The 277,528-nt window shown below is 37.3% G+C and overlaps 11 protein-coding genes, 1 long non-coding RNA gene and 1 pseudogene across 18 annotated transcripts; 6 read left to right on the top strand and 7 right to left on the bottom strand.

The window, feature by feature from the left end:
• The first annotated feature begins 31,007 nt into the window (after positions 1–31,007).
• Positions 31,008–36,408, top strand: LOC140150384 (retinol dehydrogenase 8-like). Its single transcript, XM_072172394.1, has 7 exons — positions 31,008–31,219; positions 31,827–31,936; positions 31,975–32,110; positions 32,893–33,074; positions 33,632–33,714; positions 35,432–35,548; positions 35,805–36,408. The coding sequence occupies exons 1-7, from the start codon at positions 31,087–31,089 to the stop codon at positions 36,133–36,135; spliced, it is 1,092 nt and encodes a 363-aa protein (XP_072028495.1). The 5' UTR covers positions 31,008–31,086; the 3' UTR covers positions 36,136–36,408.
• Positions 36,409–40,031: 3,623 nt separating this feature from the next.
• On the top strand, positions 40,032–49,121 carry LOC140150383 (retinol dehydrogenase 8-like). The gene is made up of 4 exons (XM_072172393.1): positions 40,032–40,299; positions 42,116–42,295; positions 47,161–47,254; positions 48,791–49,121. The coding sequence occupies exons 1-4, from the start codon at positions 40,032–40,034 to the stop codon at positions 49,119–49,121; spliced, it is 873 nt and encodes a 290-aa protein (XP_072028494.1).
• Positions 45,272–46,010, bottom strand: LOC140151426 (uncharacterized). The gene is made up of 2 exons (XR_011858935.1): positions 45,632–46,010; positions 45,272–45,338 (listed from the first exon to the last, which is right to left on the bottom strand). It is a non-coding gene; the product is annotated as an uncharacterized lncRNA (long non-coding RNA).
• A 4,981-nt stretch (positions 49,122–54,102) lies between the features above and the next one.
• On the bottom strand, positions 54,103–61,145 carry LOC140151425 (flavin-containing monooxygenase 5-like; annotated as a pseudogene).
• Positions 61,146–61,834: 689 nt separating this feature from the next.
• LOC140151423 (uncharacterized) lies at positions 61,835–65,956 on the top strand. Of its 2 annotated transcripts, none has more exons than XM_072173761.1 (4): positions 61,835–61,956; positions 63,885–63,976; positions 64,827–64,916; positions 65,274–65,956. In XM_072173761.1, the coding sequence occupies exons 2-4, from the start codon at positions 63,938–63,940 to the stop codon at positions 65,499–65,501; spliced, it is 357 nt and encodes a 118-aa protein (XP_072029862.1). In that variant the 5' UTR covers positions 61,835–61,956; positions 63,885–63,937; the 3' UTR covers positions 65,502–65,956. The 2 variants fall into 2 exon arrangements, with proteins under 2 accessions (XP_072029862.1, XP_072029863.1); XM_072173762.1 differs by lacking the exon at positions 61,835–61,956 and adding an exon at positions 62,133–62,155.
• Positions 65,957–65,979: 23 nt separating this feature from the next.
• Positions 65,980–92,244, top strand: LOC140151422 (uncharacterized). Of its 3 annotated transcripts, none has more exons than XM_072173759.1 (4): positions 65,980–67,210; positions 71,192–71,287; positions 89,453–89,539; positions 91,909–92,244. In XM_072173759.1, exons 2-4 carry the CDS (start codon positions 71,219–71,221, stop codon positions 92,137–92,139), a joined length of 387 nt encoding a protein of 128 aa, XP_072029860.1. In that variant the 5' UTR covers positions 65,980–67,210; positions 71,192–71,218; the 3' UTR covers positions 92,140–92,244. The 3 variants fall into 3 exon arrangements, with proteins under 3 accessions (XP_072029860.1, XP_072029861.1, XP_072029859.1); XM_072173760.1 differs by lacking the exons at positions 89,453–89,539; positions 91,909–92,244 and adding exons at positions 81,418–81,504; positions 83,766–87,520; XM_072173758.1 differs by lacking the exons at positions 89,453–89,539; positions 91,909–92,244 and adding exons at positions 72,825–72,911; positions 75,406–76,072.
• Positions 92,245–95,686: 3,442 nt separating this feature from the next.
• Positions 95,687–101,087, top strand: LOC140150382 (retinol dehydrogenase 11-like). The gene is made up of 4 exons (XM_072172392.1): positions 95,687–95,858; positions 98,475–98,717; positions 99,215–99,395; positions 100,886–101,087. The coding sequence occupies exons 1-4, from the start codon at positions 95,687–95,689 to the stop codon at positions 101,085–101,087; spliced, it is 798 nt and encodes a 265-aa protein (XP_072028493.1).
• LOC140151421 (solute carrier organic anion transporter family member 5A1-like) lies at positions 100,088–115,993 on the bottom strand. 2 transcript variants are annotated; one of them, XM_072173757.1, is made up of 10 exons: positions 114,960–115,993; positions 111,210–111,479; positions 109,822–110,172; positions 107,784–107,948; positions 106,702–106,921; positions 105,449–105,590; positions 104,131–104,303; positions 103,464–103,528; positions 103,028–103,254; positions 100,088–102,504 (listed from the first exon to the last, which is right to left on the bottom strand). In XM_072173757.1, the coding sequence occupies exons 1-10, from the start codon at positions 115,435–115,437 to the stop codon at positions 102,421–102,423; spliced, it is 2,175 nt and encodes a 724-aa protein (XP_072029858.1). In that variant the 5' UTR covers positions 115,438–115,993; the 3' UTR covers positions 100,088–102,420. The 2 variants fall into 2 exon arrangements, with proteins under 2 accessions (XP_072029858.1, XP_072029857.1); XM_072173756.1 differs by having other exon boundaries at positions 100,089–102,504; positions 111,210–111,488; positions 114,960–115,990.
• Positions 115,994–122,236: 6,243 nt separating this feature from the next.
• On the bottom strand, positions 122,237–140,606 carry LOC140151420 (uncharacterized). Its single transcript, XM_072173755.1, has 8 exons — positions 140,551–140,606; positions 139,935–140,067; positions 132,907–132,961; positions 128,148–128,362; positions 126,975–127,138; positions 125,636–125,820; positions 125,131–125,206; positions 122,237–123,124 (listed from the first exon to the last, which is right to left on the bottom strand). The coding sequence occupies exons 2-7, from the start codon at positions 140,043–140,045 to the stop codon at positions 125,148–125,150; spliced, it is 789 nt and encodes a 262-aa protein (XP_072029856.1). The 5' UTR covers positions 140,046–140,067; positions 140,551–140,606; the 3' UTR covers positions 122,237–123,124; positions 125,131–125,147.
• A 10,739-nt stretch (positions 140,607–151,345) lies between these two features.
• Positions 151,346–161,916, bottom strand: LOC140151419 (uncharacterized). 3 transcript variants are annotated; one of them, XM_072173754.1, is made up of 8 exons: positions 161,808–161,916; positions 158,112–158,211; positions 157,389–157,446; positions 155,405–155,619; positions 154,333–154,493; positions 152,580–152,752; positions 152,273–152,348; positions 151,346–151,786 (listed from the first exon to the last, which is right to left on the bottom strand). In XM_072173754.1, the coding sequence occupies exons 2-7, from the start codon at positions 158,187–158,189 to the stop codon at positions 152,284–152,286; spliced, it is 750 nt and encodes a 249-aa protein (XP_072029855.1). In that variant the 5' UTR covers positions 158,190–158,211; positions 161,808–161,916; the 3' UTR covers positions 151,346–151,786; positions 152,273–152,283. The 3 variants fall into 3 exon arrangements, with proteins under 3 accessions (XP_072029855.1, XP_072029852.1, XP_072029853.1); XM_072173751.1 differs by having other exon boundaries at positions 151,346–151,789; positions 152,279–152,348; XM_072173752.1 differs by having other exon boundaries at positions 151,346–151,789; positions 152,279–152,348; positions 158,112–158,207; positions 161,808–161,900.
• A 3,108-nt stretch (positions 161,917–165,024) lies between these two features.
• On the bottom strand, positions 165,025–166,041 carry LOC140150381 (craniofacial development protein 2-like). Its single transcript, XM_072172391.1, has one exon. The coding sequence runs from the start codon at positions 166,039–166,041 to the stop codon at positions 165,025–165,027; it is 1,017 nt and encodes a 338-aa protein (XP_072028492.1).
• Positions 166,042–175,021: 8,980 nt separating this feature from the next.
• On the bottom strand, positions 175,022–209,153 carry LOC140150380 (uncharacterized). The gene is given in 19 exon segments (XM_072172390.1): positions 175,022–177,481; positions 178,845–179,024; positions 181,345–181,497; positions 182,562–182,569; positions 182,572–182,685; positions 183,234–183,405; positions 186,620–188,765; positions 189,191–189,246; positions 190,262–190,321; positions 191,332–191,409; positions 195,179–195,234; positions 199,709–199,796; positions 200,394–200,486; positions 201,000–201,113; positions 202,351–202,494; positions 203,361–203,527; positions 205,019–205,095; positions 206,802–207,126; positions 209,018–209,153. Coding segments are annotated over 18 exon segments (4,191 nt in total). The 5' UTR covers positions 206,981–207,126; positions 209,018–209,153; the 3' UTR covers positions 175,022–177,175.
• A 15,827-nt stretch (positions 209,154–224,980) lies between these two features.
• LOC140151418 (translocating chain-associated membrane protein 1-like) lies at positions 224,981–273,803 on the top strand. Its single transcript, XM_072173750.1, is given in 11 exon segments — positions 224,981–225,202; positions 248,073–248,139; positions 254,671–254,804; positions 255,841–255,957; positions 258,038–258,127; positions 259,599–259,652; positions 263,923–263,993; positions 264,671–264,785; positions 265,575–265,717; positions 266,647–266,801; positions 267,298–273,803. Coding segments are annotated over 11 exon segments (1,191 nt in total). The 5' UTR covers positions 224,981–225,073; the 3' UTR covers positions 267,414–273,803.
• The last annotated feature ends 3,725 nt before the right edge of the window (positions 273,804–277,528 follow it).

Below are 277,528 nucleotides of genomic sequence, written 5' to 3'. Positions count from 1 at the left end.
AGTGCTCACGAATGTTCTAAATTTTTAGAAGGATCAATGGAATAGTACCAATATTTTCAACGCCGTTTATTCAGAACAGCAATTTTGCGTATTCGGCACTCTGCCGTGTTCATAACGATATAATCACTTTTCTGTATGTCAGGCTGTAAGTATGTTGGTGGGGGTGGGGGTGTATGTGACAAAATGTTGGTTAAAGTTTTGGTTAAAGTTTTGATTAAATGCTCTCAGGTGAAAAGTTCAAATCCTATTGCAAGCAAACCTGGGCCATAGGTGAAGTATGCAGGTCTTTATGTTATGGTGTTGTGTCACATAATTTCAAGGTCACCATGGGTCATCTGAGGTCAAACATTTTCTTGAAATTTGGATTAAGTTGCTCTCAGGCTATGCATTTCGCCATGCTTTGATGTACCGAGCTGCAATTTTGAATGGTGATAGGGGAAAGTGTGTCAAGCTGCTCGGTGATTGGGGGAAATTGCAGGAGAGCAGCATGGGTAGTATGGGGGTATGGGGGATAGGGGAAGACTGTAATCATGGGAGAGTGGTCAAAATTTGAAATGTGTTCATTTGGGCTTAAACCTGGTACAAATAACCATTGATAAGAGGGGATCATGAAAAAATCAATCTGAGGTCAAATGTCGAATGTTAAAATTTGTCAGACTGGGCTTAAATTTGGTGCAAATCATCCTTCATATAAGGGGAACATGAAAAATTCAACCTGAGGTCAAATGAGGTCATGTGTTAAAATTTGCCTGATTGGGCTTAAACTTGGTGCAAAGCATCCTTGATATGAGGGAAACACAAAAAAATCGACCTCGGGTCACCCAAGGTCAAATTTTACAATGGGTACAACTAGGCTGAAACTTGGTGCAAAATATCCTTGATATAAAGGGAATATGAAAAAGTCAACCTCAGGTCACCAAAGGTCAAATGTTAAATTGGGTCTGATTGGGCTTAAACTTGGTGCAAAGTATCCTTAATTTGAGGGGAACATAAAAAAGTCAACCTCAGATCACCCAAGGTCAAATGTTAAAATGTGCCTGATTGGGCTTAAACTTGGTGCAATGTAGTCTTATCCTTGATATGAGAAGAACATGAAAAGTCAACCTCAGAACACCAAGATCAAAGGTCAAATGAGGGGAAATGTTCCAATGTGCTCGATTGAGCTCAAACTTGGTGCACATCAGCCTTGATGAGGGGACCATGAAAAAGTCAACCTGATGTCATTCGATGGCAAAGGTCAAATGTTAAAATTTCCCGACTTCGTGCAAATCATCCCACATCGTTCACACCAGGTAAAGAATTAGAGTCACGCGGTAGCTTGACCAGCAAGTTTTAAAAAAAAACGACTGATAAAGAAGAATAAACAGATGCACCGCGAGACTATATTTACACGGAACAAAACGCTATTGTTCTATGATATTTTCGCTGGGTACAAAATATATCTAAAACCATGCTAAATCGTATTTACTGTCCAAAGTGTCATATTTTAATAACTCTTTATTTCAAAAGTTACACGAATCTTACAGTCAATCCGATTGTTTGATAATAAACAAACATTCTTGCTTTATTTCACGCGGTATTTCATAGCCAAAATTAGTGGCAAATCATAGCTAATCATTCTGATATCCACAATCTTTCGACACTGCTACAGCCATACATGGCTGTCACTGTCACACTAATTTTTCAGATTCACTTTCAAATATACCCAGGCATTCTCCTGGATACCCTACATACACATTCTGGACCCCATTCGCCAAAAAATCAAGTTTTTCACAATTCTTTTATTCTTTCCGGACCACAGCATATATTCATATTAATAAATACTCCACTTTCACACATCGTAATAACGGGACGTCCCCGTGGCGAAGTGGTTAAGGCCATGGACTTCTAATCCATTTATGTATTTTTGCTCAAGTTCGAAACTTCCCACCACTTTTTTTTTTAAATGTTTTATTAATCAATTTATTGTCGTAAATCAAGAATAACACCATTTCGAACATCCATTGCTATTGTGATATTATTATTTTTTCATCAAACAAACATGTTTGATTTTTTATTCACATTTAGGCCTAGGCCTTGGGCCTACTTTCACCATCCAGATGCTATCACCATGCCTGACTATCATGGCATCTTCGTCATTTAAAACACCGAAATTTATTTATTATTTATTTATCAGTGGCTCTGTTCACAGCTCAGACTGAAATTATATTTGATATAAATATTATAAATGAAAATCACAAACCGCGAAAGATCGCCAACAACTGCCGCTGAATATTGATATCCAACCTGATTTCCCCACAGGGCTAAAGGGCATGACGTATCATTAAAAAAAAACAAACCGCGAAAGATCGCCAACAACTGCCGCTGAATATTGATATCCAACCTGATTTCCCCACAGGGCTAAAGGGCATGACTTAATTAGGGGAATTAAAATCACAAACCGCGAAAGATCGCCGACAACCGCCGCTTAATAGGGGCATCCAACTAGATTGCCCCGCAGGGCTACAAAGAAATACAAACCGCGAAATTTGGATATCCAACCAGATTGCCCGCAGGCATATCGATTATATGGATATCCAACAAATTAAGACCACAAACCGCGAAAGATCGCCAACAACTGCCGCTCAATATTGATATCCAAGTAGATTGCCCCGCAGTGCTATAAAGAACCACAAACCGCGAAATTTGGATATGGAACTATTGCCCCACAGGGCTTCAAAGAACCACAAACCACGAAGTATGGATATCCAACAAGCTTAAACTACAAATTAGCTCCCGATAGAGAGCAGGACTTGATGAGGGAAATTAAAACCACAAAACACGAAAGATTACAAAGAACCACAAACCGCGAAAGACTAGATTGCCCGCAGGCCTATCGATTATAAAGAATCACAAACCACGAAATACGGATATCCAACAAGCTTAGACTATAAACTAGCTCCCGATAGAGGGCAGGGCTTGATGAGGGAAATTAAAACCACAAACCACGATATTCAACTATATTGCCCCGCTGGGCTACAAAGAGCCACAAACCCCGAAATTGGGATATCCAATTAGATTGCCCGCAGGCCTATCGATTATTCGATTATAAAGAACCACAAACCGCGAAAGATCAACAACAACTGCCGCTTAATATTGATACCAACTAGATTGCCCCGCAGGGCTATAAAGAACCACAAACCTCGAAATTTGGATATGGAACTATTGCCCCACAGGGCTTCAAAGAAACACAAACCACGAAGTATGGATATCCAACAAGCTTAAACTACAAATTAGCTCCCGATAGAGAGCAGGACTTGATGAGGGAAATTAAAACCACAAAACACGAAAGATTACAAAGAACCACAAACCGCGAAAGACTAGATTGCCCGCAGGCCTATCGATTATAAAGAATCACAAACCACGAAATACGGATATCCAACAAGCTTAGACTATAAACTAGCTCCCGATAGAGGGCAGGGCTTGATGAGGGAAATTAAAACCACAAACCACGATATTCAACTATATTGCCCCGCTGGGCTACAAAGAGCCACAAACCCCGAAATTGGGATATCCAATTAGATTGCCCGCAGGCCTATCGATTATTCGATTATAAAGAACCACAAACCGCGAAAGATCAACAACAACTGCCGCTTAATATTGATACCAACTAGATTGCCCCGCAGGGCTATAAAGAACCACAAACCGCGAAACTTGGATATGCAACTAGATTGCCCCACAGGGCTACAAAGATCCACAAACCACGAAATATGGATATTCAACAAGCTTAAACTATAAATTAGCTCCCGATAGAGTGCAGGGCTTGATGAAAACCACAAACCACGAAAGATCGCCGACAACCGCCGCTTAATAGGAATATTCAACTAGGTTGCCCCGCAGGGCTACAAAGAACCACAAACCGCGAAATTCGGATAGCCAAGTAGATTGCCCCGCAGGGCTACAAAGAACCACCAACATTCAAACACGATTATATCTGGGGCATTTAGACGCTTCCGTAGTATAGGCTTAAATATATGCGCATTTACCAGTTCCGACATGAAGTAGGCCTAAATCGGATTTACTCTATGTGTGTCTCTCTGGCATTGTCAACATTGGGTGTGTGTTGTTCATATTTACATTTTATTTACGTAGCCTTGAATAATTAAAGTATATTAAAATGTTTATTGATCATTGTGTACGCCTCTGAACATTACAGTCACGCGTGACGAGCAAGTTTTAAAATTAAACGACTGATAAAGTTTTGTTTAATTATTTATTGTCATGAATCAAGAATGGCAACTTCAAACATCCATTTTTCGTTTTATTCGTTTTATGGTGCACTTCATAACCTGACTTTCCAAGCTTGGAGCTGCTTTGCTACATTCATAAAAAGAAAAGAAATCTACCAAAAAACCGTTGACAACGTAAAGAAATCAGCAAGTTTAAAAAAACCCACCTCGGCTCACTTTTTGAAACTTGGTCCCATTTGAACACCAACAGCAAATCAGTGTTTTTATTTTATTTCAACAAAATACAGCGTTTCCAACAAGATTACAAACAAGCCTACTTGTTATTCGTTTAATTCAATCATTAATCATGATATTATAAAACAAAACAAAAAAAGATATTGGCTTATCATGCAAGAGCAAGATAATAACCGTTCAGGTCGTTCCAGAAAGCTTACAAATTAATATCGCATCTGCACATTAAAGATACATAACACTTCTGGAAATGTTTTAAATTGATGTAAATATTATAAAGTTTAAATCAGTACCTTTTACAAATGGGACCAAGTTTCAAAAAGTGAGCCGAGGTGGGTTTTTTAAACTTGCTGATTTCTTTACGTTGTCAACGTTTTTTGGTAGATTATTTTATACAGGCAGTAAAACAAACCAATAGAAATTCGACTTGCATCAAAACATGTGTCTTTATATAACTTTCACAAATGGATTGAGTATTTCAAATGGACGTTATCTAATTGTCTATTCTATTTAAAACTTATACTCCCTCTGTGAAAGATTTTTATAGCTAAATCTTCCACAGGGAGAGTAGTGTGAATTTCAAATGGAACAGCCAAATATTAAAATTCCATTGGACTCTTGGCCTGTAGTTTGTCGTGTTTGTTAACAGTGGCGGATTTAAGCTGTCAGCAAGTGCTGACAAGGCCCCCCTGTTATTTTGGCCAAAGGCCCCCCCCCTGCTTTTTTGGGTTTTTTTGCTTTAATTGTTTTCTGCAAGGTTCAAAGGTCCGGTGGGTAGAATAGTACTGAAAAGGTTATATATGCCCGTGCATGCAAGAGGACATTCTATTTTATGCCTGCATTTATGATTCTTGAAAAGTTTCATTAAATTTTGCCCGTTTTGGCCACAGCAAGAGATCAAAAGCCAAGGGCCCTAGCTGCCCAAATTTAATATTTGGGAATACAATTTCTATAGAATCAGGACTACGAATTGGTGCATTACACATTCTCAAAATACAAGTAGGTCATCTTGTATGGGTCCAGGGCCCCCAATGTTAGATATAAGCGTATCATCAAAGCTGGCTCTAAAACTACAGAGGACCCGTATGTGGACCGTGATGCACTTAAGCCTGAAGGTCTTTCCCCTTAGATATGAATTTTGCTAATTTTGGCCCGGATAACCAAGATCAAGAGCTCCCGAGGGCCCAAATGTCAATACAAAAGGCCTGTCGTTTCTAAATAACTATTCATGAAGGTCAAATATTATAGGTCCCCGGTTCCTAAAATGTTTTGAAAAAGTAATTTAAAGCAATAACAGTTCATGGTTCAGCACTTGGGCAGTGTACCTTTACATGGGTATATGAGCCTCCCAAAATGTGCCTCCCTTCCAATTGCCCTGTGCAGTTCCTTTTTAGACCTAAAACACCATGTTTTGGGCCAAAATAGGGTAAAATTGCATAATTTTGCCCGCGCGAAGCGCGCACTGGCCCTATATTATAGCAAAATTCACCTTCATTTTTTCCGTGCTTCACCCGCAAATGTAATAGTAAAATCGAAAACAAAATATGCCCGACTCTCTCTAAATTGTTATGCTTCTGCCGCAATCTTATACGTAAATCAAATTAAACTAAGCCACTTGAGTGCATATGCCTTCATTACAGTGAGTTTGGGGCCCTTCAAATTTGGCCGGGCCCAGGGCCCCCAAAAAGGCAAATCCGGCCCTAAGGTGCATAGGCGTAGATCCGGGGGTGTAGGGATGGGGATAAATCCCCCCTTTTGCACCATATTTTAACAGTTTAGTTTCAAAATGGCAACATTTTTCGCGCGCGAAGCGCGCATTTGTGTCATAAACTTAATTTGTCGCCAAAAAGTCCTGGATTTAAGATTTTTTCCAACCCCATCCCCCCTAATGTAATTCACGCGTACCAACGTATTGGCTTCGTATTCCTTGAGATCAGATTATGACCATTAATCTGGGATTTTGCTTGCTTCTTGACTATCAAGCAAAAACAGAAAAAGAAATATTCCTTGTTCTTTAGTACCGTTTAAACACTCACAAATCTGATAAACCCTCGAATTGGGTATAGAATAGTGCGAAATTGCACATTTTCGCGCGCTTCTCGCGAAATTTACCGAAATAATATAGGCCTACATCAACTCTTACTTCAAATAGTATGAAATGGAATGAATGTTTGCGCACTACGCGCACGTATCTCATAACATTGGGCCGAACTAATGATCACTATCAAATTTTGTTCTTACTCTCCTCCCGACAAAAATTCAGGTACGTTCCTGATTTCAACTGTTTACCATTGGGCCCCAGGATATTTTGTTGACAGGGCCCTTTTCCTTAAATCCGCCTCTGCTCAAGCAGATTGCGCAATAGGCATACTGGAAAATGCTAAGGTCTTGGGATCAACCAAAACTTTGATGACGTCCTAGTCTGATCGGGGTGGTGTGTGTGTGTGTGTGTGGGGGGGCGGGAGTCAAAAGGCTCAATATGACGTTTGTTAAAATACAATTTTGGTCAAAGTTTAACATTGGTCACGGGGTGTAACTTGCCCGGGAAGGCACTGAAGCACGTATTGGGGGGGGCATAATACTATATTATGTTAAGGCATCAGATGTGGAGTGGCCAGCTCTAAAACTAAATTGCTTATTCGAGGTAATAGTTGGGCGATCTAGAGCAATTCCGTGACGGTGGAGAGCGAAGGTTCGTTTCTCAGTGGATTTGTCTTCTATGAAGGTTAATAAAAAAAATTAGCGGGGGTGCCCCTCGCGAAAGTGTGGGCGGAATCCGACGCGTCGGCCATTTAAAAAATTATTTTTTCAATGGTTTGGCCTACAATGCTGTTCAGTATATGTTTTCTGGGTTTTTTTGGGTCGAGGAATTCATATCTGATGTCAATTTTATGATATGACTAACTTTTGATCGTCAAATCCAAGATGGCCGCCGATTTAGGCCTACAGCTCAGAAAGGTTAAATTGTCACATTTATCGTATAGCCTTTATAATAGGCTCTAATTAAAGTTCTCATCATGCCAAGTTGAGTGATTGACTCTAAAAACTCCCAGGAAGGTGGGGCATAACGGAACACTTAACTTTGAGGATGCTCTGTGACGTCACCATAAGTAATATGACTGTAAAAATTATATGTTCAGTTGAAGTTTGTATTTACCTTTAATATACCATTAACCAATATAACTTGAATCTTTTTATTTTTTATAAAAATGAAGAAATATTTTCAACAAAAAAAAATCCGTTTTGCCCCACTATCGGGGCAAAACGGAACCCCCCTATGGGGCAAAACGGAACCCTGGGTGCAAACTTATATCAGTTGTTCCATCGGTTGGCCCTAGGCCTAGTTATATGTAGGCCTATATTCAGTTACAATATTAAGTGGGCCTACCATCTCTGTGGGTTAACTTCTTATAGGCCTAGTAGGCCTATAATATGTATGTCCAATATTTGATTAGAAAGAAATATTAAGTAGGCCTACCATCTCTGTGGAGTAAGTGGTTAACTTTTAATCATTAATTCTATCTGTAGGTCTAGTTATATGTCTATGTTCAGCGAAGTGTTTACCATGCTCGAGTAGGCCCCTAGATAACGCCATTTCCTTGAGTGAAGACGTGTTATGTCCAATTGGGGCAAAACGGAACCCATCTGTGGGACAAAACGCCTGGGGCAAAACGGAACCCTGTTCCATTATGCCCCACACCTAGGGGTCCAGTTTTGCCCCATACCCGATTTTTTAGAAATAGGGTGCATGCACAATACATCGTAGCATATAGGCCATGCAGTACATACAGCTCAAAGCTAGTACCTTCGTGTTTACAATATACACAATTATTTGGAAATCAGATATTAATGAAGTAAAATTTCAGCACATTAAACATCTACATATCTTACACCAGACGGGTAGTAATTTTTTGACTCGATCTTGCTCGAATGTCAGTGGATTGTTTCAGATAAAATTTGTGTTGTAAATCCTCTTAGCCATACTTGTATTCCTCAATATAATTTGCATAGACTGCAGTATTGCCAAGGCCTATTTTTCCACGTGGTTCCGTTTTGCCCCGGGGGTCCGTTATGCCCCACCTTCCCCTAATAATGATTTGACCTATTTTTGACCTTCAAATCCAAGATGGCCACCGATTTTCAGCTCAGAAAGGTCAAATTTTCACATTTGTCGTAGAGCCTTCATAATAGGCTCTAATTCAAGCTCTCAACATGCCGAGTTGAGTGATGGACACTAAAAACTACAAGTAATAATGATTTGACCTGTTTTTTACCTTCAAATCCAAGATGACCGCCGATTTTCAGCTGAGAAAGGTAAAATTTCAAATTCGTCGTATAGCCTTCATAATAATTATAGGCCTACTCTAATTAGAGCTCTGAGTAGTCGTAGGGTCTTCATAATAGCCTCTAATGAATACCCATTCTGGCACACACATACACCCCTGAACACCTACATATACATATATTCACATTTGAATGAGTTTAGTCTATATTGGTTTCAGGTCTACGTGTGTTTTGCTCTGCGCCCTATCAACAATGAATGAATACAGCATCAAAGATATTTATATAATATATTAGAAAGAAACATTATCCTATGAGACTAGTGCATAGATCACATATAACACTGCTTGCTTGTTACCTACAGCAAAATCATCCCCTAACAATAGGCATATCACCCCAAAAATAGAGCTATTGTGGTTTGGAAAATTACTCCCTAAAAATTTCTTTGATAATGTTTTGTTTTTAATTAGTTTTACTCAAGGCAAGGCAAGTGTTTCATTCGTTGTCGACGGAAATAATTTACATGCTAAGAAAGATTGATATTTCAGCTAAATGGTGGTAAGTCCCTTTATTTCAATAGGCCTATATTTACTAATTTATGAGCGATCTTCAAAAATCCATAAAAACATACCTACTAACAATGTCTACTGAGATGTGGGGCAAGCCGTATCTATAAGTCGCCTGATACTATCGTCCAAGGTAAACATGGTAAATAGGAGAGTTTACAAACAAAAACGAAAAACTGGTCAGGACTTGACAAATATGGTGATTTTTACAACATTTCTTCAAGGTAATATGGGTCTAGAAGTCATTACATGCATCACATGTATATCTCAATCTCATCTTCAGACAAGCTTGAAAAGGCTCAATGTTCAAGTAAACCACCAAGTTCTGAAAGTGATGATGAGACAGAGGGGCCATTGGCACCCAAGCGCCCGCGTTCATCTGTGCGTGGACCTCTCCACAAAAAAACTAAATGTGTATGGCGCATGCAGGGTGTGGACCACGGAGTAAGCTGTTCATAATCAACACACACTCAGCATAGCGCTCTTTTAAGAGCCACACAGTCCTCGTAAAAGATGGGGAGCTGAAGGATCGTCTATTACAGCTTGTTGAGTCCACGTCAGCACTGCATGTCAGATGCTTTCGCAAATTGATATCATGTACTACCATGCCTGCTTCGCGTCCACACCATGACCTGAATGCGCCATACACATTTCGTTTTGTCGTGGAGAGGCCCACACACAGATGAACGCAGGTGCTTGGTTGCCAATGGTCCCTCTGTCCCTGGTGGTTGACTTGGACACTGAGCAATATCACTTTCTTTGATTTTGCGCGCACTGTCAGGTCTTTTCAAGCTTGTCTGAAGAATAACATGTCTGATAAGCATGCAATGACTTCTAGTCCCACATGCACATTTCCATGAAGTAGTGTTGTAAACATAAGAAGTAGTGACCAGTATTTGGTTTTTGTTTGTTTTAACTCCGTACAATTATATATACTGAATATCCTCCGCTCTGAGAACCATTTTGTGATGCCTTGTTGTATAAGATATAAATACACACAGAGTGCTCCAGGGCACTCACTCCGCTACAAAACGAAATGTGTATGGAGCATTCAGGGTGTGGACACGAAGCACCCGACTAAAGCGCGGGGTATAAGCTGTTCAGAATCAACACACACTACTCAGTATGGCGCTCCTTTAAGCGCCACACATTCCTCATAGAAGATGGGGAGCTAAGGGATCGTCTTACACAGCCTCTCGAGTCAGCACTGTCGGATCCTTTTGCAAATGATATCATGTACCAACAAGCCTGTTGCTTGAAGCACGACAAATCACACACAATTAGAGTTAGATGGTGCAATGCAACTTCAGAATGTGTGTCTCGCAGAGCCAAGAAATTTGTTCTTTAGACATGTGGATGGATTCGATCCTTCACCGAGCACGAGATCCGTTCACGAGGCCCTCTTATTCCCTCTGTTACTCCTGTTACATTGCCTGTCATAGTATCGATCTTGACGTCGTCAGTGTAATGATAACAATGGCTGGCTTGCTGTCTGCAATCTCCTGCGGGCAGGTTGCTGATGCTTCAAAGATCATTAGAGTCCAGTGATCTTGAAGTCAGCATAGTTGATGCAGACACGACTCTTGTGTAGAGTTCCACCAGATCTTTACTCCTCGTCATACAAGGACATTGATGCCCAGGTTGATAACAGTGGTGGTGATCTATTCAGTGCTGTGATCATGGAGGCCCGACTGAATATGGAATGGTTGAGATTGGCAGTTTTCTCTTAGGCTGTTTTAGCCAAGTCGACAGCTTACTCACAACTCACAGAGCTCTTCGTCTTCTTCAAGATGATCGATATGCATTTGCCCAGCAAACATTATACAATCGGCCCGATACTGGCTCTATAAAAGCTGCTATAAAGGACCAAGAATGGCAGCCTGTATTGGTCCGACACGGTCGTGCACACGGGCATTCGACTGGCCCAATAGATATTGCCAGCACTGGGCCAAAATGGGTTGAAATTGACCCAGTAGAGGTCCAATTTATTCAATACTGTACTGGGCCAATATAATATTGCCAATATATTCCCATTATGCAACCGTAAGCAAACGGTAATGGTCCAATTTTGGTCCTTTCTATTTTATTTTATTTCATTTTGGTCCACGTCTAGCTGTGGAATATTCTTCTATTCATTCCTCGATTATCCGGTTGGTTCAGGCATTATTGGTCAGTTTCACCTGTTGAACCAGATCTCCTTCTTTATAAAGGAGACCTACAGGTTACTTGCACTCAGCACAATTGAATTTGTGTTAACTAATGTGCAAAGTATTAAAGGTCGATATCAAACCAACCTCACAAAACTGAGCCATTGATAAATGAAATATATATTCTATGGTGTCATCAGATAAAAATTATGCCTTGCTCATGTAGATTTTTTACAAGGCAGTAAATGAAATATTCGGAACAAGCACAAACTCACTGCCTCTTCTTTATAATAATAATAACATGTGGCCCTTCAAAATGAAGATGATACTGATCAAATATTGTATTTTGATAGTAGAAAATGTCAGGGTTTCAAAACCACGCCCACATTAATGCAACATTGGGCCAATACAGGGCCGGCACTCGGGGCCTACAAGCCCGGCCTACAAGTGTCTGCCGCAACTGGACCAGTATGTATGTGCCGGCTCGATGCCATATTCGGGTAGTCTTCAATTGGCCCAATAATGGACCAAGTACGGCACAGCTTATCCTGGTAAGAAAACGGCGGCCAAACATTGACCAGTATCGGATTTGTACTGGCGTTATACCGTCAGCCGTGTCCGGTATTGCCAGAAGTAGACCGGTTTAAGCCATTACTGGGCCAATATTATAATGTTTGCTGGGGGCCAGGCGACAGTAGATCTGTCTTTGATCTTCTGAGACAGCCGCCGTGACAGCTGCTCATTGCTGATACCAAGTGATGAAATGGCAGCCTCAGTGTCATCACCTCTTCCCCAATATCATAGACCCACTCACTCTTGTTCTTCTCTTGTCTCTTGATACTCATTAATAAGCATTGAGTAGGTCCTTGAGATTGGACGATTTTACAGCACCCACTGCATAGCCATAGTCACTATGCATAGCATAGTCACGTGTTTGTAGTTTGCTATAAAGAGGGGCTGCAGTGAATGGATCCTGTGCTCGGTGAAGATGATCGAATCCATGTGTCGAAAGAACAAATTCTTTACCTCTGCGAAACGATTCCTCAGCTCCCCATCTTTTACGAGGACTGTGTGGCTCTTAAAGGAGCGCCATGCTGAGTGTGTGTTGATTATGAACAGCTTACCCGTGGTCTATTCGGGTGCTTCAGATCCACACCCTGCATGCTGCATGCACCATACACATTTAGTTTTTTCGTGGAGAGTTCCACGCAAAGATGAACGCGGGCGCTTGGGTGCCAATGGTCCCTGTCTCATCATCAATTTCATAACTTGGTGGTTTACTTCAACACTGAGCGTTTACAAGCTTGTATGAAGATGATATTGAGATATAATGTAACATGTGATGCATGTAATGACTTCTAGACCCATATTACCTTGAAGAGATGTTGTAAAAATCACCATATTTGCCAAGTTCTGACAAGGTTTTTCGTTTTGTTTGTAAACTCTCCCATTTACCATGTTTACCTTGGACGATAGTACCAGACGACTTAGGCCCTACACGGCTTGCCACATTTCAGTAGACATCGTTAGGGGATCATGATTTTGCTGTAGGTAACAAGCAAGCAGTGTTGTAGGTGATCTATGCACAAGTCTCATAGAATATGTTTCTTTCTAAATGTTAATAAATATCTTTGATGCTGCATTCATTCAGTATTGATAGGGTGCAGAGCAAAACACACGTAGACCGGAAACCAATATAGACTAAACTCATTCAAATAATGTGAATATATGGTCAATTCCACCCAAAGCGGGACAAAATTCTCTCTATGTTAACTTTTCACTTTAAAATGTTATTAATAAAGGAAACCACGTCATTGATGGAGCATATCATGTCACGTCCAATGTGCTCTCTTTGAGCATATAGGCCTTTACCAGCAAGTCATACCAGGGGACAAGTTATGATGACTTAACTGAATTGGCGTTACCCACGAATTCAAAGATAAAGCACCATACATGTCATTGAATGTCCTTCAATCAAAATGAAATTATTACCGTTAGAAAGAGGTTTACATGATCTATCATCATATGTAAAACGATTGAATTCCACCAAAGTTTGTGGACTCTAGAGGCCATTAAGTCAATTTGGCTAATAATTTTGTTACCCGCGTATCAAAAATAAAATGATCGTTCTGAAAAATGTTAAGTGAATATGTCATAAATGATTATATCATGAAATGTAGTTTCGTACTTTAATTCTGAGGTCCAAGTGATTATTTTATACAAATACATTTTACCCATAAAATTCCACAAAATCAAATTTGACGTTACCCACGTATTAAATGTTACCCACGAGTCCAGCAAATATAATTGCCATAACTTAATTTAACATTTAATGACCTTGGACATTGAATTTAGTTTGACAAGCGCTTAAAATTGTAAATCGTATAAATATGTTCACCGCTTTAAAAAAAATCTACGACGATTTAAACTTTTGATACCCACGAATCCTGAATAGATGCTTACCTTGAAAAACAAGGGGAATATTTATTTTAAATCTAAATCAGCACATAGTCAAGCCATGGGTATGCTATAATTTTTACAGTATTTATAGTTTATGCACCTAAGAAACGCAAACCCCAAACGGTACTATAGTACTTATAGCTTTACCCACGAATTCGGCGTTACCCACGAATCCAAGGATTTACTCGTAAATTAGATGTTTCTTATTCTTCTTAACATTTTGAAAACATGCAAAATTGGTTCCAAAACAACCCTGTTTAATAGCGTCCTCTTGAAGGTATACTGAAGCTGTATCGTGAGGTTTTGATTGATTATCCTAAATTACCATTTTTGGGTGCATGCAATTGCTAAGAGAAACGGGAATCATTGAAACACAATGGAGGAATAACCACATGATGATTTCCAACCTTCTGTAAAATTTTCTATTTTGCCGCTTACCAATACATACCTTCAAATATGTGTTACCAACGAAAATTTTGGTTACCCACGAATCCCTACTAAAATTATAGTTAACAATGTCTTGATAATGTTTTAGTTCATAGGAACCATTAAACACGATTCAATAGAATATTGCTGCATGAAAATATGGAATGATTTTACTTAAAATAATAATATAAAACTGTTTGCTATGTCTTTTTGAATTTGGCAACTTAATTATTTTCAAAATTTATACCCAAAATGCCATGATGATAAATTCTAAAGATTCCATGTAGTTTGTATTGTGATTAAAATTCATTTTAGTGCCATTGTAGCCTGAATTATTGACATACGGAAAAGTAATTTTTATTTTTATTAAAAAAATAATAGGAATTTGTCCATTTTCAGACGCTGTTACCCACGAATCCATCCGAGGTCCTCATTCTGCGACGAGACACAAAATCTAACTCTATATTTCTATAAAGCATTTATTCTAATCTTTCGAATTAATGCAGTAATGTTAAATGACAGCCACTTTGGAAAGAGTTCGAAGAATTGACACAACCTTACCTGTACACCTGGTTCTTTCTTAAAATGTGTAATAACCAAAATATTTCTTTGAAGATATATGTAATAAAATTCTCTTTTACGTTCAAAGTCTTCACCGATATCTAGTGTGTATGGGTACACATGTAAAATATTGAAAGATATTAAAGAAAGTGAAATTTTATGGCGTACAACAGGTGAAAAAGGCTTAAATTCGTGGGTAACATGCATATGCGCATTCGACACTTTATTTGGTCTAGCAAGAAAAGTTATTTTTCAATCCGATGGCACTTCCACCTGATGATTCACTAGATATGATCTTCTCATTTGATAAGTCTAGAATTGAAAAGGAATACATTTTTAAAATGGCCCCCAGAGAGAATTTTGTCCCGCTTTGGCTGGAATTGACCATATATGTATATGTGGGGGTGTGTGTGTGTGTGTGCCAGAATGGGGTATTCATTAGAGGCTATTATGAAGATTCTACGACTACTCAGAGCTCTAATTAGAGTATATTATGAAGGCTATAGGCCTACGACGAATTTGAACTTTTTACCTTTATCAGCTGAAAATCGGCGGCCATCTTGGATTTGAAGGTCAAAAACAGGTCAAATCATTATTATTTGTAGTTTTTATTGTCCATCACTCAACTCAGCATGTTGAGAGCTTGAATTAGAGCCTAGGCCTATTATGAAGGCTCTACGACAAATGTGAAAATTTGACCTTTCTGAGCTGAAAATCGGCGGCCATCTTGGATATTTGAAGGTCAAAAATAGGTCAAATCATTATCACTGGTAGTTTTAGAGACAATCACTCAAATTGGCATGATGAGAACTTTAATTCGATCCTATTATGAAGGCTATAGGACAAATGTGACAATTTAACCTTTCTGAGCTGTAAATCGGCGGCCATCTTGGATTTGAAGGTCAAAAGTTGGTCATATCATAAAATCGACATCAGATATGAATTCCTCGACCCAAAAAACCTCAGAAAACATATACTGAACAGCATTGTAGGCCAAACCATTGAAAAAATAATATTAAAATGCCGACGGCGGCCATTTTGGATTTCGGGCTCTCACGGATTCCGCCCACACTTTCGCGAGGGCACCCCCGCTAAAATTTTGTATTAACCTTCATAGAAGACAAGATACTCATTAATAAGCATTGAGTAGGTCCTTGAGATTGGACGATTTTACAGCACCCACTGCATAGCCATAGTCACTATGCATAGCATAGTCATGTGTTTGTAGTTTGCTATAAAGAGGGGCTGCAGTGAATGGATCCTGTGCTCGGCGAAGATGATCGAATCCATGTGTCGAAAGAACAAATTCTTTACCTCTGCGAAACGATTCCTCAGCTCCCCATCTTTTACGAGGACTGTGTGGCTCTTAAAGGAGCGCCATGCTGAGTGTGTGTTGATTATGAACAGCTTACCCGTGGTCTATTCGGGTGCTTCAGATCCACACCCTGCATGCTGCATGCACCATACACATTTAGTTTTTTCGTGGAGAGTTCCACGCAAAGATGAACGCGGGCGCTTGGGTGCCAATGGTCCCTGTCTCATCATCAATTTCATAACTTGGTGGTTTACTTCAACACTGAGCGTTTACAAGCTTGTATGAAGATGATATTGAGATATAATGTAACATGTGATGCATGTAATGACTTCTAGACCCATATTACCTTGAAGAGATGTTGTAAAAATCACCATATTTGCCAAGTTCTGACAAGGTTTTTCGTTTTTGTTTGTAAACTCTCCCATTTACCATGTTTACCTTGGACGATAGTACCAGACGACTTAGGCCCTACACGGCTTGCCACATTTCAGTAGACATCGTTAGGGGATCATGATTTTGCTGTAGGTAACAAGCAAGCAGTGTTGTAGGTGATCTATGCACAAGTCTCATAGAATATGTTTCTTTCTAAATGTTAATAAATATCTTTGATGCTGCATTCATTCAGTATTGATAGGGTGCAGAGCAAAACACACGTAGACCGGAAACCAATATAGACTAAACTCATTCAAATAATGTGAATATATATGTATATGTGTGTGTGTGTGTGTGTGTGTGCCAGAATGGGGTATTCATTAGAGGCTATTATGAAGATTCTACGACTACTCAGAGCTCTAATTAGAGTATATTATGAAGGCTATAGGCCTACGACGAATTTGAACTTTTTACCTTTATCAGCTGAAAATCGGCGGCCATCTTGGATTTGAAGGTCAAAAACAGGTCAAATCATTATTATTTGTAGTTTTTAGTGTCCATCACTCAACTCAGCATGTTGAGAGCTTGAATTAGAGCCTAGGCCTATTATGAAGGCTCTACGACAAATGTGAAAATTTGACCTTTCTGAGCTGAAAATCGGCGGCCATCTTGGATATTTGAAGGTCAAAAATAGGTCAAATCATTATCACTGGTAGTTTTTAGAGACAATCACTCAAATTGGCATGATGAGAACTTTAATTCGATCCTATTATGAAGGCTATAGGACAAATGTGACAATTTAACCTTTCTGAGCTGTAAATCGGCGGCCATCTTGGATTTGAAGGTCAAAAGTTGGTCATATCATAAAATCGACATCAGATATGAATTCCTCGACCACAAAAAACCTCAGAAAACATATATTGAACAGCATTGTAGGCCAAACCATTGAAAAAATAATATTAAAATGCCGACGGCGGCCATTTTGGATTTCGGGCTCTCACGGATTCCGCCCACACTTTCGCGAGGGGCACCCCCGCTAAAATTTTGCATTAACCTTCATAGAAGACAAATCCACTGAGAAACGAACCTTCGCTCTCCACGGTCACGGAATTGCTCTAGATCACCCAACTAGAAAGGTTGTTGTGTCTAGGTGCTTCCATACAACTTGAATAACGATCAGTTTCTCTATTATTACTCTAGGATATTAATTATATGGATAGTAGAAAAATGGGCCAGTAGTTTCAGTGCACATTCAATGCATTATTACTTCAAAGTAAGGACAAAGAATCACAACAGGATAGTATGGTTTACATTAATGATTTTTATTATATTTATAGTAGAGCAAGAGTTATACAGAACATATGTTAATTTATGGCACAGTAAGAAAGAATATCTTGTTCCCATTATTCATAATTCGAATCTGTTTTATTAGCGCAGTAATACGTTATGTATCTTAAAATTTTGATACCGTTGTTGTTTTGATTGACATTTGAAATAATATTGGTGATTTTGTTCTTTATTGAACACTTACGAGTAGAAAACATTGGTTGGGGATGAAATCAAAACTCGACCGGCGGTTGACAGCCGGTTCCGTCCGGTTTTTATTGTTCTAACGGAAACGGACGGAAGGTTCTATATTTCTAAACAACGGGAACCGGTGGTCAACCGCCCGCTCAACCGCCGGTCGAAGTTTGATTTCATCCCTTGGAAAATATTTAACACAACATTTATGAAGTATATTATATAGAAACCCGGTGAAACCAGGTAGATTAATTAATTTTGCTGCATGTTCTACGGTCCAACAATCGGAACAATTCCTGACAGAGTTTTGGCATACAATACAGAACACTATAGCACTCATACGAATTTAGAAAATACCTTGTTTACGATGTTGGTGACGAGCTCTATACTTATCCTCGCGGTACGCCGCCAATATCGTCCATCACTAAATTCAAATTCTTACACGTATAAGAAGTCGTGGGTGTTACAAATCTAAAAACGTCTTTACATATAATTGGTCGAAGTTTGCAACGCGTAAGATGATTGTTTTTTTGTGATTTCTTACCCTGTGATTCGTCAACTTAACTTAAGAATCCCTCTTCATTCTTACACGTGTAAGATGCAACCTTACACGTGTAAGATGCACCTTACACGTATAAGATGCAATCTTACGCGTATAAGATGCAACCTTACACGTGTAAGATACAATCTTACACGTGTAACCTTACACGTTTGTCTTACACGTTTTTTGGACCACTTGGCCATTCATAATTTAGACAGGCGCACACACGCACAGCACGCACTCCTCGTGTAGAACCTCGTTTTGAGATGACCGTGCGATCGGCGAATACTCGACTCATGTAAATTCTAAACCAATTAGAGCTCATACTGAAAATGTTACTTTACAATATTATTATTCATCTTCTGAACGTGTTAGCACTTGAATAATGTAGATTCACCACTTCTCGGCAACCATTGTAATATAGGCCTACTAGTTGGAATACCTATTGATATATAAATATCTTGCTTCCAGTCTTGCTACACGATGCACTTTCAAGTGATTGGATGCGTGAAACAAACCCAGTGGAAAAAATGTGAAAACTATATAAAATGTGCACAAACGAACAGCTTTTGTTAAATTTCAAATTTGATTGACAGCTCAATATTGTGGACTTGAACTTGCTTGATCATAGTGCTTTTGTAGAAAACATAATAAACTACTGAGAGCTGTGTTATTTAAAAGCATATTCAGTGATTTGCTTATCCGGAGAATCGTAAATTTTAGATTTTGGCACCTTTGTTAGTGTCATAGCCTGCTAGCGGTTAAAGACCCATTCAGTGATCCCAACGCAAGTGTGAAAAAATTAAAATTGTTTATAAATTGCTTTAAAAAAATTGCTTAAAAGTGAAGGATAAGTCATTCAAATTTATACTAAGGTATTTTTATCCTACTGAAAGTTCAATTTCAACTTATTAATTCGTAATCACTTTTCCAATGTATTGTTTTTTAATGATCTGATCATACATAATAAGATAAAGTCTTAAGGCTATGTCTACACGTAATTATTTACACGAGCACCACATTTACTGACATTTAAAGCTAATTGTAACCAACATTAATCGTACATTGTACTTTATCACATTTTCATTCTTCCTCTGCCCCTAAGTGACATTTATACCATGCAGTTTATATACAGGATGTCTCTTAAAGATTGGTACTGGAGATAAGTTCCTTTGTTTGTTTACTAATAAGTAATATCCAAATTGAAACTCAGAAACACAAAGTATGGCTTTTACCAATGAATAGTATCCTGTTATGAGCTCATTGAAGTCATGCACCATCAGATCAATTGTAGCCTACTATGAAAGATATCTGAGTGGTTTAAAGTTGGGGTAAGGCAAGGGTGCTTACAGTCACCATCCTTATTCAACAGTATTCAACCTTTTCCTGGAGTTTGTTATGAAAGATTTACAACAACGTGACACAGGTGTCAGGATGGGTGATGTCAGGATCAACAACATCGGTTATGTTGATGATCCCACCCGGCTGGATTCAGATGTGGTTTTGGACAAGCTCCAAATTGCAACATTGGATAGATCATGCAAGAAAAAGAGCATGAAGATCAACTTAACTATAAAATAAATTTAATGCAAAAATATGACAAACAATCCACGGGATGTTATACTCAATGATACACCAGTTGGATAAGTTCAACAGCTTGCTGTGTGGGCATTTGCTTGACTAAAAAAAAACAGTGTTGTCCAACTACAACCTCTTTAAGGTCTTTTAAAGACAAGGATCTATATTACCCTCATACTACCAATTGCAACACATGGAGCAGATTCTTGGACCCTCACAAGATCTACTAAGCACCAACTGGAAGTCTTTGAGATGAAGTGTCTCTGCTCCATACTTGGTGTATCATTGAGAGATTGGATGAGAAATGTGGAGATTCGTGCTAGGCTTAATATGAAAACGAATATAACAGACGCTATATCCAAAGGACGTCTTAAAGGAGTATTTCGTGATCCTAGCATCCTCTTTTTATGATATTTTCAGTAGATATCCACGAAAAAAGCTTATTCCCAAAATTTCCGATTCCGATTTTGCGTTCGCAAGTTATGCATGATTATGTGTACATGCCCCATAGACAATGTGTTGTAAAGTTCGTTCTGGTATACCAGAACGTAATTCAAATTTCACGATATCTTTGCTAAACGAATTAATCTGCAAACATTTTTATACATAAACATTATGTAGCCAGAGGTTTCCAGTGAAATATAAAAACTTATGCTGTGGATCACGAAATGCCCTTTTAAGTGGTTTGGCCATGTCAGGATGTCTGACGACAGATTACCAAACCAAGTCGATCATCAAGATTAAGAGACACAGGCCGTCCACCACTGCGTTGCAAGGCAGAACAGCTTGTAAACAACAGACACGATTTAAGGTGGCGCTCGTACAGGAAAGCCAAGGAACAGCAAGTTCTACGCCCAAAATTGAAGCTAATTTACTTCTGTTGTTAAGGACAACGGTTTCCAAAATTTACGAAGGAGATTTTTTGTCCGTGGATCTTTCGTACCAGTTAATCGCATCCGTAGACATTAATCTTTTTCATGCATTTTTGGGAAATCTCTGTATTTTTTCCCTAAACGCCATAAATAAAGTTGACCTTGACCTGACCTATGCCGTTCACTCCAACATGGGGTTGAGTGGTGGCATCTGTTTCACGATGGTCCTCCATTTCTGTCTGTTTATGGATTGGTGACTAGCCTCCACCACAGACTTCAGGTTTAATTTGGTGCAGTCAGCCTTGATGCAATCTAGCCATCGTTTTGGTGGTCTACCTCTGGGCGTGTTCCCATGGATGTGAGCATCGATCAGTTTCGGGTAACGCGATGGTGTCATTCTTTGGATGTGACCAAAGTAGCAGAGTCTTTCTTGAGTTACCCTATCAACAACAGATTACTCGACACCTAGGCGCTTCCTGATTGCTGTGTTACGGATTTTGTCCAGTCTTGTGACACCCAGTATCTTCCTTTAATAAACACATCATCTCAAAGACGAGGAGTCTGTCCTCGTCGACTTTCTTCAGTGTCCAGATCTCGGCTCCGTAGAGCAATATTGAAAGGACAAGGACTTTGTATAGCTCTGTCTTGGTATGTGTTTGGATGTCCTTGGAAGTCCATATGTTTTGAAGTTTCTGAACGGCCCCTATTGCTTTCCATATTTTGAGTTTTATGTCATCTATGCAGGATCCCTGTTGGCTGATTGTTCCGCCCAGGTAGGTGAACTTTTCAACCTGGACAAGTTGTTTCTCATCTATTTTGATGTTGATTTGCTTTGGTACTCTGCTGATGATCTGGACTTCAGTTTTGGCTATGTTGATTTATAATCCGAATATTGAACTGCTGTCGTGAACAAGATTGACAAGTGTTTGGAGGTCTTCTTCCTTCTCCGCAATAAGTGCAATATCATCAGCAAAGCATCGGTTGGTGATGATCTGGCCTTGGACAGTAACCCCTAATCGCTTTCGTGAAGGGCGTATTGCATTATTAGTTCCAGCAAGATGTTAAATAGTTGTGGAGATATTACGCAGCCTTGACGCACTCCTACCAAAGTTGATGCTTTTAAAAAGGATACTATTGGACTCGGTACGCAATCCCCATACTTTGTGTTTCTGAGTTTCAGTTTGGATATTTTTCCTTGCAAGTAAACATATGGACTCCCACTCTCCCCGGTGCCAATCGCTCAGACGTTCAGAGACTCCATGTTTTTGGAGAAGATCCAGCTTTCTGATTATATTTAACTGCGTTTTGTCACTCTGCCGCTCCTCCATTTAGACTGGTAATTACTAGTTTACCTTCCATATTTTATACCAACGTTTAAAATCAAGATAACTCAACCGGTGCTTCCTTTACACCTTACAGTGTGATTACAAAACAGATTTACAGCACGTGTCCTAAAAGACCTATCTCTCAATGTATAAATCACAATATTCAACCAATAATTACACAGGTGTACGATGTATGCAGTTACATCAATATAGGGGGATAATTCATTACCAGATATATACGAATAAAGGATACTGATACACGTTGGTAAATAGCAAATTGCAGTAGCAACGGTTATTATCAGGAAGGTGTATAACGCTTGACGGTTTTGCAAATTATTTCTTGATTTGTTTAGCTTATTAACAATTTGTACTACCCGTCCGTATATGATAATGGGCAACAGGAATGGCCCAATTACGCACAGAGTACTTTCTACATTTCTGAAGATTATGTCATCACCAAACAGCTGACAAATCTTCCATTTTGGGTCAAAATAACATTCGATTCCATACACTGTAAAGTAATTCACGATGGTCCTCCATTTCTGTCTGTTTATGGATTGGTGACTAGCCTCCACCACAGACTTCAGGTTTAATTTGGTGCAGTCCCGGGTGCAGTCAGCCTTGATGCAATCTAGCCATCGTTTTGGTGGTCTACCTCTGGGTGTGTTCCCATGGATGTGAGCATCGATCAGTTTCGGGTAACGCGATGGTGTCATTCTTTGGATGTGACCAAAGTAGCAGAGTCTTTCTTGAGTTACCCTATCAACAACAGATTACTCGATACCTAGGCGCTTCCTGATTGCTGTGTTACGGATTTTGTCCAGTCTTGTGACACCCAGTATCTTCCTTTAATAAACACATCATCTCAAAGACGAGGAGTCTGTCCTCGTCGACTTTCTTCAGTGTCCAGATCTCGGCTCCGTAGAGCAATATTGAAAGGACAAGGACTTTGTATAGCTCTGTCTTGGTATGTGTTTGGATGTCCTTGGAATTCCATATGTTTTGAAGTTTCTGAACGGCCCCTATTGCTTTCCATATTTTGAGTTTTATGTCATCTGTGCAGGATCCCTGTAGGCTGATTGTTCCGCCCAGGTAGGTGAACTTTTCAACCTGGACAAGTTGTTTCTCATCTATTTTGATGTTGATTTGCTTTGGTACTCTGCTGATGATCTGGACTTCAGTTTTGGCTATGTTGATTTTTAATCCGAATATTGAACTGCTGTCGTGAACAAGATTGACAAGTGTTTGGAGGTCTTCCTTCTCCGCAATAAGTGCAATATCATCAGCAAAGCATCGGTTGGTGATGATCTGGCCTTGGACAGTAACCCCTAATCGCTTTCGTGAAGGGCGTATTGCATTACTAGTTCCAGCAAGATGTTAAATAGTTGTGGAGATATTACACAGCCTTGACGCACTCCTACCAAAGTTGATGCTTTTAAAAAGGATACTATCGGACTCGGTACGCAATCCCCATAATTTGTGTTTCTGAGTTTCAGTTTGGATATTTTTCCTTGCAAGTAAACATATGGACTCCCACTCTCCCCGGTGCCAATCGCTCAGACGTTCAGAGACTCCATGTTTTTGGAGAAGATCCAGCTTTCTGATTATATTTAACTGCGTTTTTGTCACTCTGCCGCTCCTCCATTTAGACTGGTAATTACTAGTTTACCTTCCATATTTTATACCAACGTTTAAAATCAAGATAACTCAACCGGTGCTTCCTTTACACCTTACAGTGTGATTACAAAACAGATTTACAGCACGTGTCCTAAAAGACCTATCTCTCAATGTATAAATCACAATATTCAACCAATAATTACACAGGTGTACGATGTATGCAGTTACATCAATATAGGGGGATAATTCATTACCAGATATATACGAATAAAGGATACTGATACACGTTGGTAAATAGCAAATTGCAGTAGCAACGGTTATTATCAGGAAGGTGTATAACGCTTGACGGTTTTGCAAATTATTTCTTGATTTGTTTAGCTTATTAACAATTTGTACTACCCGTCCGTATATGATAATGGGCAACAGGAATGGCCCAATTACGCACAGAGTACTTGCTACAGATCTGAAGATTATGTCATCACCAAACAGCTGACAAATCTTCCATTTTGGGTCAAAATAACATTCGATTCCATACACTGTAAAGTAATTCAAAATGGTGGAAAGGCTTAACAGCCAGAGGCACACCACACAAATTCGCACCCGTTTTAGTGTTATCCATAGTCTTGATTTAAACAGGAATTCTATTTTCAAGTATCGGTTTAAATTGATCAAAAACAGTGACAATGTTGAAGCTGCCGTACCACAAATGCCGACACTTCCATGAATTTGACAAAGTAAAGTTGATACATGTTCTGTTAGCTGATCTCCAAAGATGTAAAGAAACAGTAGCAGAAGGGCATTTCCTATTCCCGTGGTTAAGTCTGCTAACGTAAGTGATATCATCAAGATTTCACCAACCTCGTCCGGGTTGTTTGTGTCCTTTGACTTGATTAATACAAGAAGACACAGGCTATTGCCAACAATGATCAAACTCACCACAACTGCTAGCAACATTTGTCGAAAAACATCAAATATAGGTGATAATTCTTGTTCGGTTGTTAAGTTACCTCGGATGCTTACGTCATTGCCCATTATTTCGGTTGAACGTTGTAATGTATTGGCCTATAGTTATACTCAAGCGCTTCGTTTTGTGATTATTGCTTGTTTGAATTCAAATGTGTTCAAACTAGTAATAGAGTCTGTCTTAGTTTCCACTATCTGGCAGTGGCAAATTTACCAAACACGATTTCACTCACGTAGTACTTGTTGTGCAGCTCGCGTGATTTTAATTGTGAAATATATTAATATACCGTTTAATGAATAAAACGTGCGTCCAGGGAGATAACTAAACACACGTTACTTTGTGTATATTGTATGTCAAACTATATTGTAGGCCCGCTATTTAAATATTTTGAACAATGCAGTTTTGACACCACTTCTCGGGCCACCACTGTAATCATGGTAATATACTAATTGGAATCTTTTATATTACTATAAAAAAAATAGGGTTTCTACACGGGCCCATGCATTGGGGTGAAATATATCTCTGTAATTGTTAATACCTCATTACACATACTTTAAACGAACACATACGCATTAAAAGCTCTCTATCGTGGACTTGACCTTGATTGATAGCGCTTTTGTAAAAACATAATAAATTACTGAGAGCTGTGTTTGTTTGAATTACTTAACACTCGAACCAAGCTATTATAAATCTTGTTCGTTTTTACGGATATTTTGGTAAAACAATCCCACACACATTAAATCACTCGCACAGTATAAATGCCTTATTAATGAAGTGTAAAATGGTACCAATAATTGGAAAAATTTTGGGTCATTTCATTATTAGAAAAAGTAGAGATTATCTCCCATTCACCCATGTGTGTGAATTGACTATGTAATAATAACACACCCAAGGGTATATAGGCCAATTGCACGTATCCACTCCTTTCGAAAGCCGTATCTTTCTAAACAAATGTATTTAGGCCAAAATATCTCAATTAATATTGATTTTAATATGTTATCTTCATATTACATGCAAAAAATAAAAATAAACAGACACAGGTACTGCCATTCATACTACAGTTTATTCATAAAAATATCAAACTCACTTGATAGTATCGACCATAAGGCATTTTTTTAGCCAAATTTGGACACCATCCGGCTATTTTCCCTATGTACCTTGCAATATTCATAAATATTGGTTATAATGCCCATATTTGGCATTTGGCAAATACACAAATATTATACACAGAAATATATACGCTAGTAATTCCCACACACGGAAAACTGCTAGCTCCTCTTTTGATGTTTACTAAGGTATGGCGAGTGTGACCTTCAGCACGTAAAATTGGGAAAGCTTTTAAGCATAACAAAGGGTTAGTTCTCATTGCACTGTGGAGCAAGGAAAGTGGTTATTTGCATAGTAAATACACTATTAAATCACGGCGAGATGTAAATTGGGTGATGATGTCATAACTCATTAAAGTTTGTCACTCGGTGTATTGCAACTTGTAAGTAATGTTTTAATGATAATATTTAAAAAAAAGTTTATTGTAATGTAATCCAGTGACACGACATAAATCTCTTGTCAACATTTTTTTATCAAATAGAACTAGTCTAGTTTTATGTACGTGGCAAGCCGGTTGCCTGCCTACTCTATCTTGGGATGTATAGGATAAGTGATATTTTGTTGCGTATTCTTTAACACTTTAGAAAGTTCATGTAATCTTATTAGTTCTTAGCCGTGTGACACGATAGGCCTATAACACGGTTCAGCGCGTGCCCGTCGCCCGACGCGATATTTGTACTCGCTACATGTCAATTTGTAAGTGCTCTTTAGCAAAGTCACAGTTCATTGAATTTACAACCGTATGACAAAACAGGCGAAAATAGTAACTTTTTGCACAAAATTTGCCATTTAAAGAGAATTGGTCATTGCTCATTAAAAATGAAGCCAGTATATGGTCAATATAAGTATGATCTTTCATTTAATGACGTAAAATTGTCAAAATATTGTAAGGAACACTTGATGAGGTTTGACTTTTAAAACCTACATTTTGGTCAAAAAGTGTGCTTGGATAGGTCGTTTTCAATATATTTACCACATTCGCCTTGCTCTAAACATTGAATGCGTTATCTGTTGACCTAATGAAAAAAGGTGTTTTTATAGGGGACTGTTAGCTTTCGTTCGATATATAAAAAAAAATTCTAATTGGATGAAGGGAACACTTGAGGTTTTGACAAACACTATCACATATGCCTATTTTCCACTAGATCTCACACAGCTCTTATGATGCTATGCACGCAACCGTGTATTATAAACACAGGCTGCTTAGAGACTAGACTCGCTATGCTTGGAAATATCTGTGTCATCGGGTGTATCGAGGTGGAAACTGTGCGTAGATGCATTTATAAGAGAATCTAAATTCGTGTCCAGCTTAATATGAAATATATATATAACGGATGATGTGTCCAAACGACGTCTCAAATGGTTGACCATGTTGTCGAAATGTTTGCCAACAGATTACCAAACCAAGTCGATCACCAAGCTTTCACGTAACTAAGAGAAAAAGACCGTCCACCATTAACTGCGTTGCGGGAAGGACGGGCGGATGCACAGTAACAATACTGTGTAAGGCCTTTGGTTCCCAAATGAGAAAAATAGTCTGCATATTGTTATGCAGCATTGTTATGGTAAATAACGGCTTGTTGAAGGTACAACACAAGTAAATTGTGTATCATACAAGTAAATGAGAAACGGTTGGTTGTGGATTTAACACAGTTTGGAAATAATCTCATCATTTATATGCGTTTTCATCTCTCTGACTCTCCCACATTTAGGAAGTAAAGACTGAAAGTTACTGGGTACGGGTACGGGGTATACCATTTTAACTTGAGTTTCTCGAAACATCTTTTGTAAGGTATAATCAATACATCCTTGTGATACCTTAATCCATATTTTATACCAACGTTAAATTCAAGATGTAACTAATTTCAGTCAAGTCCTTCCTTTACTCCTTACATTGCGATTACAAAGCAGATTTACAGCACGTGTCCTAAAAGACCTATCTCTCAATGTATAAATCGCGATATTCAACCAATAATTACACAGGTGTACGATGTAAACAGTTACTTCAATATAGGGGGATAATACATAACCAGATATATTAGAATGAAGGATACTGATGCACATTGGTAAATAGCAAATTGCAGTAACAATGGTTATCATCAGGAAGGTGTATAGCGCTTTTTGATCTCTTCGGACCGTCGCTGTTGACGAATGGTGGTTTTGCAAAGTATTTCTTGATTTGTTGAGCCTGTTAACAATCTGTACTACCCGCCCGTATATGACAATGGGCCACAAGAATGGCCCAATTACGGTCAAAGTAATTGTTACAGATGTGAAGACACGGTCCAATTTACCAGCGCCAAACTGCAGACAAATCTTCCATTTTGGGTCAAAATAAGATTCGCTTTCAAACACAATAAAGTAATTCAAAATGGTGGAAAGGCTTAACAGCCAAAGGCATACCACGCAAATTCGCACCCGTTTTAGTGTTATCCATAGTCTCGATTTGAACGGGAATTCTATTTTCAAGTATCGGCTTATATTGATGAAAATCAGTGATAATGATGAAGCCATAGTACCACAAATGCCGACACTTCCACTAATTTGACAAAGTAAAGTTGATACATGTTCTGGGAACCGATCTCCAAAGATGTAAAGAAGCAGTAGCATAAGGGCATTTCCTATTCCCGTGGTTAAGTCTGCTAACGTAAGTGATGTCATCAAGATTTCACCAACCTCGTCCGGATTGTGTGTATCCTTTGACTTGATTAATACAAGAAGACACAAGCTATTGCCAACAATGATCAAACTCACCACAATTGCTAGCAACATTTGCCGAAAAACATCAAATATAGGTGATAATTCTTGTTCGGTTGTTAAGTTACCTCGGATGCTTACGTCATTGCCCATTGTTTCGGTTGAACGTTGTGTATAGTAGACAGTCTATGGTTATACTGAATACTATTAGCTCAAACGCTTCGTTTTGTTGTGACGATTGCTTGTTTGAATTCAAATTCGTTCAAACTATACACATATTCTGTCTTAGTCTCAAGTCTCTGGCAGTGAAAATTACATAAACACGAACTCACTCGCGATTACTTGTGTTCAACTACACCTTATTATTCGATGGTTGATCATAATGCGTGATTTTAATTCTGAAATATATTAATACAGTTTAATGAATAAAACGTACGTCCGAGGATATAACTACATATACGTTATTTCGTGTATCATCGTATGTCGAAGTAAATTATTGAAACGATGCCTGTGCTGTAACTGCAATTATATTGACTAGCTGAGTAAACTGGACTAATCTGCTAATGGGCACAAATCATCCAGCAGGTGGCATTCAGACAATGGGGTGTACGCCCGCTATGTCGAAGGTCCACTATGTAGAATATGAATAAATTTCGCTATGTCAAAAGGTCCACTATGTAGAATATGAAATAAGGCTCGCTATGTCAAATATAAAATAGGATTATCTAGGGTTAGGGCTAGGAGTAGTGTTAGGGTTAGAGCTAGGATTCGGGTTAGGATGAGGGTAAAGGGTTAGTTAGGTTTATGGTTAGGGATAGATTCGACGTAGCGAACCTTAGTTATATTCGACATAGCGGACCTTCGACAAAGCGAACCATAGTTATATTCGATATAGCTGACATTCGACAAAGCGAACCTTATTTCACACTACCTACCTTCAATATAGCGGACCTTCGACATAGCGAACCTTATTTCATACGACATACCTTCAATATAGCCGACCTTCGACATAGCGAATTTTATTTCACACTACGTACCATCAATATAGCGGACCTTCGACAAACCGAACCTTATTTCACACTACGTACCTTAAATATAGCGGACCTTCAACATAGCGGATCTTCGGTCGGCATATACATGTACCTTCGACTTAGGGACTGTATTAACAGACAATGTGCGATTGGTGCCTTACCGATTGAACTGTACTTTAAAACCAGTCATTTGGTTTGCTTGGCCAAAGACTACACAATGTGTAGTACACATCCAGCTAGAATGAAGGTGATTTGTTTGAAGTACGCCAAATTGGGAAACACCCTCTCAATGTAAGTGGAAAATGCTCCTGAGGGAAGTGAGTGAACGGTGAAAACAGCATCGTTTTGGAAATTATAAGGGGTGGTATGAACGTTTGGACAGTATTTTTTGTGGGATATGAGAACACATCAGACATATCGAATTGCATTCTAAACGCGAAGAATGTCCTTCTGATATCAAATAATTTTGATTTTTTTTTGAAATTCGCGATATAATACACATTTTATGGCTAACGATTAAAAATTTATATTTTTGATATGTAACAGTCTTCGAAGTAAATTTTATAAATCTAATGATATGTACTTAAAGTGTATGTATGCAAATTTTCTTGCTCGCTGCGCTTTATATCTAGACCAGCTTGCTCATCCGGACGATCGTAAAAATTCAGATTTTGGTACCTTTGTCATTGTCATAAATATGTAAAAAAAAACCACGTGTATTTAAGGCAAAAATAAGGAATTTTCATGACTACATGTATTTGAATGGGGCTTCATCTTCGTTAATACTGCTGTTTTCTTTGTGTTTTGCCAAATTTTTCATTTCAAAAATGCCAAATGACAATTTGAATGACTTATCCTTCACTTTTAAGAAATTTATAAACAATTTATTTCTTTTACACTTTCGTTTGGGATCGCTGAATGGGTCTTTAAGGTTTGCAAATTGTCATCCCAAAAATTTGGTATGTGTAAAGGGGAAGCAAAGATTTTTTGGCTGGCCAAGAGGGGGGGGCAAGCGATTTTTGGCAGGCCGAAGGGGGGGAGCAAGCGATTTTTGGCGGCTGTTCGGAAATGTTACCCCCAGGCTCATAATTATTGCATAGCCTCTAACAGCGAAATTTCATATATACTTCACATGTTGTTCAATGTCAACAGATAAAAGATGTTTGCGAATCCAATGTTCAACATTTGGTACATTAGGATCGATGTGCTCAACAGCACCTAACTTATCCAGCACTAGACACTAAAATGGCGTCACAAGTAGTCCTCATTACAGGGTGCGCTCAAGGCATCGGTAAAGAAGTAGCTTTGACTCTTGCAAGAGATCCACAACGGCGCTTTAAGGTTTACGCTACTATGCGCAATTTGGTGAAACGACAGAGTGAGCTTAAAACAGCATCGTTTTGGAAATTATAAGGGGTGGGGTATGAACGTTTGGACAGTATTTTTGTGGGATATGAGAACATATCAGACATATCGAATTGCATTCTAAACGCGAAGAATGTCCTGATATCAAATAATTTTGATTTTTTGAAATTCGCGATATAATACACATTTTATGGCTAATGATTAAAAATTGATATTTTTGATATTTAACAGTCTTCGAAGTAAATTTTATAAATCTAATGATATGTACTGTAATTTATATAAACAATTTATTTCTTTTACACTTTCGTTGGGATCGCTGAATGGGTCTTTAATGTTTGCAAATTGTCATCCCAAAAATTTGGTATGTGTAAAGGGGAGGCAAAGATTTTTTGGCTGGCCAAGAGGGGGGGGATTTTGGCAGGCCGAAGGGGGGGAGCAAGCGATTTTTGGCGGCTGTTCGGAAATGTTACCCCCCAGGCTCATAATTATTGCATAGCCTCTAACAGCGAAATTTCATATATACTTCACATGTTGTTCAATGTCAACAGATAAAAGATAATGTTCGCGAATCCAATGTTCAACATTTGGTACATTATGATCGATGTGCTCAACTTATCCAGCACTAGACAGTAAAATGGCGTCACATGTAGTCCTCATTACAGGGTGCGCTCAAGGCATCGGTAAAGAAGTAGCTTTGACCCTTGCAAGAGATCCACAACGTCGTTTTAAGGTTTATGCTACTATGCGTAATTTGGTAAAAAACGACAGAATGAGCTTAAAACGGAAGCAGGTAGTAACCTTGACGATACACTGTTTATTCGGGAATTGGATGTTACCAAACAAGATACAATTGATAAAACTGTGAAGGAAATCATTGACAATGAGGGAAAGATTGATGTTTTGGGTAAGAGTTGACTCGTATATTTGTATAAATAACAAAAATACAAACAAATTGGTTTAACCAATATATTTTAATGCCAAAATAATCAATATGGTTTTTTTTTTATATCTTACCTACTTTGCACTCGATTTAATAACAAAAGCCTGGGCATAAAAGTTAAAAGGCATCTCACTTAGATTGCATTCGGCCCACTTTCTGTCCTGCTGCATGCCCTTTCATCTTTTCTGTTTACTACCGTAACTGTCAAGCTTTAGTCAGGAGTAGCTCTGACCTCTTCAGGACTAAGTTCCTAAAAGAATGAGATATGTCGACCACCATTTGCCTACTGATGCCCTTTGCCAACAGATCTTGCCAGACCTTGATCTCGCCTATCTGCTTATGTGAAGGTTTGGTAGCCCTGAAAAGCCGTTCATTGAAGACCCTCCTTGTCAACAGAGAAAAATAAATAAGTGGTGGTTAACTTAAGGGAGCTTTTACAACAACAACAACAACAACATCAACAACAACAAAACGTCCTGTTAATACGGACGTGTCAAGGCAGTATACTTGGGTCATTGTTAATTACTAATGTTGTAGATGAATGTACTGGCCAAATATTTCAGCTATTTCCTGTCAATCATTACGTTGATAATAATGATGAGTTCAAATTAACAATATTTTGCTTTGACAATACATTAACTTGACTTTCATCGAACGTTAAGTTTTGAAACTAAATCCTAGACACAAGAAAAAAGTTATATATCTAGGAATGGCATTCAAGAAAAAAATATCTTTCCATGTTTTAGTCAATAACGCTGGAGTGACTTCTGGAGATTGGTGGGAAACCGGTCCAATGCAGACGTTCTACGACATCATGGAAGTCAACTACTTTGGAAGCGTACGAATGACTAAGACAGTAGTTCCTTATATGAAAGAAAAAATCGGTGTGGCAAAATTCTCCAATTCTCAAGTATACTTGGATTTCATGGTATGTGCTTTATTTGTCTAACAATGGTTTCCTATAGCTTGTCTAATGATTCCGAGGCTCTGTGGTATTCCAACCCAACAGTGCTTTTGACCAGTTTCTTAAAATATACACAATCGCCTCGTTCTACTTCACCTGTTCACCTCGTTCTGGGCCTCCGATCCATCTGACAATCTATGCAAGACGCTACGTCACTGAGGATATCGCATTTTCTCTGCAACAGTTTCACTGATTTAGCATGATAACTGAATGACTGAATCAGTTTGTATTTTTAGCTATTATTTAGCTGACCATTGAGTACAATTGGTCTACTCTACGATTTACCACAATTTAACTTAATCATGTGATTTAACAAAAAGCTCACAAAATTACATATTAAAATATCATCGATGATTTACAGTAATTTTGTCGATTTAGCGTGAGGTATCCCCCAGTGACAATGGACAGGCTGTCCATTGTCACTGGGCCTAAAGCGCCTAAAGCGCCGGTGATCATCACAATACCATTTCAAAGTTCACATTTGTTACCAAGTCTCCATAAATGAAATGCATTTTCAAAAGCTGCAAGATAACAGGAGCATGCAGAGATACATTGCAGAGCTAGGTACACTAGACGAAGTTTTGGATGAGAGAACGGACATTAGGTGAGAAGTGGTCAAACTGGAAAGAATTTAAATTTCTCATTCTTTTGGATGAGAAAATAATAATGTTAGTTTTGAGCTCACCGTGGAATACTAAATCTCATCAGTTTTAATAAGACAATATAAATGACTGACACACATACACCACGAAGTTTCCCATCAAAACAATGAGAAATCTAAATTGTTTCCATTTTGGCCGTTTCACACCAAAATCTCCGTTTTCTCATTCAAAACTTCCTTTAGTGGCAATATCGATGGCACTCTAGCCAAGACGAAAACGTCTGCTTCCACGAAATGTGGGGTAACCTTGCGAATAAACCGTGCTCTTTGCGGCCACATGGGAAAATCGACAAGGACTCTACGGGCAAGCAGGCTTGACAACGCCCATGACGCCTAGCAGTTTCGCATGATCGTTTTGATTTGCAACTTTTGGAAACGCACCAAATCCGGGCACCAAATGTGAAATCCGGGCACCAAATATGAAATACTGGCCTCAATCTTGGTCAATTTACAGCTTTTGGTAGCAAATGTGGTAACAAATTAGAGCTATAAACATGATTCTGCATACAACCAACCCAGGACCGTATCAATATGATTATTAACACACGATCACTGAGGTTTAGATTTTTACGAGCCGCTTAATCTGACTCAAGACAAAACACCTTTATCCCAAATTCACTTCAGAATGCACAACAAAACACACTGATTAATTAAGTTAACAATATCTAAGTAAAGTAAAATATGATTGGTACAATATATGACAACAAATGCACATACAAAAATATCACACAATCACAATTTTAACTACTCAGTGCTTAACCAGCAGTTTCCTTTTAGGTGATCATAGAGTTCTTGCAATGTTCTGGAAGGCTGATGTATATATCCTTATTCAGTGTCCTGCGAGAATCACTGCTCAGCGAAGTCCACTGTACATTTATAATCCCATGCGGAAAATCCTTTGCGTATAAAGTCCTCGCTCAGAAATGGTGCTGCTTTTTATCCACACTCAACTCCTTGCGCTGTTCTCTATCTCCAAACTGGTGCTACTTTCACCTTTTACACAACTTCTTCAGGAAAAAGGCCTGTGTCGTATACAGTCCCCTTGTTTCCACTTACATTGACAGATGTGTTGTTTCATAAATCAGACTTCAGCAAGTCGACAGAAGAATATAATTTCCTTTCTTGGAAGAGGTACGCACTTTGACGTAAACTAGATCTTCTCCGACATTACTGGCAGGTTGTAGTACATTGACTTCATAAAATATTTCTGGTTCGCTTTTCCTTTTTTTGAAGGAAATGGACTTTAAGCACATTAGCTAGCCCAGAACAACACTACATTTTTTTATATACCAAGCACTGGATAATCCCATTCTATTAATAGCCAATTGCCCTTTTACAACACATGATGTAATCTGGAATATCCCAAGCCTTAATAATAATAAACATTAACCTTTCACATTACACCACTTCGTGAAGGGATTCCTATATGATGTCATCATATCCATTTCACAATCTAAGGGACTTTCCCAATTGTACAACACACTGAAAAGGGGGATTCCCAGCTATCCAAAAGTAGAAATGATTCAATTTGCTGAAAGGGGAATCCCTAAAATGTCTCATAATACAGATTTTAATTGTAAACAAAATTAAATTACTCAGGGCACATCACAAGATCTATGACGGATCATTTGAGTGAGGCTTGTTTTGTTTGACGCTGTTTATACATTTACACCACATTTTCAGCTGTTCCTGTTGCGGCACAATACACTGCCTCCAAGTTTGCCCTGGAGGGATTCAGTGAATCTATCGCTCCACCATTGAGGAAGTTTAACGTCTGGTAAGTAGGCCAATGAGTCTGTTTAAATGTATAATTATTTAGATAATAAAGGTATTGTTTTAGCCCCTGTTGTGCATCTATCGTCTAATATAACATGGGCGACATACAATTTAATTATTTACCAGCTGTTGTCGCTGTGTTGTATGCAATAAGTATGTTTCAAAAATAAATGTCCCATGCTTACCAGTCATCACACTTTTGGTAAAACATGACGCAAAATCTGATCGTAAATGTTTTTAATTCTGTTGATTCGCAGGGTTTCCGTTATCGAACCCGGTTTTGTTGCAACCGATATGGTGCAACAATTTGGTGACAACCCTACTGCTCTTTGGGTAGGCCACGCCGATGAAATCCCAGGAGAAGAAGACCGCAAGATCGTTACGGATTTGGTATCCTTTGACCCCAAAATCGTCTCAGGAGACGAAATGCAAGAAACACAAGAAGTGGCGAAGCTGATTCAAGACGTTATCTTGTCACCCAAACCTGATTGTCGCTATCAGACATCTGAGACGATCAAGAGATTGGCAACGGAACGATTTATTGACCCTACGGGTAACGCCATCATGAATAATTGGTTAAAAGCCTAATTTGATTTGATTTTAATTGTGTATAAACTCGGTAGCGATTAAACCATAACCCAATCCCATTTCAAAGCACCTTTATCTGACAACAATTATCGAATTCTAACCCTAAAACGAAGGTGTTGGTGATACTGATATATTATTATAAACCGTCGCTGATTTAGCATAGTGCCGTATGACGATATTTTAACCAAATTAAATAAATTAGTAACCTATATGAATGAAACCAGGCGCTGACAGTTGAAGGCACTAGTAGATACAGTCCATTAAATATGACAAACACGAAAGAAATTCTGGAGGAAATATTGATTTTTGAAGACAAAGCACGAAACCATCCTAACTTTCTTTGGTGTGATTTTAAAGGGTATAATATAAGGATATGAAATCTGGAACATCTCAGAAAGTCATTTTATCTCTGCTCCAAACAGGACATTCCAGGTTACAGCCCATGTCTCAATCTCTTCAAAATCTTGATTGAGTGAACCGGCAACTGACCTTTTACTTGGATTTGATGAATGACATGGTGCATCATCAGCATACATAAATGTTGTTCAGGTTGGCAGTACTGAAGGTTGGCCTTGGAGTCATCGATGAAAATGCTAAACAGCAAGGGTCCTGATAAAGAAGACCAGGATGCCAAACACGGTCAAAAGCAGGCAATGTGTGCTCAAAAGCAGGCAATGTGCGCTTCTTCTTTGTTGTAAAATTGAGTTTGTAAGGCACTGAGACACGTATTGTGGTAAAGGCATCAGATGTGAAGTGGTCAGCTCTAATACCAAATTACTTTAATTGGAGATAAGGTTGTTGTCCTCCAGGTGACTCCACAGCTTATCCATTACCTTTGGATATTATGGACAGTAAAGAATGGGCGTGTCGTTTCAGTGCATAGTCAGTACATTGTTACTTCACTGGCAATTAAGGACGACTCACACTTGGAGAATGGCGATCTTTTCCTTCAGACCAACCCCGGTATATAGGGACTAAAATTTTACTTTTGCATCAAGGTTGCCAAACACTTTGAAGTCAAGGTTTAATATATATTGGAAGGAGGGCATGGATTAGATTAGAGGAAAGTGGCAAAGAATTTGTGAAATGAGGGAATCTTTAAAGAAAAATACATCGCACACATTAAATTTTAATTTTCACGAATGCTTTAACTTCCTTGTTAATTTCTTTTGTATAATCAAACAACCAGACTACACTCAGAAAAATGGTAATGTTTTTTAATCTTGCATTAATTCCTTTTATAAACTACGGCAGGTTGTTTGAGGGATTTATGGTCAAAACTCTGTGTCGCAGGTGAATTATTTTTGATATTTAATGTTGCTCATTCTCAGTGGCTGTGCAATAATTATGAGACCGAGGGTATATTTCCAAACGCCTCGCCAAAAATCGCTTCTCCCCTCTCGGCCGCCAAAAATCGCTTGCCCCCCCCACCTCTCGGCCAGCAAAAATTCTGTGCCCCCCCCTTGCACATGCCAAATTTTTGGGATCCCAATTTACAAACCTTAAATGGTCTTGATACATATTGCGAGCGCAGCGAGCAGGAAAATTTGCATATTTAAGCGTTCCCGTACCGTTTTTTGGCTACTGGTTCGCCCGTATAGCTGTAAGAGCAACTGATAGCATGTTATTTCACCCCTGATGACCCTTATGACTTTTGACATGCTCACATTATATTGAGGATTTTTTCTTCCCACTTTTAAGCTCGATTGGGAATACTCTAACTTTTGACCCCATATGACCTTTGACCTCAAGTGACCTCGGTGCGATTTTGTTCATGCTTCCGTAATATGAGAATTACTTTCACCAAGTTTAAGTCAATCGAGCGAAGTTTAAAATTTAGCCCCTGGATGACCTTTGACCTTGGATGACCTTGAATATATTTTTACATGTTCCCCTCATATGCACGATTCCGCCCACCAAGTTTGAAATTTGAACCCTCTGTGATGTGATGATCTTTGACCTCGGTTGACCTTCCTTTTATTTCGCATGTATATTGTAATCCTTGCTTGTAACACCCACCAAGTTTGAGCCCGATCGGGCAAAGTTTGAAATTTGAACCCTCCGTGATGACCTTTGACCTTGGTTGACCTTAATTTCATTTCGCACATATATTTCCCTGGTATCAAGTATTTCACCCAACAAGTTGAGCCCGATCGGACAAAGTTTGAAATCCCCGACATTTGACTTTGACCTCCGATGACCTTCAAAACCAGCCGAAGGACATGCTTTCATACGGAAAGGTTTCTACACAAAAACGATTCATTTATAAACCATCATGCGCACAGTTTCCACCTCGATACACCTGAGCACACATTTTCGTCCAAGAGCTCTCAAGCAAACAGTGAATTGTATCCACACAGACCTTGATTACACTACACGGTTGAGTGCATAGCAATGTAAGAGCTGCGGAGCTTCTAGCTTCTAACCTCAAGTGTTTCCTTCATCCAATCAGAATTTTCTTTATATCAAACGAAAGCTAACACTTCACAATAAAAACACTTTTCGTCACTAGGTCAACAGATAACGCAATTCAATGTTATAGCAAGGCGAATGTGGAAAATCTGTTGAAAACTACCTATCCAAGCACATTTTTTGACCAAAATGTAGGTTTTAAAAGTCAAAACCTCAAGGGTTCCTTACAATATTTTTCAAATTTTATATCATTAAATGAAAAAGCACACTTATTTTGTCCATATACTGGCGTCACTAGAATGAGCAATGGTCAATTCTCTTTAAATTGCAAATCTTGTGCAAAAAGTTACTATTTTCGGCTGTTTTGTCATACGGTTGTAATTTCAATAAACTATGATTTTGCTAAAGAGCGCTTACAAATTGATATGTCCCGATACCTATCCATATCCGAAATATCGTATCGATGCGTCGAAGCGCGGCAAAACGCTTAGCCGGGCAGACAGACAGACGCACACACACCCATCCCTCCCCCACCCCCATGACACACACTTCGCTCATTATAGTTCACCCGTTGCTGTGAGAGTAACTGTAGCAGCATGATAGTGATACTGGTTGACCGCTGATGACACTTTTTACATGTTCCCGTTATATCCCGTCATATTGCGGATTCTTTTTACCACTTTTAAGCCCGATTGGGCATACTCTAACGTTTGACCTCATATGACCTTTGCTCTTGAGTGACCTCAGTTTAAGCCAAATCGGGTGAAGTGTAAAGTTTAGCCCCAGTATTTTATATAGGCCTACTTGACTTATGCACTTGACTGTTTCATGTTATCCACTTGAGGCAATCATTTAAATTTCCCCATAGATGACCTTTGACCTCGAGGGGGCCTTTGAAAACCAACCGTTCAACATGCTTTTCCCGATACCTATCTATATCCGAAATATCGGATCGATGAGTCGAAGCGAGGCGAAATGCATAGCCGGACAGACAGACACCCCCCCCCCCCCCCACACGCACACACACAGACTTCACTCATTATTTTAGTAGTAAAGATATGCTCCCTGGAATTGCCCATATGTCTGATTATTTAATATACCTGAGGAAAAAAAGATGTTAACAACTATAATTGGGTTATGTATTGTGTAAACTCGGATAGGGCAAAAGGGCAATAAGGGAACAACCCAAAAGATCGATGACATCCTGTAAAATTAACTAGTTTCGCTTCACGGCTTATCCCCTCCCTCCTCGTCTATAACGATACCGGGAGTGTTTTAAGGGCATAATGACGAACGTATCGACATATTTATCCCCAACCACGATGGCGAAACTTGTTGCGGTTATATATACTTCATCGATCTTTTGTGTTGCTCAATGTCAACAAATAAAGTTTGCGAAATGTTTGCGAAACCAATGTTCAATATCTGGTGCGTTATGATCGATGTACCCAGCACAGCACCTAATTCACTACCAGACAGTAAATATGGCGTCACAAGTAGTCCTCATTACAGGGTGCGCTCAAGGCATCGGTAAAGAAATAACTTTGACCCTTGCAAGAGATCCACAACGTCGCTTTAAGGTTTATGCTACTATGCGTAATTTGGTGAAACGACAGAATGAGCTTAAAACAGAAGCAGGTAGTAACCTTGACGATACACTGTTTATTCGGGAATTGGATGTTACCAAACAAGATACAATTGATAAAACTGTGAAGGAAATCATTGATAATGAGGGAAAGATTGATGTTTTGGGTAAGATTCGAATTATCGTAATACAAAATGTTTAAATAAATAATAACAATAATACAAAAAACAAAACAAATTGGTTTAAAACCAATATAATTATTTTTAATACGAAAATGATCATAATGTTTTTTTTTTATATCTTACCTACTTTGCTTTGATTTAATAACAAAAGCCTGGGCATAAAAGTTTAGAATTGAACATATTTCACACAAGATCCTGTTACAAATAACATCTTACTTAGATTGCAATTGCATGATGTGCAACTTCAGCCCACTTTCTGTCCTGCACTTGCTATTGCTGCATTATTATTAATATGTTATTATTCTTTCAAAGAACTTATAAAGCGCATTTCCCATGATAGACTAATGCGCTGTACAAAGATTATAAAAATACATCAAAAATACACAGCATGGCCCTTTCCTCTCTTCTGTTTACTAACGTAAATATAAGATAAAACAAAGTTAAATTATCTTCTTGATACTACAGCAGTGGCGTAGCTAAGGGGCCGGGGAGAAATTGTCCCCCCACCAGAAATTGTTCAGGGATCAAATGGGGACGGCAAGAAGGAGACATGTAGACCACCACTTGCCTAATGATGCCCCTTGTCAACAGAAAACAAGCACACCTCGCGTATCTGCTAATGTAAAGATTTTGGTGGCCCTGAAAAGAGCCGTTCATCGAAGACCCCCCCCCCCCCCTTATCAACAGAGAAAAATAAATAAGTGGTGGTTCTGACTAGACCCGTTCACTGGCGACTTTGTGTATTTATCGTTTTTACCCCCATTGAATGCTGTGTCACATTTTTGCTAGGTTTTAATTTTGTGTATTTATTGTTACCCCATTGAATGTTGTGTCACATTTTTGCTAGGTTTAAATTTTGTGTATTTATTTATTTTACCCCCATTGGATGTTGTGTCACATTTTTGCTGTTTTTAAATTTACACTTTGTTAGTGTGATACACTTGTATCTTTAAGATCCATCCTAATTCCCTGCTGGTCAGTTGGAATAGAATAATTCTCGCTATTCACAATATAATTATTAATCAACATCAGTCAGGTTTTCGTCCTTTTCATTCGGCAGACACGTCTCGCACTGATTGATCACTGGTTGATTAATATATGAATTCAGGTACAATGACTGTGTAGCCTTTGATTTGCGCAAAGCTTTTGACACAGTCCATTATCATGATTATGATATTTTACGCATGTGAAGCTGAAATGACAATATAATTTATTTCGTTCGTACTTAAATTAAGTTGTAGAACACTACGAGTGTCAGTGGTAAGGAAAGAAGGAAGAAAAAAAGCCTTTTTCTCGGGTGCGGTTTTGAACCACCGACCCTTCGGGTGCCAGACACGTGCAGGAGCCTACCTCGCCACGGGGTGTAGCATGCCCGGCCAAGCTTTCCGTCGCCAATTGACTGTTCGCATGATGACGCACTCGCATCACGTGGGATACCTGCCCGTGCATGTGTTGTGAATTGTGGGTTTGTGATGTTTGGTACGGTTAGGGTTAAATTAATATACACATATAGGAGGAAAATTAAGGGAGCTTTTACCAAAAATGTCCTGTTAATACGGGTGTTCCTCAAGGCAGTACACTTGGGCCATTGTTATTAAATGATGTTCTAGATGAATGAATGGTATTGTTGAAATGTACTGGGGAAATATTTCCTTGCATTCATTACGTTGATAATAATGAGGAGTTCAAATTAACCATTATTGACTTTCATTAGTGTTAAGTTTTGGAAAAAAACCTAGACACACAAAAAAATGTATATCTAGGAATGGCATTCAAGGGAAAATATCTTTCTATTATTTAGTCAATAACGCAGCAGTGACTTCTGGAGAGTGGTGGGAAACCGGTCCAATGCAGACGTTCTACGACATCATGGAAGTCAACTACTTTGGAAGCGTACGAATGACTAAGACAGTAGTTCCTTATATGAAAGAAAAGCGGTGTGGCAGAATTCTCCAATTCTCAAGTATACTTGGATTTCATGGTATGTGCTTTATTTGTGGTTTTCTATAGCTTGTCTAATGATTCCGAGGCTCTGTATTCTAACCTGAGAGTGCATGTGATTTTGGCCATTTGCTTAAAATATGTACACATCGCCCACGTTCTTTTCATCTCATCTCCGGACCTCGTTCATCTGACAATCTAAGCAAGCGCTACGTCACTGAGGAAATCACATTTACTTTGCACCAATTGGACTGATTTAGCAGAATGTGGCTGAATTCAGTACATGTATTATCAGTCATGAGTTATTCAGCTGAATATTAATAGTCCGACGAGTAGGACCTTGTTTTCTAAGTTACCAGACCATACTCAGTTCAGACTATGATCACTATCTCACATGGCGCAAGAAAGACGAATCGCGAAAGTCCAGTGACCGCGACGCCTTTTCGGGAGGGGCGGTTAGTGGATTTTTGTGGTTAATCTTTCTTGAGCGATCAGAGTCAGAGTATAGTTGGTAAAAAACAGGTCCTACTCGTCGGACTAACTAATAAGCACAACAGGTCTATACTGCGATTAACCACAATTTAGCCCAATTTACTGTGATTTAGCAGAGTTTTACATTCTCATCGGTAATTTACAGCAATTTTGTAGATGTAGTGCGTTTTATCCCCAGTGACAATGGACCGGGCCACCTCGGTTTAAAGCGCCGATAATCGAACCGGTGTTCATCACAATATCATTTAAAATTACATCGATATACAGTGGACTTCGGATATAAATGCGCATATATAAATGCGCACGTGACATCTACAAGTCGCCATACCGTGTTCAACGATGTAAGGTACCCGGATGTGCACAAATTCCACACGCAAAAGTATAGGCGAAAATGACAGGTTACAAGGAAAATTGGCTTTGCAAAATAGTGGCATTGATTGCAAAGGGCAAAATAATTTGACCCGAAACATAAACTCTTTATTTGGATTTTCCATTACGGAAAAAAAAAAAAATTATGACGGAAAAGCTAGATATAGCTGATTTAAAAAGTTATATTTCATTATTTCCGTGCTAAATGGGCGTGGCAATTGGCCATATTGATGACGAAATGTGATTCTTAATGGCATTAAGGTCAGAACTGGGTAGCGGCCGATGATGTTATTTGATAATGTTTGCACGTAGGGAACCGTAGGGGGCTGTCATTTTCTTCGGAAGGAAGGGGTCATGGATTTATTTATTTGGGAGTCAAGATAAGTATCCCCCCCCCCCGTAGCGCCGCCAATGAACATAACTCTTACCCTAATTTTAACTCTAATTATAACGTAAATTGAGGAAACTATAACTTTAGCCCTTTTCGGTATAATGACCCTCTCAAACTAATAGGCTAGATGTCCCCGCCCGACCTCCTCAACTCTAACTTACTCATTCGCTCGCAAATGGACAAAAAAACAAATTCAAAATGTGTTTTAAGCACCTTTTGTGTCCCCATGCTAAATCGGTAATCTGTACACCCTTTGTCAACCTTTGACGTACAATTTAGAGTATAACACGTAGATGACTGTACATGATCTAATCATCCCGGCTGGAAGATGTTGAGGAAGACTCGTATATTATACATCACGCTCATACGTTATATGACAATTTGACGTACAATCACGTATGTGATCCATGCTTTGAGGTTTATTCAGCTAGTAAGTTAGATCGAAAGTTAGATCCGTCATACACATTATTGTCATGGTATTATATTGTAATTGTATACGTCAATTTTGTTCAGTTTGATTCAACCGGCTTATAAAATTTTACTTTACACGGAAGGGAAAACTTAGCAAAAAAACAAAAAATAAAAGAAAGAAAAAGGGGGAGGGTGGGTTTTGACTAGCCGAAAGGGAGAACAAATAATATTTATAAAATTATAAGTAAGGCGAGAAAGAGAGAAACCCTGTTCTACGGGCGAACGGACCTTTCAAGTAGGGTCGGTCGGTCGGTTGGTATTAAAAAAAAAATTTTCTGCCTCCGCAGGAGGTAGTATGCTTTGAAATTTACACCTAAAATGCCGCACATTGCGCGGCATGTAGGCCGATTGTACAAATTTATATTCTGACAAGTACTCTAATTTCCGCCCAATATCGAGAGCCCAATAAATATCCCCCACCTCTTTGCGCCATACATAAATTCGCCTATCGCCATTTCCGAATGTTCAAAAAGGTAATCACGCTTCCTCAGCATGTGCAATAAATTAGCATTAAAATTAATCTTATTCTATAGGGATTCTACGAAACACCTAGCACGTGGCGCCAATGGTGCGGGTCTATCAAGCTCATGAATTATGCATTAGAATTTTTTAAACTCATATATTGTATAATTGAAGACCGAATTAAAAGACTAGCTTGCGTATGCCGTCCTGTCAACCAGACCAAAAATGCCATACTGCGCAGGTCAGCAACCAATCACAGCGCGCCTTTGTCCTGACGTCAGACGCAAACTAGTATTTTTTTAATTCGGTATTTAATTATGGACTGTAACCTCATCACATCAGCAATATCGTAGAAATAAAGTCGGACAACCGTTATGCTGTGTGTGGCAATGGGAATACACAATAAACAAGGTTTAATTTCATGATTACGTGAAACCTGATTATCAATGGAAAAACTTTGGCTGGAGAAGTTGAAGCCGACGTTCATGGCGACACTTTGGATGTGATAATTTGACATCATGGATTGTTTTGTGCAAAATTGGAGGTATTTTTGCGGCGAGTCAGCAGACCGACTGACATGCAGGCTAGCATGCTAGGCTCGACTAGGCCGCAATCATCGTGTCTACATCATAATATAAATAGTTCATACCCGCTGGACAGCAGGAAGAATGTTTATAACTTACATTTCAATACAATCATGTTACTTTTATCTTGAACTTGGAAGAAACTGATTTCAATAACAATTTCAATATTGCAAACTCATGACCATCAGTGACAGTGACCATACATTACACTAAACAGTGAGTTCCGTGCCGGTTTATGACTAGAAAGTAGAATGGATTATTTATTTCTGTTCATCTTGATATCAACATTTAAATGGTAAGTTCATGAGTTTGACCTCAATGTCAAATCTACATTGTATGTCGCACAATTATGTGTTGTGCATGACTGAGTGCATGATGCTAGCATATGACTAGTCTAGGGCTAGGCCCGGGGCTAGCAAACTGATTTCAATAACAATTTCAATATTGCAAACTCATGACCATAAAAAAAAAATACCATCAGTGACCATACATGACACTAAACAGTGAGATCCGTGCCGGTTTATGACTAGAAAGTAGAATGGATTATTTATTTCTGTTCATCTTGATATCAACATTTAAATGGTAAGTTCATGAGTTTGACTTTGACCTCAATTAAAATACAAAACAGAACCCGTGTCAAATCTACATTGTATGTCGCACAGTTATGTGTAGTACATGACTGAGTGCATGATGCTAGCATGACTAGTCTAGGGCTAGGCCCGGGGCTAGTCCTTTACTAGCCCTTGGCAGTTGGCAGTATCTGGAAAACACTCCTCCGACACAGCGCTAGTCCAAATCTAAAAAACACTCTGCCAGTCCGAAACTGAAAACCACTGCGCTAGTCCGAATTTGCAAAACATGGCGCTATTCCGAATCTGAATTTAGGAAACACTGCGCTAGTCCGATATTCGGACTAGCGCCGTAATTTCAGATTCGGACCAGCGCTGTGATTTTCAGATTCGGACTACCGCTTTGGTTTTCTGCAGTTTCGGACTGACGGAGTGTTTTCCAGACTCGGACTATCGCAGTGTATTTCGGACTAGGGGTGTGTCGGACTGTTAAAGTGTTTTTAGATTCGGACTAGCGGTGTGTCGGACTGTTGCAGTGGTGTTCAAATTTGCTAAATGCATCCATGGGTTTTATATCTTATTTTGTAGCCTATCTGAAAATTTTACTTTGCATAATTCTTGCATATATAATTAGAAAATAAGGCCTACCTGACAACATTGCATAACAAAAATAAAAGAAAGTTGTTGCCAACGACTTGGTTTCGCTCCATTTTGACAGGCCATATTTTGGTAACCGAATATCCGATTAAAATAAAAGTTTCAGTCTTGTATTAGGAGAAAATGGACTCACATATTTTAATCAGACAAAAATCTATATCCAATAGCGGTACCTTAAAAAAGATTAAAGCTAGCATTATAAGTATCTCCTTAAATAACAAAAGGTGTCCACTGGTATCTTGGAGGCATTGTCTTTTTTTAAAGACATTTCTTGTTTTAAATAACCCAAAAAATCACAAAAATCTGTAAATAAATTTCAATTTGAGAAAATACAAAAAAAAAAAATTGTCCTGAAATTTCCGAAATTTGGGGTCGGCATTCATTTGTACAGGAAAAATTTGTTTCCCAATTTGTTCAAAATAGAACAGGGTTTTCGTTTTTCGTCGAATAAATAAATAAATAAATAAATAAATAAATAAATAAATAAATAAATAAATAAATAAATAAATAAATAAATAAATAAATAAATAAATAAATAAATAAAAATAAATAAATAAACATTAGTTATGTTTGTACATGGGGGGGGGGGGTGCTGTGCAATAATCATGATCCTTTGATATCCATGATTTATCCTTGCAAATTTATAGCATCGAACCTCCAGCCAATGTTCCTTGCCAGTGCTAGCCACGAAACAAGGTCACAACTGTAGCCACTCCTTCAATGATCGCCATTTCAGTGATTGACAGTGATGTAATGCAAATATGGCGCTGGCCATCTGGTCACGTGCGCATTTATATATGCGCATTTATATATACAACCGAAGTCTACTGATATAGAACAAATTACATAAATATTGAAAAGATATTAGAGACAAATATAATACTCTTTATACATTTTCCTCAAATCTCAGCTATTCCTGTTGCGACACAATACACAGCATCTAAGTTTGCCCTGGAGGGTTTCAGTGAATCTATCGCTCCACCTTTGAGGAAGTTTAACATCTGGTAAGTCCCCAGCAAACACAAAACGTTTTCGACATCATTTGCAAAAGGTTATAAAAGGTTATTAGAAAACGTTTAAATGTCGGGTTATATAAAGGGTATATTAAGGGTATAAAACGTTTTCATAACATTAAAAAACATTTCTTCATAATCAACTGCTAAGCAAACACAAAATGTTTTATAGAAAACGTTTAAATGTCGGGTTATATAAAGGTTATAAACACGTTTTTATAACGTTCCAAAAACATCATGACCTTTATATAACCCGACATTTTAATGTTATTAAAACGTTTTTACCAAAACCAAAAGCCAAAATATAACTTATTTAAAACATTTTTAAAACGTTTTTGTGTTTGCTGGGTCACTAGGATCCACAACATGCTCATCTATCAGGGCACAGTTCTTTAACTTTAACTTTGTACATTCATTGAATGACCTTTAAAAATTTGAGTACAAAAACTCATACTCTGCAGCTTGAGGTCAAATTTTACACTATGATTGTTTAATTGAGGTTATTGTCATTGAACTATGCCATTGGGACGATGCTATTGTGGTCCATAGTGAGTATAATCATAACCACTTTAAGGTGGGTCGGAGGGGAGCATGACCTGGCGGGGTTTGCACTCAAATATTGAGACAAATAAAGACGACACTCAAGAGGAATGATATGGGTCCATATAACGGATAGACAAAGGCTTAATAATAAGGGGTGTAATTAACGCCCCATTTGCATTTCGTTTTGATATATTTGCTTGGCAAGAAATGCGATAATTGGCTTCTTTGACTCATTTCCTATAAGGCCATTTATAAATGTTTTCCTTTCGTCCCACTCGCCTTGCTTTAATCGACGTACGTCGAATATAACCGACTTTTCATTGACTATCTATAATCTATCTATCTCAAACATTTCAGCCCACTGCATGATGAAGACCTCCTCAAGCTGTCCTGTGCTGTTCTCATCCGTGTCGTGTCCACAATTTCATCTCTTCATCTTGTTTGTTGCCAACTCATATTTTGTGAATTTGTACAATGTTTTGAGCATCTATTATTATTTGATTGTGCCATGTGCCCTGCCCATCTCAATTTCTTATTTTTGTCAATGTCTTGAACCTTCAATGTCTTCAATGTATTGAACCTTGGTTTGCTCTCGTATCTATTTGCATGTCTACCAGTCTCTTTTGGTGATTCCATCTTTCTTTGTGTGGTTTTGAGCTTCTGCTCCATGTTTTTATTTTTTTGTTTGTCACATCACATGTCTCCGCTCCATCGGTTATTGCCGGTACGATGCATATATGGCGTATTTGGGCAAACACCATACGCTTCAGGCATGATGGCATCTTGCTCTTCATGATGTCATTTAATCTTTCAAATACACACCATCCTGCTTCTTTTTACCTATTCTAGATGGCTATAATCCATTTTCACAAGGTATATGTGAAGTACAATGCTTAATCTTGATAATGTTTTGCCATGAAAATATAACCTTTCGGGATAACAAACATGACGCCGAATCTGATCGTAAATTCTGTTGATTTGCAGGGTTTCCGTGATCGAGCCCGGTTATGTAAAAACCAAATTGGTGGAACAATTTGGTGACAACCCTACTGCTCTTTGGACAATCGTAGCCAGTGAAATTCCAGGAGAAGAAGACCGCAAAATCGTCACGGATATGGTATCCTTTGACCCGAATATCGTTATAGGAGTCGAAATGCAAGAAATACAAGAAGTGGCGAAGCTGATTCAAGACGTTATCTTGTCGCCAAAACCTGATTGTCGCTATCAGACATCTGCGACGATCAAAAGATTGGCAAAGCAACGATTTATTGACCCTACGGGTAACGCCATCATGAATAATTGGTTAAAAGCCTAATTTGATATTTGATTTTAATTGTGTATAAACTCGGTAGCGATTAAACCATAACCCAATCCCATTCCAAAGCACCTTGATCTGACAACAATTATCGAATTCTAACCCTAAAACGAAGGTGTTGGGGATACTGGTTTTATTGTCATAATCCATCGCTGATGTGGCGTATGACGATATTTTGACAAAATTAGTTGACTTCAACTATTTTAATACCATTTTAACGAATAAAACGTATGTCTGACTCGGAGGAGATGACTACGACGTACGTTATAAACGTCACCTCGCATGTCAGAATAAATTGCCGAAACGACATCTAATCATACTGATTTTTAAAGTGCAAATACTTCAATCAATTTACACATGATCACACAAAATGTACATTTTTAAACGCTTGTAAGGAAAAGGTGTATTTTAATATCAATCCAATTAACTACTGTATAAAATATAAATCAAGATTTCATACAAAACATAAGAATAAATGGAATTGATGTCTTTGGTCAAAACTTCTTTAAAATCTAGAAGGAATTGTGTGATTAAATTACTCTGTTTAGAATAATTATTTTATAGATATTACTGAATTACATGTATGTTAGTAATGCGTTATTTAGAGAATAAAGACATTGTTTTTAGCCGCTTATTGAAAAAATTCTAACAAAATATTATTTAAGGGTTAACAAAATATTTTGCACAAATGTTTACAAAAACATTTTACAATAACGTTATTTTAACATTTTAAAAATGTTGTAGTAGTGTGTTTCCGTACAAAATGGTTTAAAATGTTTTTACGATCTTTATAATGTATAACCTGGCCTCTAATGCTATTTGAAACATGTTGACTTTCATATTTCAGGATAGTTAAAGTCTAGAATTCAGGGTAGTTGTTATTTACACAATAGTTTTGATTTAGGCAAAATAACATTTTTTTGTCATTGTGTTTTATTAAAAAATCTTAACAAGGCACAGGATTTACAAGGCAATACGTTGATAATAATGCCCGCTATTGATCAAAACGTGACACATTTCAATCAATGAGACCGTAACAGCTAATAAAAGTTATTTGCCAAGACTAAAGGAAAAACTTTTCTGCTGACAGAAACCTCCTGGCTTTCTCAAAGCGATTGATGTTGTTATTGATCCATCTGCTTGGAGCGGGAATCCCGGCCGGATGTTATTATTTTACCGGAAGTACTCCTGTCTCCAACGTTGGTGTCTTGAGCAGAGGATCAAAGATGTGGCTTAGAAAGCATGTCCCCTCGTCTCTGTTCATGGTGTTGTCGCCTCTCTTGCGAATTCATACTGATTCCTTGACCCATCTACCCTGCGGTTTACTTCCCTCTCCAAGCAGATGGATCAATAACAACATCAATTGCTGTCAGAAAGCCAGGAGGTTTCTGGCGAAACTGTCGACAGAAAAACGACATCTTGGCAAAGAACTTTTATTAGCTGTTCAATCAACAGACCTGATGAACCTCTTCAGTCAAATGACACCGTAAAATCGCTCACTTAGTTGCGAATGAGTCACACAAAATACAGTATCACATTTGTCCACAAAGTACTCGTTTTCTCATCTAGTAAGTCAGTCACTTGCGCAAGGTGCAAATTTCTGACAAGTAGAACAAAAACACTATCTTTCATGTCGTAAATTTAATTTTAAGTTTGTCAAAATGATATTTAAATTCAGAATTGAATACCTGAGTGGAAGAAGGGCCCAACTCCATCAAAACTGTTTTCGAGATATTAAGAAAAAACTTAATATTTGGAAAAGTTTTATAGGCAAAATGTTTTCATCTTCAGGGGACCTTTAATACATGAACATGCAATATTACATACATTCGAAATTATAAAAGATGTTTCCTTGGCAACGGTACAGGTCTTAATACGAGCTGGAGTTGGGCCCTTCTTCCACTAATATACTGCAAGTACTAGTTCCGTAAGCAGATGTGTTATAAATAGCTACGGAAATTTGGTAATTATCCATTAATTACACAAATTGAAGCATGTAATATGTTAACCAGAAAGTTTATTGTAGTGAAAAGCAGATTTCATGAATGAGCAAAATTCCTCTTTAACCCAATATTTGTGGAAGAAGGGCCCAACTCCATGGAGTTGGGCCTTTCTTCCATGAAAACGATGATTAAGTGTACGTGGAAGACTATTTAGAGAGTGGATTTTGGCTCATCTTTCACACACAAGGAAGAACAATCTGCTGGCAATAAAATGCTGGGTCTAACTCATTTTTGTAAACAATTGAGTTGGGCCCTTCTTCCACTCAGGTATTCAATTATTATCCATATCAAAATTTCAAATTTTATAGTCACTGACTGAAAACTGTTTCAAAGTATTTAGAGAGTAATTTCAAACCTTTCCAGTATAACATTTGAAACAAACATTGGGCAAATGTAATTGGAAGCCAGTTCTAGTTTCCTTCCTTGTGCAGTGGGATCAGGTGATCATAAATATCGAAAGTTTGTTTCACATTTCAGAATGATTTCAGTAATTTAAATTATAATTTCTTGAGCTTGCATCATTTATAAATAAATAAGTAATTTAGTACATGTAATAAATCGGATTAACAACCATAGCAATAGGTAAACACAATTATGAATATATCGCGCTGCACTACAAGCAATTTGCACTCATCACCTGTGTATGTCTGCGAATCATAGATTGAATACAATAGTAATAATACCGGTCTTTTCAAAGATACTAATCTTACAGGTGCGAGTGATCAGCATGATATGGTTCAATTCTGAGGTACCACGTGAACGTACCAGTGCAGCGCGGTATATTCAAAATTTGTGTTTACCTATTGCTATGGAGGGCCGCGTCACTTCATTAATTCTCGCTATTCACAATAAGGGCGCCGCCAGCGGTTTGCGATGTAATCGTGATGTATCATGGGAAAAGGTCGACATCCAAGTCCGCGCAATACGAATATTACCATGCTATTACATAGGAACACGTGACAATATTTTTTAGTTTGTCAAAATAAAGGTGTTACACGCGAATCGATACTCAATAATACTTAATAATGTGATTTGAAATGTGCACAATTAATTTTTTCTCTATCGATTTGCGTGTAATACCGTTATATTAACAAACTAAAAAATATTGTCACGTGTTCCTATGCAACGCTCTGCAGGGTCTATTGTTCTATTGTTTCCGATTAGAGCGCTGACATATTGGAAAATGTTGCCAATCAATATTCATGAGAGTGTACATTCAACGTCCAGTTTGCGAAATTGGGCGAGTTGTGTTTGGTAGGTGTGAAATACATCTGACTGGGCGTTTTAATTACGTAACGAATAAAGGCATTGACATCATCGAATGGCTGCCCAGTGCTGTTATGTGTTTAGTTATTATATAGGCCTAATAATTATTATTAAATGTATTCATCATTCCTTTCTTTTCCCTTCTCTGTACTTATTCTTTCCTAGGCCTACACTTTATCACCCTCGCTCTCATTGTCCCCTCTCACCCTCCCTCTCTCATTCCCATCATTTTCCTTATATTTCTATTTATCTACTTGTCTTTATTATATCTTTTTATTTCTCCCTTCCTCCAGCCCTCTCTCATTCTCCATGTCCCCTCCTCTTCTCTTCCTCCCCCCCCCTCCCAAGACTTCTCACAGAGGTGAATCTGCCCCTCCCCAACCCCCTCCCCTCTTTGGGTACGCCACTATTTCTATACCAATCTCCTTCTTAAAATAAAATTAAATGGAAATTTCTTAAAAACAACCTTTATAATAGGCCTATACTTATACTTACATGTATACGTATAGCGATTACCATTATAGTGTAATATAGATATAGGCCTATGGACTGGACATGGCAGCCTTCATACATTCTAATGTGTAATCGACCAGCAAGAGCATTCAATTTATTTAAATGAAACGCCTAACGTCAGGTGGGTGGTAAAGATGATTGCATCGACAGATAAAGCCTCCTTATACGCCGTAGAAGTGACGTAGTTAATCGGATTAACTACCATAGCAATAGATGAATACAATTTTGACTATACCGCACTGCACTACAACGTTTACGCGGTACCGATGCATTGAACCATAGATGTCAAAGAATGGCTGATCACTCGCACCTGTAAGATGAGTATCTTTGAAAAGAGCGGTATTGTATTCAATCTATGTTTGCTGACATACACAGGTGATTAGTTCAATGTGCTTGTAATGCAGGGCGGTGTATTCAAAAATTGTATTCATCTAATTGCTATGGTAGTTAATCCGATTATGACGTCACTTCTACGGCGTATAGATTTCAGACCCACACAAGCACACATTTGGGATACGTGAATACAATGGTACCACTTTACACATGACTGCCCTTACACATGAGTGTAGTGTGGTCACTTATTGATACTCGCTTGTTGTGTAGAGCGTTAATATGATGCCGGATCAGTGACCAATTTAATGGCGGAACCCCTTTATTCGAAACAATGGTACCACTTTTATGAATAGCCTGTCGCAACTTCTAATCGGCATCAAACGAACAAAAGATTATATAATCTATTGCGACTCTATTTCTATTTAAAAGCTCTTTGTTCCTATGTAATAGCATGGTAATATTCGTATTGCGCGGACTTGGATGTCGACCTTTTCCCATGATACATCACGATTACATCGCAAACCGCTGGCGGCGCCCTTATTGTGAATAGCCATAGACATACCACCTAGACCTATTACTGCCCATCCCTTACCACAGCGGGAGGTGAAGCCACGTATCCAAGGTGATTTTGGTCGGGTGGTCGGACGCGGAGAAATAAGCGTTCATGTCTGGAGAGGAAACGCGCTCGTTTGCGTGATTGTTGCGCCATTATCGCTCGCGTCAAATGCAATAATGTTCCGTAGACGCGAACATGTCTACTTGCTTGCGTCCGGGTATGCGTCCTTGTCAAAGTCGTTGCTAAGCAGTGTCGGCTTCACTACGCGAACCAAAGTTATAGGTCTAGGTACTTGTTTGTCTGGGTGAATAGCCCCAGACAAACAAGTAACTAGACCAATGACTTTGGTTCGCGTAGTGAAGCCGACACTGCTTAGCAACGACTTTGACAAGGACGCATACCCGGACGCAAGCAAGCAGACATGTTCGCGTCTATGGAACATGTTGCATTTGACGCGAGCGATAATGGCGCAACAATCACGCAAACGAGCGCGTCTTTCTCTCCAGACATGAACGCTTATTTCTCCGCGTCCGACCACCCGACCAAAATCACCTTGGCTACGTGGCTTCACCTACTGCCACGGTCAGGGATGGGCAGTCATAGGTCTAGGTGGTATGTCTATGTGAATAGCGAGAATTAATATAGTTGTCGCTAATGTGGCCCATACACGTTCAATTTTGTTGGGCAATATCAAAGATCAATATATGATAATGTCAGTTTAGGTCAATTAGGTATTCAAGAGGCATTCCTCTTTTCGCCATACATAAATTCTCCCAGCCACATTTCCCTAATATGAAATTTAAAAAAGGAAAATTAAGTTTGGCAGATGTGGGGCTCAAACTCGCGCCGCGCCGCTATCATGGATACTGTATGAGTCTAGCGCCTTTCGGCTACCTGTCTTGTTGGTATATATCTTGAAACTTTAATATTTGAACATATTATCGCAACTTCAACATAGGCCTACCACGTGACAAGGCAAAGACAGAAAAACGTACCATATTTTGGAATTTTATTTGCTTAAAACATTAATGTGTATTAATAGCGCTCAACAGAAATCCGACAATAAATGGGCCTCTCATACATGCACAATGCATTACTAGTATATCGATTTTGACTCGCCGGGCTGCACGTGCTACTCCTATAATATACATGTGGGTCAGTATATGGAGCCTACCATTTTTCGTGTATACACGGTCTGGATTTTTGTAATTTATAGTAGAGGTCCACATAGGTCCCCAAAGTTTCTTTCAGATATTTAAAGATTAGATTCCCATAAAGACGAAACAGTAATCTTTAGTTGGGACCTATGTAAAATTTACATACAATTTTCACCATTAATTCTGTGTTCATTTCCACTAAATTCAGAAAAAAATTTGGCGTATATGAATTGTAGCACCATTGTGTATCACAAATCGCCATATATGATGTACAGAACTTTAATATTCAAATATTTTTTTATACATACGATGCTTCAGTTTTTACACAAAAAATATTTCATTGAAAACCCTCCCACTCGGCTATTTTAAAAAGGTAATCAGGCTTCCTCAGCATGCGCAAGAAAAAAGCATTAAAATGTTTCTTATTCTAGCAGCCTTTTAGAAATACTTGGTGAACCGCGTCCACTGCTGTATTCAAGAGGTAACATGTACTCAGCTGTATTTGATTTGAAGATTCTCAATATATAAATCTTCTAGATTATGTAGCAATACACAATAGCGGTGAAGATAACTGCTACCAGCACAGTTTTCACTATCACACCCAAACCATCAGGTTCTTCCTTTCGTTTCACGTTACGCGGTCGATAGGCTCCTGTGAAACGATCCCATACGGTGTCAATGGCTTCTTTAGCTCCAACCCATTTACCCGGTCCTACCAGGCGATATTGATATGGCAACCACGGTCCAAAGATACATTTCATGACTAGCTTGGGATCACTAAGGAACATTGGCCCAAATTGTGGCTTGCAACCGATCTCGTCAGCAATCTCATCGACAAACTGAATTGCATCAACCATCAAAGATCCTCTATCCTGCGTGTTGGCCCCTCTTTTCCTTAATCCATCCTTGTAATTATTGACGTAAACTTCCATATCCTGTCTGGAAGGAAGCTTACATAACCCTTTGATCAATCTTGCCATCCACCTGCACTGGATCTCGCAGATCGGATTCACTGAACCTCCTTGACTTGTCAAACCGATTACAGCCATTGTAGGGTGCTCCAGCTGAGGAGGGAACATATTCCGGTATAAATGGATTTTATTATGCGATAAGTCTGTCACCGAAGTATCAACTGGTAAGTCACCTATGAATCCAGTAGCCATAATCACACAATCTATATCTTCATATGTACCGTCTTCAAATTCTACTCCCGATTTGTGAAACCGCGAAATACCCGGCTTTATCACTACATTTCCGTTGACTATATGGAACGGCAACTCGTCGTTGACGGTGAAACTTTTTGCGAAGAAATCATATTTGGGGTCAGGCCAAACATATCGTGGTCAAACTTGTTGTTAATGAGTTTTGAAAAATTCCACTTGACAAGTGCTCTTGGTACTAAGTAGGTAACCCGGCTGATCGACGTGTCCACAGGGAGGCCTCCGGTACTCAGTCGAGGTATCATCCACGCACCGCTACGTGTTGACTGAAATACCTATATAGAGTGAAAAACAGATTGATAAAGACATCAAAACAACATTATCAGTCAAATTTAATTTAACTTGAACACGCTTAATATTAAGGAAATTATTGTCAGGGTGAGTATTTTTACGGTCTTTTGCGTAAACGCGAAGATACGCATCTCTATCGTGTATACGCGAAGGCACGCAACGCTGAAGTGATGTTAGACACGTCACGATCGAATGATCGGCCCTCATGAATATGTGAGAATTCACAGCATACAATGCACGGGGACTTTGACTGTTGATACGTACTCTGTAGTACTCTGTGGATACACACAGATACATCACATCCATATGAAGGTTATTGGCCAACTATTTTATATTACATTTATCAATATGATAATGTTTATTCACATTAACCAACTTAAAGGTTATTTATCTTTTCAGGAGTTTATCAAGAAAAAAAAACAATAACCTGATGGCTGGTGAATTCGAAGAAAATTGAATGATTTTATGCTTAAAGGGGCCGGTGCCCCATTTTTCTAACAAAAAGTTGAGATTTTTATAACATTGGAAACCTCTGGCTACATGTTTGTGTGCAAAAAGATTTCTTGCAGATTCATTAGCTTGACAAAAATATCGTCAAATTTATATCTATGTTCTGTAAACTTGTAAACTGAACGAAACTACAACACAGCTATAGAGCCTATAATAGTCATGCAAAATCGATCAGAATAGGCTTTTCCTTGAATATCTACAGACACATATCACACAGTGTCATCGCCCTGATATCTTCATGGCAGAAATCGCCATGGTAGGTTGAATCCACCGCCACGCATGGCCATTTTGTTCCGACCTGTTTAATAGTTTTGAGCCGCATAATGGGCCGAAGGACATCTGACTAAGGCTACTGGCAATTGCCCGGTGACTGACCTCGCTGTGTGTGAGTCGAGCATGGTACGCCTTAGGTCATATGCTTTTAGACTACCCACGATTGGCCTATACACTGCGCTATATAATTCGGCAATAATTCAGAATTATTGTCAGTTTTTGAGATCAAGACGCACGCTTCTTTCTCAAGACGCAAGCTAACGACTTCCATATCTGTTCAACATATATATTCAAGTGCAAGGAACCACATCTGGTTTCTTTAGACGAAATCATTTACGGGAGATATTCATCATTTTCTACCCCGGTATCCAAAGATTTTCGTCTGAATATCAAAATCGTGCATAGCACATTCACGTGTATCGATCCCGGGTATTGATTTTAGTATCTCTGGTGTACCAAGTAATTATTAGCCAGGCGATGTCGGTGTGTATCATAAAAAAGAATACTAGTATGTTACAATCACGAAAATAATACTCCTTTAAATTAGTGCTGTACAAAATGTGATGTTATAGGTTCCGAAGGAGTCTTAATACATGTATCAGTTGCAAAAGCTACTTTTCTCCTATCAACAAAGTCAAAAAGCTGAATTTGCACTCAGTCATTGAGCAACGAACTGACCTATTTATTTTTGTTGTCAATGAGAAAGGTCACATCATATATACTTCACTGGCCAAAAGTCAGTCGCTCAGCGAAGTGAGGAACTGAGTGTAAATACAGATTGAGAATAAAATAATTTATGATGGCTGAACCAAGCCTTTGTCATCCTTGCTATCAGCAGACTTTACCTTAGAGGAAATTCTGGCAAGTTCAGCTGAAGCATCGCATGCCGAGTTGCCAATCCCTATGACCAATATACGCTTGTCCTCGTAGCCAGCTGGCCTCTTGTAATCCCTGGTGTGTATCACGTTACCTTCAAACTCTTCTAAACCTGGAAAATCTGGACGATGAGGTGTGTAGTGATGACCATTGCAAAAAAGGATTGCGTCGTAAGTTTCACTCCATTTGCGATCTTCTATGTTCTCTAACTCTACAGTCCAGCGTCCGGTAGTAGCATAATCTAGCGCAGGGGAGGCGTGCTTGACATTCGTACTGAAGACAACATGCTTCTTCAGATCGAACTTATCGGCATACAGATTAAGGTACTGATTATAATAGGAATTATGCAAGTAATTCGGATATTCTTTTGGCATTGGAAAATCACTGAAGGCCATTATCTCTTTGCTCGTGTTAGTGACTGTCGATCGGAAGACTGTTGTTGTCTGAAACGAGTCTGGATCTTTTCCACCTTCCCGAAAGCACCAAAGACCACCGATGTCTTTTGTTTTTTCATAACACACTGGTTCGAGTCCCTCTTCGAGACAACATTTGATGGCTACAAGACCAGCAGTCCCAGCTCCTATGATGGCAACTCTTTTCGTCATCCTCTTGGAAGTGTTTTAACCTGCAACTATGGTAAAAATATAATTGTTGGGAGAAATTAAAGACAGCCGATAGCATTTGCATTACAAATGTCCTCTCACTGGAACGTTTACTATTTCGGTAAGTCAATTCAACAGAGGAGGGGGTGTTGGTATTTCAGAAGCTTCAGATAGCGTTTAGTTCTCTAAAATAGCCGAAGAAGAAGCCTCAATGGCAATGGTTGGGATGCGTGAGTGGGGGTGTGGGGGTGGGTGGGGTATATGTGTGGGGAAGGGATGATCTGGTCCCACTAAACAGAAAACAAGTATGTAATTGGCCATCAAAATCACAAATTTGTTTCTCTCTAAGTCCGATCCCGGAAAGGTAAAAGTGGCTGTATGGTTGGGGCCTTCCCTGGTAAGATATCCATATAGCCTCTATGAAATCCGTAAGTGTGATTGTGGGAAGGTATTTGGTATAATGGTGTATCAATTACAAATCATACTTTCTTGTTGCAAAAGCAGAAAAGGGTTGGCAATTTGTTAGCAATAGAAGTGGACTGATTTGTAGTAAGGGTAGCTTACTTCATTAAATGAAATACATGCCTACATGGTATCTGTATCCTGGCACACAAACTGTCATGTCTGTGAGTGTCTGGGTTAACCAATTACCAAAACCATTACATTCTTGAACGTCGCACGTTGAGTAAATTGAGTTGACTTAAATTATAGTCAGTTTGTGGATTTGATACTCGCTAATCCATCTCTGTTATCCCTTAAGGTGGTACTACACCCTTGATAAATTTTTGATTATTTTTGCATTTTTCTCATAAAATAATAACACACTGGTAACAAAAGTTATGTATATTATAGGGGCAAGGAATCTAATCCAGTTACTACAAGCTACTACACCGGGTTACTACACTGGAATTTCAGTGACTCAAGACAAGCGGTACGTTATTCATGATAAGAAAAGAAGTACCGCTAGAATGTACCTCATTTCTTAACATATATGATGAACCCCCGGGGGGGGGGGCACTTCAATTTGAAATGGATATAGGTGTAGTGCTGGCGCTTTCGCACTAAGGGGCATTCGGTGAGAGCAACATGTAAAAAATATGGGGTCATTGGGTGAGAGCATGATTTTTGGCATTCGGTGAGAGCAAAATGTAACAAATATGGGGTCATTGGGTGAGAACATGACCTTTTTTTAAATAGAATCTTTGGGTGAGAACCAAAACAGCGCCACAAAAACCTCGAAAGCTAGTTCTAAATGGCTTCAAATTTCTTTATTTTTTCAAAATAAGTAACAAAATCAGTGATAAATGAAAGTTGCTGTTCAAATTGAACTTGTAAGGGTCTTTGGGTGACAGATCAAATGGAAAAATAGGGGTCTTCGGGTGACAGAGCGCGGAGCGAGCATGTGTTCGTAAAAAATATGGGGTCTTTGGGTGACAGCGATGCTGAAAAAGGGGTCTTAACAGCCCTACATACGCGTCACCTCCAAAGTTGGAGTGCCCCCCGGGGATGAATTCTTGAATCACTGAAATTTCAGTTAAGTAATTGGATTCATTGCCTCTATAGTATACATAACTTTTAATACAAGTGTGTAGTTATTTTTTTGAGAAAAATGCAAAATTAGTCACAAAATTTATCCGGGGGTGTAGTACCACCTTAATTCACAAACAGATAATAAACCCCTGATGTTCACAAACCTAATTGTTATTCTGTTTGCGATTTTGCTTGTTTGGCGGCACTCACCCTTGAAATGAAATAACTGTCAGGAAAGGTTTCTGTTCATTTTAAGTCGAAATAACAAGGTAAAGTGAATATAGAATATTGACATAGCATATGCCTATACTGATCACTCGCGCCTGTAAGATTAGTATCTATGAAAAGAGCGGTATGGTATTCAATTTATGATTGCAGCGGACATAGTCATAGGCCTAGGCCTACACAGGTGATGAGTGCAACCTGCTTGTAGTGCAGGGCGATATATATAAAAATTGTTTTAACATATTGCTATGGTAGTTTATTTCCTATTACATCATCACTTCTATGGCGAATCCCGGTGGCGAATTGACATCAACGGATCGACCTTGAAGCCCAACAAAAAGCCCACATAATATTATTGTAGCTTATTGTCATAATTATTTCTTAGGCCTATCTGTACAGCAATTCAACATGTTCAGTGCACGACTGCAACTCGGTATTCAGCCTCAACTTAAAATTTAAATTACAAATATTAGCGTACGCGACTGTCACGACATTTATATAATTTAGCTTGGTTTGAATATGGGTGGAACAATTATTTGTAAAGCATTGCGATAAATTTAACTTACTCTTCACAAATCAGCCATTACTCGGAAAATGCTGCAAATGTATAAATGATACTACTGTACAACAACTGTGCAGGCTATCATTCGTGCTGCATGTCTCCAGTCAAGTCAGCTGATCTGATGCGATTACCTTGGCTGAGGTCACTCGGCTGATGAGGTCAAGGATCAATTTATCATGTGTATCGATAAGGTCATAACTACGGAACGTTTTAAGTGCCACCCACTTGGCGAGATATCCTGATAATCAATCCTGATTAAAAAAAAGGGCCAAAGTTTAAAAATTCTTCCCTGTGTAGCTTTTTCCCATTTTTAAAACTTGGTTACATTTATGAAAGTTTCTCAAGACGTATACAAAGTCACCCCTATTCGTTGGTTTTCTCTAGTTGCAAAGTACAGAGGGCCACACCCATGATATAATTATGTACAATAGGTCTACATGTATGCGATCGCTGTCAGTTTCAAAGGTCAGGATTGTCCCAATCCAATTATGCAGTTTATAATGAGCCTAGTTCTCAAGCAATCCAAATATCAAACAAACAAACAAACAAACAAACAAATATAATAATGAAATGCAAAACACAATAGACATAATAGACGTGCTATGTTGCAAAATCTACCAAAACTAAAATCGTAACAAAACGTAAAAGTGGCTCCAATCTGGCTGCTATTCAACTAATCACAAAAGTACTAATTATACGTCAAATTTAATGACTTACGAAACCTTTTTCAACAGCACATACTTAATGACCCATGTTATTTGTAATTCCCTGGGGATTCCCCGTGATATTTGTTTCGTCTGCACTGCACCGGTGCATTAAAAAAATACATGCCTTTTCGTCTGTAAAATACCTGATCATTTGGAGATTGCCGCAATTATCCTAAATTATCTTGTGGATTTCTAGTAATTTTGTATACTGGTAAGTAACTTTAAGGCATTTTATTATTAAAATTATGGCTAGTAACGTCAAATGATTTGGGTAGATGTGTAAGAAAATAACAGAAAAACAGGGGACGATTAGATATTTCACCAGTGCTATCTTTAAATTAAGTGGCAAATTAGTCGATAGGGCTAGGAACCAAAATTATCTTGTGGATTTCTAGTAATTTTGTGTATTGGTAAGCATGGTAAGTAACTTTAAGGCATTTTATTATTAAAATTATGGCTAGTAACGTCAAATGATTTGGGTAGATGTGTAAGAAAATAACAGAAAAACAGGTGACGATTAGATATATCACCAGTGCTATCTTTAAATTAAGTGGCAAATTAGTCGATAGGGCTAGGAACCAAAATTATTATATTGTATACTATTGGGGGGGCAAATGCTCCCGTGGTGTCGTCACTGAATAGATAATGTTGGTAGGCTATATGTACCCAGCAAACAGAAAAAGTTTTCGACATCATTCGCAAAAGGTTATAAAGGTTGTTAGAAAAATGTGCAATTATATAAAGGGTATAAAATGTTTTCATAACATTTAAAACCCTTTTTTGGCAATATTTTAACATAGTGTTATTTAAGTGTTGACAAAATTTTACAAAAAATGTTTGCTAAAAATTGTTTTCATACAAAACGTTTTAAAACGTTTTCATAACCTTTATATAACCCGACATTTAATGTTATTAAAACGTTTTTACCTAAACCAAAACCAAAAATATAACTTGTTTAAAACGTTTTTAAAAACGTTTTTGTGTTTGCTGGGTAGGTAGTATGAAGGTTAGGTAAGTAAGGATGGAAAAACGCCAAAAAAAAACCCCGCTTGATAAGCTCTGCAGAATTTCGCCTCAGTCATTAAACACATCTTAATGTGACTTTTGAACCATGAAACACACCTGTGGTCACTACTATGCATACAGAGAGCGTTCAAAACCACATAACAGAACAATAGGATACACTGTAAATAAGTATAATTGTTCAAAACTATTGTTGAACTGGTATTAAAGCTAAAAGATTTTTTTTTTATTTGTAAAATTCATAGTTTCGATGTATTAGCATAACTACTCAAAACATGCTAAACTGCTAAAACACCATCACAGAAATGTGTTACACACTGACAGTAACAATGAAAGTAACATATAACGTGAGATTTTGTTTTGTATTAAGATTTGCGTGTTTAAATGTCCCGTTTGTGGAGTAACAACGTGTCGCAAGGTTGTTCCTTCTTCCGTAATCAACTGAATTTCCTGTTACATTACAGAAACCATTTGGCGAACATGAAAGCCGGATATTCCCGTCTTTCCTCCATTGTAAGCCATTGCCATCTAGAACGTAATGTGAAATCGACAGGATATAGGATGTATGATCAACTTACAGTTGGTCCAGGGGCTATTTTAACGTGCCTTCTGGCACTTTCGTGCAGTGACAATAAAATTCCGTGCAGTGATAATTGAAAATCCGTGCTTAAAATATTTCTATCCCATTCAAGTTTCAACCGATTAAATGACCACGAGGTTCTTCCACGAAGTAAGATCGAGTCGCAAATCCTATGTAAAAATGATATTTAGTAATTTTCCTCTCAGTAAAACAATATTTTTTCTATTCAACCAAAAAGTGCCTTACAACGCTTCTGCGAAAAAAATAACTACACTTTGCCAACGTGCAGTGACTTTTTTGGCCTAAAATAGCCCATGAGTAAGTCGAACTTTTGTTTTTCCGCGATTTTGCAACACTTTTATCATATACTTTTTGTGTGTGTTGCTATTCTTCGAGTTTCATAATAATAATAATAATAATTTAATTGATTAATAATAATAATAAACATATACAATCTGACGTTTTTAATTTCGTCGTCAAAAGTGATCGATCAATTAATTAATAGTCAAATTTTGCATTCGATGCTTTTTCTACAGAATGTAAATTCTACCCTGAGTTTATCACCGCAACATATTAACGTGAAGCAACGATGGCTAGATCATATCAGGCACAATATGATGTTATCGATGTAAGTACGTGATGAGAGAATCAAAGAGAAAGAGAAAGAGACAGACAGGCAAACACACAGACAGACAGACAGACAGACAGTCAATGATTGTCACTGTTTGATTTATCATCATCATCATCATCATCATCATCATCATCATCATCATCATCATCATCATCATCATCATCATCGTCATCATCATCATCACCATGCATCATCATCATCCTTCGGTAGGCGACTACAAGTATCCTCCAGCTACATCGGTCTTAAGACTCAGCATGCTGTCCATATTCCCCAAAACACACTGGATCCCGGGCACTGGATGTATTCAAGGTTTGTTGCCGTCCGGGTTTCCTCTTTACTTGCCATGAGATGGATGGTGTATTGTACAAAAGGCACTATTTTCTTGTTATATCAGCCTGAAATTTCAACTTCCAAATCCATTTATTTCACCAGTTAATTGCCTTTTAGGGTTAACCAAAGTTACCATGTATAAACTCCACAACAAAATGTTGAAAAGTTTTTTCAAGCATCTATCAATGGACAGCTATTTCATTCCCCTTTACAATGACAGCATGTGAAAAATCACTTTTGAGTACACGTCTTGTAGTGGGTGTCTCAAACAGAATGTGCCTGATATAGCAAGTTACAAGTTCCAATATCCAGTGGTCCAGTTGAAAGTTTCATAACTTCCAATTATTTATTATATCATACCCGTCTTAAACTGTCTTAGACTGATACTCCATTTATTGCCTGCAGCTGGTGGAAGTTCTGGTGTAGCCTACAGTATCAATTTGAAAGATTTTTACTCGGCATTTAAAATATGCTAACCATGTTACGGTAATGTACACTGTTTGTCTCTTATTTTTAGAAAGAATATATCATTGCCCGTTTTAAACTTCCGACCGATACTCCATTTTCTGGAACTGATACTACCGTTAGAATATACGCGGACGACCATGTAAGTTTATACGTTTAGACGTCGTCGTCGTTTTCACCACCACCACCACTACCACCACCATCATCATCACCACCACCACCACCACCACCACCACCATCATCATCATCATCATCATCATCATCATCATCATCATCATCATCATCATCATCATCATCATCATCATCATCATCATCATCATCATCATCATCGACATCGTCATCCTCATTTTGCTGTTGTTGTTGTCCAGTGTTGATTATTGTTGTTTTTGTCCTATCATGTATGTTTTTTTGAACGTCCGGAGAGTGAACAAACTATTTTGGGTATTTTTGACACTCATTAAATTCAACCAAATTAATTTGTCGTTTTTAATTTATTTAGATTTTAGATGACTTCAAACCAGCCCTTGAACAAATGTACCCCAGCGGAAAGGTGAAGAGAGATGTCAATCAGTTAAAGTGCAACATGGGTGACAAAGGACCTTCTGAATACTTGATGACACAGATATTTAAGCTGTTCTCAGCAAGAGGTTTTAATGTCAAAGCTTCTCATGTGTCTGGTATAAAGGGACGGTATATTGATAACGTTACGTACACATTTGAGCGTTAGACGTTACAGCAACGTTTTCACCATGTTTACAAGATCAATTTCTTTCCATAATTTAGAATGAAAAACGAAAGGAGGGGTGGCCACTGAGGCCATATATAAGGGGTGGTGCAATCATTTTGTGTATCCCCGGGGTGGTAAATTCTCAAAATGGTCTGCCAAAAATCGCTTGCCCCCCCCTTTGGCCGTGTCAAAAAATCTTTTGCCTCCCCCTTTTTGATGTGCCAATAAACCTTTGCTCCCCCTTTTGATGTGTCAAGAAATCCCTTACACGTGCAAGATTTTTGGGAACCTGAATGTAAAACCTTATAATTATTGTCTTATCATATAATGCGAGCGCATCGAGCAAGAAATTTTGCATAATTATTTGAACGTGTTCCTATAAACGTTTTCCTACACCTTTTTAGGCCGTAATATAGAAACGGTGCCCAAAATATCTGTGCCAAACATCGCTTGCCCCCCCCTTTTGCCCTGGCAAAAAATCTTTGCCCCCCCCCCCCCTATAATTCACCACCCCGGGGGTACACATAATTATTGCACCACCCCCAAGTAGTCACTATTCTTTGTTTTAAATTGCAGCCATAGGTTGAATTGTTTGATATGTTAATGTACAAATATCGAAAGATATTTAAAATCATATCAAATTAATTAGGATTGCAAATTATTGTACTTCGTTATAAGTCCTATACCAATCATATTAATAACATTCCGGGCGTGTCATAAGCACTAAATATGAACGAACCTGAACAGTCAAACTAATACACAATGTTCATATTTTGAAATCAAGTCATCTTTGTAACAAAATGCTTCACTATATATGCTTTGAAATACTTCACAGAATGAGTCGTTCTTAAGCTTTTTTATTGAATTTCGCAATGAATTCCATAAAATTGGTCATTCACAAGCACTTCCTGACTTTTGAATTTACAATGTAACATATTCATCATGTACTTTTTTACATGTCAATAAATTTACTGCATTATTAGAAGTGATTTGTCTTCATGAGTTAAGTATGCCTAAAACCCGTGATGAAAGTAAGAGTTTGAAAGTGAACAATCATCATTGATCACTTGTACATTGATCACTTGTACAATATTTAAATGTACCCGGGTGAAGAATTCTCAAATGGTCTGCCAAAAACCCCGTTGGGCTAGGCCCAAACATCCCCCTTTTGAAAAAACCTCCCCCTATTGACATGCTAAAATCTTTGCCAAACCCCCCCCCCACACACACACACATCTTGTAATGCGAGCGCATGCAGCAAAAACACCTTTTTGGGGCGTAATATAGGTCAAATCATATGCCCGATCATATGCGCCAAAAATCGTTTGCTAGGGAATTGAGCGATATTGTGTATATACATGGTTGTATATTAAATGTACATGTATTTCCACTAGCTTTCAATTTTGAGACGTTTGCAAAATTTATTGTAAGTTTGCAAAATTGAAGTTTGCAAAAAAAATTATTCAATTTTGTTTGTCCCTTATGGTACACCATACTCTTTGCTTCTCATGTCGTCTGCTAACATTTCTTACTTCAACGGGCTGACATCCCAGTGTGGCACAGAGGTCACCACGCAATGCGCATTATGTACATGTACACAAACACAAAATGTATGATGGTATAAAGCTAGCAACGAAGCTAGCAGAAAAGAAAATCTTCTTATCTTGATAGCGTAGTTTTTTCCATGTTTTGACGATTCATATTCTGTGGTGAGTAGATGACACGAATATTTTATATATTTGATGATTTATGTTTGTATACATGATTGCATGTGTAAACCTTTTTCACTGACTAGCTTTCAGTCCCGGCTTCAGTCTGAGACGTCCTAGAATGAAGTACATGTACCGATACGATATATCAAATATATATAAAATATATACATTGTGTTGTGGGTTGCCTCTTATTTTCAGAAGTTCTTTTTCTCATTAGTTTTGGGCAATAAAAAAATTCAAGTATTTCACATTATTTTGCACTTCGTTACTGGTTTGTAAAACTAGATACAATTGTGTTTCAATTTTTATACGAATTGAGTAAAAAAGAATTTAAATAATAATTCAAAAGTCACATGTAAACAACATTTCTAGCAGGGATGCCGAATTTACAAATGGTTTTAAATGTGAATTGAATCATCGGATATTGTGTGCATGGCCTTGGCATATTCCATGTACTCGGTTTGTGTTGTATGCAGCCTGTGTATTTTCCCAACTCAGGTCAACAGCATAATTGATCAGGTTTAATGAATATGTTTAACCTATTCTATGGTTCTGCGGTGTATCAACGGAACTATACCTACGATAAGATTGATAAAGGTTCTTTTTCAGATCCAATAAAATGATACTACTCACTCAGAAATATTTCAATTCCTATCAGGAATCTTGTTCACTCTGGTACTGGTGTTTCTAGATGTTTTTAGCTATTGTTTAAGGCGGTTTTGAATAAACAGTTATTACAATGAAAGCCCTTTTTAATATGTTTCATTAGGCCAAGTAAAAATAAAAACATGTTTCTCGTCCGGGTTTTTAAAAATTAGGAGAATGAGTGCCTTTTTATTTTCTATTTTTTATTGGAAAACGACGCTAAATACCTGTATTTGGCACCATATTTCGGGTATTTGACATACAGATTGATATATGAGAAAAAGGAGGAGGCCCTTTTTATTTTATTGTTTTGAGAGGTAGACCCAATAGTGATCACAAAACTCTTCTTAAATCATGTATTATGCATTTACAAAGCCGTAAAATAAGTTTCAACTTCTGAAACATCTTTTTCAACAAGTTATAACTGAAAGTTTACAAAATGAAAAGAAATTTGAAAAATCTTCAAAAAATGAGGAGGGCGCGGACGAGAAACATGTTTTTTTTTTACTCGGCCTTATAATAGGTCTGTCACGGGTTATGAGCTCTTTTATCTAACAATTGTTTTCAACGTCTATAAACACCTTGAACGTCTATAAACACCAAAAAAGTAGCCCCATTGAATGAAACATGATGGACGCACATATTTTTAAAAGAACCACATTTTAGAGCGGGAATGTAAGTTACACATCTAAAGTTGTGAAAGGCTCGGGCTCAAGCCAATTGCTCAAGACATGCTCGCTCATAGCTTATATAACTGGCCTGTACGGGGAAAAGAGAAAGAAACATATTAAATTGAAGAAAAAGAGCAAGGAAAAGAAAGGATATTCTGAAAAAAAACCCCCAAAAACCGTAATTGTACTCAAATTTAAGATCTTTTGGGTTCGGAATTTTGTTCTCATTGCCATGATTACCATGGTTACAATAATTTAAGCGTTGGTGTTACTAGCTGTTACTGTTACTGTTGCTGTTTTGATTTACCACAGTCCGTTTATGTTATCCGCAGGGGTGCAAATTGTGATTTCTTCCTCAGGAGCAAGGTTTTAGGCTCAAAATTTCCTCAATAATACCATGCATAAAATAGCTTTATTCTGCACTTCAAAAGATGAGAATTTTAACATAGCGTGTATTTTTAGAGCGACTCTATGTTAAGTTTTCGAGCTTCCGAAAAAGGTATGAGGGAAAATATAGGTTCTTCTTTTTAAATTTCCCAAAAATTTTCCAGTTTGTCTTCTTATCAGTGGCATTAGTATTGATTCCTTCATGACTTTTGTTCCCATAAAATCCTCATGGCTGCCTCTATATTTATTTCCTCAGATATGATTGCCGCCTCTCAGTAAATTTCCTCAGATATGTGCCCTGTTTCCACCTGCCTTCATCCAACTTCTTTTTTCCTGTTAAATTACATTAAATTTCCTCATATCCCATTTCCATATTCTAACACTAACACCTTCCTCTTTTTTTCTCTAATTTCTTGAACAATAATGTGAATTCCTCTAAGTTTTGCACAACCAGTGTCTGTAAACATTTCCTCTCTTCCATTCAGTAGCTTCACTGCCTCACAGCCCTACCCTATTATTCTGTACCTCACTCCTCTTCTTTTTATTTCCTCTCCCCACCCCCTTCTTCTCATCTCCCCTTTTCTTTTCTTCTCTCTCCCTCCTTTTTTTCACCCAGGCTTCAGCCTGGTGATATTACATTCAGTTTAGACCTTGTCCTTTGAACCCAAATTGGCTACATTGAAACGAAGTAGCCAAATGCATTTGCTTCGTCCTCATTAAAATTATTTTACAGGATAATGCAGAGTATCTAATGGATCTGCAGGCTACTAAAAAACTAACCTCACTCCCCATGACAAAATTCATAAAACTATATTCAGTAGTGCTTGACTTTACCCAGGGAATGGATGGAATATTAACCTCATTCAAGTCCCCATGACAATTATTCGTACAGCTGTTCTGTAGCCTATGAAGTTATTTTTTGACATTATAGGGATGATGTTGCAATATGAAAGTTGACCGGTGAATGGCCATGGCCACTAATTCATGAACTTGGCTAGCTGGCTGGCTGGTCTGAGGTCACACTTCTTAAACATCTATGATTTGAATTGCATTGTTGTTCTCATCACAGACTGAATTAGAAGGAACCATTAAACTACTACTATTAAAGTCTGCTATTATAATCGGACACTAAATTAATTGTAAAAAATCCTCCTGCTCCCATCATGCAAGTTAGACTGTTTGATATAGGCCTACTTTTATCAAAATAATTAAGCATTGATTAAGCATTTGCCAGTGAAACATTCTCACTCACAAAAATCACAGATACTCAACATGAGAATCTGTGCAATGTTTGACAGAGAAGGTCACTAAATCTGGCCATCTCAAGTTCATAATTAGTTTTGATTGATCTTCATGTACCAAATCATTTACTTTAAATTGATATCCTAGCTGTGACCTCTGAGCCAAATGTTCTATAGCATAGTAACACCACATGCATTCATATACATTTATATACAAACATATTGGCATAATGGGGATTGATGTTCTCTGACTGCAGTCAGAGGGCTACATGTAGTACCAGTATGGCCAGTAGTAGCATACAGGTAGTTCATATACTTATTCAGCAATCATAGCTCAGTTGTGGAGTACTAGTTCTTTGGTTGAATCACCACCTTCTAAGTTCTTGACTGATCAGAAGACCTGTGTTTTATATAGGCTTACTGCATACACTGCCTACATCTTTGCAACTATGTGGAGCCAAGGTGGGGCAGTCCGGGGGGGGGGTTGTGCAGTCATGTGACCTCCGTACGGCCTGGGTACTCCCTTTTAAAGGGATTTTTATTCTCTTTTTCTTTTTTCTTGATTTCTTCCCATGGCATTATTTCCTCAATTTTGACTCTCATTTCCTAGGAGCGGTGCTCCCCGCTCCCACACAATTTGCATCCCTGGTTATCCGTCCTACACTTGATTTGATTGATATGGTCGTGCGCAAAATCTTGTTAGCTCCAATTTGATACCAACTTTGCTACCAAACACTCTAAATTGACAACGATTGATACCAGTATATGAAATTTGGTGCATTTTCAAAGGTTGTGATATCAATCTCTGTGTATTTAGAGTGTTTGGTAGCAAATTTGGTACCACATTGGAGCTAACGAGTGCGGACTTTCTTTATGTGAGTAGTTTATATTCCATTACATAGTACCTAAAACAGGTATACTTATAATCTCAGATACCGGTAGTATACAAAGATGATTCCTTATTTTGAAATACAGGTTATTTTTTAAACTGAGAGTTGTGTGACAAAATGCTTTTCACCATTGCTTTGTGTCAGGTATAAAATATTTCAAAAATCTTCAATATGGCAGATTCAGGACCACCACCAGCTTACCCTGGCGTGGCTGCACCTCCCGCACCTGCACCGTATGATGTAAGTGTATTTCTGTTACTACTTGATCCCGAGGGTCCTGATCTTGATTTGCATTGGGTGGGGACTGGGGATGTGCGGCTGGGAATCTAAAACGTAACCCCAAACAGTGGCGTACCGTGGCCGCCCCAACCCCGGGGGGCTGAAGAAGAAACAATTTTCCCGCCCCTTCTTTAACAGCCCGAAAAGGTTGACCCAATTTTTTTCACGGGCGTTTGAAAAAGTGAAGAGCAAAAAAAACTTTTTTATTTGCTAATTCATTTTGCCGCCCCATTCGTTTTTGCCGCCCCTGTTTTTGCCGCCCCTTCTTCTTCCACCGCCCCTTCGTTTTTGCCGCCCCTTCTTTGCCCCGGGGCTGGCGCCCCCAAAGCCCCCCCCCCCAAAAAAAAATACGCGCATGCCAAAAGTATACTAAATTCGACGATAAACCGACAAAGAGACCCGAAAATATACTAAATATCCTGGAATTTCGTTCAAAATGTATAGCTAGATTTACTTTAAGGGGGTACTACACCCCTCGATAAATTTTTGCCTATTTTTGCATTTTTCTCAAAAACTAATAAGACAGTGATAACAAAAGTTATGTATATTATAGGGGCAAGGAATCCAATTACTACACTGGAATTTCAGTATAACCTAAGACAAGCGGTTCGTTATTTATGATAAGAAATAAGGTACCGCTAGGATGTACCTCATTTTTTATCATATACTGAACCGCTTGTGTTGAGTCACTGAAATTTCAGTGTAGTAATTGGATTCCTTGCCCCAATAATATACATAACTTTTGTTACCAGTGTGTTATTATTTTTGAGAAAATGCAAAATAGTCACAATTTACCACAAGGGTGTAGTACCCCCTTAAGGACTGTTAAATGTCAAAATGCCAATTTTTAATAATTTGTCATAAAATTTGTATTATATCGCGAATTTCAACATATTTAAATTACTTGATATCAGAAGGATATTCCTCGTTTTCAGTTTACAATTTGGTGTGTCTGACATGCTCCCTTGTCCCACAAATAGAGTGTGCAGAGGTGGGTGACCGAACCCTTAAACATTCATCATCTTATTCATTTGGATTTAATTGTATGATACAAAGAGAACCCGAAATGAGATGTGCTGAAAGCAAAAGGCCTGATAAGGTTGCCTCTATTATACAAAACTTAGAATACGAAACACTATAAAAATAAATACATGCAGCGAAACAAAGCGACACACATGTAACACATGGAAAGCAAGTTGTGACTTACACCAGGCCTGACTTACACTTTATTCCTTGACTAAGGTATAGCCAAAAGAAGATCATGTAGAATTGAAATCTTTAATCAAATGCCGAAATGTGAATAGGTCACAAACTATTTAACGAAATATTATACCAACACGCCCAGCTAGGTTTGTGGTCTATGACCACCATTTGCCACTAGTTTCTATTGATTTTTCTCCTTATTTAGTCATTTTGTTTGACTATTTCAAATCACTCAATTTAGTAATCACCATCATATTAATATCATCACCATATTTATCCTACTTAATTTTTTCAGAAAGATTTTGTCATCGTCCGTTTCCGGTTTCCAAATAGTGGATTTTCAGGTGGTTTGTCAACAGCTAAATTTTTTGCCGAAGATCATGTAAGATTTACATAAAATGGGAAAATGAACAGTTATGCCTATATCATATACTAGGCAATCGCAAGGAGCGTAATTTCCGTCTCTTATTGGAATAGTGATTGCCGATATCTGATCAACACGGCCAAAAAAATGTTTGCTTGCCATCCACAGACCGACCCAAAATTGGCCAAAATCAGGGTCGGCCCTTAAAAAAATAGTTTTTAATTTATAATTTTAATGTTTTTTTTTATTACCTTTTGTGTCTAAATTTCATTTCAAAGCTAAATTTGGGCAACAATATTTTTCATAAGAAAGTCATTACTGTAAACTCATAACATTTATAACTATCCATTCATGCATCAACGTTTCCAAAAACTTGGCATCTGATGCCTGTAAGTCGTTCGAATTGAATCAATTTCTATGGTGTACAGGGTGTCCCTGAAAAAACTGTATCGTCGGAAACTTAATTGTTAGGGTATTTTAACGCTACAAATAAACATAATTAAATAACAGGTGTGGTTGAGAAATAAATCAGCTATCACCGACCCACCCCAAAATTCCCGCTGGAGGGCAAGCAAAAAAAGTTAAGCCGCTAGCATGCCCTTTTCATTTCATTTTGTTTAGCATTAAATCGCAACCAGTTGACTTACGGCAACTTTGACGCCACGTCGTATCCACGACTTAGCGCCGGGCTGGTAGCAATAATAGCGATTTCTGTAATCGCGCGCTACTATTGCTCTCTAGACGTTATAAGGGACCGTTCATAAATACTTTGGTGGGGGGACTGGGCAAAGTGTGTGGGGACACAAAAAGTTTTGAGTTGCACAAAGGGGGGGGCCAAAAAGTTTTGGTTACTAAAGGAGGGGGGGCAAAAAGTTTTAAACAAGAAAATACCAAAATAACAAGAGCATACAAAATTTTTGCGCGCTACGCGAGCATATGTACCAATAAAGCCCTTTTTTACCCCGATTATGAATTTTGGATTACCGGTATCCCATTAAAGCCTTTTTGGAATCTCAAAGACTTTACATGTATTCTACAGTCGTTATAAGAAAAGGTATAGGCCTATGTATACCGCGCCGGGTCAAAATGATGCAACCAGTATTTTTTTTGTCCTTGCCCCGAAATTTATATTTTTCCCCCATATCAAGAAAGCTGGCTACGCCCCTGATAAACAAGTCTTAAGTATTAATATTAAAAATCTTGAGCATGTGCCCAGATGTCGCTCTCAATTTCCAGTGGCATAGTGACGGGGGGCAGGTGGGAGCATGTGCCCTGGGCGCCACTCTTATCTTAGGGGACGCCAAATTGACCAATTCAGCATCGATTCTGCGCCCCTCTAAACGATGAAAGTGAAAATTTTCGCGCGCTTCGCGCGCATTTCAGGACACAGTCATTTGAAAGATCAATTTAAGACTGATATTCAACTTCAGTATAACCAAAATTAATGAGTGGTAGGCCCTATTTGTGCTCTGGGCGCAATAATTATTTCGAGAATCGGGAGCGACACCTATCCGTAGCCCTGGGTGCCACAAGCCCTAGCTACGCCACTGTCAACTTCTCTTTTTTGTGTTACTTTTATTTATTTAATTATTGGTTATAAGAATGAAACATAATTTTCAAAACATTAGAATGCATAAATTGAAATTAAACTTCATACAAGTCACAGAATGTGAGAAACACCTTCAACTTTAATGTTTTTAGGAAACAGGCCTATTATAAATAAATGTATGAACAAACATGTAGGCCTATAATTGTGACTGAGTGTGCACAAATGGAGTAGCCCCCCTCCCCAGACTGTTTTGTAACCTCTTGGAAAAGGGGGGGGTCAAAAAAAGTTTTGTATGTCTAAAGAGCGGGGTCAAAAAAGTTTTATGTTCTCTGGAGGGGGGTCAAAAAAGTTTTGACTCCAAAAATTCCAAATGCCCAGTCCCCCCCACCAAAGTATTTATGAACGGTCCCTAATATAAACTAATGTCCTCTAAGCTTTTCCCAAAACGAAATGTTTAGTCGGTTATAGGTGTTTAACAAGCCTTTCAAAAATGCTTAGGATATAAAGAAAACATATTCTAGAATTATTCTTAACCTTGGCTGTATTAGTTACAGAACCAAATAATCGCTTATTTTAAACATATTTTCTACAGAAGTATTTTCCATAATTCTCAATAATAGTCAGTATTCGATTCATTTACTATTACGGGAAATTTTCAGTTTTCGGATTGGTCGAACCCGAAGAACAAGTTATATTTTAGTAGATTTTTGTTGAAGCATGGAGTTGCATGATATTTAGCCATGATCTCAGGCTCGCTTGATGGAATGACGGGCCGCGGGCGTTATGCGTTTATACGCCCGGACATGCAGGGACATCTAAACGTCCATATTTCTGTAGTAAGTGCCACACTGAATACTAATTACACATTTCAATGCCTAATGTGTATTACGTTTATCTAGGATATAATGAAATAACAACAAACTCAAAAATTTTTGAAACTGTATTTTATTTACTTTGTACCAGATTTTAGATGACATCGGACCAGTCCTAAATAAAATGTTTCCACGAGGGAATGTAAGATTCAATCGAAATGAACACATGCTTCGATGTGAATTAGGATACGACAAAGTGGAATACTGGCAAATTCAGATCTTTAAGATGATCTCCGCAAGAGGATTTCATATGAAAACTTCTCATGCTTCTGCTACTTCCGCTGAAAAAGTGATTGCCTCAACATATACATTTGCACGATAGCATGCAAACAAAGTATCATATAGATGTTCGATGTGGAGAGACCAGGGGCGTTATACCAGAAACACTAAGCGCTGAAAAGGTGATTGCCGCAACATATGAATTTGCGCGATAACATACAAAATATCATAGATGTTTAGATGTGGAGCGACCATGAGTGTTATACCCAGTGGCGTAGATTTCTGTTTGATATTGGAAGTTGGTGTAAATTTCTAAAACAAAGTAAATGGTGTGGTGTGTCTGTCGCTCACGGAATAGTTTCGTGGAACAAAATTATGCGAACCTTTACCATGAAAAGCTAAAGTGGTTAAATATGACGTTAACATGAACTGGAACAAATGCGAAAATTTGCAATTTTTTAAGTTAAAAATGTGAAATATGGGGAAATATGACGTTGATGATTATGTCCAAACCACACGCATGTCCGTAAGTTGTTCGGACTTGGGGGGGGGTTGTATCGATGATTGCATGGCATGGAATACATGATTGCGTCGACAATTTGGGGGAGGGGATTTCCCCATCAACGTTATACCGGATACTAGCGCTGAAAATGTGAATGCCGCAACATTACGTTAGTCCCATAAATTCCCGTAATTGTGCAAATTATGTTAAATTTGCTATATTTGGCAGAGATAGAGTATTTACAGCGCTGATCATTATAGGCTATATGGAGGCATTTCAACAGCACCCTTATTTGGTGGAATAAGGTCGTTGAACTTTTACACAGGGGTCAAGTTCAAAATTGCTCAAACTTGGTTCAAAACACACTCAATGTATTCCTCTAGTGATAAAGATTCATAAAAAAGTATAGTGTGACCTATCTACGATGTATGGTTATGGAGATATGAGGGGAAAAGTAACATTCTGACGTCATAGATCTAATTTTGGCACCACAGGGAGCAAAATTGAAAAATGCTCCGATTTTGTTAAAAACGGTCCTATATATTATTATTGGATTGCCCATGATAAATCAGAAAAGTAATAGTTTGCGCTATTGTATAATGTTTTACCTCAGTATCACATCAAAATCGACAATACCCATCGAGTTGCATTGACTCAATTCGTATTGAATCATTTTGACCTTGACAAATTGTTGTGTTACCTGGATAAGAAAGCACCCAAGATAGTTGAAACTATTCTTTTTCTAATTTCTGGCAAAATTGGACCTATGACGTCACACTGGTACTCTTTTGCCCATAACTCCATAACCGTACATCATAGAAAGGTCAAAGTATACTTTTTCTGAATCCTTATTACCAGAGGATTACAATGGATTTTGAACAGGTCTGAGTTATTTTGAACTTGACCCTATGTGCAAAGTTCAATTACCTTTTTCTACTAGAATGAGGGTATTGTTAAAATGCCTCCATAGCGTAGATTAATTAGCACTCATAAGTACATAATTTAGCCGTCTAGTGTAAGATTTTTGATTTTGACAATCCTGAACTTCGCCCGTGAGATTTTTTGGGGTCAACTTGGTAGCCTTTCAAAATGATATAATTCGCTAATGAAAGATATTTCCAAACGTGTATCCATCGACTTCCATTACGATTATGCATACCAATAGAGGGTGGTCAGTAACGTTCTGAGTGAATGAGTACCGCCTGAACACGTAGCTTCTTTTAATACTTTCAGTGTTGATGATATGCTTTCGATTCTGGTGTTGTGTACTAGCACTTGATTTTTGAAACAAATTCAATTGTCAACAATTATGTTAAAATCACCTGTTATAACAGTACCTGAACAAGTTGTTCTGTACGGCTGCGTTACCCGTCGTGGGGGTGCCCGAGTCGAGAAATGTATGCCGAAATACAGGGTGATTCAAAATTCAGTATACAGTTTGAATAATATCCCAGCAAACACAAAACGTGGTCGACATCATTCGCAAAAGGTTATAAAAGGTTGTCAGAAAACGTTTAAATGTCGGGTTATATAAAGGGTACATTAATGGTATAAAACGTTTTTATAACATTAAATAACATTTTTGATAATCTACTGCTCAGCAAACAAAATGTTTTGCAGAAAACGTTTAAATGTCGGGTTATATAAAGGGTATAAAAACGTTTTAATAACATTCCAAAAACATTCTTGAAAACTTGACACAAAACATTCTAAACAGAATGTTATTTTGGGGTTGAAAAAACATTTTGCGAATAATGTTTGGACAAAATATTTTCAATAACGTTTTAAAAACGTTTTCATGACCTTTATATCACCCGACATTTAAATGTTATTTAAAGGTTTTGAAAAAAACATTTTAAGAACATTTCTGTGTTTGCTGGATACAAATATTTTAACATAATGTTATTTAAGTATTGACACAATATTTGGCAAAATGTTTGCAAAAATAGTTTACAATAACATTTTTGAAAACATTTAAAAATATTGTTACAGTGTGTTTTCATACAAAACGTTTTAAAACGTTATCATGACCTTTATATAACCCGACATTTTAATGTTATTAAAACGTTTTTACCTAAACCAAAAGCCAAAATATAACTTATTTAAAACGTTTTTATAACGTTTTTGTGTTTGCTGGGATACCACTAGATTGAAAAGTTTGAGGTATTTGGTCAAAATAAATGAGTTGATAGCTGAATCAACATCTTGTCTTCCCACAACTGTAAACTCACTGGCGTGTGCCCATTACAACAACTTACATCAAGAGCAATACAATAAAAAACATCATTTAAGACATGGGTTATATGATTGCACATTACATCAAAAGCATCAAGGAAATATACATAATAACAATAGAGAAAATGACAAAACACAATAGATTAAGGTATCTGGGGGCCAAAGCTGGAGCAACGTCAGGTCTAACCCATCATATCCAAGAACCAGAACACAAGCACAGGGACAGAACTGAATGGAAAAAGAACATCCCTGAGCCCAAGACATGCTACCAGCAGGCAAACACCGGGGTCACCCATGATGCAGTCATGTCTACAGTAGAATTCATCTCGACCTTTGCAGGACTTAAACCCCATTAAAAGCTATTAAACCAAGATAACACTCATTGAAGCAGCTCAACTGATTAAATCAGATCTTCTCTGGTTGTGCACAAGTGTCTGTTTTCAATGTGCGACATCGCAATAAAGCTGGTATTATAGCTTCAGTTGGGTAACCGATTATAAAGGAAACGAAAGGAAACAATGGTATGTGTACCTTTGTTCACGAAATGAGACAAAGACCTGCTTTTTGTTAACCAGCATTCTTCAAAATGAGCAACATAATGATTGTTGACTTAACACGGTTTGGAACTAATTTCTTCATATTTTTGGTGTTATCTGTCGTTTACATATCCTTCCTAAAACACAAAAGTGCGACCCTCTCCAAACATCTAAATTAGCTAAAAATTTAGGACATGTAACAAAACTATATTTTCTAGAACCTATTTAGAATAGTCAAATCTCCATTCAATTAACACGGGGAGTTGGCTAGCTATGCCTTGCCCTCACTCATATTTTACAAAAGTGCGACTATTTCTGAACATCTAACCTAGCTGTAATTTTAGGTTGGAGAATAGCTAAAATATTGGCTGGTTATTTTTCACACAGTGATGTTAACTAGGCAAGTGCCCATTCTTCCAACGTACATAATTTGTAGAGGTCACGCGTCAATGGTGAGAGCACTGTGTATTGTGTATAGGAAAACGGACAGTAACTGCAGTATGCAGGTCCACATATTCGGGCATGTTTCATTCGGGCATTAAACTACCTAAAACTTTCCGATGATACAGCTCATACAGTTCTTTCAAGGACACATTGTACTATAAAAAGTGTTTATATTGGAAGTGCTCTGAATAAAATAGAGCTATGGAAAACGTTGAACGTGTATTATATGCCTTTCCCCAATATATTTAACGTGCTGTAATTGTGTTTTCATTGGTGTCCAGCTTAAACCCTTTCCTAACATTCCTCCTCCCATCCACACCAATATGTTGGGTGCCACTAGAGGCGCCCGTGAGCAAAATAGTAGGATTCAACATTGATCAGAGGTAATGCGGACCTGATTTACAGTATTAAAAGTATTCCAAAACTTTGACGAGCATTTTTGATGGGAGGCAGATGTGTTTTCAAATGTGACAAGATAACAGCGAGCGGGCCCCGGACAGTGTCATCGCCCCGATATCTTCATGACAGAAATCGCCATGATGGTAGGTCCAATCGACTTGTTCTTTAACAGCCACACATGGACATTTTATTCCGATCGGTTTAATAGTTTTGAGACACATAATGGGCCGAAGGACATCCGCGCCGCCTAAGGCTATTGACAATAGCCTGATGACTGACCTCTGTAGATGTCAGTTAGCCTGCTACGTCATCTGCATTGAACTGTCTCCACCAGTGGTCTATACATTGCACTTGTGACATTATATGTTTTGTTGCCCCGATTGTTAACGAATGAGAGCAGCTGTCATTTTTTTTGTTCTGCACATATAAAATCTAAATTTTGGTCAGTTTTTGATTTCAAAATGCATGGTTGTTTGTCAATTCGCAAGCTAACTACTATCATGTTCTTTCAACACATATAATCAAGTGCAAGCCTTACGAAAGCAAAAAATACGGGAGATATTCATCATTTTCTACCCCGGTATTTAAAGATTTATCGTCTGAATATCAAATTTACCATAATAATGTCAGGTCTCTTTTCCTCCACACTGAGAGCAACCTTCTTAATTTATCTAGCTTTAATTCCAAATATATTTATTTATTTATTTATTTATTTATTTATTTATTTATTTATTTATTTATTTATTTATTTATTTATTTATTTATTTATTTATTTATTTATTTATTTATTTATTTATTTATTTATTTATTTATTTATTTATTTATTTATTTATTTATTTATTTATTTATTTATTTATTTAACATGTTTACCCAGGGTAACCTGATTTAGCTGAAGCTGAACACGGGCTGGTCTAACACGGGCCCTGCAAAATACATAAAAAGATTATAGAACATTAGGAGGGTAGCCTTTTTTGTGACGTAACTTCCGTCGTTTATCGGAAAAGCGATTGACCGCTATGTAGCAACTATGATATGTGACCCGGCAGCACAAACGAGCCGTAAATTCCCTAAATTGTATTCTGTGTTACGGTGTAAAATGTGTACGAAGGTCGTATTCATCGATAACTTAAGCTGGCCCGACTTCCGTCTTATTTTGATTGTCAAAAACTAATCAATAATCCTATTGTTGAAGTGGATAATAAGCTTCTACCTTAGATGGCCGGCTATAGAACTTTTAATAGCTCTGGTCTTTGTTTGCTTTTGCTAAATCCTGTTCAAGTGGTGGGTTACCAGGCATTGTATTTTGTATAGGTATGCATAACCAACAATTAACAATGAGAGAACTTTCTTAAACCTCGTTGACTTGGGGATGATTTGAAATGACCGCCAATTATGACTGTTTGATATATATTGCCAGCAATGTGGAAAAAGAGACACATGTAAAAACGTAAAAGCTATAATTTTGTTGAAGGAGCAAAGTTTAACAAACCATAACCCCGCTTCTGGATATCGTTTGAAGTCAAATGATATACCATTTTTAAGTTTATGATGTTTATTTTTAAACACGAAATAAAACAAAATTGACCGGGGAGGAATTTACGGGTCATTCGCCGTGGACGGTCACATATGCTTGAAAGTGCTACCCGAATCTGCTGCACATCCCCGTTCTAACCTTAAAATTTTCCACCTTTGGTCTAACTCTGAATTGACCGGGTTATCACCATCATATTAATATCATCACCATATTTATCATACTTAATTTTTTCAGAAAGATTTTGTCATCGTCCGTTTCCGGTTTCCAAATAGTGGATTTACAGGTGGTTTGTCAACAGCTAAATTTTTTTCCGAAGATCATGTAAGATTTACATAAAATGGGGAAATGAACAGTTATGCCCATATCACATAGGCCTACTAGACAATCGCAAGGAGCGTAGCGTTCTTTTGTGACGATGCCGATATCTGATTGATAAGTTGCTAGCATGCCCTTTTCATTTCATTTTGTTTGGCATTAAATCGCAACCAGTTGACTTAAAGGCAACTATGACGCCACGTCGTATCCACGACTTTATTTCTTTAAGGTAACCCAAGCGAGATCAGGTTGATTTTCGGTAATATTTAACCCAAGGCTTTTATATTTGGTCAGCATACTACCCTACTCTCTAAATGTAAAAGAGTGAAAAACCACTCTGAATTTCAGAGTGAATTTAAGTTAGCTCTAAAAGAGTGGGTTTTAGCTCTAAAAGAGTGAAAACAGTACACATAATTTCACTCGCGATTTCGAGTGAGCCTCACTCGCTCAAAAGTGGCGCAAAATCTCACTCTTTCTTGGAGTGAACTGTAAGCCAATCAGAAGCGCCGAAAATCGGCCGATGTTTGTTGAACTTGTGTAACAAAATGGCGAACAGTGTGTGAATGAATGGCGAAAAGAAAGCGGATTTGATGAAGAAATAGACTAGACAGCATACTCAAAGGTGATTACATTTATGTGTAGGTCATAACTCGTAGCAAGTATACACTTGGTCTGGAGACAACGGCGGCAGTAAGCTTAAGTTATATGTGAGCAGTTTGTTACCGGCCCAGTGCCGGTTTACATGTACGCATATGTAAGCTTATGTAGGTTACGTCGCATCACGCTTCTCCAGACTGTGACCGTAAACATGGAATTTGCCAAGTGTTATGTCCTACACCTGAGTGTACTCACCATTGAACAATTTGACTATTAGCTTCACTAAATCCATAGTTTTTCATCATTCATCCCACACTGAAGTTCGACACATTGTGTATGTGCTTAAGCTTTAGACCAGTTCAATATTCCTAGACCGGGCCCTACCCTAACCTGGGGCCTAGCCTCACAACAATTTAAAGCACATAGTAGCTGTTATGAACTGCTGTGATATTCTTGTATATAAAATAGGCCTAAATGAATGAATAAATAAATAAATGCTCTTTTCTGATTCACTCTTTTCCGGAGTGAATTTTTTCACTCTTTCTTGAGAGTGAGCTTCACTCTAAAAGAGTTGTCACTCAGATGGCTCTTTGAAAGAGTGAGATTTCACTCTTTTTGAGTGATTTTTCACTCTTTCACATTTAGAGAGTAGGTAATCGACTTCCAAAAACCATGCCAAATTGGTCCGCACATGTTGGGTGCTATGGAAACGGCGGCCATTTTGGATTTTATATGATATAACGTGTTTCATTAATTTTCATTGATAAAACCTTAAATATCGCAGGGTAAAAACAATATAATACATAAGAAATACAATACATTTTTTGCATAGGCAAAAACGAAGAGGATCACATTTTGCGTCACTTAATTATCTTTGAACGCCCACAGATTTAGAACCAAACGTCCGATTTGAATCAAATCAGAAGCAAATTAAAGCTGAAATTGCAAATTATTTTATAAAAGAATAATCTAAAAATGCTCATTTTACCCATTTATACTAATTCTTCTTGCCCTGGGTTACCTTAATCGCGCGCTACGATTGCTGGTGTGATAAGGGCTCTAGACGCTATGAACTAATGTTCTTATAAGCTTTTCCCAAAAATATTTTAGTCGTATACAGGTACTAGGTGTCTTAACAAGTCTTTCAAAATCAAATCAAAAGCTTAGGATATAAATAAAATCATATTCTAGAATTATTCTTTAACTTGGCTGTATTAATTACAGAACCAAATAATCAGATATTTCAAACATAATTTCTACAAAAGTATTATATTATCCATAATTCACAATAATGGTCAGTATTCAATTCAATTCTATTACGGGAAATGGTCAGTTTTCGGGTTGGTCGGATCCGTAGAACAGGTTATATTTTTTCGTTGCCGATATTACAGGGACATTAGATGCATGGAGCTGCATGATATTTAGACACGATCTCGCTTGATGGAATAACGTGCGTTAAGCGTTTATACGCCCGGAAATCTAAACGTCCATATTTCTGTAGTCAAAGTGCCATGCACATTAACACTGAATACTTTTCAATGTCTTTGGAATGACGATAGTAAATTGTATTACGTTTATCTAGGATATAATCAAATTACAGCTAACTTAAAACTTAAAGGAGTTGTGCATTTCTTCCATTTTGAAATTGTATTTTGTTTACTTTGTACCAGATTTTAGATAACATCGGACCAGTCCTAAATAAAATGTTTCCAGGAGGGAATGTAAGATTCAATCGAAATGAACACATGCTTCGATGTGAATTAGGATACGACAAAGTGGAATACTGGCAAATTCAGATCTTTAAGATGATCTCCGCAAGAGGATTTCATATGAAAACTTCTCATGCTTCTGCTACTTCCGCTGAAAAAGTGATTGCCTCAACATATACATTTGCACGATAGCATGCAAACAAAATACTACATGTATATAGATGTTTAGATGTGGAGAGACCAGGAGCGTTATCATGGTTATTCCGGATACTAGCGCTGAAAAGTGTTTGCTGCAACACTATACATTTGCACGATATCATGCAAACAAAATATCATAGATGTTTGGATGTGAAGCGACCATGAGTGTTATACCCAGTGGCGTGGATATCTGTTTGATATTGGAAGTTGGTGTAAATTTCTAAAACACAGTGAAATGCGTGGTGTGTCTGTCGCTCACGGAATAGTTTCGTTGAACAAAATTAATGCGAAGCTTTACCATGAAAAGCTAAAGTGGTTAAATATGACGATAACATGAACTGGAACAAATGCGAAAATTGCAATTTTTAGCTAAAATGTGAAATATGACGTTAATGATTATGTAAGTCCAAACCACATGCATATCCGCAAATTGTTTGGAAGGGGGTGGGGGTGATTGTATCGATGATTGCATGGAAAACTTGATTGCAATATCGCCATTTTTACTTCGTAATTGTGGATTAACATGTTTGTAATCACGAAATCTTCACAAACAGTTCTAAATATGTTACGTGTTGTCAAAGCAATTATGTTATTCTAAAACCGTTCAACAACGAACTCTACTCTACTGAAAGTATGTTGTTTTCAATATTTATAATCAGGCCCGTACGCAGGGGGGGCTGCCTTCTGCTCAAAATTGGGAAAAGTCCCAAAATTTCATAATAATATTTGCGATACTAGCGAGCAAAAATATCAGGGTTTTTCCGCTTTGTTGGACAACAAAATTTCCAAATTTTGGGAAGAAAGTCCTCTTTTCACAATATCGCCCCCTTGGAAAAAAGTACACTTTTTCAAAATCAGCACCCCTCCCCAAATGAAATCCTGCGTACGGGCCTGTTTGTAATTGATAATCGTCTGTTTTGATCTGGCTTCCAACCTTTCGCCAGCCTCGTTGGATTGGCTCGTTGGATTCGTCTATTGTTATACAAGGCTCATTCAGTCATTTAGTTAGGCACTGCGCCGATCGAATTCGGTGTTGAATAGAGTGAAATTGTGAGCTACACCTTTTCACTTTAAAATAAAATTTCTCGGCCAAATAAAAGCAATAATTTTCATTCTTTCAGTAAATATCAAAAAAATGTTTGATATTATATTTTTTATTTCAAATCCCGGTGATAAACTAAGTTGAGAAATTTAGCCGTCTAGTGTAAGAATTTTGATTTTGACAATCTTGAACTTCGCTCGTGAGCTTTTTTGGGGGGTTAACGTTTTTAGCCTTTCATTTGCTAATGAAAGATATTTTCGAACTTCCTAAAGCACATCATACGGGGCTGAGGCTATATATTATAGTTTTGTCAGAATCAGGGTTTGATTGCACCATTTTTCAGTTCCGTTTTTCAATTTGTTCAAAACCAACGCGTGAATATATCCATGGATGATTTTGCATGCCACAATAGAAATAACGATTACTTCTACTGGTTGTATTCGAAATAAAGTACTGAGTCGCAAGTGAAAAATTGTGAAATAAAAACGGATATTCTGACAAAACAATACTATATAGACCCATATGATGTTTCTTTGGCGAACTATATTAGTTTGAAACGTTAAAAATTTAACACCATAAAAAGCTTACGGGTGAGGTTCAGGTCTGTAGAAATCAAAAAAGACACAATTGCATGCCTAATTTTAACTCCAGGTTTGTTTAAGTACTGCCAAGCGCAGCACTATGGTTTTATCTGACTTTGCTGAAAAAAATTACTACTATTGTTTTTATTTGACCGAGAAAATGAATTTCTAAGCAAAAAGGTGTATCACAGAATATCATTGTGTCAATTTCAACGTGTATTGATCGACGTCCAGCACGATTATGCATAAAAATAGAGTGTGGTCAGTAAAATGACTACTGTCTGAACACGCAGCTTCTTTTTATACTTTCAGTGTTGATGCTATGTTTTCGATTCTAGTGTTGTGTGCTAGCACTTGATTTTAGAAACATATTCAATTGGCAACAATTGTGCAAATGTACGTTAAAATCACCCGTTGTAAAAGTATCTGAACAAGATGTTCTGTAGGGCCGCGTTACCCGTCGTGGGGGTGGCCGAGTCGAGAAATTTATGCCGATATACATGGTGTATCAAAATTCAGTAAATTTGGTCAAAACTCACAGGCGTGTGACCATTTTGTGGCCAGTCAGTGGCTATTTTTGTGAGCCGTGTAAAAATGCAGTTGCGCGAAGTCAATTAAAATCACAGTTTCACCACTTTTTTTTACAGTAATTGACATAACACCTTAAGATCTCATGACCTTACACCTCTGGATTTCTTCTTGTGGGGCTATCTGAAATCGAAGGTTTTCACAAGTCCTCCTGCAAACCTTGGTGAACTCCAGAGACACATAATTGCAGAAGTTAACATCCCCATGCAGGACGTCTCTCTTAAGACTTGGTGTGAATACCATGTTGAGGAGAGCTGATATCTGCATGGATTACTGTAAAGAAAGTGGTTAATCATGTTGCTTTGATTTTAATTGACTTCGCGCAGCTGCATTTTTACTCGGCTCGCAAAAACAGCCACTGATGCTTTATTAAGGGTCACACGTCAGTGGTTTTACAGTTATGGGAGGACAAGATGTTGATTCAGCTGTAAACTATAGCATTTTGACCAAATACCTCGTACTTTTTAATTTAGTGGTATTTTTCAAACTGTATGCTTTATTTTGATACATCGAAATCGGTCATTTTACCAGTATCTGTTCAATGCTGGGGTGGGAGGTCCCCTGGGAGTCAAAGAAAATTGTGCCAAAATGTATATCAAGATCACCCATTTTAACAGAGGAAACCGTAGGTGAAGGTGGCAAGCACAAGACTGGTATTTAACCACATTTGGGCATTTGGAGGCAAAGTGAATGTCCGAGGGGATGTTACAATTGGTAAAATCCCAAGTGAAATCCGAGGGGATGTTACAATTGGTAAAATCCCAAGTGAAATCCGAGGGGATGTTACAGTTTGTAAAATCCCAAGTGAAATCCGAGGGGATGTTACAGTTTGTAAAATCCCAAGTGAAATCCGAGGGGATGTTACAATTGGTAAAATCCCAAGTGAAATCCGAGGGGATGTTACAATTGGTAAAATCCCAAGTGAAATCCGAGGGGATGTTACAGTTTGTAAAATCCCGGGGTAAAATCGCAACTCATTTCAAATCCATTCCACCTTTATGGAACATCTCTTGCCTCATGCTATAGTTCTTAGTACAACAGATCAGTAATTGATATTTGAATCCGTGGAACGGATTGAAAATTAGGTATTTCCTTACAATTCTTATATTTCAAGAACGAAATGATCCATGTTCAACATAATGAAAGCTGTTTTATTGTGCACATGCATAAAGTATTCGGGCATGTTTCATTCGGGCATTAAACTACCTAAAACTTTCCGATGATACAGCTCATACAGTTCTTTCATGGACACCTTGTACTATAAAAAGTGTTTATATTGGAAGTACTCTGAATAAAATAGAGCGTTGAACCTGTATTATATGCCTTTCCCCAATATATTTAACGTGCTGTAATTGTGTTTTCATAGATGTCCAGCTTAAACCCTTTGCTAACATCCCAACCCTCCTTCCATCCACACCAATAAATGTTGGGTGCCACTATTAGAGGCGCCCGTGAGCAAAATAATAGGATTCAACATTGATGGCTAGAATACTTTGATCGGAGGTAATTTAGGACAGTATTAAAAGTATTCCAACACTTTTGACGAGCATTTGTGGTGGGAGGCAGATGTGTTTTCAAATGTGACAAGATATTACACAGCGAGCAGGCTCCGGAGCGGGCAGTCGAGTCATGCTCTGTGTTTACTACTTCAGCGTGGATTGTGAAACGAAAGTAGCTGAACCGTCACTCTACATGCTCTAGAAACAATGGTAGTGCAAATTAACGAGTAATACGCCGCCGCAGTGCCGGTGCAACCGGTCCCTGTGTAAGTGTTCGAGCTGTCGTCGGAGACATCCCCGGAGACATCAAACTAACGAAAGCTCGACCACTCACTCAGGCACCAATTGTGACCCGCTGCAATGTGATAAACCGACCGAGTTCCCGTAGAACTAGAAATACTACAACATACCGCAAATCGGTATATGCACTTAACCTCGTTCGTCCACTTTTAGGTGCGCCTATCCAGCCATGAAGATGTGATTAGTCTGCTGGGAGAAAAGCCAAGAATAATCGCAATAGCTCGGTGATTAGGAAACCAGATGCAGAATAACAGGTTCATTTTAGAGTGTTTTTCCTCAGATTTTTTTTATTTTAAAACACGAGTCCCGATTTGAGAAAAATTGATCAAAAACTGTCAAATCACCGCTTTTTTAAAGTAAAAAGTTCAAACATGGGTCCCGATTTGAGTAATAAAATTGGTCAGAAGTCAGCCCGTTTAAGATAACAAATCCCTAATGGGTAGGGGTTTCAGATTTCCAGCGGCACACCCCTGTCAAAATGTAATTCGAGTACCCCCAAACGCACCCAGCCCCCACCCGCACCAGGTTACTGGCGTGACAACAGCACCTCCCGTACCTACACCGTATGATGTATATATTTCTCTTATACTTGATCCTTTGGATTGGGTGGGGATGAGCGGCTGGGAATCGGAACATAACTCCGAAAGTAAATTCGTTCAAAAATATAATTAATGTAGTTCATAGATTGGCCAAAATTAGCTCCAAACCTTTGGTGATAAATTTGAAAAAAAAGCACCTCTTCTCTAATGTTAATATCTGAAGCTATCATACCAGGAAATCGCAAGCTAGAGGGTAGCGTTTTTTTTGACGTAACTTCCGTCGCTTATTGGAAAAGCGATCTTACTAGCGTCAACTCGCAAAACAGTTCAACTTGAAGGCAACTTTGTTGCTACGTTGCTATTCACAGCTGGACGCTGGTAGCGATTGTGAAAATGCTGAACATGCTGAAGGGTTTGATTACTATCGATTTTTAAATCACACGCTTCAACTGCTACATGTGGTATGATATGCTTGAAGATGCTACACACGAATTTGCCGCACATCCCCGTACTAACCTTTCCACTAAAGAATCCCCTGAATCAGTTGACTTTGAAGCTGTTCCATATCAGGGCATTTTGCTGTTGTGTCAGTTGGACAACTGCTTGGTTACTGACATGTGTTTAGAGTAGAGTATTGAAGTAATCCTGTGTGTAATTTTGGTTCATTTTGATGGACAGGATTTTAAAAGATATGACCTTGAAATTGTAAGTTTCTTTTTTTGGCTTAGTGTATGTGCCTATGCACAAGTACTTTACAACGAAAGATTTTCTATTTTCTATTGATTTTTTGTTCCTTACTATTTTGTTTGCCTATTTCAAATACACAATTTTCCACCGTTGGTCTAACTTTGAATTGACCGAATTATCATCACCATTTTCATCATACGTATTTTTTTTTCAGAAAGATTTTGTCATCATTCGTTTCCGGTTTCCGAATAGTGGATTTACAGGCGGTTTGTCAACAGCTAAATTTTTTGCCGAAGATCATGTAAGTCTTGTAAGATTTACATAAAATGAGAAAATGAACAGTTATGCCCATATCATATACTAGGCAATCGCAAGGAGCGTAGCGTTCTTTTGTAACGTAACTTCCAAATCCGATCCTGACTCCACATCGCAGCGCGATGCGATGCTGCGATGATATAAAAAACTCTCATCGCGCGGAGGAAATTTCGGTCCGCGATGGAGTTGGAAAATGTTATAATATAAATAATACACAGACCTAAATGAAGAAACAAAGCGCTATGGAATAGGAAAAAATCCAGGGGGGACGTTAGGTGAATAGGTGAGTTTTCAGGTTCTTTTTGAAGGTTTGGAAATTGGGAGAGTCACGAATGTGGGAAGGCAAGCCATTCCAGGGCAATGATGGAAAATGCTCTGTCACCAGCCAACTTGTGGGATCTCGGAATGGAAAGGCAAGTGGCACCAGTAGAGAGCAGTGAGTACCCAGACCGACGGGTGTGCAGGATGTAGGACCGGTATTCAGGTGTAGATGAAGCAAGAACCTTATAAACATGGACGAGAGTGCGGAACTGGACACGTTTAGCAACTGGAAGTCAGTGCAGACTATGAAGCAAAGGAGAAGTATGAGTATATTTTGGTTCTCTGAAAATGAGTCTGGCGCACTTTTTCTTTAGAAGCTGCAGGCGGGTGAGGTTTTTCTGGGAGATGCCATTAGCATGATTAGGAGGAGCAAGGAGGAGCAGTAATCAATCTTGGGCAGAACAAGAGTCCTAACCGCATTGGTTTACGCATCAAAACTGAGGAACCGCCTAATCCTCCAAATATTGCCAATCTGCCAGTTAAAAGTTTTGGACAAATGCGCAACATAACTGGACATCTTCATGCCCGGGTCTTCATGTCATGGTCAAAAGTGACCCCTAAATTCTTTATGGATGAAGATACAGAGATCTCCAACCCATCCAAATAAAGGGTGAGAAGTTTGAGATTAATGTAGTGATAATCAGAAGAGGCAGCAAAAAACTATATTGAGCTTATGCTTGTTACTCAGTGGTGAGCCAAGCTTGTAGCTCATGAATGCAGTTGGAAAGTTTGAACAAGGCACAAGCTGCATCACCCTGGATGGCAGGATTAAAGGTGGTAATCAGCTGGACATCATCATCATAGAGGTGATATTGGAAGCCGTGTTCCCGAAGGCATGAGTGTAATAGGTGAACAATATCGGGCCAATGAACGATTATTGGGGGACACCATAAGGCAGATGAACCTTATCAGAATAGCATCCCTTCACAAAGACCTGACTACTGCGATTTTCAAGATATGACTGGAACACTCTATAGGCATCACCAATGATGCCAAATTCTTGGCTCAACCGCTGCAATAGAATACGGTGATCCACCGTATCACATGCGGCAGCCAAGTCAAGTAGCACCACAAAGACAGCCCTATCGCGCTGCGATATCGCAGCCGTGCATGCGTGTGATTGGCTGGAATTACCTTAAAAGGAGATGCAGACCCCTCATGCTTTTCAAACATCGCAATATCGCGTGATGAGCGATGCAGCGATGTTTGAAAAGCATCACAGCATCGCATCGCAATGCGAAGTGGAGTTATTGGAAAAGCGATTGCTATTTTCTACAAATTTATTATTAAAATTAAATTTTCAGTTTTTGTAGAACAGGTTATATTTTTTCGTTGCCGATAAGGGACAGTAGATTGTTGTTGATGCTTGAAGTTGCATGATATATAGTAATGATCGCGTTCGATGGAATGACGTTGAATGTGTGTTGTACGTTTATGTGCCCGTAGCTGCATGGATATCTAAACGTCCATATTTCTGAGTCAAAAGTTCCATGCACAACACGCATTAAGTTGAACTCGAAATTATACTAATTTTTATCACAATTAAAGTATTTAATAAATTGTCATAAAAAAGTTTATATAATTAGTGTCAGCAAAAGTAAAGTAAACGTATATTATTGAATCCAACATATGGGCATAATTATAATGAGGGCTCACTTACTGAACAATTCTGATTTTGGAATCTACCAGTTTATTGATCGCGAAAGCCCGAGTAGAAAATATCACTTGGGAAGCTAACAAACAGATTGAGTATGGTGACTGAAAAGATCAGATGTGAATTTTATCAATTGTACACAAGTTAATACAAATCAGAGTTAAATGCATTAATGTAATAATAGCCAGAGTAATGGGACTACGGAGAAGTCGATGCACAGTGCCATTGAATACTTGGTAAACATTTCAATGTCTTTGCAATGACGATAGTAATGTGTATTTCGTTTATCTAAGATATAATCAAATTACAGCTAACTTAAAATTGTTTTTAAAAAATCTTCCATTTTAATTATTTAATTATATTTTGTTTACTTGTTCCAGATTTTAAATGAAATCGGACCAGTCCTAAATAAAATGTTTCCAAGAGGGAATGTAAAAGTGAATCGAAATGAACACATGCTTCGATGTGAATTAGGATACAACACAGTGGAATACTGGCAAATTCAAATCTTTAAGATGCTTTCCTCAGGAGGATTTCATATGAAAACTTCTCATGCGTCTGGTACTGCCGCTGAAAAGGTGATTGCCTCAACATATACATTTGCACGATAACATTTAATGTTTAGATGTTGAACGACCAGGTGCATTATACCAGTTATTAGCGATGAAAAAGTGATTGCCGCAATATATACATTTGAACGATAAGGCGGCGAAAAACCATGTTTTACTGGCCCGACCAAGAATTTACAAGAATTGGCAAACAAATTTTCCTGTACAAATGAATACCGAACCAAATTCCCAAAAAATCAGGAATAGAATATTTTTTTGTGTGTTCCCCAAATTGCAAAATATTTACAGAATTTGGTGATTTTGGGGGTAATTTGAAAAAAATTGGTCCGATCGACCCACCCTACTTGAAAGGTCCGTCCGCCCGTAGAACAGGGTGGTATTTTTGTCGCCTAACATGCAAAAAAAATAATCATATAGATGTTTAGATGTGGAGAGACCAGGAGCGTTGTACCAGATACTAGCACTGAAAAGGTGATTGCCGCAACATTATACATTTGCACGATAGCATGCAAACAAAATATCATATAGATGCTCGATGTGGAGAGACCAGGGGCGTTATACCAGATTGTGACGAAAATCACTATTTTATTCATGAAGATCAGCTGTTACATTTCGATGCCGTTTATTTCTTCACATTCACCTCAGTTAGGTGCTCTCGGAGTCCAGATGTAGATTAGACCGAAAAGGACATACGATACTGGGATACAGACATCACCTAAGATCATTAATGCTATCCAATAGGAAACTTCTTGGTATTAACTTTTCTAACCAATCACAAGTTTCCAAGTATAGGTTTAGATTTTAACTTCAGACCAATCACAAGACTGGTTTGATTCAGATCACCAACAAAGTGTGTGGTGTCCCTTGAGATGACCTGAATCTTGGAAAGAGGACGTCAAACGTCTAATAGTTCTTGTATATAAAAGACAACAGTTTTAGGGTGAAGGAGGAACATTGTACCAAAATGTGTCTGCCGAGTCCACTTTGGAGACATTTTTATTGTGCGTAATGAACAAGACACACCACGCCCACACAACTACAAAGGCACAGAACAATGAAGCAAATAGGAAAATGGTATAAGCGTATAGCTAAGCATACATGTACTGCATGAATATGGATTCAAAATATGTGCCAACTAGAAGAATTCAATCAAAATTGCAGCTTTTGACATCAAATTCATGGCTGTCAAGTTATTACATGTACATTCCTAAACATCATTACATGTATAATATCTATCTGACTGCACATTCACAAGTATTTGTTCAGTCATGGTGTGTGGAGCCTCGGTAATGCAATGAGAAGCCTAACATAGGAACATTCATGAAATATGCATGTGATGAAAGTAGGGGAAATAATTAATATTATATCCTTCATTCATAGATTCTTGTTCATTGATTGGTTAAAAGTGTGTCACGTGATCAAAAATAAACACACTATTCTGTGAGGAAGTGCAAAAAAGTACTATTTACGTCCGTAAATATTACCTTCAAGCCGTAAATAGTACTTCTGGATATTTGCTATTTACGGATAGCAGCATACCCACGTCGCAGTCCATAAAGCATAACAATAACATTGAACGTCGACATTGACTATGAGAGTATTTTGTCACTGCCGAGAAACGACAACACAAAAATGGCGAAATATAAATCAAGCTGGAGTGGGCTGCTACTGCCGAAGAAGATTCACGATTTCAGCTGTTTAATTTGAATTGTTACCAGTTCTAGCGCAGGAATATGTTTTAGACCAACACAGTCAGATTCAGAGCAATACTGACATGGTAAGCTTAAAAGCAAACACTGACAGAGCGAGACTAGTCTTGGACCGCCGGCCGCCTGGGCCGCCTAGCCGGCCTAATACTGTGCGTACGGAGGCCTATCCCGATGCATGATGGCATTCGAGTTTAGGCCTACATGTAAATCTTTTTACATGTACATCTTTTCACTAATCTTTGTACAAATAATCTATGAATGAAGGCAAAGTGGAATGAAGATACAACTTGAACAAAATACACTGACAATGAGTAAGCTTAAAAAACCATGAACATATGGACCGCCTAAACCGGCCTACCGTGCATAGGTCCTACCTAGGCCTTTCTCGTTTCATGTAATCTTTTAACCAATCAATGAACAAAAAATATATGAATGAACGATATAAAACAAATATACTGCCTTCATTCGAGGTACTGGTTAAAACTATGGTCCCTCGAGCCCATAGTTTTAACCAGAACCTCTCATGGCAGTATATATTTGTATAATATTTTGACCTTTCCTTGGCCAAAACCCCATTTATGTTTAATTAGTCCAATTAAGTTGGAATGTCCGAGGGCCGGGAATGTAACAATTTGCAAATCACATCTCATTTTTAAATCTATTCCATGGATTCACAGAGACATTTAATCTATATGGAACACTATGGCAGTGGAGGTGCCTCATGCTGTAGACCTTCTTAGTACCCCTGATACATGAGCTTACATGATCATTGATTGATATTTGAATCCGTGGAACGCATTGAAATTAGGTATTTCCTTACAATTCTTATATTTCAAGAATGAAACGATCACCTTTCAAAATCTAAAAGTATACATGTATGAAAGCTGTGCAAATGAATACAGTATGCGGTCATGTTTAATTCGGACATCAAAATGGGTCAAACTCATATAGTTCTATCACGGACACTCTGTGCTATAGAAAGTATTATATTATATTGTAAGTGCCCTGAATAAAATTGAGCTATGGAAAACGTCTATTATATTGGCCCTTTCCCGTGATTTTTAACGTGCTCAAATTATGTTTTCGTTTGTTTCACTGGTCAGCTTAAACCCTTTCCTAGCATCCCAACCCTCCTCCCATCCACACCAATCAATGTTGGGCATTATTATAGAAAATACATGTTGTAGGATTCAACATTGATAAGGGGAGTGCTAGTGGGGGCCTGATTTACATTTCCCTATTAAAAGTGTCCCAACACTTTTGACGAGCATTGTAGGTGGGGGCAGATGTGTGTTGTTGTCAAATGTAAGAAGATCCGGCAAACGGGCCCCAGAGCGAGTAGAGTCATTAATGCTCTGTGTTTTTGAACTACTTCAGCTACTGTAATAACCGCTATACCGACGGCGCACTCGTTAAACTATAGAAATACTATAAAGTGCTGCAAATCGTATGCAATTCGTTCGTCCACTTTGAGGCCGTGCGCCTATCCAGCCATGAAGATTCGGTGAGTGTACGTCTGAAGGGAGATAACTCGAAGATAGGAAACTGTGTCCTTGGCAGAAGGACGTCGATCTACAGATGCAGAGCAGGTTCATTTTCCTCGCATATTTTTATTTTACATTTAGTTTACACCCGGGTTTCCATCTCCCTGCAGATTGCGTCCTGGGTTTCGTACCCGGTATACTTTAACTAAGCTTATAACATAATCGATAATTGATACCGTACGGTATATTATTTGAATTGTGTGATCTTGTTTAAACTTCACGGAGATAAGTAATCAGATCAAAGGTTAACTTCCAATTCTACACGATTTTTGGGAACCGCGCGTGCATTAAACTCACTATAATAGTTTCACCCGATTTTCGTCTCAGAGTTTTACCATGTCGTTTTGGGAAACACTACCGGAAACATTATTTTGGATTGCATTCGTTGCAGTCATTATATTCATTATGTTTATTTTCGAGTTGAAATGGCGAGTGAACGGTGGATTTCATCGAAACGATTGCCGGCAGATAAAGACGCAGTTAAATGGAAAAACAGTCATCATAACAGGTATGTAATATGTATACGTTGGTAAGTTATCATGCTTATAGTTGCACCTGTAACCGGGCACCTGAATCTTTCTTTAAAATACGCACACTGTTCTTTTCTATTTATTTTTAATGCTATGTAGCTTGGCCACATGGTGCAAAACCACTGTTATTACAGTTTCAGCTATACCATGTCACCTCATTAATTTTCTTCGAGATTTAAATCTATTAACAACTAATAAGATTAATTAAAACAATTAAGGTTAGCAACTAATTTATAAACTGTTGCGTTTTGGTAGTTCACAGCATCTTGCAAATGGTACTGAGCTTTGGAAAAAAATGCATTTATTATTCATAGCGAGTATGTAGAAGAATTCAAAATCACGTAGGTTCTGTGGTTCCTATGTTGTAAAGAGGGCTGAAACAACAACACTTTTGTCAAACGTACATAACTCATTCACAACAATATATCAAGCAAGTATGTGATTTGTAGAATGAACTTTTGCAAAACATCAAAGTGTTAATAATCAATAATTTATTGATTTAGACAATGAAAATCGACCAATTCTACCCTTAAAATCAACACTTGGCCCCCTGTCACCATCCCATCCCATCTATAGCCACTTCTAAGACAGTATACATGCAGCTAAAACATATATTTTGAACCAAATACAACAATTGCTACACAAATTATGTGCTATGTATAATTCTACTTCAAAATGTCGAAAGTCAGTGCAGCTTGTAACACATTCCCTAAAAGGCATAGACCTAGCATTTACTACCTAGCATTTACTTCCATGGACATGTGGAAGATCAATATTGTATTGAACATGTTTTTACCGTGTATAAATAAAGTTATTATTATTATTATTTTCTAGATCAGTTGATCAACTTGCATTATCTCCATGTCGACTTCGCCTAACGCAAAATCTGTCATTTAAAATATGAATTTGATACCCCAGGATTAGAGAAGCACTTGCAGCAGACCCTTGTTGTACAGGTCAATATTAAGAACATTCCCCTGTAGGAGCCATAAGAGTTACCTATTCTTGTGTGCAATGTAGATCACATCCGCATTTTCAAGGGAACAATGTGAACTGCAGTCGAATGCCATAGTCGAATTTTGATTAAAAATATGTTATTATTAATCATGATGAACGCATACCGTTGAACTCAAAATTATACTGATGTTTATTAGAATTAAATTGTTCAATAGTAAAATGGTCATAAAGAGTTTATATAATTAGATGATTAGTGACAATAAAAGTTATATTAATTATTAATTAATAAATCCGACTATGTACTTTGACTTTTAAGCAGGACTTTACCCCGGGACTTTTGTCTCTAAAACACACTGTCATTCATACTTGTTTATCAATCCAATTTAACCGCAAGTACCAAGCATGGTAGTAAGACGCGCTAAATGTACCTCCATACACACTACTGAGAGTTTTCGCGCCAAATCAAACGTGCTGCAAATTCCATAGATTGCTGTGTACGATGTAGTTAATGGTAATGATACGTACCCGGAGGATTTAAACCATAGGGAGATCTGGGCGACCAATCACAAGCCAGATCCATGGCCAATTTTAGTTAGGCCAGAAATTGGCCTAACTCTCCATAGAGTCCCGTGTTAAAAATGTTAACCACAAGTCAAAGTAAGTAGTCCACTTGGGAAGCTAACAAACAGAGGGAGTACGGTGACTGAAAATATCAGATGTGAATATCTATCAATTGCACACAAATTAATACAAATCAGCGTTTTATGCTTAAATGTAATAGCCAGAGTATGCCGCAAAATGGGCAAGTGGACTACGGAGAAGTCTACAATAATCCAGCCACGAACACTTAGGGTATTAAATAAAAGGCACTAAATTTAATGCCCACGTGACCCATGGGCGCCGCCATACCAAGACCACCAAGTGATCAGTAGATTTGCTACAATGCTTAGAGATAGGAATTTTTCAGACAAATATCATCAAAATTGCAAAATAATTATACATTGGGGGATTCTGGGTTTTTTAGTATGTTTTCAAGAACTAAATTTTGAAAGATTTGATCGACGGAAAAAAAAAAGTTATCGACGGAAATTCTTATAATAATATTACAAAGTTGCAAAAAAATTACAAATTTGCTAGAAAATTTGGACATGCATCCCGCGTTTCCAATTGAAATACACAGGAAGACCCCTGTGCCAAAGGTCACTTTTCCAGACATCCTGTCTAGACGCTAAAATGTCAACGCCCATCTGGTCACGTGGGTATTAAATAAAGTGCCTTTATCCTTTCCTGTCGCTTGCCGCTTTGAAGATGATTTTACTTCACTGCGCAGTCGCACCAGAAACGCCAGCGGTGACCAGCGGAAAGCCGATATATCGATCACTCCACCGCTTTGCCGCCGCTGCAGCACCGCTGGGAGTTGAATTCAAGTCAACTCGGAGCGGTGCCGCTCTGACGTATGTGAACAAAACGGTTTTGGAGCGGTGCGAGGCGGCAAGAGTGGCTTTCAGAGTCATGCCGCTGCCGCTTAGCGGTGTGCCGCTCCGTTTGCAGACAATGATGAAGCATGATGAAGCGTCATGCCGCTCAGCGGCAAGCGGCAGAAAGTATGAAACCAGCATAACTTGTTTTTGTAACAGGTGGGAATACTGGAATTGGCAAAGAAACCGCCATTGACTTGGCTCGACGCGGTGCAAGAGTAATAATAGGGTGCAGGAATGCAAAGAAAGCAGAGGAAGGCGTCAAAGAGATCCAAAGACGATCAGGAAGTAGTAATGTGGTATATCGGCATCTTGAGCTCTCTGATCAGGAATCCGTCAGAAAGTTTGCAGACGTCGTTTTAAAGGAAGAACCAAATATATACTGTCTTGTCAACAACGCAGGTAAGTGCACGAGTTAAGGGATTTAGCCTCATAATCATAATTATCATGGAAAGCTATGGAAAAAGCCATGAGAACATTCCGTCACTGTACATTGCACAGCAAACATTACACGCTTTTATGTGTTCGTGTTCTGTATATTCTGTTAAGTAACAGCCGTTTGGAAAGTATCGACTCATGCAATAAAAGATCGGGGAATTATAAGGTTAAAGCAAAAGCAACAGCATTGAAATGAAATGAAAGCTTGAACAATATTCAATCATACTACATGATCATGGTAGCTCATGGTGTGACGCCGCGTCATGTAAGGTTTTATTTCAAACTCTAATGGCGACCCGCAGGTCAAATTGCTAGAATTTACATTAAACACACCTAAACAGAAACAATGTAATTTGCAGGCAGCAGCTTAATCAGCGCCAATATTGCAACATCGAAACATCAGTTAGACATTTTTGAATTATTCAATACATTAATTACGTATTATTTGTTTATATCATCAGGCATCGGGAAGGCAGCTAAAGGACATCGTACAAAAGAAGGTTACAACATGGTATTTGCAGTGAACCACTTCGGCCCATTTCTTCTTACAATGTTGCTATTAGATCGATTAAAAGCAAGTTCACCTAGCCGTATCATCAATGTCACTTCCGTCGCACACACGTGGATAAAGACAGGAGAAATGTATTTCACAAAGAAGGACTCAGAAGGAAGAGTCTACCCAGGTTTACGTGAATATGGAAGGAGCAAACTGGCCAATGTTTTATTTACAAAGAGCTTTCTCGAAGGTTAGAAAGTTCTGGTGTCACTGCGTATGCGGTACATCCTGGTGCAATAACATCTAGTATCTTGAAAACCGGTTATGAAAGCCGAGGAGGATTTTTTGCGTGGATTGTGTATTTCATGATGACGTTGCTTATGTAGTAAGTGTTAAAGCCATATTATAACATTTGCTGTTGAGGACGCCCTCACTGATTTTTTAAAATTCATTTTTTACACGATTATATTGTACTTTATTAAACCAATATACCCTGCAAAAATCATGACTCTAGGTGCTGTAGTTTTGTCAAAATCCGAGATTTTGAATAAAGCGCCGGAACCGGCGTCTTATTATTACGATGGAATTATTAGTCGAACACATACACGATGTTCATAACAGACAGTACGTACACGGCGTGCGGGACCGAGATCTACACAACAAAGGGTCGTACCATAACATGACCGAAGGAGTGGTACGTATTGGCGACATACGCGCTGGTAGTAAATTCCAATTTTCTTTGCTTTGCCGTAGTTGTTCGGCTCAAAAATAAAGGGATATATCTGACAGTAAAACTAACATTTTATGTCAAAGAATTGCTAATCTATTTTGTATGATAATGTTATAATATTGCTTTAATAGATATACTAATACATGGTTAAATCGTTAGATGGTACGATCCACACCCTAGGCTCTTCCACACATTGTTACTAATTTCACACTATCGAAAAAGGAAATTTATGGGTATAAGAATATATATTTCTCATCAAACTCGTTGCAGTAAAATGAACCACATTTTGAAATAGGGCAGACAAAATTATACCATCCTGGTTTTCAGAGTGGTTTCCATTGTGACGATATTAAGAAAAAACACGTGAAATCGATGAAAATTTAATTTGAGTTTTAATGTACGGGTTGTCTTTTGATAAATTTCCAGGTATGAGCGTTTAAAGAACGCCATTACCATTTTCGACCTGTTCTCTCTTTTCAAAAATTGTGTTATGCCACTTTTTTGTCGATCCCGGTTCATGTATAGGTCTCTAACTTTTATTTATGTCCATAAAAAGGCCTCAAAAGAAAAATACCTCAAAAGAAGATTTTGTTTTTACCGGAACTCATCCACGTTACATTCCACGCGGAGTGATTTGTTGCGATGAAACACCGTAGGCAATATCCCAGACATACCAAGTAGGTATGTAGTCGGGAGAGAGAGGCGTTCTTTGTTGATTTCCCGGCCGAGCCCCCATAAATGTCACATACTACTAGAGAACACTATTAAAACGTGTATTCTATTTCTAACGAAATGGTTTAACTGAATGAAGATATGTCAGCTTTTCAAACCATCAACCATATCTTTGCTGCGAAAAGCAGCTACAAAATTAGCATATAAAACTAATCCATTATATTGTATTTTCAGTCTCGTGGGCAGTAACGAAGAAGCCGGTGCACAGACGACCGTGTACTGCGCTATCGAGGAATCTATCAAGAACTTATCAGGGCGATATTTTGATAATTGTCAACTGGCAAGGGAGACTAAGTTAGCACGTGATCCTGCATTGGCGAAGAAACTTTGGGAAGTGAGCTGTCAAGCTACAGGACTAGATGACTCGTTTAGTTGATGCTGATAATCAGACTGGCATGGGTTGCCCAATTATTTTGTATTGGTGACCTGAAAAAGGCTGAAATTCCTCATAATTATTTACATAATGTACTATACTAGTAGGAAAAACTCTTTTAACATGTTTAAGAGTCAATATTTAGGATAATTAAGAAAACTCAGCAACAAGAAGAATTTTAGTAGTAAAATCTGCTTTAGTATAATACCGACATTTCAATATTATGTTATAGTCACCTATACGGTGTATAAGTTTTTATCATATCTCAAAAAAGTGTTACAATTTTAAATGTTTTTTCCACTAGAAGAAGAGAAGAAGACGGATATCGAAAATGTTTTCGTTAATGGTGTGTACCATGTTATTAGCCAAGGTTTTTGGCTATAGGTTTTTTCTTTGGATTGTAACATTATTTGAGATACACGTTGGCAATAAGGTCAAGACGGTGTGAGCTTTGAAACACAATTAACAGTTGAAAGCAAAATACTTTTTGTAATCACAGTTCCGGGGCACCGAACGATATTCCCGTTTGACATGTTTGAAGAAAAAAAATAAAATCCTGAGTATTTACCACTTGATATATCCCGAAAGCCTTTGCAAATGAAACTGAAACTACGTCATCACCGGGCGTCATCATCGATGCGTATATCGTTACAACGTACGCTCGACAGATTCAACGTGCCTCAGTGACAGAGCGTCACTGATCACATCAACGATGATGTAATGACAACCTCGAATGCCGAGGGAGGAGAATAGAGATTGAAGGACAGCAGAGGTATTATATCGTGACTTAAATTAGAGAATTTTCTCCGATACCTAAGGGCAAAAATAAACAGACTATGCTCTATATTTGCCCATTTAAATGGCCCACGGTCCACTGTATCTCGTCTCAAGTTGAGCGTAACGCCATGTTAGATTATGCAGTGGCAGATTCGAATCAGTGTGTTTATGCATCACCGGCGTACGGACAAATCGCTCTTCTACATGTGTGTATAAGCTTGTATACGCCCAGCGGAATTAGGTTAGCGCGAGCCACTGCAAAATCCAACATGGCATTACTCTCAACTTAGACGAGACACAGTATAGTACATTATAAAATGATTGGGAGTTACTCGAGAGCTGAAACTGTCTCCTGGTAAATACGCCTATATTTTGTATTCCAGAATACATGTACCAGTGTGTAAAATCTCTGGCTTGTCGCCAGTATATAGCTCCTGGTTTACACAAACTCAATTTCAACTGGGATCTACTTTTTCACAAGTTATTTTCTCCTTGCCCACAGCCTCGTCTAGAGATGGTTCGTAGTATTCTAACAGTTTCTGAACCTCTCTCTCCAAGTTCAAGTCGGATTTTCATCAACATCTTTCTTCCTAAAATGCTTTAGTTTAATTTCATCGTTGTCTTGTACTACTTCACTCGATTTCTGTGAAATGAAAAAGTTAAGGTTAAACTTTAATAATTTGGTACAGGTAGGTCAAACTTTTCTGAATCCTTATGACTAGAGGATATGAAAACTTTGATAGGTATTAAAACAATATTCGAACAATTTTGAAATTTGATTCCGTATAACATTTGACCCCATGCTGGGACCCGCTGCAGAAGACTGATTTTGTGGCTACACAGAAGTTATTGTCTATGACCCATAGAAAACATATATAGCCTATGCCAAACTTTTATAACACGCCGAGTCAGGTCAAACTGCTTAGCTCCCGTATGATATAAACACCTTTGTACAAAAAGCCCTATAATCTTGCGCTCGTAAGTTACGTTGGTTGTAAGATACGGAGTTAAAGACAATTACAAAAAGGATAAATAAATAATATCTGAAACTGAAATGACAGTGTTTTGTTGTATCATCGCAAAATGAGGTTCGTTTTCTACATCATGTAACATTTTTCAAGCGAAAATTGTCAAGGGTTCAGTCTGTTGCTTTATTTCCAACTTACTTTTCCGTCACCTTGGTCATCCGGATAATCATCTTTCATAAACCAAATCATGATTGCGTAACAAACAATAGAAAAACATCTTAACCCAAGTAATGTCCCAAAGAATGCATAGCGGTAAGCAACAATGTCATAGAGCCAACACGATCCTCGTTCTCCACATGTGTACTGCCATAACGTACATGTGGAATTAATAATGGCGCCAAAATACACGGGAGATGGAAAATAACCTGTGATAGGAAACATAATAATGTAATTAATGATCGTTAAAAGAAACAATATCTTCTTATAACTAACTTGGGTGATTTTGGGCTTTTTTGTATTTATTTTTATTTTGGCACATCACATAGATCACACTATAACAAGAGATATATCAAAGAAGTTAAGAAAGACGTTCTAACAAGATGTTTGGCGTGGTTGATATATGTTAATGACTCACCAAAACATTTCGTTACAAGAATTTTCCATCCAACAGCCATTGAGCGATCACGATCGCGAACGATCCTGTGTGGAATTAAACAAAATGAGCTTGATTTTGTAGCATGAGTTAAAAATGTTAATGTTAACGATATTCAGAAAATAACATTGCTCAATTTGCTCGCATCATCCAGTGTACTGGCATGTCGACCCCGAGATATCGATACGGTCATTTTCTCAGTTGAAGCACTACACGTTGAAGACGGTAAAATTATGCTTCGCCATAATCATGATAATGAAGTGAATAAGCCTAAAATTTCAATACATTTGATAATATCAGTGTATATAACAATGTTGCATAAAGTCCAAAATTGTGTCCAACACAAAGCTCAAATTCATCTTCCTTAATCCGCCATTTTAGGTTGTAGTAGCAGTTGAATAATATCAACATTTGACGTTTCCGACGTTGAATGTTCCGATTCATTTGCGTAGAATGAATGTAATATCTAAGTAATTTTGCTAGTAGGTTGGTGTGTAATAGCCGCGCCCATGTCCAATGGGTGAATATATTAATATCATGGTGTATACATGGCTGATTTTGGGTTTTGTTGGATTACTCTATAGGTGTATATAATCAGTTTTCATAACATAGATATATGCAAATGAATTTATCAATATTGTTTACTTACCTCATTATGATGTAGGCGCCAGGATTTTGAATTGACGCCATTAAGAATAGAATGATGAAAACCACCAAAATAAAAACAATAAGACTGGATGTTGGACAATCTAGTGTACATTGACCAGATGTAGCGGTGTAATTGCCCTCCATGGATATGATACAGGTGCAATCTGTGTAGACCTGGAAGAAACATGCAGTGATTTTAATCTTGCATTAAAAAGGGTTCTAGAGACTGAACATACAGAACCGCTAGGGTTGAAGGCCCATTCAGTGATTTGCTCATCCGGACGATCGTAAAAATCATCAAAATTCAGATTTTGGTACCTTTGTCATTGTCATAAATATGTGCCAACATAGCCTACGAGTGGTTCAGGCGAAAGCCGTGTATTTAAGACAAAATAAGACTGTAATTTAGATACCGCCAGTATCTACATGTACTTGATTGGGGCTTCAACTTCGCCAGTACTGCTGTTTTCTTCGTTTTTTGCCGAATTTGTCATTTCAAAAATACCAAATGACAATTTGAATGACTTATCCATCACTTTTAAGCAATTTATAAACAATTTTATTTTTTTACACTTGCGCTGGGATCACTGAATGGGTTTTTTAAGAAAAATTGCAAGAGCGCCAAAATATTCTTTTCGTCCTTTACAGAACCTCTTTCATATCTAAAATAGTTTCTTGCTTTTGCAGAACTCTGATTAGTTTCGGAATTTGCATCTGTTTGTTTGTTTGTTTGTTTTATTTCTTCTTTAACCTGGGACACTCAATCAGTTGAAAACACAATTAATCATCTGTTCTTCCTCGAGGCCCAGGGAACAGGGAATCTGTAGTATTGTACAACTGATAAGTCTATGACAAGAATAAAAGTTATGACCAGATGACGTCGTTTGTTGACAACCGGTTACCGAAGTATTGGAGTTGAGCAGAAAATCATTGATATAGGGAACAGATTGTACTACCGTAAAACCTCGATAGTTAGTTTATGTGCTTACTATCGAGCGCTTTTGAAACCATGAAATTGTACCACAGTCCGGCGCTTTACCAATTGAACTGGGTTTGAGACACACATTTGCAGGTTTACTTGTTCGTATATAACTATATGTATCGATGATTTGCTCAAAACCCTTTACACGTGGATGGGGCTCTTCATATTTGCATGTTGTAAAAGCGCTCGATAGTAAGCACATATGCTATCTATCGAGTTTTTCGAATGTGTTTCTTTTTTAATTTTGTGATGTCGGTATGTAACCAAAGAAAGTATCCGGTAATTTTTAGGACACACTGCATTCTGGTCCTAACCGAGGAAGAAAGGAGAACCTTACCGTTGAATTCATGGTAGCCTTACATCCACCATGACAGGGTGATATGTACGTAACACCATCAGCACCACAGACTGGTTGAAATATCTCGTCCACGCACCGGCAATCTGCGTTGCAGCTACTGCGTAATCCGTCTTCAAAATCCCTAAATAATGGACAGTAATGTAACGTTTAGCTTTGGAAAATGTAAGAGAACAAAACCAAAATATACTGCGCCAATAGAGTATCCTTACACTTGAAAAAATAATCACAATAATCATAAACTGAACAATATTGGGGGTAAATTTGGTTTTTTTTAATAGATGCAATATATATTTTAATAGATCTAATCCTGCACATTATGATACCACATTGAATCCAATGTGACCTCAAGAAGTAAAGTTACAAGCAATTGAATAGACGAAGGTCCAGCTTTAAAAGTGACAAACTGACCTATACGACCGTACAAGGCGCAAAAAGATTCCAACAAGCGAAACAAAGAGACAACACAGTTTCTTCAATGAAGCGTTATTTAAAGCAGTTTTTATTTCAGTTTTTGCTTCTCTGTACTTCTCATAATTTTCATTTTATTTGTCAGTTCTTTTGTTTCAGTTTTCTTTTCTTCCTTTTGTTTTAAATTAAAGCCAACGCATAAATTAGCAATTCACCACTCTCAAACCAGATGTCTAGTCTGTGGAGTTTTGAATAGGCCAGTTTGTGACTTTTAAAAGTGGACCTTCGTCTAATCAAATGCTTGTAACTTTGCTTCTTGAAGTCACATTGGATTCAATGTGGTGTCATAATGTGCAGGATTAGATAGTACATCTATTAAAAAAACAAATTTACCCCAATATTGTTCAGTTTGGAAATTGTGATTATTTTTAAGAGTGTAAGCCTAGGATACTTTATTGGCGCAGTATATATGCCTTATAAAAGAAACAAAAAGCTCACTGCCGGGTTCAGGAGATACGGTCAGCTTGATAAGAAACTAGCCTTAGGGCTTCACCGAACAGTCAGTGGCGCATTCCGCGCAGTATACCATGGAGAGTTCTATAATTATAATATTTATGCTGCTTTAGAGTGAATAGCAGAACCATTGAACCATTGCATTTACAACGTTTAAAACAAATATACATACAACAAGGCTTCCCTTAAAGCTGAAGCAAATGAAAAAGCAATCTCAATCGGTGATTAAAAGTTACCATCTGACAACTGATCTTGTTTGAGGCACAAAGTTATTTTTACATCGGCAATAATTCTAATTATTATTGTCATACCCGGGAATATTCCTCGATGATGTGTCCGAGTACTCTGTATTAACACCAGCCACGTCACTGTTGGAACATCCAATGCCCATTACTATTGGAATAAATGGCAAAGTCAAGCAGACTAGCACCATTAAGAACCAGGCACATTTTTTAACATTTAATTTGTATCGTCTGCATATGTATCCTGAAGCTATATTGGAAAAGATGCTTACTGGAACAAGAACACCACCTAGAAAAGGGAGGAAAAGACATTGTACGCAAATCAAAAACAGATTTTCTGAATTATTTAGCAATAATTTCTATATTACCGAGGTACTGTCAACTATTTGTTAGTGTAATCTATTGGCAAGTAAATACTAATTAGACCTACAACCGTTCCTCCAACAAAAAGCTTTTTGCAGTTCCCCTTAGTTTAAGCAAAAACTAACTGTAAAATTCAGATAATTTAGGCAGAGATGTCAAATTTCAGGCCCCTGAAATTAAAGATGCTCTCCCTTCCCTGCGTTTTACTAACACCAAGAGAAAATAACAGTCACACAAGTTGAATTTAACTATTTTATGATAACTGTCTTGCTCTCTTGGCAGTATGCTTCGACTATATTTATAAATACGTTTTTATAAATACGCACGTGACCCACGACATACCAAGACCAGCAAGCGTGACTAAATCCTTATGCATTAACCACTATACAGAAAAGGATAGGAACTCTGTAAATATCATCAAATTTAAGTATTAATTGAATAGCAAAATTATTACACATGGGGGGATTTTGAACTTATAATATATGTTATCAAAAACAACATTTTGAAAGTATTTGACGACGGAAACGTTTACAATATAATCACAGTTGAACAAAATAGATAATTTTGCTGCATAGTAGTCTCATGCTGTTGCGCCTTTGCATTCAAATGTATAGGAAGACCACCCGCTATGTAGAAGGTCACTTCGAGACTTACTGTCTGCAAGCTGTTATGGCAGCGCGGAGGTGGTCACGTGCGTATTTATAAAAACGTAATTATGAATATAGTTGAAGCATACTGTTTGGGCTAAGCTATATACCCGTGACAGAATTATAGTAGATTTGACTTACCAAATATGCTAGATGCTTCACTCGCGCTCAATCCAAATTGTGTTTCTATATATTTGATGCCAAATGATCCAAACATTCCTATGCTGGCAAGCTCTGCACTTGCTCCGATACAAAACCACGTCAACGGCATGTTAACGATCAAACGTTTTAGAGACTGGAACATTCCTGTAAAAATTGTATGGATGTTCAAATACGTTACAATCAATAGGTATCCCAGGTGACACGATTGTGTCATCATGAGATATCATGCGAAACCACATGGGCACAGAAATCTTGGCCGGCCAAGGTACTCCTCGTGGCGCTCTGGCCGTTCGTGTATCTAGCACCCGATGGGTCGGGGTTTTTAAAACCGCACCTGGTAAAACATATTTTCTCTTCATCTCATTTCTTTCTTACTTCCGTCTTTCACAAAAAGTTAGGGGTAAAGAATGCTCTTCTTCTTTTCTTCCTCCTCGGTTAGTGTAACATCATTACATGATGCCAGGCACACTTCATGTTGCTCATGTACAGAGGTTCAGGAACGCAACTTCAAAATAGCAGCTCTCGGTGGAGGAATATTAATCCTGCAGAGCCCCCAATGCAGACTTGAGAGCATTGAGGGACGGTGAGCTGAAGAAGGTTCGAGTCCTTGGTTGTTCTCTGGAAGAAAGAGTGCAGGTAAACCAGAGTGTTACAGTGATGGAGCTGGAATCTGGAATCATGGCCTCTGGTGTTTGTCACAGGTACTGGTTCCATTGGATATCCACAAGGTTATATCTTATACGATACATCATCTTTAGACGGCCAACTCTGTTGCCGTCTGGTTTGCAGAGATTACCACTGGCGGTTTTGAAGAATGGTAGACACACTGCTCCTCCTGTCATATAGTCAGTCTACTTTGAAGTACAAAGTACCGACGAGGACGCACACATTGTGCCGACTTTGAAGGCACGTATACCTGCAGCAATGACGCAGCACTGCGCACTGTTTACGCGCTGTATACGCGCGCGTTGTCACTTCAGAGTGGACAAACTGTAGTCACTGGTGACATAGCGAGCACATCTGCACAGGTGCTGCATATTCGTCTATAGGCCTGACAAAAGTGGTATATGTTGCTCCTTTGATCTTACGTGTGAAGTGACTAAAATTACGACTGAGAAATGCACGGGTGGAGTTGGCTTTCTTAATGATGCTATCGATGTAGGTGTTGAAACTGGGTTTAGAGTCAATGTGGACGCCCAGATACCTGGCAGAATCAACTTCCTCAAGTGCGTGACCATGAATGCTCTGGAGGGGATTTCTCCTATTGGTTACACGAACGACTTGACATTTTGATGGATGGAATTTCTTCATCCACTGTTACTCCCACTCCTGCAGATTAACCAAGTCTACTTGCAGTTTCAGACTGTCATCATTTCTTCTATTATCTATTCCAGCTCCAGTGATACCTCATTAACTTCCCTGGACCTATATGTATTCAGGTGGTATTAGCATTTTACTTTGAAAAATGAATATAACATGGCCTTTCGTATTGAAGATATACATGAATTTTCCAAAAAAGCCTACAAGTTTGTTATTCGTCTTTTCAATACAAAATGTCAACATTTTCATATGATGATCGGCTTTTCCTCCCAGCTACGTACACTTTAAGTACATATCATTAGATTGATCAAGTTTGCTTCGAGGACTATTAAATATCAAAATTTGGTGTGAATTTTTAATAATTTGCCATACAATTTGTATTATATCGCAAATTTCACAAAATCAAATTATTTGAAGTCAGAAGGACATTCCTCGTATTCAGAATGCAATTTGGTGTGTCTGATGTGCTCTCAGGTCCCACAAAAATACTGTGCAAAGTTGGGTGACCGAGCTTCAAGATGGTTTACTTTTGTGATTTCTGGCCATGTGATTCGTCGATGTAAGTGTACAGGGAAATTCTTGGATGTCCAAGATTGCATAAGCTTGGATACGCTTATTGCCAAAAGACTCACACGATGCCGCCACTATGTCAAATCGATCATGGGTCGACAGTAAAGAGGCTGACATTAGTACTCACCCTTTACTTGTGTAGTGCGTTCGAATATACTGTTCCCTCTGCTTCTTTGTCTTGAGCGCCTGCGTTCTGCTCTTTCCTCTGCTTCTTTTTGCTCCTTTTCGTCGTCACTTTCACGTTCTTTATCCTTCATAGATCTTGGATAAAGAAACATTGGAGCACCGATCACAACCAGTCCAACGAAACATACTACTAAACCCAACCACCAGGCGCCTATCCACCGAGGATCTTCTTGCGGTAAATCAGGGATCTTATCAGACGGGATCCGATTAAAATCTACATAGAAAGCTGTTGCCCAAGCGCCCATTAGAAGGCCTACTGGCGGACCAATGGCGAATGCCATGAAGATACAAGCTGGATAGAAAGAAGACAATGTGATCAGAAATGATAAGGGTCATTATTAGTTTCAGACAAGGAATTTGTATATTACAAGACGTTGTGTAAATATAATTTCGTCATAGAGTGTGTCATAAGCTGAGTGCAAGAATACTAACTTATGGTAAGAAAGTAAAATATCCTTTGATCAGCGTTCTGACGTTTTGTTCATGTTTCTGATTTGACGAGCAATTCGATCACAAAAACATATTACACAAACATAACATAGTCTTCTGGTAATGAAAGGCTTCAAGAAATTGTCAAATTGAGTTATGATGATTTCACACGGTGGTACATTGTACATTTGTGTGCAAATTGAGGGCGCTATTTATATATATTTTAAATTTAAATTAGCCAAATAATATGACTTATTCCTTACATTTCATGATCAACTTTTTTGATGTTCTAATACCAGATACAAGTGTCTACCCTTGTAAAGATGCAAACAAGATTTACTCGTAAGATAAATAGCGCCATCATTGTTCAACTTTTCTTATAAATGACACATCAAACAACCGTGTGCAGGTGAGCTGCAAAATTCTTTCGTGATTATTAAATAAGTAGTAAACAGGAACAGGGACAGGACTTTGAAAACATTCTAAATTGTGTTTTCTTAAAGGCACTTTCAGCCGATCTATGTACGTATAGTAGACATGCAAACAAACATTGGATTGTGAAACGAGAATATCCCCCATCGTTTCTACAAAATAAATTATATTGTCGACATAGAATGATCATGATGTACTCATAGGGCAGAATAACCAGCATCCCACATATATTACAACTTGCTAGATTCTATACACTGGCTATAATACTGGGTGCAGATTTAAGGAAAGGAATCATGCTTTTAACTATAAACCAGTATTTGTTACAGTATTAGCGCCAATCCGTCCTGAAATGTGTGTGTGGGGGTGAGCAATCGGCCTGAATTGTCAAAAAGTGGCTGAAAAGATCCAAAAAAAAAAATGTTTTTCAAATATTGTCTTCACCGTTTCGTATAATTCAAATAATCTTACCAGTATATAATGTATATTTTACCCTGGAGACACTATCATCAATGTACGACATGATAAGCGGAAACATCGGAGCAGATCCAATGCCGACTATTATTTGACCGAATACTATCCATGCAACTAGTCCTGCATCACTTGATGATTGGTCACATTGTCTACTTGTACTATTATCATCCGATTGTTGTGATGAACTCAAAGTGGTTGTTGGTAATGGCAGACTAGTGGTTCCATCTGTATACAGTACGCTTTCGTAAGATTCGTAAGTTTCGTTACCTGCAGGAACTAATAAAATATATTAAATATAAAGGCTGTAAGTTGTCCGGACCAAAATGAAAAACGGTAGCATAAGTCAACGACATTGTTAGTGATGAGACTCCATGAGTGTCTTAGCTAGCCACCCGTCTGGCCGTCATTTTAGACGGGGGGTTTGCTCCTGGGACGGGCAAAATTAATGCCTTTGACAGATGCTACATTATAATTGTAGGTGTTTAGAAAGTCTATTGACCTTTTTAGTAGACCAGGTTTGTAAAAACAAGGCTTTAGCAGCACATATTATTAGAACTCTTTGAACCCCCAATGGACTCCATCATTCAAAAGGGATTTTGTTTTACTGCTTCTACTTATGCACTATCCAAGTACTTCACGCAACTCTGTCCCTGGAAATGTGGAGAAATGATGGGGCATGTGATTCTTTGATTAATTACATTTTAAGGTTAGCAACTATTTTAAACTGTTTCAATTTGGTAGTTCACAGCATCTTGCGAATGGTAGTGAGCTTTGGCAAAAATTGCATTGATCATTTCATAGTGAATGTGTAAAAGAATTCAAATATCACGGATGTGGTTCTTGAGTTCTGTTGTAAACATGGTAAAGAGGGTTGAAACAACAACACTTTTGTAAAACGTATATATAACTCATTAACAAAAATAAATCAAGCAAGTTTTCAAAGGATATAATTTGTAGAATGAACTTTTGCAAAACATCAAAGTGTTACTTTTCCATAATATATTGATATAATCGATTTTGTTTTTGGCTGCTTCGACCAACTTCGATACATCGTCTACCCTTAAGGGGCACTTCATGATTCACAACCTCATCCCCAACTTACTCCAAAAAGCTGAGATTTTTATACCATCCGAAACCTAGGACTATATCATGATTATTTGCATAATCTTTGTTGCAGATTAGGTCGTTTGACAAGATTATCGTCCGGTTTGTATTTCGTGCTGTCGAAATTAACACACAGTAGCTTGGGCGCTGTAATACACATAACTCCCAAATTCAAAGTCAGAATCAACTGAAAATTTGGAAATAAGTTTTTTTCATGAATATCTATTGAACCATATCCTAGAGCATGGTAAAGTCACGAAATATCCATGGTACATTCCGCAACCCCTGGGAAACCCTATGCATTGCATTGTCACCACCATATGGTGCACTGTAAACATTCCCCGACCCCTGAGAATCACAGTATATGCATTGCATGTCACCACCATAGGGCACCGTAAACATGGTAAAGTACATTCCCCGACCCCTGAGAATTCCTGTATATGCATTATCTGCAACCACCATACCGTAAAGCCCAGCAAACACACAACGTTTTACAGAAAAGGTTTGACCTTTATAAAAACGTTTCATAAAACATTCTGAAAACGTGATGCAAAACAGAATGTTATTTTACTATTGACAAAATATTTTGTCAAAATGTTTGACTAAAATATTTTACGTTTTAAAAACGTATGCATGATCTAACTTTATATAACCCGACATTTAAATGTTTTTAAACCGTTTTGAATAAACATATTTGTGACGTGGTCCAGCATAATCAGTCGGGAAGTCGGAAATATTGATTTTGAGATATGTGACCGTACAGCTCGAATGAGCCGTAAATTCCCTAAATTGTATTCTGCAGAGATGTCACAGGCTTACCCAAAAAAATCCTGAACTTGCGAAGCGTAGCGAGCGCAGCGAGCGAAGCTCTCGCGCAACACGCCCGGGGGGTAAGCGGGGGCCCGCTTAAGGGCCCCGGTGGGGTCGAGGGGCAAAGCCCCGGTAGGGGTCGAGGGGGCGAAGCCCCCGAAGCCAGATGGTTTCTGCACATTTAGCACCACAGTAAAGGCCATTTCAGAGGGTAAAAAGAACAGTTCAAAGCTCCTGTGACATCTCTGATTCTGAGTTATAGTGTAAAATGTGCATGCAGGTCGTATTCATCGGCGTCTCTTGCTGGCGCGACATCTGTCCCATTTTGATAGTCAAACGCCAATCAATAATCCTATTATTGAAGAGGATAATAAGCTTCTACCTTAGATGGCAATAGAATTTTTAATAGCTCTGATCTTTGTTTGCTTTGGCTAAATCCTGTTCAAGTGGTGGGTTACCAGGCATTGTATTTTGTATAGGTATGTATAAACAACATTTAACAATGAGAGAACTTTCTTGAACCTCGTTGACTTGGAGATGATTTGATATGACCGCCAATTATGACTGTTTGATATTTATTGCCAGCAATGCGGAAAAAGAGACACACGTAGAAACGAAAAAAGCTAACATTTTGTTGAAGTAGCAAAGTTCACCAAACCATAACCCCGCTACTGGATATCGTTTAAAGTCAAATAATATACCATTTTAAAGCTTATGATGTATATTTTCTAAACACGAAATAAAACAATTTTAACCGGGGGAGGAATTTACGGCTCATTCGCCGTGACAGGTCACATATAGCCAATCAAAGGTTGTATTTCCTTTTATTTCCTCTTGCTTTGGCTCATATCTTTTGAACTGGTTGTTCAATTTTAATGGGGTTTTCTGCAAAATGTAGCTTACTTTGCAAATAAATACTTGTTTGAATGCAATAAGAAACTGAAAAGTGAATAGACCGACTGATTTTGCTTGATCACACCTCATTTTATTTGCTGGGAGTACATTCCCCGACCCCTGTGAATCCATGTAAAGGCATTATGTTCCCACCAGATATGGGTGCGTAGTACTTGAATGCACCTGATAAACTTCGCAACTTTTGGGTTACCAACAGGCCACAATCAGGTTCGTACTAGTTTTACTGATATGTTATAATATTGCCATTGCTTTTAGAAGTGAAACACTGGAATTTATAGCATTATACTATTACCTTATTTTAATGAATAGTAGAACAATGGTATTTTAGAGCCTGTAATAATCAATCTTGCCCCATAAGGGGGGTGCAATAATTATGTGTACCCTGGGGGTGAATTCTCAAAATGGTCTGCCAAAATCGCTTGCCCCCCCCTTTGGCCGTGCCAAAAATCTTTGCCCCCACCTTTCGACGTGCCAAAAACCTTTGCCCCCCCTTTTGACGTGCCAAAAAATCTTTGCCCCCCCCTTACACATGCAAGATTTTGGGGAACCCGAATTTAAAACATTAAATTGTCTTATCATATAATGCGAGCGCAGCGAGCAGGAAATTTTGCATATTTGAATGTGTTCCTAATGTTTTCCTACGCCTTTTTAGGCATATATAATATATATACGTATATATAATATGTAATATAGAAACGGTACCAAAATATCTGTGCCAAAAATTGCTTGCCACCCCTTTCGACCTGCCAAAAATCGCTTGACCCCCCCTTTTGACCTGCCGAAAAATGCTTGCCCCCCTTCTGGCCTGCCAAAAATCTTTGCCCCCCCTATAATTCACCACCCCGGGGTACACATAATTATTGCACCACCCCTAATATGTATTAAAGATTGATTTCAAAATAATGTTAATATTAATACCTTGCTCGATATTGCTGAACTGATACACACCACACAATCCTATATTATCTAGGTCAGCCAGATCCTGACCATAGCCACGATTGATCCCTAGCCGTACCGCATCCGGATCAAGTGGATCCGAGATAAACTGTGGAAAAGCACATATTAGCATTCCGATACCCATTGTTATTGATCCAAGAGAGATCCATCTTGGCCGGTGCGACTTGTGACCAAAATGAGAAGCAATTACTATGAAGCATAATTCTGAGATATCATTGATGATTATTAAAGTTCCTGCTTCGGAGCTAGAGAGTTGAAATCGTCTTTCCAAAGTTGTTACAATACCACTAAAGTATCCGTAGCAGGCTGTTCGCAGAGCTATTATGAGTGTTGCATGAATTGTGAACAGTTTTGGTCCGACAAGTTTATGCAAGAATGAAAATGTGCGATGCGAAAAAGATTTCGCGTTACTTTTCACCTCATCAGTTTGCTGCGACATTTTAAATCTGAATCAGTGTCGCAGTTTGTTTTGATGCAAATTTACAAGAAAAACTTCGTCCCCATTCTCAGTTTACTCAATTTTGTTGCTCTATTCTATTATGAAGGAACATGTTTATACTGATTGTAGTACACACACAAAAACAGTTCATCACGAAGCATCGGTAGTACTTTTTTCCGCTGACGTTCCTGTTACATGAATCATCTTCTTATCAAATATCCACGATATCATCCTTGTTTACCGTTGTCATAATACCGTTAAATGTTATAATATCCTCATCGAAGCAAAGCTTATTTTACTAATAGCAAAATAGAAACGACCTATATGCCAAAATCCACATGTTAAGGAAGTGCTATACTTTGAGCGCAGGTATGACCAGTCTGGTTTCTATGTGACAATATAGGTGTGATGATAATAGTGGAAATACGTCAACTTACTTTGACGTGGTGGGTTTCCTATACGTATACTAGTATAACACATCTTCAACCGGGGGAAGCACTTCCATTTTTTGTTAACCACATCCTAGGCATGAAATTACAATATACCAGTCTTTAGAAGTTAAGGTTATGATGTTTCTAATAATTATATTTGAGGCACATATTTAAAAATATGTACCGATTTGCCGCTTGTTTGTTTATTTAATAGAGAGATTGTGATTTCCAAACGTACGTGTCGAACGTACGTGGAATCTATTCAAAAATCACTCTCCTGTGACGGGATTTTGAATAGATTCCACGTACGTTCGACGTTTGGAAATCGCAATCTCTCTATTTATGCACTAACACTTAAAGCGTGTTGACATAGTTAAGTTTCATATTCTTATCACGCTTATGTGACGCAATCACCCGCTCAATCAAGAACAAATAAGTCAAATGTTATTCAGTTTGGACTAATTGTCACTAAATACACAAATTGTTGCCACTACTTTTTGCTGAAAACGGTACTATCTCCTGAACAATAAAAAAAACACCAAACACCTGTGCGTTGTTTAGAAAACAAAAGTATTCGATGCAGAAGTATTGATATGACAGAATTACCATAGCGATATACATTTTTGAATGTATTGCCCTGCACTAGGCGTAAGCTGTAACTCTGCATTGCACCATTGATTATCAAAGAATAGGCATGAAGATTTGGATCGTAATTTCTTTGGATATTTTACATTATGTAAAGTCCATGTACGTGTCACCCGCACCTGCACCATGTGTACGATTTGTGTCTTTGAAAAGAGCGGTATTTTATTAAATCTATGATTGCACAAATACACAGACATGACAGGTGATGGGTGTAGCCTACTATAGTGCAGGGCAATACATTCTAAAATTAATTCTGTTACATCACTATTTCTGCGGCGAATTGCCCTGTGGATCTTCCTTTTTAGCACGAAAAACACTATGTTTTGGACCCAAATATGGTAAAATTGCAAATTTCGCAAGCTTCGCTCGTACCCATCAAATAGCAAAACATACCTTCATCTGGGGCTAATAGTTTGAAATTGACATTTTTCGCGCGCGCAAAAAAATGTCCGATAAAACAGAAACAAAATAAGCTCATCCCCGACACCCCCTCCCCTAAATTTTAATGCTTCCGCCGCCACTGGCCATTAGTAGGAAAATGTGTTTGTCCTACAATGACCATTGACTGATTGTGCGAATGATTCCGCCCAGAACCTATTTTGCCATCCAAATGCGTAGTACCTTTATTCAAATTAATGTACAAGTCTAATACTAGCGATGTGAAGGTGCGATAGCATTGTTATTACCTTTAGTATTTTCTGTGACAACATTGAGAACATATTTTTGAACAGGGAGTCGCACTTTCAATTTACCACTATGCAACGAAGTAAAACCAAAATCATTATGAGTTGCCCTAGCTGGCACATTTTGAAAGAAGTAAGGACAATGAACCATTTCTTCTCTAATGTGAGTTCCCCTCGTCACTATCAGGAAGTGACAGGAAACCGTGCTATCTGAAACTTCGAGGTTAAACATTGGTAAAGCCTTGCGCATTGTTGACGTATTATTATACCAAATCGGTATTCAAACACATGGCCTGGGAGTATTTACAAGTACATTCCTCATATAAAGTCTGCACGAAAAGAAACTCAGCTGTTATAAACACGCTTATAGCTTCAGAACTAATATTTGTTTTCTCAATATTTCAACACAAAAAGAAGGATGATTTATTTACGCCCATTTTGATACCCAATTTGTCCAATTTTGTTCAATATTAATAATACAGCAGTGTTTTGAAAGAAATATACCCGAATTAAAAAGTTACAGCTATTTGTATTGATTTGAAATAAGCGTGAAGATAATGGCGGGCTTTACGTGCTGGCATAATAACCATTGATCGATGTAAACTGCAACTTTTAAATTAGGATATTTTTCTTCAAAAGCACTACTGTGTTGTTAATATTGAACGACATTAGACAAATTTGGTATCAAAATGCGCATAAATAATTCATCCTTCTTTTTATGTTGAAATATTGTGGAAACAATTATTAGTTCTGAAGCTATAAGCATGTTTATAACAGCTGAGTTTCTTTTTGTGCAGACTTTATATATAGTACATTAAAAGGGATCTGGAATGAGCGTTGTGGGACATGAGAGCACATCAGACATATCGAATTGCATTCTGAATACGAAGAATGTCTTTCTGATATCAAATAATTTCCATTTTTGAAATTCACGATATAATACAAATTTTATGACAAATTATTAAAATTTGATATTTTTTACATTTTGATATATAACAGTCCTCAAAGTAAATTTTATACATCATCATCATCATCATCAGTCGGCTGCGGAGCAGGCGACTACAAGCTTTCTCCAACTAATGCGATCTTGGGCAAGCGAAACAATTTTGTTTGGCTGCAGCATCCCTTCAGTATCTCCCAGGAGGTGCTGGACATACTGTAAGTACAGTGTGCGTGGCCGTCCCGGTTTCCTCTTCCCATGTGGTGGAATATAAAGTGCATATTCTTTCACAGGCTCGCCATCTTCAAGACGCAGTATATGGCCGAGAAATTTGAGTTGATGAATCTTGACTCTGGCACCCAGTGGAGTGGTGTTGGTCAGGTTGTAGATGGTTTCATTTGGAATCCGATCCACACGCTTGATGTTTAACATGACTCTGTAGCAAGATGTTGCAAATGCATTGATCTTGTTTTCCATGTCCTTGGTAATTACCCATGACTCGCACTCGTACAGAAAGACAGTAACACACGTTGTCTGAAACAGCTTGATTTTTGTTTCGATTTGCAAGGACGGGCTTCTCCAAAGGCGTTCCAGTTTCCAGAAAGCTGCCCAGGCTAGTGCTTTTCTTCTTTTTAGGTCTCCAACACTAGAGCCCATCTTGGAACCCAAATACTTGAAGTCTGAGACATGGTTGATGGTACTACCATAGACTTCAAGTGCTGGTTGGGCGTTACAGTTTGCAGTCATATATTCTGTCTTAGGTGCGCTGATGACAAGGCCTAGATCTGCTGCTGCAGTTGCAGTCCTAGTAAGCTGTGACTGGGCCCGGTCTATGGAAGATTCCAGCAGGGCAATATCATCATCAAAATCCAGGTCATTCAGCATCTTGGCAGGATACCTGCTTGACCGACGTGGGTAGGTAACAATTCCAGCGTCAATTCCAGAAGTTGATTTCATCAGAAGGTAGTCTACCAGGATAATGAACAGGAATGGTGCCAACACATCACCCTGAAGCACTCCAGTTGTTACTTGGAAAGGCTCTGAGATACTGCCATCTACCATAACGGCACTATTGGAGTCTTTGTAGATTGTAGAATGGCATTGACCACAACCGTTGGTATTCCATAATGCCGCAGCACTGAAAACATGACGGACCTGTTGATGGAGTCGAAGGCTTTTTTGAAGTCCACAAAAGTGACTGTTAAGGGAAGTTGGTACTCCTTGAAGCCTTCCATGATCCTCATCAAAATGTGTATTTGCTGAGCACCGCTGCGACTCGATCTAAAGCCAGCCTGGTTGCTTCTCAGTAAAGGATCAATGTGGGGTCGGATCCTGTTCAGAAGGATCTTGTTGTACACTTTTCGGCAATGGACATAAGCGAAATACCACGGTAGTTTGTCATGAGAGAGAGGTCACCTTTCTTTGGTAGAGGAATGATTACATTCGTAACCCATTGATGTGGCGGTGTCAGCGTTGAGAATACTTCCATACAGAATTCGAGAATCATATCAATCATGCTATCCCCTCCTCCCTGAAGTGCTTCTGCAGTTATAGCACAGTCCAATCCTGCTGCCTTGTTGGTCTTCATGGCTGCTATTGCTTTGACTACTTCTTCACGAGTTGGGGGCGCAGTGATAATAGGAAGATCTTCAACAGCTGGTGCAGGAAGTTCTGAAGCTTCTGTGCCACTGTCGTTGTTAAGGAGTGAGCTAAAATATTCCTTCCATTCCTCAAGCAGTTCTGGGTCACTGGTTGGAGCTGATCCATCTCTCTTTTTGACTTTCACCCCTTTCCTTGAGTTCTTCCCAGAAAGCGAGTGTATAATTTTCCAGGTGGTGGTATAATTCCCCATCTCGTCGGCCAGCTTCAGGTCTTCCATTTGCTTATTGAGGGTAGCAAGCTCATCAGATTTATACGAGTTGTTAAGGCTGGTGTTCAAGTTCCTCCATCTTTCTCTAGATTGACGAGACTTTGAAATGGAGTACCGCATTTTGACCTCATCCCTTTCAAGTTTAAGTCTGATGGTTGCATCTGCATACCCAACTTGGTAGTCCGCATGGCTCTTGTTTTCCAATAACTTTCTCAGCAACTTCACGGACCGCTGTTTCGAAGGTCTCATACCTATCAGAGATGGGTGTGGTGTCATCCATGCTCAAGACCTGGAATCTGTTTGATAGCTCCAGCTGAAATTCCTCCTTTGTATCAGGATCTTGCAACTTCTTCCAGTTGAATTTTGGTCTCTTGCAAGGTTTTCCTTTGCTAGTTCGCAGACTGGCAGCTAGACGGATGCTCACAATACGATGATCGGAGTCCACTTCTACTGAGTTGTATGCTCGACAGTTGCGGAGAGAATTTACCCACTTGCTGTTTATTAGTATGTGATCTACCTGTGCATGGGTTGATCCAGCTGGATGGGTCCAAGTCCAGAGACGGTTCCTGGGTTGCGGGGATCTCATTGGACCGGTCTGAGATTGTACTCCTGGCAGGTGTTGACCAGACGCTCACCATTGTCATTTGTTGAATCATGGTAGCAATGTGGACCAATGATATATTCTTAAAGTGTATGTAGCTGGGAGGAAAAGCCGACGATCAATTGAAAATTTTGACCTTTCATATTGAAGATATGAATTTTGACCTTTCATATTGAAGTTATGGATTTTTTTTTCCAAAAAGACCTAATTTTTTTGGTGTTTTGGGAAAAAAATCCATATCTTGACTTCAATACGAAAGGTCAAAATTTTCAATTGATCGTCGGCTTTTCATCCCACTTACACACACTTTAAGTATAAATCATCAGATTTATAAAGTTTACTTCGAGTACTGTTAAATATCAAAAATATCAATTTTTAATCATTTGCCATAAAATGTGTATTACATTGCGAATTTCAAAAATCAAAATTATTTGATATCAGAAGGACATTCTTCGTATTCAGAATGCAATTCGATATGTCTGATGTGCTCTAATGTCCCACAATAAATACTGTCCAAACGTTCATACCCCATCCCTTAAGCACACCGTCTTGGACTAAAACTTTTGCACCAAGGATTATTTTAGAAACATCACGTCTCCAGTTCCCAAAAAATACATCACGAATCTTTTGGGATTAAAATTTACCCTGTTTGAAATACCAAATGAAATCAGAGTTGTAATGGCCGCTTCAGACTTTTTAGTGGATTTGAAATATTCGATGTATTAAACATGTCTTCGTTAGTTAATCTACTGCCATTCTATTTCTAACTTCTAACGAATGTTTGATGATGTAAAATCGATATTTCCACCAGACATTCGACGTAACATATTATAGATTGCACGTCATCAAACATTTGTAGAAGTTAAACGTTACTGAAATAGAATGATAATAGATTAATTAACAAAGACATTCTACGTCGAATATTTGGAGTCTGTATGGTACCTTAGGCCTCGTATCCATAGGCTGTTCCCTTGTGGCGTGTGCTCTTGTTCCGTGTTTACTTTTTCCCATGTGACCTGCCACACAGACAACGAACCGTAGCGGCCTACTAAGCAAAACAAAGGTTCGTTGTCTGTGTGGCAGGTCACATGGGAAAAAGTAAACACGGAACAAGGGCACACGCCACAAGGGAACAGCCTATGGATACGAGGCCTTAGAGTGTGGACGATAATTCGAACGGCTTGTGATCGTTGAGATAATGGATTATTATTTGTTCCAACTGCAGTGATGCATATTGTCCTGGGTAGGACTAGGTCATGTTCACTGGAGGGGCATGAAAAGTAGCACTACAGCACAGCCGGGACTACAGCCCTAGCGCCCTGTTGTATTGATATTTCAAAATAAAATGCTAATATCTATTTCAGTACATCCAAAGGTCTAGGGAAATTAATGAGGTGTCACGGACGCTGGAATAGATAATAATAGGATAATTTAGATCACGTGAAGCACTTTTTACAAATCAATGAACAGGGGTGAATTTATGAAGTATACAATTAGGGCTATTATTATTATCATTATTATTATTATTGTTATTATTATTATTATTATTATTATTATTATTATTATTATTATTACCATTATTATTATTATTTTATATGCTTCTACAATAAATATGTCATGTACAGCGTGTTGCTTTTAAGAACATTTTATTTACCACTTCTTTTTTATATTTCATTATACTCTTTGCTTTCTTATCTACTACATTATTATGTTTGTTACAACTCGTGGCTATTTGTATAAAGGGCATAACGTTAAAAAACATTTTTGATAACCTATTTAACATAAGGTTAAAGTGTTGACAAAATAGTTTATAATAACATTTTAAAAACATTTTTATGACCTTTATGTAGCCCGACATTTAATGTTATTAAAACGTTTTTACCTAAACCAAAAAACAAAAACAAAATATAAGTTGTTTAAGACGTTTTTAAAACGCTTTTGTGTTTGCTGGGTTGTCTATTTTTAATACATGCTTTAAAGCCATATTATAACATTTGCTGAGGAGAACACCCTCAAAAAAAATTTAAATTCTGGTTTTTACACGATTGTAATGTACTTTAGTCAATAAAGATACTCTGCAAAAATCAAGACTTTAGGTGCTGTAGTTTTGTCAAAATCTCGGATTTTGAATAAAACGATGGAACCGGCGTTTTATTATTACGATGGAAATATTAGTCGAACACATGTGCACAGTACGTACACGACGTGCGGGATACACATATACACACACCCCGAGGATCGTACCGTATTACAACCGCCGGAGTAACATGCATGGGCGCTAGTAGTAAATTCCAATTTTCTATGCTTTACCTCACTTGTTCGGCTCAAAATTTAAAGGGACATATCTGACAGTAAAAGCTAACATTTTATGGAAAATAAATACTAATCTATTTTTTACAGAAATGTTATAATATGGCTTTAAGAGTGTAGTACTAGTGTTTTAACCATTACAGGTGGTTGCGTATATCTCGTTGTGATAAACCCATGATTCGCCGACACACATCCGTCTTGGACATTCTGACATGAAAGAAAAATAACAAGAAATGATGAGTTCATTCAGGAACGGCACAAAGAAGCCCAATAATATATGTCCTGCATATTCTGATACCCCATTTTGTGTGGATATCCTCTTCAATGCTGCCATGGCTATGAAGAGCTTGTTTTCAAACCATCATGACCATGTTAAGTCCACAAACACATGTTTCTGATTTACCTATGCGATATTGCAATGGGTTGTGATGCTATAGATATATTATTTCAGATGGATGCTCAGTACACAATACTGTGTGAGGCCTTTGTTTCCCAAACGAGAACAATAGTCTACATATTGCTGTGGTAAATAATGGCTTGTTGATGGTACAACTCATTGTTGCTAATGTCAAACGTGTCAAAGTAATTGTGATTGTATCACACAAGTAAATAAGAAACATGTGGTTGTGGACTTAACATGGTTTGGAAACAAGCTCTTCAAACATATGAGTGAAAAACATACGGATTCTAGTCAATACTAAGCAATGATTCTTTAAGTACTCTTAGCAGTAGCCACTAAGGCAACATTTTCAACTTTGGAATCGGCATCTAAAAGATTATGGTCACAATGGCAATATTCAAGGGTCTATTGACACAAGGTATCAAAAACATGCAGAACATAATTGGGCTTCTTCTTGCTACTTCAGTTTTGAAATATGATGCACAGGTTTTGCGTTATTATTGTTATCATGGTAATTGTCTTTCATAAAAGGGCGTAGTTACCTTATGGGATGTGTTCATGTTACAAAACCACATCATGGAGTAAATAAATGCATGTTGTCAACTTTTTGACCCAATTTGTTTTTTGGAGCAGTTCGTACGCGAAGGCCCATATTTGTCTTGGAACTGACGTTTTGCTTAAGATTTTTTCTAGATTGACAGTGCACTGGTTTTGTTTAAAAATATGTGCTTGGATACAATAATGTTATTACTGTTGACTAATAATACTGGCTGCAAGTAAAGTAGTCCTATCTATGTAGGTAAAGAATTAACATTCGAAATACGAAGTAAAAATGAAACACCTTTTTAGCGAGCTAAAACATGTATATGAATGTTTCTAGAATGGGTGCTTCTAGATTTGTCGAAATTGTACACCCAAATGGGTAATACTAGACATCATTTATTACAAACATTATCACATATTATGTCCTAAGGAAATAAGTTGCTCTGATAATAGTAGTTTTTTGTATTTGTTCATGTGCCAACATAGTGTTACATCCAAATTTTTGCACGCTACGCATCGTTCGGTTACAGGTCCAAAATCCGAAATTAACCTTATATTTGGCCATTTTATCAACAAAAGTGCAAACTTTTGCACGCTTCGCGCGAAGTTTCCACTTTTTGCACCATATTTCATCAGTTTAGGTACAAAATTTTTCCAACCCATCTCGCCCCCCCCCCCCCATGCCAAAAACAAATCTACGCCACTGAGGGTCATTAGTCCAAAAGCCCAATAAAAATTTATAAACACTATTCCTAACCCTAACCCTAAATTTCATCCTAACCCTAAGCTCCCGGGCCGAAGCTATAACCCAAGCCCTAATCCTAAACATAACCTTGACTCTTAATCCTAAAATTTAATATCGGTCTTAAAATAAAATGGTCTTTCAAATGACTATTTATATTGAAATACGCTCGAAACGCGCGAACATTTTGAGTGCAGATTCGATCTAGGTGGCGCTGAATTGATCGATTCGGTGCCCTCCCTTGCTCCCCCGTAGCTCGCCACTGCCTGAAATGTTCAGTCTTGGGCTTGATTGTCACAGGATAAGAAAACACCATAAAACAGCATGTTTTTGGCCCTTATTTCTACAAATTGATTTAAAGTTGACTTCATTACCATCAGTTAGAGGATTAGGATTTAGCTGTTTCATTTTGCAAAAACAGGGTCATATTGTTTTTGATAAAATAAAAAAGTTAGTGCTGTATTTTTTCTAACCCTTATCTAATCTAAATATACGTGTATAATTGATATTGCAGACCAAAAAACCTACCTTGCTTGTGTAGCTACTTAACGATAACGAGACTTGGTTCTTACGAAAATAGCAAACAGGTCAGCTTGTCCAACATCTGAAAGACAATAATATTGTAAATACCGTAAAATCTCGTCTACAAGCATGTAATAGCGCGTAAAAGGAAGGTCGATTTATCTGGTGCCGATCGGAGAAAAGGAATAGCACAAAATGGCAAAAAGCAACTTTTCTAGGCATTGTTGACATGTTGCCTTCGCGAAAGAATGTTTCCTACTATAAAGGCCTAACTTTTGAGATGGTTTGTATGTTTGAAGGTGCAAAATTAACCCGGTTTAATCGCCGCGTTCATCAACTCACATCATCACAACCTGAGACCATAATACTCAGATCACAACACTTGTAAACAAACCGTGCTCGAGTTTGATTGACAGATGACGTCAGGCGCAAACTAGTCTTTTTATCTCTGTCTTCCAGTATAGTAGACCTCTGTGATAAATACTGAGTGCTTAGTCTAAAATAAGATTACCTCCGACATTACTCCAAGTGATGACGGTCCTCTTGTTGCTGTACAGAAAAGTTGGTTTGGCTGTACTCGGATGTTCCCATGAACATGGTGGTGGATTTTTGCCGACGACAATAGCCCATCCTGCATCTACGCCACACCCACCGTAACTTCGGTTAATGAAGAAGCGACGATTATGATTAGTGTCACTGCATCGTTGAAAAAACAAATATGATGAAGTGTTATTATTACCATGTAATTCATTATGGTTAACACCAGAAACGGTGTCGAAATACAAGAAAATAACCAACTAACAAAGTAAATTAATTGGTGTCTGTACATATTACAAAAGAAGATTGGTTGGATATGAAATGGATATACAGTTATTTTGTCAGCAAAATCGATTTCAATTTGATATCCGTAAATCAAAACCAAGCATTAGGGCTCTTCAAAGTGAAAAGGCGTTTCACGTGTTTAATTTAAGGAGAGAAAGAAAAGAGATTGTTCCTCATGTATGAAGGCAGCCTATATACATGCGCGTATTTTTGTGGGGGGGGGGGTTGGGGGGCGCCAGCCCCCCGGGGTAAAAGTAGGGGGCGGCCAAAACGAAGGGGCGGCGGAAGAAGAAGGGGCGGTAAAAAGAATTAGTAAAGAAAAAAGGGCGTAAAAAATTTGAAAAAGTATAAAAAATAGCTTTTAGGGCGCTAGCGCCTATAATCCTTTTGTTTGCTCTTCACTTTTTCAAAGCACCGAAAAAATATTGGGTCAACCTTTTCGGACTGTTGAGGAAGGGGCGGCAAAATTGAATTTTCTTCAGCCCCCGGGGTAGGAGCGGCCACGGTACGCCACTGGATAAACAGCATTTATTCCAGAGTGCTCATTTTATTTTAAATATGAATAAAACAGTTATTCAGCAGCAAGGTCAGGTGGTTTTTTTTTAAGTTACAACTTACATTATTCTTTCAAAATATCGATAAGTAGATTTTGAGAACGATGGTCCGATCAACAACCTCATTCCCACCGTTTTTCGACCAAAATTAAGATTTTTATATCAGCGGAAAGCCCGTATTTCTAACCCTCTGAAATATTAGGGCTTAAAGATGTTTTCTTGGGATTTTGTGAACCAAAAATTGTTAAATGTCATTTAAACTTTAAAAATGTTAAAATTTACCATAAAAATGTGACACAAGGCAGCTATTGGATTTAGCGCCTTTTGGAAACAAACTCTTCATTTGTTCAAACCGCATAAATGAAACATTTTTTTGATGGAGTAAAGATGGGAGGAGTAGGTTGTCACTGGGTCACACAACAGCATTTGGCCCGCTGGCATGAGAATGTTTATTCAGAATGCTTTTCATCTTACCCGACGGTAGAGAAGATATGAGGATGTGGTTCACTTATCATATCATCATAAGGAGATGAAAGAACTCGATCCTTCGTGAACCAGTTGTCGCGATCTGAACCTTCTGCGTCAAATACCATAGTCATCAATTCTGTACCAGTTGAGTCCATATATGCTACTTTAACCTATTAAAAGAAAAATAATGTTTCCATATTCAGAGGCAAAAATCCTCACTCATACGCTTACACAGACACGCACACTCCCGCAGTCGGCTACATAAATATGTACCATTTACATACGCACATATAAATACCATTTAAATGAGGATTTCGTGATCCTGGCATTCTCTTTTTATGACATTTATCAATAGATATCCACGAAAAAAGCTTATTCCCAAAATTTCAGTTGATTCCGATTTTGCGTTAGCGAGTTGTGTGTATTATACTGCTCCATATGTTCCCGGGCATATGTTGTAATTTCGGTATGACCAGAACGAAATTCAAATTTGACGATATTTTTGCTAAACGAATTAATCTGCAAGAAATTTTTGGTACATAAACATTATGTAGCCGGAAGTTTCCAGTGGTATGAAAATCGCAACGAAAAGTGGGGGATGAGGCTGTAGATCACGAAATGCCCTTTTAACATAGCTCCAATGGGAAATTTGGGTGCTTTGTGTGAATCGGTATGACTGATGGCCTGCAAAAACAGCAAAATGTATGTATAGAGAAAGTCAGTGTCCAAAAGTCAGCGTGACACATCCATGTACAAAGACTCGGCCCCCAGGTTACACATGTCTTATATGCAATAATCAATGATGTAAACATGTTCGCTTACATGCGCGTATTGGGGGGGGGCTTTAGGGGCGCCATCCCCCCGGGGTATAAGCAGGGAGCGGCCAAAACAAAGTGGCGGCGGAAGAAGAAGGGCGGCAAAAAGAATTAGTAAAGAAAAAAGGGCGAAAAAAATTTGAAAAGTATAAAAATTTTTGAAAAAAATTGTACTATACATAAAAATGTGTTGCTTGTAGGGCGCGAGCGCTTATAATCCTTTTTTTTTGCGCTTCACTTTTTCAAACCACCGATAAAAAAATTGGGTCAACCTTTTCGGGCTGTTGAGGAAGGGGCGGCAAAATTGAATTTTCTTCAGCCTCCCTCCCGGGGTAGGAGCGGCCACGGTATGCCACTGGCTTACCTCCTTAATGTTCCTTCTTTCCCAGTTCAAAGCAAACGAGCTCTTGTAATGCCCCTGGAAAGTAGTATCAAGCTGTCGTGCTGCTGGGACATTCTCATTTAACGGTTCATCTCGACTCCACACATAGTATGGATCAATGCGTTCCTGGTCGGTACTGTCAGTTGGTGCAATGCCTGACACTGCTTTGAATACAAGCTGCCATTCAGGATCTAAAGCTGTAAAGATAATTATAAGATGAATCGTCAGGATCAAAAATCACGAGTTGATAGACTCATTCGCCTCTTTCTGGTGATATTGCATGAAAATACTACTGTTGTTGTTGCTGCTGCTGCTGTTCATGTTTTTGTTTTTTAATTAAAAAAATCTGCGGTGGAAACTGTATACTTTATATTTGGCTGGGACTCATATACAGATAATGTCATGTTGTATAATATTACATTCTACAATTTTTTGTTCCGCAGGAACTATATTTCCAGACTGATCAAAACACACAGACACAGTACCAGTTCTCATCATATCCTATTTGTAAAACTTGTTTGAAGCGTGAATTATATGTGTGAGAACGATACTGTAAAGAGGTAAAATGCTGTCTCTTGTACACTAGGTTGTCAAATGTGATGCGATCAAGCAAAATCAGTCGGAACTCGGAAATAATAAATTTTCAGTTTCTCATAGGATAGAAACAAATATTTGCAAAGCTATATTTTACAGAAAACACAATTGCAATTGAACAACCAGTTCCAAAGATATGAGCAAATAACGAGTTTCCAAAACAATAGAAAACAAAAGGAAATATTTCCTACGTTTGGCTATATCTCAAAATCTATATTTCCGAGTTCCGACTGATTTTGCTTGATCGCATCACAAATATGAATGGCCAAGTGGTCCAAGATCAACGTGAGATTGCATCTTACACGTGCAAGGTTGCATCTTATACGCATAAGATTGCATCTTATAGTGTAAGAATGAAGCGGGATTTTTAAATTGACGAATCACAGAGTAAGAAATCACAAACAACCAAACATCTCATGCGTAGCAAACTTCAACCAATAATATGTAAAGACGTTTTGTGATTTGTAACATCCACGACTTCTTATACTTGTAAAATTTGGATTTTAGTGATGGACGATACGTGATATTATTGGCGGCGTACCGAGGATAAGGAGAGCTCGTCACCAAAATCGTAAACGAGGCATTTTCTTAATTTGTATGAGTGATACAATGTCCTGTATTTTATGACGAATCTATGTCAGGAATTGTTCCGACTGTTGGTCCGTCATGGCCACATCCCGATTTATCTCACTTTTTTGGCTACTTTTTTCGCTCAGGTACACCTGAGTGAATATATACGTTCAGTTTAGACCTTGAAATAAAATTTGACCCTTGAACCTAAGTAGCTCTAAGTCGAGCTTCTTTTGCAAATGCTCTTGCTTTGTAATCACTAAAAATATTTTGTAGAATAATGCATGGTATCTCAGTAATAGAAATGCACTAAATGCAGACTACTGCCAGCTCCTAAAATAACCTCACTCCTCATGACATAGTTCATAAATATATGCAGCAGTGAGATTTCTAGTTTGAGGTGGGGATAGGATATTAGCCTCATTCCACATGAAATTATTTATAAGACTGTGTTCTGTAGCCCATAGTGGAGGGTTTTGTTACCTGGGAATGATAATCAGTTTCAATATTAGGAGTGTTGACAGATTGATAGTGTAGTGGTCTGGAAGTTGAAGTTCAAGTTTAATAACAAGTTACAAACTGTCCATGAATAGATTTTGTTTTATGGACAAAGTCAGCTAGCTAGGTCAGCCTGCATGGTCAATTATACCAAGTTCCCAAATGTCCATGAACTTCTTAAATTTGCAATGAGAGATAAGTAAGGTGTTCTGATTGTTCTGGATTTGCCAGAAGTTCACAGTGCATGTGGTCATCTCATCCACACTATATACACAGTAGTCATCTCATTCACACTCTACACAACAGCCTGCCACAGCACCATCTTCAAGAATCAAGACCAACAGAAATTGGAATATTCCGCAGATACAAATTTATATCCAGCAGCATCTTCAACGCCAACAGATTGAAATATCCCACAAACACAAATTTATCAAGTTTAAACCATTTTGGGTAAAATGGCATCTGAAATAGAACAGAGCACATTGCAGCTAAGGGCTTGAATTTTTTTTTTTTTTTTGAAAAAATTATGCATTGGTGATAAAGTGTGTAATATTTAAATTGTATTATTTAGATCGTTAACATGTACAACTTAAACTTTACTTTTTATTTTCATGGGTAACATTCAAGTGCATAGGCCTTCATCACTAAATGCGACATAATATGTTAAAGGAGTATTTCACAATCCTATAGCATCCACTTTTTATGACATTTGTCAGTAGATATCCAGGAGCAAAAGCTTAAATCTCACAACTTCAGTTGATCAGATTGTTTGTTTGCAAGAATAAAATAAGCATGTACGCTTATCAATCAACATCAAAATTGATGAGTACTGGTATCATTTTGATACAGCCTCTATGTGTATTTATATGCCTCATATGCCACTTGCTGTGTTGTAATTTGGCGAACAAGTTTGACGATATGCTTGCTAAACGAATTAATCGGCAAGAATTATTTTATACAGAAACAGTTCTGCCAGAGTTTTCCAGTGGTATAAAAATGATAAAAATCTGAATATTTCTGTACAAAGTGTGGATCACGGAATGCCCCTTTCAAATTGTGTTGAATTGATGTCCAAATTAGTGCACATCATTGAAATTACATACATGTTTGTAAATTACTTTAGTATAACTTTGGGTTTACTTTTCATTACCATTTGTATATATTACATGTACATGTTGAAGTGTTTAAAAAAATCCAATATGGGGTGGGCCTACATATACACAAAATAGACCTACGTACACCATCGAAACCTGTTTCTTACTTCATGTATGTTGTGTTATACTCTGATCAGCTCATAATAGGCAGTACTCATAACATTGTGGATTGATATACATGTAGAATGGCATACACACACAGCTGGGCGCAGCACCTACGCGAACTGCGCTTTGCATATTGCGTGAATGACACATGCTTTTGTGAATTTACGCGCGGCGTAATTTGGAACTTTATTGACTTGCGCAGTAACAAAAAACGAATAATTCCCGCCTATTAAGAGCTGATCATAGTATAAAATATATAGAATAACATTAAAGCTAGGCCTATAGTACACTTTTTTATAACAAGAAGTTTATTAGTAGGCCTACATGAATTACCACCGACCTACATTGTACAACCATGTTTTCCAATCATGCCTGAGCACTCCCTTTTAAAGGGGTTTTTATTTCAGTTATCTGGAGTCAATTAATACTCATATCAATTAAATTTCAAGAGGTGATGGTAAAATAATTACGTTTGCGAAAACTACCGCAGATCGATATCGAGGTTGATATTATTCGACACTCGTCGTACCAGTCAAATTGGAATACCGTCCATCCCTAATAGGCCATTCGTACGCGTATAAGAATTAAGAAATGCTATGGCGAGATTTCATTGGTCGAAGATGAATACGCGTAAGATGATAGGTTATTTGGGGTTTAGATATGGGTTATTTACATATGATTCGTCAATTTAAGCATCCCGCTAGATTCTAAGACGTATAAGATGCAATCTTACACGCATAATATGCAATCTTACACGTGTAAGATGCCATCTTACACGTTTTTTGGTCCACTTGGCCATTCATAGTCAAATAGTTGCTTGGTTTAATATTCATGAAAGTGCATGGAGACCAGGAGATGTAGCCGAGATGATTACCCTCTGTTTAGTATGTAAGAAGGCATCTCATTGTTATTGCCGTTTTACATCACAATGGCCGAATATATAGTACTGGATGGTAATGCATATCATATTACAAAATGATTGAAATTCACTGCCATGAGTCAAGAAAGAGTAGATTTTTTTTTAATACCAGTAGCGGAACTTTGTCCTTTTTAAGCACTCTTCTTGTTTTCTGCTGCAAGCATTTAGCTAGAAAGTCAGAGCAGAGTGAGAAGTGACACGTAAACAGTAAACACCTTATAAATTTCGCCTAGATAGCATCAAGTTCACTAAGAGCTACCAAGTTCAAGACCAAGGAGAGTTATGGACAATATCATAAATTGGTTCAAGTTATTGTCAAAGTAAATGATTGATTTACATACTTGCTTGCACTCTTGAATTTGAAGATTTTAGGTGGAATTTCTTTCTTATTCCCTAGGTCCTTGCCCGGAATCCACAAAGTTTGAAAACTGAATTCCTCCGGCACAAAACACAATATACCACACACTATTGTAATGTAATTTTGCATGGTCTTACGCAATCCTACTATTGGCAATTATGCGTCGGTTTTTCGGCGAATCCTTCCCATTTTACATTTTTTTGGAAAAAGTCATGATTTATCTTGGCAACGAGAGACAAATAATTTAACATGACATTTTTATGAAGACTTATGACCGATGTCCACTCTTTTCAACTTATAAGATAAATTATTGAACTTGGTTCTCAAAACAGCTAAAATAGATCACATGCATTGTGTAGTGTTCTGTCTGCAATTCGCCAGACTTTCAGCCCCTAATTACCAATTGGGGGCGCTATTTAAGATAATTATTATATAGTCTATTTTGCTTTATTTTTCATTGTTTATTTACTTATTTCTTTATTTATTTGCAGATAAATCAAACAGAACATAAAAAGTAAATAGTTTCATACGACACGTACTTACCTTGGGCCCCAATCGAAGCAATGATGTCATCTAATTTTGCTTCTACTCCACCCCACTACAGAAAGACAAAAATAATTTTAAATGGACATTATAATCATTTGAGATATTGTCAACATGTGAAGCTCCTGAAGCAGTACAAAACTTCCGGGTGGTAAACACAAAACTACGGTGTTTTTGTTCACATTTTATATTTTCCATGCTTAAAATATCACTGCGAATATGAGAAAAAAATGAACTTTCACCCGATTCCAAAATATGTGATGACGTGTTTTGGGGTAAGACTGTCAGTCGGGTCAAACATCTTTAAATTAATAAAGCAATTTTATCTTTTTATGTCAAGCTTCTGCTTTTAAACAAATCGAGCATTATTTTTTTAAATGATAATTATGTTTCATTTTGATTGAGGAAAAAAATGAATTGAGTCACCAATAAAAAGAAACCAAATCAGGGCGTGAACATGGTGAACCAAACCAAGCCATGTACGAGGGACGGTTCCGGCAACTATTATTTATCTCTGCTCAAGCATGACCTTGATGAATGTTACTTAATGATAAAGTTTGTACCTTTGTCTTTCAAAACACACAACCCTGAATTACGTATTAAATCTTGTTTGCATTGCGTACACTGACAATTGTCAACATTTGCGGGAAATTTGAATTGCAGATAAGGGATCTAAAATGAGCGTTTATTGCGTTTCGACAGTATTTTTTGTGGGACATGAGAGCACCCCAGACCTATCGAATTGCATTCTGAATACGAAGCATGTCTTTCTGATATCAAATAATTTTCATTTTTTGAAAATCACAATATAATACAAATTTTATGACAAGTTATACAAATTTGATATTTTTCAATTTTTGATATATAACAGTCCTCGAAGTAAATTATATAAATCTAATGACATATTCTTAAAGTGTATGTAGCAGGGAGGAAAAAGCCGACGGTCAATTGAAAATTTTGACCTTTCATATTGAAGATATGGATTTTTTCCCCAAAAGACCTAATTTTTCTTGGTGTTTTGGGGAAAAAAATCCATATCTTCAATACGAAAGGTCAAAATTTTCAATTGATCGTCGGCTTTCATCCCACCTACATACACTTTAAGTATAAATCATCAGATTTATAAAGTTTACTTCAAGTACTGTTAAATATTAAAAATATCAATTTTTAATGATTTACCATTAAATGTGTATTAAATTGCGAATTTCAAAAAATCAAAATTATTTGATATCAGAATGACATTCTTCGTATTCAGAATGCAATTCGATATGTCTGATGTGCTCTAATGTCCCACAATAAATACTGTCCAAACGTTCATACCCCAGCCCTTAAAGAACGTGTAATAAACAGAAAAAGAATTAAGCACCAAAGCAATTTTCAAGCCATATCTTTGGCATGAGATAATATGAGTATATTCACTTGATAATCGTGAGAGAAGAAATGTATCCATTAACAAATGTAGAAAGGGACCGTCTTTGAAATTAATCAAAATAACACTGGAATTATGGAAACTTTTGGGCCTTATAACTGCTCAATTATTGGTCTAAAGTAAATAAAAGTGTACATATGTAGAATGGCAAAAAGTTGATTAAGTCATCTGTGCGGTAAAATTTGGTAAAAATTTTTGGTAACATTTTTTGGAGAAAATCCCCCCAAACGGTGTTTTTTGGCCCAAATTTTTTCGGACCAGGTAACAAATAAATTCTCGAGTCAAACATTTTTTTATTGATTTTTAAAAACTAGATAAAAATATCAAGGACCCGTTTTTTTATTTCTTTTAATATGGATCAACTTCAAACAAAACTGGTGTGAAAATCGTGAGACACGAGCACACAAGGTAGAAAAAAGTACCAAAAATGCAAGGAAAAAAAAGAAAATTTCATCAAAAATGCCCTATAAATATGACTACCCTACATACAATTGTGCGGAACAGTATTAAAGTGTGATTGATCTGCGATTCCAAGTCTCATGCTAAAATTACACGAACCATTTGAAATACAAATTTCTTTTTCAATCCAGAGCCTCTCTATTCGGTGTGCTACTTTGATTACATATTTATTTATTTATTTATTTATTAACCATATTTAGGCAGGGTAACCTACTCAACAAATATTACAATGTTGATTTTCAGTAGGGCCCTGAGACAAACATATAAAAGCATTAAATACACGTAGATTATACATTATTAAAAACCATACAAAATTGAGCTTACATAAATATTACACAGCATTAAAATACCTTATATAAATATTATACAGCATGAAAACCAAGTTTTTGTAATTAAAAATAACTGAAAGAGAAACACGAAGTATTTAAAAACATTTGACATGTATGAGCTGCAGAATTAGTTGTGCTACAATTTCAGGTCTTCTTTGAGTTTCTTTTTGAATTGCATTAGTGAGTTGACTTGACGAATATCTTTCGAAATAACATTCCATAATACGCTACCTTTGTATTGGAAAGAGCTTTTACCATAATTTGTATTGCACTTTGGAACATATAAATCGCCATTTACACTACCTCTAGTGTTAACAGAATGAATGATATTAACTGGACGAAACAAATCATTGTACACTGACAATTGTCAACATTGGCGGGAAATTTGAATTGCAGTTAAATAACGTGTAATAAAAAGAAAAAGAATTAAGCACCAAAGCAATTTTCAAGCCATATCTTTGGCATGAGATAATATGAGTATATTCACTTCATAATCGTGAAAGATGAAATGTATCCATTAACATATGTAGAAAGGGACCGTCTTTGAAATTCATCAAAATAACACTGGAATTATGGAAACTTTTGGGCCTTATAACTGCTCAATTATTGGTCTTAAGTATATAAAAATGTACATATTTAGAATGGCAAAAAGTTGATTACGTCATCTGTGCGGTCAAATTTGGTAAAAAAAATTTCGGACCCGGTAACAAATAAATTCTCGAGTTAATCTTTTTTTTTTATTGATTTTTAAAAACTAGATACAAATATCAAGGACCCGTTTTTTTTTAAATATTTTTTTTAGTATGGATCAACTTCAAACAAAACTGGTGTGAAAATCGTGAGACACGAGCACACAAGGTAGAAAAAAGAATCAAAATTATCTCCAAAATGAAACAAAAACAAATATTATATTGAAAGTAACAAAAATGCAAGGAAAAAAAATAATATTTCATCAAAAATGCGCTATAAATATGACTACCCTACATACAATGTTGCAGAACAGTATTACAGTGTGATTGATCTGCGATTCCAAGTCTCATGCTAAAATTACACGAACCTTTTGAAATACAAATTTCTTATTCAATCCAGAGCCTCTCTATTCGGTGTGCTACTTTGATTACATAAAACATGACCTTCTGAAAACAAAGGGTTCAATAAGGAAGAAATGTTTGAGATTTCACCACTGGGACCTCACCTTTTAGAGAAAGGCGCAGGATTGGTTGTTTTATCCTGCGCCTTTATGACCTTTTAATGATCAGTTATTACTTATTAAATCGCACCAGCACCAGCATTAAAATTTTGCTGTTTATTATATCTTGCTAGTCTTGTTACGTAAAGGACAATGAGTGATAAACCCTATTCAAAATTGGAGATATTCAAAATGATCCCTTATCTTTTTAAATAAAATGGTATAAGTTTAAAACTCGTATAGCATCAACACTGTGTTATATCAGTCTACTAAAATGCAAAACTGCGCCACATTCCATACTTTTATTCTCGAGATATTTGGAATTATGTAACAATACCTCAATTTTGCTCGTTATTTTCTCCACTACTTTACACCTAAAATTAGTCAGTGTCTACATGCCATTGTGTTTATGCTAATGTCATTACGTAATCAAATATTCAACCTTCGACGACCGCGAGATTTATTTACTATTCCCAGGCAGCTAATACAAATTTGATTTAAAAGACAAAGGTGCAAACTTTTGTTTGTTATTATAGGTAACAGCCATCAAAGTCATACTTGAGCGAAGATATACAGGATGTCCCCGAAAAAAATACCGAGTGAATAAAATTGAGCGTCAGTCGAGAAATAAACATCAGAATAAAAAAAAAATTAAAATGTAGCGCATAGCCTATTTTATTGTGCATCACATAAGAACATTTTATTTGATTCGGTTGACTGGTTGCGAAGACATTAACGATTACATAATATGTATGTACAGTTCATTCCAAGTTTGATCAACAGGCGCTTTTTTCATATTCGCTCACCGCTTCCTATAGTTGTGTATCTCATTAAATTTAGTCAACATTTATCTTTTTATAATCCGACGGTGTTATGTTATTCATGCTTTCACTGATTTCTGCAATTGGAAGCTTTCCAATTTTAATTCTTTGAGTTGTGCAAATATGTTTTATTTTAACTTTCCAAAGAACATTAATGAGCCAAGAATGACAATGATCAAGTGCTTGCAGCTTTATATGTGATTTTTGATATCATCCAACATAAATGTTGAAGGTTTAAAAGATTTAAACTTTGCATTACAATATCCTGGAAATATTCCAAAAACATTAATGTGTGTGAGAATATTTTAAGCCAGTTAAAAGTATTTATGCAATAATTCTTTATGCAACATTTATATAAACATTAGCAAAAAAATATACACGTACCGAATATAATCTTACATGCAAGCTTTCATTTTCAATATCGTGCAGGTTTTCAAATTTGAACAAAACATAATTAAATGTTTTCCAAAAAATAGATTGTTTATAAAGAACGAAAAGGATTTCACCGAACAAAATATGAAGCCCATTGACAGTTATTAATCACTGGTGCACATTGTGTTGAATGATCCTTCTTTCAAACTTGGAATGAAGCGAATTGACGCATGCGTTATGTGATCGCTCATTTCTTCGCAATCAGTAAACCGATTCCAGTAAAAGTATCGTATAAGATGCAGAATCAGATTGGCTACACAATGATTTTTAGATTTTTGGATTCTGATGTCTATTTCTCGACCAACGTCCAAATTCATTCGCCCGGTAATTTTTCTGGGACACCATGTAGTTGCTGGAACATCCACTTTGTTAATGAGCCAACTGCATAAATAACAATTGCAATTATTATTTTTAAACATGAAATTAAAATAAAAAATATCATTAGATCTGAACAAACCATAGGCCTACAATACAATACAATAAACAACTAGTGGCAAATGGTGGTCATAGACCACAAACCTAGCTGGGCGTGTTGGTGTTGTGGAGGTATCTGACCCCTGCAAAATGTTCCAAAAATGTTCCCCTGGTTATGAGGTTTGTTGTCACCGAGTTTGAGTCCCATACTCGTTACAGATGTCCAGATAATGAAATTCTAAGATTTGGCCCCAGGTGACCTTTGACCTGACCCCTGCAAAGTGTTCCAAAATGTTCCCCTTGGCATTAAGCCCCGTACGTACCCCTTACAGATGTCCAGAAAATGCATTTCTAAAATTTGACCTCTGCATGACATTTGACCTGACTCCTGCAAAATGTTTCCCTGGTCATGAGATTTGTTGTCACCGAGTTTGAGCCCCATACATCTTACAGATGTCCAGAAAATAAAATTAAAAGGTTTGACCCCAGATTACCTTTGACCTGACCCCGGCAAAATTTTCCAAAATGTTCCCTTGGTCATTAAGTTTGTTGTCAGCGAGTTTAAACCTCGTACCCCTTACAGATGTCCAGAAAATGCATTTCTAAAATTTGACCTCTGCTTCCCCTGGTCATGAGATTTGTTGTCACTGAATTTAAGCCCCATACCCCTTACAGATGTCCAGATAATGCAATTGCAAGATTTTACCCCCTTAATGACCTTTGACCCCAATTCTGTGTGCAAGTGATGGGCGCTGGGTAAAGCCGATGCACATGTGTAAGTCACTGTGCTATGTAATATGTGGCAGAAGAAGCATTTTGAAGGTATTTGGTTTTTATATAGCGCCTTAGAATAAGTATGAACAAAGCGCTTTACAATGATCTTTAAAGTACAACTTACACTACATCTTAGGCTACAGTAAAATGTACAACTTAATTAAAAATAAAAAACTTAGTTTGGAAACAAATAGGTTTTCAGATTAGATTTAAAAGTGGCCAGACTATGTGAAGTACGAGGTTTTACAGGTAATTTGTTCCAGAGAGCTGGCACAGAATTGCAGAAGGCATTATTCCCATATGTTGTGTGAGTTCTTTTACATTCAAGCAGACTGCCATCAGCATGTGATCGTATGAACATACCATCAGAAAATGTGTGAGATTTTAGGAGATTGACCCCGGAGATTGACCCGCAGATTTATTTTAAAGCAAACAACGCATAACAAAATGGAATTCATCTTCAAATTCATGAAGCTCACAATAACTACAAAGACGATATTCTTGATGAATTTTGGTGAGGTATAAACGGCCCTTTTCGATCATGAGCAAATGAGCACTAATACGTAGTTACAAAAAAATCTAACTGAGCGGTTTAAACTGACATTAAGTGACTATGTAGTACAATTGTAACGAGTTTTTACCGGATTAGTTATGTATCTTAGCAATAAATTATCATTTAAGCTGTTTTTTAAACAAGAACTAAATTAATTAAAGTACCAAAGTTACTAAGTTACTTAGAACTAAGAATAGGTTTAAACCAAATATTCTCCTGTGAGAAGAAATCTGTGAGAATGCGTACAAAATCCTTAATTCTCAAAAAGTAAGTGGAATATTGTGGAACAAGAGCTGTTTCTTAAAGAAAGTACGTGAAAAGCAGAAAGCAGTACCGTTTTGTAAATTATCATCTGTTCAACAGCTTTCAACGCTTCTCACAGATTTATTTTGCTGGGTGCCAATTATTGTGCTGTGAATGTGGCCCAGGCAGCATTTTGCTGTTGTGTCAGTTGGACGTACAACTGCTTGGTTACTGACATGTGTCTCGAGTAGAGTATTGAAGTAATCCTGTGTGTAATTTTGGTTAATTTTGATGGACAGAATTTTAAGATAAGACCTTGTGAAAATTATAGGTTTCTTTTTTGGGCTTAGTGTACCATATCTTTGATCTGGCAAGATGTACTTACCTGAAAGTCAATGCCTAACGCCCCACTGCAAGAACATGATCCCTGACCGTCTATCGTCTGTTGTGCAGCGGCGATCCCATAAAGGAGCGAAATGATCAAAAACGAGTACATTCTGGTAGTATTGATGTCCTATCTGAAATGAACAAGACAAAAAAGTTGTTTCTTTTTAATACAATTTTAAAACGGCTCGTCAACCAAAATATGAAGTAGATTTGGAAAATGCTCCGAGTTCGGTCCTATAAGGGCATGAAGGCGTCTTGAAAATAAACAGATCATGCATGCATGCAGATTGCAGATAGGGGTAAAAGTAGTTAAAAGTGAGAGTAAAAACCTTTCAGCGTCTTACTAAATCTAACGCCAAATGTGCGCTTTCCGCGGCACTACTTCACATAATAAATTCAACAAATTAAAACTCTTTAATAGTTCCTGAAGATAACCTCATCTGCCAGAAAAAAGTGTATAACTTTGCGTGGCACTTTCCATGATCCATAAGGAACTCATTCCATCCATAAGATTGGCCGTAGGAAAAAAATCATGTTTGAAAGAAACATTTACTGAGGTCTTCGAAACATCGGTTCATACAACAAACAGAATTAAGATCAGAAATATTGCTTACCTGCCAACGTTACTTTTTCCAAGCGAGTTGTGAGCAAGTTGAGCTTTTGACAATGCACTGAGCAGTTGAGCACCCGTTTGGTACATTTATGTCCGTGAATTGTAGAAAAAACTTATTGGTTATCGCAAGTTAACTTGTAGTCTCTTGTATAAATATAAACTGAATGTGATTGGATAATTTAAAAAGGGAGGTAATTCAGGTAAAGGTATTGCGCAATTAAAGGTAGTACGACCAATCGTGCGATATTTCTTGCCCGGGGATCCAGGTACAGAATTTATTTTTCTACAAAATAATATAAATGTCATCATACAATTCTTTCAAATAAAATACTAGTTCAGTAACCTCTTTTTTGGGAATGGCCAGTCTCCTGAGCCATATCAAGTGTCATGAGTCAATGTTACCGGCCAGCTGCAATCGTAAATCTGCCAAGACATGGTTTTGATGGGTAACCTTTGATGATCAAGGTGAACTGTGTTGATTGTGTGCAATTGCTTCACTGGTAAATGAATGGAAACAAATGTGCAAAACAAAACCATAAAAAAGTATTTTGACCAGTTCTTTTAAATAATTCATCCAGAATTCCGATATTCTTCAGTACTCTGGGACCAATTGAATGGATTGTAATTGTATCGGTTGTCTTATTAAATACCTAGAATGTGATTTACATGGGGCATTATTAAAGGCAACTGCCGCCCCACTGGTATCTCCTTTGATTTGCAACAAGAACTGTCTTTAAAAAGTACAACGCAGTTTATGTTTCATTGAATATTAAATTAATCAGGAATGAGAATTTTCAGGTTAAACCCTGAATTCCGTTTTTTTTTGGTTGGCCAAATTTACGCAATTTTATTTATTTAGCCCGTTTTTTAGGTCTTTTTGGCCATATATTTTAATGCAACTTTTAAGGTTGTTTTACAATGTTCAGGTTTTTTTTAGAATAGTTCATTCTCATGCCTAATTAAATAAATAAGCTAAGGGGTTAACTACTGTAACTAGGGTGTTTTAACTACTAAATATATCTATATGTCTGTGGGCCAACTTTCTGAAGAAAAAAAACACGATGGAAAAGACATTGGTCCACCATAGACCCTGTTTTTAGAGTCTATGGTCAAAGTCCAACCCAGGCTTTCTCAACTGGCGGCGCACGCGCCACCTGTGGCGCTTGGAGTTAGTCGAAGTGGCGCACGGTAAATTAAATAATTTTTTCACATAAATTTGTAACAAAAAAGGGGTGAAAATACCACATCTGAGCCTTTAGAAAGCCCTAAAATCTCGGAGCTTCCGGGGCCGCTGCCCCCTGGACCCCCGAGCCGGGGCTTTCAGACCATATCAAATCCTTTGTCAACCTTTAGACAAGAACTGTCCAGCACGAAATGTCCCATTGCAATTCATCCACAAAAGTTGCCAAAATGGGGTCATTTTTGGTTTAATTCAACACAGCATGAACATTTTGGAATGTATAGGCCTCACCTGGTACCAAAATGGAGCTAAGAATATTCTCCATGCTGCTAGACTATTTATAAGTCCACAGGTTATTTTGTTAAGTCGCGTGAAATTTTTAAGTGCCAAGTTTTTTACTTCTTTTCTGTGAGTTTACTGTGTCAGTGCACTGTTTTGACCAAAAGTTAACTCTTTCTTCTATCCGTACGTGGACTAGCGCCATCCATTTTAACTCACCAGTCCCAGGAGTATTCTTGTACTATTTCTGGAACTAACAATGTCAAATACATCATGATAGGTCAAATATCAGGGTCGCGAATCTAAATTATAGTAAAAGTTTTGGTGGAACTACTAGCTACTCGCTGAATTCTCAGTGACTAGCAGCTACTAGCCTCCAACACATGCATTCGCAACGCGCATGCGTTGTATGCAGAAACAGATGACTGCAGACATAGGTTAGTAGCTGTTAGTGGATTGGTGTAATATGAGCTTGCATGTAAGCTGCACTGGACTCTCGTTCATTCAAGGTTATGAGCTTCACTATACATTGTACATGCATTTTGCTAAATAACTTAAGTTGACATTTTCAATAGAAGGATTTGATATGCTCTCCAGGCACCATAAGGAGGGGGCGGGCGGTCCCCTGGACCCCACCCGCTATGCGTTCGGTCGCGCATGCGCTCCCTCGCAATATCCTCCCTTAACATGTTGGCGCTTCATGATCACTAAAATTTCCCCAGTTGGCACTTCAAATAAACTAGTTGAGAAGGCCTGGTCCAACCAATACGGTAAGCCATGTCTGATGTGGGACTGGGAGCAGCTGTGGAAGTATAATAAGCTGTGCTTACAATCATCAACATCTACTGTGTCCACTGGGTTAAGTTTTCCCGAATACTTTTAAAGCTTCTAAAGTTTTTGTTACGGCGTCTGTGATTGGTCAGTAGGGTGGGCGAAAAACACTTTTTTTCTCGGATCGACTTGAAACTCTCGGAGAATTTTACAGGGGTACATACTAGTATTGTGCTGAAATATCGGTAAGATCGAAGCATGTTTCACCCAGGCAGTAGATTTGCACAAAATCCCTACTTTTTTGCTATTTCTTACTGTATAACTCTATATAGATAAATCAGTAGAAACAACCTGGGAAACGCAGGCATTGAGATGACATCATAGCCAATATTAAACAATTTGGGTAGTTTGTTTGGACCCTCCAGTACATCACCAAATAGCAAGCAGTCTCCAATTGGTTACCATTATTTTTTACTAAAGACATGTATTTAGTTAAATATTGATGATATTTGAGTTACTAAATTAAGGGGTAGGGGTAGCATTATGGAGCATTTCCCCAGTTCTACAGAGTCAAATTTTACAATCTTGGTCTTGTTGGGTAGATATGAACTGCAAAAGTACAAACAATACATGAGATATGATTTTAGAGCAGCTCTGACTTGACATGGGGTTAAAGGGTCATATGATGCATGATTTGTAGTAAGGCTATGTGACCTTTTGACCTCTGGTTTATCTCCAGGAGTACAATGCCCTACTGAACTATTGAGCTGGGTTTATGGCCTTTTCTCAAAAATGTCAAAATCTTGTGGTGCAAATATCCAATAGTGTATAACACTGCGATTCAGTATCAGTCAATATCCTGCTGCAAATAAACCAGCACGGTTTGGGAATTTCAAAAGCATTTTGTTGGGCGTGATATCCATCTCTATGGTTCTCCTTCACATAAATTGACAGTATTTTTGTCAAATACACCTCTGTGTGCAATTGTAATTATTAAATCGATGCAGTTTGTTTCAAAGTGTTTCTCACACGCAGTAAACTGCAAAAAAGTGGGAGAAATGAGGAAAAGAAAGAGGGAAAGCAGAGGACGAGAAGGAGAAAAACACCCATATTACCTACTACAAAAATTCACTGAGCAGTTTCATCTGTAGGATTGGTTTGGTAATCTCGGAAAACAAATCCAGAATATTACTCATATCTTTAGCTTTCGCTATCTTGGATGATGGCTTTCTCAAAAGTGACCAGTGGGGAAAACATTTTTATTATATTCTTTACCTTTCGCTCATATGACATCACTGGGAGGGTGTCATACCTTCTTGGCATTTCGAGATATGAAAAGGACCCAAAATATGAATATTGACCTGGATCTTAAGAGGAGTGTCACCTCCAGTAGTTAATTTTATTATATTTTGTAGTTCGGAACCGACTGTAACGATGTCTTTTTTTATCATGGGTCATCTGCCCCGCCTTTACCAGGTGAGCCACGGGAGAGCGGATAAGAATTTTTTTGGTCCGGCGAGAATTGAACCCGGACCTATCGCACCCAAGGCAAAGACATTATAACCAGTGTGCCACGATGCTCCCTTAACGATAGGCCGTACACGCACAAACATTACATTTCTTGGATCCGTAGGGCCAGACGCTAAATTTGACATGTTTTTAAATGTTATTGGAATCAAATTAATTGTTGGCCCTATAAGATCCTATAAGGTCATTTGGGGGTCTTTTTGAGGGTCACGGTCTCAATTTAGATATTGCTTGGCAGACAGCAGATTCGAGTTCAGCATGCCCAAATTAACAAAAATAAGCTAGTTGCTAACTTTTACGCAAACTTGCTAATAGGAACGCGATTTTTACCAAGTAGAACCAGTCTAGAAGGGGAGCGTACGGTATATCAACTTTAAAATATCAGAGAAACAAGTAAAATTAACAAAGACATGATTTTACAGGAAAATTAAACAAATGTATGTACAGAGAGCGAGTTAGCGGGTCTATTGCCATTTGGTCTAATACCATTTCGTATTATTCCCGTTTAGTCTATATGCATTTGGTCTATTACCAGACAGGCTAATTGCCACTTAGTCTAATAATCATATAGTCTAATGTCTATTTAGTCTAATATTGTATGTCTACTAACCATATAGTCTAATAACCATTTGGTCTAATATTTCTTAAATAACCGTTTGGTCTAATAACCGTTTGGTCTAATAACCGTTAGGTCTAATACTCGTATGGTCTAATAACCAGTTAGTCTAATACAATTTCGTCTATTTATTAATAAACTAAATGCTTGTAAGACTATAATGGTTTGTAGACCAAATGGGCATTAGACCAAAGGGTATTAGACCTATTGGTTATAGACCAAATGGGTATTAGACTAAATGGTTGTTAGACCAAATGGTTATCGGACCAAATTATTATAGGACCAAATGATTATTGGACGTAGTGGATATAGACCTAATGGGTTTAGACGAACTGGATATAGACAAAATGGATATTAGACCAAATGGTATTAGACCAAATGGCAAATCCCCAGTTAGCGCAGCGGTAGTTCCCTCGCTTTGCACCGCTGAGGTCACGGGTTCAAGCCCCGGCGCGGCCCAAGGACTCATGTGCACTTGGTTTATCCCGATTCCATGCTCGCTCTCGCAGGTTTTCTCCTGTTTCCTCCTGCTTCGGTGATTAGTTGTCTGGTTATCAAAAACTTCCTTCACCCAATGGAATTTGGGGAGGTGCACAGTTCGCTGGCCTAAACTAACCATTTTGTTTTTTAAACAACAGACAACATTTCGGCCAAGTGATTCGCCGTAGATGTGATGATGTAACAGAATTCACTGCCATAGCAATAGGTTAAAACAATTTTGAATGTATCGCACTGCACTAGTACGTTAACGCGGTACCTCTACATTGAACCATATCATGCTGATCACTCGCACCTGTAATATTAGTTTCTTTGAAAAGTGTGGTATTGTATTCAATCTATGATTGCAGACAAACACAGGTGGTGTGTGCAATCTGCTTATAGTGCAGGGCGATATATTAAAAAATTGTTTGAACCTATTGCTTTGGTAGTTAATCCTGTTACATCATCACTTCTATGGCGATATCTTCTAGTGCATGGCGCTATTGGGTGATTTTTGAGTTAGCATCTAGCGTTCCTACATTAGAGGAACCAATGTTTTTTGGCATCCTTACACCTCAAAGGATAAAACTAGAATTGGATTGGTTCCATTTTTTCTATGCCCCTGTGCTTCCCGCGAGGGGTAGAAGGTCATAATACTATGGCCAAAATATTTCATACATATTTCTATTTGACTTTGGTGGCATGAACTCTGAAGGGGGATATGACAATACAAAAATGCACTAAAATTGTGAAATAATAAAATTGTGATTTCTTATGTTAAGGGGAATAATTTGAGACCAGTTTTTAATTTTGACCTCTGTGTATGAAATTGTTGACATTTGACATATTCGACTCCTGAACTAAGCACCGTAGAAAAATATGACAATTGACCTTTTTATTCCCTGTGATGAGAGGAACATTTTGGGATACCTGACAACATGATGGGATTATCAATTGGTAAGTTTTTAGCGGGTTCGCCGTCGGACAATTTAAGAACTGTCAAGCTTTCGTCAGGTGTAGCTCTGACTTCTTCAGGACACAAAGTACGTAAGAATGAGACACGTAGGCCGCCCCTTGCCTACTGGTGGCTCTGAAAAGAGCCGTTTACCGAAGACTGCCCCTTGTCAAAGGTTTCGTGGCTTTGAGCTAAAAACTTACCAATTGTTATCAACTCCCGTCGTAAAAGCCTATCCCATAATATGATGGGATTATTTTAAAGTTTTGGGTACACTGTGACCTTCGACCCCTTGTGGGAACCACAGGAGGCATAGAAATAAATGGAGCCAAACAAATTTTTATCGTTTCAGGTTTAAGGATGCCGAAACATATTGTTCCACTAATATAGGAAAATAAAATCCCAAACCCATAGGGCCAAGCACTATTCAATATGATTGTTTTAATAATAGATCATACATTGTAGCGGTGCAGATTTCTTTAGCAAATAATCTTACTTTTTTATTTACTACGTTTATCTAATACTACTTAATATTTATTCTTTATTCCTTGAATTCTTTATTACTTTCTTCATCTATTAGAGTGCCGGTTGTGTTGGTCATGCATGTTTGATATCCGGAATGAATTTTAATTATTTAATTTGTAATAAAACTACTACCTGTTCTTGAATAGACCTTTTCAGCAACTTACCAAAATTCAGAAAGAACAAAAACACCACGACCAATCACACATTATTTGTGAAAATTCCACAACGCGTGAGTGGTATTAAAACATCTTGTCAACGCATTGTACGCTCAATACCACGTCAAAAACACTGATTCTATTGTTTACTAGTTCAACGTGTTGTGGAAATTCCACAACGTGATGAGTAATAATTACAGTTTCACAAAGCGTTGTGGAAATCACACAATGCGTTGAACCAACTCTAGACTATGCCATAGTCGATTTTTGATAAATAAAAATGTTATTAATCATGATGAACGCATTCAGTTGAACTCGAAATTATACTGATATTTAGTACATCAAAATACTAGTATAAAATGGTTATGAAAAAGTTTAGGCTATATAATTATACAGGGCTGTCAACTCTCACGCATTGGCCGTGAGTCTCACGCATTTGGTCACTTTCTCACGGTCTCACGCCAAGGTCGTATAATCTCACGCCAAGGTAGTAAAGCTCACGCAAAAAGCTGGAACGCATCGTCATCAATAATTTGTTGCTCCTACTCCCCCCCCCCCCCGCTTTTCACATTCTCGAGCGCCGTGGCTCAAATAATCATGGTACAAAATGTACATTGGAGTCGGCAAATCCCGGTACGTCTCTGTCTCACGCCAAGCAATTCCAAAAAGTTGACAGCCCTGATTACCTAGCTGGGGGGTTTACACCCCCCAGCTAGGTATTGTAATCGTTCGGGTTCTTCCGCTGGCAACAAACCACTGTAATCTTCCGTTTTCTTCCGCTGGCAACTAAGTAAAATTGCACATGTTTTTTTACCTAGCTGGGGTTTACACCCCCAGCTAGGTATTGTAATCGTTCAGGTTCTTCCGCTGGCAACAAACCACTGTAATCTTCCCGTACTGTTACCCTTTGAGTATGAAACCCTGACTTGATGCTATGTAAGAATTATTTGACTTGTGAAGATATGGTTTGGCCTTTTTGAATCATTGTTTTTAGCTGCGGGTGTTAGCTGCGGGTAGCAGCTCTATAAGTCACCATGTCTCTCCGTCTATTAGTCCGTCCGTTAGTCCGTTAGTAACAAACGCTAAAAAATGCTGTTACGTCTACATTGTTTGTCGCATGGCTATGATACTTGGTGAGGGGGCGGGCCTATACCGGCCCCATACTGGAAAAGAGTTTCGTCCCGAAATTTGGGAAAATGAGGGGAAATTGAGGAAGTTTCGGGAAATTGAAGAGAATTAAGGAAATTGGGATTTTTTAAGAGAATGAAGGAAATAGAAATTTGTTGTTCTTTTTTCCGAATTTTTTTTTGAAATTTTTTTCCGAAATTTTTTTTTCCGAAATTTTTTTTTTTAATTTTTTTTCCGAAATTTTTTTGTTGAAATTTTTTTTTGTGATATTTTTTTTTTCTAATTTTTTTTTTTAAATTTTTTTTTTTTTTCCGATTTTTTTTTTTTTTTTTTTTTTTTTTTCCAAAATTTTTTTTTTTGAAATTTTTTTTTTTTTTTTTTTTGAAATTTTTTTTTCGAAATTTTTTTTTCCGAATTTTTTTTCCCGAATTTTTTTTTTTCCGAATTTTTTTATTTATTTTTTTTGTTGAAATTTTTTTTCCGAAATTATCGGTTTCCGAACACTTTTGATGTCAAGACACTTTTTTTCCGAAAATCGTTTGGACATCAAAAGTGTCCGAAATCAGGTGTCGAACACTTCCGATGTCAAGACGCTTTTTCCCCCCGAAAATTGTTTGGAAATCAAAAGTGTCCGAAATCGGTTTCGAACACTTTTGATGTCATGACGCTTTTTCCCGAAAATCGTTTGGACATCAACAATGTCAAATCTTAGAATTGCTCCAGAAAATGGCAATATGTAGGGGGTACGGAGCTCAAACTCGGTGACAATAAACTTGATGAGAAGAGTAACATTTTGGAATATTTCGCATGGATCAGGTCAAAGGTCAGCTGGGGTCAAATCTTCGAATTTCAATATCTGGACATCTGTAAGGGTACGGGGCTCAATCTCGGCGACAACCTCATGACCAGGGGAACATGTTGGAACATTTTGCAGGGGGCAGGTCAAAGGTCAGCTGGGGTCAAATCTTCGAATTTCAATATCTGGAGGGCTGGAGGGGAGACGTGGGTGAATGCCGGAGCCATACACATGACCTGTGGAACATATTGGAACATTTTGCACGGTCAGCTCAAAAGACATCATTCTGGGGCCAAATCTTAGAATTACGTTATCTGGACATCTGTAAGAGGTACAGGGCTCAAACTCGGTGACAACTCATGACCAGGGGTGAATTATGGAACATCTTGCAGGGGTCTGGTCAAAGGTCATCTGGGTCAAATCTTAGAATTGCATTTTCTGGACATCTGTGAGGAGTACCGGACTCAAAACTCGGTGACAACAAGCCTCATGACAGGGGAACATTTTTGGAACATTTTGCAGGGGTCAGATACCTCCACAACACCAACATGCCCCAGCTAGGTTTGTGGTCTATGACCACCATTTGCCTCTAGTTATATTTGTGACAGTAAAAGCAAAGTATAGGCCCTACGTAGGCTTATATTATTGAATGCAACATATCATAATGGCATAATTATAATGACACTTCAATACTGAACAATTCTAATTTTAGAATCTGCCAGTTTATTATCCGAAAAACCGACTATGGACTTTCACTTTTAAGCAGAACTTTACCCCAGGACTCGCACACTGTCAATCATACTTGTTTATCAATAAAATCTAACCACAAGACTAAGCATGGTGGTACAATACGCGCTAGATGCATACGTTCATCCACCAGCACAAAAGCGCCGCATTCCCTAGATAGTTGTGTACCATGTATAGTTATAATGGTACCAGTACGCGTCGGGAGGATTTAAACAATAACGAGATCTGGGCGACCAATCACAAGCCAGGTTCATTTTTAAAGATGCATTACATCATCACCAATTTTAGTTAGGCCAGAAATTGGCCTAACTCTCAAGGCAAAGTCAGTAGTCCACTTGGGAAGCCAGTGGCGTAGATTTCTTTTTGACATTGGGGGGGATGGGGTTGGAAAAAATTCTTGAAGTATAGTGAATGCAGCACCTTTTGGCGACAGAATAAGTTAATGGTGCAAATGCGCGCGAAGCGCGCGAAAAATTTGGCTATTTTGAAGAAATAACTGATGAAATATGGTGCAAAAGTGGAATAATTGTACTTTTGGGGCTAAAATGGGCAAATATGAGGTTAATTTGGTCAGAAACTTATATTCAGGCGTCAACATTGGGGGGGATGATTGTATGGAGCATCCCCCCTGGCAAAATATTGGGGGGGGGGGGATAAATCCCCCCATCCCCCCCGGGATCTACGCCTATGTGGGAAGCTAACAAACAGAGGGCGTACGGTGACTGAAAAGATCAGTTGTGAAAATCTATCAATTGTGCAATCATTAATTAAATCAGAGTTTTAAGCTTAAATGTAATAGCCAGAGTACAATTGGCAAGTGGACTACGGAGAAGTCTAAACCAACTCACGTTATGGCTCCCGCATTGCCTGAGCTTACTTAACGCAGCGTATTGATTGCATGATGTCCACGCTGCGCGCATTTGAACGCGTTCAAATCGCCGTAAAGTGATTAGTTGAATAAGTTTTGATGGTCACATATTATCGGTTTTTCAATAAGTTTTCCTGAAAAGGTCTATACTGTTACAGGATATAAAGACTGCACAAAAAGTAACGCAGCCGTTACAAATACGTCTCTAGCTTCAAAACTTTTAATTATATTCACAATATTTTAAAATAGAAAGGCATGTAGTTTATGTACGCGCATTTTGATACCCCATATGCCCAATTTCGTTCAATATTAACAACACCGCAGTATTTTTAAAGAAAAATCCGTGAATTTAAAAGTTGTAGTATATATTGTATCAATTTGAATCCAGCGCGAAGATAAATGGCAGGTTTTACATGCCACAATACTGTGTGTTTGATAACTATTGATCGCTGTAAGTACAACTTTTTAAATTCGGGGTTTTATCCTTAAAATTACTGCTGTGTTGTTAATATTCAAAGAAATTGGACAAATGGGATATCAAAATACACGTAAATATAAAACCACCTGTCTTTCTATGTTAGAATATTGTGAATACAATTAATAATTCTGAAGCTATAGACGTATTTATAACGGCTGCGTTACTTTTTGTGTGATCTTTAGTATTACATAATAGTAGTATAGTGAAGAAAAACACACCTGCTCTACGGGGGAACAGACTTTCAAGTAGGATTATTATCTTTTGCAAAATTCCATTATGGCGTAAACATGAAGTCGGGTTCTGATTGGCTAGTTGAAATACGTCATCAATACATCAGCACCTCATTCGCCGATCAATCGCGTGACGCAGGCGTGAATTTACGCGAGCGTACGAGGTGGGATAAAAACTGCGAAGCATCTTTGCAAAAGGCTGTAGACAGTCAAAATTACATTTACAAATTGTCTCAAATGAACATGAACAAACAAAATCACAAATATTTTTTTAATATTTTCACATTTTTTAATCGTTTTTCTAGCCACAATACGGCTGATATTACATGCAAAAATTAGGTCGGTCGGGCCCGTAAATTAGGAGTTTTTTCTTCACCTATTATGCTAAATTAGTGTATCCTTGGTGTAAAATATTGATGAGTATGACGAGTCTCCATTGAGGAAACAAACTGGGTGTTGTTTGCCTCTGTCTAGTTGTGATAACGTTTACCGACACATCCGTCTTTGACACCCAAGTTAAGTTCCAGCATGAAAGAAAAATAACAATAATAAAGGATTACGAGTTGGTTCACATACCATTGTTACCTTTCGTTTCCTTTATAATCGGTTACCCAACTGAAACTATAATACCAGCTCATTGCGATACCGCACATGTAAAACAGACACATGTGCACAACCAGAGAAGATCTGATTTAATCAGTTGAGCTGTTTTCAATTAGTGTTATCTTGGTTTAATAGCTTTTAATGGGGTTAAAGTCCTGCAAAGGTCGTGGTGAATTCTACTGTAGACATGACTGCATCATGATCCATTCATATACCAAAATAGGCTTTGAAAAAGGGGCCATTGATATACCGAAAGGCTGAAAATGCCCGTGAAAATGCTACCCATATTTGCGGCACGTCCCCGTATGGTCATTTGTACTGAGTACCCCCCCGGAATCTTCTACATCTTCTACAACTCATATTCAGAGCTGGCAAAATAACCTACCTAATTGTAAACTAGTTGCAGCAGTAGCGAGACTTGGTTTTCACGAAAATAGCAAATAGGTCGGCTCGTCCCACATCTGAAAGACAATGACATGTGAAATCAATTTGAAGTAGAGTTTGTTGTTATACAAGACCCACTAAGTCACTTAATTATGCACTGGAAACGATCGAATACAGTGTTGAAATTATCACAAAAAATTATCGCTAAAACATACGACGGTCGTAGATGAATATTATACAGAGGGCTACTTTCCTTCTTTAATTTGAACTAAAACATTTATAGTGATATTTTAATGAGATGAAATTACCTTCGACCTTATTCCAATTAGCATATGTCCTCGTGGTGCTGTACAGAAAAATGGGTTTTGCTTCTTGCTCGTATTCCCATGAACAATAATTTTTGCCGATGACCGCCATCCATCCAGCATGTTTTTCACACCCACCGTAATTACGGTTGATAAAGAAGCGACGATTATGGGCACTGCATCGTTGAAATTAAAATTACGAAATGTTGTCATAACTATATATAGCTTGTACTCATATAAATAAATAAATAAATAAATAAATAAATAAATAAATAAATAAATAAATAAATATATAAATAAATAAATAAATAAATAAATAAATAAATAAATAAATAAATAAATAAATGGTTTAAAGCGTATTTTTTTCAGGAAAACGGCAGAGGTGTATAAAATTTTGACCTTTCATATTGAAAATATACATTATTTTCCTAAACAAACCATATTTTTTGGGTGTTTGGGGGAAAAATCCATATCTTCAATACGAAATGTGAAAATTTTCACTTATTTGTCGGCTTTTCATCCCAGTTACATACACTTTAAGTACATATCGTTATATTCATAAAATTTACTTCGAGGACTGTTAAATATCAAAAATATCAATTTTTAATCATTTGCCATAAAATGTGACCGTACACGACGAATGAGCCGTAAATTCCGCCCGGTCAATTTTGTTTTATTTCATGTTTAGAAAATATTAATCAAAAGCTTTAAAATTGTGTATCATTTGACTTCAAACGATATCCAGAAGCGGGGTTATGGTTTGTTGAACTTCTTCAATTTCTTTTCCCATATTGTTGGTAATAAATATCAAACAGTCATAATTGGCGGTCATTTCAAATCATCCCCAAGTCAACGATGTTCAGGAATGTCCTCTCATTGTTAATTGTTGGTTATACATACCTAGACAAAATACAATGCTTTGTAATCCACCATTTGAACATGCAGGATTTAGCCAAAGCAAACAAAGACTAGAGATATTTAAGAATTCTATAGAGATAGGTAGAAGCATATTATCCTCTTCAACAATAGGATTATTGATTGGTGTAAAAGGTGTTTGACTAGCGCTATCAAAATGAGATACATGTATAGCACTAACTTGAAGTACCTATGAATACGATCTTCATGCACATTAACACTGTAACTCAGAATACAATTTAGGACATTTACGGCTCCTTCGTGATGTACGGTCACAAATGTGTATTATATCGCGAATTTCAATAAATCAAAATTATTTGATATCAGAAGGAAATTCTTCGTGTTCAGAATGTAATTCAATATGTCTGATGTGCTCTCGTGTCCCACAAAAAATACTGTCCAAACGTTCATAGCCCACCCCTTAAAAGGCCCTTCAACATGTTCAACCCACACCTTTATTGATATAAAACAAGAGATTAGTATTTTAGAAAGTACGAGATTGTATATCAGAAAGAGGGGGCTCGTCCGAGAAACGCACTGCTGAATTTGCGTCTGTTTAGATTTGTGCAAAAGGTAATATGGTGTGGCGATCAATGAAAACGAGTTTCAATGAAGAGTGACGCACTTGCAGTGGCGTAGCCAGGATTTTATTATGGGGCAAAGCCATTTTTTCGTCCCTATTTGTCAACTTTTGTTTCAATTTCAGTCATTTTCATGACACTTTACCCTTTGTCGTCCCCATTTTATCCTTTAAAATTTTCTGTAGGGGCAATTTGCCCCCCCCCCCCCCGCTACGCCCCTGCATTACATGGTATTTTGCTCTAGCTGCTTTCTATCTTACCCGGCAACAGAGAAGTAATTTTGTGATCCACTAACGATATCATCATAGGGAGAATAAAGAAGTCGAGCTTTCGTGAACCAGTTAACGTCATTTGAACCTTCTCCGTCAAATATCATACTCATCAATTCTTTACCAGTTGCATCCAGGAATGCTACTTTTACCTATCAAAAGAATATAACGTTTTCCATAAACGGACGGACGCAAAACAATACAGACCTACGCAAACATGCACACATGCATGCACACGCCTATCCCTACACATTTATTTATTTATTTATTTATTTATTTATTTATTTATTTATTTATTTATTTATTTATTTATTTATTTATTTATTTATTTATTTATTTATTTATTTATTTATTTATTTATTTTTATTTATTTATTTATTTATTTATTTATTATCAGCCTACAAGAAAACCTGATTTTCAGCAGGTCACTGGGTTCATTCAATCATTATAATCAACAAATAATGTGTATGTGTTTGCATGCATAATTATTACATATAGTGAGAAATGGGCTCAAACTAATTCAGATTTCAGTTTTTCTGACAAACTTGAATTCTTTCTGACACAAATTACACTCCATGTCAATGCTCCCTGCATATTTCATGCTCCCTGCATATTTCTACATTGATTTACCATAATTTGCTTTGAATTTGTTAGTTTGAAGATAACTTGTGTGTCATACGCGTGTCTACGATGGACTGGGATATAAGTAAAATAAACCAATAAGAGCTTTAAGCTTTAAAAAATAAACGTCCGCTTAGTATAAGCTGTGTGAGATCATTACTTAACGCTAATTTTATCTTTTTAAAATCATTGCCATGAAAAGACATTGATGTATCATCAGCATACTTTCCGTAGTACAATTAGTTGTAACAATATTGGCACAAGAATAGAACCTTGTGGTAGACCTGCGTTTATGTTAATTACCCAGCAACACTGCGAGTTAACTTCATTTATTAGTTCTTTCATTCTAAACTACAATGCATCAAATGATTAGACAACCTGCAGATTAAATTGTATGTCGTAAAACCTATCGTTATGACTCTCTATTGGCGTGTTTACGTACCTCCATAATGTTCCTTCTTCCCCAGTTCAAAGCAGACTGGCTCTTGTAGTGCCCCTTGAAACTATTATCAAGTTTCCTTGCTGCTGGGACATCCTCATTCAACGGTTCGTCTCGACTCCACACATCGACCGGATCATAGAGGGACTTGTCGGTATTCCCAACTGGTGCAATGCCTGCCACCGCTTTAAATACAAGCTCCCATTCAGGATCATCAGCTGAAATGTTGATGTGAAGGCAAATATATGATTAAAAAAAGACAAAATATAAGCCGCAGCAGAAACTCGTTATACGTCATGTACTGACTCATGGCATTTCTCACACATGGTGGAGAACATGTTTACTTTCAAGAAGGGCTAACCTGAAAAAGGTCGCTCACCGCGATATGTTTCCACTTTACATAAACCTTCCTCATAAAACCCCAAAGTTTATTTCAGGAATTAAAAGATTAGATTACTATAAAAACGAAACAGTAATCTCTAGTGGGATAAATGGAATTTTTAAATAGATGTTTAGGAGCTTTTCAGTCTTCATTTTCACTAAATTACAAAATATAATGGCGCAAATAAAATATTAGTCTGTCTTCTAAACCAAATCAATTGTGACGCGATTTGGTATCAAAAATCGTTATATATGTTGCACAATACATGTTCATATAGACGAATCCAAATTCACGCATTCCTACACCTGACTAGCAGCCTTTAGTTGGGTCCCCGTCAGCTACAATGCACCTAAAATGTGAAATGATTCGGCCATGGCGGAAATTTTAAACTGCATTCCGTCACCCGTTTTACATCTTCCGCGAAAACACAGGTAGACAAAAGAATGATTAAAGTTTACAACACAATACAGTTCCCTTCGGCAAAACACACAGCTTCTACATGGTCTATTCGCTGTTAAAGTGACATAATAATCGGATTAACTACACCTGGTATCTATGCATTGAACCATATCATTCTGATCACTCGCACCTGTACGATAAGTATCTTTGAAAAAAGCGGTATTGTATCAATCTATGATTACAGACATACACAGGTGATGAGTGCAACCTGTTTGTAGTGCTTGTACCAGAATATCTTGATTATCAGGCTTCAGGAAACCACCGAAAATACAGAAAAAACTAAATAAAAATCATCAATAATCATCACTTCTGTGAAAAAATGCTAACAATCATAAACTTATAGGCCTATATTTACAATTTTTTTTTGGGGGGGGGGTATTTAATACTTTCCAACAAATTATCTATAGAAACATTGGAAATATTTCCAATTCCAGCGTGCAAATTGATCAAGCATGGCGGTCTCATACACCATATCAAACGCTACAAATGGATGCACTTGCGAACAAAAGGACTATGTATGAATAGATGCATATTTTGTATATGCGACGGGAATAGCTGCGGAATTATCTGTATTGTATATATTATTCTATTAACCCTCCTCGTCCGTGCATCTTCTCTAGGTGTTTGACGGCTTTTATTTGCACAATGGGGCGCTCAAAACACCAGGTTGGTGCTAGCGGGGACCCGAAAATGGCCTACCAAATCCTGACATGACTTGGCTCGTTGGATTCGTCTATACATCGGATACTTCAGGATTTACCAAAAATATTTAATTGGAAACCTTCCCACTCGGCTATGGCTATTTATAAAAAATAATCGGGCATTTTTAGCCTGTGCATTAATTTAGCGTTATTTCATTTTATTCTAAAACACTTTTAGAAACTTTTCATTTTTACTTGCTGCTGTGTTGTCATCTATGTCGCTTTCATTCAATTAAACATTATCAGTATATTTTTATAGGCCTACTCATTAAAGTCATTATTTATTTTCACAAATTTCCATTTTAAAAGCCAGTGAAAGGGGAGGTATATAGTGAAGAAAGTAGGGGTGAAAAGAGTGAAAAGAGTGAAAGCGAAGGGGACATCGAGAGCGGACATGGGTAGGGAGGACATCAAAAAAAGAATAAGTTTTGTTTAAGTAACTCACATAAGCTTGCAATCGAAGCAATGATGTCGTTTAACTTCGGTTCCAACGCAGCAGCAAACTGTAGAAAGACAAAAAATTATGCTGTTAGCTAATTGTATGTTGCTCTATTCTGTCTTCCCTGCAAACTTCAAATTATTCCCCAGATGGTACATGTAGCCTACAATCTGGACACTGAACCATTGCATCCAAGGACTAATGGTTCAAAAGCTTTCACAGAAGGACTGCCAAACACCTCTAGGTTCTTTATTATTGGTGTAAGAGTTGATTTTCAGCTTTTTTCACACTTGCTCTTTACAAAAATATATATCTTTCCAAATAACAGCTTTTTGCTAGCTGGACTTTCAGCTTTGACAACTCTTTGTTTGTGTGGTGACTGCCGATTTATAAAGCTGGGAAGTCAGCCTGAGGATTAAAATTTCTTACTGTAGATGGTAGTCTCACGGCACAGTTTAGACATGATTGACACTGAACTATTACATCTAAGGAAAGATAGTCAAGAAGTCGGATCCAATGCTGAGGTTTAGAGTGATGACAAAGAGGTAAATCCTTCCCCTTTGGGCGATTAACGAACAGATGTCTTGTGTAATCCATGCAATCGTATTTTTCAAATGCCATTTATAGAAAATAAATGTTTAAAAAAACCAGCATGACATCAAGTTTATTAATGTCGATGATATGACTTTTATTGACGGTAAATAATGCCTCATCACATACTAGGTCTACCTTATTTGCTTTCTTGTTGCCTTTAGCGGCACTGATTCCAGATACACATAAGAACAAAATAATCAAAGACGAACGCATTCTGGTAGTATAGGTGACCTATCTGAAATGAACAAGACAGTAAAACTTATAATAATTATATTGGCATCAACTGTTATAATAATAGGCCTACTATTGACATCCGTTAATTCACACAAGTTGTTCCCTTTCATTTACATGATGTAGTACCACTTTCGACAATTTTGGCGAAATAACGATTTCGCAAAAGGTAACGCAGTCGTTACGCCTAGAGAGCTTCAAAACCATTAACCGTTTTCACAATATTTTAACATAGAAAGAAAGGTGGCTTGTGTGCATACATTGTATCTCATTCGCCCAATTTTCGTTTAATATTAACAATACATCACTGAGTATTTTCTTAAAAGAAAAACCTCGAATTTAATACGATTAATTGTGCTGAAGCAATCGTATTTGTACCGCGTTACTTTTTGTGAACTGGGTTTATAGATTGCGCAATTCTTCTAATTCGACTAAGGGTGAAATTGGAATCATTTAAAACAATATAAATTAATCTGTATGCTCATAATGCATAAAAATGATATTGGTATTAGTGTCGACACTCTCAAAACTCGCAAAATGTATGCCTATTGCAAAAATATTTCGTTGAATTAATATTTTTGGGCCCTGGTATAATACACAAGTGTTATCAATGTACTAATTCAGAGCCCTAAGGCGGTTTTGTTTACTGAGAAACGACTTCTTCATGGCAGAAATCGCCATGATGGTAGATCGAATCCACTTGTTCTTTAAAAGCCATGCATTTTATTCCGCTCTATTTAATACATGTACTTTTTAGACGCATAATGGCCCGAGGGACATCCGACTAAGGCTATTCACAATAGCCCGGTGACTGACCTCTGAAGATCTCAGTGAGCCTGGTACGTCATCTGCATTAGACTGCCTCCACCAGTGTTCCATATTGCGTTTGTAACGTGATATGTTTCGTTACCCCAATTGTTTACGAATGAGGGCAGCTGTCATTTTTTCTGTTCTGCACATATAAAATCCGAATTTTGGTCAGTTTTTGGTTTCAAAACGAACGGTTGTTTGTCAATACGCTCGCTAACGACTATCATGTTCTTTCAACACATATATTCAAGTGCAAGCCATAAAATTGGCTTCTTTAGAAAGCCGAAATTACGGGAGATATTCCGCATTTTCTATCCCGGTATCCAAAGATTTATCGTCTGAATATAAAATCGAGCATAGCATATACACGCATTAACATTTCAGCACAAAATCAATTGAAAGAACATTTTAAGACCGATATTCAACTTCTAGTAACCAAAATTAATTAGTGGTCATGGTGGTAGGCCTTATTTGCCAAAATTTCTCGCGCTCCGTGCGCAATTGTTTCAAGAATTGGGGGGCGCCAATTTTGTTTCTTGCCCCGGGCGTTGACCCTAGTTACGCCACTGCATACACGTGTATCGATCCCGGGTATTGATTTAGTTTCCCTGCTGTACAATATAATTATTTACCAGGCGATGTCGATGTGCCTGGGCCCATACTACTTCACCTTTGGAGCTCTTGCACGTACATGTCAAGGTATAATACTCAAGTGCGATCAGTGTACTAATTCTGAGCCTTGTAGCTGCTTTATTTGCTGAGAAACGACCAGCCCTTTGTTTTAAAATTGGACCTTTGGGCCCTTGGCCTTGGACATCCGAGGCCATCAGAGGCCAAAATGGGCAAGTTACCCATCTACGGGGTATGCCACATATATTCCTTGGGGCCTTTGTAGTTTTAGACTTGTAAACTTTATATGATGCATAATTTCCTGATGTATTAACATAATGGGCATATACAGATTCTGGCATGCCCTGCAACAAACAAGATAATAGAGATTCTCCTGAATCATGTGGAGGTTGGAATACCTAGATGGCCTACCAGATGGATTAGCCGGAAACATAACGGCGCACCATCCTTCAAGAGTAGAGTGCATAAGCATCTTATTGCATTTGTCTAATGCTTTACTGTACCACTTCATTCTTGTTGTTCGTATAAGCTGCTATTTATCTAGTCTGGTGGTGTTTTAGAGAGAGTGAGTGTTTGGTGGAATATAATAGAGAGTGAGGGTCTGGTGGGGTATTAGAGAGAGTGTGGTCCAGTCTGGTGGTGTTTGAGAGAGAATGATGGTTTGATGGGGTACAAGAGGGAGTGAAGGCTTGGTAGGGTATTAGAGAGAGTGTGGGCCATGCCAGTCTGGTGGTGTTTTAGACCGAGTAAATATCTGGTGGAGTACAAGAGAAAGTGAGGGTCTGGTGGAGTATTAGAGAGAGTGTGGACCAGTCTGGTGGTGTTTTAGAGAGAGTGATGGTCTGATGGGGTATAAGAGAGAGTGAAGGCTTGGTAAGGTATTAGAGACAGTGCGTGCCACTCTGGTTGTGTTTTAGAGCGAGTGAGTGTCTGGTGGAGTATAAGAGAGAGTGAGGGTCTGGGGGTATTAGAGAGAGTGCGATCCAGTCTGGTGGTGTTTTAGAGAGCGTGGTTGTGAGTAGGGTATAAGAGAGAGTGAAGGCTTGGTAGGGTATTATGTGTTATGAGCATTACATGTATATCAAAATAATGAAAGCTTAAAACAAGGGCTTGCACATGGTGCTCACCAAGTTTTCGGTTGTGAATAGGGGAAGGGGGTTGAGTGTGGTCACGGGCATAGATATTCGTAAAACACAACTGTGCCATCTTGTTATATTTCTTGTTCGTTATCATTCAAATATCTTTTGACCAATCTATTTAATTACTGCAAATTCAGTTTCGTTCTAATCATAAGTGTAATCATAAAAGAATAAAAGAATAAATAAAAGAATAAATAAATAAATAAATAAATAAATAAATAAATAAATAAATAAATAAATAAATAAATAAAAGAATAAATAAAAGAATGAATGAATGAATGAATGAATGAATGAATGAATGAATGAATGAATGAATTAATTAATTAATTAATTAATTAACTAATTAATTACCAAGATATCAATGGCCATTGGTATTTGATAATTATGTTTGGCCTACCAGTGATCAAACATATCAAAATTAAGTAAACAAAATTTAAAGGAAAGCTCAGCTCGGGTGATTCAACTGACAAAAATCTGAGAGCAAAAAATCAGAATCGTGAGATCGAATCAACGCACTATTTAATTGGTGGAATAAAAAGCGAAATTGGTCAGGAAATAAAAAATCTTTAAAAAGATTTTTAAAGGATTAGTGGCTCTGTAAATTGATTTTGATCATAAGGTAACATGTAAAGAAAAAAACAATTATTGTTTTTGATAAAAAAAAACATTAAAAAAAAACAATATGACGGATCCATACAGAGCAATAAACAAATTTAATTAATTGCTTTCAATTTTGAGAATTGAATGATATTCTGATTACAAAAGAGAATAAAATCGAGAAAACCGGTATAAAATTGAATATTAGGTGAGATAAAGAAACAAGCACAGCACTTGTTTTGTGACAATTCCAGGCCATTTTGTCACTTAGAGATGATACGAACACAATATCATTGCATTATAAGTTTTATCGCAATAATACAACTTACAAGTAATCTTTAATGAAAACATTCGATGGAGCTGACTAAATCTGACGGACGATTTCCTCCTTAAATTATACTTTTAAAATGCAATGTGCACTCACCGTAACAAAGGATATTACAGATGCTTCGTCAAAAGCCAAGATATTCTTGCTGAACCAATATTGGCTGTGTCGGTAGTTTCAAGTGATTGGTATTACTAATATTCAGTGATATTTATGCAGAAATGATAATGCAGACAATTATAAACAGATTTTCGACAGCACTACATGTTTGACCAATAAGATGTATCGTTATTTCCTAGCCAACAATCTACAAGAAACGAATCACCACATTGGTCAGGTCTCAAACTTTTGTGGGGTGTGACATACACACTATAAACCAGATGGTAGACTTTTGTGTACTGCGCAAACGTCGATTTCAACATTGACGCCCACGTTTATGGTTCAATATTATCCACGAAAAAAGCTTATTTCCAAAATTTTAGTTGATTCGGAAATATTGCATTTGCGAGTTAGTTACGTGTAATAATTGCCCCATATAGACATGATAGATCAATGTTTGACAGACAGAAAATATGAATAGGGTGATGTTATAAAACAACCAATTTTGCAAGAAAGGTTATGCACGCAAACAATACATTTAATGAAATTTGACCTTTGATCCCTACCTACCTACCTACCTACCTACCTACCTACCTACCTACCTATCCTCTTCGGGCCCAGTGGCCCATATGATAAGGCTGCAAGTCTCCTCTTCCAGCTGTCCCTTTCTCTAGCTACTGGCTTGGCTTCGCTCAATGACCTCCACCCTAATTTCTTCCTTTCTTTTTCCACTGTCCGCCTCCATGTTGTCTTAGGGCGACCAACTTTCCTTCTGCCTTCTGCAGCCCAGGAAAGTGTTGTCATGCAGTGGCTATTACTTCCATCCTTAGCACATGGCCAATCCATTTCCACCTCCTTCTTTTTGCTTCTTCACTTGTCCTGTTCAGTTTGGTTTTCGCGTCTGGTCCCACGGGACCTGACGCTGATATAGTGTTGGAATTAAATCCCCAGTGAGTTCCAGTGACACTTTCTAGAAGTTATCTGTTACTCAGCTGAAGATATACATACAGTGATAATTGACATACTGAGACAGAGACGGCAGAGCGTACCTGGCCTAGGTCGATGTCAGTGAACTTTCTCCATCCCACCATTAATAGACTGGCGATATGAAACTAGGCCAAAAAAATATATTGTTGTCTTGTCCTCAAGTACACAACCATTTTTGTGGCCCTATTTTGTGACAGGGATTGGTTGAATATATTTCAGTTAAATAAATAAATAAATTTAATTAATTAATTAATTAATTAATTAATTAATTAATTAATTAATTAATTAATTAATTAATTAATTACAAGTAATTAATAATTAATTAATAATTAATTAATTAATTAATTAATTAATTAATTAATTAATTAATTAATTAATTATTAATAATAAATTAATTATTAATAATTAATTACTTACTTAATTAATTAATTAAATTTATTTATTATTAATTAATTAATTAATTAATTAATTAATTACTTGTCATCAAAGGTCAGAGGTCATCAATCAGAGGTCATCCTTCAAAGGTCATATGGGGTCAATGGTGTCAAAAAGTATCTATCAAATTAGAGAAAACAACTGTCGCTGCTCCACCAGCATATTACTATTCAAACAGTTTACTAAACTATTCAAACAGTATACAATCAGTTAGACAAATACAATTTGCACATTTTATAATTGTTCAGACATAACTCAAGTGCATCTTATATCTCTAATACCCCTATAATTGTCAAGATGTCAAAACTTTCTTATCATTTTTATATTTAATTACCACCAACTACATTTATTTTTATATGTCGACTAATAAAACGCCATGAGAGTACATAATTATACTACTATTTGATTCCTGATTCTTCAGGTCTGTTTCCATGCCCACAACGCACCCAATCTTCTCTCTGGACCAGACGCATCCCTTTTTAAAGGAATTTTTATCTTTAGTAAGTCATTGTTTGATATGACATATGGCTATCTAATCTTCAGTATTCTCCTGAGACATTTGAATTGAAAAGTGTCCAACTTCCTGTTATCGCTATCATTGATCTTCTAATACTGACATTACCAGAGATTTGAACAGCTTCAGTTTGGTTCATAAAGTGAGCTTGCTTGCATTCCAGATTTATTTGAGCTTCATGAATGATCCCATTGCCTTTCAAATTCTGTTCCTCATGTCATGTCCACCTTGGTTGTTGACATTTGCACCTAGGTATGTATACTTTTCTACCTCATTTAGTTGCTGGCCTGCTAAGACTATCCTGGTGTTGGATTTGCTGTTTATTCTAAGCACTTCAGTTTTCTTGGTATTAATTTTTAAACTAGTTCTTGCTACAAATTCACTTGCTTTGTTGCCTTATCCTGCATGTGTTGGATGGTAGATGATAGAAGAGCTGTATCATCCGCAAAGTCCAAATCCTCTAATTTTGTCATAAATTTCCATCTGATTCCTGTGTTATTTCCCTCAGTTGCATGTTTCATAATCCAATCAACCACAATCAAGAAAATAAAGCCAGACATTACATCCCCTTGCTTCACACCAGTTTTCACCTTGAACCATTCTGACTCCTCCCCTTCATCTAATACTGCGCACTCGCTATCTTCATACAAGATCTGGACCATTCGTATTATCTTTGATGGAATTCCATAGCTAGCCATAATTTTCCACAGGCTTTCTCGGTGTACGGAGTCAAACGCTTTTTCAAAGTCCACAAACGTAATGTATAAGGTTGACTGCCACTCAATTCCGCAAAACAAAAATCTGCTCCGACTGTACTTCTGCCACTTCTAAATCCAGCCTGTTCATCTCTCAACTTACTTTACTTGGGACAGAAGTCAACGTAATGCCTCGCCAATTTCCACATTCTGTGAGATCCCCTTTCTTTGGTAACTTGACAATGAGCCCCTGCTTCCATGTTTTGGGTACTTCTTCTTTATCCCAGATTGTGTTAAAGAGGCCTGCGAGCCAGTCTACAGTTGTGTCTATGTCTACTTTCAACGATTCAGCCGTAATTTCATCTTTGCCACCTGATTTTCCGTTTTTCATCTTTCTAATTGCTGCTCTAATTTCTGCTTTTGAGATGTGTTGATCACTTATGTCTTCGATTACCGCTACTTGTTCATTTTAACTCCTCTGATACTGGGTTGGTTGGTAGTGGTCTATTTAAAACTTATTCAAAATGTTCTCGCCATCTTGTTCTCCTTGCTGATTGTTCTGTTAATATGTTCCCAGATTTGTCCTTTACAGCGTTGCTTGTTCTTTGTCATATAATTCCTTCATTCGCCCATTTCCTGCTGCTTGTTCTGCCCGAGCTGCGAGATCATCAGCCCATTCCCGCTTGTCCCTTCTCATACTTTTCTTGACTTCCTTGTCTTTGCTCCGGTATTCGTCTTTTAAGTTCTGTTTGATTCTGCTTGACTTTGTCTGTTCAATGTCACTCTTCAGCTTTATCCTCTCCTCTACTAAATCCCATGATTTCTTGCTGATCCATGGTTTCTGGCCCTTCTTTTTGTACCCGAGAACCTTCTGTGCAGTTTCTTTGTAAGCATTCTCAAAATGTTGCCACTTCTTCTCTACACTCTCTTCTACATCCTCATAATCTTGGAGTACATCAAATCTATTTTTAAGTTCAATTTTGAATTTTGATCTGATGGTAGTCTGTTGGAGTTTGGTTGTATCAAATTTCCTTCTTGTCACTTTTGATTGTTGCTTTCTTTTCAACTTAATCTTGAGTTTGGTACGAACTAGTTGATGATCTCTGTATATATCAGCTCCCCGCATGGCCCTTGTATCCTGTACAGATGTCCTGTGCTGTGTGCTTACCATTACATGATCAATTTGGTTCTTAGTTCTTCCATCTGGAGAAACACACGTTTGCTTGTGTATCTGTCGATGAGGAAAAATTGTTCCAGTAATCACAAGGTTATTTAGATTACAAAAGTCGACAAGCCTCTCTCCATTGTCATTCCTCACTGCTAGTCCATGTTTCCCCATGATGCTTTCACAGCCTTCATTATCCTCTCCAACCTTAGCATTAAGGTCTCCCATCACAATAAATAAGTCATGTTTGTGAATGCTATCTGCAATTGCTTGCAGTTGGTCATAAAAATTGTCTTTATCCTCTTCATTTGTTTCATTGGTGGGTGCATATACTTGAAGGATTGAGAATGTCAAAAATGTTGAAAAGAATCTTGCATAAATGATCCTATCGTTTATTGGTTTCCATTCTATCAGTGCCTGCTCTGCCGTCTGCGACATCATTATTGCAACTCCGTGTTGATGTAAATTATCTTCTCTCCCAGAAAAAATCTCACTTTCTCCTGTGCTCAACTTGACCTTTCCATGCCCTGTCCATCTACACTCACTTACTCCCAAGACATCAATGTCATATTTTTCCATCTCCTTTTGCAAGCTGAGCTAATCTTACAGGTGCAAGTGATCAGCGTGATATGGTTCAATGCAGAGTACATTCGCGGTATATTCAAAAATATGGAAAAATATTATTGTTTGAACCTATTGCTATGGTAGTTAATCCAATTATTACTTAACTTCGCCAGCGTATAAAGACTGTACTTCTGTCTTTCAAACCACACAAAACAGAGAAATTACATGGTAAATAGCACAGGTGATGTAGCCAGCTTTCTTTGTCCTTGACCCTTTTCTTTTCGTTTGCCTTCACGATTTTCTCTTTCATTTTCTTCTCAGTGGCATTATAAATGGTACTCTACAGGTAGTATGAGATTATGGGGGTGTAGAAATGTCACGCCTAAGCAAATCAAGATTTCCAAGGTCTAAGTTTTCCCCCAAATTCTGCCGCCAGTGTTGGGGTAGTCTGTGATTTAGGATATACACATATGTGACCCCCTCTGACAAAACCAGGAACAAGTCGCATTTTTGACATTTGATGATTTGAATATAAATGTAAGCACTAGATAAAAAGCTTTAAAATGATACCAAAATTATATAAATAGCATCAATACTTTTCAAGATATGGATAATTTAGAAAATGATACCTTGATATTTTTGCCAAATTGCTGTTCTGAATAATGGACCAATTAGTTTCCTACCTTACACCAGGATTGAATAGGGATTATCATAGTTCAACTGTTATTTATTTATTAAATAACCCTCTTTTTAATAAGTACTTTCAAAGATTTGAAAGTCCACTTATTTCTAAGTCAAAGTCAAATACCATGTTGGAGCTGGTCATATGTGTTTTCTACACTCATTGAGATGTTTTTCATTAGGGATGCGAGCGAAATTCGGCTGCACTCGAGCGCAGTCGGCTGCGCTTTGGCCCCACTATTCTTTTTAATTCTGGCTGCACTGTCTGGCTGCAACAGTTACAAGGTTGGCTGCAACATAGGTGGTCAATGTATTTTGAAAGTTGCAGCCAGAGTGCGGCCATAGGGTGTTAGGTCGCATGAGGATTATATCTGCTTGGATAAACAATGTGGTTTGCTGTACAATAAACCATTATTCCTATTGTCATACCTTTACATACTGGTATGCTATTTTTATATGTTTTGCATTATTACTGTGTATCTTTATGCCAAATGCATAGTACATGTAATAATTATGTGAAATACATAAAATAATAAAAACACGGACACCTAAAATCATTCATTTATTCATCAGTTATATTTAACGTTATCAGAAAACGTAGGCAATACAGAATATTATCATACAACATAGTTAAAAATGCAAATCTACAAAATATAACAATATTTACAAATACAATATAAGATTATTAATACAATTATATAAATATGGTAAATATGATTATAACCAAGGTCAATACCATTAGAACTTGACAATATAGATTAATCAACCATAGTAGGCCTAATGCAAATAGGCTCAATAAGTGACAATTGATTATTATAATAAATAAGCGAGATATAATTTTTACAAAGTCATACTACAGAAACATGATAGAACTGAAATAAGCACGCAATGAAAAAATATCAAAAAGTTATTTACAGTGTAACAACAATAATGCTAAACAAACCGGGTTCTGTTTAATATGAAGCATACTTTGCACAACGAATCTAGGAATCTAGGAAACAGTCCTCAAAATGTTTATAGTCTCTTGATTTCCTTTTGTCCACTTTGTAGTAATAAGGATTTGTGGTTTCTCTGGGCTATTTACTATTACACAATAAGCCTTTTATGCCTTAGATCCAATTCACTGGGTCTTGGATATGGGTCGCAAGGTAGGTGATAACAGAAAACTATTACTAGCGCAGCCGGTCGCAGGTAGCGGGGCCAACCTTGAGTTGGCCTCGCCTGGCCCCGCAAAGATTAGAGTGCAGCCAGAGTGCAGCCGGCTGCGCTATAGTGCAGCCAGTTTGTGCTCTTGTGCCTTATGAAAAAGTAATAAATCTAGCTATTGCGAGCAAAAAACAGAAGGTAAGGGAACTGGTTTGACATCAGCTAAAGCACACCATGTGGGAATAAATTTACATTAAGCATGTGTACTGTGGGAAGCCAGTAGAACAATGCGAGTGAGAACAATGATTGCAAATTGCAGATTGCTATGTTGCGTGCAGTTTAAAACTGTTATCAAATGCTATTGTCACAAATCACAAAACTCGCGGAAACACAGCTTACACATGGTAGACATAAAAATCCCAAATAAGTCCTGCCACGTTTAAGGGGGAGGACGAGGTATTGTTGGTCGAAGCAACCTAAAAATCGATTTTCATTATCTAGATCAATATATTATTGAAAAATAACACCTTGATGTTTTGCAAAAGTTCATTCTGCAAATCACATACTTTGCAAACTTGCTTAATTTATTGTTGTTAATGAGTTATGTACGTTTTACAAAAGTGTTGTTGTTTCAGCCCTCTTTACAACGTAACTCAAGAACCGCAGCACCTATAAAAGTATATCTGTGATATTTTAATTCTTCTACACACTCGCTATGAATTGAGCAATGCAGTTTTTGCCAAAGCTCACTACCATTCGTAAGATGCTGTGAACTACCAAATCACAGCAGTTTAAAATAATTATAACCTTAACACAACTTGATCAAGTAGACTGGTTCTATTTTTACTGAACCATGAAATGGTATCAGCCTATATTAGTGTATGTAACTTGCTTACTTACTTACTTACTTGCCTACTTACCTACCTACTTACTAACTTACTTACTTTGGGTGTCTAAAGCAGAAGCGAAAAGGGGAATTTGTTTATCCATACACACTGTGTATTAACACAGGGGAGTTGGAAAATTTTGCAAAATGAAGGTCTAATTGAAGCCATTTGGTGCATCATTTTTACACTTTCTTTGAGCATGTTAAGGTCTAGAATAGAGATTTGATTATTTATGTTGAAGACATAGTCGAAAGATGAAGAGTCGAAAGCAGATATTATCCAATATAATCTGGGATATGAGTTTGTTTCAAATTACACCATGTGATTCGTGTAAAGAAGTGAGTGTTTGTCATTTGTCAAGTGGAACTTGAAAACTTGTTGGGTCTGACCATATTTAGCAACATTTAATTCATAATTTTTCACATTTATCGCAACTTTGTCAAATATTGAATTAAAAAATTATAATCTATGAACAGACAGTAATCTCTAACTTTTACTACGATCTAATCCTAAACGTGAATCCTGAAAAATAACAGTAATTCTGAACTAATTCTTACTCTAAAACACAGGGTGGGGACTGTGTTCCGTATATGGGTGCACCTTCGCTTTGAACCACTTTCAAAGTACGGCTCATTCATAGCGTCCTATATTCTGGATTTTTTTTAAAGATACATATGTCATGATTTTTGCTTATAGGACTACTATCGTGTTAATAATTTAATATTTTGCTTTATATTTGCGCGCTAATTGCCTAAGCCAATTTTCAATTAGTGAGACTCTTTTGTTGGCAAGCCACGTTAATGGATATCGATCATTCCATATGTTCTTGATTTTATGTTTTTCATATATTTTAAAAAACATGTGGTGATATTTTGCTACTTACTGTCTATATTAGGGACCTTTCACAAACACTTGTAACAGGGGGGCCTGATGCAAATTATTGGGCCTTCAGATAAGGGTTGAGAATGTTCTCGAAATTACCTGAATATATTTTTTCTTACCGCACTTCACCTTCAAAACATAAACCGTAAAGTATGATGTGAAATGATCTGAGCGAAAGGTAATATTTTTACATGTATGTGGCTATATTTTTGTTCTTAGCAACTAAAACCATTTCACACAAAGTCCAAGATTCGGCAATATGGAAAATAAGGATTTGAAAATCCTCATTTTAAATGACCTTGAGATGTCTTGGTTCGTCCAGATGGTGATTTTAGGCCCCCAAATGCACAGGCTGCTTGTTTGGAACGCCGTTTTTTGTCTACATGCGGTAATAGGGAAAATAGAGTTTTGTAAACCCTCATTTTAAATGACCTTGAGATGTCTTGGTTCGTCCAGATGGTGATTTTAGGCCCCCAAATGCACAGGCTGCTTGTTTGGAACGCCGTTTTTTGTCTACATGCGGTAATAGGGAAAATAGAGTTGTAGACCCTCATTTTAAATGACCTTGAGATGTCTTGGTTCGACCAGATGGTGTTTATACCCAGATGCCAAGGCTGCTTGTTTGAAACGGCGTTTTTTGTCTACAAGCGGCAATAGGGAAAATAGGGTTTTGTAGACCCTCATTCTGAATGACCTTGAGATGTTTTGGTTCAACCAGATGGTGTTTTAGGCCCCCCCCAATGCCCAGACTGCTTGTTTGGAACGCCGTGTGACATCCACCTCTACAGTGGACACATTACTTCCCAGATAAAACTAAAGTTTAAATAAGATTGACATGTTAGAAAATAAGATTGCCATGTTAGATAACCCCATCTGGGCAGTAGGACACTCATCTTTGTTCATGGGTGTCTCAGAATCAATCAGGCGAGTCTCACATAAACCCAGGATGCCTACTTTAAATCGCCAGGCTTCCTCCAGGAGTAATAAACCCAGGATGCCTACTTTAAATCGCCTGGCTTCCTCCAGGAGTAATAAACCCAGGATGCCTGCTTCAAATCGCCTGGCTTCCTAGAGGAGTAATAAACCCAGGATGCCTGCTTCAAATCGCCTGGCTTCCTCCAGGAGTAATAAACCCAGGATGCCTACTTCAAATCGCCTGGCTTCCTCCAGGAGTAATAAACCCAGGATGCCTGCTTCAAATCGCCTGGCTTCCTAGAGGAGTAATAAACCCAGGATGCCTGCTTCAAATCGCCTGGCTTCCTCCAGGAGTAATAAACCCAGGATGCCTACTTTAAATCGCCTGGCTTCCTCCAGGAGTAATAAACCCAGGATGCCTGCTTCAAATCGCCTGGCTTCCTAGAGGAGTAATAAACCCAGGATGCCTGCTTCAAATCGCCTGGCTTCCTCCAGGAGTAATAAACCCAGGATGCCTGCTTCAAATCGCCTGGCTTCCTCCAGGAGTAATAAACCCAGGATGCCTGCTTCAAATCGCCTGGCTTCCTAGAGGAGTAATAAACCCAGGATGCCTGCTTCAAATCGCCTGGCTTCCTCCAGGAGTAATAAACCCAGGATGCCTACTTTAAATCGCCTGGCTTCCTCCAGGAGTAATAAACCCAGGATGCCTGCTTCAAATCGCCTGGCTTCCTCCAGGAGTAATAAACCCAGGATGCCTGCTTCAAATCGCCTGGCTTCCTCCAGGAGTATATCCCAATGCCCAGCTGTTCGCAGTGTTCTCATATTCAATGTCCCTTTAACTCCTATAGTCTTAATGTAGAGGTTTGTTCAACCGCGTCTTTTAGTGTCAAGTTTGGCGTTTTGTGGGCTTCTGCTGAGGTTTTCCTCTACCTGTAGAAGTACAAAAAATCATCCGGCAGTTTCTTAGCACCCCTGTACCTCTTTTGCCAGTGAACAGACACCGGTGACTTGGGCTGTAAAGGTCGACCTTGGAACTTGCAATAGAAATAGTAGTGACCTGAATCTAGGGGCCTACTTACTGTCTATATTAGGGACCTTTCACAAACACTTGCAACAGGGGGGCCTGATGCAAAAAGAAAAATGCACATATTTTTTCAGGATCCCCCTTAACCCTTTCGGACCTAAAATTATCTTCAGGGGCCCCTTTTTTTACCATGAAAACTGAACGTCAACCCCACAGAAAACAGTGTATTCACTCATGTTCTATGAGCAAACCTTTGACCGCGAAGAAATTCGGGCAAACGCGGCATTATTAAAATGTGACTTTTCACATGTGATGAACTACTGGCGATGTGGTCTTTTCTCACTGCAGTACATATCCCTTCCATCTCAGCCATTTATCATTAAAAACAAAAGAATTAAATACCTTCTTTGCTTTTTAAAAAGAAGAAGAAGAATACCAAAGATTAAGTTTTCTTTTACAAACACATGAATATCCCTGGCCTACTGTATTGTTTGAGATTGAGTCCTATGGACTCAGATGCAACTTTTAACACTTTAAAACGGTCTCATTTTTTTACATAATGAACCATTGTGACTGAAAGCAATGACGTGTGACGCTGAAATTTGGTCCACATGTGTAAAACAAATAAGGCTACCCATATCCTTTTACAGGTTTGCATTTCGTCAAATATTTTTCGATTTATTTAAAAAAAGTATTTAGGGGAACTTATAAGTTGTGCACCCTATATTGCAATCCCGTTGATCATGCCATTGTTTTTATATAGTGATAAGCAAAATTATGTGCATTATTCTGTAAAATTGCAATTCATCCTTCACTGGTCGAGTAGCTTCAATACTTTGCAAAACTGAGGTGAAGTCCTAGGTTCGGTTTCTGTGCATCATCTTTTGAAGCCTATCTTTTTTTTTTTTAGTTGGGAAAAGTCCAAGATATCGGTTTGGGGGGTGGGGGCACAATGTTTCCTGCCATAATTGATGATAAACATATTATGAATATTCTATATAAAGTCCCAACCTGACTAAAATACCAACTCGGTATCAATAAAAAATACAATATCAAAATAAATTTTACTCAAAGTAATGAAAACAACTTTGTTGGCATTCATTGCTGATTTATTGTATTTGATGCTCCAAACGCATAATTACAATGATTCGATTCCATAATTATACAAAATAGTAAATGATCATTCTGAATTTCAATAATTACTCACCAATTAAACTTGTCATTAATTATTTAACAGATGCAACACAATGAAGCAAAATGGCTTATTGGGCTAATCCATTTGAAATCCAAACCCCCACTGAAGGAGACTTCATGTAGAAATGGTGTAGAAGTTAGTCCAATTCCAAGCAAGATTTTCTCATTCGAGGGCAAAATGTGTAAAATTCAACTGGATTTAATCAATTTCCAACCGAACTTTAACATAACACAAGCAAATATTTCCAGGTGCACTGAACGCAAGGTAAAACTAGCATCATGATTGCAGTGAAATATTCCACAGGGTTGTATGACTTTTAAATGGAATAGCCCATTTGGTGTTAAAACCAATTCTGATGTCATATCCATAATATTGTGTTAATAAGAATGAAAGTCATTACATTTCAGTTCAACTTTGAGGAGTCTTTTAGCATGATGTAGTTGTGTAAAAAATAATGTTCAATTTAAAATGATAATTGCAGTTTTTTCCCAAAAATCAGTCATTATGCTTTATTGTGTCACAAATACAGATAAACAGCAAGTTTCTTGCTTTGCTTTAATTTTAAAACATTTTTCTTGTTGAAAATTTGCACCAATAAAAGAATAAACTATTTAACACTATTGTAAAACATATCTTTTCCAAAATTCAAGGAAAAGCTCCAGGACCCCTTTAACCAAAAGTATGATGATGTCCTCATTACCAGTAGACGAAAGTCCTTTTGCTGGGGGAGGGGGTCAAAAAGTCTGATTATGTTTGTAAAAAAATATTTAAATTATCAGTCTAAGCAGTAAGTTTCCCATCTATATTGGAATTTCCAATATTTCACACTTATGTTTCAAGGAGGGGGGAGCGGGTCAGCTTCATAACAAACAGACTTTCGTTACAAAGACGTCATCAAACTTTTGATTAACAGGTCAAGTTTTGTGCTATGAACAACAAATTCTGCGGCAATTAAAGTTTTGTACAATTCAAAATTTCAAATGCTCATAAATGCAATTTGTTTAGAGCATAACATGTTCCTGTACTGTCAATCTTTGAACAGTAAGACACTCATGCTGTGTGACTTAATATAGCACTGAATAAGCACCGCCATTCTTTGAAAGAATATCAACCATGTCTCTGTAAATGGTGCGTCAGTTTAGATAGTTAAAAAATATCAGACATTTTGAATAAGTATAATAGTGCGATCAATCAAAAGGTTCTTATTTCTGATCCAATAAATTGCACTTACTGTGAACATTTCGATAACCACTCTGTTATCTTTATCAACACTGAATGAAGACTGCTACTGAGAACTGGTCATCCAATCACCTATTTATTTTTTGGTGATTGACTTGGTGTTGCCAGTTGATTTTTGTTCCTGTTGTATGTTTTGATGGATTTTTTGATACAGGACGTAGCAGTTCATCATAAATGAACAGGAATAAATCAACTGGCAAATGATGTGTTCACAGAATGATGCTGTTTAGCTTCAATTATTAAATGACGGTTGAATGAAAGGATGTGCATTCACACCAGGAAAAAAACTCAATTGCACCAAGTCATTTTCCTGTTGTGAACTGGGTCATTGACAATTTGAAAGAACCAACTATGATTAACTCAAATTTTGTTTCTTTCCAAGAAAAAGAATGTAAAAAAAATCAATTTACAGATTCTACCAATGAAACCCATGCTCAATTGAAAATTGACCTTTTCGGTAAATCCATTCCTCTGTTTAGACCTGAGATGTCGTAATTTGACGTCACGCCGACTTGCAATTTGCAGTAACGATGTTTGCTAAACGATGTGTGCATCGACGTGATGTCAAATGACGACATATAGGGTCTAACCCCAAGGAATTATGGGATTTACTGAAAAGGTCAATTAGAATGCTGGGCAAGGAACAGCCTTTGTTACAACATGCCCAAGCTGTTTACAACTCAATGGAGTCCTATACATATACACACATATACATCCATACACTGGTCTTTTATAATGCACCATTTTATCAACAGTATCAAGTTATACCAAAACAAAAATAGCATTACATGTTACAATTGGCACTCAGGCTGTATCAAAATGATCGGTACCAGCTATATGATACAGCCTGAGTGCCAATTGTAACATGTAATGCTATTTTTGTTTTGGTATAACTTGATACTGTTGGCTCCTAGTCCCCCATAGGACTCATGAAATAACACAACAATCCACGCGACAAGGCCTTGTTATGCCAACACACTCGTGGGTCTTTTTCGGTAGACTATTGACCACTGTGATTGACCAGTCTCCATGCAATTTTTCAACATGTTTGATCTCATTTTAAATTTAGCACCAAAAACATACTTTTCTTACACATAATTTTGCCATCTTACTTGTCAGAAGTACACTTTGAATGGCAACTATGGAAAATATAAAGCATAAAACATGGTTTCATCAAGTAAACTTTTCATCTTTCAATTAAGAGTTCATAATTATGTACAGAAATAAATCTAAGCAAATACATAATTATAAATGCTTTAAATTTCAATAAAATATGATACAAAGTTATGCTTGTGACACATTTTTGAGCATCCAGGATCAATTTTAAAGTTTTACCAATTTTTCCACAGCCAAGTTCTTGATTGTGTTTTACATGTTGTTACAGGTCCTCTCAAAAGATTTTCACAGCATCTTACTATAAATAGGGGAATGTTGTGACTGACTATATGTGTGGATGGGTGGGTGGGGATTTGATAGGCTCCTCCATGGTCTCTGTGCAAAAGAAATGGAAACATGTGGCTGATTCCTGTTTATCATTTCAAATTTCACAACCCTATTTTGTCTTACTTTCAGCTTCAAATTTTTGAACACTTGAAATAAGTACATAAGACCCCCAGCTGCTGAAAAATATCATCTAAAAACTGAGAACGAAAGTGATCTTGCTGCTGTAAAGTCCTACTTTGTGTATGTGTTCAATTGGAACTTTCATTACATATACCATATTTGACCTAACCAATGCCTTTCCATAATTGCACCCTCCTTTCACCTTTTGCTTGAAAGGATGTCAAAACTCATAAATCATAGAAAACAATCTGGGCACCAAGTTTTATTGGCTGTAACATTTATTCTACAATTCCATTCATACTGAACTCCAGCAAATTTTTTGTATGTCCAGTTTGATTTTCATATTAATTGGGCCAAATACAGTACTTGGGAGGAGGACATCTGAAGGGACATATGTGACACGATCTGGTCCATGGGGGTCAAAGGAGGTATTTTTGAAAATTGAGTTAGTATAACTATTACCTTATACAAACATTAGGCTATCATCTACTGAAAACACCAAAGGTGTAGCATACTTCATTCTAAAGTTATGATGTTTTGTGATGTCTATTTTCTTATGTATTTTATTGTTTTTTACTCCATATTCTTGCCTTTATCTCAGTTTCAAATTTGCCGCCTTTGTCCCCCATGGACCAGATCGTGTCACATATTGGATTTGGGTTCTTTCTTATTCATATATTTTGAACTTTCTTTCACACAATTTGACACTCTTTCGAGTCACTCCAAAAATTTGGCTCAAGTCTTGAAATTACTGATTTTGTCATGACATGTAAAGCAAACAATATTTTCAAATTTACCTCTTCACTTCAACCATTACTTGCAACTTTTTTCTTGTTTCAATGGTGAATAATTAATACATTGAAAAATATCCTCTGACTTGAATATTGGAGTAATTCCTATTCAATGCTCTTAAAAATTCATGATTTTCTGGCAATTGCTGCTAACATATGCATTTGCAGAGAGTTAGTTGGCCTACTTCTTGCATCAAAACAAGTAAAATATTAAAATCGCAAAACAGGCAAGGAAAATATGAAAATTTGTTGCCAATTATTACTACTCATAACATAGATTCCCTTTATCTAGAAGCAACATATTGCGATTGATTTTACCACTGGCAAAATATATAATTGCTACATTTATAAATAAAATAGCTTGCCATCAACATGGGTAATGTCAACAGATTTTAACATGACAATGTGCACCACAGTGGTGTTGACAAAATCTGAGAGGTAATAATGATTAGTTCAATACATGTTCAACAAACATATGATTTCCCTTCCTGGCTGGCTACTGAATAAACACAAATTACACAATCCATTTTTGGGCTATTACATGTACGTACAACACATTAGTACTTGGGCAGGGCCCACTTATCTTTTTGTTCTTCCAATTTGAGCATACCGACATCAGGATGCAAAACTTCTTGATGATACCAATAATAAGTATCCCTGCATATCAGATGCTTTTTTGGTAGAATCAACTATTGTATATATTAGGTACAGTAGATACAGCTTGTTTGGCTTTTAAATTATGCAATGTTTGACTGGACAGAACGAGCCGCTGTTGGCCGCCAATATTCTGCAATGTTGCCGGGAGGGTTCCAACAGGTAGACGGATGATTTGCTGTGTACCTTGGGGCGCAGGAACTCCAGGTTGTAGTGGTACTCTTGGTGGTGCTTGGACATAGCGTATGAGTGTTTGTACTGATTGGGGTGAAAGTGTGCTGGTGCTTTGTGCAGCTGTTACGGCTGGAGTAGTTTGCACTATTTGTATAGGTTGATTCTGTACATGAAAAGAAGAGAAATTTCTTGTTTAAGTGCATATCATTCCATTCAACACCCACAGATGGATGTGGACTACTACTACATGGTTTTCATATGTGACGTGTCATGTCAACAGGAGACACTTTTGGGCAGGATCGTAAATGGAGATAGCCAAAAATCTGACAGGGGTAATTTTTTCACAATTTGGGTTTGTTGCGAATTTGTGATGTTATTAATATTGAAAATATTGTCTGATAGTTTCAGACAGGAATATAACTGGCATCTTGTATTTTTTTAGACATTTTTCAAGGTAATTCCTATTCTCAACATTGTCAATAATATCTTTAAAGGCCGATATCTCAATTTCCAATTTTATAATATTATAACTTACAAACTCAATATCTTTGCTTAGAAATGTCCGATTTCATTGGGGAAAACGGCGTTGTGGAGAAAAATATCTCTTTATTTAAGATGTGTAAAAACCTGAAACTTTATAACCTGCCCAAAAGTGTCTCCTTTTGACATGACACGTCACATATGCAGTGGGGTTCCATGTGCACAGTGGGGTTCCTGTATGTCCAGTGAACTTTCAGTCCTACTCTTAACCCTAAAACCCACACTAATGCACAAAATATGATCTTATCATGTACTGTGAACAGGACCATTGTCCTTTATTTGTACACTGGCATTTAATCCAAAGCTGCAGTCACAAAGGCATGGTTTAGACAGGTTAAATTTGGCTCAAAACATATGCTGACTTATTAGCATGATTTTTGCAAATTTACAAGTGCTTCATGTTCCAAGTCTTAGACGACAGTGGCCGCATTGTCGTAGAACACGTTTGTTGAGGAACGCGTATACAGTGTATTGTAGACACAGTCGCACATGCCTACGCACACAAGATCACAGTATGCACATTGAAGTTGTAACCAACTTTGTTCATTTTAGAATAAGGGGAGTTTTCATAGGGATAACTTAATTTTGACTAAATAACATAGTTCTAAATTTTTAAAATAATGAACCGACTATATCCAATTCTCGATCATGAGGGGACGTACATACATTCTGCGAACTGTTGCGTCAGCGTACTTTGCGTGGAATAACACAATTGCACGACCTGCATAACCGAACCAAAGACCATGATTGGTCAATTCTTACAAGTGTGTCCGTAAGTGTGTGGTAATACGCTCGACGCAAATATCTGTGCGTAGCTAAGTTGGCTCTCATGATTGAGCATTAGATATTTTGCCTATAATAAGAATGAGAATAAGGTAGACAGGTCCAAATTATTTCAACATTGTGAATGCAGGCCACGATCGAACATAATAAAAACAATGATTCCTATCACTAATTCTCTAATTTTATCTCCAATTCAATCTTACCTGAGACTGTGTAGTCTGTGTAGAAAAAAGGCGTAACCTGTCTGCTGCACTATTGCCAGTGGCCATCATTGTTGGCTGAGTGCTGGATAATGTGGGTGTGGTAGATACCAAGGTGACAACAGAAGGTTTGGTATATGCACTTACTGAGCTCTGTACCGTTGGAGCTTGTTGTGAATTCACCTTGAAATACAAGTAAAAAGAGAGAGATGGGTTTGTAAGTGATTTTGACTTGGGTGTAACTTTAGACCCTGGTACGTCACTTGTGGCATGTGCCCATCGTGTGGCATAGTGGCTAGAGCATTGGACTCATGATCGCAAGGTTGTGGGTTTGAACCCCGTCTTGGCCATTGTCTCCACTCAATAGACCCAAGAGTAATCAATGTACCGTCCTAAAATGGTCCATTAGGTTTCATGATGTGTCCAAACAGACGTAAAAGTTTGTAGAAATTGACCTTGCGTCAACTTGGCGTGATGGCAAGCCCCTGCCAAGTTCCTCCGGGAGTTTCATGTATACATACATACATGCATTTTGAGAACCGTGCATACTCACAAAATAAAGCGAGGCTTGTGAATGGCATTATTGTAAACATAAGCCTTGACTTGTTTTCTTTGTTATGTTAGTACCAAACGGCATGACACAAATTCCATAGCTGTGTATGTGTGGGTTTTTTGGGAGACAAACTTCTGTTTTGTTTTTTCTTCATTCTTTCCTTCTCTTCCTGCCCTCCGTTACCTAGCTTATGCATGAGAATCAACTTTTATGTACAATTTCCAAGTGCATGAAATAACTGGAAAAGCTTGTAATTTTAACATGATATGCCTTTAGGTTAGAGTCCGAAGTTTTCCGTTTTACGGAAAACGGAAGAAAATCACGAGGTACAACACGGAAAATGACATTTTTGTATAATGTAAGTTGTGTATGTCAATTTTTATGATAAATACTGTTTAATAATACCGAAATAAAGTTATATTACCAAGGCATGAACCCCCTATATCTATCCAAACATCGTAATAGTTGGCCTATTATCGTGAGAATGTTCCAATCAGAGCATATTGACCGCGATATTGAACACTTCACAGGCCGAGACAAATCGCCTGTCCGATAGCCCGGGGCAATTGATTTTTTTTCGGGCAATTAAAAATGTAAACACCCCTGTCCGATCGGGCAACCATATTTCAGATAAGCTTACATGTGATTACCACCACTAAAAGTCGGCAAATAAAGTAGAACATTACCTCAATGTCCTCAAGTGTGACTATCAAATCCTAGACATTGTTTATTTAAACGAAAAAGTGTAACATGCATGTGCAATGCATTAAAATCATACTCCCCCCTTCCCGTATACAGTCGCCAAATGTTTACAATAAACGAGTCGCCATTTTTTCCCGAGTCGTATTTTGGTCGTTTGTTACGATACACATGATTGGCTAATAGCCCGTATTTTGATGTTTCATGATTTTCATCGTCCAATCAGTGTTACTCTAATGTTTTAGTTCGGTAAGGATTTTTACAGCTGTTGAAGAAAAAATATTTTCATGCAATTTAATTTTCATTCAATCATTAATCATTGTATTCATAAGAAATCAATCAAATCATAAAAAAGTAAACTACAGAGCGAGGAAATGGAGTGAATCTATAACTATTATCTCATATTTAATGTATATTGACTTCTGACTTCACTTTTCTTCACCTTATTTTGTTTCACGAAAATTGAAATAAAACTAAATAATTATGCGTATCAAAAATTCATGTGCAGCTTCTTGACCTCGTGGCCACACATGCACTCATCACTACAGAGCGCTCATTAGCATAATACAGTCATACAGGCTGCAACAATTTTTTTTTAATTGCCCGTTCTGCGATTGGGTGATATCCATGTGCAGCTATCATCACTGGGTGCGCTCATTAGCATATGTTCTACGATTGGTTGATCATCGTCATGTCATGACCTTTGCAGCTATCTACCATTATTTGCATAATTTATGTATGAAACTTATGCGCGAATGGCAAGTAATTGACTGATCGTAGCATGTGAGGTTTTTGTATGTGTCTTTGTTTTGGTTTTGACACAGAGTTTGTTTAAAAAATCATAGTGTGGTAAGTCAACACTCAGTTTCACCTTTTTTTCGTTGCACAAGAAGTGTTTGTTTAATGTTATTTTACCTTGAAAATATTATGTGATTTTTCGGGCAAAGTTCGGGCAAGCCATTTTACTGTTATGGCTGCCCGATCGGGCAATTAAAAAAAAAAATTTATCGCGGCCTGACACTTCATTGTGACATTAATATCATTGTTTATACATTTTAAGCTTTATTCATGACACAGATTTACAAATTTTACAACACAGATTACAACACGGAAAATGGATTTTAGAAAACGGTAAACTTCGGACTCTACTTTAGGTGTCAAGATAAAGAAATGTAAATTTGGCCTTGAGTGAGTTAGTTAGTTTGTTTGTTTGTTTGTTTGTTTATTTTTAGATATAACATTCAGACATACCTGTTGTGAACTGCTGTTGTCATTTTTGCTCTGTGTAACTCCTTGTTGACATACAGTTTGATGACCTGCCCAATGCTTCTGTTGACACACATAGGAGCAGTAGCTGGTATTCCAACAGCAGTAAAAGAAAGCTTCTTGTTCACATTGCGCACACTACAGAAAACATCAAATAATTTTGTTAAGTTTAAAGAGTTTATTACTAATATGCATATTTAGTTACTGGTATTCCATGGCAGAATGCCTCATGTTCACATTGGACACACTAGAGCTGACTGCTAACATGTATAGCTATGGACAGTAGCTGGTATACCAACAACAGTAGAAAGGCTGTGCTCACCTTTATAGGTGTGTGACCATTATTGACATGTATATATGAGAGTCCTTCAACATTATAAGCTTCTGGAGCACAACTACTTAACTACCTCATGAGGAAGCTATATATATGAATACCTTGACCTTCATTTATTCAGGTGACCTGTACCTTTCAATCCCTTGGTCTCTCAATAAAATCTTAAGAATAAATTGAATAATGTAAATCCGACAAGGACTCAAACCCGCTTTTGTAATCAATACATTTACGGAATAAACTGCACAGATAATAATAATTGCTATGAGGTGATGACAAATATTGCGCTCCAGGAGAACAATAAGTTGAGGTAATCACAAATACTAAAGAAAAACTTAAGTAAACTTTGGTGAGCCAATTGTTGGTAAGTACTTTTAATTACTGCCCTAATATTGCTGTTAACATACAGCAGGGCTGTCAACTTTTGGAATTGCATGGCGTGAGCGTACCAGGACGGAATTATAGTTAGCCAACTACAATTGTTCATTTTTGACCCATGATTATTTGGGCCAGCGGGAGATTTTACTACTTAGCATGAGATTTACTACATTAGCGGGAGATTTTCCAACCTTGGCATGAGATCTTAAGAGAGTGCCTGAATGCCGAGTCTCATGCTAAATGTGTGCAAGTTGACAACAGCCCTGACATACAAGCATTTAAACAGCCGAAGAAGGAAATACTCTTGTTCACATTGTGCAAACTCTAGAAAATGCTAAAGGGACTAACAATCCAGAACTTAGACAAACAGAACTAAGCATTTTTGGAATTAACTAATAGTTTCCAATGTAAATTTTCTCCAGCTACAGCCTATACATATTGAAATGCAGTTTTGGATAACATTTCATGCTGATTACTACATTTGTCTCCTCACCCATTGTTCTTCTTGGTTTCTTTGAGTGCTTTTTCCATCTCTTTCTGGGCTTCTTTCTTAGTGTTCAGCTCACAGGTCTTCAGATCAGAATTCAAGCTGTCCCTCATCTCAGCTATTGTCAAAGCTAGAAATAAATCAAAATAATTTATATACCACAAACCAAAATGTATTAAGCTTGTTAAATTTTTGAGAGCAGCTACCTTTTCTCATTATTATTAAACAAGGCAACAAGTCAGTATTATGACACATTTTCCAAAGCAAAAAGTGCAGCTGCTTATACAGACATTAATTCCACTTCCTCCAGGACAGCATCCTTATATACAGTGTGTTTCCTGTCAGCACTTAATTAGATTGTAAATATTCAAACAATACCTGGACGGATTGGGTCAATCGGGGTTTAACACACATTCTTTTCTATACTGACTGTGAGTATGACTCTCTGTACACAGAACTGAGAGCTTAACATCCCTTCCAAAATGGACTGAGTACTTTCATGGTTCATTTACCAAATTCTAAATGTATCATGGGGAGTGGAGGTCTGGATTTAATCTACAGATGTTGCCAATTAAATTCAGACTTTTCCTCCAAGCCAATACCCTATATAAGTTAACACTGCCGGTAATTGAACCCAGGACCTCATCCAAGACAAGTTTGCTAACCATTATGCCACACTCTCCCTTACCCATGATATGTTGTAGTTCTCGTTTCTGTTTCTCTTTTCCCATGTCAACCTTGTCACTTGTGATTGGAGTTGTTGTATCTTGGTTTTTGTATCTACACTTGTGATACTCTCAATTAGATCTCTTCGTGTCGAGGTTAACGACTCCTTCACACATTTTGAAACCTGGAATGCAAGTTCAAAATACAATTGTTGGTATAAAGTATACATGTAATCTTGTAAATGAAAATGAATGAAGTAATCTTGAAATGAAAACAAAGTTTTAAAAATAAAAAGAGCATAATTGTTATTTTGGATAAAGTAACTAATTTTTTGTTTTGTTATTTTTTGTCTTTATTATTGATTTCAAAAACAACTTAAAACAAGATATGAAGATTGTTTTTATTATCTTTTAATTTTGACAAACTTTTAGAAATATTCGCCAAATCTCATTGAAATTTGGAAGTTTCAGCATTAATTTAAGGGCTGGGGTATGAGCGACCTTGAAGTTCCGGTATCTGGAGAGGGGAAGCAATGAGTTACCTCAAATCACAGCGGCAGGTAGTGACTGGGCCGAGTGCTAATATATATTTATTTTGGAAGGTTCGTGTTTGTTTTAAATTTTGGGGCGTTTTTCCAAAATTTGATATTTTTGGTCATATTTCAAAAGCGACATGCCAAAGACAACTCTTTGGGCACATAGTTTGTTATTGTTATTGCAGTTCTTTTCCACATACCTACGTTAACATTCGATTGGGTGATTTACTAATATTATATATTTTATGACTGCAATTTATGCGTTTTCAATGCGTTTTACACGTATCATGAAATTAACGCAAATATCTAGTCACGCTGCTTTTAGAATTTTTACCTGATCGTCGGCTTTTGCAGGCAACAGAATGCAGATTGGCTCACGATAGATGTCGTATTCCTCTATGTGGTTCACTCATTGATAAAATGAGTTTGCATTCCTTGTAACAACACACACATTGCCGTCTGGAAACCGGGTCTGGTACTGATTTTGGGACAGCCAATAGACTTCAGCGCCGTATCAAATCTCATAAAACCACACGACTGACGACTATGTGTTTATGTTTCCCGCATCGAAAGCTTGTGTCTACATCTATTACTATACTTCTTTGGAAACGTTGACCTTTGACCATTCTTTGTATAACGCCTGATATGACCTTGATATGTTCGCTTGATTGGGTGCGTTATAGCATCCATTTCATTGAGGTGTTAGGACTTGGTCAGTATAATACTTGCAGGGATACAATAGTTTAACATGGTGTGTGAGCATGGTGAAAGACTCATTATTGATTAGGCGCGGACATATTAAAGGCACAGGTCCTTTGCGTGTATAGCAGAAAATTATTATAGAATGTGTGAATAGAATGTTTGGAATTTTGCAACTAAAATACTAACTGCATTCTGCATTATGTATTTATTTATTTATTTAGGCCTATGCCTATTTATTTATTTACTGACTTATTTATTTATTTTATTTATTTGGTATATTAGTTAGTAGGCCTAGTTAGTAATATTCCATGATAGGCCTACGTCGGTTTATTATTGATTGTTGATAACTTGACAACTTGATTGATTGATCGATTGATAGTCATTTCACATTATATTCCTAGTTTATAGGCCAATTTGAATAACATCGTACATTAGATAAATAGACCTATCAGTATTGATTTATTCTATTCAGCAATATCAAGGATTACTATCAAACTTCTCATAGCTGATTGTCAGTTGGCTCAGTGGTAACGCAGTAGGTTTTACAACACCGAGGTCCCGGTTCGATTCCCACCTCTGCCTATTTTTTGCAAGGCTGAGAAAAAAGTGAAATTTCTGGACTGCAAACTTATTTGGCGCGCGATCTGAGCTGGTCCTTTTCTGGTGGCTGTGTCTGTTACAGGCACACTCCCTCTGCATCCAAACCAGGTTCACGCTCATTAGACCTCCCTTAAGAAATAAAAACCTATGAAAAAAATGTTGAATTTGTTCCTACAGTCAAATGAGCTCTACACAATATCAAAAGCCTACCTTCTATACCGATTTGGTTATCTTGTTCGAAAAATAGACAATATGCAGCAAAATGAACTTGCTTTGATAAAAGGAGATTAGGAAGCAAACTATATCTGTATTCAAATACTGCACATTCCTGCATTTTTTACAACTCATAGTCTAATTAAAAGGGCATTTCGTGATCCACAGCCTCATCCCCCCACTTTTCTCAAAAAAAGTTGACATTTTTATATCACTGGAAACCTCTGGCTACATAATGTTTATGTACAAAATATTTCTTGCAGATTAATTCGCTTAGCACAGATATCGTGAAATTTGAATTTCGTTCTGGTGCACCAGAACGAAATTACAACGTATTGTCTATGGAGCAGTGTAATACACATAATCATGCATAACTTCGCAAAGCGCAATATCGGAATCAACTGAAATTTTGGGAATATGCTTTTTTTCGTGGATATGTACTGAAAAATGTCATAAAAAGAGGATGCTAGGATCACAAAATACTCCTTTAAGATACAATTTTTTGAAAATCGAAGCAACATTTGGAAGTATTCACAGAAGTATTCACAACACCATCTCAAACAAAGGAAATTTGTTTCATCATATATGTTGTCCTTGCAACATACACAACAACATGTTTGATTGTGCATTTATCATCTATGCCCATGTTTGCGTTGTGTCATGCAATGAAAATCATAGGCATCGGCACAATATTTTGTGTTTGCACATTTCTAGACTCGTATTATCCAGCCACTGTAGCTGTCTTGTACCATGTGGCTTTTCCCTCAAAAGGCAAAAAAACCAAAAAAACATGCAAAGTGGGAGAAAATATTGAGGTACCTGAAATCATTCTTTATCAACTGGAAGAATGCAGAAATTCAGGTAATAATTATGCAATTACCGATAATTCCGTTTCTCCTGGCTTAGTTAGGTTCAGCCCAACCTTGCAGGATAATTCATGCTTTTCTTCGATTTGTTTTTACTACTAAGTTTTACAGAAATCATTTATCAAGAAAGTATAACAAGAATTAAGGCAGTGGCATAGCTAGGGTTGTGGCACTCACGACAAGGATACAGAATGGCACCCCAAACTTTAAATATTTTTTGCCGACTGAAATTGTTCACTGTTTACCCAGGGCATTTGAGAATCTAAATAGGGAGAGGGGATCAAAAAAATTTCAATGCACATTATTTGTAGCAATTTTAATCATTCAGTGGTCAAATTTGGTTCATGCAAACAGACAAAAGGGAAGAAGCAAATTGCAAATTTGTCAAAATATTATATCAGTACACACACAATTTTGAATTGATGACCCCCTAGCTACACCACTGAATTATGTGGCCAGTGCTGAATCATGTGCTAACTTACCTCACTTGCATATTTTTCTAGCAGTTCATCTGCAGTCCCCCAGGCTTTCAGAGGGTCCTCCTCTATCAATGGATACTCTTCCTCCTCCTTTGCACTCACTTTCTTACTCTCCACATCATCACTTTTTCCACCAGCAACAGGCACCATACTTGAAACATCCACTTTCTTTCCAGGTTCAGTTCTTTGGTTGTTATCATCTGCATGTGCCTTGGATTGACCCAACTGTTTTTGATCTTCCTGTTCTTTCTGCTGTACCATTTCTGCCAGTTTCTGACTTGCTAATGTAGGCGATGGTACAATTAAAGGAGCTGTGGTTCCAGATGTCTGTTTAACATCAGGTGACTTAGGGGTAAGTTTAGGCAACATGGAAGCTGTGTCACTTGGACTTACTACTGCAAGTCTTACACTATTAACACATGTAGTATGCGTGGAAGAGCTCGTCTCAGTACTTGTATTATTATCAGCATCTGTCCTACTTTTGCTCACATCACTATCTGTTAATTTATCATCTTTATCAATATTTTCATCATTGTCAGGTTTTTTAGCACTTTCCTTGGAAATTTCTTTTGAGACACTGCCACTTGCATCCTCCTCTGCTCTATCCATATCGATAATAAGTTCACTTTCTGATTGATCATCAGCAGAGTGTACACTCATTGCAAGCCCACAGTCTGATTGAGGATCAGATTCTTGATCTTTCCCTTTATCCTCTTCCTCATTTGATTGCTTATCTTCACCTTTATTAACTTTGTCCTCACTATCATGACTCTTATCTTCCACCTTGGTATCCTTCTCATCAGCTGCTTCTTTCTCATTTTTGGTATCAACCTCCATATTTGATTCTGCATCACTGGAGTCGGAATCACGCTCCACGTCACGAGGTGACGCAACTTCCGAATCCGATTCCGAATCGGAGTTCTCATTAGTCTCCATACTCTCCATCCCCAAAGAGGCTTTCATTGTTTCAATTGTCTTACTTAATTTCATATGAAACTTATCACTACTTCTTGGGGTTCCTTTAGAAGTGCTCGGTATTTCCGATTCCGGTGGTGTCTTTGGAGGAGCTATTTCCGCTTTTGCCAGGGTCGATGGATCTGGTAGTTTGCTTGGAAGAATACTCTGCAAGGAACTCCCAGAACTTGATCCACTGTCACCATCGGCGCTTATTGCACATTTAGGTTCAACTTTGACTTTTTTGTCCGTTTCCTCATGTCCCTCTTTTAATCCTTCAGTTCTATTTTTATCACAAGTACTTTCATGTTTCTTTGGTGACACAGAGGACGCTCTTGCTTTAGCATCATCTTCGTCAGACTTTTCAAAATTTGTTTCCAAATTTCTTTTGAAGTGTTTTGGGGACACATGGACTTTTCCAAGTAATTGCACTGAAGGACTTTTCTTTTCTTGATCAATGTCCAGACTTTCATCGCTAATTTCAAACACACCAGCGGGTACAGATCGCTTGGAAGGAGAATCTTCATCCAGCAACTTTTTCCTTGCAAATTCAACACTTTTAGCCAAGTACTCTTGTACCCCTTCACTAGTGGCTTTTATCACAGGGTTTTTTACCATCTGTTTCATTCCTCCCATTCTGGATTTCTGCGCTTGTGAACAATCAGCAACTGCAACAGACTTTTCACTAGACAAAGAAAGCTCCTGTTTTTCAGAGGTCTGACTAGATCCTAGGGACCACTGACTGCTTTCATCCTGGCTTACACTGTCAAAACTATCATCCTCGATTGAAGCACTTTCCGAGATATTTCTGGACTTGCCTCTGACAGTTCCCGAGCTGGACTCTTCAGGAAGATCTTCCTCATCCGCTTCCTCCATCTCCTCTTCTTGACGAGCAGCTTCCGCTTCTCGTATTCCATTCATGAATGCAGCAGGCTTTCCACTTAGCGGTTTAATTGGTTTTACGGATGACTTTTTTTCTATTGGTGACTTGTTGGTAGCGTTGGTTGGCAATGCCATTCCAGATCGATAAGGTGTCCGTTGGGCATAATACTCAAAGGAGCCAAACTTGGTCTGTATGTTATCTGCATAGATTTTCAATTCTCTACTTGCGTTGGCCAGTCGTGATGAATGTTTCTTGCTTGTGATCGGTGAATCTTTGGAGATAAGATAACAACTGGTCATAGGTAACCAGGCTCTGGGAAATAAGAAAATGGGACTTAATTATTACTGATGCTGGAAAAATGTTCAAGATAGAGCAAATTTGTATACAATGACAATCACAAAACACAAACCCACACACTTAATCAGATTGTGCACACAGAACACCCATTTATTACATTTTAATGACACTGGATCTGTTGTGCCACTCTTGTCCCTCCCACCCACAACCACATCCTCATTCTGCAGTTTTATATTTCTATATACCTGCCACATAGGAACACAGTTATCATTTCAAATTGAATCACTTGTACCCCACTCCTGTCTGACACCCTTTTTATTATTTTCTTTTGAGAATGCAATAAAGCGCTACTCATGTGTGGTGTAGCCATCAAATCATAGCAATAGTTAGTGTGTTATGAGACTGCTCATTCATTAGGGCAATAGACCAGCCACACTTACCTGTCATGCTGTCCAAAAAATCTGACATCAACCTGCCCTTTGCTCTCTCTTAGCACCTGTCAGGAAATAATTACAAGTGTCACTTTTTTTAATGAAAGCAGAATAGAAAGAACTATCTTTTTTGAGAATGGATTTAAATGGATTTATACACCAATGCAACTGCATGTACAAGTGGGTTTGTGTGGGTGTTTGTGGGGGTGGGGTGTGTGTGTAAAGTGTGTGTGTGTGTGCATCTGTAATTACCTGCAAACATGGACCTACATTATGATACACACAGTGCAACCGTGGACACATCTGCAACCATGGACGTCCGCAGTTGCTGGCTATAACCAGGGCAACACAAATAATGTAAAAATGCATTATAAGTGGTCCATGTTCAGGGGGTTCAAGACAGGTCACGCTTGGATAGGTAGTTGTCGGGTTTGTTAGGTCCACAGAGTGTCAATTGAAATCGGGTGTGTGTGTCCTCGGCTAGATAGTATTAAATCATATGCAGAATGGGCTCCTTATTTACAAACAGGGGGGACGGGGTGTGTGGGCATGATTTTTAAGTTTGTGGGAATTGCAACTGTTGTTAATTTCAGTGAATTATGTTTTTTGCATGATATTATGTTTATGATTTCATGTCCAATGAGAATGAACAAATTTATATGGAGGAAACAGGAAAGTGATCCTGCCGGGAATTGAACCCAGGACCTCAGAGTTTGCAAAGCCTGCACCATAACCAATTGGTCTCAAGATCTACATGATTAGACCGATTATAAATTTGAAACAAAGGCAGTAAATCAACCGTAACTCCTCCATACAAGTTCAGCCTATGTGTAGCAGCTAGGGCCTAAACAAGCAATACAAAATAAGTACATCTGCATGACAAGTGAAATAGTCAAAAATAAAATAAACTGTTGATTTGAATCATATCGGTTTCACATGAATCATTAAAAATTTTGTACAATGCTAGACTTTGAATGCCTACAGTCACATTTTTTTTTCCTTTGTACTGTGAAGCGCTTTGAACTGTGAAAAAGTGCTATGGAAATGTCTTATGTGTGTATGTATGTATATACTACTTACTTTGGCTTGCCAGTAAGGAAATCCTTGTAGCTTAGCCCAAACTATTGTATGCGGTGGGTCCTGTAGTATAGAAATCAAATTCAAAGTCTATTTAGTATCCAAAAGAAAAGTGTTTAAGTGTGACTTCATTCCATTAGGCTAAGTCTGAAATTTTGAAATTCAAATATACCCTAAAACCACATGCAAAAACAATACATAACATTAACCCTAACCCAACTAGGACTCACTAAAGCTCACTATTAAAACCGCTCTGCGTGCATGGATTCCACGGGACTTGATGACGCAATCAGACCAAGTCATATATACCCAGGGAATCGTTGGCGGGCCAAGCCCGTCACCTGTGTAGCTACATGCTGGGGATCTTCTGCGTGGCATGCGAGGGGTCCGAGGTTCGAATCCCGGGGGTGCCAAGTGACTTTCTTCCTCATCTTCTCTCCTTTTTTCGTTCCTTCTTTCCCTTCCGATAGCACAAAAACCACGGGTAGGGTTAGGGTTAACAACAGAGAAGAATACATCATCATAACAAAGTATGCTTTAAGATCCAATTTCAGCATTGCATAGCTTAGATATCTATTACTGATTATATAATACCATAAATAACTCAAAAAGAAATCCTTAATTAAAGTGGATATGAGATCCACCTACATAACTTTTTCACATTTTCAACAATGTATTTAGGGTTTCTCTACCAGAAGTTGATTTGTGCCAAAATTCCTTCCCACAATGCAATATGCATGTTGCATAACAAGGTATATCATTTTTCACTCTGATGTGGTAGTGATGTCAGTGTGCATTTCATTAGGCGCAGCTTCAAGTAGCTAGCAGACGCTAAAAGTGCTGACATATGCATGCACATAAAGGTGCCGCATAGATGCGAGTACGAAACAGCTGCCTCTACATGTTGACGTCACTGCCACATCAGGGTGAAAAATATTATAGATGGATTAACCTCTCAACTGTATCTATTGTTATGCAATACAACTGTCACATCTTGGGAAGATATTTCTGCACAAATTGCCTTCCAATAGAGAAACCCTAAAGTCACAGATTTCACAAGGATATCTACTTACACAAGGCTCACAAAACCAGTCTTCTCTTTTCAGGCATGACGACAGGTAACAGTTTGGGCAAATTTCTATTTCATTCATCTGGAGAAAAACAAAACAGAAACTTATTTCTTATTATTTAAACAAAAACAATGGTATTACTTCATGTGAGCATCCAACAAAAGAATATAAGTAACAACACAAGAAAAAGGTCAGATAGTACGCCGTAAAGTAATATGACCAATGCTTGTACACATCCTTGCACACCTGGGCACCTTGGGAGAACAATGCCAGTGCGTTGCAGACTTGTAGTGACTCGACTCGAAATGACTCGACTCGACTCGACTCGAGTTTTGGTGACTCGATGACTCGACTCGAGGCAAGGCGACTCGACGACTCGACTCGAGGGTTGATGACTCGATGACTCGACTCGACTCGAAATTTGATGACTCGACTCGATGACTCGAGGCTTGTGACTCGAGTCAGTATGGCTGAATCGACTTTTTAAAAATGACTCGAAAATATAAATTATACCTTAATATTTCTAATATTTAATATCTGCATGTATTCTTCCACATATCTCAGTGTGTGAATGATTCTTATATTTTACAAAGTGGGCTCTTACTATACCAGCTGGGAGCCTCTCTCACATCCCTACATACATGTACTTGGTGCATGGAGGTATATTGAAAAAGTAGTCTAGCTCCAAACCCTTCCACCTATACAACATTAATTATAGAACTACCAAGTTGAGCATAATTTCAGGACTTGATCAAAACTGTACCCATTAATTGTGTCTGTTACTGTTATGCAAATGAGCAACTGAACTTCCCCATTCATAAAACACACAAGTGAATAGGTCAACTTTCAAGTGGTGTTCAATCAATAAAGTGTCATCAGTCAATCATCACACATCATTGCTGTGCAGTGCAGTGTAACTGTTTGTGCACATCAGAATCAGAAAGCAAGATGATGAAAGATGAACCTGGGATTGTGGAATTTGGCTACAAAAGTTATAAGAAAGGGCCAAACAAACATGAAGCAATCTGCAAAGTGTGCAACAGTAGTGCCTCAAACCCAATTGGTGTGACATCCAACTTTAATAGACACTCACACTACAGAACCAAACATCCAACTTTGTAAGTTAATTCTTTGTTTGATTACTGTGTACCTTTTGATGTAACTGGTTAATAATTAATATATAATTATTTCATTTTGGATTACCTACACTTAAAAGTACATGTCAATGCCTACATGTTTGCCTTTTATGTAGCTATATTACAAACATTATTACATCAAACAACAAACAATTTACATGGTAACATGAATGGTCTGAGATTCAATCAATCAACATTGTTATACATTTGTACATCATCTTAAAACACATCAATGTTAAAAAATTGATCAAAGATTATTATTGATCATTGTCAGAAGTGTTTTGAGTTGATTGTCAAAAGTGGTCATCACTCATAAGTACATGTAGGTCAATTGTAGTAGTACACATACTTCAGTTCTTGTTGTTTTACACAATATTGTAAGTAATTGATTTTACATGGTGGTATTTATTCAGTAACCTGTAAACAATTTAACACAGGCGTGAGAATTTGCAGGATTTTTTCTGAATTCAAATTTTGTGCTCAAATTTGTTAATTTTCAGGCTGTTTTGAGCTATTTTTGCCCATTCTCATGCCTGTTAATATATAACAATTAATTTTGTGAGGACTTTTTTCATTTGCAAATTGTCAAAATCCACCATTTTCTTGGAGACTTAATTTCACAAATCACCATTGTGCTAAATTTTGATATTGATTTAATGATTTTAATAAGTAAGCTTACAATTTCAATCTGACTTTCATAATACAATTACCTTTTTAATTTCACCTGTGCTCATTTTTGTTAGGCCTCACGTGTCTCTTGTAATTTAGCCCACTCATGAAATTAAAATCCTTGAAAATAAATCCTTTTAGTTCATGGTTTGAAAGTAGGCCCTATGACATTATGGTCTATGCTGGGGGTCTGATGAGTCCCACAGAAAATCTTAGCTTTTTTCTCAAGTCTGTTGTAACCATGGTAACAGTTGTGTGCAGTGTGTTATTTGAGTGTATACATGTATCCTCACTATCCTGGCACTACAGTGTAATGTTTTGCAAATACCGGTACTTCTAATTTATTTGTGTGTTAAAAATGTACATGAATGCTACACACATGTCACTGTAACAGCCTGTGCACACACCCCTACATGTATGCTACATGTCTCATTCACACAATGACTGATCACTTTATTCCCCATCCAAATACACTCCTCTCTACATGCTGCACACATGAAGAACTACATTGCAATATGTGACTGACTGGTGTGAGCATTTCCACCAGCCACATGTACTTCTTGTGCCCAGGCTTGGGCTTGTGCATCTGAGTCAAATGAATAGAGAGGTTCTTACCATATACAGAAATTTGGGATGTATATGAATTTTGAAATATTAATAAAACATGGATATAATTATCCAGATGTGCATAAGAAGACTCGAAAGCTAAATCATTGCTAAATATATGTTGAAATTAGTATTGCACAGTCTGGCTGTCCATACTGTACATAGACATAGTTTTTTCACTTGCATCCCAAAATATGCCACCTTTAGGCTAGATTCACTATGACCACCAATATTTGATCTCTTTTGTACTTGATTAATTAATTTGTTTATACCCATAATAGGACCCATACAAGTACTTGAAGTCCCAATTTCCATACCACTACTGGACCAGTACCCGTGCTTTCGAGTCCCAATTTCCGTACCTATACTGTACCCGTACCCATGGCTCCGTATCCGTACTCGCACCCTAGTTTGGAATGGACCCGTACTGAATACTCATGGCTAGGGATCCGTACCCGTATCCTTACCCATGACCTGAAATCCGTACCCTATGGCCTGGGACCCGTACCCGTAAGTACTCGTGGTCCGGGACACGCACCCGCATACCATACTCATGGCGGGTCCTAATGGCAATACTACAAGTATGACTGATTACTGATTTCCACAATGCACTGGATTCATAAATTAATATTATGTACTCTCACTGGGATTTTAATTTCAAAAAAGTACAAATTCATGCAAATTGGGCTATCAAGTTGACAGCTGGTATCATGAGCATATAATGTGAAGTGACTCGAAATGACTCGACAAAATATATCCGACTTGACTCGACTCGACTCGACAGAATGGCCTGACTCGACTCGACTCGACTCGACTGAAAACTTCAAATGACTCGACTCGACTCGGACTCGAAGCCTTCATCGACTCGACTTTCAGTGACTCGACTACAAGTCTGGTGCGTTGAGAGGTTAACCCAGGTTAAATAAGAATGAAATAAATAAATAAAATCCTTTTTATCATTTCATAATTGTGACATCTCATGTCAAAACCAGACACTTTTGGGCAGGATAGTAAATGGAGAAATAGCCAAAAATCTGCACAGGGGTGATTTTTTCACAATTTGGGTTTGTTGCGAATTTGTGATGTTATTAATGTTTAAAATATTGTCTGATAGTTTCAGATCGGAATATAACTGGCATCTTGTATTTTTTGAGACATTTTTCAAGGTAATTCCTAATCTCAACATTGTCAATAATATTTTTAAAGGCAATATTTCCAATTTTATAATACCATAACTTAGAAACTCAATATCTTCGCTTAGGAATGTCCAAAACGGTGTTGTGGAGCAAAATATCTCTATATTTAAGATATGTAAAAACCTCAAAATTGATAACCTGTCCAAAAGTGTCTGGTTTTGACATGGGACATCACAATTGTTTTAAAGGGATGTCAAGTTATTTAGTGTTAGAACTGAATAATAAAAGCAGTTTAATACATACCTCATAATCGCATATTTTCACAATGCTTTTTGCACGATTTGTCAGCTTATGGTGGGCTGGAAAAGATAAGATGCAATGACAAAAACTTGTTTAGACTTGATTTGATTTGATTTGATTTATTGATAATCCAGGCAAACATACATACAATAGCAGAAAAAAAAGCCTTAAAACAATAAACACAAATACAATAGTCAACGGGGTCCCTGGCGGATTCCCTAATAGCGAACTAAATCACTTTGAAGTGGGTCTCCGATAACCCCGTTGACTAAAGCTTATATATATAAAAAAGCGATTAAAAAAAACCCGCACACACAACACATTACTGATAAAGGTACATACAACTACGCGTTTTGCGCGAAAATGAAAACAAACTAAAAACAATTTCACTGGAGACATCATTTGGTAAGGAAGACCATAACCTGGGAAATGCAACAAAGAGGGAATTATGGAAAGCGTCAGTTCGGCTGCGATGGAAATGCGAAATCTATGTTGACTGCTTGTCTGGAGGAAAGAGTATTCAGCTTGATATAGTCAGCCCAGCTAATATTGTATTTATTCCACAGACATCCAACAGCAAACATAATGCGAAGATAATCAAAGCGAGAAAGAGTGGTGGGAATCTCAAGGGTCTGGAGTCTAGTACTGTAGGAAGGCCTAGACTGCCAGGGACCAGGAAAACAGTATCTGGTGAACCTTCTCTGGACCCCTTCCAGCTTATTTTTGTGACCCTCCCTGTTAGGAGCCCAAACTGGAGCACAGTACTCCAGGATAGGTCTCACCAGAGCAAAGAAAAGCTTCTTCATGGTATCCGGGTCATTGGATCCAACCGTTCTTTGGATGAAGCCAAGCAAACGTTGGGCCTTACTAGTGATAGTATCAACATGGGGACCCCACTCAAGGTTAGAAGACAAGACAACGCCGAGGTGCTTATGAGTAGAAACGGTTTCAAGAGGGATATCACCCATCTGATATCTAACGGAAAGAGGACGATGGGATCTGGTAATGTGCATTACCACACATTTAGCAGCATTAAGGGGAAGCCTATTGATGGTACTCCACGTCCTGATGGCATCTAAGTCATTCTGAAGAATATCTTCATCCTGGGGAGATGTGATAGGTCTATAAAGGACCGTGTCGTCGGCATACTGTGGAAGAGACGATGAAACAAAACAGGGAAGATCAAGAACATGGACATTAAAAAGTAGGGGGCCAAGAATGGAGCCCTGTGGGACCCCAGACCTAACACAAATCCAGTCGGAGAATTCACCAAGGTATTGCACCCTTTGGGTTCTATTATAGAGGTACGAGGTGAACCATTTAAGCATTTGACCACATATACCATATCCATGAAGCTTAGACAGAAGAAGACTATGGCTGACCTTGTCAAAGGCTTTGGACCAATCAAGGAACACAGCATCAATTCTAGGAGGACAGCGTTAGTCCAGAATGGACGCCCAGTCATGGTACATGGTGACAAGCTGAGTAGCACAGGATCTTCCTGGACAGAAACCGTGTTGACCCTCTGCGACTAGACCATGCCGAATCAGGTGCGACTGTAGTCTATTGGCTACAATCCTCTCCATAACTTTTCCAACTGTAGAGCACAGAGATATGGGCGGTAGTTTTAAAATCGTCCTTGGAACCCTTTTTGTAAATAGGCACAACATTCGCCTTTTTCCAGTCCTCGGGAAAAGTTTCCGAGGCCACAGAAAGATTGAATATTCTAGCAAGAATGTTACCAATTACAGGAGCAGATAATTTCAGCAGTCTAGAACTGATGCCGTCAGGGCCTGGAGACTTCAAATATCAAGTTTGGAAAGAATTTCAAGAACCTCAGCACCGTCCGTATTCAAGGTCGAAAGTAATAACATACCAGGATGGTCAGCACACTTGTGAATTACATCATTTGGGTCATAAGCAGACTGATCAACAGTGAAGTTGTCTTGAAAATGGGAGGCAAAAATTTGCTAATCTCAGCAGGATTGGTAATGGTGTTATTATTGTAAGTAAAAGAAGACACAGGTGGAGCAGCCTTCTTAGACTTAACAAAAGACCAGAATCTTTTGGGGTTTTGACCAACATCGTCTGCAAGAGATTTGACATAACTAGAACAAGATCTTTTCACTTCATATTTAACCTTATTTCTAAAGTTCTTATATTTTGCCCATTTCGTTGTAGAATTACTAGATATAGCAGCTTTGTACAACCTACGCTTCTTTCTGACAAGCCTGATCATATCGTTGGTTATCCACGGAGCGCCGTCTACGGTTTTTCGGCGCAGCTCTGGGCACTACGTCGTTGACAACAGCAAGATAAAGATCTTTGAAATTATTCCAAGCATAATCAACATCAGGTGGATCAGTGAAGCATAGATCCCACGGTGTATTAATTAAAGTTTGAAGAAAGATATCAATATCGAGTTTATGATACAATAGAATTGGACGGCTTTTTGGAGGTTGCTGGCTGTTTAAAAGAAGTTTATATGTAACAATATCATGGTCACTTTTGCCCAGTGCAGGCAATGAATTAAGTGACTGAAGAGTGTCAGGGGTATTAATGTACACATGATCAATGATAGACCCTTTACTTTTATCAATATGAGATCGCCGAGTGACAAAGTTCACAACTTGGTGGAAGGCAAGAATATCAGTGACTTCACAAAGATCTCTAAAAAGTGATGCCTGATGCGGTCTATCACACATATTGAAATCGCCAGTAAGTATGATGCTTTTAAACTTATGACTGATATCAACAATTTTAGAGAGAGATTCCTCTAGTTTACCAATGAAAACTCTACCAGATATTTGGGACCAGTAGCAGCACCCAATCAGGATATTGCCTTGTTTAGTTATACATTGAACCCAGATAAGATCGATCCCATCGACACTAAGGTCATGACGGAGACGGGGTAAAGATTAGATTTGGCGGCGATCAGAATTCCACCCCCTGATCTATTGCGGTCTTTACGGTACACTATGTATGGGTGACCAATAATTTCCGAATCATGTATAGTTGCATCAAGCCACGTTTCGGTAATACAAATGATATCAAAATCCTGATGTTCTAAGAGTACATTGAATTCCTGAGATTTGTTAACTATGCTTTGAGCATTAAAAACAGAACAGTTTAAGAGGTTTGTAGTCACAGCTGTATCACTAGTTTCAAGTTCAGATGCGGATGATTCTGTAGCCAGAGATTCTGTAGCCAGACACTAAACTTCAGATTAAGTTGGTTTTTTCTAAGAGGTTCCGTACAAACAGTACAAGGATGTCTAACTGGACCGGGGTTGGACTCAACATCATTAGACAATGATATGAGACGTTCTACTTGAAATGTCGCAGACGAATTTGCATAATAGCCAACGGAAGATCCGAAAAAGGAATGCCCGTGGCCGTGTGAGTGATGAAGAGGGTTTGAAGGTTTAACTTTGGGTATTATTGAGGATGAAAAATCATGTGAAGCTAAGCTCCATGGTTTATAGTTATTAATGTCATGATTTGCTTGAATTGGTTCCTTGAAATCACGATGCGTGCAGTAGCTAGATGAATGCTCGGTCATCCACGGATTACATTTGGTCAAAGAGGATGATTTGGTCAATTGGTTTACTATCACGCCTACTACAAGAAGAGTGCTCAATTGAAGTATCGATCTCCTTTTCTCCAACAATAATAGATAGGCTATTATATAAAAGAATGCTTATAAACTTGAATGCATCAACTGTGAGGTACACACTTGACCTATAACTAAAGTGATGCAAATATGCCCAGATTGTTATCAAAGGCATATATATCTTAATGATGGCAGTAAATTCACACATCCTTTTCATTTAACCGAGTCAAATCTTACCCCTATACTCGCAATTATAAATGCTTAGGCATGTGCCATGCAAGTCTATAATTTTGTGACTGCAATTGTAAGAAAACATACAAAAATGCAGGTTTTGGCCTTATTTCCAAAAATATTACAAATATTAAAATTTTACTTTTATTGCCAGTTAGTTCCAACTAAAGGATTATTTTGGTCTCTGTTTCATTAGGCAAAACAGAATAATGTTTTTCTTTTTATTCCAAAAAATTAGTGCTGTATTTGGCATTGGGAATATCAATCAAATCTTGTATATCATTATTCTGCAAGGCATATCTTTCCCTTCAATGTTTATTATTATGGCCTTGTGAGGATCTCAGGATTAGGTTTAATTTTTGTATCCTACACATATGTTATTGAACAATATGGCACAATGGAGATTGCATTGTAGTGTTTGACCAACAAAATTATTCACAGTGGTGTCCGTCATGCCACTAGTCCAAATATGATGCACTGCTTCAGACATACCACAATGTTTTCAATTTCGGCTTAGCGCATCTTTTTTCAGTACCACACAATAAACTGCTATCAGTCCTTAACACATGATTTAACCACCATTGGCATCTGCAACTTCAAAGTTACACACATGACAGACGTTCTGCGCTTCTGTGTTTGTGAATAATGCTTATTAATATGGCCTCAATTACTCTTGGTATAGTAACTTACATCCATTGAAGATAATACAGTTGTGCAGAATCCATTTGGTTTCTTCGAGAAAGGCGTAGGTAGATCCGTACACATTCTTCTTAATATTCTGTTATTGGTGAAGTTAGTTGCAAAGATAGACAAAAAATGTTACAAATATTAGCCATACTAGAATAAGAATATTTCAATAGTTCACATCAAATTGAGTACTTAAGTTTCAAATACACTTCCATTCTTGGATGAATTTCAAAGCTGACGTATTGAATTATGCTTAAATACATGGTGAGTCAAAAAAAAGTGCAATAAGGCAAGAAGACTTGTATTTATTTATTTTAGAATCAAGTAAAATTTCTCAGTTGTTGGAACTTTTAAGCTCAATAGTCACCTTGTGTGCAAAAATAAAGTGAATCGCCACTACTGCTTTATTTTTAGGAAGCCTTTTTACTGCTACACTCAGTAACACACTTTAATTTTTGTCCACAAAGCACCAAGTATTCTAACAACAAAGACTTTTTTCACATCCTTTTTTATGTTCTAGTCTCTCATATTTCTCTAGTCCTTCCTACTCCACACAAATCCTGAACATCTGTCCTCTGACAAACTTTCTACACTTAATGTGCAGGTAAATCTGGAAAGGTTATCTGTAATTATGTTGAGTCTACATAATCTGTTAATTGTTTTAAGAAGATATCTGCCTTCTACATACCTCTTCTAGTGTGCCCAAATCCATCGGATTGAAAACATATGATGCATAATCTGGAAATTGACCCAAACTCACTGGTTTCTGAAAAGAATCAGTCTGAAAGACAGAAGAAAGTATGGATAGTTAAAATAAAACCTGTTTCTCATTTGGTCTTAAAAAATTATAGTAATATTAGTTTAATATTGTCCAACAAAAGCATGAAAATTGATAGCTGAATGATATACATGGGACACAGATTTTGTGGTACATTTCCTACAGAGCCTTGAACACATGTGTCTTTTCACATTTGTCTACATCAACATCAAAAGGATGCACTTGTCGGCTGCTAGATGTGTCTCTTGTTACATAATAGCTGGTAATAAATACCAGATTCATTTCAAAAGGCGGTCACTTCAAATCATCCCCGAGTCACATGGTTTAGGAATACCAATTCTCAGGCAGGATCAGATGATATGTAGCAGCCGACAAGTGCATCCTTTTGATATGGTGTACAGTTCACATTTATAAGGCTTATTATTCTTATCTTTTTCCATGGCGTTTTCAGCCGTGTATACATCGCAAAACAATACTGACCGGGTTTTTACGATTTGACAACTCTTTTTCACCTACCCCTTGGTGTTTCATTCTCTTGAGAGCAAATTTCAACAGCCTTGAGAGTTGACTCACACTCAGCTTAGACATGGCTTTAGACTGGGTGTCAACGCATTCCGACTCCAATACTTTCTGTTGAAAAACAATGAAAAACTCACAAATTACTGTTTTGTCAAATGAAACATAGCTAAATCTTAATCATCCTTTGGTTAGTTCTACTTGGCAATAAAGTCAAATTTTAATACATGTAGTTTTGCAATTTGAATGAAAATGGACCAAGAACATGCAATTTTGCATGATTTCTTTTTTTGCAGTCACAAAATTCAATCACTTGGCACAAGTCTAGTCATTCAAAATTTGGGGTATAGGTTATGATTTTGCTCATAAATTAAGTATTTATGTTAATTTTGATATATAATATATTAGAAAATGTGTTTTCCAAAAATTGGAATACACATCCTGAAATTAGTTTTATTACAAGTCTTTGGGCTTGATTGTCACAGCATACCAAAAAGCCCTAAAACAAGTATTTTTGGCCCTTATTTCCAAAAATTGGCCAAATATTAAAATTCGACCTTTATATTGCCAGTTAGAACTAACTAAAGGATAAGGATTTAGGTATGGTTCGTTTGGCAAAACAGGATATTTTAATCCCAAAAATTTAAGTGATATTAGCTTACAAGACCTACATGTATTCGCCAGATCATAAATTCAAGAAGAATCTCTTTCATCCTCACAGGTACTTTGTAAATGATCTTTGTGGTTTTCTGGGTCCCTTGTTAAGTTATTATAGGAGAGACTGACAGATTATTACCAAGAGTACTATTGGGGTATTCCATTTAAAATCCACACTGCCCCTGTGGAAGATTTTGGAAATATTTTCCACAGGGGGAGTACGAATTCCAAATGGAATGAACACATATCAGCTCCATTTGTAACCCACCCTCCCTCAGTGGAAGATTCAGGTTGAATCTTTCTCAGATGGTGTATGAAATTCAAATGGAGCTGCCATATGTATTCATTCCATTTGAAATTCATACTCCCCCTGTGGCAGCTATTTCCAAAATCTTCCACAGGGCAGTGTGGATTTTAAATGGAATAGCCCATTCTGCACTTTGCAGAGTCATTATTCCAGAGCATGGCTGAAGAAATACAACATGTATGCAGTTATTACGCACCACCTTTTACACATTATGCACTTGTCCATATGTTTACACATTTAACAAATAAACAGACCTAACATACAAGATAGTCTCTAATTCCAATTCATATTTGAGAATGCTGGTGATCTCATGGTGATAGACTCTTGAACACAAACCAGAGCCTTCTTTGTGACAATACTAACAAGCAAACAAATAAACAAACAAACCTGGCATACAGGACACACCCAGTCTCCCACTGGTTCAGATTCATATTTGAGACATTTGGTATGATAAACTCGTGGACAAAGTTCACAGCAGATAACAGAGCCTTCTTTGTGACAATACCAACAATAGAAGTCATTTCTGGAATCCTGGTAAATAACAAAATATAAGTACCTCATGTTTAGTATTTTTCATACATTTTTTCGTAACTGTATTTTTAAAAGGTGCATCAGAATGGTACAAGAATGTCATGAATGATGATGAATGTAAATTCTTTTTACTTTTCCATTCACAATCAAGGAAACATAGAAAAAGAAGGGGGAGGGAAACAAGTCTCATGTTTTCAAGTATAACAATGAGCATACTATATAATTCAAAGAAGACCTAAATCTCCATGAAGACCATTTTTGTTTTATTGCGGAAGCTTCATTGGTTTCCTATCTCATAATAGGTTTCAACATGTATCCCTTCTATACTTATTTCACAAACATGCTCTTTAAAATGTCTTATTAGAGTACACAATATAAACAGAGAAACTGACTATAGCTCATTCAACCTATCGTGGGACGTTTTCAAACAAATTCAGGCTACCGGGCGATCATGCATATCACGCTATAGACAAGGCACAGATGATTGACCGGCATCCTGGATTTGTTGGAAAAACATCCCACGATGGGTTGAATCTGCTATAGATATCATTAAATGAAGAAGGGAAGCACAGAAAATTTAGCTGAAGTATGATTTGAGCCAGAAGCTTCTGGATTGTGAGTCCAGTGCTCTACCATCTGAGCTATACAACCTTATGATGGATGGTGAATTATCGATTTCAATTATCAATATCTTTGCTCAGTGCCATAAAAGTGTGCTGTCGTGTGGCCAGAGATCATGTATAACAAGAAAGCAGCAGTAGAGTGGAATACTTTTTAAGAAATACTTCCAGTTAACAATACATACAGAGAAACTGATGAGGTAACAATATTCTATTAAAAAGGGGAATAAAAGATAACAGACTTACTTGATCTCGCAGACCACCAATCTTCTGTTTCTTACTGAATGGAGGGACATAATCTTCCACAGATTCACTTTCTTTGTGCTTGCTTTTATGTTTATCTTTTGGCTTCACTTTGCCAGGTGCCCCAGATGATCCTATTTCAAGTTTACGTTTGGTGCCAACTTTCCCTTCTACATAAAAAGAAATGCAAAACTGATTGATAATAGTATCACAAGACATTATCAGCTGCAGCTTTCCACACCATGCATTGAAGAAATGTTTTGCCAGTATTTGCCTAATTCTTACCAAACAACTCCGATATATATTAAAAAACAAGCCTGACAAACCTTATAAATCATCGTTAATCATCGTATTTTAAACAAATCGTATTTTTCGACCGACCGACCCCGAATTGAGGTTTAAGATCGATACAAACTATTTTTAGGTCTAAATCATTATTAGTCTGCCTAACCTTCATTCATTGAATTAAAATTATGATACATCAATTTGCAAATTATGAAACCTTTTTTCTTTACATAATGGATAACAAAAAAGGCACTGGGCAAGGAATTTCTCACAAATCATTTTCCACTTTATATGACTGCAGTTTACACAAGTTGTCATTATCAATTTGTGTTTTGAATTACGTACATCCCAGGATTAGCAAAATCAAAACTAGTGTATTGGGTATTCTAAACTTGTGTAAGTAGGAAGCTAAATTTGTTTGCCTAGTGATAGCCTGAAGAGTAACATCCATGAGTCACTAGATAAATACAAATTTGTTTATATACTGCACCAATAAAGTATCCTTACAGTTGGAAAAATAATCACAATTTAAAAACTGAACAATATTGGGGTAAATTTGTTTTTTTAAGAGATGCACTATCTAATCCTGCACATTATGATACCACATTGAATCCAATGTGACCTCAAGAAGTAAAGTTATAAGCAATTGAACAGACTAAGGTCCAGTATTACAAGTGACAAACTAGCCTATACAAGGCGCAAAAAGATTCCAACAAGCGCAACAACAAGACAACACAGTTTCTTCAATGAAGCGTTATTTAAAGCAGTTTTTATTTCTCTGTTCTTTTCATAACTTTCATTTTATTTGTCAGTTCTTTTGTTTCAGTTTTCTTTTGTTCCTTTTGTTTTAAATTAAAGCCAAATGCATAAATTAGCCATTCACCATTCTCAAACCAGATGTCTAGTCTGTGGAGTTTTCAGTAGGCCAGTTTGTCACTTTTAAAACGGGACTTTCGTCTAATCAAATGCTTGTAACTTTGCTTCTTGAAGTCACATTGGATTCAATGTGGTGTCATAATGTGCAGGATTAGATAGTGCATCTATTTAAAATAACAAATTTACCACAATATTGTTCAGTTTGGAAATTATGATTATTTTTCTAAGTGTAAGGATACTTTATTGGCGCAGTATATTAGCAAAATGTTTTATTTAAAGTTAAATTATTAGAATTAACTTCAAATGAATGATGATCCAGTCATCATTGGAATTACAACTTTTTGAATTATTTATGACTGATTACGACTCTACTACCCGTTTACACTTATAATATAAATTAAATCAATTATGACTTGACTGAAATCGATAAGGACTTTTGCCCAGTGTAAAAAGGGTATAATTCAAACCAATTTTTTCTACCTCTTCCAAGTTTAGCCTACCTTTAGGTTTAGAAACTGGTTTGCTGAATATTTCTTGCTCATCTATACCATCATCATGTAGCATGGTATACTTCATCCTGTAAGATATTCATATAATTGTATCCATAAATTCAAATTATTAATATTTCACTTAAAAATTCTACTACTACCATTACACACTAATATGCTCAAGTATGCTCAAGCAAGAATCATTACAACTTTCGCCAGAGTAAATTTAATGTTAAGATCCCTCAACCGAGGACAGATTATAAGAAACGTAGTTTATCATATAGAGGTGGAATCAATCATCTGGAACAATTTAGATGAAACTATTCAAAAATCCATGACCTTACATATTTTCAAAAATAATGCTAAAAGTGTATATTTTTAACTGTTGTTTAAATCTATCAATTTTATGATGATGTAAATTTTATTTGTACTTTGTTTATTAATATTGTGTATGTTATGTTATGTCCACGGCCCCAAGGAAGAACAACTTTGTTGATTTGGGCCTCCGTGGTGAAATAAAGCTTCCTATCCTATCCTATCCTAATGATGCCACCCCATGCAGATTCAGAACATGAAGAGTGAATACTAACTTCACTTGAATTCTAAGCTTGAATCCATCTGCCTATCCTATTCCTAATAGATACTATGGGAAATTACTGAAATTCCTGACACATGACGATGATAGGACCCAGTATCTTCCCACTTAGCATGCGCCCAAGGTCGCTAGTCTGAAAAAAAAAAAAAAAAACAAGGGTCGCTAGTCACAAGGCCCACTAGTCTGAAACTAAAATAATGTTTAGTCCTATTAAAACTAAATTAAGATTCGCTTGTCCAAAACTAAACCTAACCCTTGTGGACTAGTTTCTGACTAAACTGAATTAATTTTAGGACTAACGAATCCTATTTTCAGATTACCAAACCCTATTTTCAGACTAGCAAACCCGTATGACTTGCAGCTGACCTGCGCCACAAAGAATACAAAGGGATTAATTGCATCTGTCCAGGTGTAAACAATGGATTGGACAATCACTAGGATTTATCCATGCCATGAACAAAATAATTCTCAAATCAGGAAGGACCAGATATTCCTAGCACTTCCTGTGCATTGGCATTTCAGGAAGAGCTCTAACCAGTGATGCCAAGACTGCAGATTATAACTCTAAATTGGGCTGCTTGAAAATCACTTGCTGTGCCGCAGAAAGTTGTGCAGCAGCAGCAACTTGCCTAACATTAGGCTACTTTACACATGTCAGACTGCGACAATGCCGTTTTATTTCATCAATTATAAAGGGTTTTTGAGTCTCTAAAGTTCCAAATTGCAATAACAAAGGGTTTTTTGACCATTTACTGCCCGGTCAATAAGTACCAAAAGTTTATCATCCAAGTACTCTCCGCCCAATGTTCTAAATTTGGGTTAATACTTCCCAAATATCTTGTATTGGGTGCTTTTTGCCAGTTGTTAAAAGTTAGGCTACTTGAGAGTTGCTCACCATACATTACATGTAGCCTAGAAGGCTAATGCACAGCACCATGGGACTGAAAAGTTTTGGGCAACACTGGCCCTGACCTAAATACTAAACCTTTTTGGATGGTGAGCTCATCACCGAGCTGCACTCAAGGAGACTTTTGAATAATTGACGCGAGGGTGACACCCGAGAGATTAGTTAGAAAACTTAGAAGTTGGGTAAGGATCAGGGTTAGGATTAGGTTTTAGGGTTAGAATAGAAGATTCGGGTTATGGTTGGGGTGGCGACCAGCTAGTTCTCTCACTCCAAGTCTTATCCATAGAACTTACCCAGCAGTAGCCCTACGTTGCTTCCTCAAAGCCAATGGCAGGTTGAATCTAGCCGTCTCTTCTTTAAGTAGTTTCTCCCATTCTGTCGGTGACATTATAGGTGGTGTGTGCTCAGAAGCGCCCCCAACATCAATTTCCTCATCACTGGTTTTGATCTTCCCTGCATTTGACTTGGCCATTATGTGACAATCTTGAGTTGAGATGTAAGGAGTGAAGGGGATTTGTTACAGACCAGATTCTAACGATTTAGCTTGTAGCCTGGCCATGCAGACAGACGATGTGGGTTGTTGAAGCATTCCAGTGTCATCAAAGGAAGGTCAAAAACCTGAAGTAGAGAAACACACATAAAAGAAAAAAATGTGTCAGAAACAGTGGGCTGATGATTCAAAGTTTGATTTCTTTATGATTTGCTCTTTTGCAAATCATTTTGCCATTCCATTCAAAGCATTTTGTAGCCCACAAGGCCTAATCCATCCTATTGGCCACTACATTGTAGATCTAGAATTCCGTGTCTGATTTATCCAACTGCTACAGGATGAGGCAATGTACAAAGAAATTGCTATTTAATAGCCCATGTCGATCACCAATGTGAGCCACTCCGTTGTAATAATTAAACGTCTTGTTCAGATGGGTTTTTTTTTTTCGAAATATCCGATTTTAACAAAACTATATACACCTAAAGTCTCGATTTTTGCAGAGTATGTTAGTTAAATGAAGTACATTACAATTGTGTATAAAACAGCAGTTTGAAAAATATTGAGGGTGTCCTCCTCAGTAAATTTCCCTACAATAAAAAATGTAAAAAATATTTTTGACTAATATTTCAATCAGAATGACAACGTATATTGTTTTATTCAAAATCTCTCAGCATTATACAACATTGTTTCATCAGCCTTGATTTTTGCAGATTATAACATAAATTTGTATGTTCCAGTGTTTACAATCATTGGACACCATGATTATGTTTGCTACTATGTAACAGTACACTGAAACCATGCATGTCAATTAAATTTAGCGAGATGTGATGCGATCAAGCAAAATCAGTCGGAACTCGGAAATATTGATTTTGAGATTTATAGGCCGATCTCCCTCCCTTATAAATAATAGATATAGCAAACAAAGGAAATATTTCCTTTTGTTTCCTCTTGTTTTGGAAACTCTTTCATTGATCATATCTATCTTTTCTGCAAGATCCAGATTAATGCTTTTTACTATCCTATAAGAAACTGAAAATTTAATATTTCTGAGTTCCGACTGATTTTGCTTGATCGCATCACATATTGTAACAATTTCCATATGAAATAGAATTTCATTTCTTTTCCACAGAATTTTAAACATATGATACTGTACAGTGGGAAATTTTTGCGTGGGTTTAATTTTCGTGCTTGAACAGTCAGCCACAAATTTTTAACCCTCGCAAAAATATTCATTACACAGTACTTAAATGTAAATATATTTGGAAACGCAAATTAAACACCCACACTATTAAAACTGTCCATAATTGATAAAACCGTGAAAAATTATGCAGCGAAAATATCCCATTACACAGTATGCTAAGGCAAAACAAACAAACTTGCTAATTCAAATCCAGCACTATGACATACATATGTGCATGTATGTCACCAACGTGCGTCGCTTTGTTGATTGTGACCGAGGTCAGTGTTATATCCTTGTACGCCATGTATACGTACAGCATGCATTTATTGTGACCTGCTACCACGAAATGAGCGTTAAGTTGCAAGTTGGTAGTAATTTTGAGACGTCCTGCGCAGCGCGCACCTGTACAAGCCAGTATATGTCCTTCGTGAATGCCCCCAGGACATACAGACATACTTTTGGCTTAAACAGGTGCGTGTGAAACAACGTACACCAACACAGTAGCCAGGACGTCTCAAAATTACAACCAACTTGCAACTGCGCAGCAAACAAAGAACACCAACTCATCTACAGCAGCCAGCATTGTCTCAAAACTATATTCCAACTTGCGACTTTACGTTTGTGATAGGTCTGACACATATCATGAATTGGTCCAAATTTCAAAGTGATAGTATCATGAGTATGTATATCATATGCATGCATGCCATATAATTTATTGCACATTCTTATTATGTAACAAAATGTGTAGTATATATAAATACCATATTCTAAAATAATAGCGATCGATACCATTGCCATACATATGCGACTAAAACATCCCTCGAAACTTCCAATCTTACCAGCTTTTCATGCAAACTACACCACACATGGAAAGATAAACTCAGAAAAGATGGCAGCCAAATTGAACCCTAGACAGCAAAATAAATGGCTGTGCTCCAACAACCAGACATGTGAGCATGCTCAGTCACTCATGCAAATATTCATAGGTCACAGTTCAATCATTTATCCTGCTGCACTACAGGCTGCACAAACACACTGCATGTACAATAATTATAGTGCTGCATGCCACCCAGTGTGTGCACAATACATACATGCAGCATGCAGCATTTTATATAGCTGCTCTGTTGTGACTCGGTCAATTGTGTGCAAGCACAGAAAATGGAAAAAAGTTCCTGATATTTAAACATAACGTCTTATCATTGCAGCCTTTAAAAGGGTTCAAATGTCTTTTCAGAATTTCTCCACCCGGACCCAAATTTAGCAGTACGTCAAGATGTTTCTGAAACATTTAAAAAAAAAAAAATTCAAATTGATAGTTTTCAACATAGGAGACTATTTTCAGTTTTTATCTGTTTGTCTAAAAACCCACTGATGGAACAAGTTTCTTTTTATGCGCAACATTGAAATTGTGTTGAAATTTATATAGATTTTTGAACAAAATTGTGGGCACCTGTGATTTTAATATAAATATACCAGAGTATAATAGGGGTGAGCTCACATAAAATTGCAGAAAAGCTAATAAAAAAAATCATCACTTTCCTATATTTTTTTAAAGAAAAAATCCTGAAATCACTAGAAATTCCAGAGAAATCATGACAAAGGCGTGACCCAATCGAAAGTCACACCCTACACACACACCCGGGGTGTATACTCAAGTTTGGTTTGGGTAGGGGTGTGCTGCTGAGAATTTCAAAGGGGACCCATCAATATACCGATTTTTAAAGAATTTGGACCCATCGATATACCAAAATTCATAATTTTCTGCACAAATTGTCTTAATTTTTACATATTTTCTACTTTGGGGGAAATGTAATAAAAATGTTGGCTACGATGAGGCAAAATTCATGGGCTATTTTCCAAAAAAAATGTAGAGAATTTTGAAAAAATTAGTTAAATGACCAATCCATACCAAAATTTGCCTAGAAAAAAGGTTCATTGATAGGCCTATACCTGTTACTACCAAAAGGTTGAAAATGCTAGCCATGTTTAGGGACCATTCACAAACACTTGTTAGGGGGGGCCTGATGCAAAAAGGGGCCTGAAAATTTTTGACAACAAGTGTTTGTGAACGGTCCCTTATACAACATATTTTGTACTAGTCACATCTCCGAACTGAGCATCAAAATTAAATATATCTCCCTTGGCTAATCTCATCTGTGTAGCGTGGACGGATTTATCTTCCAAATTCATTTGAGGGTAGTATTATTTAATGTGTAAAATGTTAAAATTTACATTAAAAGTTGAACTTTACGATTGCAGTGAGTCTTGCCAAGATCAACCGACAATGATTTGCAATGACCAGCGAATATGATCTTTCGCAAGCAAATGTGATGATCGGGCCAGTATTTTCCGGAAGAAATTGCCTGTTAGCAGTCATTCTCCGCTATTACCCGGTGAACAATTTCACTGGAAAAATCCGGATGCCCAATAGAAACACGCTATTTGTCAGAAAAATTGTGCCTATCTGTTGCAACATTGAATGCTGAAATTTGCATTATTGTTTCTTTATAGGCCTTTTCTTCTGTTTATTAGGGGTTTTTGTTTTCAAATTTTATTATTTTCAAATAAATTATAATAGGTTAATATAACAGAAACAAATAAATATTAGTAAATGCATTTTGAAAAAATGAACTGAATTGATCAATAAATATAAACAAGTAAAAGAAATACAAAAAAAATAATTAACAAGTAAATATTACATAAATTAAGTAAACTAAGCAATAAAGTAAGTAAACTGTATATAAAATAATAAATGATATAATATAATTGACTTGGCTGTTATTTAACATTCTAATTTGATTATTTGCTTACTTGTTTGTTTGTTCGTTTGAGTAGGCCTGTATTTGTGTGTCTTTAAAACATTTTTTTTCTTTGCTTATTATAATTGAAGATTCATTGATGGAGTAACCCCAAAATAGCTGAAGAAAGATTTTTGGCTCTTATCATGCTTATGTATGATGAAACATCATCATCCAATTCTGGAAAACATTTTTACATTTCCAGATTTTTTTTTGGGGGGGGGTGGAGCGGGATCATATTTCCAGGAGTCCAGCTATTTCCAGAAGATTTACATCACTGACATGTGCAGAGATCTGCAACTTGATCACATATCAGTAATAAGGGTTTTTCCTTTACACCCCACACAATCACACATTCAACCCTATGTGCAATCGTCTCCAAACATGGACACTATTTAGGATTATGCAAACGTGGATGTCCGAATCCGTACTCAATCGACATACCGAAGACATTTTCTGTCATTTTGTTTGTGTGTTTTTGTGGTTATGGAATTTAACCTAGTAACTGCAGATGTTATATAATATAACGATAGAGGACGTATTTCGCAAATATGTTATACATGCATTTGCGGTCGTTTGCAGACCTCCACAAACCAAGGACGGTCCCCCATTGCTGAGTGGTCCATGGTTGAAATGTGGAGTGCGTATGTGTGTGTGTCCTCAATTGAAGGCGATTGCACACGCACCCACACACAATGTTATTATCATGTCTCATTTGACAAGGTTCCCCAAAAAAAGTAGAAAATGAACTGCATTTTGTAATACATGTATATGGTACAACCAAACAAAGTTTGTTTGTTTTTAGATATTTTTTAGATATTATTTATTCATCCTTCTTGTAAGTGTCTGCTAAAAGTGATAGTCACCTCTTGTAAACATCCTTGGGGGGGGCAAGTATTCTACATGTTCAGTGGACAGTGGCTTATCAGGGTCAGTTGTCTGAAGTGGAAAAGACAAACAAATTCCTGATGGGCATCATTTTGGTCCTGTGTTGTGTTTAGCAGGCAAATTTTCAATATTGCACTATTTTTGCCCAAAATAAACTGAAGGTCAAATTTGGTGTTTATACCAGGCCAATTTCCCATGGGGTGGGTATATGGGATTGAAATGTTCTTTTGTGGAGTTGGTTTTGGAGGGGGCTCAAATTTTCAAGGGAGGGGTGTTGAGTTAGCAAACTGATTGGGGGTCAACCAACCTAACCACCCTGCAAAGACCACACAGCTAGAAATGCTCAAGGGTGCCAGTGGGCACCCTTATAGTCTACACATGAGAAATTAAGCAAATTTATGATAGTTGTACCCAAGTTTACACGTAGGGGCAATATTTTGGGGTTACTAGACTATGCCATAATCAATTTTTGATAAATAAGAATACGTTATTAACCCTAACACTGACCCATGCTTTTTGGTATCGGAAGTCAGAGAAGATCCGATTTTTCAAGAAGAAGAAGAATTTTGACTTGGCACCCCCGGATTGAACCTTTGACCCCTCGCATGCCAAGCGAGCGAGCGCGGACCGGTAGCTGCTCGGGTTATTGCTGCCCGGCCAGCAATTCCGTGAGCATATCACACTTCGGTGATTGCGCGCATCGCAGACCCTGGGATGCATGCATGTTATGAATTTTTCATCGTGGTATTTTGTGGTTTTTACTGGTGTTAGGGGTAAAGGACACTCTAATCTGGAAAAATACATGTATTTTAACCCTAACACTGACCCATGCTTCTTGGTATCGGAAGTCAGAGAAGATCCGATTTTTTTTATGATCCGGCGAAGAGATTTTTGACTCGTGGCACCCCGTGGGCTTCGAACCTTTGACCCCTCGCATGCCAAGCTGACGGGCGAACGCGGACCGGTAGCTGCTCGGGTTATTGCTGCCCGGCCAGCAATTCCGTGAGCATATCACACTTCGGGTGATTGCGTCATCGCAGACCCTGGGATGCATGCATGTTATGAATTTTTCATCGTGGTATTTTGTGGTTTTTACTGGTGTTAGGGGTAATCATGATGAACGCATTCAGTTGAACTCGAAATTATACTGATATTTATTACATCAAAATACTAGTATAAAATGGTTATGAAAAAGTTTATGTATAATTATATTTGTGACAGTAAAAGTAAAGTATATGTAGGCTTATATTATTGAATGCAACATATCATAATGGCATAACTATAATGGCACTTCAATACTGAACAATTCTAATTTTAGAATCTGCCAGTTTATTACGAGTTAAAAATCGACTATGGACTTTCATTTTTAAGCAGAACTTTACCCAAGGACTTCGTTCTCTAAAACACACTGTCAATCATATTTGTTTATCAATCAAATCTAACCACAAGACGAAGCATAATGGTACAATACGCGCTAGATGCGTACATTCATCCACCAACTTTCGCGCCAGCACAAAAGCGCCGCATTCCAAAGATAGATGTGTACCATGTATAGTTAATGGTAATGGTACGTGTCGGGAGGATTTAAACAATAACGAGATCTGGGCGACCAATCACAAGCCTGATTCATTTAAAGATGCATTACATCATGACCAATTTTAGTTAGGCCAGAAATTGGCCTAACTCTCCATAGAGTCCCATGTTAAAAATGTTAACCGCAATCCAAAGTCAGTAGTCCACTTGGGAAGCTAACATACAGAGGGAGTACGGTGACTGAAAAGATGATCAGTTGTGAAAATCTATCAATTGTGCACAAATTAATTAAATCGGAGTTTTAAGGGGGTACAACACCCCTGGCCAATTTTGTGCCTATTTTTGCATTTTTCTCAAAAATTATAGCACATTAGTGACAAGTAAGATATGTATATTATAGGGGCAAGGACTACAACTACTGCACTGCAAATTCAGCAACTCTGGGCAAGTAGTTATTGATTTATTGATCAAATATTGGTTTTCCCTCATTTTTGACTGTAACTCCACAACTGTTGTCTGTGTTGAAATAAAATTTCCAGTGCAGTAGTTGTTGTCCTTGCCCCTATAATATACATATCTTACTTGTCACCAATGCGCTATAATTTTTGGAAAAAAGAGCAAAAATAGGCACAAAATTGGCCATGTGTGTAGTACCCCCTTAAGCTTAAATGCAATATCCAGAGTATGCACAATCATGACAATGGGCAAGTGGACTACGGAGTAGTCTACCTAGTAGATTGAGTGGAACTACATTGTATGTGCAGGTGAAAACAATCGGAGCTGTGCAATAATTTTGAGCCACCCCTGAGCAGGAAAATTTGCATATTTAAGCATTCCTGAACTGTTTGCCAAAACCTTTTTAGAGTCTTTTATTTAATTAAGGCATCCCATGAATGTGCCAAAAATCCCCTACTTTCATCTGGCCAAAATACCCCCGTTCGAATTGGCTGTATCGCATAGCAGTTTGCTCCACATTTTGAAGTAACTGCTACCCAATTTTGCATTTGTATAGCACTTTTCATAGTGCTTTATATATAGAAGTATCCTGATTATGATGAATTGGCCAAAAACTGCTACGCAAAATTTTTTAACGAATTCGAACCCTGCGGCCCCCCCCCCAATTTACCCTCACCCCCATCTCATAATTATTGCACTAGATCTAGAATTACATGATTTGTAATTAAGGTAGCCCCCACACAAAGGTGTGTATAATGAAGGTTTGTAAATTTTATACAAATAATATGCAATTGAAGTCATCACATAAAAACTCTACAGCACATCAGGCCACCATATATTATGTATCAAGTTTGAAGTTGATCAGTTATTGCATTTAAAGCTGCTGAGTGGATTGGTGGATCCGCCAGGCAAACAGGCAACAGACCATTTGGATAACAAGCCCACACATGTGTGGGGGTCAAAAAACAAAAAATGGGGAAAGGGTCACAAACTCACAAGGCTAGCAACAAACTGTAGAGGCTAGGATGTAAAATAAAAATACAAAAATTATTAAATTATATTAACGGACTAAATATGGGAAAAATCGCATCAAAATTTTCAACAAAACAGGTGACATCCTAATACAATGTAACGTAACCATGACTCAGTGTCATAACAGTATATTCAGTCAATAGGGCCCAAAAGAGTGAACAGTGTCTCAAATCAATGTTAACAATTGCAATGACTTGTATATTTCTAGATCGGATCAAGTGCTTGATTGTATAGTATCCTGGATACTATCCATGATTGTGTAGGATTGTATAAATAATGCACATGGCATTTCGTCGGACAATTTGTTACCCATGCTGTTTATACAAAATTGTGTGTGGGTGCATATAATAGACATGGCAGCAATAGCCGCTATCTGATCAGAACAAACATGAACATGTACTAATACATGTAGGTTAATAAACGTGTGTTACTTGTTGGGAGAGAAATAAGATGCGTCTAATGCATGAGCCTCAAAGGGGCGTGCATGACACATCAACACCAGCGCAAGTACATTATTTTGTCTAAATTCTCGGGCAACAAATAATACGTACATGTTTATTAAACTATTTCATACATGAGAGGAAAAAACATGCTCTTTTTATAACAAAATTATCACTAAAAATGTTGGAAAATAGAAACCAAATATAAATGCATCAACCCGCCCGAAAAATGACTCGATCCAACGTGACACGAACATATACAAGTATGAAAGCACTGCGCGTACTGCCGCATAGTACACGTAGTGCAATTATACACAATCAATGCACTCTGCATACTTTTCTAACCGCTTTTCTGATTGGCTGCTTTGATATAGGAGTGCACATATGAAAGTATGTTAATGTGTGACATTGTGCATTTACATGCCACGTAAATGTTCATTCACCTATAGTATTAGTATTCGGCAAGGTCCTTCAGTGATGTCCGACTCCTCTTCCTGATTGTTGCTATGATTGCAGCTTGATTGGAAAATGAGATACGTCTGATGTGATGATGACGTGATTTAAAATTAGCCAATCAGAACCCCACACAGGCCCGTAACCAGCCCCCAATCCCAAAATGCCCTAAAAGTCACCTTTTTTCGACCTCAAAATTCCCATTTGTGAGTGTACATGTAGCAAGCAAAAAAAAAGGGTTTTTATGCCTTTAAGGTCAAAAAGGTCAAAATTTTGGAAAAAGAGTCCACTTTTTCAAAATCCGCCCTTTAGTCCAAAAAGGTCCACCTTTTCAAAATCAGCCCCCCCCCAAATAAATGCTGGTTACGGACTTATTTTACTCCCTTTCAAAAAAGTTCCATCTTAACAGAGCCAAATCAGCATACCGATGAAAAACCTTGCCGGAATTAAGTGCTGTTTAAAGGCTTAATGTACGATTTCCTTCAAATTTTAAATTTTTCATTATATACTCAAAATGCTGAAATAATACTAGTAATAATGATCGGGAATGGGTTCTGTCCATTTTGAGCTGAAATAACAAGGTAACGTGAAAGAAACACTGCTTGTTATTTTGGCCGTTTAACATGCAGTTCTAGGGGCAGACATAAAGTCATAATTTCTTGAATTATGACTTTATGTCGAACTTTGCTCTGTTTACCTACAAACACAACAAATTTGGCTGATTCCATTTAGGTGCAAGTTGTGACATGTGTAAACATTACAAATATGCCAAAAATCAGGTTTGAAAAAAATAACCAAATTCATATTATAAGATCGTACATTATGACTTTAATGTCTATTACTTGTGAAGTGGTAGTATTAATATTCAGCAGATGTGATGAGTGTATTTTCACTATATGGTGGTGTACATACGTGCATATGCACTTATATGCCCAGCACATGAGCATAAGAATATAATATGCACAAAAGCTGACAAGAATTGAACTTGACTCACTGATAAAACCAATTCAAGACCATTTAGTATACCTGATAATATACAACTAACTACACCGGCCAAATTACAGCATGTGCTTCAAATGTGTTTGTGACCCCGAAATCAATAATGTTGATGTCTTTTAATTGTGACTGAGAAAATTAATACACCATCAGCAAGTTCACTGCTTTTAGGTCACCAACATTTAAACATACATGTACCGTACATTAAATAATTACAATAATATATGTACACAATAAATGCATCGATATCCAAAATACAAACCTCACAAACCAACTAAATTTAATATGCAATGATATTTTAAAGAACACTTTCCAAGTTTTTTATCATACAGACTCTGCAACCATCTTTCACTGTGAACCAAACCCGGGGGTACTCAAGTTTGGTTTTGGTAGGGACGTGCCGCTGAGAATTTGAAAGTGGACCCATAAATATACCAATTTTTCAAGAAATTTGGACCCATTGATATACCAAAAGTCAAAATTTTTCGGCCGAATTTAACCCAAATTGTCTTAGTTTTACAAATTTTCCCAAAAATTTAGGAAAAATTGGAAAATTTTCGCTAGATTAAGGAAAAATGGGGCTATGTTCCGAAAAAAATTGAGAAAATTTTGAAAAAAGGACCCATTCATATACCAAAATATGCTTTGAAAAAGGGGTCATTGATATACCAAGAGGCTGAAAATGCTACCCATATTTGCGGCACGTCCCCGTATGGTCATTTGTACTGAGTACCCCCCCCCGGGGAACCAAACAACATGCACTTACCAATCAATATACACCCAGCCCAGTGTGCACATGCTCACAATGCTATTGGTGCTCATCAGGAAACCATTGTGTGCATGTCATTATGCTCCCTGGTCAAAGGTTACCTGACTCAAAGGAGTTGCCAGTTGATTTACCATATCTCTTTTTTTAAAAAGAATAAATTATATATTTGGACTTGATACGAATCAAAATATAAAGGAACAATATTTATTTTATTTTTTCCCTTCTCTAATTAGTCGCAAATACCAGTAATGGGATACGTTTGTAGCTCTATGTCCAATAGAAGGCAGCAAGCATTATACTAGTAAAATACCCAAGAATGTTGACCATTTTGTGTTTATTTGCTTTTTTTTAAATTATTTTACCAAAGACCATTTTGCATTTAATTGCTTAATTAAATTTATTTCTAACTTAGTTGGTTTTTTTAATATCTAGAGATATAAATCTTTATGTAGATGCAGGCACAAAATGTTCATATGCTGCCTTTTAATATTCATAGATTTATTCTCATTGGCAATCAGTCTGTTTATTATGCAAAATTTGAGGAAGCAGGTTTCCACACAATTATGATTTCTCATGTTAATGACACATAAAGAAGCCTGATTTACTTGGTAGGTACAACTTTAGTAGCATTGATATTATTAAGTGGTATATGGTCTTATTGATGCAATCCCTAAACATTGGCGCGATATGATCCGCAATAATATTGATACAAGTGGTATTAACCCTATCAAATGGCACAACACCAATACCACTTATCAAATTAAGATCTTAAGATATTTATTCTTGTTTCATTGATGATAATTGATATCAAGAAAGAACCAGTAAGTCAGTCTTCTTTGAAAAGATTACACAAATAATAAGTACAATCTTTCTGACAGTGAGCTAGTGTTGTAAAATTTTTATTTTGCCATTCAAAACTATGCTTAATTCAAAATTGAGGTGGTTTCAGTATATATAGAATTATCCACAACATCCTTCCAACAAACGCCTGGCTTTTTAAGATTAATTTGAAGGATATAGATTATATATGTTTTGCCATAAAGAAAGGGAAACCATTACACACATTTTTGCCTATTGTGAAGTTTTTTTTATTGTGGCAAACAATTAAGGAATATGTTGATGTGATATCTGACTTTACATCTTTTATTAAATTATATGGTCTTATTGATACAGATTTGGAGGACTATTTAACCAAATCATTCTCACTGTGAAATATTATGTTTATAAATGTAAATGGGATGAGTCTAGATTGTCTTTTAATGCTGTTAAAAATTTGATTGCTGATGTAGAAAAACTTGAGAATTATTGTGCAAAAAGGAACTGTAAAGAAGAGTTTCACTTGAATCAGTGGAGCCCTATCATACATTTGATTTTAATATTGAATTCATCGCTGGGTGGATGTGGTGGCGTGATCTACACAGCTTTAATGGTCATTGAAGTCCTGATGCATCACTGTGTAAATTCAGCGACTAGGTCGCCTTTACGTTACTGCGTCTATTCGACGATATATCCCGAGTTATACAGCCTTAGTTTTATCTCATTAATTGATTTTAAATTTCGGTAATGTATTCATATTTGTAATATCCGTAACCACCCGGATATAAGCCCACCTTCAGAAATAAGCCAACCCCCTAATTTTCAAAACATTCTGGGAACAAGGGTAGGAGCTATTCGAAAAAGAGAAAGGGGACCATCCCCGGTTCTGGTTCTAAAATGAAGGGAAAATTCTAAGTTCTATTGGTGGCATCGGTATCAATGTAGCTTACAAGGTAGAAGCCAAAAAGTGGTATGCTCAGTCATGTCCACTTTTTGGCTTCTAAGCTACATTGATACCGATGCCACCAATAGAACAAGAAGATTTGCCCCTTCATTTTGCATACCACTTTGTCCAATTTTTTTCTAATTTCTTCACAAAATGCCAAAAATGCAATAGGTGTAGTACCCCCTTTAATAAGGCCTATATTTGCTAGTATCGGAAGTGAAAGAAGAAACGAAAAAGGAGAGAAGATGAACAAAGAAGTCACTCCGGACCCCCAGGATTTGAAACTCGCAGAAGATCACTGACCTGTAGCCACAGAGGTTAGCGATTCCCTGGGTATATATGACTTAGGCTGATTGTGTCATTACATCACGTGTGCCACCCCCTTCTCAGCCTGCCAAAAATTCTTCCCTCCCCCCTTTGCATATTATATGGCAAATTTTTGGGATTAGCCAATTTATGAACCTTTTACGGTATTGATTCATGTTGCGAGCGCAGCGATCAGGAAAATGTGCATAATTTTAAGTGTTTCTGTACCGTTTGTCCTAAGCCTTTTTAGCGTGTTTTATTTAAATCGCCCCATGAATGTGTGCCAAAAATTGCTTGCCCCCCTTTCGCCTCGCCAAAAATTGCTTGCCCCCTCCCCCTTTCGGCTCTCCAAAAATTTCTTGCCCCAGGGCTATTTTACCCTACCCCATACCCAGGGCTCACAATTATTGCACAGCCCCTAACTAAGGATAATCTGTCATTTTTCATTTGTTTTTTTTTCTTCAAATTACATGTAAATATAATCCTAGCAATTCAGAATAGGTCCAGTAGTTCTCTAAAGTCGCCGAAAACTTAAAAAAAAATCTAAACAAACATGTTTTTAATTTAAATTTTTTTTAAACCGATATCAGATCCAAAGGCAATAGTTTTACCAATAAAATAAAATGGGGCTGATACTATATCCAATCCGATAATTTCAGCGGGGGTTTCAGCCCTTGAAAAACTTGCTTTTTTGGAAAGCGATGGGCATCGCCGAATTTTGTGATGCATCGCTCGCGGCTGTCGCTTTTGCATTTTTTAAATATCACACAGCGATTGCAGATGACAATTAAAATATTCTAACTTCAACTTGCAAAAGCGACATCATTTTTGCCTTGGCGTCTTGGCGACTTATACTGATCGGCTTTGAAAACGAAAGTATAAACAAATAAATAAGCATAAATTCAGCTTTAATATACTAGATATTAGGTGTGGTGCAATAATTATGTGTACCCCCAGGATGGTGAATTCTCAAAATGGTCTGCCAAAAATCGCTTGCCCCCCCTTTGGCCGTGCCAAAAAATCATTGCCCCCCTTTTGATGTGCCAAACAACCTTTGCCCCCCCCTTTTGATGTGCCAAAAATCTTTGCCCCCCCCAACACATTTTGCATATTTAAACATGTTCATAACGTTTTTAGACACCTTTTAGGGCGTAATATTGAAACGGTGCCCAAAATATCTGTGCCAAATATTGCTTGCCCCCCTTTCAACCTGCCAAACATTGATTGACCCCCCTTTCGACCTGCCAAAAATGCTTGCCCCCCCCCTTTGGCCTGCCAAAAAATCTGTGCCCCCCCCCCCCCTATAATTCACCACCCTGGGGGTACACATAATTATTCCACCACCCCTTATTATTTTTTCCCCGATTTCCTTTTACAAATTAAGCGTACTGCCAGCCGTCCAGCACATTCCACATGTTCCACAAAGTCCTATATGCATACGCTTGACGTTGCACTATAGAGAAATTACTTTAATTTGTGTACATCGTGGAACATACTCTTTGCGTGGCTGTGCGTAGTTAAGCTGTTGTACGCAGATATAAACCTCGCAATATGGACGCGTAGAGTAGCGCTGTACGCTCGTGTATTACTAGCACATTTGCTAGTCAGCCAAATTCGCCGACAATGTCAATGCATTGAAATTTAAAACAACTGGCCGAAGAAGGAAACCTACTTCACTTGACCCAAATATATGATTTTTTATGGTGATAAGACAATCACACATGGAATTTTAGAGGGATTTTGAGAGCAGTTCCATTAAAAAAAGCTGACTATATCATAATGAGACTAAGATCTAGAAACACCCCGAAATGCCGTTTTGGGGAATTTTGCTAGCTGAATCTTTTTGATGAAAGTCAATCTTTGACAAGATGTAACTTTGCTACGGAAAGTGCTATGAAAAAAAGGTTTTCAGTTTTGGCTTTGTTTACTCAAGGGCTTTAATTTGATATAAAAAGATGCAGTTTGATGGCAAATTTGAATTCACCTGGCATACCGTACCTATTATATAGTCGCGGAGTAACAAGCGTAGCCGTAGTTGAATGTTCCACGATGTACACAAATTTAATAATTTTTCTATAGTTCGCAACGGAAACTTTAAAAAACGGGCAAACAGACACATGTGTATGCATTAGTACGGTATGACATTTTCGTTATTAAATATTGCTATTGGTGCCTTTAGGCTAATGAAAGTCAATTCCCAGTTTCCCGTTACCGTACATTATTTTTCATGACTGTGTAGGTGACCATTTCATTATTCATTATTCATTATTCATTATTTTATACCATTTCATTATTGCATCTGTTACAGTTGTAAACCAATAACTACCCATGTATACATGTGATAAATCACAGTTTGTAGTTTACAGATGTAGTTTACAACCACATGAAGGTGACTGTACAACTATTATCAAAAGTTTCACAATATTTTTTACGGGATGAGATCAGAGCAGATCAAAATGTGCGGGACAGAGAATTGAGTAGGTATTCATTAATAATTCATTATTAACCATATACCGTGCTCCTACTGCAAAGAAAATCCATGAAAATCAACAGAAAGAGATTTATGATATATTTAAAACCACAATTATTTATTTGTATGTTAATGTTTGTTAGAAATCAACATTTTATTCAAAATAATGAAATATTTGGCCAGCAAATTGTTTTGAGCGGAGTAGGGTAACGGGAAACTGGGAATCGACTTTCATTAGTATGAAGGCTTATAGGGCCTATCGTTGTGCAGTCGATCTGCAGAGCTACTACGGTATGGGATATTCCCTCAGTGCCGTACTAGTATTACGCTGACTTTCGTATTCGGCGAGGAGGACGATTTCGACCTCCTGGTTTGTTTACAAACAGAGAGGTAGACAAAAAACCGTTCCGCTTGTCCAAACACTCAAGTATCAGAAGGATGGTCCACAATAGCGTGATTCACGTAACCTGAATAGGGATTAAAAAGCTGTCACGTAGAACCATGTGCTTCTATTGTCCAATTTGCCATCAAGATTTCATATGGAAACAGTTCAGACCCAGTACACGATCATGTCAGAAATTAATATTTTGTTCTGAGTCTGATTATTCGGACTAGGGTTCCCTGTACTATACGTTGCATGATATACGCAATGGTTAATGCATGAAATTGAAAAGAACCAGGTCTGAAAAGAACCCTGAATAATTGTATAAAAACTGTACACAGCTCAGCATATCTGCAATCCACATGCATGCATGCATGTGCATGTATTAAATTTTTTCAGGTCATGGAAATTGAAAATGACCGTTGATTTTTTATATTAGAATCCTCAAAAAACATTTAAACAACTACATTTTCAAAGCTGCAACTGGTTATTTGAATAGCCTCCAAAATACTTACCTTTTTATCAAATAAACAAATAATTTTTCACTTGGCATTTAATTTTTCCCTCTGACTACATCGGCCCAATGCATTCTGGGAAACTAAAAAAAATGGGGGACTAACGCCGCGCATGCGCATGCGTCATCCCACGTTGACAAGTAGTGTTGCCAAATTTAGTTTAATTTCGTGAAGCACTTATGCATTGTACTTCCGCATACAGGAAAAGATGTGCATTTTGTGTACCCAGGCAAAAAATACATGTGTGAAAAACTTTTAAAAATTCATACAAGTCATTTATTCATAATAATGAAAAATGATAACAAGTATTTTCTTTTCCACCTCATTTAGTTTTTTGTGTGAATGTGAATTTTATTATTATAGTCTGAGAGTTGTTTGTTGTATGTTTTTTTGTTCCTTGTTTTGTCCTTTTGTTTTGTTATGACAAGTTAAAAAAAAATTTTGTTTTGTGTTTATATTGATTTTGTTTTTCTCTTTTCCACTGAGCACACGCTTCGGTGCCAGTGTTTTTATTTTGTTTTGTTTTTATAAACAATAGAACAATTAAGAAGAATCACAAAAATCATTAAAAATCACAAAGAATTACAAACGCAGCATTAATAACAAAGTGTTACTACATTTTAAACTTAAACAAAATACAAGAGTATTACTGAAGAATCATGTTATCTGAAAACCAGTCTTTAAAAATCAAATAAGATACAATACATGTACATATGGTACCAAAAGAAAACTTTGTTTCATTTTATGTTCATCTTTATGTTTACATGTTGTTGTCAAATGGTTTATGGAATGATGTGGGGCTGTAGTGGTCAGCGACAACCTGTAAAGTGTGCTGAGGCTTGTGGAGCAACGTCTAGGCGTTTTGCCTGTGCGTAGCGGACTATAAATCAGTCAAAACCAATTCACTTTTTAATATCATTCAGCTTATAAAGAATATAACAAATCTCTAAAATGCAAAATTTGGGTCCGATCAGGCCTGTAGAACAAGTTTTTCTTTCATCCCCTCAGGGGCTGTGCAATAATTATGAGCCCTGGGAAATTTTTGGCAAGCCGAAAGAGGGGGGTGAGCAAAATTTGGCAAGCCGAAAGGGGGGGACAAGCAATTTTTGGCACACCTTCATGGGGCGCGTTTTAAATAAAACGCTCTTAGGCTTAGGAAAACAGTACGGAAATGCTTAATATGCAAATTTTCCTGCTCGCTGCACTCGCAACATGTATTTGGCATGTGCAAGGGGGGGCAAGTGATTTTTGGCGGGCCGAGGGGGGCAAGCGATTTTGGTGAGCCCCCGGTCTGCATAAAGCCTCAAAGCGGTTCTACCTGAGCTGAAGATTGATGAATGTGGGATGGCTATACAGACCTTCTTTTCCCGCTTCTTCATTTTCTGGAAATTTTATTGTATATATGAGAACATGAAACATGGGGGAAGTGGACTTTGGACTGGTCATATGAAACTTGACTGAGTGTTTGGGATGTGAACTGAATCAATTTCTAGTTCTACCATACTACATGTATGATATTTAACTGTTAAATTGAAAAGTTTTTGATTAAAACTGGGATATCTGGTTTTATTTTCCAAATTCAGTTTTAAAAAAGCCGACCATGCATCATTTGAACAATTTTACCTTTTGTATTGCCAGCTATGTACACTTTAAAGTACATATCATTAGATTTATAAAATTTATATTATTATTGTGAATTCCAAAAAATGAAAAATCATTATCAATATCATTCATTATCATTTACATTTATCATTATGACATTATTATTTATTATTGTTTATTATTGTTATTATTATCATTTGCTTGTTGCATACTTGGTTTAATTTATGTTTGCTTCAAGTTCAATTAAATTATGGTTCCTTCATTCAAGTTTTCTGCTTCCTCATACCAAAGTATTCTGGCTAGAAATTTTGCTCATACAGTGTTTATATTGGCTCTTCACTGTGGCTTCATGAAATTGAGTGATTTTGAAAGTAACGAATTAGTGACACAATCTAGATCTGGCAACCTTCCTCAGCAGTCTGCTCCAGCTGCTTTGGTGTGTACGAAGAGACAGGTTTCGACCGAATTCGGAACAGCTATTTTGCAGTAAATCATGGCTATTCGGCGACGAGGAGGTAGCAGTAAGAATCCACCGATATTTAGCCATGAGTTTGTGATTCAGAATCACGCAGACATTGTGTCTTGCGTTGCTATGGTCATTCTTTTAGGCCTGATGTTCCAGGTTAGTAAGTCTACCCCCACGTGTGTGTATGTACGCCGTATGGTAGACGCTATAGATTGTAGTGCCACATCAGCACTCTTAGCTTTTGCATGTGAATTCGAATGAAACATTTGCAATTGTAAAAGTCTTGTATATCAGGCTAATATCAAAGTCAGTGCAGTATTTTTGCATCTTTATAGTTTCAGCAAGGTCCTTCACTGCACTGCCTAGCTTGCAGTAGTCACGATTATCGCACTTTCAGTTTCCCACGCGTTTGAACGGGAATTGGATTGCGTACTTTTTCGATGTCTAGTGAGCAAATTTTTTCAATATTTTGAGAAAATGATGTCAAATTTTCTATTCTGTATTGTTTGGTAATAATGTCTTTTGCCAATAGTATGTTTAAAGTTGTAATTTTGTGTTTTTGATCGCAAAGATCGGATATTTTCGTTCGATTCAATTCTGAACCTTAGCAAGGGTGCCGATTTCGGCAGAACTTTGACGATAATTTTGCCTTTTTGGACACTAAAATGCTTTCGATCTTTAATTTTGTTTCAACCGAGTCTTAAATTAGCAAGCACAATGTCAATACGGTTGGTACCACTTTTATATACATTGATGAAATTTTAAAGATTTTTTTTCAAGTTTCTAACCGGCGCAAATCGTTAAGTGTGTATTTCCCATTGACATCCAAAATGGCGTAAGCCAGTCCTCAATATACATAGGTACGGCGTATATAGGACTGGCAAGCGAGTCTAGCTTGCAGCGGCCGGCGTATTCACTTGCCATCGTTGCTTGCCCCAGCCCTGTATCGTCATGATCGTGGCCGTGGTAAACAATATTGATATTTCAAAAAAGAATCATGCAATGCCATGCTACACACCAGTTGTAGTAACTACAAATTTCGAACGTTTGAGGACTTGTTCTCAAGTTGCAGCAGGTCCATAGGGTGGCTTCTGTGACTGTGTTAATTGTTTTCATTAATTTATAATAAAAATGTCGCAAAATATTAAATTTGACAATAATATAACAACCTTAACCTGTTTGACCTCTCCATATATTCTTTGCTCACCTGTGTTTTCATATTATCATATTTTGTGGTGAAAAATGATTACAAATGTTTAATTTGCAAGCATTTTTGGAGCAACGATTTCTTCGTACGGAGCCACCGCTAAGTATGTATGTGAAATTGTGAATGCACATTAAACACATACCGGTACATACATTAGGGTGCATCTATAGCCCCCCTATTTTTAAAATGTTAACCCTGATTTTTGTCCATAGTATAAATGTGTTCCACTATTAAAATAAATACCTCACACAAAATTTCATTGAAATCGGACCTCGTCCTATGGGGCCACCGGCCATCAGAACATTTATGATAAGCTATATCACAATTTCATAAGGCAGCTATTTTGATTCATATACTTTGTGTGGCTAATTATAGCTGCCATATTCTCAATACTGCTAAGTGCATCAATTTAAAGATTTTAGACCATTTCCAAAACATTTGCATATTTTGTTTGTAAATGGCAGCTATGTTTGCAGTCTTGATTGCTGTATCAAGTAATAGCTGCCTTATGTAAAAGAGTTTTACAATCCTAAAATGCTATTTTCAGCACTCACTATTACATTCATTAAGAAGTTCAGTGCTTCTTGAGGCGTCTGGTTTTAATCATCAGTGTTAGATTTGCCTTTCGGAGATTTGGTTCGTTCTTGCGGCTTAGTTCAACAACTTGTAGTGTATTTTGGTAGTGCCTTTCCATTCTTGCTGCATCCAAGAAGTCCGCGCAAAGCTTTAAACCGCGTTCTGCACAGTCGTTGATAACATTGATAGCTCCAATGTTGGCAAAGGATTCTTGATATGCTGGAGAATTTGCCATGTATTAACATCTTCAGTGAGAAAGTGTTTATTTGCAGGATGTGGATAGTGAACCATGAGTCCTCATTGACCAAGTCTCCAAGAGATGTTGCAGCGATGATGTTGGTTGGACACTCAGGCTTTCCAAAGGCTAATCCAATCCGCATCTAACCTTAGGTGCTAAGATGTCTACTGCAAGGAGTTTATCAGCGAGTGCACGTCGCTCATCTGTGGGCACTCTATCACTAAACAGTGCAAGGGGCACCATCGCTCCTGTCAACAAGTACCATAAGTGACGCTTCAAAGCTTTAATTGCACTTGAAGAAATGACTGGATTCACAGCCTCATAGTCATACATGAGCAACTTGTGAAACAGATTGAGGTCATGCCATATAGGGCATCAGCAGCTGAAGTGCAGGTCAACCACCATAAACTTTAGATCAGAGTGGCGAAGATAACAAATTCTCTCACTTTCGGCACTTGATGGGTGGCTGTTATGGTACCTTGTGGCAGCTGTGAAATCTGGGCTTCTAGCAAACATAATCTTTACTGAGTAAAATAGCTTTGCCATCCACCTGGCTTTGTGGAGATCTCCAGGTTGCTTGGATTTATTTGACATTACTGCATCATCGCTTCCTAAGAAGAGGATGCACAGCTCGACAAACTCAAGATAACCATTTCTCTGCTCTGAATGTCATTTATATGTTTGTTGACCTTTGACCTTATTTGGTTGATCTTTGACATTTACTGACATTGAACTCTGTTGACCTTTGACCCTCATCTGAATATCCAAGAAACAAATCCCACAGCAGAGTGTTAAAGTTATGTTTCATATGGCCCTCTTCTTTCCATAATACATTACATGCATTATATAGGGTGTTTTTAGAGTGCAAAGTTCACTTTACTACACGTTTCAATGGACAAGCCCATTTTCGGACTTCAAGTCTGTGGTGGCCCCATAAGACAAACTCCGAATTAAATAAAATTTGGTAGGGATTAGTTTTAGAACAAGTGGAACATGTTAAGGCTATGGACAAAAATAATGCAAACTATGGGGGCTATAGATGCACCCTAACATACATTGTACACAGGTCACAGCACCTGTTGGAACTCCCGGTCGGAGCCGTTACGGGCGTAAGTTTCAATTATTGGAACTGATGCTACACATGTATATGTAGGTCATGTACTGTATACATATACGCGGAAGGAGATGCTGATGTGATGATGACATTATTCAATTAGCCAATCAGAACAGGACCCAGACCAGTTCCAATATTAATTGAAACTCCCGGCTCCGACCGTACAGGTGCTGTGTATCATGTGCTTGTATAAGGCCAAGGAAAGTCGATTTTGAGTTTCCCGTCACCCGCCCTCACTTCATTTTCTGACCCTCACTTGATTTCATATTGTGATTTTCCAAAAAATACTGATAAAAGCTGGTTTTATTTGCAAAAAAAATTATGAATATCCCTTTATTTTTTGTGGAAAAATCAAAATCAAAACATACATTTTGATGTCAACCTTGCAGACTCTTTTTAATATAGGCCTACTTTTGAATCTCATTTGGGCTAAACATCCATCTTCAAGTGAGTGAGCGGCAAATAACAACACATTTTACATGCATGTTCGTCATATAATGAAAGGCATAAAGATAATGAATAATGAAAAAGTTACCTCACTTGTTTTCATAAATTTATGTGACGGGAAACTCAAAATTGACTGCTAGTGGCCTTATGAGCGTACATACAGACTTAGCCGTCCGTACGAAGAAATCAAATGTTTGCAAATTACACAATTTGTAATCATTTTCACCACAAAATATGATAAGAAAACACAGGTGAGCAATGTATGAATATATGGAGAGGTCAAACAGGTTGCTAATTATTGTCAAATTTAATATTTTACACCCTATGGAACCTGCTACAACTTGAGAACAAGTCCTCAAACGTTCAAATTTGTGTACAACTGGGCCCAGACCAATAAAGAACCTTGCTGAATACTTGTAAATAATAATGCTTACTTTATTTATGTTTCTGAAATTTACAAATTAATACATTCATTTGTCATTTGTTTGTAAATAAAGGCCGTAATTGCTAGTCAAGTCCAGATGTTTCCTAGCAAGCACATCTTGACATTTCATTTGAACGTTGAATCAATGTTGTTTTTTTTATTAATGTTTCAACATGTGCCTGCTGGGTTGGCAGCAAAATATGACAGCTTGTTGTTGACGTGATAGTGTTCATGTGTTTCGTATCTGACTAAGTGTTTGTTTTGGTACATGTATGTAGATTCAATTTCATGCTGCATGCATGTTGTGCTTAGGTTAGGACTTGCAGGGTCAGAAATTCTGCGAAAATCCGTTCTCGTCAACAAAATTGCAAGAATCTAAATGGATTCTCGTAACTTTAATTATACAAAGTTACATCATACATGTATATTGTTACCACAGTTACATGTAATTGTACTGCAGTTATAACATGTAAAATTTATTTACAAATGGAAAAAAATATGGACTGATCCCAGAATGTGAGGAGGGGGGTGGACGCGAAGTCGTGAACTAAATTAATTTTTTTTTTTTTTGCCTCTAGTCTAGTAATTATTATATGTGACCCCTCGGCACAACTGAGCCCGGATGTCGCCAGTGCCACTATTGAGATGTGACCCGTTACAGCGAAAGGTACCCCGGTACCTTATGTCGGCTGCTACAAGTGTCTCTTTTTCCCCAATGTTGGCAGAAAATATCAAACAATAATGACAATCTGAAGTGGCGGTCATTTCAAATCATCTACAAGTCAACGAGGTTCAGGAATGTCCTCTCATTGTTAGTGGGTGGCTACATACCTATACAAATACAATACAATGCTTTTGTAACCCACCACTCACGCCACTTGAACAGGGATTAGCCATATCAAATAAAGACTAGAGCTGTATAACAAACACTTCTATAGACAGGTACAAGCTTATTATCCTCTACAACAATAGGATTAAGGGCGTACTACACCCATATATTGGTTTGATTGGTCTAAAAAAATATTTTTTCATTTATAGCGAGGCGATATATGCACGGATCATGTGAAATATAAAAAATTTTAAAAAAATAAATAAAAAAGGTGCTTTTAAACCATTGTATAGTAAGTCATTTTAGCCCTATATATTTTTTGTTTACCGTATCCTGGTAACTCAGATGCGTGTTTCATAACAAACCATAATTTATTCTTTTCAACATGTTCAAGTAGGGTACATGAATGGAATACATTAAATCCTTTGTTATACTCTCTATAGAAAATCTAGTGGTGCTTGCAAAATATATAACACTGAATAAATTAAAAAACACTTACACAATAGATGCATAGTCATTAGTCAATTTGATATTGATGTTGTTATTGATGTGTTGTTAGGAGAAGAAAAGGCTATTAGGTCACCGTATGTCAGGTTATAGGTCAATTGGTTCAGGTCAAATTTAAGCATCAATTTTGAATACACATGTGAGAGTCTGTGATACAAAATGTATCATAATGAGGAATAATTTTGATATTCTGTCTTTAACTGGATATATATCGAGAAGTGCAAGGTGGATATACTAATATACCTTGGGATGTAAATGGTGAGTACAATTTAGAATGCCTAGTTGACATGGATTTCACAAATAAATATAAAATAGTTACCAAAATCACAAAAGTTAAGCTTACGGAAAACTACCCAATATGGTGGTATAGGTGACAAGAAATACAATTTTTTCAACATTGCTGTAGTATGGTTGTGGTAACCTGTTACCTATGGCTTAATTAAGTTTCAGTGAAATAATGTCGCAAGTTAAAAATACAAAATATAGCTCAACATTGAAAATAGAAGCATTCTAACCAGTTCCTTTTTTTTTTTTTTTTTAACACCAAGTTCATGAAGTCATAAAAGAAATGAGGAACCACTTATTCCCATTTTACATATCAACTTTATTTCCCTAACGTGTTAGCAACACATATCCAAAATTTTAACGAAATCCGTTGATATTAAGCTTTCCAAAATGAAGTGAATTTAAATCATCAGTGATGTACCACCTTTTGGCTTCTACTTTTAAAAGCATGTAAGCTACGTTGATACCGATGCCACCAATAAAACGAGAAGATTTGCCCCTTCATTTTGCATACCACTTTGTCCAATTGTTTTTTGTAATTTCTTCACAAAATGCAAAAAAAAAAAAAAAAAATCAATGGGTGTAGTACCCCCTTAATGATTGGTTTAGAATGCATTTGTTACTAGCAAAATAAGGCATATGTAACTCCCGACTTAAGGTACCTTTTGCTGTAACGGGTCACATATGCTCCATCGAACTTAACAATAAACAATAGGAAACAAAAGGATTTATTGACTGTTTTATTGATTTTTCACTACTTAAATGTCAAGTACTATAGACATGATATACATCATTTTAAAGCTAATTTCAAGCAGAATATTTTGGTTGAATATCTCAAAAATGATGATTGGCGACTTCAGGGCTCAGTTGTGTCGAGGGGTCACATATATTCTATTACCAAGTAAGATTGGATTTGGAAGCTGGATAAAGTTGACAGGGGACACATTGAATTACACTTGGTTGCAGAGATGAACAGATTGATGCGAGCGCCATTTTAATGAGCGATATACACAGAGCTTTGTGCATGCCAACCAACGTTTTGACGTGTTTAATATCGGCCAGTCAGATTATCTGTCTGTTGTTATGATTGTCCGTTGAATGTCCGATCTATCGTCCGCTCAGAACCCCTCTTTCGTGTTTACGCAGTGCACGCTCTCAAAATGTAATTAAACAACTGCTGTTCTTCTCTGCTGGTATACATTGATTACGCTGTAAGGTGGGTCCTCGAGTCAAATATGCACAAAAGTAGACTAGGGGGACCTGCAAATATTTCGGCAAGCACAGTGTACACTGTAGAGAAAAACATGTTGCTAAAGCTTCCTAATTTGGCAACATTCTACTTCAATTCATGCATCCATGCCGGCGATGACGAATGTTACAACCCTAAAATAGCATGTTGGGTGCCGAATTAATCCTATTCCCCTTTAAATTAATAAATTGGAGATTGGACTTTTCCTGAACTTAATCTTGTTGAATGCTTTTATTTGCTTTTTCACCCTTATTCTGTCAGAGAAGTTAGTATGCTGATTTACAATCAAATCATCAACAGTGAAAGTGGCTTAAACTGGTTTTCAAAGGAACTTGCCATTTCTTTCCTGGTTTGCGATCTCCTCTAGCCTATACCTGGTGGATCTAGAGATTAACACAAGTACAAAGGTGCTCTCTCTAACCTACACAGGTGTGGTTAAAAGAGATTGCCTGTATGTCAAGAAAAAAATGAAACCCATCAAAGTTGTGAATGGAAATCCTAGGGCTATGATCTCTTCCCAGAAAAACTAGTGTGCTTTAGTAGACCCTTCTCTAATTTATCATCCCTGCAATCTGGCCTTCCCCCTCTTACCCTGGAAATGCCACCTACTGTATATTCTCAAATAGTTGCCCCGGGGGCGGGGCATTTATTAGCTCATTTTTAGAATGATAATTCCTGTTAAAATCATTAGGTAAGCTTAAAACTCAATGCTGAAATGAAGAACTATGAGGTTAAGAATGATGACTTCCGGTTAGCTTCCGGGTTTGCAATCAGACTTTAGCCAACTACCGATGCCATAATTGCCATTAGCAATTCTGTGTACAGGACTGTGCACCTTGGTATAAAGCTTACTACACAAGATAGCATGGAAATATCAGTATTTTTTAAACATCTTGGTTGAAACAAAATGCTGGGGGGGGGGGAGCAACTATTCGAGGATATATACATGTACGGTATCCTTTTCTGTGTTCTATGGAAGGCATAGCTGGTGTGAATTGTTTATCAAAAAGTGAATGCAAAGCAGTCTAGTAGAATAAGCCAAAATTTTATGTCATTTTTGATTTTATTGCTTTTGATAATTTTGAGCATGTAACACGTTTTGCCCAATTCATGGTGCATTACCTGTTGGAACTACATGTAGGTGAAAACAAGCTTCCTTCCTTAGTGCTGACTAAGAACCATATTGTATACTGTGGTTGCAAGCGTGCTCCAATAGATTTAAATTAGCCCAAAATTTAACTGCAAATTTTATATACAGTGGAGAGTCCTATAGGGGTTATCCACTTCACTCATGTGACTTCTAACAAAAGGCGCTGGTTCCCGTGGTATTCCTCATTCAAACCAATTTAATGCACGACCTCAGACTCAGTTGCCTGCATGACTTTGGCAGGCTATTTTGAAACAGTCATGGTTACACAAGCATGTACTTCTTTTGAAAGTCCTAAACAAGGTATAGCAGTCGCAGGGTTCCCGTTAAGGTTTTAAAAATGTGCGTCCGTAATGACGCAAGTTTGCTGACGAGGTTGCAAAAACTTGCGTCCAGACAGATTTTTGTGCGTCCATCTGAAATTCACGATTATGACGATACACACGTACCACGGGTCTACACCTCATCAAATGTTGATTGTTAAAAAAAAAAAAAAAAAGTGCATTTTCGCCGTGATATTCCATCTCCATTCGCTATGATAATTTTTCTCATTTCTGTGTCAGTTTTGGTCCGAAACGTGGTCAAAAACAGGTGCAAAAACAGCAAAGTGTCAATCTTGAGCAATTTTCGTATGTACTTTCACTTCCGCATTTCTATTTTTAAATTAACGTGTTGTTGATGCTACAAAAACTAAAACATGTGCTGCCACAAATAATACGAAAAAGGGTTATCATTTGGATTTTGTCTTTAAAATTGCTTTTATTCATCGTAACAATAATACTAATAAAGGAAACCTAGATTATTTATGAGAAAATAAACTTAAAATATTAAAATTGAATATTGTCAGGTTGTGATAAATAAACATTAACCGCACGTTATTTAGCGGCACGTGCTTGCTTGTAAACAAATCAATCGGGAATTCCCCAGGCTAATCAAACAGCTGTACAACGATCGTTCGGAAAGCATGCAAAAAGTGCACGATTTCCTGACGTTGCATTTACAAATATTGCAGAATTTACTTCCAATTCTCAGCAGGTGGGTCAAAATTTTGGGGCTTTTATTATCTTAAAAATATAAAAGAATAAAAATTTCTTATTTTTAGCTCATTGTGTTAGCACAATGATCTCTAGGCATGGTCTATTTTTCTGTATGTTTTTTTCTTTCTCTTGCTACATCGTTTGAGCTATGGATCTGGTAATTTGAGGCATGCGATCTTTGCATGATGGTTCATGATTGTTACTTATTTAGCTAAAAAATTCGGACGGAAAGTATCATTTTTTTAGCATTTTCTTACGAAAAGTTCTACCAACTTTCCTGGAATAGTCTCCTATGTAGACTGCTTCTGGTGCTCTTCCTATTACAAACACTGTACAAACTCCTTGATCGTGCTGAATTTGTAAAAGAGATTGTTGAACTTTACTGTTTTAGTGCGGCTACAATGTCTGCTTTTCAGTGTTGCTTTTAGCACCAATTGGGCTTGTGCTGTCTATAGGCCCTTCTGTGCATGAGCCATGAGCAAATAGTGTCTCAAATTCTCCCAAATCTGAACTAATTGGGCTACCAAATTGTTGTTTGGCAACCCTGTCTATGAACAAACATCTCACTCATTGACACTTTATATCACACATCTTGACCCAATTAGTTATGTAAACATTTAATCAAGGTGAAATGTCCTTTTGACTGGCACTGGCCTAGTATATCAGTATATGGGACCATGACAACCCCTCTCTGACATTACAAAACAGACAAACAGAAAGTATGAACAGGGAAGTGCTGGGGGTAAACACTAGGCTAGTGGCCTTTCCCTGTTCTGAAGATTGAAGGGAGCACTTGTTTGAAATATGAAGTCAGGAAAATTAGATGTGTGTGCAAAATTTTATTTATTTATTTATTTCATTTACCATGAAAGTGTTGTAGTTTTTTTAAGTTTCAAGTTTTTATTTGGAAATTGCTTTTACATCAGTGGCACTCATCTATCCGATGGTGCATCCAAGACATTAAATATACAAACAAAACTGTATTAAACAAAATACAATCAAAGGATACTCGACAAGCAAAAGGTACAAATAAATAAATGCCTTGAATAAATAAATATCTTGAGAACCGCAAGTATATTTTCAAAATGCTGATTTGTGCTTGATCACAGCACTATGGTGATTTTGAGGTTGAGAATACTGAAATGTGTTTTTTCAAAGTTGGTAGCCCTGTATACATAGTTATACATGGCTATACATGGCTATACATAGCTATATATGGCTATACATGGCTATGACATGGTTACATATGGCTATACATAGCTATGCATGGCTATACATGGCCATACATAGCTACCCATGGCTATACATAGGTATGCATGGCTATACATAGCTATGCATGGCTAAAAATAGCTATGCATGGCTAAAAATAGCTATGCATGGCTATACATAGCTATGCATGGCTATACTCGACAAGCAAAAGGTACAAATAAATAAATGCCTTGAATAAATAAATATCTTGAGAACTGCAAGTATATTTTCAAAATGCTGATTTGTGCTTGATCACAGCACTATGGTGATTTTGAGGTTTGAGAATACTGAAATGTGTTTTTTCAAAGTTGGTAGCCCTGTATACATAGTTATACATGGCTATACATGGCTATGACATGGTTACATATGGCTATACATAGCTATGCATGGCTATACATGGCCATACATAGCTATCCATGGCTATACATAGCTATGCATGGCTATACATAGCTATGCATGGCTATACATAGCTATGCATGGCTATACATAGCTATGCATGGCTATACATAGCTATGCATGGCTATACATAGTTGTGCATGGCTATACATAGCTATGCATGGCTATACATAGCTATGCATGACTATACATAACTATGCATGGCTATACATAGCTATGCATGCCATTTACCATGAAAGTGTTGTAGTTTTTAAGTTTCAAGTTTTTATTTGGAAATTGCTTTTACATCAGTGGCACTCATCTATCCGTTGGTGCATCCAAGACATTAAATATACAAACAAAACTGTATTAAACAAAATAAAATCAAAGGATACTCGACAAGCAAAAGGTACAAATAAATAAATGCCTTGAATAAATAAATATCTTGAGAACCGTAAGTATATTTTCAAAATGCTGATTTGTGCTTGATCACAGCACTATGGTGATTTTGAGAATACTGAAATGTGTTTTTCAAAGTTGTCAGCCCTGTATACATAGCTATACATGGCTATACATGGCCCTGACATGGTTACATATGGCTATACATGGCCATACATAGCTATCCATGGCTATACATAGCTATCCATGGCTATACATAGCTATGCATGGCTATACATAGCTATGCATGGCTATACATAGCTATGCATGGCTATACATAACTATGCATGGCTATACTATGCACGACTATACATAACTATGCATGGCTATACATAGCTATGCATGGCTATACATATCTATGCATGGCTATACATAGCTACGCATGGTATTCCTGACCATAACCCATAACAAATGAGCTACAGCACCAGTGGTGCTCTTGTTATCATCAATTAATGATAAAATTTCGAAGTTTTGTCTGCGTCCACATGTATGTGACATGGACGCAAAATACTTGATTAGCCATGTGAACTTGCGTCCAAATTTGTAAAATACGCGTCTGGACGCAATGACGCACCCTAAAGGGAAGCCTGAGCAGTCGTTGATAGGATATGCAGCTTATAGAACATGGATAACCTCTATAATGACCCCCATGTGATTTGATTGAAGGGCAAGCATCCAGGGATGGAAAACTGGCTGTGTCCATCCATCTTCAGATTCCAGTCACAACTTCATTTGTACAGTAAAACAAACAAAAAAAAACCTTTTTTCCAGGTTTTCCAGATTGGGGTCGGTCGGTGGAGGACAAGCAAACAATCTTTTTTTTTTTTTGCCTTATACCACTCATTAAATTCACCATTTTTGGGGTATTTTGTTGCAGTAATCAAAAACAAGTTTCACAACTTACACATCTTTTTCTCTTTGTACATGTGTAGGTAACCTGTCAATGTTTACACGATTTCTGAGCCTGATTATGGGCAGGATCCAACTCCTTGTATCCAACACTGAACCATCTACACATAAAATCCCTACTTTTGGTTGTTTATGCAAACAATAAAAGTAAGCACCCATCAAAAATGACTTTTTAAATGCCCAGGGCAGATAAGGTGATACTTTAAATAAGGTGATACTTAAATGCCCAGGGCAGATAAGGTGATACCCCTTGACAAATTTGTGACTATTTTTGCATTTTTCTCAAAAAAGAATAACACTCTGGTAACAAAAGTTATGTTAATTATAGGGCACTACTACACTGGAATTTCAGTGACTCAAGACAAGTGGTATGTTATTTCTCATTATATATAATGAACCACTTGTCTTGAATCACTGAAATTTCAGTGAAGTAATTGGATTCCCTGCCCTATAATATACATAACTTTTGTGCTGGTCAGTGTGTAGTTATTTTTTGAAAAAAAATGCAAAATTAGTCATTTATCAGGGGGTGTAGTACCACCAATGAAGCAAAGTTTGAATTGGTTCCTAAAATGGTTCAAATGTTCCTAATCAATCTGCAGACATTTGAAGAAAAAAAAAGTGAGAATGCTTCTAGTTCATTTCATGTCACTTCAGGCAATTTTTCAGAAGTTTCCTACACTTCCCTTCCTGAATTTATTAAAATTTCACTCAAAAGTTGTACCAATAGTCATTATATCATTGACCTGACAACGGATACACCCTGGTACAAACAGTTGTAATGTGTGGAAAATTGTTTTGTACATTTAGGTACAGACTGTACAATCACCATAATGTTTATTCCTTGTGGCACCAGGAGTCCAATTATTCACCTGTACATAAACAAAAATTACACACAGGATTACTTCAATACTCGACTCTAAACACATGTCAGTAACCAAGCAGTTGTCCAACTGACACAACAGTAAAATGCACTGACACAGAACAACTTCAGGGGTGGAATTTCGTTAAGTGCCACGGGAGTCCAAGAGGATCATGGAAGGCTTCAAGGAGTACCAACTTCCTTTAACAGTCACTTTTGTGGACTTCAAAAAAGCCTTCGACTCCATCAACAGGTCCGTCATGTTTTCAGTGCTGCGGCATTATGGAATACCAAAGGTTGTGGTCAATGCCATCCAGGTGCTCTACAAAGACTCCAATAGTGCCGTTATGGTAGATGGCAGTATCTCAGAGCCTTTCCAAGTAACAACTGGAGTGCTTCAGGGTGATGTGTTGGCACCATTCCTGTTTATTATCCTGGTAGACTACCTTCTGATGAAATCAACTTCTGGAATTGACGCTGGAATTGTTACCTACCCACGCCGGTCAAGCAGGTATCCTGCCAAGATGCTGAATGACCTGGATTTTGCTGATGATATTGCCCTGCTGGAATCTTCCATAGACCGGGCCCAGTCACAGCTTACTAGGACTGCAACTGCAGCAGCAGATCTAGGCCTTGTAATCAGCGCACCTAAGACAGAATATATGACTGCAAACTGTAACGCCCAATCAGCACTTGATGTCTATGGTAGTACCATCAACCATGTCACAGACTTCAGGTATTTGGGTTCCAAGATGGGCTCTAGTGTTGGAGACCTAAAAGAAGAAAAGCACTAGCCTGGGCAGCTTTCTGGAAACTGGAACGCCTTTGGAGAAGCCTGTCCCTGCCAATCGAAACAAAAATCAAGCTGTTTCAGACAACGTGTGTTACTGTCTTTCTGTACGGGTGCGAGTCATGGGTAATTACCAAGGACATGGAAAACAAGATCAATGCATTTGCAACATCTTGCTACAGAGTCATGTTAAACATCAAGCGTGTGGATCGGATTCCAAACGAAACCATCTACAACCTGACCAACACCACTCCACTGGTTGCCAGAGTCAAGATTCATCAACTCAAATTTCTCGCCATATACTGCGCCTTGAAGATGGCGAGCCTGTGAAAGAATATGCGCTTTATATTCCACCACATGGGAAGAGGAAACCGGGACGGCCGCAAGACACTGTACTTACAGTATGTCCAGCACCTCCTGGGAGATACTGAAGGGATGCTGCAGCCAAACAAAATTGTTTCGCTTGCCCAAGATCGCATTAGTTGGAGAAAGCTTGTAGTCGCCTGCTCCGCAGCCGACTGATGATGATGATTGAAGTAATCCTGTGTGCAATTTTTGTTCATTTTTATGGAGAGGATTTAAGATATGACCTTGTGAAAAATTATAAGTTTCTTTTTGAGGCCAGTTTATGATGATCCAAGATATATCACTACGCTCGGTGCTTGCTTCACTCGCTATTTGAGAGGTGTCAGGGTTTGTGAACAGGGCTAGTTGTAGTAACTGTGGTGTTCAGTGTCACATACTGAGGTCATTTGAGGTCAACTTGCAAAATTAGCTGAAAATGAAAAAAAAAATGTTTCACAAAAATGTAAAAAAAATGTATCACATGAATATTTACTATGTGTGGTGTTCACTACCCATATCTTTGGACGACCTATCTGGGACTGCTACACACCAACATCGCCTGGCTAATAATTACTTTGTCAGCAGAGATACTAAAATCAATACCCGGGATCGATACACATGAATGTACTATGCACGAGTTTGATATGAGACGAAAATCTTTGGATACCGGGGTAGAAAATGATGAATATCTCCCGTAAATGATTTTTGTAATAAAGAAACCAGATATGGTTCCTTGCACTTGAATATATATTTTGAACAGATATGATAGTCGTTAGCTTGCGTCTTGAGAAAGAAGCTTGCGTCTTGAGTCAAAAACTGTGAAAAATTCTGATTTATATGTGCGGAATTATATAGCGCAGTGTATAGGCCAATCGTGGAGGTAGTCTAAAAGCATACCTATGGCGTACCATGCTCGACCCACACAAAGCAAGGTCAGTCACCGGCCTAATCGGGGCTATTGTCAGTAGCCTTAGTCAGATGACCTTCGCCCATTATGCGACTCGAAACTATTAAACAGGTCGTTACAAAATGGCCATGCGTGGCGGTGGATTCAACCTACATTTGTACCATGGCGATTTCTGCCATGAAGTTATCGGGGCGATGACACTGTGTGCTATCCCTATTTTTTAACTAATTTCAAATAAACTGGTAATGGATGATGATAGTGATTGTAGCAAATTGAAGTGATGATGATGAATGATGATAACCTTGATTATGTTAATACCGGCATCATGGCCATCATGCCAAGTTGAAAATTAAACAAAAACACACTTTGCCTTGAATTGAAAAACTGATATCAAAATCAAATTATAGTTAAAACTTGTCTGCTTTGGACGTTTTATGAAAATAGTGCAGCTTAGCAGGTGCTGGCATCCTTCTCCACCCACGTAGGACATCCCACATGCTGGAAGGCTTACCAAAAATATGCTTGGACATCATACGCCCCCACTTTGTTACTATTCATTCCTTTCATGGTAATGTTTGATCTTCCATATATTCTGCATTTAGAGCCAATCTGTGTGCGTAGATGTAGAAATACATTTGAGGAAGAAAAATGCATCAATTAGCAAGTTTGACATTTGATGTTCAGTTCGATTGGAAATATAGTTTCATAGGGCTCAATTTTGTTTTGCAATTTTAAACTGATCCTCATCAAGAATTGGACCAATTTTAACCAATATTCTGTGTCTAGAATTAATTGTTTTATGGAAAGCAAAAAAATCAAGTGTACCGGTACACAAGGCATTGCCAGAAGGGTGTCTTTAGGGTGTCGAAAATGGTCAAAAATACCTTTACAGGGTGTCCACTTCTTTTATTTTATTTATGACATTCGGCCTAAGCCAGGCTAATCCCAATAGTGCTCAGAGGCTACTAAATTTAAGGGACGCCATCCGGATATGATGGGACAGGGATATGGGAAGAGGTCCGATTTTAGATGCAGGAGGAAAACCGAGCACCGGAGAAAAACCTGCGAGGGGCGAGCATGGATCGGCAACCAAACTCACATGTGGCGCTGCGGGGAATTGAACCCCGGCCACAGTGGTGAGAAGCGAGTGAGAAGACCACTACACTAACCCGCCCTCAGCTTTTAGCGTCTTTGTTACTGTCATAGATGTGCTAACATAGCCTGCTAGTGGTTAAACTGAAAGCTGTGTGTCTGAACAAAATAAGACATTTTATGTGAATCTGTAATTTCTTTACAGTAAGTAGAGAAATTATTAGCTACATGTATACATATGAATCAACTTTGTCAATGCTGCTGTTTTCCTTGTGTTTTGCCAAACGTTTCATTTCAAAAATACCTGATTGACTATTTTAATGACTTATCTTTAACTTTTAGGCAATTTATAATTCAAAATTGTTAAATTACACTTCCACTGGGATCACTGAATAGACCTTTAAGTAATCACACAGCATTTTTATATGTTTCAAACCTCTATTATTAATTAAATTCCTTTCACATAGAGGGCTCATTCCCAGGGGCTCTTTAAGTTATTAGCTCCACACTGCAGTTGTTCTACTATACATGTCCTGTTAGGAAGAGATCGATTGCACATACGTACATTGTACTTGCAATGTTAAATATTATCACAGGTTCTGTGCTGCCCGATACCTGTACATGATCTAAGATAAGCCAAAAATGATATCATCACTGGTTGCATTGAGCTATTCAAGGTAATAATAAATCTATCTATCAAGGTGCGTCACGGTCAAGGGAGAAAATGAGATCTTTTATACCAAGACTCATTTTGGGGAAAAAGTGAGTCTTGGTTCACCTGAATTTACGCCAGGACTCGCTTTTACAAAACAGGATCAGGACATCTATGGTGATCGACAGACTATGGTTCAGGACAAAAATTGTAGCCTTATGTCATGATTTTCTCAATGGGCTACAGTAGGCAAGTTACAGCCCTGAAACAAGGCCCGTAGCCCCTTTGTTGTTCACCTATGATCACAGTCCAAGAACTGAGCCACTTCCAATGTCCGTAGATAGATACCATCTCCCAAAATACAAGATTATTTTAATTTTTTTTTCAAATAACACATCGGATATATAATGCAAATTTTGTATGCAAAGAAATTGAATCAAGAATCAAGATTTATATTAATTAATGAGGTCAATTTAAATTTTGTAAGTTGCTTTCAAATAAATGATCTGAATGGTTTTGAAACTATTTTGATCCATGTAAACTAAATATATTATGCGATGTGCAGCAGTGTGAGCAAACATTCTTAAGTTATCTGAAAAAGAAAATGTAATAGCCTTGTTAATTATGCAGAAAGAGCAGGATTCTTGGAAAATTCAAAACCCAGTAAAAAGTAACATGATAAAATGACCTTTTGTTAGGAGTTGTCCACCCACCTTTTCTGTGGTGAACAAGTTGATGGATGGATGACTGTGAAATTGTTGCCTTCTTATTGTTAGCTAAAAGCTGGGGGAGTTCTTATATGAGCTTGTACATACTGTAGTATGTACGAAACTAAAGAAAACATATATGTATTGAAGAAGGTGGCCAACAAACAACATCTGAACATCCTAATTTGTATTTTTCATATTTTATTTAATGCATGTTATCCAATATACATACAAACTAAGGAGATTTGCAGTGACTAACTGTGTAAAAGTCAGATCCCTGAAATATTTTTCAATCTAGCACCCTCTATGGACCATGATGTGATAAACAGCAACTCAAAAGTTGGTAGTTTCAGCCCGAATGCTCCCAGCATCAATACAGCAAACCTCTTGTCAGATAATTTTGGTGGTGTAGGTCTTTGTGGTTTGGAGTCATGATTTAAAATGATTAACTCTTTCAAAATACCCCAGAAGGAATACATGTAACGCTTCACCTTATATGGGTTGAGACCAGGGCTACAGTCAGTCTACTCTGAAGTACAAAGTACCAACGCAGACGTACACATTGTGCCGACTTTGAAGGCATGCATACTTTGTACTTCAGAGTGGACAAACTGTATTAGATGGCGAATTTTACAAGGTTACTCCAAATCAGGATCTATGGTTACTCTGCCATCCATTGATCAATGAAACAATGTGATTAGACTTGAATTTCTAACAAAGCTGTCATTTGAGACTCTAAAAATGACATGTAACATTTTAAAGCTTTAAGAAGAAAATTGAGTAAACTAATAATAAAATCAACTGAGTCCAAATTGAAAATAGGTTGTTCTTGATGTTGATCACTTAGTAATGTGATGATATATACGAGGGGCAGTCAGTATGTTTTAAGAGTTGACTCGTGACGTCATATGTGGATTGTTTCATGGTATTTCTCAATGATTACATAAACACTGTACCTTTGTCTTTCAAACAACACATGTAAAAATTATATCATATACATGATCACGTAACAGCATTAGCATAAAATCAATAGACTAGGGACACTGCCAAATCACACAAAAAGGCAGGCCTTTTAAATTGCAGCAAAGACGCATGTTTAAAATGCCCGAGAACAGCAAAAGTACAAGGTGCATATGGCTAGTTTTGGGCAGGTATAAACACTAGGTCCTCACTTTGCATTTGGTAAAATATGAGACTTGTCATTAAACTTTGGTGGAAATGGGACGTCTGGAAACTTCAACAACTTTAGGGCTTGAATGGAAGCAAAATTATTCTGCAAAAATGAAAAAGCAGTTATTACAAATGACATTAATTTTCTCCAAAATGAAACAGATTAAAATATAATGACTGGTCGTGTGTGAGAGCTGGTACTCAGTGCGATGATAACTGGTGCAAATCAAACAACAATCTGCGCATGCGTAGGTAGGATGATCGATACAACATGCTGGAAATGCACGAAAGTGGCAAAATTCCACGCAAATGAGGCCTAAAATATTACAAAATGCTATGAAAATTTTAATTTAAATATTCATATGAATTTGCATGGAGGATCTCAACTTGAAATGAACAGAAAAGTTTAAAAAATAAATTTCTCATTCAAACGATGGCCTCTCTCTGTAACACTACTTTTTGTATAAATGTAACAATGGTAGAATAACAGTTATATTTTAATTACGGATTCAAATATTTTCTAGGGAGGCTCCCGTTTTAATATTTGGAGATTAGTCAACAGAACTGGCAAAAAAACTTACATTTCCACGTTTGCTATTTTTGGCAATATCATGATTTTTATAGACAGAAAAGCCTTCTTTTTGTCAAAAATAAGACACATTTGACCACACATTTCAAATAAACTAAAACCTTTACAGCCCAAAAAACATGGTTTAATGAACTGGTAGTTTGTGTTCTATTACTGTTCCAAAAGGCAGCATTCTCCATACGGTACTTTAATTCCCGAGAAAATATAAAAAATACAACAATACCTCATTTCGGCCTCTTATTTCCCTTAACAAAAACGACTCAATTTCACCAGGTGACTCTAGACCATTGATTTTATGCTAATGCTGTTACGTGATCATGTATATGATATAATTTTTACATGTGTTGTGTGAAAGACAAAGGTACAGTGTTTATGTAATTATAGAGAAATGCCATGAAAACAATCCACATATGACGTCACGAGTCAACTCTTAAAACATACTGACTGCCCCTCGTATGTGTGTGTAAGCATAAAAAAGAGCTCCAAAAGGCATTTCAACTTGCTTCAAACATTCATTATTTAATGGTCATTGACTGTATCGCTCAGGCCGAAGACATTACTAGTAAATGGTAGCTCAATGTATGTTTGCTTTCTCTTTAAGTCTCATGAGGCAGGCTATTCAAGCTCTCCCCGGCATTTATCAAAACTTCAAGCTTTAGTTTAAAATGTCAAGCACTGAGCTTAAATTTCAAATCTTAAGAAAACCAAGTCAACCAGCGGTGTTTACCAGGCTTGAGTGGAAAGCATATCATGTGTTCTCAAATGTTCAATTATCTTAAAGGCTTTTTACAAGAAATATGTTGTGGAACAAACATGCAGCAAGCAACACTTGATTCGGAAACATTTTAACAGTTTGTTGGTGGTCTTGTCTAAAATAGTACAGACAAATGCTTTGATTACTCAGAACCCAGAAGCAGTGTAACAGTGACATACAGATTTGTGTACTGACTAGTAATGTAGCCACTCTTTTATCTAATTCTTTCTATGAAAGGTTGTGTTACAATGATTTCTTAACCATGAATTAAGTTTAAGTGTTGTTGAGTTGAAGTGCATTTTAGCATGAACAAATGACACTCTATCAAATAACTCCCCCACAAATGTATTATTTTTCCTTGAATGTTCTTTTGACAGTTTTGTCATATTTTACAGAAACAAGCACTATGTACACTCAACAAGCATTACAAAGACATAATGTTGTTTTTTCAATGATTCTGTACAGTTGAAATTGTCTTAGCAAACATTTTGATGAAAGTACATAATTATATCTGTTTGTTGATGGGTTATGATGCGCTTTGATGCATTAGCAGCAGAAAGACTTATCTGCATTGGCTGCTATGTAAAAATAATTGTGTGATATTAAGAATACATTATGCATGCACCCTAATATAATATGCCTGCATTGTGCACTGAGTGAATTAATTCATATGGCAGGCACTATGTACCATAATGGCCTCATCCCCAAAGGCCTAGTTCATTAAACTCCATTCAACAGTCAAGAAATTGACCTCAGGTTGTGGAGCAGGAGGCTTTGTACCCAATACATCCAAAGGTCATTCTTGGAGTGTGGAGCAGCATATTGAGGTTAAGGAACTGTGCCCTAGAGATTGTAATGTTTGAGATCTTAGTGGGGCTATACACTCACAGCAGCTAAATGGTGATGCACTAGCTGATGCATCTAACTGACACTAAGATCAGCACTTTAAAAAATAAAACTTGACTTTCTCCAAGATATCATAAATGAATTCATCAATTAGTAAAAGAAAAGAAGGTTGTATCTGCATCTGCAGTTTTATCCATCCTTTAAAGGTTGTATGCTGTCACTTGTCCAAAGATCTTTTTGGATCATCAGATCAGGGCCTTCTTGGAAAGCAGTGCTATTATAGACACTGAATGTTGTAACCCTGTATGAAGAAAGCTTAAATAAATAAATAAATAAATAAAATCGCATCAAGACGCATAATCTGGATGTTCCAAATTCTGAGATCAGAAGGGGATGAGAGTGCTCCTCATTGTGGAACCATCCTGGTGGTGTCAAATGGATTAAGTAGGTGGGTGAGAATGTTGATCTTGTCACACCCCTTTAGCCCTAGACACCCAAAAACCTTCACAACTGATCAAGTGTCGACTTCCTTACAAGAAATTTGAAAATCTGCAATATATTTTTCAATCATATGCGTACATTTAGCTGTGAATAAAAGTAATCGCAAAGTCTGCGACATTGGCGCGGTTTGAGACAGCGGTTTTGCGCGGGCATGCGGCATCTTTTAATGTGTGTGTGAGACTGCCCTCAATGAAATGCACTCGCTTGCGAAATAATGCTATAACTACATACTTGTACATGCTATGCAAGTATTTTATTTGGGACAAACTTTTTTTTTTTTTTGTGTGTGTTAAATTTCACCATATGTGACATGATCAAGGGGAATGAGTCACATGTCGACCCTGGTCGAAAACGAGTTTTATATATATGTTTCTAAAGAGGATATTTAGAGCTTTCTGAAACTGAAAACCCCATGTTGGTACGACTTTTCTTTGCAAAGTTAAATCAATTTATCAATCACTGAAAACAATATAAAACAAAGGAATTTTAACACTTTCTTTGCCAATATCTCAAAATCAATATTAGCGACATCCGACTCATTCCCCTTGATCGTGTCACATATGTGTTTTTACTCAAAATCGCATTGTGCACTTAAATACATCACAGTATTTTAGAAGCAAATGATCATGACAGAGATAAGAATCTGATCTGAAATTTTCACAGTATAAAATCATGTGGGTACACAAGTGTAAGAGATAGCCCAAGAAGGACAGATAAAGTCGAAATGTGTTTGAGTTATGTCACAATTGTAAATGTCAAACAGGAAAACTGAGGAGGAGGCTAATACTCCAGTGGTTGGCTCTGTCTACAGTTCACACGGAGCAATATTTTCATGATGTTTATTTTCTTCTATTATATTATTTGTTGTGCACCATTTCGGGATAAAATCTGGTGTGTGATTCTTGCAACATAATTCACATGCATAGCCCCTTATTTTTACATGGAACATTCAATGTGAATGTTCATGTGAACATTTTCTGTACTAAATTTGAATAAAAAGGAAAAGTACTGAGAAGTAGGTAATAAAAAAATCATAACATAGATATAGGGTATCTATTGTACAAATGATGTGATTTTATATTCATATTCTGTGTCTCAGCTGTGGAAACCGATTAATAATAATATTGCAACACCTCTATGGGGGATCTGACATGGCTTCTTCCTGTTCTTTTCCCCCATTCATTTTGATTTGCATTCAGATGTTAAAATTGTCTGGCAAAGTACACAATTAACTACTGGTTTTCAGGTCCTTCAAATTCTTGGTTGTCAATATTCTGTTTTGTTGTAAGCCTGGAAAAGTTGTGGAATCCAGGAAGTTCATTCTAGGGAAATTCCAGGATTTTGAAGGAAATCTTGGAATTTGGAAAGAAATTTTACATTCCCGTTTCAAGAGATATGTAAGAAATTACGATAAATGTTGAGTGAATTTATTTAGCTTATCTTCCCTGCAAAGACACATTTGTTTTCCAGCCTGCAGTATTGCATGCCTGTGCTGTGTGCATACAAAATGAAAACATTGTGTGGCGACCATAGAGGGCAAAATAGAGTACTACCGCATTGTTTTACCATGTGCTGCAAAGTTTAGATTTTCAAGTGTGTGCTGTTTGCATTATAATGATGTGACCATACAGTTTGTATTATGTAATGCATGTGCATGAAATCTTAGGCTTTTTCCAATTAGTTCCAGAGGTGCATATTTATTTTAGTCCCCAATGTGACAATCCAATATAACAATATATCTAATTCAATATCACACCCTGTTTCTGTTTTGTTTTTTGCAGGTCAGCAGTCCTCTTGCCTCCGTTTTTGTTACTATGCAATACAATGTCACCAATAACAAAACAGAAGGTAAAAACTATACTCTAAATACAATAAGTAGCATGATTTTTTGCACAATGCTTTCAGATTTGAACAATCATAATGTAGATAAGCTTATAGGCACCATCAGGGATTCATTAGGTCAGGAAATTGAGAAAATCATCAAAAATCTAATCAAATATGGATATTTAAACTGTAACATGCAGTGGATCCTGGGTTTGTTCTGGGGATGTCAAATTTGACCGATATTCCTTCCTACAATGCAATTTGCATAATTGCAATAACAAATGAGATGGATTATCCTCCAAGCTGTAGCAATATGCCTATTACCTTGTGGGAAGGAATTTCGGTAGAGAAACCCAGGATTCATGTATTGCGCATCAAAGCATTTTATACTTAAATAGACATTTGTGTTGATCTATTTCTACTATTTTCAGCTTAGGCCTGTTATCGATATACAGTTTTATGAAGTCGATATATCGGAAACAAATAATGCGACATATCAATAAAGTATCGATGACATATTTTCAAGATGCCATTTACATTTCTTCAATGTTTATTAGTACAACAGAATAGGCTCCCTACATAACAAAACGGCAGTGCAAAGTAACTTCGCACTCTATATACTTTATTATTTACAACGCCTTCTGAGTGACGGTAATTTGGGATAATCTAAACATGTGTGCCAAATTGTTCGTGTATCGATACTACCATTGAGTGTATCGGAAGTCCATGAATTTTCCGACTATCGATACTTTCAACAATCAATTTATAACAGGCCTATTTTCAGCTATTTGAAATGTTATAAAGCTGGGATCACAGATGGTCTTTATACATTGTTGTGCATTGCATGATTTTCCATAACAGAAATGGGTTTTGGAAAGAAGCTGTCTTCCTTCAGTTGAAATCTGCATCATATCATAATTTACCTGTATCATGTATTACAGGCAGATCAAATTTACATCTCTCAAATTATATTCTCAGAAACAATACCGTAAAACCCCGTCTACAAGCATAGGCCTATAGTGTGCTTCTGATGAAAGCTACATTAATTCAGTCGCCATTATGGAGTTTGATCAAATAAATTACGGATCCAAGCATATACAAACAAGTATTATTTTAAGACCGATCTATTGTATTGGTATATTAACGCTTGCTTCGAATTAATTAAGCTTTTATAAAAAACACTATATATGCTTGTAGACGGGGTTTTACGGTATTATTTGATAGTTTTATAGGTAGAAAACAAACTGAATTCAACAACTCTTCCTATACCTTTATACAGGAGCCAACCGTTGTTAATCCGTGATGAACCCACACTTTTACTGTAGCGTATACGCGAACGCGAAGCGAGAATACGCGTTACGTGAAAAGCGCCGTAAAATTCGTCATGTCTGGAACCTTTGTGCGTATGCAAGCTTACAAGTTGAATTCAGTATTTGTCAGTTAGCGGCTAAACATTGCAGTTTTATTCTGTAGTTTTATCCCAGTTTTGTTGCTAATTTTAACAGAGCAATCGTCGAAGTTTTTGTAAGGCTGAGTGGCAATGTTTAATTGACATTCCTCGTGAAATAATCCGTGAATTATACGATCTTTAGCTTCTTTTCGTTGTTGAAAGGATTCAATCATGTTTCACGTTGTTCATCACCGTTTAACAACTCGCGTCCGGCGCGTCTGCGTGGTTTACTTCGCTCTGGCAGCTAAAGCTGCCCTCGAGAAGTAAACCACGCAGACGACGCGGCCGCATCGTTGTTAAACGGTGATGATCAACGGTGAACATGATTGAATCCCTAATTGAAGAACTACACATTCCCTAATCCTAATGGAAATTAAAAAATGTTTGGCTTCATTTGAATCATTGCCTTTAGGATGTCATCTTTCCAGAAAAAAGACTGTAATCTTACATGGTAAAGCTATACATGTATAATAGTGTTTTGGTATAACAAAGGAATACACAAGATGGAAACAAAAGCAAGCTTGTCACTGAACTGAAGAAATACATATTCTCAACTGAATAAATATTTCTGAGAATACACTGTGCCGCTTAGCATGAACATCTTTGTAAAAAATGACAAGCATTGGCCCTGACATATGAAGTTACAAAAGACACTGGCAGTTGTAACAAGAATATGAGATGTCATAGATGTAAACTTAAATTATCGTAATTTGTTAAGTAAGCCATGTCCCTGAACAGAAGAATGAGTGTATTCCCAGCTGGAAGAAACTTTTGGGAATGCACTTCAGTCATTGTTGAACATGTCTCAATTTTATTTTCGATTGATTTTTGTTTATGTGCTACCTAATCAAAGAGTACTGATTAGATCTGTTTTTAAATGCCACTGTAATTCTGTTTCTCACAGTAACAAAAAGGGGGTTTTATCTCTTGGGGTCAGGGTTTTTCGGCCTAATCAATATACACTGTGCAATGCTAAATCGTCGAACTATATCCACCAAGATAGATTCCAGAGAACAATACATTTATATCAGGCATAATTTGAACAGGTGATTCAGTTGTCATTTCACTTACATTTTCCTGGAATTATGAGAAAAATATGAGCTTTCTTGAATTTCTTCTGATACCAAAATCTAGTTGATGAAGAAAAATGGGGGACGAGGCTGTCATTAGGTTAGCCAGTTAGGAATTGGGTCGAAAATGATTCATCTAAAATTTTATAATGGGCTGCTACTATCATTTTGACACATTTTATAACAAGAACAAAATCAAGTTGAAACAAGTACATGTAGCATTACTATATCATTATAGTTGTCACAGACACAATAAAAGCTGTTGATGTCGTTACAGACCGATTATGGTCACATGTAAATCGTGATTATGTCTCTGCAGTAGTATCGATGTAAAGTCAAATTGGATTGTAACCATGATTGCATTGCAGAAAATAGAGTTAGTAACTTAGTATGGTGTTGGGTTTCTAGGCTAAACAAGAATGGTTTAAACATGGCTATAATTTAGGGGTTCATCAATGGAATTGAGGAGGGTATTAGTGCATCTTTATTCCCAAGGTGATGCTTTAGCATAAGGGAACAAGATCGGCCAATGCCCGTCCTCTCTGCCAAAATCCTCAAATGTTGAAATTTAACATCTTTAGGCTGATTTTTTTTTACAAATGTAATCAAGATATTTACCCCCCCCCCATACCTGAAACTGGTGTAGTTTATAGGAGGTCATCAATCTTTTGGGTCATTAACCCCAACACCCCGTGGATTTATGCTATTGTAAGGGAAGGAAGACACAAAAAAGGAGAGCAGATGAACAAAGAAGTCGCTTAGTGCCCCCAGGATTCGAACCTTAGACCCTTGCATGCCAAGCACAGGATCACCGACTGGTAGCCATGGGGATTTCGCTGGCCTGACCAGCAATTCCGTGCGCATACAATTAAATTTGACCATTTTAAACCATTGAATACCCAGTCAACTTGTATCAATTGATAAACTGTAGGTTAAAATCAAAATTGTTGATCACAGTCAATTGATGAACCACATGATAAAGTAGCAACAATATCAGTTTTTACAAGCGTTGACATGTTGAATGTAAAGCATGCATTAATTTTGTATCATGTAATGTGCTCAGGATTACATTTCTGCTTGTGCACCAACAGGCAATTTTATCTATCCACATAGTGATGTTCAATTCTGATGATATAGCCAAGATATTGACAATGTCAGTTATGATCAGGAAAGTTGAAAAAGAAGGAGGAAGAACGGAATTATATCCTTGAGATAATCCCGTAGGTTATCCTGTCGCACCTATTCATAGTCCTTTATTCTCAAGTAGTTACACATCTACTTGAAAGTAGCCTTTGATGTGATGTGTGTTGCCGACTACGGTTGATTAATTTTCACTCCAGAATTGAAACCATATCCAATGTTTCTATAGATAATTCCTTGAAAGTATGACACGTGTGTGTTAAGTACCTGATGTTGCTCTGCAGGGATACCACACGTGGATACTATAAGAAAGAAATGTAGTTTTGTAAAGATTCCAAAAAATCCGCCCATTTTGGAACATATTAATTATTTAGGAGAGTGTTTTAGGATTTTGTTAGAAACTGGATGATTTTTGATCATCTATATTTTAATGTTTTAATGTATTTTCCTGTCATTTCCTGCAAACCTAATAAAGATATTTTGATAATTGAAAATAGTCTGTATCATAAATCGTAGAGGTTGGAAGCATAACCAAGCGTGCAAAATTATTATTTGCCATGGAACTTCGGTCATATTTTATTTGAAATAAACTGGATGTTAGGATCTGCATGCATGGTATGCATAGTATTGATGGTATACAGACACTGACCTTTCCCTAAAACTAGTAAGCAGCAACTTGTGTATCACACCCGTCATGGGTTCGAACCCTTTTGTTGTATTTTATTGTTAAACCTAAATAGCGTGATTGCTTTTGAATGAGCGGCAACACACATATTTTGTTTGAGGATAGCTGGATCTATCTCCTTTCTTTACATCTTCTCTGGTTATGATGATAATGATGATCACAAAGAATACATTGACTGCAGCAGCAAATTTGCGAGTTTAGAATAAATATTGAAAGACGCTCATTTGCTCAATATGGTCACATGTATTGTAAATTTGAAGGTCTTTCTTTGTATTAAAATGCAAATGACCTGGAGGTTTTCTTTTGGCATGGAGGTCTTTCATAAAATATATCCTTCTTGGTCATCACTTGATTAAATTCATTTCTAATTGTCTGTCTTGAATTAAAGGAGCTCAACCAAATTTATGACCACATCATAAGTATTTATAATAAAGAGGTTTCATGTACAAGGGGCTTGCATGAGATTGGGTTCCATCTGTGACGCAAAGAAACATGATTTTGTGTGTGCAATGTGCACAACTTAGTATATGATACAAATTTAATAAGGTAATGATGTGAAAATCATAAAGAAACTTTCAAAATGACAACATTAACCATCATGTATGCCAGACTGTCTAGGGAACAACCCAAAAGATTGATGAAGTCCTATAAACGTACCTACCATATTGTCTGTAATAAACACCCTCCCCATCTGTAATGAAACCAGAAATGGTAGAAAATAACTTAACATTGGTGTTATAAGAGCTATGGGAGAAACATCAACATTTTAACTCCCTAATGAAACTAGTTCAATTATTAGACATCATCAATCTCTTTAGTTGTCCCCTATTATATAATATGTATTACTTCATCTTAGCCCGAGACAAGGATGCACAAAAGTGTTGATATATGAATGTTAATTACCTTGGCAGACTAAATTACTTATTAATGTGTAACAAACCCATCTGGCCTTACATATGCACAATATCTAGACACATTCATTTAATTTCAAAAGGCCTCATATAGCCATTTAAGGTACGGTACATACATGTAGGCCTACACATTCAAAATCATGCATTTCATTCACACATGAGCAGGCAACCATGACTTTGACATGGGCAAACGGTGACCTACATTTTAACTGCAAATTGCATATAAATGTATGAGGGTGAATAGCAGGACAGGTACTGTCTTTTGGAATTTGCAGCTCTTCTGGAGCCTTCACAGAGAGCTGTTCAGAGCATTACAGTAGAATGTAATGAGAGAATGGTCAACTAAGAAGAGCTAAAAATCACTCTCCTTTATCAGATTTGAGGAGAGCAGTACAGAGCGATTACTCTCGCTCTCCTCAAAAGGCAGTCCCTGGAATAGCCCCAAATTTCGCAACATGGCTCCAGTGACAAATATATGACAAAAGTACACAAAGGCTACTTTTTGTAGAATACGCTCAAAACAGCTCCCATCATGAAAAGAGCATTTTGAGCCATATGTGTGTACTATAGATGATTTGATACTGAGGATAACAACATCAAGTTTTGACACAGGCTTACTAAAATGTCATCCCCATGAAAACTCATGCATGATTTAAGTGTATGTAGTGCACAAGATTTTTGTTGGCTGCCAAGTTAGCAAGGAGGACTCGTTGATGTGGGGGTGTATGAAAAACATATTAACCCTAACACTGCCATGATTTTTAGCTATCAGAAAGTAAAGAAAAAAACAAAAATCAGAGAAAATAAACAAAGAAATCGCTGGTACCTCAAGGCTCATAGACTGTTTTTAACTATCGTACTGTATATGGCATGACCAATTTTGATGTCTGAATGCATACAAGTTTGATGCTCACATGGTACAAGATATTCCTAACCATTAAACCTGTTTTTAAGGCAATCTATATTGAAAGTATGGCAATCTCTTAAAACTAATGGCCTTCTGAGAAAATGCAATATATTTTGTGAGTCTTGTGTTCCATTTTGTAGGCCTTCGGTACATGCATACAATGTAGAAGAAAGAGAGGATGAATTGAAAACTTGTGTGGTTAGCAATCAAGTTTGGTCAATCGGTAAGGCATACAGGCATACAACTATGGTGCAAGAGGTTAAGGGTTCAAACTCTGGCGGTGGTTTAGTATGCACTTGTAGAAAAAGTATATAAACAATTAATGTATTTGTAGTTATTTGTTTGTTTATTTCTGTTGCTGATATATTTTTTTTTTTTTTTTTTTATTTCAGAAGAGACAGAACCAGTGGCAGAAGAAGATCTGGAAACCAATTATTTCAATGGACCTCTGGACCTGTGTGGAGTGTTCTTCTACCTACTAATCTGCATTGTTGTCCATGCAGTCGTCCAGGAATATGTTCTTGATGTAAGACAGCGAACAGGTCACATTTGCGAGGGGGGTGTTGATTTGAAGCTTTGTGTTGTCTTGTTTAAAAACTCACAGGTCAATTTACAGATATCCAAGTTTTTTACAAGAATGTTTTAGGAGCAATAGCTACCTCATGTTTTATTTTGTTTTGAAATTGCATTTTGCAGAGGTATCCGAAAACTCGACAGATGTTAATCTTATGAGGCATTATACTGGGGCGTACCGGGAAGCCGATTTGAGAGGCAAAATTTCCAAATCGTCCTGCTGACAGATTTTGAGTTGACCCCGATTTTTTTTTCACCAGGGCCCTCGAGAAACTAAAAAAGGGGGTGAGAGACAAAAGCAAAACATTTTGTCTCGCAAATGTATCTTTTGTCATTAGTAACTACAACGTCCAATGCCATCATCAACACACATTAAAATTGTCTGCAATGCATTGTAATTTGCTCAAAATGGGCCAAAATTAAGTGGGTTAAAAGCAGGCCAAAGGAAGATGTACATTACAATGTTTGGTCAATTTTGTCCTGGTATTTTGAGCCGGTGCCTCTGTTCATCAGGTAATTAAAGTTGCTCCTGGAAGCATCAAGTCGAACAGCTGCTGTCCACTTAGCACCTTGCCAGTAAGGTAGGGACTGAGTCCCGGGAATTCAAGTCCCGCAGGAAATTCCATGCCCGGGTACACGAAATTCCGGTTTTGTAGTGTCCCTGGACCTAGACCTAAATGCTAGGATCATTCATGGTTGACATAAAAATTTTGAATTTTGCACGAAGTTTTGTGTTTTTAATATGAAAATTGATACTTTGTTTTCATGTCATACTCTATTAATGATATCAAAATGCATACATGACCAATAATGTAGGAAACAAATCATTGAATGCTGTCACACAAGTGTGTTGATCATGATGAACATTAAAATGGAATGTATCAATATGAAATCCTTGAGTAGCAATAACCTGTGTCATCAATTGTCTGTCTCAAGCTATAGAGAATCTTACTAATAGCAACTTTATATTATATTTTTCTCCTAATTAGAAACTGAACCGGAAACTCCACCTGTCCAAAGTGAAGCACTCCAAATTCAATGAGTCCGGACAACTTATTGCTTTCTACCTGTTCTCTGTGGCCTGGGGAATCGATGTCATGATGAGGGTAGGTGTTGTTGTCATCTATATAGATGCACAATTAAGCACTAATATAATGTTGCCCAGGGATGTAGCTAGGATATTTTTAGTGATGGGTGGCATTTGATGAAAATCTTGTATATTTGCAATTTTTGCTTAAAATGGAATAAAATTCTTGAGCAATTCAATAAAATGGTGCAATTCTGGATGCTTAGTGGTAGGCTCCAGGGCTAAAATTGCAGCTGAGTGGTGGGCTCCAAAAATGTGAGTGGTGGGCTCTGCCACCCACTCTAGCTACACCCCTGATTAAATATTAATGAGCTTATTTGCATATTATTTTTATTAACAAACCTTTATTATTTGCACACCTTTGTGTGGGGGCCATCTTAATTATGAACCGCATAATTTTAGTTTTTTCATGCTTTAGTAGTAAAAAGTTGGCAAACTGCGAGTTGTAAATATAGCAATACTGAGTAGTAATTAGTTTTTAAAATGTAATAAATTGGAACTTACTGTAAACGTGTAAATATGGTTTGATTGGACGCTTAAGAATAAAAAACAATTTTCATTGAAGACTTACATGTAAGTGTGCCTGAGATTTTCTGGCACTGATCGGTTACTTATTACTACCTCCATACATTGTTGTATAATATTGAAATTTACAATATAGATTACATTGTGGATAAACCACATTGAAGAAAAGGTTGATAGTTGTGCTCCCAGGCAGGACTTCTCTTATTGCTCAGTGTTTTAGCTCAACCTAACAGTAGAATCTGCTAGTTTATATTTGCTACTACCCACACAAGTCTGCACATAGCAACTAAATGAAAAACCTGTTCTATGGGCGGACAGACTTGATAAACAGGGTTGGTCGGTGTGTTTTTTTGTTTCTTATTATTATTCTTATTAGAATTAATGGCCCTAAAATATCACTAAAAGTGTGAAAAATCTGAACATTTTTTGCAAAAAATTTTTGACAATTTTTGGAATTATTCAAATTTTCCAAAATTCAAAATCAAGGTTGGTTGGGCCCCTAGATTTTATTGTGAAAGAAATAAGGAGTGCAAAATTTAGGATTTTAAAATATATGGAACTAATGTTAATAATAGGTCACCCCAAAATATAGTACTTTTAGCCAATGAGGATTCTCAAAAGTAAGGGGCGTCCTATTAGCCAATCATATTACCGTACTGACGCGAGTATAGTCCCACCCTGTTTTTGGGTGAACATTTTTCAAAATTGGGGGTGGGACTATACTCAATTTAAAAAAAAAAAAAAATTTATTATTTTTAAAAATAATAATAAAAAAAAAAAAAAAAAAAAAAAAAAAAAAAAATTTTTTTAAAAATTTTTTTTTTAAAAAAAAAAAAAAAAAATTCAAGATGTTTTGTATTTTTAATATGAAAATTGATACTTTGTATTCATGTCATACTCTATTAATGATTTCAAAATGCATTGAATTTGAATGCATTTTGAAATCATTAATAGAGTATGACATGAATACAAATTTTTAATTTCTGAAATTTTTCAAAAATTTGGGGTGGGACTATACTCGGCGTCAGTACGGTAATAATTAATATTCATCATGTTTGATTTCTTACATGAGCTTGGTCAAGTAGGAACAATTGTGGTCCACTGCCATCTATTGTCTTTCTTCATTTTTTGGAACATATCCATTACTAAGAAATGTGGGAGGAACATGACGATAGCATTTCATTTGTTATCATAAAGCCTTGAGGAGGTTAATAACTTCATGAAGAGGTTTATAACTTCATGAAGATCATTCTATATTATTACTATTCATTTTACTTTACTTTTCATTGTGATAAACTGAGATCCACCCATAAGCTCTTTGGGTCAACATCCTCTCTTTTATAGAAATATTATTGATGCCAAAATCTTATGTTTTTAAAGAACTTGTGATTCTCACCTAAGGTGACCAGTTCTATGTATCAATTTTGGTCTTTAGATATTTTCCCGATATTTTATCAAATATTGTACAGCAATTAGAATTTTCACTTTAATTATGTCACACCTTCAGATGAGAATCTAAAAATTTTAATGCAGTCTTATGCTGATAATAATTTTCTATTTCTGTTCTATTACAGGAAGGATATGCAGAAAAGTTATCACACTTATGGGACAAATATCCACATGCATTGTTATCATTCAGAGTTAAATTCTACTTTATCATACAGGTGAGTGGTTGCAATGATTTTCATATCATTATGCGCTTTACAAAATGCCAAATAGTGAATTCTGATTTTGGTATCAGATAATGCCAATGTTTTGATCACAATTCCCTGAATAAATAAATATCCGTAAAAGAAACGAATTTGTTTCTCATTAATTTGAATATGAGAATGAGATACCAAGTGAACATCCAAATGTATTTAAGTAATTGTTCTGTTTTTGTCATTGCCCACCCACATACAAAATCAAATGGTCAGCAGTGAAAACTAGTGGGAGAAGAAAATTGAACAGATACTACTTAAATGTCATTGGCCTGCACTTAAGCATGTTGTACTGCACTTTGTTTAGCTCATAATAGGTGAGACTCATTAGATTGTTTACTGATATTGAATGGTGTACACATTGGGGGGCAATACCTACTTGATTAACACACGCTTCAGTGACTTGACTGCGCGAAAGTTGCCATTTTATAGATTTGCATAGTAACAAAAACCGAATAAATTCAAAATTTCACCTATTGCACTATTTCGCAAAGACCTTTTGCACTGGCCGACCAATCACATAAAAAGAGCTAGGTAACGCCTGCGTCATACGATACTATGCAGATTCATCGGCGAATGAGGTGCTGGTGTTATGATGACGTGATTAAATTAGCCAATCAGAACCTGTTTCTATGTTAACAACATAAACTGCGCCAATGTGAAAGGTCTTTGCAAATACAGTAAACCAATGATAGATGTGTCAGAATTGGAACCAGCAGCCAATAGCTGGATCTTTTGGCTCGAATTTAAGACCTCATTCAAGCAATAAAGACACAACAATCCAAAAACCCAAGGAAGATGCCAATTTAAAAGTTGCAGTTTTCTCCATAGCATACCCTATTGATTTGTACACAAAGCGTTCACGAACAAGAGACCTAGCGCTGTGTTTACATTGATTAGCATGTTAAAACTAGTGTCATGCTTTCATTGATTAGAATTCAAAAGTGCAACTAAGTGCAACTTTTGATTTTGTTTCTTCTTTAGGTTTTAGATCACCGTTTCTTTAATTCTCAACCAATAAGGTCTTAAATCAGAGCTTAAGAGTACAGACATTGGCTGCTTGTTTTGATTGTGACATATTCGTCTTAGTTTAGGATATACCCTAAACCCTATTAGTTTAGGGTGAACACAACTGGTACCTTAATTCTTTGGCTTGCTGTAGGTGTAGGAGTTGAACAAAGTCAAGGTCAGCTACCTCTTGGTTTTGGATTTACCTTGATGATAAGAAGCAAAGTACAATATGTAATTGAACTCAAGAAAACCATCATTATTATCGGTAATTGGAATTCTTGATATTGATAACTTTTTTGTATGTAAAATCATGGATTGTTGTTAACAAGGTTAGAATGTCATAGTTTTTATCAATTTGTTATCACTGAAAAATATTGTATTCCTAATACCCTTATTGTTAACATTTTTATCTTGTACATTTCAGATAGCCTATTGGTTGCACATTCTCCCAGAACTATATTTTCAGAAAGTTAAAAAGGTAAGTTAGTAGTAGTAGACTTCAGTGTTGTAGTCGAGGACCTCATGTCCAAGGCCAAGGACTTGGTGTCCGAGGCCAAGGCCAAGGACATGGTGTCCGAGGCCAAGGACAACCCTCCGAGGCCAAGGACTTTTGTCTCCGAGGCCAAGGCCAAGGACCAAGGACTTTCATAATAATGAACCATACTAAACCACGCCCAATTGGGGGGGGGGGGGGTCATATTGTCGTCAACATAAGGTTAAATAACGTGCACAGTAAGCCTATTAATAGAACTTTATAAAATAAACATGCCTAAAATGGACTCTTTATCCTAGTTTCAACCAACAAAACCCAACTTGTTCATTATATCGATTTGTTTCTTAGTCTTAGGGAACAACCCAAAAGTTTGATGAAGTCCTATAAACGAAAGTCCTTTCGCTAGAACGCCAACTCTTCCACCCTCCCCTCTAACGTAAGTGTCAAATATCGAAAACGCCAACCTGTACTCATAGGATACAGTTCCGTCGCTAGGGTGGATAGGGGTGCGACAATGCTAGGATACTAGTGATCACGTTTATGGAAGAAACAAATATTCTATTTTATTTTAAGATATTTTCTTCGTACCTTTTTGGCACGAAAAAAATAATTAGGACTTGCTGGATTTTCATATGAAAAATAATCAGCTGCTTACAAAATTAACTTACAAGTTGCAGATTGCGAATAGTGTACACTATATTGATTTAAAATCATTTTGAAGCAACCACTGTAAAATTTCAATATCGTATAGGCCTACTTCAGAAAATACTGAAATTTTATATTAAATCCTTAAAAAAGATCAACTTTGACCGATGTTTTAACAACTTTTTTTACAAACAGAATCTGACTTTTTGGCCCGCCTCCCTCCCCTAAGGCTGCGATCACATAGAAATATAGGATATACGGTATTAAGCTATACGAAATAAACATTTGATCAGGCTGAGTTCACATAGGAGTATACTATGTGAACTCAGCCTGATCGAATGAGCGTATTTCGTATAGCGAATATAGTGATACCGTATAGGCCTACTTCTATGTGATCGCAGCCTAACGGAAGGACTATCGTAAATAAGACTTGAACTTTTGGGCTGTTCCCTTATCTAGACAAGTAGTGAAGATTACAATATAACACACTTATGTTTGATCACATACCTACCATTTTGATGTCAAAAGCTAGACAGTTATGTGGTATATAATAATGTGCGACAAAGCAGTCTAAAATGGGCACTGATCTATCAAACACAGCAAAATGTAGCTGATGAGATTACCCAAAATAGATACAATTCAATTGAACACAGTTAGGCCTACCCGGTAATCGAAACATGTCCTATAGTAGCATCCAATGAGTTTCTTTAAATATCTAAAGAACCTCTTGTGTCTATTCGATATTCCTATTTTTTAGAATCATATTGGCTGAGTGGAATTTTAATATAAAACCACATATTTGGCCTCCATGTGCATCTTTTGCAAAGAGCAAAGATGATAGTTAAGAGTGCAGCAAAATATTGACAAACTGTTTTGTATTTCAATCAGGTACAATAAAAAGCTATCCTTAATTGTCATGTTTCTCTAAAAAGTTTTAATTTATACCTAAACAGCAGATTGTACTCTTTCACTCTTTAAACATTTGCCTGCATTTTTGATGATTTTGCCTGTCCTTGTCGGGTCCTTGTTGTCGAGGACCAAGGACTTAGGGGTCCGAGGCCAAGGCCAAGGACTACACGTCCGAGGCCAAGGACTACATGTCCGAGGACCAAGGACTTCACAACCTGTCTCGAGGAGTCCTCGAGGCCGAGGACTGTACTCGAGGACTACAACACTGGTAGTAGTAGTAGTAATGTTTATTTATATCACACCTGAATTACATGAAAAATTGCAATCTAAAAACTCAAAATAAAAAAACAATTATGACATGTACAACAATCAAAATAACAAATACACATGCTGAAATTACAAATACACAGGCTGCATGAAAATAAAAAAGTCACCAGTTGGACAAATCAGAACATTAAAAGATCATTGAAAAATCACATTTATGTACAGAGAATGGGTGTGCTAAATAGCCTGCATTTCTGTCAATGTTGGGGCAGTTTGTCTGTGCAGACATTGTTAGCTACATGCATTTGAATGGAGCTACATATTTATCAATATTGCAATTTTATTGACTTATCTGTCACTGTTAAGTGATTCCTACTAATTTTAGTTTGTTTATACTTTCGCTGGGATCACTGAGAATGCCTTGAATTTTATAATTTTTCTGAAGCTGCATAGGAGAAATTTCGGATGAACATTCTTCAGAAAAGGTTATATAAAGGATATAAAATGTTTTGATAATGTTCCAAAAACATTTCTAAAAACCAGATGTATGTATGTATTTTTGTCCAATCATCCCAATGCAATCAGAAAAAGTGAGATTCCATAATGTCAGTCAGTCAGTCTAATCAGAAGTGAGTCATGAAGGGGGATTAGATTTGTGAGGTCATTTGTAGGTTATGCAATGTTGATGCGTGTACATGTAGCAGGAATTTTGAATTTTAAGGGGTACTACACCCCTGTCGTAAATTTGTGACTATTTTTGCATTTTTCTCAAAAAATAATAACACACTGGTAACAAAAGTTTTGTATATTATTAGGGCAAGGAATCCAATTACTTCACTGAAATTTCAGTGACTCAAGACAAGCGTTCAGTATATATGATAGGAAATGAGGTACATCCTAGCGGTACCTTATTTCTTATCATAAATAACAAACCGCTTGTCTTGGGTCACTGAAATTCCAGTGTAATTAATTGGATTCCTTGCCCTATAATATACATAACTTTTGTTACCAGCATGTTATTAGTTTTTGAGGAAAATACAAAAATAGACTCAAATTTATCGAGGGTGTAGTACCCCTTAAGGGTTGGGGTATGAACGTTTGGACAGTATTTATTTTGGGACATCAGAGCACATCAGACATATCGAATTGCATTCTGAATACGAAGAATGTCATTCTGATATCAAATAATTTTGATTTTTTGAAATTACAATTTAATACACATTTTATGGCAAATCATTAAAATTGATATTTTTGATATTTAACAGTACTTGAAGTAAACTTTATAAATCTGATGATTTATACTTAAAGTGTATGTAGGTGGGATGAAAAGCCGACGATCAATTGAAAATTTTGACCTTCAGATTGAAGATATGGATTTTTTCCCAAAACACCCAAAAAAATTAGGTCTTTTTGGGAAAAAAATCCATATCTTCAATATGAAAGGTCAAAATTTTCAATTGACCGTCGGTTTTTCCTCCCAGCTACATACACTTTAAGAATATATCATTAGATTTATATAATTTACTTCGAGGACTGTTATATATCAAAATTTGAAAAATATCAAATTTTTATAATTTGTCATAAAATTTGTATTATATTGTGATTTTCAAAAATGAAAATTATTTGATATCAGAAAGACATGCTTCAGTATTCAGAATGCAATTCGATAGGTCCTAGGTGCTCTCATGTCCCACAAAAAATACTGTCGAAACGCAATAAACGCTCATTTTAGATCCCTTAAGCAGAGTTGGCAAATTAGTTTCTTCTCCCCAATTGGGCTACTGACTAGAGACTGGTGTTTTTAGATGCATGTTCATACATAAGGCATTGAAAGTGACCTATACCAAGTAAAGGAAGTAGCAAGTTTGCAGAACCCCAAAATGATCATAGGTACTCAGATTTCCTGCTGTTTGAGTAAGGATGGTCAAAATAAATCCCAATTTTTTATTTGATGTAGATGTGGTATAAACTTAATTTATTGTCTCAAATGAGAGCTGATGCTCGGTAAAATTATTCCATTTGTGTACCAAATCATTCTCAAGTATGATCACAGTATGTCATTGCTGATTTATAATAACCATCGAGTGATATAGGGTCTGAACAGCAACATACTGAAATTGCACAGCTCTATTGCAACTTTCTCACAATGCTGGTGATGTTCTGGTTTTCCTGTCAGGCTGATGTCTCAATAATAATGAGTGGCAAATTTTCACTGGACTGATGCTACCTAATCTCCTAACTAGAAATAGAGTAAAACCATCATTAACAGGACACTGCTGGTCAGACCGGGTCATTGATATACTAAAAGGCCAGAAATGCTACCCATATTTGCAATCACACTTTGCAATCACACTATTACAAATCCTCATGTATATGCAAATACAATAACAACATACTGATATGAATTAATATGATGTGGTGTCAATTTGTCCTGCAGGAAGAGATGGGCAGTCGAGTAAGATATGCAGCATTTTATGTAGCTTTTATATTTGGAGCATACACTCTTAAGTAAGTATCCTAACCTGTGTGCTGAAATGCAATTCAGTCAAGAACTATTGATGACCATTTTCAGATCATAAGTTCCTCTAAACTGTGGTAGAGTAGTTTTTAAAATCAAAATCTTAAAAAGATTTGTCAGTCTTTTATATTTGAAGAATTAAGATTGGGTTCTTATTATGCCTCCACCGAATGTATTATGTTTCCTGATTGTCCGTCATTCAGCCTGTCCATCTGTCTGTCATGTGATTCATCCGTCCCTCCATCCGAAACTGGGAGTGCAGTCTCGTGGAACTAGGAAAGTATAGTGATGTGACTTGATGGAAGGGTGGTAATTGGCGGTTTTCAAATTCCATCAGGTTTTTGTGGCAAAATTTGCTCATTTGTATAAATCAAAACTTGGGTGGGCATGATTTCAAATGAATGGTTAGGCGTATTTGTAGTGTAATTTATACTCTGACTAGCTCGTAATAGGCAGGTTTTATAAAATCGTGGATTGATATAGAATGGTGTACACACAGCGGGCGCATTACCTACGTGAATTGCGTGACTTGACTGACGCACGCTTTTGTGAATTAAGGACCTAATTGACTGGCACAGTAAGAAAAACCGAATAATTCTCACCTATTACGAGCTGATCTTAGTAGTGGAACAAGGCATAACAATCATTTGATTTCTTTTCTTTGTAGCTTGACCCGTTTGGCACTTCTGTGTATGGTAGTACATTATGTGGCTGAAATGGCTTTTCATCTGGCGAGATTGCTGTATTTTAGTGAAAAAACAGAATTGTCTGAACCTTGGTAAGTTAACAAAAAATAAGTTGCATTATGGTGTGGAAACATAAACAAGATAAATAGAACACAGGCATATCATGTTGACTATGTTGTATGAATTTCCTTAATCATAATTTGAAAACAGCAGTATCCTTCCATAGAGTTAGTAGAATTATGGGGAGGTGGTTTTCCTACCCACTTTTTTAATGAAAGCCAGTGTAACTTCCATGAATTAAAAACAAAATGCACATAGTACATCATGAAATTTTGTCATTGTGCCTCATTCTATCCATTTGATCTGAGTAATTTCAATGAATTTTTTAATTTATTTTTTGAAATAAAAAGTGGCTTATGCCTAATGTATGTAGAAGTCCCAAATAATTCAATATATCAATATTACGCTTTCAAGTTGTGATATATTTCGTTCCCCGCTGCGCATTGCCATCCTGATGTGCAGTAAAGGTGAATTCCTAAACTAATGAGAAATAATCATTCAAATGTTTATGAAATAAATGTATGTTTTCCCTCAATCACATATCCAAGATGGCCGCCATTGGCATATGTATTTCCAGCGAAGTTAAGTGGTCAGGGGTAGGGATAATTTTGTGAATCTATGGATCCAAAACAATCGAAATAAAGGGTTAAAATGACCCTTTAGCAACCTTTAAATGGTAATTTTGTGTGCCAAAAGCTTAAAGAATGCGCCTATGACCCCACGGCGCAAGTTAGCGCTAGCACTGGTCAGGGATTACCTATCTTAAAAAGTTTCTTTAACCAGTTGCATTTAATATTAACCACTACTGTATTTTGGTCTTTTCAGTTTCTCCTGTGGGCGCTACTTTTTCTGCTAGCCAGACTCTCCATTGTGACGCTGACATTTCTAGTTGTATGGTTTGGTCTTGGCAAAGTTGAGCCAAGAGGCATTGATATATCACAGGGAAATTTCAATTCACCATTAATTAGGTAAGCTACTGCACTTTTTCTGTGCATTTGGTGCAACTTGGCTCATTTGTATGTTGGTCAGATAGCTGCCCTTACCAGTGATCACTGTGCATAGCAAAATGTTTGCAGCCGAAAGATGATGATGGTCGTATGTCCTGTAGTAAACAAACAAGTATTTCTTGTGCAATGATATTGGGCATGTGGCTTCCTATAGCCAAAATATTTAATTCTCGATCATGAGAGCCAACTTGGGTACACACAGTTATTTGCGTCGAGCGTACTACGCAAAGACTGGCGCTTACTACTACACAAACACAGCTTTTGAGAATTGACCAATCACACGGTCGTTGCTAGGCAAGGTCAAGGTTCGGTCATGAGGTCGCGCGATTGTGTTATTCTATGAAAAGTACGCTGACGCAGAAGGTACATCCTCTCGTGATCGAGAATTCATTATTTTGTCTATAATACAGCGCCAAGTCAACGAAAAAAGAAAACCCTGTTCTACATGCCTGACCAACCCAGATTTTGAACAAATTGGGAAACAAATTTTTCCTGTACAAATGAATGCCGACCCAAATTTTGAAAATTTTTGGAACAATTTTTTTTTTTGCAAAATATTTACAGATAGATTTTGGTGTTTTTTTGGGTCATTTAAAAAAAAGCCTGAATGACTGACCCTACTTGAAAGGTCCGTCTACTCAAAGAACAGGGGTTTTTTTTGATGCCCAAGTGGTTATTTTATGCCTGTTTGTTACTAAAGTGCAGTTGTACCAATTAAGCACACTAAGTACTAGAGTGGCATATTATCTTTTGATTACAGACCTTCAGGGAAAGTATGCAAAATATTGGGAATTACTTGACAAGAGACCACCATAGTGTTCTAACCGTGGTTTAGATTGTACATAACCTTGCATAATAACCGATTCATGGTACGTTTTGTTCATTTCCAGGATCAGTGTGCTAGCCGCTGTGTGCCTCTTCCAAGCCTGGCTGCTCTGGAATTTCCTCACCTTCCAGCTAAAGAGACGTCGCGAGGCCCAGGCAGCAGCACCCAAGAAAAAGGCCAATTTTGGGAAGGACAAAAGGAAAACAAAGAAAGAAGAAGGTATGAAGTCTTTGTCTATTTTCTTTAACACACCAAATAAAGACCAGACAGTTAACTATATCAGTCTTTACCTGAGTCTACTATGAGGCGACATAGTGGTAAAAACCTAACATTTCCTGCCAATTACGAGCTGATCAAACTATAACCCTTCATTGCATTCAGAGCCATATCTTTGTTTTTGAAGATGGTGAATTGTAGCTCGGATAGACACTCGGATGAATGTGCCAAAATATTGCTATGTGAGGGTCACATCCCATCATAGATAATAACCAGTGGCGGCACCAGAAATTTTTCTTTTGGGGGGCATCAATTTGGGGAGCAAAATTGACAAATTTTGCGTAAAATTGCTGCAAAAAGTGGAAATTTATGTAATTTTGGGGGTTTTGCCTCAAAAGTGGGGGGAGGGCAAGAAAAATATTGGGGGGATGCCCCTGTAGCGCCGTCACTGATAATAACCCTACCTGTATTTATTTGTTCTTTATTTTCTCACATACAGGAGCCAAGAAAAACAAACAAGAATCCTCTGATGGTGAATGGCAAGGAGATAGTGACAATGCGCAAACAGAAAATGGAGGAATGCGAACAAGATCAAGGGCTGTTAAGAAGAAGTAGAGTCATTCATCGCTTTGCCTTGCTTAGATTGTTTTTATGTAGATTTTTCTCTTCTTTTCCTTTTACTTTATCTGTTTCTTTTTTTTTACAAATGTGTTGGTCCAATTGACTTCTGAACACAAGTTGATTTTGAAATTTTTTCTCAGTTGTGAACTTGGGTTCATTAATTCTCCTTTTCGTTTCCAAGGTCTACTTTGAACCTTTTAAAAATTTCATCAGAAGATTTTTTTAAGTTATGCTGTATGCAATTATATAGAGCCCAAGAAGTGATGAAAACAACTTTTAAACTAAAAACGTGAATTACAATGCTAGTTATTTTGTCCATGTTGGGGTCTCTATTTAGTGACATGTTATACTAGTTTGTTTCCAATTTCAGATTTTCTCCCATTTGTGTAGCCAATTTTTTCATGTTTTAAATGTATTTTGACAATTAGTCGGTATTACTGGAAACATCAATATTGAACATGGAAGCTGTGTAACATAATGGAGAGTATAGATGAGGTGATGATGCTTAGGGACTGGTCTAGCGATATGTTTGAGGCAGCTGCATTTGAATGTCACTGTTCAATAGCCTTATTGCCATGTATTGGATTTGTTGCGAGGTTTAGAAGTATAGATCCTCAACAAAACATGATACGCATCCATACTGCTGATCAAGGAATGATCAGCATTGGTGGCCAACTGTTGGTCATTATGTCACATATCCCTTCATCTATACATGAGATTACCATTTCACAGCAAATGTTACACATTTTGTTTGACCTTGAGTTTAGTAGTAGTGCCGTATGTGCGGATTTTGTATGTCGCAATATCAAATCATTCTCTGTGCCTTAATCCCAGAGAACGTATACGCACAAGTGCAATGGCAGTTTATCAGAACATGTGCAGCACAATCACTAACAAACTCAGGGTGAAACAAACTATCATATTTTGCAGTAAACCTTTGACGAGCGCGTACTACCGACTACCGTGATGTTGCAAAGTCTGAGCTAACAATACGTACGGCGCAAAGTTCATTCATAAATTTCAACTCGGCAACATCAGATCGCCTCAGCAGCCAATCAGACACAAGAGTGTTTCAACTAAATAAATATGCGATGTACACTTAAAATACGCTCTTGTCAAAGGTTTACTGCAAAACATATAATGATGATAAGGCAAGTTTTCACTAAGATTTTTTTCCCTCTGAAAGGGCCAAATTAGTTGATGTCATATGTCATTAGTTTATGTTTTAAAGAATTTTATTCAATGACCTCTTTTTGGGTGCTTGTTACTTGTATGGTTTAGGTGAATTAATGTATTTATGAAAGCAATATGATATTTCAAAATTGCATTTTGTCATGAAAAGTTTTATTTCACTTTGCATAAATAATGTTTTGGGTATGACAAAGGTCCTCCTTTTTCATTCTGTGTCCTAATTTTGCAGTATTTAGAATTACTAGATGGCATTTGTTGGGACTTTGATGTATTATAAGTTACTGGTACTAATTGCCGAATTGATATACTTTGTTGAACTCAAAATAAGCGAACCTCATGGATTGATATAGAATGGTATACATGCAGTTGGGTACAACACCGATGCTAAGCATGTTTTGTGGAATGTATGACTTGCAATAGGCTTTAGTTAATTAATCCTAGCTTAAGATGGGAGTTTATGACAAAAATCAAGTGATTTTCGCTTATTACGACTTGAACAAAGTATAGACTAGTGTTTTATATGGGTGATGTAACCACAGACTACTACGTACTATTCATAAACAGTCAAAGGCTTGTGATTTGTATGCTGTGAATTGTCACTTTCGTCTGTCACACTTCATGGAACGATCGGCCCTCATTATTAGGTGATTCTGACTTTGACTGTTTGTGGTTCGTCTGTAATAGTCTGTAGATGTAACACTATGAGTGATCTCATCCCCCAAGGGCACAGTTCTTAACCTCCATTTAACTCTCAGAGAGAAATATTGGCCCTGAAGTTGTGGTGTATATGTGTTTTTGTGCCAACACATTTGAAGGTCATTCTGTGAATGAAGATATTGGGGTTTAAGACCTGGTAAATAGACTTTAATAATACCAATTCATATCTGGGCTTGATATAGGGTCCTGGTAGTGGTATTACAGGACCAAGACTATTTTTTGTTAGAAGATGCTGCAAATGACACTGATAAATGCTGTACACTATTTGGTGAGTGATGAAGAGAATCTCAGAACACTTCACCCAGAATTGAATTGCTGGAGTCTAAAAAGATGCTTCCTTGTGGATGTTATTATGTTCACTCATTTCGAGTCCATGTGAAGAATGAATGTAATGTCAAGTGATTCAACAATTTCAGTCAAATTTGAAGTGAATTCTGAGGTCAAGATTCTACAACATTGTGTCTTTGGAAATAAGTGTAGCAGAAGTCTTACTGTTTTACACCTAAAGTCACATATACTTGAAACCATCAACTTAAACAAAATAATGTCCTCTACCAAGCAAATGTCAATATAGAACTATAATTATGTTGCAAACCAGCTTTTGTGTTCCTGCTACATGTGGACAGCCAAAATGTGCATAACGATCAATTATAATGATCAGATATCTATTTTTATGTAAATTGTATCTACATAGTAGTGTTTAATACAATAGATGATAAATGGTAGTATTACCATGGCTGTTAATCATTTATCATATGATACAAGGTATCTTAAGTTTCTCTTTATTTTGTTATTCGTAGGTTGTGGAGTAAATAACCTATCATATTTGACTAGTGGCCTTTTTTGCCATGTTAACTCCTGTAGTTGTAATATCATACTAAGCAGTTGCAAAGAACACAGAATTTTTAGGTGACATGTTGCATGTATATCAGCTTGCACTATGTGGAAAACGACTTGATATATGGATCGGAAGTTGTAGCATACGTAGGGTCATAAATCACTACCAGTTGAACTAACTTGGGAGCCTGTACTGGATAGCTGGTAGTATGCACAAAATCACTACCATTGTTTGATCACCAGCAATTTGTTTCTTGGTCGCTGCAACTGCTAGTATGATAGGGACATTAAATTGGTTTATTTTGAATCTAATCTACAAGTTTTCGTAGGTAGAAAAAAACTATTGAAAAAAAATCTCTGACGATCAACAGTTGCCAAAAATTTCTGAAGATCAACAGAGTTGCTAGAAACAATGTTGGTTCTTGTCAATTTTTTTGTTTTGAGGTCTTCTATTTAATTAGTTTGAAATATTCAAATGATTCTTAGCAAGTCCTCTCGCAATTCTTTGACTTGAAGACAAAATTCTACTTCTTTCACATAAAAAGAGATATATTTTACACTTGTATGATATACTCTTTATTAGGTTGGAAGTATTAGTACCAATTATGCTGTTGACAGCAGTTAAATGTATAGATGAGTTGACCTCAATGTTTATCAACAAAGGCAAGGGACTGGTATATCGATATGCTTGAGTGAACCCCATGCAACCACTACACTGTTCAATAGCCTATTTTGTGATGTGGCGGGAGTTTTAAAAACACAAGCCCTAAACAAAATATGGTGCGTGCGCATACTGCCAGGCAAAAAACAATGGACGTCAGAAGTCAACTCGTCTATAAATTACCTGGTTAGAGACCTCGGAATCCATTTATATAGCCAAGCATGTAAAGCCATCTGAGAAGTCCACCATATTTGATTGTGATGCATGTGGATCAAATTCTTGCATTTTTGCAGTGGCGTGCACAAAGGGGGCTGTACCCTTTTGTTGATCATTCGGGGGAAATTGGAAGGTCCGTGGAAGGAAAAAAAGTATTTATGAAAGAGTCCGTCACTTTTGATGGTGCAAAAACATCAAAATTTGCCCCCTCAAAATAGGATTCCCTGGCCTTTTAAAACGCTAAAACCCCAGAGCCTGGACCCCACCAGAGGCCCTAAGACGGGCCCCTGGACCCCACGCGTGAGGGGCTTTGCAGCAAGCCGCTCGCACCTTACACTCCTAATCAGACTCCATTCGGGGGAATTGAACAACCTGGCCCGCCACATTCAATGTGCTGCGCACGCCACTGCATTTTTGTCATTGAAGCCAAAATTGCACATTAATTGGCACCTCAAAGCATGAATGTTTTCAAACTTTTTGGCACTTCTTGACAATCAATGCAGAATTACACAAAGTTCACTTATCTGGATTTTTCACTCACCCCATGCTTGTCCCATCATAGCCGGATAAAAAAGTTTAGACAGTTATTGTATCAATGAAATTGCAATTGGTGTCGCCTATTTTTGTAATTATATTTATGTAAATAAACTTAAATAATACTAGAGGTAATACAGGATTCAATGAATTTGGATAATGCCACAGATTTGCCATTTCACATCTCTAATAAATCCACTTAAAACTATTACTTCAAATTGTATTGAAACTTATGAAGCGTTCAGCTTGTATGTTCAGATGCCAAATATGATACATCCAAATCCTGCATTGTTTATATTTTGTGTTAATATTGTTATTGTTAGTAAAGAGATACCTAATGGCTAATTGGGCTATTCCAGGTGAAATCCATATACCCCCTACTGGAAGACATGACCTTATCTCCCACACAGGGAGTGTGGATTTCAATGGAGTCACTCATTCAGGTAAACCCCTATTTGAAATTCGCACTCCATGTGTGGAAGAATAAGGTCATATCTTTCATAGGTGGTGTAAATTGGAAAATAGACAAATTTCAGGAAATTTGTCTCTACTCTACTTTACAAAAAGATAGGGAAAAGTGCATTTTCAGTATTTTTCCTTGTTTTTCAGGAAATTTTGACAACACCAAGTGGCATCTTTGAAATATTGAACTCAATAACAATATGGATCAAAATAACACAGTGCAGCAGCACACAGGGTATATCATAATTTGCGACTGAACGTTTCGTAATTGTGGTAGCAAGGTGATTTCAATTCAGTTATTTATAGCCGTTTTTCCAGAAATGAATTGTTAATAGCTGTAAATGAAATTATATTTAGGCAATGTCATCATCTCTTCAAAGGTTGACGGGCAGGGGTGCACTTTTGTCAAACTTTGCAAGAATCAAAATTGAAGTTAACTTACTGCACATGGATTAAGCATGGTTTAAGGAGCGTTCAATTTTGATTCTCAGAAATTTTGGAGAATTGTTGCGATAATCGATTTTCAGATTCTTGTTGAATTTACCGCCCTGATATTGGGAAAGAAGTGACCAAATGAAACTTATTTATTCTGTGATGATATCAGGGTGTTACTCAATATTAGTAATATTGCAAGATTTGCTGAAGAGGATGTCCTCAATTTTGGTTGAAATTATTGATCTTTACACAATTTGAAAATAATAACCTGCAAAAGACGAGGCTTAAGGAGCTATATTTAAGATAAAATCTGATATTTTTCTGGCAATTTTCTTTCCTTAAGTAATCTCATTTGTACTGCTCATAATGAAAGGGTCATATCTGAGAGTGAAAGCTATGCATTTTGTAAATCTTGTCAGAAATCTTACAATATTGCTTCAACTTCGGGATGAAATCAAAACTCGACCAGTGGTTCCGTCCGGTTTCTATTGTTATAAACAATGGAAGCCGGACGAAACCAGGGTAAACCGCCGGTCGAGTTTTGATTTCATCCCTTACTCTTTGATCAGTCACAAAGGGGAGGGGGATACAAATTTGAAAAGAGAGTTTTTTTTTTTTACTTGAACAGGTATTGTAGCAACTAGATTTCAATTTGTTCAATTTTTGAGCTCTAAAGCAGGGGTGGGCAACACTGGCACTTTAAAGGCATGTGTTAACTTTTCTAGTGGCATGCAGGTTGTCTCTTTCAAAATGACCCAAGAAATCTCTCCATTTAAGACCTCTTCCAAGGTTATTCTAAAATGTATTTCCCAAGAAGAACTTTGGGAATCCTACCCCTGGATACCTGCTTAGTGGCTACACTACATAGTAAGCCACAGCAAAAATGATCTTTCAAAGTGGCACTCTGCTTTAAAAACATTACCAACCCCTGCTCTCCCATGCAAGCAAGTCACCCCGTTTTCAAGCCTGTATATGAATGGTGTCATTGTTTATGTATAGAATGCAATTTTTGTCTCTCTTTTTCCCATGTACATGGTGTACAGAATGTTATTTTGTTGTTTTCTCCTTTTTGTATGTAAATAGAAATATGAATCCTATTGTTTTGATGTTTTATTGGTATTGTGTCTAACATATTGGTTATAATATTAAGTTCACAATAGGAGTTTTGGTGTCTAACATTGTATAGTCTATATAAGTATATTTAAAGTAAACAAGTGCTAACCCACCAAAACCATTGCTGTAAATGCTGAATATGAAAGCTTAAAATTATTGCACCATGTGATGCACATTATGCATGTTTGTTTAATAAAGTACACTGTACAATGTATAAATTATGTTTGATAGTGAAATCACTTAAACTGCCCAGCTGTGTACCATGTGGGATTTAATGGCATGTCATACAACATGCCAATAATTAGGCTATTACACTTATAATCCACACACCCTGTGGAAGATAACGCTGTCATATCAACTCCTTTCATTCAATCTAGCTAGAAATATTTGCTAGTAAGTGAAAATCCCATTGAGTTAGGGAATTTTTATCTTGAAATTAAATACTTTCATTTTTAATTCCAAATCTTTGACACCTTTCCACTCTTTGTGGATGAAAATGGTTTTATCTGGAAGAATTTAAACTGTTAAATTTGGTTGGAATTCTAGAGGGGTATGATTTTCAAAAACAAACACTCCATTATACCCAGTTGAAAAACAAAATAGATATTTTTTCCACGAAGATTCCCAAATCTCTTAGCACAATTGGTGCTTTTCATGTCTGAAAAATGTTGTGCTGATCCACGTTCTAATTACAAAAAATTATTTACCATTCAAAGTTAATCCAAATACTCTCAGACATATCTTCTTTCCGGTGAGCTATTAGAGTACAAAATCCATACACCCCCTATGGCAGACCTTAATCTTCCATGTGAGTGTGGATTTCAAATGGGGTTACTATAATGCTCATTTGGATTGTGTTAGCCATGCTCATAATCGGAAATTTTCACAAATAATATAAGCTTCACAAAATCCCAAGTCCTGTTCTCTTAATGACAAGTGTGAAAGAAGTGGTTTCAAGGGGTATATTAGGTACTAATTTGTTCACAGCTGATCAATGAAGGCAAACAAACTTGTTAAATAAAATACTGTACCTTTGCAGAACTGCCAACTAAATCAAATTGATCATACTAGTTTGCATCTGACGTCAGGGCAAAAGTGCGTCCTGATTGGTAGCTGACCTGCGCAGTACGGATTTTTGATCTTGTTGCCAGAACGTCATAATAAATAAATTTTGGATTTATAAATCCTATCCTAGAACGTCTGAAGGGGCTCCGGACCTTTCACCCTTCAGGAAAACTTGATTATTTGACTCACGACAGTTATCTGCTCCAAGATTTTAAGCTTCACAAATCCCGGGGTCACGGTATATCAAAACAACGAATCCAAGCAGACGATACGACACAGAGTTTTGTTTCAAGTATACCATGAATATTATGCATTTATTATAAGGCTAAATAGCAACAACCTTGACATCTTGCATTCTTGTACTTGCAAATGCTCTTGAAATGAACACAATCACACGGGTTTTCCCATTCAAACACGAGTAAAAGTACTGTAGAAAAACTTGTTTCGTGTCCAGATCAGCCATGTTGTCCGGAGTGCGAACTTGAGTTTCGAACGCACACTTGAAGCAAAACACCCAAGAAAAGCGCACAAAAGGGGGGAGCCCGAACCACTGGAGGATCTAAACAAGAATCAAGTCACACATTTAAGATTATATAAAAATGACCAAATGGCACTTACATACCGGCGCCCTAATTTATGCACACATACAATTACTCCAATCAACTTTAGTTGGGAAGTGCCATATAGGATATACTTGAATCCTTAGTAACTCACAAGGTTAACTCGAAAAAACTTTAACTCATTAATGTAAAACTCTTCAAAAAACTTTATCCAAAACAAATAAATGGATGGAAATCATTTGTTTTCAAATTGAAAGTATTAAAGTGAAACACAATCACATATCAATAATTTTGAAAGTTTCCAAATGCAAAGTTACAAACAACTGGATAACAAACTAATCATTACATTAAACATCTGTTAATTTTTCTTCATACGCTGACAAAAATATTCAAAGTTGAAATGATGCAATACCACAATAGACAACACACAAGCTCACCCAACCACAACAACACTAATGCACAGCTAAGAAGCAAAGGAGCAAAAGATCAACTGTGGGTGAATGTAACCAATGTATTATCCAATGCAAGATATGACTTTACCTTATACAATATTACTTACAACTTATTTCACACTGAGTGCAAACCCTGTGAAAACCAATTGCCTGATCAAGCAGTGTAACACAATTGATAAAACATTAGGAAATGCTTGATCAACTATTGTAACACAATTGATAAAGCAATCTATGGTTTACTTGCTACCATACCTAAATCTTAAACTTAAAACATATGAAGCCTCTTTAAACATGCAATTAAAGCTTGATCACAAAAATGTGTTTTCTCAGACAACATTTTACTACAAAAAATTGACCTTTTTACAGAATCCTGACAAATTACTAAATTAACTGACTGAGCCAATTCTCAACACTCAAATAAAATGATTGGTAAAGTTTGAATCTAAATCTAAATCTTCTAAGGAATGTTATTCATGCTCAAATCCTACATTCCTGACCCTAACATACAATGCTGTCAGTTTGAATGTTGCAGTATGTATATGCATGTTGGTTGTCAATGTAATCTAAGCTACACAACCTATTAGCTAAGCTATTTCCAAATGAAGAATTTCTAAACAAAAAACAATAATACTGACTGTGACCCTGTGTGCTTCTTTGACCTTAAATTACAATGAGGAATTCAGTGGTGTCCTGGCTGAAGATACTGCATAGCCTACCGCACCCACATATAGTTCAGGAAACAGTTCAGTGGGAAGTGTAGGCAAGAGGAACACCATAACCTGAAATAAACACATTGGTTAGTTGAAATACAAACAAACAAATCCACTTATATTACACACTCTCACTTAGGGGTTCACAGCAGTGTTGTAAAGTATAGGGAGCAGAGCTTCAAGAAGATGCATCCCTGTGTATCCCACTATGACTATACCTGCACATGTACAAATATTCACATGTCATAGAAGGTGTCAAAAAAAATAAAGTGGCAATTTGTAAAGTATGTGGGAAGGAGAGCTTTCAAGCAGGTTGCTTCCCATGTTAGTCCAACCAGCCAGAACTTGCACATGTATTTACATGCAATTTTGGATACTATTATGCAACTGATTTTCTGGCCAGGGTATGTAGAAGCACACACATTACAATAAAATTATACACTAACACTTGGATGAATCAAACACTAAGGCTGGCAGGTGAGTCCTCAACTAGGCTTGCTTCAGGTTCAGGCTTGAAAAAATCTTGATCAAAGTCCCATCACCACCAAGAATCTTTGCTTTCACACACTGCTCAAAATCAGTCGTTTCCAAATCACACTGCTGTTTGATTCCATCATGCTGTACTGCTTGAAATATCCACTTTGAACACTAGTTGATCCTTCCACATTAAATCTCACTGCATATCACGGATACTGGTAAGTTGACTGCGGTTGCACTGTGGTGTAGATCACTCTCAAATTTAATTCATAGTTAATGTGATAGACTCCATACTAAAATGTCTTCTTCAAACCAAAATTGAGATTTTTCAAAGACCAGTAGTTTGAAGATTTAATTACTCCTCCATTGTGTAACCCTTATCGTCACAGCATCATCAACAAATAATAAAGTGACCTTCATTAGCCACTGTCCAGTGTCTCCAGTTCACAACATAACACCAGCATAGTCCACACATGATTTGCTTTTTCTGTGATGCTAGAGGCATATAAACACCTTATTCAACACTGACGCTTACAGATCAAGGCGTTGAGGTTTGTTCCTATTTCTTTTAGGCCTGATCTCAGGTTCATTTGAAGCTTGTTCTGCATTTGATTGAGTGTCTTCATTGTCATTCTGTTCTTCAACTTCTGATTTTGAAGTGTCAACCTCCACAAGAAGG

The sequence above is a fragment of the Amphiura filiformis genome, chromosome 4 (assembly GCF_039555335.1).
Source record: "Amphiura filiformis chromosome 4, Afil_fr2py, whole genome shotgun sequence".
NCBI lineage: Eukaryota > Metazoa > Echinodermata > Ophiuroidea > Amphilepidida > Amphiuridae > Amphiura > Amphiura filiformis.
Note: the sequence above shows the minus strand (reverse complement) of the source record. Positions and strands in the feature narration are given on the sequence as shown.

Excerpts from the sequence above, each read along its gene's own strand:
- LOC140150384 (XM_072172394.1), top strand. The coding sequence starts at position 31,087 with ATGGCGTCACAAGTAGTCCTCATTACAGGGTGCGCTCAAGGCATCGGT. Across the intron at positions 31,220-31,826 it reads CAATTTGGTGAAACGACAGA|CACTAGACAGTAAAATGGCG; the intron begins GTGAGCTTAAAA and ends CAACTTATCCAG. Across the intron at positions 32,111-32,892 it reads GGGAAAGATTGATGTTTTGG|TCAATAACGCTGGAGTGACT; the intron begins GTAAGAGTTGAC and ends TCCATGTTTTAG.
- LOC140150383 (XM_072172393.1), top strand. The coding sequence starts at position 40,032 with ATGGCGTCACAAGTAGTCCTCATTACAGGGTGCGCTCAAGGCATCGGT. Across the intron at positions 40,300-42,115 it reads GGGAAAGATTGATGTTTTGG|TCAATAACGCAGCAGTGACT; the intron begins GTAAGATTCGAA and ends TCTATTATTTAG. Across the intron at positions 47,255-48,790 it reads TTGAGGAAGTTTAACATCTG|GGTTTCCGTGATCGAGCCCG; the intron begins GTAAGTCCCCAG and ends GTTGATTTGCAG.
- LOC140151423 (XM_072173761.1), top strand. The coding sequence starts at position 63,938 with ATGGCTAGATCATATCAGGCACAATATGATGTTATCGAT. Across the intron at positions 63,977-64,826 it reads CACAATATGATGTTATCGAT|AAAGAATATATCATTGCCCG; the intron begins GTAAGTACGTGA and ends TCTTATTTTTAG. Across the intron at positions 64,917-65,273 it reads GAATATACGCGGACGACCAT|ATTTTAGATGACTTCAAACC; the intron begins GTAAGTTTATAC and ends TAATTTATTTAG.
- LOC140151422 (XM_072173759.1), top strand. The coding sequence starts at position 71,219 with ATGGCAGATTCAGGACCACCACCAGCTTACCCTGGCGTGGCTGCACCT. Across the intron at positions 71,288-89,452 it reads CCGCACCTGCACCGTATGAT|AAAGATTTTGTCATCATTCG; the intron begins GTAAGTGTATTT and ends TTTTTTTTTCAG. Across the intron at positions 89,540-91,908 it reads AATTTTTTGCCGAAGATCAT|ATTTTAAATGAAATCGGACC; the intron begins GTAAGTCTTGTA and ends TACTTGTTCCAG.
- LOC140150382 (XM_072172392.1), top strand. The coding sequence starts at position 95,687 with ATGTCGTTTTGGGAAACACTACCGGAAACATTATTTTGGATTGCATTC. Across the intron at positions 95,859-98,474 it reads AAAAACAGTCATCATAACAG|GTGGGAATACTGGAATTGGC; the intron begins GTATGTAATATG and ends TTTTTGTAACAG. Across the intron at positions 98,718-99,214 it reads CTGTCTTGTCAACAACGCAG|GCATCGGGAAGGCAGCTAAA; the intron begins GTAAGTGCACGA and ends TTATATCATCAG.
- LOC140151421 (XM_072173756.1), bottom strand. The coding sequence starts at position 115,437 with ATGTCGCAGCAAACTGATGAGGTGAAAAGTAACGCGAAATCTTTTTCG. Across the intron at positions 110,173-111,209 it reads AAAATATACATTATATACTG|CTTGTATCTTCATGGCATTC; the intron begins GTAAGATTATTT and ends CTTTCTATCCAG. Across the intron at positions 103,255-103,463 it reads TCTTGTAACGAAATGTTTTG|GTTATTTTCCATCTCCCGTG; the intron begins GTGAGTCATTAA and ends TTCCTATCACAG.
- LOC140151420 (XM_072173755.1), bottom strand. The coding sequence starts at position 140,045 with ATGTACTCGTTTTTGATCATTTCGCTCCTTTATGGGATCGCCGCTGCA. Across the intron at positions 127,139-128,147 it reads AAAGAAGGAACATTAAGGAG|GTTAAAGTAGCATATATGGA; the intron begins GTAAGCCAGTGG and ends TTCTTTTAATAG. Across the intron at positions 125,207-125,635 it reads CACTTGGAGTAATGTCGGAG|ATGTTGGACAAGCTGACCTG; the intron begins GTAATCTTATTT and ends ATTGTCTTTCAG.
- LOC140151419 (XM_072173754.1), bottom strand. The coding sequence starts at position 158,189 with ATGCGTTCGTCTTTGATTATTTTGTTCTTATGTGTATCTGGAATCAGT. Across the intron at positions 155,620-157,388 it reads TGCTTCGATTGCAAGCTTAT|CTGATGATCCTGAATGGGAG; the intron begins GTGAGTTACTTA and ends TCAACATTTCAG. Across the intron at positions 154,494-155,404 it reads GAAGAAGGAACATTATGGAG|GTAAAAGTAGCATTCCTGGA; the intron begins GTACGTAAACAC and ends TTCTTTTGATAG.
- LOC140150381 (XM_072172391.1), bottom strand. The coding sequence starts at position 166,041 with ATGTCGCAGACGGCAGAGCAGGCACTGATAGAATGGAAACCAATAAAC.